General features: G+C 48.4%; 3 protein-coding genes and 1 long non-coding RNA gene across 13 annotated transcripts; 2 read left to right on the top strand and 2 right to left on the bottom strand.

Annotated features, from left to right (window-relative positions):
• Nucleotides 1-50695: 50695 nt before the first annotated feature.
• SCN5A (sodium voltage-gated channel alpha subunit 5) lies at nucleotides 50696-144663 on the top strand. Of its 6 annotated transcripts, none has more exons than XM_087870103.1 (28): nucleotides 50696-50839; nucleotides 66640-66954; nucleotides 69385-69503; nucleotides 76820-76909; nucleotides 78186-78314; nucleotides 84793-84884; nucleotides 87876-88106; nucleotides 89638-89701; nucleotides 91079-91220; nucleotides 91761-91958; nucleotides 93689-93868; nucleotides 94689-95060; nucleotides 100004-100136; nucleotides 101017-101255; nucleotides 107824-107997; nucleotides 109294-109650; nucleotides 113373-113813; nucleotides 115174-115326; nucleotides 118125-118245; nucleotides 119148-119302; nucleotides 126728-126901; nucleotides 129892-130014; nucleotides 132001-132282; nucleotides 134487-134540; nucleotides 135059-135196; nucleotides 135819-135923; nucleotides 137509-137779; nucleotides 141103-144663. In XM_087870103.1, the coding sequence occupies exons 2-28, from the start codon at nucleotides 66682-66684 to the stop codon at nucleotides 142341-142343; spliced, it is 6051 nt and encodes a 2016-aa protein (XP_087726229.1). In that variant the 5' UTR covers nucleotides 50696-50839; nucleotides 66640-66681; the 3' UTR covers nucleotides 142344-144663. The 6 variants fall into 6 exon arrangements, with proteins under 6 accessions (XP_087726229.1, XP_045654175.2, XP_087726230.1 ...); XM_045798219.2 differs by having other exon boundaries at nucleotides 115171-115326; XM_087870104.1 differs by lacking the exon at nucleotides 84793-84884 and adding an exon at nucleotides 84569-84660.
• Nucleotides 144664-162868: 18205 nt separating this feature from the next.
• EXOG (exo/endonuclease G) lies at nucleotides 162869-189940 on the bottom strand. Its single transcript, XM_045798220.2, has 6 exons — nucleotides 189685-189940; nucleotides 187719-187868; nucleotides 184329-184468; nucleotides 182970-183046; nucleotides 181048-181162; nucleotides 162869-165321 (listed from the first exon to the last, which is right to left on the bottom strand). Exons 1-6 carry the CDS (start codon nucleotides 189938-189940, stop codon nucleotides 164860-164862), a joined length of 1200 nt encoding a protein of 399 aa, XP_045654176.2. The 3' UTR covers nucleotides 162869-164859.
• A 75-nt stretch (nucleotides 189941-190015) lies between these two features.
• Nucleotides 190016-200340, top strand: LOC148108363 (uncharacterized). Its single transcript, XR_015727831.1, has 2 exons — nucleotides 190016-190190; nucleotides 194967-200340. It is a non-coding gene; the product is annotated as an uncharacterized LOC148108363 (long non-coding RNA).
• On the bottom strand, nucleotides 197054-233313 carry ACVR2B (activin A receptor type 2B). Of its 5 annotated transcripts, none has more exons than XM_045798224.2 (11): nucleotides 232957-233313; nucleotides 209531-209738; nucleotides 208895-209004; nucleotides 208586-208737; nucleotides 208363-208506; nucleotides 207695-207838; nucleotides 207222-207370; nucleotides 205335-205449; nucleotides 204462-204600; nucleotides 204243-204373; nucleotides 197054-202801 (listed from the first exon to the last, which is right to left on the bottom strand). In XM_045798224.2, the coding sequence occupies exons 1-11, from the start codon at nucleotides 233006-233008 to the stop codon at nucleotides 202607-202609; spliced, it is 1539 nt and encodes a 512-aa protein (XP_045654180.1). In that variant the 5' UTR covers nucleotides 233009-233313; the 3' UTR covers nucleotides 197054-202606. The 5 variants fall into 5 exon arrangements, with proteins under 5 accessions (XP_045654180.1, XP_045654179.1, XP_045654177.2 ...); XM_045798223.2 differs by lacking the exon at nucleotides 232957-233313 and adding an exon at nucleotides 227715-230426; XM_045798221.2 differs by lacking the exon at nucleotides 232957-233313 and adding an exon at nucleotides 212471-213394.
• Between the last annotated feature and the right edge of the window lie 5213 nt (nucleotides 233314-238526).

The following is a 238526-nucleotide window of genomic DNA, read 5'->3' as shown; positions in this document are numbered from 1 at the left end:
TTGCTGAAGGTCCAAGTTAGTCCTCTGTGAAACACCACAGAGATTGACAATGTTATTTAGGATTTTGCATGACTGCATGTTGAGACGTGCCAGACAGTTTCTCCTGCCCAAGGTAACACCTGTGGTCTATGTAATGAAAGGCCTTTGAGATATCCATTAAAATTAATATTTTTAAAGGTATATCAAGACCAATGTTACATCTTAAAGCATCTTTTTTTAAAATTTTGTGATACTGACATGTGTCATAAATCACTTCTTCATTTTCAACATTCCTGATATTATTTTGCAGTTTGAGCTTGAATCTGGGTGGATCAGGAAAGAGCACTGTCCTGAAAGTTTGTTCTAATCCTAAGTATTCTACCAACTGCCATGCTACCTGCACCACACTCTTTCCCCTCTGAACCTCAGTTTCCCCACTTGTAAAAGTGGTGGGAGGTGGGAGACAAAATGGACACTACAGCCCTTGCATTTCTTTTTGTAGGACTCATTGGTGCTCTGCACCAATTTAGATAAGGAAAACACTCTCTCCTGAAGGTACAATGGCCAGACTTTTCTGCTGTGTAACTAAAGAGGTAGCTTTTCCAGAACCTGTTTCACATCTCATAGTCAGATTTTAAGAAAGATGGTTTTCACATTCCCCTTGGGCCAAGATTCCATAATTAGTATAATCAAAAGAAAAGGGACATTTTGAAAAAGATGATCTGAAAGATAAAAGGTATGGTCAATATTTTCTTAAATACATCCTACCAATGTTATTAACGACACAGTCTAAGCACAGGCACAGTCTAAGCACAAGAGATGATGGAAACTAAGCCCCAAATGATCGATTGGATTTATGCAATGAATGAAGAAATGGTTGTCAGAAAAGACTATTCAGGCCAAAGAATGTGGTGGGCCTTAAGATGAAGGAAAGCAAGGATTTTGTGTGACAACATAGGACATAAAGGATCTTAATGACAGCCATGATCTTCTATTAGCCTTTGGGACATTTCCTGCCACAATGACAAAGATCAGGTCAATTTGTTGACATATTTTTGATCACTTCATAAGATTTCCCATTTATATAATTACAAAGCCTAGAGACTAGTCCACCATACATAACTCATGGGTACAGATTTTCTGAGGTCTTGATCTCCTTTCTTTGTCATTGTTGGCCCATCAGAGACTGAAAAGTCTGTCAAGATGTTTGTTGGGATTTGTCAGCACCCACAGATGTAGGTTAATAAGACAATGATGGAATAGCTGAAGGCTGGGCTGTCCCAGTACAAATCAGATGTTCTCCAGATGTGTGGTTTGTATCTTAAGGATGAGTTAAACAAAATGGTTCTTCCTCACTGGTTCCACTGAACAAAGGAGAACAGATGTTGATGGTGCCACTTCTTCAACATCTAAATCCCATGCAGTCAATGAAAATGCCATCTAAGACAGCTGGATAGACAGAGAGCTTGGGGACTGGCTTATTTTTACATTATGTGGAAGAATTAAATGTACCCAATCATCGGACTAGTTTTATTAACTAGGTGATATTTTTCTCAAAGATATTCTTGATACATTTTTTGCCCCAGGCTATAAGTTGAATTGTGCACTGTCCCCCCTCTCCCCCCCTCCCACGCCAAAGAAAAGATATGTTGAAGTTCTAACCCATGGTACCTGAAAATGTGACCTTATTTGGAAATAGAGAGCAGATGAATCAAATTAAGACACAGTCATGCTGGATTTAAGTGGGCCCTAATCCAATGATGAATGTCTTTAAAACATGAGGGAAATTTTGACATAAACACACAGGGAAAAGAAAGCCATGTGAAAACACATACACACACATTGAGAAGGCAGCTTTGTGAAGACAGAGGCAGAAATTGGAGTGATGTGGTTGCAAGCCAAGTATTGCTGGCAAGTACCAAAAATTGGAAAAGGGCGAAGAAAGATTCTTCTCTGGAAACTTCAGAGACAGCATAGCCCTATCAATATCTTGATTTCGGACTCTAACCTCCAAAACTGGGAGAGAATACATTCCTGTTATTTTAAACCACCTAGTTTGTAGTGCTTTGTTACAGCAGCCCTAGCAAACTAACACACCCCACATTTTCTTCCATACAGTTGCATTTCCCAAATTATGATGGGAACCACTGGAAAAGTGATTCAATATACACAGCTCGCATTGCACAGAGTTTTCAGAAATTTATTCAGTGCAAATGCAGGCTTAGCCCTTGAAAATTTCACTAGATCTAGTTCCAAAGTTCATCTGGTGGTCCAATTACAAGATAGAAGCAAATCTGAGAGGTCCAGGGCAGATGGAGAGTCAGAGCTAGCTTCTCAGCCTTACCCATAGGAGATGGCACTGGAATCTCTCTGGCCCAGATTATGCGAGTATACTTAAGTGCTGAAGGGAAACAAGAGACAGAACAGTGGTGTTAACTGTATAAATATCTGGAACCTGCAGGATCCTTAAAATGTCTCCACCATAAACACTACCCTGACTTTTTTTTTAAAGATTTTATTTATTTATTTGGCAGAGAGAGAGAGAGCACAAGCAGGGGGAGCAGCAGGCAGAGGGAAAAGTAGGCAGAGAGAGAAGCAGGCTCCCTGCTGAGCCCCTCCTCCATCCCAGGATCCTGGGATCATGACCTGAGTGGAAGGCAGATGCTTAACTGACTGAGCCACCCAGGCACCCCCTGCCCTGACTTTTTAATCCACTAAACTGTGTAACAGACAGACATAGACAGCCAAGAACATTCAGGAACATTCAGCCAACACAGATGGGAAGGTGTAAGCAGAGTCTTGGTTTACCAGAACATTTGCCTTAGGTGAGGTCACGTTCCAAAGCACTGGGGATGTAAAATTAGTAAGATACATCCTCAGCCTGGAGCTGATCACAGGCTGAGGTTTAATTTAAAAAAAAATTTAAATCCCAAGATTTCCAGCAGTTACAAGCTAGGTTATTTGAATCACCCCTCCTATTGAAAACAATGAAAATGCTAGATAAATACTAGACAATAATAATAGGTAAGTTGATGTGAGTCGAGTAAGGGTTTTTAAGCTTTACTTTTATTCAAAAGGAAAATAAAAGTTTGTATTATTATTAGACTTTGATAAGTTAAGTATTCATGAATTAATTACTAGGATTGTCACTAGTGAACAGAAAGACAGTATATTCCAAACTAGGATGGGAGAAACATGATAATAAATAATTAGACAATCAAAAGAGTAAGATAAGAAGGAAGATCAAAGAGAAATATAGAACAATAGGAATGAGTACAAAAGACAGAAATGTAGTATATTTGAACACAAATATATCAACAATTGAACTAAATGTAAATGGACTCTATGCTGCAAAAAAATCAGCAAAGATTGTAAGACAGAATTTTAAAATTCCAATAAATAATGTTTGTAGAAAGAAACAACTAAAACCTAAGATTATCAAAAAGATAAAAAGAGGGGAAAATATATACCATGTAAATATTAAACAAGTAGCTGCAAAATACATGAGTTTTTTGTGTTTTTTTTGTCAAGTACTTAGGGAACATTTACAAAAATAGTCATTGTAACTAGACATAGAATGAGGTTTTGAAAGTCTTCAAGAAGTTAAAAGCATATAATGTGCTTTCTGACCATAATCTGATTTAGCTGAGAATCAATAACGAAAGGAAACAGACCAAAGCATATATGGACACTTAATATATGACAAAGATGGCATAACATAGCAGTTAGGAAAAGATGACATTTCTACAAATGGTAATAGGAAAATAGTGTTTTCATGAGAAATAAAACAAAATTGGACCCCTACCAAAAATTTACTTAAAAAATCAATTTCAGGTGTACCCAAATATGTAAGGCAAATCTATAAAGCTTTTAGAAAATAATAAAGGAAAATATCTACATGACCATGGAATCAAGAAAAGACTGATAAATTTGACCACATTAAAGTTTAGAACATCAGTTCATTAAAATAGATCACTAAAAGAGTGAAAAAGCAAACTTCATAATGGAAAAAATATTTAGAATGTTTAAACCCAACAAAAGTCTAATATTCAGAGGAAACTTTTATTAATTTCTACAAATCAATACAAAATAGACAACACAGTAGAAAAAAGGCAAGGGACTTAAAAAGGCATTTCACAAAAGAAGTAACCTGAATAATCAAGAAACATGAGGATGCACGACCTAATTAGTAATCAGAGAAATGCAAATTAAAACCATAAGGAAATACCACTACACATTATCAGATCTGCAAAGCTTTTGGAGTCTAACAAATATCAACTGTTGGCAAAGATGTTGAGCTACAAGAACTGCACCACTGGAAAGTGATTAAATTGGCACAATCATTCTGAGAAACAGTTTACTAGAAAACTTGACGATACATATACCCATGACTCAGGTTTTCCACTCTAAGGTATGGAGAAATCTATGCACGTGTACTCTAGGAGACATGTACAAGAAAATTTCTTAGCAACATTGTTCATAATGGACCCAAATTAGACACAACCTAATGTTCACCAGCAGCAGAATAAATCAATATATTGTGGTGTATTTTTACAAATGTAATTTTATGCAGTAATGAAAATGGATGACATATAGCTACAGATGAATCTTAGAAGCATAATATTGAGTGAAAGAAGCCAGACATAAAACTACATATACTATGTGATTAAAAGAGTTTCAAAAACAGGCAAAAGCAAATATATTGTTTAGGAATGCATAAAGAAAGCAGATTGCCATATAAAGTTTAGGGTAGAGGTTCCCACTAGGGGTAAAGAGGCATTTGTGACTGGGTTTTTGGCAACATTCTAATTCATCACCCAGGTGGTTCTCTTTGAGTGTTGCCTTTATAACTAAATGTTAGGATAAACATGTATGTCTAACATAATTTTCTGTGTGTATGTTATAGCTCACAATTTAAAAAATTAAAGACTTAGCTTAGACTCCCCTTCCTCTTCACAGAAGTAGTTACTATCTGCTACTTTAAATCATGGTGTTTCTATCTTGGACTTCGATTATCTGAGCTGAATTGTAAAAGGAGGAGTAGGAGTTCAATAGAGGCATACCTTGTTTTGTTGTGTATCACTTTATTGCATTTCACAAATACGTTTTTTTATAAATTGAAGGTCTGTGACAACCCTGCATCAAACTAGTCTATTGGTGCCATTTTCCCAATAACATTTGCTCACTTCAAGTCTCTGTGTCACGTTTTGGTAATTCTCACATTTTAAACTTGTCATTATATTTGTTATAGTGATCTGTGATCAGCAATCATCGATGCTACTATTGTAATTGTTTCGAGGTGCCCCAAACTGTGCCCACATAAGGCAGCAAACTTGATAAATGTTGTGTATGTTCTGACTGCTCCACCAACTGACCATTTCCCCCATCTCTCTCCCACTCCTCAAGCCTCCTCATTCCCTGAGACAACAATATTGAAATTAAGCCAATTAATAATGCTTCAGTGGCCTCTGAATGTTCAAGTGAAAGAAAGAGAGAGTCACATGTCTCTCACTTTAAGTCAAAAGCTAGAGATGATTATGCTTAGTGAAGAAGGCATGTTGAAAGCCAAGATGGGCTGAAAGCTAGGCCTCTTGCATCAATCTTTCAGCCAAGTTGTGACTGCAAAGAAAAAGTTCTTGAAGGAAATTAAAAGTGCTGTTTCAGTAAACACAGGAATGATAAAAGAACAAAACAACCTTATTGCTGATATGGAGAAAGTTTTAGTGGTCTGTACAGAAGATCAAACCAGCCACAACATTCTCTCAGGCTCAAGCCTCATTCAGAGCAAGGCTCTAACTCTCTTTAATTCTGTGAACCCTGAGAGAGGTGAGGAAGCCACAGAAGAATAGACTGAAGCTAGCAGAGGTTGATTTGTGAGGTTTAAGGAAAGAAGCCACCTGCATAACATCAAAGTCAAGGTGAAGCAGCAAGTGCTGGTGTAGAAGCTGCAGCAAGTTATCCAGGAGATCTAGCTAAGATAATTAATGAAGGTGGCTACACTAAACAACAGATTTTCAATGTAGATGAAAGAGCCTTCTATTGGAAGAAGATGCTGCCAGGACTTTCAGGTGAGAGAGAAGTCAGTGCCTGGCTTCAAAGGACAGGGTGACTCTCTTTAAGGGCTGATGCAGCCAGTGACTTTAAGTTGAAGCCAGTGCTCATTTGCCAATCCAAAAATCCTAGGGCCCTTAAGAATGATGCTCAATCTACTCTGCTTATGCTCTGTAAATGGAACTAAAAGCTTGGGTGAGAGCACATCTATTTACAACACAGTTTACTGAATATCTTAAGCCCACTGTTATGACCTACCGCTGAAAAAAAAAAGATCCCTTTTAAAATATTACTGCTCACTGACAATGCACTTGGTCACCCAAGAGCTCTGATGGAGATGGACAATAAGATGAATGTTGTCTTCATGCCTACTAATACAACATCTATTCTGCAGTCCATGGATCAAGGAGTAATTTTGACTTTCAAGTCTTATTATTTTAGAAATACATTTTGTAAGACTATAGCTGCCATAGATAGTGATTCCTGTGGCGGATGTGAGCAAAGTAAATTGAAAACCTTCTGGAAAGGATTCATCATTCTAGATGCCATTAAGAACATTTGTGATTCATGAGAGGAGATCAAAACACCGATATCAACAGGAATTTAAGAGTTGATTCCAACCCTCATGGATGACTGAGGGGTTCAAGACTTCAGTGGAGGTTGTACTTGCAGATGTGTTATAAATAGCACTAGAACTAGAATTAGAAGTGGAGCCTGAAGATGGGACTGAATTGCTGCATCTCATGGTAAAACTGGGATGGATGAGGAGTTGCTTCTTATAGATGAGCAAAGAAAGTGGTTTCTTAAGATGGAGTATACTCCTGAAGCTCTTTCTCTCTCTCTCTCTCTCTCAAATAAATAAATGAATCTTTAAAAAAAAAATGGGGCCCCTGGGTGGCTCAGTTGGTTAAGCATCTGACTTGTGATTTTGGCTCAGGTCATGATCTAATGGGTTGTGTGATCGCATCAAGCTCCACACTCAGTGGGGAGTCTACTTGAGGTTCTCTTCCTCTGCTTTTGCCCCTCCCCTTATTCCCCCACTTGCACTCTCTCTCTCTAAAATAAATAAATAAGTCTTTAAAAAAAAGATGGAATATACTTCTGGTGAAGATACTGTGAAGATTGATGAAATGAAAACAAAGGATTTAGAATATTATATTAATTTAGTTGATAAAGCAACAGCAAGATTTGAGAACACTGGCTCCAATTTTGAAAGAAGTTCCACTGTGGATAAAATGTTATCAAACAGTATCGCATACTACAGAGAAACCATTCACAAAAGGAAGCCAATCAATGCAGCAAACTTCATTGTTGTCTTATTTTAAGAAATCACCACAGTCACCCCAGCCTTTGGCAACCACCAACCTGATCAGTCAGTGGCCATCAACATTGAGCAAAAAGATGACTCATTGGAAGCTGGAATGATGGTTAGCATTTTTTAGCAATAAAGTATTTTTAATTAAGGTATGTACATTCTTTAGACATAATCCCTTTGCACACTTAATAGACTGCAGTATAATATAAACATAAGTTTTATATGCACTAGGAAACCAAAAAATTCATTTGACTCACTTTATTACTGTATTCACTTCATCTTGATGGTCTGGAACCAAACCTGCAATGTCTCTGAGGTATGCCTGTAATGAGTAATAAGAAAGGAAATTTTAAAGAAAAGGAATAGCAAATGCAAAAGACAAAGGAGATGGGATGAAGAGTTTGAGTAAATGTAACCAAACTATTGTGAACCAAGCGCAGCAGAAAATGGAGGAGTGATATGATCTTAATGGGGATGAAATTTTGTATCTCTGTTCTTTTGGAAGGCATCATGGGTGATACTAAAATACTTAACAACCTGCTTGGCACAGGGTACCAACCAGGACTGACCATATTGCTAAATAGGCTTCTGGTGCCCTCCCCCCAACGTTGTGCCAGGCACTAACACTTCAGTTGTTGCATCAAGGAGAAGTTTAGAGGGAGGTCCCAAAAGAAAGACCAGAGAAGCTGGGGAAGAGGTAAGGAACACCTGAGGCAGCAGCTATTTACCAATCAGTACAGAAACACTTTGTTTTACCTGTGCCCACTGATGGAATATTATTAGCCCTGGTTGCAAGTGACAGAAATCCAACCCAAATTAGTTTATGGGAAAAAGAGAAAAAAATCTTCATCTACTAAACAGGAAGCCAAGAGATACAGTTGAATCCAGGCCTATGTGGATCCAGGAGTTCAAAGGATGCATCAGGATATTATCTCTCTCCTTCCAGGTTCTGCTTTCTTCTGTATTAGCTCCATTCTCAAGCAGGCTCTCTCCATGTGGTGGCAAAAGATTACTCTGCAAGTCCTTTACATCTGTGATATCAGAAGGGAACAAATTGAGACAATAGTTCTAGCAAAATTCCAAGGGAGGAATGTCTCTGTCCCAGATCATATCACATCCCTTTCCTTAAACTAACACCATATCCAGACATGCAATTCATTGACTATTCCTAGATCATATGCTCACCTTGGAAACCACAAGCTGAGCTGGGAACAGTTCCCAAATAGAAAAGTTCTGTAGTCATAAGAAGAGAGAATGGATGAAAACAGGCTAAAACAATAGCTGTCCACTCTGTCCACCCCTGAGCCACCCGATATCAATATGCGTTCTACTTTCCAGACATGCAATATCAAAAACACCTTCCTAACACAATGTAGCTACCTTACATATAACTGCACTCTTCTCTTCCCAAGAAAGGCAACCCAGAACTTTGTCCAATTATTGCATCCAGCTTCAATTGAAGACTGTTTGAATAATAGATGAGCAAATCATGCCAACTCTACTTTCAAAACATATCAAGGCCCTTAAATTTGTGTGGAACCAGAAAAGGCCCCGAATCACCAAGGAATTGTTGAAAAGGAAAAACAAAGCTGGCAGCATCACAATGCCAGATTTCAAGCTGTACTACAAAGCTGTGATCACAAAGACATCATGGTACTGGCACAAAAACAGACACATAGACCAATGGAACAGAATAGAGAACCCAGAAATGGACCCTCGGCTCTTTGGGCAACTAATCTTTGATAAAGCAGGAAAAAACATCCGGTGGAAAAAAGACAGTCTCTTCAATAAATGGTGCTGGGAAAATTGGACAGCTACATGCAAAAGAATGAAACTTGACCAATCTCTCAAGCCATACACAAAAATAAACTCCAAATGGATGAAAGACCTCGATGTGAGACAGGAATCCATCAAAATCCTAGAGGAGAGCATAGGCAGCAACCTATATGACATCAGCCAAAGCAACATTTTTCATGACACATCTCCAAAGGCAAGAGAAACAAAAGATAAAATGAACCTGTGGGACTTCATCAAGATAAAAAGCTTCTGCACAGCCAAGGAAACAGTCAAAAAAACTAAAAGGCAGCCCATGGAATGGGAGAATATATTTGCAAATGACACTACAGATAAAAGACTGGTATCCAAGATCTACAAAGAACTTCTCAAACTCAATACGTGAGAAACAAATAAATCATAAAATGGGCAGAAGATATGAACAGACACTTTTCCAATGAAGACATACAAATGGCTAACAGACACATGAAAAAATGTTCAAAATCATTACCCATCAGGGAAATTCAAATCAAAACCACACTAAGATACCACCTTATGCCAGTTAGAATGGCAAAAATTGACAAGGCAAGAAACAACAATTGTTGGAGAGGATGTGGAGAAAGGGGATCCCTCCTACATTGGTGGGAATGCAAGTTGGTACAGCCACTTTGGAAAACAGTGTGGAGGTCCCTTAAAAAGTTAAAAATTGAGCTACCCTATGATCCAGCCATTGCACTACTGGGTCTTTACCCCAAAGATACAGATGTAGTGAAGAGAAGGGCCATATGCACCCCAATGTTCATAGCAGCATTCTCCACAATAGCTAAATCGTGGAAGGAGCCGAGATGCCCTTCAACAGATGACTGGATTAAGAAGCTGTGGTCCATATATACAATGGAATATTACTCAGCTATCAAAAAGAATGATTTCTCAACATTTGCTGCAACATGGACGGCACTGGAGGAGATAATGCTAAGTGAAATAAGTCAAGCAGAGAAAGACAATTATCATATGGTTTCTCTCATCTATGGAACATAAGAACTAGGAAGATTGGTAGGAGAAGAAAGGGATAAAGAAAGGGGGTAATCAGAAGGGGGAATGAAGCATGAGAGACTATGGACTCTGAGAAACAAACTGAGGGCCTCAGAGGGGAGGGGGGTGGGGGAATGGGATAGGCTGGTGATGGGTGGTAAGGAGGGCACGTATTGTGTGGTGCACTGGGTGTTATATGCAACTAATAAATCATCGAACTTTACAATAAAAAAATAAATAAAAATAAATAATTAATAAGAAAAAAACAAAAAAAACATATCAAGGAGGGGAGGGGTTAAGATAGGGGAAGATTAGGGGACCCTAAGCTCCTCCAATCCCTGTAATTCAGCTAGATCATTATCAAAGCATTCTGAACACCTATGAAGTCAATCAGAGATCTGAGAAAAGAAATGCTGCAATTCTACAAATAGAAAAGCGACCACTTTTTGGAAGGTAGGAGGTGCGGAGACTTGAATCAGGGCGATAAATTGGAGGATATGGCAGTGGGGAGGAAGCCAGCTTAAGGAGGTTACCACAAAGTATTATAAGAAACAGAGTGCAAAATTAGAACTTTTAGAAATCTGCTACAGTGGGGGATGTCCCTGGCTTAAAGGTGGTCAGGTGGCAAAGCAGGGTGGAATCCCATGTGGGACAGAGTGGTCTCAGGATCCCCAGGGTCACAAGAAAAAAAAGGGTGCCTGAGTGAGGCAGGGTTCCCAGGCATCAGAGTGTGGAAGCTCGCTGAAAATAGTCTAGGCACTGGCTTTCTGCTCGGTGTTGCCATAAACTGTGAACCACTGCAGTCACACGACTGCTCTCTGATCAGGGGCCCAGCAAAAGGAAGAAGCACAGGGAGACCTCCCTCCCTCCCCTGGGAGGAATACTGTGGGTCTGAGCCACAGGAGTCTGGAAATTTTGGCAACATGAAACTCAGTCACGTGCCTGAGATTAAAACACTTGGTCATGGGGCTAGGTGAGCACAGAGTTCGATGAGAATCTAGGGAAACAAAAGTGATTGACTGCTCTTCTGTGAGGGCTCACTGAAGAGTGGGGGAGTGTAAAATTTCAGCTCCGGGGCTAGAGTTTGGGGCATTGCCATTTTCATCCCCCACATCAATGCCCAAAGCCTTCAGGGTGCAAAACAGTGCCACATAGTGCAATCTGGAGCCACTTACACTGAGCCTGGCCCCCTGACAAGGGAGGCACAACTCCACCAGGGCAAGGACACTTGAGAATCAGTGCAACAAGCCCCTCCCCCAGAAGACCAGCAGGAATAACCTGCTAACACCAAGTTTACCGACCATAGAGAACTGCAAAACTTCAGTTCTTGGGGAAAACAGTATATAGCATTTGGAAGTTTTTTAATTATTCTTTGGTCTTTCAGGGTTATTTTTTTCACTTATTTTCTTATTTTTTCAATTCTTTTTTAATTCTTTTTTAATTTTTATTTTTATATATACATTATATACATGTTTTTCTTTTTGGTTTCCATTCGTTTTATTTTATTTTATTTTACTCTATTTCTGTATAAATATATATGTGTTTCTTTCTTTCCTATTTTGGGATTTCTTTTAACAAGCAGACCAAAATGCACCCAGGATCTAGTATTTTGGGTTTTTTTTTTTTCTGGTTTGATTTTTTCTTATTTTGTTCTGTTTTTGCTTTCTTCTGTTTTGTTTTGTCTTTTTGTTATTGTTGGTATTATTGTCTTTTCTCTCTCTTTGCTCTATTCTTTCCTAGACATAATGATGAGATGGAGAAATTCACCACAAAGGAAAGAACAGGAGATAGTACTCACTGCCAGGGATTTAATCAATATGGATATAAGTAAGATGTCTGAACTAGAATTTAAAACAATGATTACAAAGAAACTAGCTGGGCTTGAAAATGGCATAGAAGACACTAGAGAATCCCTTACTGTAGAAATAAAAGAACTAAAATCTAATCAGACCAAAATTAAAAACACTATTACTGAAATGCAGTCAAAATTGGAGGCTCTAACAGCAAGGGTATGTGAGGCAGAAGAGAGAGTCAGTGATACAGAAGACAAAATGATGGAAAATAAAAAGATGAATAGAAGAGAGAAAGACAACTACTGGATCACCAAGGGAGACTTCAAGAAATCAGCAATTCCATAAAGTGAAATAACATCTGGCTAATAGGGGTCCCAGAAGATGAAGGGGGGGGCAGAAGATTTATTTGAACAAATTATAGCTGAAAACTTCCCTAATCTGAGGATGGAAGCAGGCATTCAGGTCCAGGAGGCACAGAAAACCCCCCTCAAAATCAATAAAAATAGGTAAACACCTCAACATATAACAGTGAAGCTTGCAATTTCAGAGATATTTTCAGAAAGCAGCTCAGGACAAGAGGTCCTTAACCTACAAGGGTAGAAACATAAGGTTGGGAGCAGACCTGTCCACGAAGACCAGAAAAGACTGGCATGATACATTCAGTATGCTAAATGGGAAAAATATGCAGCCAAGAATACTTTATCCAGCAAGGCTGTCATTCAGAATAGGAGGGACAAAGAGTTTTCAGGACAAAAAAAAAACTAAAGGAATTTGTGAACAAATCCTGCAAGAAATATTAAAGGGGAGCCTTTGAGCAGAGAGGAGTCCCCAAAATAACAAAGACCAAAAAAGGAACAGAGACAATTTACAGAAACAGGGACTTTACAGATAATACAGTGGCACTAAATTCATATTTTTCAATAATTACTCTGAATGGAAATGGACTAAATGCTCCAGTCAAAAGACATAGGGTATCAGATTGAATAAAAACAAACAAACAAACAAAAAAAAAACAAGACCAATCAATATGCTGTCTACGAGAGACTCATTTCAGACCCAAAGACAGCTTCAGATTGAATGTGAGGGGTGGAGAAAAATTTATTATGCTAATGAACATCAAAAGAAAGCTGGAGTAACAGTCCTTATATCAGACGAACCAGATTTTATTTTATTTATTTTTTATTATGTTAAGTTAACCACCATACAGTACATCATTAGTTTTTGATGCTGTGTTCAATGATTCATTAGTTGCGTATAACACCCAGGGCTTATCACAACACATGCCCTCCTTAATACCCATCACCCAGCTACCCCATCACCCCACCCCCCTACCCTCTGAAACCCTCAGTTTGTTTCCTGGAGTCCATAGTCTCTCATGGTTCAGACAAACAAGATTTTAAACTGAAGACTGTAATAAGAGATGAAGGATGCTATATCATAATAAAACAGTCTATCCAACAAGAAGATCTAACAGTTGTAAATATTAATGCCTCTAACGGGAGCAGCCAAATATACAAACCAATTAACAAAGTCAAAGAAACTCATTGATAATAATACAATAATAGTAGGGGACTTTAACACCCCACTCACAGCAATGGGCAGATCATCTAAGCAGAAGATCAACAAGAAAACAAGGGCTTTGAATGACACACTGGGACCAGACAGATTTAACAGATATATTCAGAGCATTTCATCCTAAAGCAACAGAATACATATTCTTCTCAAGTGTACATGGAACATTCTCCAGAATAGATCACATACTGCGTCACAAATCAGGTCTCAACTAGTACAAAAAGATTGAGATTATTCCATTCATATTTTCAGACCACAATGCTTTAAAACTTCAAGTCAACTACAAGAAGAAATTTGGAAGGACCACAAATACATGAAGGTTAAAGAACATCCTACTAAAGAATGAATGGGTCAACCAGGAAATTAAAGATGAATTTAAAAAATACATGGAAGCAAACGAAAATGAAAACATGACAGTTCAGAACCTTTAGGAAGCAACAAAGGTGGTCCTAAGAAGGAAGTATATAGCAATACAGCCCTTCCTTAAGAAACAAGAAAAGTCTAGGGGCGCCTGGGTGCTCAGTCTATTGGATATCTACCTTCAGCTTGGGTCATGGTTCCGGGGTCCTGGGATCAAGCCCATGTCATTGGGCTCCCTGCTCAGTGGGGAGTCTGCTTCTCCTTCTCCCTCTGCCCCCCCCCCACTAGTGTTCTTTCATGCACTCTGCATGCTCTCTCTCTTTGTCAAATAAATAAATAAATAAATAATCTTTTTTTTAAGATTAAAAAAAAAAAGAAACAAGTCTCAAATACACGACCTAAATGTACTCCTAAAGGAGGTGGAGGAAGAACAGCAAATAAAGCTTAAATCTAGCAGGAGAAGAGAAATAATGAAGATTAGAGCAAAAATCAATGATCTGGAAATAAAAAACAAAACAGTAGAACAGATCAATGAAACTAGGAGCTGGTTCTTTGAAAGAATTAATAAGATCAATAAACCCCTGGCCAGACTTAGCAAAAGGAAGAGAGAAAGGACCCAAATAAATAAAATCATTAATGAAAGAAGAAAGATCACAACCAACATTGAAGAAATATAAGCAATTATAAAAGAATATTATAAGCAATTGTATGGCAACAAATTAGGCAATCTGGAAGAAATGGATGCATTGCTAGAAACATATAAACTACCAAAACTGAAAAAGGAAGAAATAGAAAACCTGAACAAACCCATAACCAGCAAAAAATTGGAACCAGTAATCAAAAATCTCCCAAAAAACAAGAGTCCAGGGCCAGATGGCTTCCTAGTGGAATTCTATCAAACATTTAAAGAAGAATTTTTTTAAAAAATGAAGGGGTTTTGAATTTTATTAAATGCTTTTTCTGAAAAAAAATAAAGAAGAATTAATACCTATTCTTCTGAAACTGTTTCAAAAAATAGAACTGGAAAGAAAACTTCCAAACTCATTCTATGAGGCCAGCATTACCTTAATCACAAAACCAGACAAAGACCCCACCAAAAAGGAGAATTAAAGACCACTATTCCTGATGAACATGGCTGCAAAAATTCTCATCAGTAGGGTCCAACAGTACATTAAAAGGATTATTCACTGTGACCGAGTAGGATTTATTCCTGGGCTGCAAGGGTGGTTCAACATCGGCAAATCAATCAATGTGATACACTACATTAGTAAAAGAAAGGACAAGAACCATATGATCTTCTCAATAGTTGCAGAAAAAGCTTTTGACAAAATACACCATGCTTTCTTGATAAAAACTCCCTGCCTTGTAGGGATAGAGGGAACATCCCTCAATATCATACAAGGCATATACAAAAAAACCCACAGCGAATACCATTCTCAATGGGGAAAAACAGAGCTTTTCCCCTAAGGTCAGGAACACAACAGGGATATCCAATCTCACCACTGTTGTTCAACATAGTACTGGAAGTCCTAGCCTCAACAATCAGACAACAAAAGAAAATAAAATGCATACAAATCAGCAAAGAAGTCAAACTCTCACTCTTTGCAGATGACATGGTACTCTATGTAGAAAACCCAAAAGATCCCAGCAAAAAATTGCTAGAACTGATACAGGAATTCAGCCAAGTTGCAAGATATAAAATGAATGCACAGAAGTCAGTTGCATATCCATACACTAACAATGCGAGAGAAGAAAGAGAAATCAAGGAATCAATCCCATGTACTATTGCACCAAAAACCATATGGTATTTAGGAATAAACTTAACCAAAGGGGTAAAGGATCTGTACTCTGAAAACCACAGATCACTTTTGAAAGAAATTGAGGAAGACACAAAGAAATGGAAAAACTTTCCATGCTCATGGATTGGAAGAACAAATACTGTTAAAATCCTATGCTACCCAAAGCAATCTACACATTCAATGCAATCCCTATCAAATTACTATCAACATTTTTCACAGAGCTGGAACAAACAATCCTAAAATTTGTATGGAACCAGAAAAGACCCCAAATAGCCAAAGGAATGTTGAAAAAGAAAACCAAAGCTGGTGGCATCAAAATTCTGGACTTCAAGCTCTATCACAAAGTTGTAATCATCTAGACAGTATGGTACTGGCATAAAAACAGACACATAGATGCATGGAACAGAATTACAGAGCCCAAAAATGGATCCTCAACTCTATGGTCAACTAATCTTCAACAAAGCAGAAAAGAATATCCAAAGGAGAAAAGTCTTCTTAACAAATGGTGTTGGGAAAACTGGACAGCCACTTGCAGAAGAATGAAACTGGACCATTCCCTTACACCATCCACAAAAATATACTCAAAATAAATGAAAGACCTAAATGTGAAACAGGAATCCATCAAAATTCTAGAGGAGAACACAGGCAGCAGCCTCTTTGACCTCAGTCACAGCAACTTCTTGCTAGACACGTCTCCAAAGACAAGAGAAACAAAAGCAAAAATGAACTATTGGGACTTCATTAAGACAAAAAGCTTTTGCACAACAAAGGAAACCGTCAACAAAACTAAAAGGCATTCTACCAAATAGGAGAAGATATTTGCAAATGTCTTATCAGATAAAGGACTAGTATCCAAAGTCTATAAAGAACTTATCAAACTCAACACCCAAGAAACAAAAAATCCAGTCAGGAAATGGGCAAAGGACATGAACACACATTTCTGCAAAGAGGACAAACAAATGGTCAACAGACACATGAAAAAATGCTCAACATCACTCATCATCAGGGAAATACAAATCAAAACCACAGTGAGATACCACCTCACTGGTCAGAATGGCTAAAATTAAGTCAGTAAACAACAGATGTTGGTGAGGATGCAGAGAAAGGGGAGCACTCTTACACTGTTGGTGGGAATGCAAAATGGTGTAACCACTGTGGAAAACAGTATGGAGGTTACTCAAAAAGTTAAAAATAGAAGTACCTTATGACCCAGCAATTGCACTCTTAGGTGTTTATCCAAAGGATACAAAAATTGTGATTCAAAGGGGCACATGCACCCCAACGTTTATAGCAATAATGCCCACAATAGCCAAAATATAGAAAGAGCCCAAAAGTCCATCAACAGATGAATGGATAAAGAAGATGTGAGATGATATAGATATAGATGATATAGATATATAGATATAGATATAGATATAGATGATATAGATATAGATTAGATATAGATATAGATATAGATATAGATATATAATGTGAGATATATATATAATGGAACATTTATATATAATGAAACATTCATATATATATATATAATATTTCTGGGCCATCAAAAAGAACGAAATTTTTCCATTTGCAACAATGTGGATAGATCTAGAGGGTATTAAGCTAAGTGAAATAGGTCAGTCAGAGAAAGGCAAATACCATATGATTTTACTCATGTGGAATTTAAGAAATAAAATAGATGAACATAGGGGAAGGGAAGGAAAAAAATAAGACAAAAACAGAGAAGGAGGTAAATCATCAGACTCCTCACTGTAGGAAACAAACTGAGAGTTGCTGGAGGTGAGTGGGTGGGGGGATGGGGTAATTGAGTGATGGGTGTTAATGAAGGCACTTGAAGTAATGAGCACTGGAACTTGTATGCAACTGATGAATCACTAAATTGTACCTCTGAGATGAATAATATAGTATATGTTAATTAAATTGAATTTAAATAAAAAAATTTTTAAGAATATTTATGAAGATGAGGCAGTAATGTGAAAATGTTGGCAATCTAATGTTAAATGAAAAAATCAGTATGAAAAATTGCATATGAAGTAATATTACAATGATCTTTTAAATTCTATGCATTAAAAAAAAGAAAAGATGAATACACCAAAAGGCTTTACAATGGTTTTGTTTTGATGATGATAGAATAGATGGTATTATTCTTTCTACTTTGTGCATTATCAAAAACATTTAAAAATTTTTTAAATATTATAATGAAAATTCATGAAAATAGGGATTAAAATTAAAATTTATGTTAAAAAAAAACCTATCCAGGATTTGACCACTTCTTACCACCTTAACAATCAACTTAATCCAAATAATTATCATCTCTCACAAGCATTATTTCAATAGCCTCCCAATTGGTCCCCCATTTCTACTCTTGTCCCCAACAGTCTGTTCTACTCAAAGAGCAGCTGGAGATCAAAATCCATCCATGGCACCTATGGTTCTACAAGTAGATGTCATTACAATGGTTTTACATAATTTGGCTCTCACTCCTCTCTGACCTCATCTCCCAGCCACATTGTCCTTCCACTGTTCCTTAAACACACCAGGCATGTTCTTGCCTTGGTATAAAGGCGTTTGGAATTTGCTTTTCCCTCAGCCAGTATAACCACATGGCTCATTCCCATACTTTCTTCAGTTCTTCTCTGACCAACCTGTCAAATTACGAGCTATATCCGTAGCACTTATTGCCCTCCCAGATATCATGTACTTGCTTATTGTCTGTCTTCCTCACTGGAATGTAAGCTCTGTGAGGGCAAGGACTCTACCTACTTTGCTCACTGATAGATCCCCTATACCTAGAACAGTGTCAAGGTAGATATACAATATTTGTAAAATGAGTGAAATGCTTTCTTCTTGATCAGTCCACAGCTAGCTTCTCACAGCCCACTATCCAAAGGCTAGTCATCTAATATACAATAACATAGGATAAACATTTAGCTCTAGTTAAAAAACCCTATTCAGAAAAAGAAGAAACCACATCCAGAAGTACAAGTCCACAGTATACACTGGAGCATGTACTGCCTGCCCTGACAGTGGAAGGATTTCTTGGTTCTCCTTCTGGGAGAATCCCTCATCCACTCCCTCATGAGAAGGAGCATTGAGAAAAGACTCCTTCTGAGGAATGGGCAACTTGTTGCACTTTCTGTTGGCATCGGTGGGCTCTGGAAATTGTCTTCAGGTTTGATCGATCACAAGCCATTATTTGCCTGGACTAAAATCTCTCTGGCAATACAACTCCTTTAAAACAGTAGTATGATTTCCATCTCTTGCACTTTACTAACTCAGTAATTTTTGTTGGGTTATGGTCCTTTAGTCTAGACTTGGGACTAGATACTACTGCCTTTTATGAATAGATATCTTGCTCCCCCCCCCACCCCCACTGCAGTCCTCAGATGAATGGCCTTCATCCTGGCCTCGACCAGCCACTGTACAGAGATATTATTGAAAAACAATTGGCTTGGGTGTGGAGGCACATCTCTTCTGCCCAATCCCAGTCTATATCCCACTGGGCAGCTCTATAAATTGGAATTATGTCTCCTTTGCTCTATAGGAAGTGGAGGGACAGACTCATTCAGGTGGAGAGATAGGGGGAAGGGTGTCAGACTTCTCCCAGCTCTCATTCTTATAGTCATCTCTGTTTCCAATCACTAGTATGCTGGTAAATGCTTAACAATTAGCTCTTCAGGGGAAAAAAATCTCTGATTTGTAGCACTTTCTGATTTATCTGGTATAACTACTCCAACCATGGCCCATGTCAAGCTACTGACATGACATTCCTGAAGGCAGAATGGAGAAGAGATGTGCACAGTCGACTTGAGCCAGTATGAGCAGGCTCCAACACACCCCTGTTTCCAACCATCACACCCCCTCTCAAGCATTATTAGTCTAGGACAGAAATTTGTTTTTCCACCTTCCAAGTCCTAAGACTCTAAGACCTTAGGGTACTAGCCATCACCAGAAAAGGCCTCCCTTCCTGCTTTCACATGGACTAGTTGGGTCAAAATTTGTCTTTCTTTATGTGCCTTTACTAAGCCTGTCGGAAGGAGCCCACAGCTTTCCAATTCCTAGAGTTTTTTTTCTACAAAGTCCCTTAAACTCCTGCTGCAAAGGCGGGTGATCTGAGTCTCCAGATACAACAAGCTATAGCTAAAAGCATAACAGAAACTTCCAGATTCAGGAGTGTCTGAGTGGTTCAGTCAGTTAAATATCTGACTATTGATTTTTGGCTCAGGTCATGATCTTAGGGTCATGGGATTGAGCCATGCATAGGGCTCCATACTCAGGAAGAGTCTGCTTAAGATTCTTTCTCCCTCTGCCTCTGCCCCTCCCCCTGCTTGTGTTCTCTCTCTCAATAAATAAATCTTTAAAAATCTTTTTAAAAAAAAGAAAGAAAGAAACTTCCAGATTCAGATCTGGCATAAGAGAGTCTCAGTATCCCACCACTTCTCAACATACCCAATGCCACACTTTAAGGTCTATTAATAGTAATACCCACCTCCAGGTATCACTTTCTATGTTAGTCAGAGTTCTTTGGTTACAAGCAACAAACACCAATTCCAACATAAACCAAATTTACTGGAAGGCCATGGGGAAGCTCAGAATGGAAGTAAATGCTGAATAACCAGCCAGAATAGCAGCCAGGTCTGGATAGGTTTCTGGGCAATAGGCACCAACAGACAATCTCTTCAGGGGGCCAGGACCAATTAGTCCCATCCTTTTTCCCTGTGGGTGTCCAGTCAGGTATTTGATTGGCCCAGCTCCAGCAAGAGAGGGGAAGGGCATTTTGATTGATAGCCCCAATAAGACCCCGGTCAATTACTTCCACCCACCATCATGCTCCCACCCCAGAAAAACACACACACCAAAAACAAGTTAAGGCACCCTTAACAAATAGGAAGAAGTGACTGGGCAGTCAAAAATGCCCAATGAAGTTTACAAATTAGAAGAAGTTGGATTTGTGTGTTGTAGAAATCGCTCTGGCCACAGTGATGAATCATGGAGAAGCTAAAGTTTGGGACAGAGAGATTGGGGAGGAGGTTGTGCCAATTGAGAACCTGTACCGTGGATTTTCGAGTCTCTTAAGCAAATTGACTAAAGTCGCTAAGTATGCTCAGCTAGAACCACTCCCCCCACCCCTGCCACAAATATGGACCAGAATGTCAGCTCCCATCTTCATCTGTAGTGATAGGTCCAAATCCTTTTCCTCCAGACAAATACTTCCTAGATCCCAAATATCAGCAATGCACTCTGTCTCTGGAAAATCACTCATATATTCCCTGAAGTGGAAATATGTCTGAAGTGTGTTCTCTTCAGTGGCCCCAAATGAATCATCATCCAAGAGAGTTCAGGCAGAGAAAGGTAGGGTTTGCCTGTAGACATCGAATCTATACTAAGAAAGTTCATGTTTACTGTTGACCCTTTAAAACACCGGTTCTGGTAATAGAACCAACACCAAAAACAAAACTCCATCAATATGATTCACTATGTGAAGAGAACAAATTCTAAAGGGGTATGCATGAAGAAGACTCATTTTTATTCCTGACTAGAACTAATTTATTACTAAAAATGTGGCTGCTCCTCCTTACAGATTTAATCATATTATAAAGCAATATAAAGGCATGTGTGTGCGTGCCTATTGAATAATGATGCTTCCTGTAGTTAGAACAGGGAGCCCCAGAACCACTAGGAGGCTGAAGATGTCTGCAAATGATCCACACAAAAACACTCAACTCATCAGGTAAGCAATATGGTGCTCTGGACTGAGCTCTGGAAGAGAAGGCAGAAGGTTCCAATTTTATAACAGGCCTTCCTTTGCTCCCATGTCACCACCTCTCTGAACAACTTTCCTTGTCTGTACAATGGGAGTAAAGATTCCTGCCCTGCAGAACCCACCAAGAAAGTTTGAAGGAGATAAAAATGCTCGCTCTGCCCACTGAAAGAAGCAGAAAAATATCAGAGGAGAAAATCAGAAAACCCATCCTGCCACAATGTGCCCTAGGGTAGTTCACAGAAAGGGCAATGCTGCAGCCCCTCCCCCACCGAGTGTAGCTGTGTTGGGTGGGTAACACTGTGCTTCACATGCAAAGGAGCATCTAACCACATGCGGATTCCTCCCTGGACATATCCAGCACTTTAAATGGTACACAGGCTGGAGGATAGCTTCTCCAAAACCCATTTTGGGAGGCCATGCTTGGATCCCACAATTTTTGACCCTAGAGCAGATAATACACGCTACACCACATTCCTTGCCTCATCTGACTTTGAATACAACCATGCTGCTTTCCACTCTCAGGGCTTTTTCCAAAGTCACTGAGTTTTCTGCACACAGGCACAACAGGCACAACAGCCCAGGTGTGCAGAGAGAAGGGGAGATATTCACAGCCTTCAGCACAACTCTCAACCAATGCAGGACAAGAGTTGAAAGACCAGTAAATATCCAGCCTTCTAGGCCTCAGAGGGATAGTTCAGACTGAGGTTGATCAGAGAATCCCAGAAAGTCTGAGCCCTGATTTTAGAGCCAGTTTTCACAAGACTGAGAGTTAGGACCCCCTTAACTTTTGTGCCTTAAGTGACTCTCTCACCTCACCCTACCCCTGCACTGCCCATTTGCCCCCCGCACTAGCTTTTTTTGGAGTTTCTCCCTTCCTTAGCAAACTCTCTCTGCTTCTTCACTTTTGCCGCCTTCCAAATACTACCTGCCCCCAATTCTTTGTCTCAGCTCCTGATTTGAGGGAACCCAAATTAAAACAAACTCCCAGATATTCCATTGCTCAGAATTAGGAAGCTGTTTTTTCATGCTGTCCACATATCCATCATCCCATCTGCAGGTTTGCTGTATATCATTCCTAGATGAAAGACTGCAGGAAGTGAATCACTTCCCCTAGGTTATGTGAGGCATATACAGGGTCCTACCCAGAAGTGATAATGACATCTCCCTCTTCTAGCTGCCTACACATCACCCCCTGCTCCTGATTGATGATGCTGGTGAGGCTCCTCTCCCCATCCTCTCAAAGTACTACCGAAGATTTTATTTTGGTGGGAACTGCCTTAGGACGATGCGGATCCTTGTGTCCCCTTCAAAACTGTTCTGTGATAAATAAAACATTCATTACATGCTCAAATTTGGGCTTTTCAGAGCATCTTGTAAACTGACAAGATTCTTGACAAGTCTAAAAACACAAATGGCCCCCTTTTTCATCACTGTATTGTACTGGGCATCTAGGAAGTCCACAGTTTGCAACAAAACCCTCAGGTTGGGACTTAACCAGAAGTTGTCATGTGCCTTTTCCTGGCACATGGCATTATGGCACGTGGCACATACTAAGTGGCCATCAGTTAACAATTTGTGTCACCCAAAGCAGCAGAGGACTATGAGAGAAACTTCCTGGTTTCCCCTTTGTTATCCACCCCATAAAAGAAGTCAATGAGCATGTGAAATTCTCCCCCAAACACCAAGAAATAAGGAGTCAAACTGGTACCTTCATTCCAAGTGACATCATATGTGTGGACTGTGATGTCCAACTAACCCACCCACTATCCCTTCTTTGGACAGAGCCTGCACTGTGTTTTACAGAGTTCTAAATCTCTGAATACAATCTCCTTGAGGAAAATAGAGAGCACTTCCAGCTGTCTTTATTCTACCAGTTGAAACATTTCCTATAGCACCTGGTTCTCAAAATCCCTCCCTGGATCTCTCCCATAGAGAATCTATAACCAAGATAAACTTCTCTTACAACATGATGGGGAGAGGAGTCCTGTGTCAGTCTTAGCCCTCCAAGAGCTGATGTAAAGTCATAACTATATGTGCAAGAGGTTTATTGGGTAAATCTTTATGAAGAATAAAAGGGAGGGAACAGGAGTCTGCAGGGACAGCCTCAGACTGAGATGCAAGTCTGATGCTCTGGAAGGAGAAAGGGAGGGAAGTAAGATTGAACAGGAAGACCCTCAGACTGCAGTGAAGCTGTGAGAGTTGGTAGGGAGTCCAGAAAAAAAGATTGCCCAGTGGAGGTCTATTTGTTGAGCAAGAATGGCCCAACTCTTGCTCCCCCACCATCTTCAGTCATTGGTGGGAGCAGCACAGAAAAAGCAGAGCTTCTGCATTGTGGTAGATACTGAAGGTGCCACAGCTGCAGCCCACCAGAGCAGACATCCAGCAATGTATTGTCTGAGAATCATTAGCCAGATTGAACCAGAAGAGTTGTTTTCTAGTTGGATTTAGCAACACCTCCCGCCAAATGCCTATGGTTTTCATGGGTTGCCCTCAGTACTGTGGAGCAGGGTTTCTGAAGCAGAGGTCCATTCAAGAAACCCCCACATGGTAATTTTGACCTTTCCCAGTATGCAGCGTACTCCAAGAGAAGGCTAACCTCCTCCCCTCTTTCAGGGATGTCCTTTCCCCTCTAGTACTATCTACTGGGCTGGGACTAGAATGTGGCAAGCAAGGTGCCCTGAGCATAAAATTTAGGGAAGGGCTCATTCTCAAGTGCTGATCTTGCACTTGCATTAACCCAAGAGTGAGTGCCTCCTTAAATTTTGCACCCTGGCACCTTTTTTGCCTCATCCTAGTCCTGGCCCTAATAACCAGTGCTTCTGATCCATCCACTGAACTCCGGGGTATCATCAACAGTACATCTGAGGTTATTTTTCACCATTCATCAATGCCATGGCCTTGGGCTCACCGTTCCCAACTCTATTCCTATCCTCAGTCCCAGAATGATTTGTCCAATACACAGGTTTCTCAGGCCCAGTGATGATATCCTCCACCCTACATTCACCACCCACTCGGGTAGTCATATTCTGAATCTTGTCATCACTCGTAGCAACACCAACTCCTAATTTTGCCAACTATTCCCTCTCCAGTACACTTACCTTATTATTCCCACTGAAACAAGTCTCCCAGTGCTGTAGGTCTTCCATAGGTCTTTGACTTTCCATCACTCCCATTCTCTCCTTACCCACTTTGTTATTGCTTTTTAAAGATTTTATTTATTTATTTTTAGAGAGAGAGATTGAGAGAGAGAGAGAGAGAGAGAGAGAGCAGGGGGAGTAGCTGAGGGGGTGGGAGGGGAGAGGAAAGAATCTCAAGCAGACTCTGAGCTGAGCACAGAGCTTGACGGGGACTCCATCTCACGACCCTGAGATCATGACCTGCGCCAAAACCAAGAGTCGGACACTTAAGTGACTGAGCTACCCAGACGACCCACCTTACCCACTTTGATGTCATGGTCTGGCTTTATACTCACATGTTTGCAAACACTTTCACATTTTTGCCACCTTCTCCCTGCATCCTACACATCTGGTAAAACCTTGAACTGCCCCAGTTAAACCCAAATTGTTACACTCTCTTTTTTTTTTAATTTTTTTTTATTATATTATGTTAGTCACCATACAGTACATCCCTGGTTTTTGATGTAAAGTTCGATGATTCATTGGTTGCGTATAACACCCAGTGCACCATGCAATACATGCCCTCCTGACTACGCATCACCAGCCTATCCCATTCCCCCACCCCCCTCCCCTCTGAAGCCCTCAGTTTGTTTCTCAGAGTCCATAGTCTCTCATGCTTCATTCCCCCTTATGATTACCCCCCCCTTTTCTTTATCCCTTTCTTCCCCTACCGATCTCTGCTCCTGCTCCAGACAGTTGCTGGTCGCACTTCAATTTCATGACCACAAACTTTAGATGGGTTCTAAATACTGTACAATGATCCCATTGCATTTCCCTGGAAAGTTCATTTTCCTTCCCACCAAAATGATATTTTTGTGCTTCTTTCTCTCTTCTTAAATCTCCAACCCTCCTAACTCCTGCTTTCTTCCCCTTCTTAATTCTGTCTCGGCCCCTAACTCTTACTTCTTTATTCAGTGATGCAACTTCGCTTGCATCATTAACTGTCCCTTAAATTTTATTCAGAATGGAAACTGCAACACTTCTGAATTAAAATCTTGGATTTTCCCATAACTTTTCTGATTACTTTTATGTAATAAGAAGTCCATTGATTACTTTAAGTCCAAAAACACAGTTGATTTGATATTTAGAGTCTTGGTCCCATGTAATAGCCAAGGCTTCCAACTTCATTCTTAGTTCTGGCTACTTCCCCTCTTTCAAGTTGAGGCTGCCCACTGCCTGGGAAGGGGGTCTCACTCACTTGCCTTCCCCTCTTTCATAGAGCTCTGTTTGACTTATACAGGGCTTGTGATTGGAGAGACAAGGGAAGTAGAAAATTCTTTGCTTTCTGAGCCTGGGCAATGTTTAAAGACCACTTTTGGGGAGCTTTTATAAGTTCATCTAAAAGCTCTCATTTCTGGAGATCTCTCAGCTGTAGTTCCTTTGTTTGGAGTAATGTGCTCTTCTGCAACTCATCTGCCCACTCACTTCATTCCACAGCCCTGAGAAACCCTGAGGTGGTCCACCTCCAGATTCTGTCTGTTTAGAGGCCCTGCACTAGATGATCTCTCTCTCTCTCTCTCTCTCTCTCTCTCTCTTTGATAATTCATATTTGATGCAAGGTCCTCTACTGAACAAATTCTGGAAGGGTATGTCTATCACAACTCCTTCAGCTTCTCTGCCAGAAGAGACACAGCCAATCTTTAGCTGTCTAATGTCTCAAGCAGGGATCAAACAGTAGCCACTACATCTCCCATCCACGTGGCTCTCAAAATGGACCTCCTCACAAGGTTCAGATAAAAGACAGGCACCCCACAAAACACCTTTCCAAGGCATTGGTCTCTATACACTGTCTCATACATCCAGTCTCCCCATCAAAGAATCATCCTCAGAAGTCCTTCTACCTTCATCCCGACAGCCTTACCTCTTCATCCCTCAATGTGGGTGGAGTTTAAGAGTCATGTAACTATTTCTTCAAAAATTTGCATATTGATCTAACACCTCACTTCAGCATGTTAGTTCTATTATATTTTGTTGTCTCAATCAACACTTCCAATTGAACATCCTGTTACACTTCACTGAAAGAGTAAAGTTATCAAATATCAGATGAATCTACTTGGCTCTATGAGCATATTCTCTGAATTCCCTGCTCTTAAAATGGAGAGAGTTTCATCTCCACTGAAATCATTCTGTGCCCTGATCACATTACACCCTCATCCCCACTATGGTTATCCCTTCTCCTTCATCATCAATGTCGTCATTCCCATAAGCCTTCCAGTATGGTCTATATCCCAGCTTAAAACACAAAAGCTCCCTCTCCCTTGTCCCTACATCTCCTTCCTGACCCATCCCCATGCACTCCTTCACAGCAAAATTGGCTAAAGAATTGTCTAGACTCGCTCTCTGCTCACTTAACTCTTGTTTGCTTGGTTGCTCTGGAGGATTCCTTTATTTCTAATTCTTATTCTAACTTTAAGATATAGAGAAAAGCACAAAGAACAATTCCACAGACAACCACCCATTTACCTACCCCTCTGAATAACAAATGCCAATCCTTCAGTGGTTAAGGGGAGCCAACCTGCCTAGAATCAAATTCAGATCTGCCCACTTGGGACTTCGGGTGAGTTATCTAACCTCTCCTGTCTCATCTTCCTCTCTGCAAAAAGGGCTAGTAGTTGCAACCACCTCATAGTATTGTGAGTACTCAGGAACTGAATCAAAGACTCAGATCTCTGCTTGGAACACTGTAACTGCTTAGCAAATGTTAGCCATCCCATTTACTTCAGATCTCTTCCTTTATTCTTGAAAGAATTCAGACATTAAAGATGAGTTGAGGTGCCCCTTGTACCTCTTCCCAATCTCGTTTTCTTCCCTTCCCAGAAGCAACAATTTTCAGAGATTCAGAGCACATATATTTTTGGTGGGTTTTTATATTTATATTATATAAATTTGTTTAATGAATAAGATACGACATCAGGTATTTTTGTAAAATATGTGTGACATATTTCATTTGACTTTCTGCATCTTACATTTTCTTTCAACATTATTTTTTGAACACATCATTCATTTTAACTGTTAATTATTTTTCATTTTATGAATATACCACAGTCTAATAAACCATTTCCAATTGGTGAACATTTACATTGTTTCAGGTTTTTAGTATTAAAAATAATGCTGCTCAGAACAATCTTATATACACTTGTTTGTGCATATATGCAAAAGTTTCTTTAGGTTACATACCCCTCAAGGGTTGTATATGCTCAAACCAAAGTGTTCAAAGCAAATTCTACCAGTAGTGTAGAAAGTTCCTACTTATCTGCATCATCATCCACACATAGATGCCAGAAATTTTAATTTGTATTAATATGATGAAATAATAGATCATCGATATTTTAATCATACTTTCCTGGTTCCTTTTTTTTATCACTTAGAATTTTTATTTTGTACCTATTGAAATAGCTCTTTCAGATTTTTTTTTTCCAAATAGTCTCCACACACTGCATGGAACCCAATGCAGGGTTTGAACTCAACCCTGAGATCAGGACCTGAGCTGAGATCAAGAATCAGACACTTAACCAACTGGGCCACACAGGTACCCCTAGATTTCTTTAGACATGGGTTATATATCACTTCTATGAATACATGAAAAAGAGTATGTAAGGGAAACTTTTATACACCTGAAACTGATATAACACTATATGTTAATTGTACTAGAATTTTAAAGAAATGAGTATATAAGCAAAACTAATAATTTAAGTTATTCCTAAAACTTCTTCAGAGTCCGACTTTTCCAAATCATTTTTTAAAAAACTTTTTATTTTGAGATAATTGTATATTCAAATACCATTGTAAGAAATAATTCAGAGAAATCCCATATGCCCTTCATCCAGTTTCCCCCAATGGAAATGTCTTTCTCCCTATAACTATACTATTGCACTGTAACTATAGTACAATATTAAAAACAGGAAATCTACATTGATACAATCCACTAACTTTATTCAGATTTCACCATTTTCCAAGCCTTCATTTGGATGTGTGTACCTTGTTCTATGCAATTTTATCATTTATAGTGATACATATGACAGTCACAGTGAAGGCACAGAACAAATTTATTACAAAGATTTCTTGTGTTCCCCTTAACAGCACAGTCACTACCCTCTCTAACCCACCCCTAAACTCTGGCAACCACTAATTCATTCTCCCTCTCTACAATTTTGTCATCTCAATAATGTTACTAAATAGAATCATGCAATATGCAGTCTTTGATTGATTAGTTTTCTTTACTCAGCATAATTCCCTTGAGAGCCTCCCAAATTATTGGGTGTATCAATAGTTCATTCTTGTTCACTGCTAAGTCACATGCCATGGTATGGATGTATCACAATTTGTTTAACCATTTACTCATTGAAAGACATCTGGGTTGTTTCCAGTATTCAACTAGTAAGAATAAAGCAGCTATGGGGGTCCCTGGGTGGCTCAGTTGGTTAGGGGTCTGACTTTTTATTTCAGCTCAGGTTATGATCTCAGGATGATGAGCTCAAGCCCTGCATCAGGCTCTGTGCTGGGTGTGGAGCCTGCCTAGTATTCTCTCTCTGTCCTTCTTCTTCTTTTTGCCCCTCCCCCCACCGTCACCCCACTAGCGTGTGTGCACTCTCTCTTTCTTTAAAAAAAAAGAGGTGGATGCCTGGGTGGCTCAGTCAGTTAAACATCTGCCTTCAGCTCAGGTCATGATCCCAGGGTCCTAGGATCAAGTCCCACATCCAGCTCCTTGCTCAGCAGAGAGCTTGCTTCTCCCTCTGCCTGCCACTGCCCTTGCTTGTACTCTCACTCTTTCTCTCTCTCTTTCTCTGGCAAATAGATAAATAAAATCTTTTAAAAACATAAAAAATTTTAAAAATAGAATAAAGCTGCTATGAACGTTCATGTACAAGTTTTTGTATAAACATAAGTTTTCATTTCTCTGGGATAAATGTCCTGGAGTGCTTCTATAGACTGAATGTTTGTGTCCCTCCAAATTCATGTGTTGAAACTTAATCCCCATTATGATGGTGTTTATAAGTGGAGCCTTTGGGAAGTGTTAGATCCTGAGGGCAGAACTTCTATGATTGGGATTGGTGCCCTTATATAAAAGATCCCAGGGATTTCCCTTGCCCCTTCCACCACATGAGGACACATTGTGAAGACAGTCATCAGGGAACCAGGAAGAGAGCCTCACCAGATGGCACATCTGCTATGGCCTTGATCTTGGACTCCCCAGCCTCCAGAACTGTGAGAAATAAATGTCTGTTGTTCATAAGCCACCCAGTCTGTGATATTTTGTTATAGAAACCCAAATGGACTAAGGTAAGTGCCATTACTGGATGATATAAATGCATGTTTACTTTTGTAAGAAATTGCTAAACTATTTTCCAGAGTGACTACCATTTTACATTCCTACCAGCAAGGTCTGAGTGATCCAATTTCTCCACATTCTCATCAGCATTTGGTGTTATCACTATTTTCATTTTAGCCATTGGAATAAGTATACAGAGATATCTCTCCATGATTTTAATTTGCATTTCCCTAATGATTAATGATGTTGAACATCTTTTCATGTCTTTATTTGCCATCTGTAAATCTTCTTTAGTGAAATGTCTGTTCATGTCCTATGTTCATTTTTCATTTTTTTCTGGTGTTTTTTTTCTCAGTATTATTCAATATTTCCATGTTGAAATTTGAGAATTCTATACACATTCTAGGTAGTAGTCCTTTGCCAGATATGTGGTTTGCAAATATTTTCTCCCTGACCATAGCTTGTCTTTTCATCCTCTTAGGGTCTTTGGGACTGCAAAAGTCTTAAATTTTGACGAGATGCAATTTATCAAGTTTTCCTTTTATAGATCATATGTTTGGTGTCAAAGTCTAAGACCTGAAATCTGACATATTTTTCTAAGGTTTTTAGATCTACATTTACATTTATATGTGTGATCTATTTTGAGTTAATTTGTGGTTTAAGTTCTCATTTTTTTATAATAATATTTTTTATTATGTTAGTCACCATACAGTACATCCCTGGTTTCTGATGTAAAGTTCGATGATTCATTGGTTGCATATAACACCCAGTGCACCATGCAATACGTGCCCTCCTTACCACCCATCACCAGCCTATCCCATTCCCCCACCCCCTCCCCTCTGAAGCCCTCCGTTTGTTTCTCAGAGTCCATAGTCTCTCCTGCTTCATTCCCCCTTCTGATTACCCCCCCCCTTTCTTTTTCCCTTTAGGTTCGCATTTTTGCCCACAGATGTCCAATTGCCCCAAAACCATTTGTTAAAAAGTCTATCCTTTCTCCATTAAATTGATTTTGTACCTTTGTCAAAAATCATTTGCACATATTTGTGTGGGTCTATTTCTGAGTTCTCTCTTCCATTATGTTGATCAACATTTTGATCCCTCCACCACTGCTACACTGTCTGGATCACTGCAGCTATGCAGTAAGCCTTAGCATCAAGTATGGAGATGCCCCCACTCCTTTTTTCAGAGTTATTCCATATAAGATTTAGAATAAGCTTGTCAATGTCTACAAAAACTATTGCTGAGATTTTTAACAGGAATTGCACTAAATTTGTAGATTAATTTGGACAGAATTGACATTTTTACCATATTGAGTCTTAAAATCCATGAATAAGGTATGTCTCTCCATTTATTTAGATCTTCTTGAATTTTTTTACCCACCATTTTGTAATTTTCAAAATCTAAATCCTGTACATGTTTTGTTATATTTATACCTGAGTATTTCATTTTCTTTGGAGTAATTAATAATGATATTGGGTTTTAATTTCAGTCTCCATGTACTCATTGTTAGTATATAGAAATGTAACCGAACTTTGTGTATCGATCTTGTATCCTGCTACCTTGCTTAACTTGTTGATTAGTTTTGGGAGTTTGTTTTTGTAGATTCCTTGAGATTTTCTACTAGACAATCATGTCACCTACAAATAGGGACAGCTTTCTTTCTTTCTACTCTGAATGCTTTTTTGTTTTTTTGGGTTTTGTTTTATTGCCTTATTGTACCGGTTGGAACTTCCAGTATTATGTTGAAAAGTGTGGTGAGAGTGGACATCTTGCCTCATTCCTAATCTTAGAGGAAAAAACATTTGGTCTTTCACTATTAAATAGGTTAGCTGTAGGTTTTTTGGTAGACATTCTTTATCAAGTTGAGGAAGTTCCCCTCTATTCCTAACTTGCTAAATGCTTTTATCATGAATAGGTGTTAGATTTTGTCAAATGCTTTCTTCTGCATCAGTTGATATGATCATAACATTTTTCTTTTTTTATGACTGTTGGTATGGTGATCACATTAATTTATTTTCAAAGATTCAAATTATTTTCCAACCAGCTTTGAATACCTGGAATAAATCATACTTGGCAATGGTGTATAATAATTTTCATACATTGCTGGGTTAAATTTATTAATTTTTTGATGATTTTTGCATCTAAGCTCATAAGAGATATTGGTCTCTTTTTTCTTTTTTGGTATTGTCTTTGGTTCTGATATCAGAGTATATTAGTTTCATAAAATGAGTCGGGAAGTGTTCTCTCCTCTTTCATTTTCTGGAAGATATGTAAACATGATTCCTTTTTAAAAAAATGTTGCCATTCGGACTTCCTCTTCTATGGACTGCCTCTTTGTATTTTTTGTCCACTTGCCTCTTGCATTGTTTGTCTTCTTCTAAATTTGTGAGAGTTCTTTATGTATTCCAGATATAAATTCATTGTCTACATTGAAAATTTCTTCTCCTGTCCTATCTTCTCTCTTTCTAGTCTACTTAGAAATTAATTCAGAGCAGCATAATATGGTGGTCATGTATATGGCCTCTGGCACATGACTGCCAAGGTTCAAGCCCCACTTTCCCTACTTACTAGGTCTATGACTATGAGCAAATGGCATAGCCTGTCTGTGTCTTCATTTCCTTATTAACAACATGCAGATAGCAATGGCACAGACTTCAGAGCATTGTTTTGACCATAAATATGTAATAACTAAAAAGAAATTCAAAACAATCACTTGCAAAGAATAAGCCCTCGCCATACGTTAGTTACTATTTCTTTATTTTTAATTATTTTTGTAAAAAATGAAGATTTTAATCTAAATGTAGTCATATATGCCAATTTTCCCTTTTATGATTTATCTAAGAAATTACTCCTTATATGATAGAAAAAATATTTTTTTCTATGATTCTTCTGAAGGTTTAGATTTTTGTGTGTTTTGTTTTTACATCTTAGTCTCTAATTCACCTGAAATTTTATTCTTTGATATATGAGGTATAGGTCTATATTGGTTAGGATATAGCCTTGGCTGCTGTAACAGAGAGAACCATATTAACAGAGGTTTAAACAGTTAGAGGTTCATTTCCCTGTCACACAAAAGTCCAGACAAGAAGTGTAGGACTGGAAGGTAAGCTCTAGAATGATCAGGAGCCAAGGCTCCTTTTATCATGTTGTTCTGACATCTTCACCATGAAGCTTCCATTTCGTGGTCCAAAAGGGTTGCTCTTGCCCCTGCTGTTACATCCACCTTCCAGCCAGTGGGAAGCAGGAAAGGGAAGGGCACATTCTCTCTAAATGCATAACTGAAAGTTGCCTACATTTCTTCTTTCACAGCCCACCATGCAGCTAGATGTTGCCACATGACTAGGTTCTAACAAGAACACACTCCCTTCCAGGTTCTGGATCTCCATGATAACTATTCATCACAGAAGACCAGTTCTGGGGCCCCTGGGTGGCTCAGTTGGTTAAGCATCTGCCTTTAGCTCAGGTCATGATCCCAGGGTCCTAGGATCAAGCCCTGCATTGGGCACCTTGCTCAGCAAGGAGTCCGCTTCTGCCTCTCCTTCTGCATGCTGCTCCCCCTGCTTGTGCTAGTGCACGCTCTGTCTCTCTCTCCCCCTGTCAAATAAATAAATAAAATCTTTTTTTTAATGTGAAGAAGAAGAAGAAGAAGAAGAAGAAGAAGAAGAAGAAGAAGAAGAAGAAGAAGGAGAAGAAGAAGGAGAAGAAGGAGACGATGACCAACACCAGCTCTGGCTGCATCCTTGGTCAATGGCACATCATCCACTAAATCACTTCTATAGGTCAAGACTGGCCTACCCATAGTCTCAGCTGATGGCGACCAATTCTGAAGACAAGCTCCAACCCACACTCTATGGTAAATTTCTCGACCACCCACAGGCTGTGTGTTCCTGTGGTAGCCATTATCATCTTCAAATAGCCTTGAGGATGGCATGCTCCTAATAATTTTTTTTCCACTATCCCTCTGTCTTATGGTGGCTGTTTGCCACATCTGCTACTTTTGGATCCTTTAAAGTCTTCTTTACTTCTTTTTAATAGTTAAGCACTTTCTACTAATTCATAATACTTTGCATTTTTCTTATGTGAATAACTAGTGTGGTTTCTGTCTCCTAACAGGACCTTGACTGAAACAGTGGCAGTGTGCCCAACCAAAAATTCTATTATTCTGAAACTAGGAGAATGGATATTGAAGGATAACCAATTATCTCTATCACAGAATTCAGTATTTTTCCTATATTACTTATCATTTGTTCCAATATCATTTTTTTGAGAGCCATTCACTCCCCAAGTGATTTGACATATATATATGACACCTCTGACATATATAGTATGAAGTTCCTATATATGCTTGGATCTGTTTATGGGCACTCTGCAATCCCACAAACCTACTTCTCTGTCCCTGTACTTGTAACACACTATGTAAATTACTATTTACACTACGTAAATTACTCTACTAACTCTGGCAAGCAGTCTCCCTGGTCTTACTCAGAATTTTATTACTGTCCTGGCCTTTTCATTTTCCATATGAATTTTTGAATTATTATTTGTTCCATAAAATCACTTGCTAGAATATTTATTAAAAATACACTGAATTCATAGATTATTAGGAAAGAAATGCCATCTTGAAAATATTCAGTCTCCCAATCCAATATCAAGATATAGCTATCCATTTATTCAGATCTTTATGTCCTTCAATAACATCTGAAAGTAATTTTCATAAAATACTTGCAAGTTTTTATTATATTTATTCCAAGGAAATATTGTGTTGCTATTATGAAAATATCTTCATTCATTCAGGCTGCTATAATAAAATACCATAGAAGTAGGGCTTATGAACCACAGAAATTTCGTTCACACAGTTCTGGAAGCTGGAAGTCCAAGATCAGGGTGCCAGCATGGTCGGGTAAGGGTCTTCTTCGGGACTGCAGATTTCTTGTTGTACACTCACATGGAGGAAGGGGCTAGGGAACTATTTGGGGTCTCTTTTGCAAGGGCTCTAATCCCACTCATTAGTCTAGGCACATCCCAAAGACCCCACCTCCTATTGCCATCACCTTGAGGATTAGGATTTCAGCATATGAATTTTAGGAGGACACAAATATTCAGATGATAGCAGAAAGGTACACTTTACCTTTTATGAGTACCTCCCATGATATTTGCTATTAGACAGGAATGCTATTGATTTTCAAATGTTGATCTTGTATCTGGAAACCTTTTGAACTCTTATTAGTGCTATGTTTGTCCATTCTCTTAGATTTTCCTTGTAGACAGTCATGACTTTTGTAAGTAAATGTTTTGTCTTCCTTTTAACCCTTCAGCCTCCATTTCCTTTCTTCTCTTAATGCATTGAGGGCCTCTTGAGCGATGTTGATCAGTGGCAGTGAGAGCTGGCATCATAATCCTGTTTCTGATGTTAGCGGACAACTGAGAGAACAGAGTTCACAGGGCAACAACTAACCCAATATCTGGATTGAGACAGGCTCTGTAGGGAAGAACAAGACCTGAGCATTTGTGTAACAGGGATAGGTCCTTCAAATGCCATATAAGCCAGGGAGAAGCTTGAGAGTATAAAGTTCTTGGAGGGGCCCAGAAATAGGGGAGTTCACATCCTCGTGCATCCTTTTTCTCCAGAAACTCCACCTGACTTTCACAAGGAAGATTAGGAAGAATCTTGATAAAGCTCCTTCCCTAGTGCTGGCTGGGTAAGAGGAATAGCAGCCACTGCCAAAACTCTACCCAGACCAGTGCTCCCTAAACACTTCTTAAAAACAAAGCCTTATTCTACAATGGGAAGGTCAAGACATGAGCCTGAGAGCATAGTGGAAACCCATTACAGCTGGGAGACAAAACAAACAGACAAACAAACAAAACTCTATGGGGACAAGGGGGGACAAGAATATGTGGGAGACCCAGCATTCTATGGAGAGACAGGAACAGTTTTGAAGGCTACATTCCCAATATCCAGGTTCACATACCCTCCCAAGACTGAGGCTAAGTCAATACATCAAAGGATGTTTCCCTCCCTGCTGCCACCACCATGCTAGCAAGTGTCCTATAAAAATAACAGTGGAATACAACTGAGAACTGCAGGAAATTGATTCCTGAGGAAGGACAGCACAAAAGGAAGACCTAACGCCAATAGAACAAAGTTTCAAACTCAGCCCAACCACTGATTAGACTGTCACCACCCAACCACAACCACCACATCTAGCTGACAGCCTGGCAAAAGGGGAAGAATGCTCAGCCTGTGCCACTTGGAGTCAATGGTGGCCTACATTTAATAAAGTTGAGATGACATAACTTCCCCAACATAATATTAGGAAGTTCCCTAGCATGAAATGTTGGAGTAGATTTATCATGTGTGACCTGCATATCAGCCCTTTCCAATCTAACCCTCAAAATAGTCAAAGAGCCCTCCCTTCCCCCAGGGCATTGGAAAATACACTAATGAGGGGGGAGAATCAGCATCTTTGAGAAGATCTGTAGTGTCTGTCCTCTGCAATCAGGTATAATGATGGTATATGCTGTCAGCGACCTGGGAGCCTTGATTTCAGTGGAATGATGGAATTCCAGAGTAGCAGAGGCCAAAAGGCAGTGTATAAGTGTCTTAATTAAAAGACAGGGGAGTGTACTTTTACTATAATAGGCAGCAGAGGAGAAGAGGTAATCAAAATAATTTGCAACATAGCAATCATAGAGGATGGCTAATTGATGGGAATGAAATAGATGAGAAGCCTACTAAAATTCATTTGATCTACTTAACAGGAAAAACTCCAGATCCAGTGGCCAGAAACACAACTTGAGTCACTACAATCAAGAGTCAAACCTCTCCTTCTTAACAACTTCACAGACTAAGATCCCTTCACTTGAAGGAAAGACAAATTCTCCTTGAAGAATGGTATTGCAGAGCTCCCATAAGTATATACTGTAAATCTTCTACCAGGCTTTTCTCAAAGGGATCGCAACCATTGACTATAGTAACTGTGCACTGGGAAAAAGGAAATACCCAGACCTTTCAAGGTTACAAAACACTGACTCTGAATCGACACTAATTTGAGGGGACACAAAATGCCTCTACCTGTCAAAGTGGGAGTTTATGAGGGTCAGATGATGAATAAAGTCAAGGTCAAATCATAGTAGATCCTGAAGATTCGCTGACCCATTCTCTAGTTACTGAATCTAGATCTTGTAGTTCAATGTAGTTACTACTAGCCACATGTAGCTATTTAAAATTAAATTTCCATCATCGTTGGAAGTTTTATTGAACAGCACTCATCTAGACCAGGGATTGGCAAATTATGGCCAAATCTGGCCTTTTACCTTTTTCTTCGTTTTGTTTTGTTGTTGTGTTGTTATAGTTTCATTTTGTTTTGTTTGTTCTTTGGGGTTTTTTGTGATCTTTTGGTGTAGACTGCAAGCTAAGAAAGGTTCCTACCTTTTCTCTTTTTTTTAACATCCCTAAAATAAATCCCACTTGATTGTAGTGAATGGTTTTCTTAATGTACCATTGGATTTGGTTTGCTAATATTTTTTAGGATTTTTGCAACTATTTTTATCAAAGATACTGGCTTACAGTTTTCTTTCTTTCTTTCTTTCTTTCTTTCTTTCTTTCTTTCTTTTGTACTGTCTTTATCCAGTTTTGGTATCAAGATAATGCTGGCCTCATAGACTAAATTTGGAAGCTTTTCTCCCTTTTCATTTTTTTTTTTTTTTTGGAATAGTTTGAGAAGAATAGGTGTTAAGTTTTCTTTAAATGTCTTCTAGAATTCACCTGTGAAGGCATCTGGTCCTGGACTTTCATTAGTTGGGAGTTTTTCAATTACCAATTCAATCTCATTGCTAGTAATTGGTCTGTTCAAATTTTCTATTTCTTCCTGATTCAGTTTTGGAAGGTTATATGTTTCTAGGAATTTATCCATTTCCTCAACGTTGTCCAATTTGTTGGCTACATTTTTAAAGTATTGAGAAGGAGTATCTGGTACTCTACAAAAAAAGTTTGCTGACCCCTGACAGTTGGAATGGCATAGTTGACAAAAGGCAAAATCCCCACATTGGCTCTTTGAGGGCTATCATAGTAGACAGGGCCAAGTGAAAGCTCCTTGAATTTGCTGTCTTTATCCAGGGAGTAAACCAAAAGCATTATCACACCTCTGGGGGAATTTAAAAGATTATTGCCACCAACAAAGACTTTAGAGATGCAGAGGTAATGACATCTATCACATTCCATTTAACTCAGTAGTTTGTCCTGTGCAGAAGGCAGATGGGTCTTGGATAATTACTGTGGATTATTGTAAACCTAATCAGAAGGTAGCTTTATGGTAGTTGCTGTTTTACCTGTAGTAGCTTTACTGGAATAAACCAACATAACCCCTGGCTCCCATATGTAGCCATTTACCTTGCAAATGCTTTTTCCTCCATATCGATTTGTAAAGATTACCAGAAGCAGTTTGCTTTTACCTGGCATGGCTAACAATACTATTGCACAGTTTTGCCACAGGGCTAATAAACTTGCCTGTTCTCTGCAATGATATAGTCTGCAGAAATCTTTTCATCATATTGACATTCTACACAACAGCATACTTCATTCTTGATATTATGCTGATTAGATCTGATCAGCTGGAAATAGCAAGTTCTTTAGTTGCCTTAGCAAGACAGATGTGAACCAGAGGATGTGAGATAAACTCCATTAAAATGAAAGGACATATAACCTCAGTAAAAATTTCCAAAGGATCTGAAGCATGTTGAGATATTTCCTCTAAGGTGAAATATAAATTGAAATTTTAAAAAAAAATTACAATAGCACCAACATTAAATATTTGGTATAAATATAACAGAATAATATGTACAGGAGATGTAAGTTGACAACTACAAAACACAATGTAAGAAATCAAAGAAGAAATAAATAAATATTCATGAATTGAATTGTTCATGAATTGGAAGACTCAATATTGCTAGGATGTCAGTTCTCCCCCAGACTGATCTATAGATTCAACACATTCTCAATCAATCCCAGTGTAATTTTTTGTAAAAATTGACAGGATGGTTCCAAAATTTATACAAAGAGGCAAAGAAACTAGAATAGCCAAAATATTTTTCAAGAAAAAAAAAGAAAAGAAAAAGGTTGGAACATTCTCATTACCTGATTCATTTACTAAAATCATTAGTAATCAAGAAGTGCAGTATTGATAACAGGAGATACATGTAGATTAACGGAACAGAATAGAGAGTTCAAAAATAGATCCTCATATATATGGTGAGTTGATTTTTGACAAAGGCAATTCAATGGAGAAAGAATGGTTTTCTAAACAAACCGTGCTGGAACAATTGGACACCCATATGCAAAGAAAAAGAACCTCAGTCACACTTTGCATCATATATGAAGATTAACTCTAAGTGGACTGTAAACCCTAGAACTATAAAACTCCTAGAAGAAAATATAGAAGAAATATTTTTTGACCTTAGACTAGGCAAACATTTCTTAGATACAACACAAAAAGCAATATATATAGAAAGAAAATAAATAAATTATACATCATTAAAATGTAAAACTCCTATTCTGCAAAAGACATATAAGACAATGAAAAGACAATCCATACACTGGAAGAAAATATCTGCAAAATACAAATCTAGCGAAGAACTTAGATACAGAATATATTTTTTTAAAAATCTCAAAATTAAATAATAAGCAAATAGCAAACTAATACCAAAAAATTGGCAAAAGATTTGAAAAGACACTTTACCAAAAAAAGGTATAAGGATAGCAAGTAAGCACACAAAAAGATACTCCGCATCATTAGTCATTAGGGAAATGCAAATTTCCAACTACAATGACATACCATACATACGGAGTCAACATTTTAAAAAACTAGCCAGACCACGTGTTGGGAAGTACATGGAGGAAGTGGAACTATCATACAGTGCTGGTGGGAATGTAAAATGGTACAACCACTTTGGAAAACAATTTGATAATTTCTTTTTTTTTTAAAGATTTTATTTATTTATTTGACAGGAGAGAGACAGCCAGCGAGAGAGGGAACACAAGCAGGGGGAGTGGGAGAGGAAGAAACAGGCTCCCAGCAAAGGAGCCTGATGTGGGGCTAGATCCCAGGACTCCGGGATCACGCCCTGAGCCGAAGGCAGACACTTTAACGACTGAGCCACCCAGGCACCCCAACAATTTGATGATTTCTTAAAAACTTAAATATACATCTACCATATGATCCAGCCATTTCATTCCTAGATATTTTTACCTAAGAGGGGAAAAAAAGCATATATTTATACAAAGACTTGTACCAAATGTTCATAGCAGCTTTATTTATGAAAGCTGAAAACTAGAAACAAACCAAATGTCCATCAATAGGATAAACAGACTGTAATACAACCATATAGTGGAATACTACTCAGCAATAAAAAGGAATGAACTATTGATATATACAAAGATGTGGATGAATCTCAAAATAATTATGCTTACAGGAGCAGACTCCCCCCCCAAAAAAGACTATGGCGTGGACCTCTTTTTTTTTTTTATAAACCTCTAGAAAAATGCAAATTAGTCTATAGTGACAGCAACAGATCAGTGGTTACCTGGTGATAGGGGTTGGGTGTAGAAAGGGTCAGGAAGAAAGGATTACAAAGGGGCACAAAGAAACTTCTGGAGCTAATGGATGTGTTCACTATCTTAATTGTGCAGGAATTTCATGTATACATATATCAAAATTTATCAAATTATGCACTTGAAGTTTTATTCTATGTGAATTGCATCCCAGTTTAGAAAAGAAAACTCATCACAAACTGTGATCCAGGGATCAGTGTTTGAGTTGTCTACAGATATGTAACAACCTCGCCCAAAACTTCATGGGCTTAAAACAATGACCATTTAATTTGTTCATAACGTTTGAGTATCAGGAATCTGGGCAGGGCTCAGCTGGGTGGTTTGCTCCATGTGCCAAGGGCTTGGGTCATTCACCCAGCTACATTCAGTTGGTGGTTGGAGAAGCTGGAAGACCCAAGAAGGCTTTATGCACGTGGTGGCATCTTGGTCCTCCTTCACATGGACTATATCTTTCCACCTGGCAATCTTGGGCTTCCTCACAGCATGATAGTCAGACTTTTTCCATAGTGTTTGACCTCCAGGAGAGCGTTCCAAAAAAATGAAAACAGAAGCTAAGACCTCTTACAGTGCAGCCCCTGAAGTTACACAGCATCACTTCTGCTACATTCTATTGGTCAAAGCAAGTCACAGGACAACCCAGACTTCAGAGGAAGTGAAACATACTCTGTCTCTTGATGGGGTTTGGCAAAGAATTTGCAGCCATTTTAATCCACTACAATCAGGGAGCCACTGCGAGTGCAGCATGTTGCCTCTTCCTACCCACAAATCAGGTCACATGTCACTGGAATACTGACAGAGAAAAGCCCAACATCTCCCTGACCATGTTTACCAGTAGTAACAGCGAAAGCATTAGGAAGATGGTTTCTGCTGTTCAAATTTCCTGTAGCACATCTAATTGGTGGAACCTAAATTCAAATCCAGAGTTCAGTCTGCAAAAGAATCTAGGAAATCTAGTTTTTGGCGTGGGTACAGAAACGTATACCAGAAGGACGCTAACGTGGAAGCCGAATGCCTGACCCACTATATCCATCATAGCAGGGATTAGATGGTGCCAGAAACCATCAAAGGGTCCTATATTGCTCCTAATTGTGGGCCAATAGGTATTGACCAGGCATTTGAGCCAGGAGGTAGATGGAGAGCGGCTCCCTGTTCTCCACCCCTAGAGGCCTGGAAACAACCATAGAAGGCATTCCTATTGGACGCTTCTCTGCCTAGGAAGGGCATCCCAGCTGGCAGTTGGGGCCTGGGGTTATAAATTGAAGGGATTCCAGCTGAGATCTGGACCCTGGGGACAAGTGAGAGCCATTCAATAGGAATTTCTGAAAAGAACAAAAGCCAAGCCAGTGTTCACCCTTATCTTCCCCTCTAAAGGTCCGCTGATAGATGAGAGTGTGGCCCTGGTGTCAGCCCAGGCTGAAGTCAAGCCCCCTGGGAAGTGTGGCTGATCTGGTCCCCAACATTCCTCCCCCAGAATGAGGTGTGGCTATAGGGATCCTGTCTCCTCAGCCCTCAGAAATTGCAAGACTGCCTCCATCAACTGATGAGTCCAGAGGAGCCTCATGTTCCCACAGTGCACATCTGGGGTGCCACGTCCCCAGGCCCTCCCCCTGGAACCCCAGCAGTGGCCACAACCACTTACAGGCCTGAGGCAGATCACTGCTTGTCCTGGACCTGTCTCCCACCATGAAAGGTGAGGGGCTAGAGTGCTTGCCATCTCAGCCCTGGCAGCCTGGATGCTCTGAGCCAGCAAGAGTGGGAGGCAGCTCTTCTGTTCTCCTGTCAGCGCTCACTCGAGAAGCCTGCACTCCAGCCCCTGCCTCTTGATACGCTTGCAGACAAGAGGCAGCTTTTGTCAGTTGCTGCCAGTTCTGAGCATTTTCTGGCCCGAAGCATTGACTTCCAGTGAAAAAACCAATTCCCCTACAAAGTCTTCTGAATTCTCTTGTCAGGTCTGGCACCTTTGTTCATCCGCTTTTCTTAGGAGTGTGCAGACGACGTGAAGTAGGCAGCATGCCAGCCAGGGCCGCCCTGGACTTGTGCCACCCAGGGCACAGAGGAGGAATTCTGAAGCCCCAGGAAGAGTCCCTCCTCAGTGCCTGCGGACTTAGGGGCTTCCTTCCTTCCTTACTGCTTGTCGAATGTTAGAAGAGGATTTCATCATCCCAAGGCTTTTCTCTTACAGATGGGGAAACTGAGGCCCAGAGGAGTCTGGCTGTTATTCTGCACAGCACCACAGATTGGATCAATTGTAGCAGCTGACCCCACATCCAGTCCTTTTTCTGCAACCATAGCATTTAGTATTTTTAGGACTCCGTGGATGCTGGGCTAGGGCAGGTCCTGGGGAGGCTCAGAGGTTCCCCAGGTACAAAGGGGACTCATCTGCTGCCTCCCTCCCCTCTTCTCTACCACTGCAGTACTGGAGAGGAAATATCTGACTGGAAACACTGCCACAAAACAAAACAAAACAAAACAAAACAAAATAAAACAAAACAAAAAATCAAGCCCAAAACAAACAAACAAAAAAAACCCAAAAACAGTCTTTTGCTTCAAAGTTCACAACCCCTGTTTCTGGGCAACCAGAGCCTGTACTTCAAGCTCATATACGGAGCAGTAGAGATTGAATACCTGAACTCCAGGGACTACTCTAGCTCTTCGGGCTTCAGAACAGTGTTTCTGACCACCGTCTCTTCAAAAATCACACATACCTGTTTTTCTTCCACTCACACACCCACCCATTCACACATTCCTGAAGGAAGTACCACTTCTGTTCAAAAGGTAAGGATATATTTGTTTTTATTTTTAAATTTTTAGTTTATTTTTATTTTAATTTACATGCAGGCAAATTCGTGCTTTTTGTGCACAGTTCTGAGTGTTGACAAATGCAGAGCCACCACCACAGTCAAAATACAGAAAGTTCCATCATCCTAAAACATTCTCTCCCTCATGCTATCCCTTTGTATTCAAGCCCACCCCTCCCTCCACACCCAACCACCTGGCAATCACTGTTCCTTTAATTTTCCCTTCTCCAGAATGTCATATAAATGGAATCATATAGTATATGTAACCTTTTGAGTCTGGCTTCCTTCACCTAACATCACACATCTGAGATTCATCCATATTATGTATATCAATAAAAATGCTTCTTCGGTGTATAAAAATAAGGTGTGGTAGAGAGTCAGTGCCCAAGCACAATGCCCATCTGGTGGGGGTCTCCAGCTCTGAGCCCAGCTCACCAGGTCCTCTTTAACCAGCATCATCCCCCCAACCAACCACAATCCCTGCCCCTGTCCTGCTTACTCATCACAACATGCAGCCCGCCCAAGCCCAGAATTCCCAGCCCTCCTATCAGCACCTATCTACTGCTGATCCTAGTTCATGTGACCACATTGGGTGCTCCAGAGTCCTTGTGGGGCTGCTTGGCCTTGCAGGGAATGTTAATAAATATAATACAACAAGGAATGGTGGGAACCAAAGAGAACTGGAGAGTGCATATCCCAGCAAAAGACAGTCACAGTAGTATTAACTATTTGACACTCTGTACCTGCCCCACCTCCCGAAAAGAAACTACATCTGTGGGTCAGGACTCCATCAGCAACCTCAGAATCTCTCACATGGAATCCTCCACTCCACCACTGCACTGATATGAACGATGACAGCACATAGGGCAACTATGTCACTGTTCTGAAGGAGGCAGAACTCAGGGGGACCACATGTTCCCCACAGAATATGATGAAACATGGGGAATCAGGTTGCCCTTCGTGGACTTGGGAGACTTCTCTGGGATACGCTTTGTGCAGGTAAAGCTGTCAGAAAGGCCAGCTAAGTGGAAGGGATGATGTGAAGGAGACCCCACCCCAGTCACAGCAGGCTGGTGCTTCCTAGTCTCCAGTACCCAAACCCACAGACGTTATTCAGTGTGCAGACTCCATCTTTGGCTCTTCCCTTATTCCTGCCATGGAATAGCCACCAAAACCAACACATTCCCCCACATATACAACCAAGGCTAGGGGGGTGTGTCGAGCTCCCCAGAGCCCCTCTTGGACTGTTGTCCCTCTAGCTGCCAGGAATGTGGCTGCTGAAGGCTCACAGCTGTGCCCTTTCCTGGTGTCGCCCTTGCCTCAGGGAGCTGCTTCGGCCAAGGTTATGGCCGCTTGGCAGGAGCAGCCTAACACCACACTGGTTGAAGTAAAGGTAGCAAAGCTTGCTCACTCTCCTCTGGTCTCAATATGGGACGACTCCAAGGGGGTTATCCAGCTCCAGAGTCTCCTGCGGGCTTAGCTGAGCCCTTTGCCACAACTGCATTGGAGGTAACTCCTCCCTCTGCCCAAGCCTGTTACCCTCACGCCCTGCAGACGTGGTTCCCAAGTGCATCCCTAGAAACCACTCCGTGCAATCTCCACCTCAGAGTCTGTTTCCAGGGAACCCAACCAAAGGCAGAGGGTGAACAGGCTTTCATTAGAACAAATATCAGTTTCACCCATAAAGCATTTCATGTCTCAGTTTTCCAGATGTTATTTCACTTGATCCTATCAACAACTCAATTAATCCATTTATACATGAATAAAGTAAGGTCCAGAAAGGTTTTGTGTCTCATCCAAGGTCCCGTGGACAGTAATAATCTGATCTAGGCTTCTGGCCCTCCAAGCCCTGTTCTCTAGTTCCCTATAATGGCCAGAGCTGCCGGGAGAGGGGCAGCATTTCATAGGGAGGAGATGCAACAGGCGGTAGTAGGAGCAGGCTGCCCCGTACACTTGGGCTTCACACAATCTGGGGGCATGATGCGTGTCCCTAGACATCAGATTCATGTCTATTTTCTCTAAACTCTCCAGCAGATGGCAGTCAAGCGACTTGAGGAAGGGGCAGCTCTTCCTCCTTCGAAGACCCAGTGCGCGCTTGCGTGTGTGTGTGTGTGTGTGTGTGTGTGTGTGTGTGTGTAACAGGGAGAGAGACTAGGGCACAGGGTATATTTGGGAGATGGCGTATCCCACCTGGCAACAGCCCCTCAGATGAAAGACTTAGCCTGTTCATCATTTAGGTATAGGAGGGATCAGGTCACCACCCCCATGGAAGCACGTCCTTGCCCTTGACAGTGAATATATTTCTCTTTTTCTCTACCCCTCCTAAGATAGAAGGTCTCAACTGCTCGAGCTCCAAAATAAAGCAAAATCTCTTCTGAGGAGAGCCCTGACAACCTACGAGCGTAACCTCAGCTGACTCCTTGCAATTATCTGGGGTGGGAACTGAAATGGAGGACTGTCTTCAAAATACAGTGGAGTGAAATACCTCTTGAATTGTCATAAAAATGGCAATGCAATAATCTAAAAAGGCATAAACATTACAAAAACAAAAAGTGTGGAAGAGGAAGAAACAGCGGTTGTGACCAGAACTTTTTGGAAGCTGGAGCAGCTAGTGACCTAGCAGAGCCAGAAGGCTGAGTTCAAAGTGCTCACAGAGGGAGAGGTGCCAAAGGAAAACAAAGGACACCCTCGTCCTCCTTGAAATTCTAGCATGTTCCTGGGGCTCTGGCACAGGCACGGGCACTGGGTACCTTTGGAAGTGGGGAGGAGGGGTGCAGCCAAAAACAAGAGGGCTGGGCAACAGCATGTATTAAGAGCATCTGGGCTTCCAGATCCCTCCCCACCAGACACAATCTGGCTCCAACGGCAGAGAATCAGTCTCATTCATTCACACACACAGTGAAAGAGAAGTAGGAAGGCGTGGCCTTGCGGTTGACTGTCATTGGGGGCCAACATCTGCAAATCTCCTGGCCTTACCTCCATGCCTGTGCAATGGCTTTGCCAGCTCCAAGTATGGTGGCCTCCTTCGAGGAAGGAAGATGGGGAAGAGAGCTCATCTAGCTGCTTCTGTCCTTTTTTATCAGGAAAGGAAATGCTCTCCCAGAGACCACCTCTCCCCTGCCGAACTTTGCTCAGGACTCCTGGCCATCGTCCAGTCACATGGCCAGCACTACATTCAGGGGATATGGGGAGGCAGGTTCTTAGTTTGTACAGCCTTCCTGGGAGACATAGGCAAGGAGAAAGTGTGGGGATGAACGTGGAGACAGCAGTACTCCTTGATAGGGGGACTTTATGGTGGGAGTGTTTGGGTGCCCAGGATCAAAGTTGTTTTCTCTCAGTCTGGTCATTTTCTCACTGTGGAATTCCCCAGTCCTTTGCCAGAGTTCTAGCACCTAGTAGAGGTGGGGAACCAGGGGTCTCACTAGATCTCCCTACTCTCAATAAAACCCCTCACTCCTGCCAGATGCCCCCTCCCAGAGTCAGAGATAGTTAGTCACTGATGGGGGGACAGGAAGACCAGCCCCTGGCTGGGAGGACAAGGAGACGCATCTGTGGGTCTCCCTGGCTTTTGTGTGAGCTTTCCACCAGTCCTCCTGCTTTCAGCCCCAACCTGCACCTCTGCCTTCTCAGATGCTTAGTCCTGAGTGTTTGTGGGTTCTGAGCCCCAGATCTGCTTGCTCCTTCACCTGCCCTGACCCCAGGCATGAGCAGAGTGAAGACAACAGAAACACAAGCTAGTTACCACTCTTCCCTCCAATTACCATCTTCTATCCTACTGTCGTCTCTCTCTAGGGGAATGGATAAATAAAGTGTGGTGGGTACATAACATAGAACGTTCTGCAGCTGTCAGAAGCGAAGAACTGACTGCCCACACCACAATGTGGATAGAGCTCCAAAGCAGAGTGTTAGGGGAGAAACATAAGAAAAAGAATGGAAGTTAGAACAATACCCATTTATATAAATGAAAAGCACATATACACAAGTGGCCAATAAACCATGAAAAAGTGCCCAATTTCATTAGTCATCAGGGAAATGCCAATTAAAACCACAATGTGAAACCTCTGCACACCCACTCAAGTGGCTAAAATGAAAAAGATAAAAATACCAAATACTGGAGGATGCTGAAGGATAAACCAGAACTCTCATACAGCTGATGGAGTATATATTGGTAGAACCACTTTGAAAAACTCTTTGGCAGTACCACTAACAGCAAAAACACTCTCTCCCAGCAACTCCCTCTCAGAAATGCATACACACATTCACCAAAATTCATACACGAGAATGTTCATAGCAGTACTATATGTGGGAACCCCACATTAGACACTACCAAACACCCATCTGCACTAGAACGGATAAATAAATTGTGGTATATTCACACAATGGAATTCCAAAAAGCAATGAGAATGGACAGCAATATGGATGAATCTCACAAACCTAGAATTCAAAAGAAGCCAGATACAGTTTCCACTCATTGATTTCATTTTTTAAAATATCAGATCTAGGCAAAACTGGCTCTTATTCAAAATGCTGCTGTGGGGGCACCGGGGTGGCTCAGTCAGTTAAGCGTCTGCCTTGGGCTCAGGTCATGATTCCAGGGTCCTGGGATGGAGCCCTGCATGGGGCTCCAAGCTCAGTGGGGAACCTGCTTCTCCCTCTTCCTGTGCCCCACCCCTGGCTCGTGCTCGCTCTCTCTCACTCTCTCTCTGTATCTCAAATAAATAAATAAAATCTTTCAAAAAATAAAATAAAATAAACTAGGCAAAACTAGCATGGGGGATTCAATGTGACCAAGTATAGAAGTCAACTCCAGGGGAGAAGCGGCAGTGACAAGTAGAGGGCATGGAGGGGGCTTCTGGGATGCTGGTGGTGCTTGGTTATACAGAGGTTTTCAACTAGCGACAACCCTTGAGCTGCACACTTAGGGTCTGTGCTTTTTTCCATGTGTAAGTCATAATTCAGCAGAAGTATCAGAGAAAGAAAAACCCGGGGCAATAAAAACAGAAAACACATAGGTGCAAACAACAATATTACACATTTTACAAAGATGTGTACATTTTGAAAGACCTGCTTTTTCTACTAGAGAGGGAGCCTGTGTGGGCCAGGGAATGACAGTGAAGTGATGATGGTAGCCAAGGGAAGAAATGAAAGGAAGTCCTACAGGAGAGGAGTCTTGAATGGATGCGCAAACGCAAGGCCCTCCACCCAACTTTGAACCGGAAGTAGGGGGGAGGGCGGAATAAAGGGAACGCTAGCCTTAAACGCTTTGTTCTGGACTGCTGACCGCATGTTCTTGCTGCAATTAAATGGGGTCTGGGGAAGAGAAGGAAGTCGCCCAACTCTTGGCAAGGGCTCCTTGTAGAAGGTGTCCCATCCCAGGCCCTGGCCCTTTCCAGACCTTTCCTGCCCCTGCAGCCTCTCTCAGACCACCAGTTATGTTAGCTGAATCTCCGCATGGTCAGAGCTCTGATTGCTCCTTCTCAGGGACTTCTCTCCCCTCGTTTACATCTGGGGTGTGTGTAGATTCACGCCTTAGCCTACCTCTCCCGCTGGCAACATCCAAGTGCCCAGCGCTAAGGAAGACTATTGACAACTCTGCCCCGGCTGCAGCTCCAGCGAGGGGGCTCTGTAAGGATCCTTCCCCCTACGCCCCGGCCCCAGCAGCCTCCGTTCCAGCTTGGCCTCCTGCTCGGCCCGATGTCCATTAGTAAGTTTAAATCTTCATTCTGGGGTCCAGAATCTGGTGGTGGAAAACCTCGCTCGGGAGGACCCCCATTCTACAGCCCTCTCCTCCCACCAAGAAAGTGTGAGCTCAGGGAAGGCGGTCCCGCACCCCCGGCTGCCAAGTTGACACGGCCTGCACTTCTCGCTCTGGCCGCTAGTGGGAGATGCTGGACAACCTGAGGCCCGTCAGGGGCTAGAAGCTGGCACGCTGTTTGTGATTCATCTGTCTGGCCAGGAGCCATCCCACCCAATCCAAGGCCAGAAATGGTCCTGTGTTCTAAACTTTCCTGTAAACGGACTTTCTCACCGATTCCCCCACCCTGGACTGGCTGCCCTGAAAGCATGTGTAGCTCCTCAGTATGTAAGGCACCCAGGGACACCTGGAACCCCACACCCAGGTCCCAAAGGGACAATGGCCTCATAGTCACCTCTCCAAGGTCCCAGTGGAGGGGCAGGTCACAGCCTCTGAGCTCTCAAACCCAGCACCTTGGTGCCTTCTGAGTCACCAGCCCCCATTTTGCCCTCCAAAAGCAATTATTGCATCTTGGAGCTTTGAAAGGTGTCAGGAAAGTAAAATGCTGTTGGTAAAGGAGACAGCTCTGTGCAGGGGCCACTGTGCAGGGCTAAGCACACCGTCCCTTCCAACGGTGTTATTGGCCTGTGGGGAAAATCTGGTAGCCTGTTTTGTTTTAAAAAGGTGTGCTCCTGGGCATGTTTCCCTGTGGGTCAGCCTGGGTCAGTGAGCGATGTACTGGTATACCGGTCTCTATGCCCATGTGTAAGAGGCAGTGTTTATCTCAGTGTCTGTAAGTTGGAGCATCCGTGTGTGTAAAGGTGTAGGTTGCCTGTGTCCCAACAAAGTATATGTATGTGAGTGTGTGTGAGTCCATTTCAGTGTGGGTGTCTCTGTGTTTGTTGCTTGTGCCCTTGTTTCTGGTGTGTGTGAGTGCCGGTGTGTACTATTGTGCGGAACTGTGTGCTATCCGTGTTTGTCTAGCCGAATGTGACCCCATGTGAGTGTGTGCCTGTGTTGGTGGATGCGAGTCTCTGAGTCATGTATCCCTGAGTTTGTCAGAGTGTGTCTGCCTCAGCGTGTGTGTCAGTGATGTGTCTGCCTATGTCCATGTGGGTGTGTGTGTCAGTGCAGGTGTGCCTATGTCGAGTGTATCTGTGTCAGCCTCAGGGTATGTCACCATGTGTGTGTGTGTGTGTGTGTGTGTGTGTGTCAGTGAGCCAGCATCAGGGTATGTCCGTGTCCAGGGGTCCCCAGGTCAGTGAGGACGCCTGTGGGTATTCTCCGGTGTGTGCCGGGGTGTGTGCCTGTCCCCGTCCGTGTCCGTGTGGGTGGCTATCTGTAGCGAAGCGTCCCTGGGTCGGTGAGTGTGTACCCCAAAGTGTGCCCGCGTCTGCGTGTGTCTGTCCGTGCCTGCGTGGGCGGCTGTCTGTGGAGGGGCGCCCCCGGGTCAGTGTGGGGGTGTGCGCCCCGGCGGGTGCCCAGGGGTTCACCCTCTGAGCGGGCGGAGCGCCACGTGCGGAGTCCGGGGCGCGTCGCTCTGGGGCGGAGCCAGCCCGGGGCCCCAAGCCCCAGGCCGAGCCCAGGCGGGGCCCGCCCCCGACCCCGCCCCCAGCCCGAGCCCGCGCCGCCCGCCGAGCCCCGGAGCCCGAGCGGAGCGGCGGAGCCGAGACGGCGGCGGCGCCCGTGGGATGCGGGGATCGCGCCCCCGGGGCAGTTGAGCCTGCGCCCAGTGCCCCGAGCCCCGCGCCGAGCCGAGTCCGCGCCGAGCCTCAGCCGCCCATCCCGGGGCCCGGGCCGGGGGACCAGCAGGTGAGCGAGCGCCCCGGCGCCCGGGAGCCCCGGCCCGGCCGGAGCCCCCTCCGCCTACCGCCGCCCAACTTTCCTCCCCGAGGGTCGGAGCTTCCAGCCCCTGCGCACCCCCTCCCCTGCCCCAAGTGCGCCCGGCAGTTCCCTCCCCCATCGCAGCCCCCGAGGCTGGGAGGGGGAGAAGAAAGGGTGCTGATCCGCAGGGCTGGAGGGGATTCCCCGGGGGGAGGGGGGCGTCTGTAATCGCCGTGTGCCCCCTCCCCATCCCTTTCCTTCCGGGTTTCCCGGTGCGCTGTCGAGGGCCGGGGGAGGAGGAGCTGCGGCCCCGGCTTCCCGGCCGACCCTGGCGCAGGCTCGGGGAGGGTCTGGGATTGGGACCCGGATTCCAGAGGCCGGAGACCCCAAGGTCAGAGCGGCGACTAGGCGCGCAGTGAGTGTGGGTCCAGAGAGCCGGGGAGCCGACCGAGCAGGGCTGGGAATGGGGGAGGGGGCCAATCACCCCCTTTCTCTGGGCCCCACTGAGCGGTCCTCTAAGGTTGTCTTCTCTGGGACCAGATCGCTGCCCGTCCTGACCTGGGAAAGATCTCTGCGCACTGAGGGGGTTAGAGATCTAAATGTGTGTCCTATCTCTGCGCGCTTCGACCACGAAGAGATCTCTGTGCCCTCTGACGCCCTAACGGGGCTGCATCTGGTCTCTGTGTGCCTTGAAGGAGGAGAGGTCCCCATGTGTGTCACAACAAGGGAGATCTCTGTGCGCTGGATTGGAGAGAGTTCTCTGCCCTCCTCGCTCTCGCTCTGGCCCAGGCAGATCCACTCGCCTTGACGGGAGGGAGGTGGCTTTCATCCTCTGTGTTATTTGATCGTCTTTGGTGGCACCGGGAGGAAGCGGTTGTGCCTAGCCTTGTGGAGGCTGGAGGTGTGGAGTGGTAGTGCTGGGGGGAATGCTGGGGACAAGGCCCTGGCCATAGGCCCGCCTTTCAAACACCTGTTGGAGGCCAGTGCACAGATGAATCAGGAAGCCATGGCTGAGGTTGGGGCAGGAGCCAGTCTTCTCTTCTTAGAGCCTTGAGACCAGTCCCCCAAGGGCAGGATGAGTCTCCTCTTAGGGTCCTGGGCTGGCATTTCATCTCCCCCCCCCCCAGCTGTCTCCCCACCTCCTGCTGAGACCCTAGTCACCTTCCTCAGTGAGCCTGGACAGCTCTGTGGAGACAGGCACACCATATGACCCCCACCATGCGGCAGCGCTTCAGCCCTCTCCCTGATTCCCACCAAACCCCTCAGAATCTAGAGGGACCCCGAGTAGCAGAGGCCCAGGCCACTGGGACCCAGGCCCCTGCGGCTGTCCTCAACTCCATCTCCTCGCCCTCAACTCCTCCCAGTTGGACTTGAGCAGGTGCACGTGAGTGGGTGGTAATGGAGCTGGAGGGCGGAATGAGGGTGGCACAAGCTGATAGCTCAAACCATGCCGCTGTCACAGGAGCATCGGGAGGGGAGGGTCAGGGGACAGCCAGACTGTGGGACACAGAGTTGATGCTAGAATGTCCAGCCCTGTGCTGAAATGAGACCCATTGAACTTTTAATCTACTCCTGTCATCACTGCCACATTGGACTGGAGGAAACCAAGGCTGAGGGTGGGTCAAGGACTTATCCAAGGTCATCTAGAGAGTCAGTAGATTTGGCGCACCACTCAGGATGAAGATTCCTTGAGAACTACTTCCTGGGGGCCAAAGTGATCTAGGACTGACCAAAGAGGATCTGAGCAGAAAGGAAACAGGATCTGGGGTGCCGAGAACCAGCATTCAGCCCCATGTGGCCTGGGCAGCGGCTTTGCCTCTGGGGTGCTTGGCCCGTCTCTGTGTGGTGATCAAAGCTCCTCTGGAAAGTTTCCAGGATTGACTCACTCAGCATGAAGACTGAGCTCGAAGGAGTGGTGGGAAGCACCAGAGACAGCTGGGAGTTGTGGAGCAGAGGAGGCTGTTGCCCAAGCCATTCCGGAAGGGAGTCCTGGGAACATCCTGGGACAGTGGTCAATGGCAGTCTCTGTTCTGTTCACAGGAAGCTAGTTCCCGCTGACCCTTGGGAAGGTTATTGGAAAGGTACACAGTGATTGAAGCGTGGCCCCATAGCCCACCTGAAAGAGGAATGATTACCTCGGACAGAGGAGTCAAGAGTATCTCTCTAACAAAAATAACCTTCCACATGGGTTTTGAAGGATGAATAGGAGTTTTCTAGATGGAGAAGTTGCAGGGTAGCCGTCAGGACCAGCACGTAAAGTGCAGATTTGTGAAACAACACACTTGTTAGTTCAGCGACCCATTGGGTCTCATGGTGTGAGGGAGGGAAGAGCAGAAGCTAAAGCCAAGGTCACAGTCACGGGGGCCCTTGTGAGCTCTACTCAGGAATTGGGAATTTATCCTCAGTAATGGTACTAAAAATAGCTAACATTCACCGAGTGCTTTCTGTCAGCCAGGCATGGCACTAATCACTTTATAAGGCTCATCTCATGAATTCTTGCATCAACCCGGGAGGTGGGACCATACTAATGATAGTATTGCAGGTGGCCAAACTAAAGGCCCAGAAAGGTTAAATAACTTGCTCACTGTCACACATCTACTAAGTAAGAGGCCTTGGGTTTGAGCCCGGTATCAGTGCATCTGCTCTAGGCTATACTCCCCTGCCAGTGCAGACCATGAGAGCCGTCAGTTGAAGGAGAGGAACAGCCAGGTTATCACAGGTGGTAGAACCTGTGGCATCCCAACTTTCTCCGCTGTTCAGGGACACGCTACTTCTCCCATCCCTAACTTTGATTGCTCATTAAGTGAGATTCCTCACCACCCTACCACACTACGAGAGCAAAGTTCAGGTTGGCAAGCTTGATAAAGAACAAAGGAGAAGTGGCGGATGTTTCGGGGTTCTGATTGGAACTATTAGTACTTCCAGACAGAGATGCCAACATCCAGCAGTCAGTTGGAGGGAAGGGTCCAGTGTTCAGGCAGGAGACGGGGGCCAGAGGTGGAAACTTGGAATTGTCGGCAGAGGCTGACCATGGGAGCCATGGCAGTGAATTAGATTGTCCAGCAAGAGTGCAGACCGGTGGTCCTCAAGCCTGGCCATATTAGCATCACTTGGAGAGCTTTTAAAAGTTGAAAAATAAAAAATAAAAGAACCCTATGCTCAGGCTCCACCCCACAAGGTTTTAATTCATTAGACTCCAGGGTGAGGCCTGGGCATCAGAAATTTTGACAGCACCCAGGTGACCCTAATGTGAAGTAGAGGGTGCAAGAGCACAGGGTTGGTCCAGAGCCCTGAGGCACTCCACAATCGAGGCTGGAGAAGTCTGCAAAGGAGGCTGAGAAGGAGCAGTCGGAGAGGTAGTAGGCAAGCCAGGAGTGGGAGGTGTCACAGAAAGCAAGGAGAGAGCATGTCCTGGAGGAAGGGGAGTCTTCTGCTTCCTTTCTTTCTGCTGGAATGAAGACGTTGCATTCTGAGAAGTTCACGCATAGATCAAGAAGAATGCATAATTTTAAAATGAGTGTCCGTTAGATTGAGGAACAGTGTGGGTGCTGGTGGCCCCAGGCAACAGAAACTCCCTTAATACTTACAGAATGTGGTGCCCACATAGACGGTTAGTTGTTGAATGAATGAATGAATGAATGAATGAATGAATGAATTGGTGAGAATGGGAGCCAGTTTGGAGTGGGTTCAGGAGTGAGCAGGAGGTGAGGACACGGAGACAGCATGTGTAGACAGCTCTTTGCAAGAGTTTGATGGTTTAAGAGGGAGGAAGAAGATAGAGGAGAGCTGACCAGGGGTGGAGTCAAGGGGGAGATTGTAGGGAAAGCCCAAAGTGGACTCTAGGCATGTGTGTCCGTGCAGTGCACCCATGGGCAGTGCTTATGGGGAAAATACTGTTCCTCACAGTGAGGGGCCAGAGGTCTGAGTTGAAATTGTGCCTCAGAAGGGGATTTTGATGGCAGGAACTGTGATTCCTCCTGGGGGTGGGCGACAGGAAGGGGAGGGAGATCTTGCTGTGAGAAGAGAAAAGTGTTCCAGAAAGCAGTGTTTGGGGGCACATTGAGGTTGCCTAGAGCAGATAACTAGGAGGAGAGGGTCTAGGGTCAAACTCCTGTGGCAAACTCTATGAAGGAGGCAGAGAAAGGAGAAGAGATGAAGCCAGGGGGCAGCCTGTGGACAGAGGCTGGACGCTGCAGAGAGCAAAGCAGGCATGGGGGGCTACAGAGTAAGCCAGGACTGGATGCCTACTGCCTTCTGCCACCCTAGACTGGCCTGAAGTGGTGGTCTGAGGCAAAGTTCAGCTTGGGGTGATGGGGGAGAGCCTGGATAGGTCATTCAGCATCTACTGTGCACCATGGAAGATTCTAGAAGGTGTACAATTCAGATTCAATAACAGCTCTCATGAAGGTTACATACTATTGGGGAAAGACAGACTGGATACCACTAAACAAATAGATACAGAAGGTAATTTTAGATCATGACCAGGGCTATGAAGGAAGTAAAACAAGATGATGAGATAGGAGTGACCCTAGACTGGCTGGTCAGGGAAGGCCTCTTGAAGGAGGAGACTGAACTGAGACCTGAATAACAAGAAAGAACCAGGGGCGCCTGGGTGGCTCAGTTGGTTAAGCACCCGGCTTGTGATTTCCGGTCATAATCTCATGAGTCATGAGATCGAGCCTGGCGTCAAGCCCTGCATTGAGCCCCATGTAGGGCTCCGCACTCAGTGGGGGGGTCTGCTTGAGATTCTCTCCCTCTGCCCTGCTGCCCATTCGCAGGCCCGCTCTCTCTCTCTCAAATAAATAAATCTAAAACAAACAAAAAATAAGGAAGAACCAATCCAGAGGAAATCTGGAGAAAGAATGTTTTATAAAGAGGGAGCTGCAAGTGCAAAGGCCCAGAGGCAGCGACAAGCTCCTGAGGCGTGGCTCCTGAGGCGTGGCTGGCTTCTGTGGCCGGAGCAGAGAGAATGAGGTGGAGATGGAGAGGTTCCATGCCTCAGTTTCTAACCGCCATCCTTTCCATCATCTCCCCCCTTCAGACTGCCCCTTTTGTTATGCACGGCTTATACCACTGCCTGGGGCTGGCAGTGGTTCCTGGGGATGAGACTATTTTTAGACACAACTCTTCTCTCCGTGGGCCTAGAACATACCGTGTCTTTTTAAGATGATCAATATGGAATGGGTGCTATTTATAGAGACCCCACGTCAATTCTTGGGGCCAGGGACCCTCAAATGGGAGAGGGAGTCCACAAACAGGCTTTTCAGGGGCAAGCACCACAGCTGGCAGAGCACTGCAGCCATGTGACTCATGGACTCTTTGAAACTTCTGTCACCTCCCCTTCCAGGCCACCCTTACCCCAACCCCGCAGAGTCACGGCCATGGGCTGCGGAGCTGGGTACCCACAGCTTCCCCACCTCCAACTTCATTTCCTGGAGGAGTATCTGGTGTGCCCCAAGCCCAACAGAAAACTTAGTGGTCCCTAAAGCTAGAGTCCAGCAAGACAGTTCTGTGAGTCTCTTTGTCCAATCCTCACTCTGTTTACTCCTCTGGATAGGCAGGAAAGGACACCAAGGACCCTCGGGGCCCGGCAGGTTCACCCCTGGGGCCAGAGCAAAGGCTGCTCAGGACAGTGGAGATGGCTGGCTGGGGTTGGGGGCTCCGCGGGCGCACGCACACACACGCATGCGCACGCACACCCCCGCTGGAAGGCAGGGTGGCCCAGAGCTGCCAGGGGAGTGTGCCTGCAGGAGGTGAGATTAGAGCCCAGCCAGGGAAGAGGCACAGAATTTGGAGAGGGGAAAGGGATCAGACTGTGTTCGCGGGCCTGTTGTGGGAAGAGAGTGTTTATGCTCTGCGTCTGGAGTTCAGTTCTTTCTTTCTCCTCTTCAGCTTCCTCTTTTGACTAAATCTCCAGGGAGGCAGTGGGAAGTCGCGCCCCCACAAGGGTGTTAAGCAAGGGAAAGGACGGAGCCGCTCTAATGGCAGCTGTGTGGCTGCGGGAAGGTCCCTCGCCCACTTGGAGATCCCGCTGTTGTCATCCCCGGGGCGTGTGCTCCCCTCCTTACAGCCCTGGAGGCCGAGGGCCAGTGCTGGTCAGCCTCTAGGCTCAAGGTCACTCGGGCATGCGGGCGGGGCTAACCCAGGCCTTGCCCAGGCAGTCCCCGTGCTTTCTGGGAGTGGATTTTGAACAGTAGAAAGGCTCTTCCTGGCATCTAGAGGGTGGTAAATGCCTTTCTGGCAGGTATTGATTCCTCGAAGTCCTGTGTGAAGGAAGGGCCTGGCTCCTGGCTCAAGAGGCAGTGTTCAAAGGGATGGCGGGGCAGGGAGAGGTTTGGCTTGAGGCGCTGATTTCAGTCCTCGGGCTACATTAGCCATCCCTCCATCTGGCCAGGCTGGGCAATCTAAGATGGGGGGTGGGGGGACATCAGACCATGGGAGGGGCCAGCCCAGCCCCATCAGTACTTCCTGCGTGGCCATCAAAGCCCCAGCCTCATCGACCTGGGCCAGTAGCAGCGAAGGGGTCCAAAGAGCCCCTCAGAGCCAAAGTGCCTGCCCTTTGCTGCCCAGCGCTGCTGCCTGCCTCAGGGCCCCTGGGAAGAATCCCAGCCCCTGAGTCTAGTCCCCCACCCCCAGCCAAAGGACACCCAGCTGGTGCGGGGGTGTGGGGAGGCAGGGGGCAGAGGCCCACCCACCACAGCCAGACTTGAGCAAAAGAAGGCACAGGAGCTGGGCTGGCCGTTTGCAGCGCCAACCCCGCCACCACCACCACCACTGTGGTGGGTCGGATGCAGCACAGACTGCCAGTTAAATAAAGCGACAGCTATTGCTAACAAAAGTGGAAACCCAGGGAAAGCCCCCACTTGCTTGCTGAGCTGGGTGCCTGTTAGATGTATAATTGCTGAGTTTCTGTTTCAGGAAATGTCTGAGGGAAGGAGAGAAAAATACTCCCTAAGGATCCCCCGGGGGCGGCTGTCCCCAGAGAGAGCTGGACTTCGGGTCCTTTCCAGTCCTCGCCTTTTGTGATTGAGTTAAGGACTTGTCCCCAGCTGGGTCACGTGTGGTCACAGTGCATTGCAAAGGGAACTCAGATGGCAGTCACCGACAAATAACAAAGTAAAAGTCTTGGGAGCATTATGTCGAGTGGGAACATTTGACGCAAACAGCCCATACAGTATGCTTCTATATACGCGAAGTTCTAGAACAGGCCAAGCGAGTCTATGGTGATAGAAATCAGAAAAGTTGACCAGAAGCCGGCACTAGGGAACTTTCTGGGGTGGTGGGAGTGTTTACTATCTTAATTGAGGTGGTAGGTACACAAGTATATACGTTTTTAGAACTCATTCACCTATACACCTAAAATCTGTGCATTTTCTTATATATATATATTATACATCAATTTCAAAGAGTATTGGGGGAGAAGGATTGCAGATGTGCCCATACTGTCTCACAGACAATTTTGTGGCATAGATTTTGTGTATGGGTGGATTGGCTTATCTCTCTCTGGGGGCTAAGGGCCCCTAAGCCCCCCAGGTTTCTCTAGGGCACTTTTGTCCCCCTCAGTGCACACAGTAGGTCCTCCATAAATGCTTGGGTTGCCATGGCATCAGTGCGCCATTCCCCTGGGAAAACTTTTTTTTTTTTTTTTTAGCCCAGGGGTTGAGAAAAATGAGCTGAAAGAAATGGGGCTGGAGGCTTAAGATGCTGATTGCCGTCTCATAGGCACCTGTGTGCCAGCTGGGTGCTTCCTGGGCCACAGGTGGGCATGTTTCTGGCCCAACTGTGTGTAGTGTGTGGGTATAGATGGTCCAAGGTGTGGGGCAGCAGCACCCTGGTTGACTGAGCCGGCTCTCTGAGTTCTGAGTTGTGTGGTCGCGTAGTGGATCCTCCAGGCCCCCACCCTGGAGACCTGGGGTCCCTAGGCAGCCCTGGGCCTTGAGTCACATCTCAGTGTCCCGGCATAACGTTACAGACCCCCTGTGCATGAAGCAATAAACGGGTTACAAGGCAGACTCAGGCCTGGAGGAAAGTGGATGCCATGTGCCCTGTGGAGGGGGCCCTGAATGACCTGGGGAGTTTGCAGTTCCCCTGACCTGGCACCAGCAACACCACGGAACTGGAGATGAATGAGCGGCTTCCAAGCCCCCATAGGGCCCTGTCCTTACTGTGAGGAAGGAGGAGTGTGAAAAAACAGGGGCTGTGGCTGAATCCAGGGTTCAAGCCAAAGGTGCCCCCGCCCCATTCCAGCGCTCCCCTCAGCTCCCACTCCAGAGGGAGGGGCCTGGTCTCAGGGACCCCATTTTATCCTGCTTGGGAATCACTTAGAGCAAGCAGGTGGGGTTTTCTTGTCAGCTGAATTAGCCTCGGCTTCAGCCCGAGCGTTGGAATAAATGAGATGCAAATGCATGTAAATGAGGGCATCCCCGGCTTCTGGGGTGGGTGTGTTCGCCTCCAGAAGGGATGGAGTGGGGGATTCTGCAGGACTTCCCCAGATTGCTGGGGGCTGGGATCGGGACTGGAGAAGGAAAGCCCCCTCGGGATCGTCCTCCCCAAAGATCGGGCTCCGGACTAGACAGAGTTAATGCCTGTGCAGCCTCAGAGGAGCGGAGCCTGCAGGGAGCCGGTTAGCTGAGGCCCTGCACAAGGACGTGCCAATGTGCCTTTGATCTGGGAGCAAGGACCTGAATGCACAGGCCACGAGCACCAGCTGGCACCCCCACTGAGCCTTTGTCCAAGCCGTTACCCTGGGAGAGCCCGGACTGTGCAGATAATTGCCGGGTCTGGAGGGATGCTGTCGACCCCTCCCACTGCCCCCCTCTCTCCCACCCCCCCTCCCAACCTGTGGCTCCAGCCTGCACAACCACCCACAGCCACTGCCCCAAACCAGGGTGGCCACTTTCTGGGCTGCTGAAGACAACTCTCCTTCAACCCATCCCCGCCCCCTCCTCCCCCTCCGTTTCTCTCCCCTCCCCCATCCCCAGGCTAGCCTGAAGCCGAGCCCAAAGCAGGTGGAACTCTGTAAGGCGGGGAGGGAATGCCATCCAATGGAGATAGAACGAGAACTACAAATGTGAGCCACATCTGCAACCTAAAATTTTCTAGTAGCCACATTTTAAAAAGTCAAAAGAAACAAGCGAGATGAATTTTAACATTTCAATTAACGTGGTATAGCCAAAATATTATCAGCATAAATTGTAATCAATGTTTAGAAAATTAATAATGAAATAGTTGACATTCTTTACCATACGAAGCCTTCGAACTTGGTATGGACTATAGAACAGCACCTCTGATGAGCACCAGCCACATTCCAAGTGCTCAGTAGCCATGTGGGCTGGGGGGCTACCGTGTTAGACAGGGCGGTCCAACAGTGCCAGAGCTGGAGAGAAAACCTGCTAGGGAATCATCTCGGACAGGGAAACTTCTGACTCTCTGGGCATTGGCAGAAATCGGCTAGGTCTCCCTGGGAGCAGCTGCCCACACGTGGGCCAGGCTGCCGAGAGGGAGGACCAGCCTCAGAGGAGGCCAACAGGGTGGGACTCCTAGCTTTGTAGCAAGGAGCACAGACATCCCCCGCCCATGTCACAGGTGGACCATGCCCCTTCCTCCCCGCGCTCTGTGCCAGCAGAGGTAGGAGGCAATGTAGTGCCTTGGTGAGACCTGGCTTCAGACAGACTGGGGCTTGCATACTTAACCTCGAAGCATCAGATTTCCCTTTGTAAAACAGATAATAACCTCCCCTCTCCCTAGAATTGTTGCAAGAATGAAATAAGGTGATCACAGCAGCACTTAAAGCAGTCCCAGGCACATCACGTGATCCTGCTGGGTTGGCTCACCCAGCTCATGGCTGAGAAAACCGAGGCTCAGAAAAAGGAGGCGTTGTGACGTTGTTCTCCAAGCTCACAGTGTTAGTGGCTGGGCAACAGGAAGGTTAATCTGGCACTCGTTCATTCATTCACCAGGCCCTTAGAGGCACCTCTCCTGGGCCAGACTGTGCTTTGGGAGCTCAGGACACAGCTGAAGGGAGAGGCAGATGCGGAAATAAATTACTCCATCCTGTGATGAAGTGGGTATAGAAATGCAAGTGTGCTGGGAACACAGAGAAGGGAAGGCCAGCCAGGCAGGGAGGATAGGGTGGGCAGCGAGACAGGTTTTTCAAAGGAGGATCCTCTGAGTTGGATCTCATAGGGAAAAAGGAGTGACCACAACAACCACAACGATAAGAGCAACTGGCATTCATTAAATACTTCCTGTGTGCCGAGCATGTGCGAGTACTAATAATCTATGCCTCAGAACAGCCCTGTGTAAGAGGTATGATTATTAACCCCATTTTACAGATGGGAAAACTGAGGTGGAAACCCATCACTTAACTTGCCCAAGACACATGGCAATAAGTGGCCAGGACCCAGACCCACATTGGCAATCTAACCATGTCCCTATCCCACATAGAAACAGAATATCTTGCAGAGAGGAAGTAGGGAGGCCAAAGGCGGAAGCAGAACCGGGCACAGGGCTGGGTTCTCTGGCCCAGGGCGTTTCCTCACGGCCCATCTCAGCAAGGCTGAGTGGAAATGTCTTTACAAGCCACCACGGAGTCTCTTTGCTGATGGCTCGTCCTCATCTCCCCATCATCACTTGTTGATTTAGGATCCATTACCTTGGGAAGAAAAGTGTTCTATGAAGTCATTTGTAGGACCATGTACCCAGCGGGTGCTGATTACATGTTCATTGAATCATTCGATTAATAAAAGGAGTCTATGAGTTGAGGTGTCAATTAGTTTTAACTCATTCTCCTCAAGGAAGAAATGAATTCACTCCCTCTGCCCTCACCTCCACCTGTGGGGAGTGAGCCCTGGCTTCAAGGGCACCCGCACGCTCACCCTGAGCCTCTTGCTGAAGGACCGAGGAGCAGTGGAATGCAGGGCCATGGGGCAAGGGCACGGGTGAGCTGAGTCTCCGGGGCGAGAGAGAGGAGCCAGATCAGAGGAAGCCGGTAGAGATTTTCTAGGAAGCCTGGGAACCACTTCCACAGAGCGCCTTGCATAAATTTACATGGCAAAGAATATTCTTTGCATGCTGTGTTCCAGAGGCTGCAATTCCCAGGCGACCAAAATGCTAGAGGTGACTCAGGATGCTGGAGCATGCCTGCCTTGGGATCCAGGAGGGGAACGGGCTGGAAAGCACCACAAGGAGGGATTAGGCTGGAGTCAGTCCCCTCTTTGCCCCTCAGGGGACCAACCTTTCTGGTTTGTCCTGGACCAAAGGCTGTCGCCTCTCAGGATGCAGGAATCTTAGTGTTGAAACCAGAGAAGTCTGGAGCATCACTCCCCAACCCTGGACAGTACCCACAGTGGCACTCTTGTCATGTTCCACATTGTGGCATTGTAACCACCATGGATTGAGCACCAGCTGTGAGCCCCATACGTTCAGGAAAATCTTCCTTTAGGAAGGCCAACTGAAGAGACAAAAAGCAGACAAGTCCAGAGGGCTCTGGTTTCTGGTGTGGACAGTCACTATTCTCCCTCACAGCATCTCCACCCTATTTTGAATACCCCTATGTACAGACCAGAGACTCAGAGGAGAAGGGACCCGGCCCTCCCCTAAGAAGGGGTTTTCAGGCTGTTTGGTGAAATCAGACTCACCCTGGGGACTATCAGGGAGCAACCATGGCCAGGAAGCAGGCAGGGGCTGGATGCCCAGAGGAGGGAGGTCAGTGTGGGTGGGCCATCATAGAAGGTATCCTGGAGGAGGTGGGGCGGTGAGGAGAGCCTGAGGTGGCCCTGCCATTGCCCAGGGCAGGGGACATGTTTGGGAATGGCTGAGCCAGGGAGTGGTGGAGCTGCAGGATGGAGGGAAAGAGGGAGGACACCGGTGGCCGTGAGGTCAGCATGGTCCCAGCTGGGCGACGAGGCCTGCCCCTGGACAGTGGCTTTGGGAGTGGAGGCTGGGATGTTTGATGGGGGTGGGGGCGTGTAGCCGGTGTCAGAGGAAAGGAACAGGAGGAAACAGTTTGAAAAGCTGGCTTCACAGTTTGCTTCCCTGCACTCTTGGGAGCCAGCAGAACTTTGGAAGAGATTCCCCCAGTAACCAAAAACTGATAAACTTGCTGGGGCGCCTGGGTGGCACAGCGATTAAGCGTCTGCCTTCGGCTCAGGGTGTGATCCCAGCGTTATGGGATCGAGCCCCGCATCAGGCTCCTCCACTGTGAGCCTGCTTCTTCCTCTCCCACTCCCCCTGCTTGTGTTCCCTCTCTCGCTGGCTGTCTCTATCTCTGTCAAATAAATAAATAAAATCTTTAAAAAAAAATGATAAACTTGGGACAGGAGGAGGTCGAGGGCCCCTTGAGCTTGAGTGAGGCTGACAGAACAGGCACAACTGGTCTGGGAAGGGTGGTCAGCTGGAAGAAGCCATCAGGCATTCTGATGCAGACAGAGAAGCCGGCCTGGACGAGGGGGTGCTGCTTCTAGAGGAATGGTCTTGGAATCCAATCAAGCCCAGCCTCCCCCACGTGTTCGATCTGTACAAGACAGAGACCTCCTGTTCTTCCCCAGCCAGTGGTGGGGCCTCCCCCGGAGAGCTGGAGGCCTGACGTCCTAGGCCTGCGGGGGACGGCTGGGCCTGAGCCTGGACCATCCTCGGGCCACCTCCAGCCCCTCCTTATGCTGGCATCACCGGAAACCTTGCAGCCAGGGCTCAGCCAGTCTCGGCCACAGGCAGGGCGTGGGCCCTGAGCTGCTGAAGGAAGAGTAAGGTCAAAGCCAGGTGCAGGCAAGGGGAGAACAAGGGAGAAAACGGATCCATCCTTCCTGCCCGCCCCACACCGCCTGCGGGCCCAGAGACAAAGGACACTCTTGACTGGTTTACTTTGGAACCTGAGGCTGCCTGGCTGCTGGGCAGCAGGGAACTTCATCTGGTTTCAGAAACCACAGAGTTCCAAGGATTCGGGTGCTCTACTGGAGGCCCCCGGGGATAAGACCCTTCCTCAGTCCTAGGCCTCCACCGTCACTTCTCTATTACCATGTGCAATAACGAGATCTAGCAGCGGGTCTAGTAAGCATTGTAATTGTGAAATATCCATGAGCATTCATGATTCTGAGATACTTGGGGCACCTGTCACGGAGCAGGAAAATATTGGCAGGTTCTGTTGGTCACAGGCACTGCTAAGGCTATCACTTTGCCACCTGCATTCCTAATTGAGGGAAGGGCTCCATTGCACTTAGAAGTTGGTAAAAATGAGGAGCAGTTCCTCCTGCCCCGAATTCTTTCCTATCCATCCAAGAGGGAACTCTGAACTCCACAGACAAGCAAAGCTATCTCTGCCCTTAGCAGTCTGGTCAGTGGCTGCCCCCGGCCAGGGAGGGTGGGTAGTTGGCAACCGGAGGCGAATCCAAGTGTGAGGGACGGGGGACAATTTTTTTCTTGACCTGGCTGCTGTTACCAGCTGTGTTTGGTTTGCGGAAATTCATCCACCTGTGCACTTAGAATACGTGGGCCAACCTGCATGAATCATTGATTTTAATACACATTTCTAAACACCTTTACTAGAACAGACGTCTGTGCAGGTGTGGGCTTGTATGTGCACACACACTCTCTCTCGCACACGCACACGCACACACGCACACACACACACCAGTATATAGCGGCGAGCCCCTGCAGGTCCATGGGCATACACGTGTCTCCAGAACCCTTGCAGGCATGTGGACACAGATGGATACAGTGAGACAGAGAACACTATTTTTAGGAAATAATTCCAAGCGAAAGAGGAGGCTTCCTGATTTACTTGACTAGTGATTGCTGATGGTGGAGAGGATTGCCCTGCAAAGGGCTACTGTCATCCTGGCTGGCTTTTTTTTCTTTTTCCTTTTTTCAATAAAGACTAATGACTTTATTGTTTTTGGAAAAATAATACAAGACCATCATAAGTAATTCAAGCACTAAAGGAAAGTACAAAAAAGAAAGTGTAACATGACCCACATTTTTACCAGCAAAGGAAAAAAATCACCATTCACCTTTGGTGATGAGTGTCACAGACACCTTTCTTGTTCATTCCAAGTTGGAAGCTAGACAGGGACATGATTTCATAAGATGGGAACCTACTCCCTCACCTGCTATTTTTAACAAAGATGTTCCTTTAACTTGATTGAAACAGAGCAACAAGACCCTGAAGGATGGAGAGGTTCTTAAAGTGCTAGGTCCTAGGACCTCTCTCTCCTCTGGCTTCCCTTCACACATGCCTTGCTGCACTTCCCTGGGGACAAGAGGTGCCCTTTTGAGGACTGGCTGTGTTATGCTTGCTCGCTGTTTACCTGTCACCTGGCCAGGTGCCTACCTCCCAGCAGTCCTGGGCCGGTCCTGGGACCTTTGAGGGCTGTGTGCAAGGGTCAGTACGGGGGATCGCTGGGGTCATTGGTGACATGTTTTACAGGAGTGAGATCAAGGCAAAGCCTGCCTTTGGTTGACGGAAAGGGATTCTGTCCTGGCAGACATCTCCAACAGGTGTCCACCCTGCCCTCTTGAGCTGGTGCCCGGCCATTCCTGGGTTGGATGTGGTAATTAGCGACACTGCCTCTGCCTTCCCGGTGGTGTCCCAGTCAGGAGCTGTGCCTACCACATCCTGTTTTGCTGGGACAGTCAGGAGCACATTCTTCGGTCTCCATGTCATAGGGAGAGTATGTTCACACCAGGTCCTGGATCGTTTGAGGCCACCGGGGCCCACATTCTCCCAGTTGGGCGTCACGTGCGTGTGCTGGTCGGACACCCTCGTGGATGGTGGTCACTGTTTCCTGGTTCTGTTGTCCCTCGGGATCAGCCCTCATTTGTTTGGATTTCGGTGGCGGGGAGCACGCGGAGAGTTGTGACGAGCCCGAGATGCTCCATCTGAGTTTCCCATCTTTGGAAGAATTCTCACCCTGGGGATTTGGGGGGATCCCCTCATCAGGCATTACCACAGTTGTGGACACCAGGGTGCCAGCATCTGGATGACAACTCCAAAGTCGTGACCCTGCTGTTTCCAAAACCCCATGGCATTTGCCTGGATCTCATTTGGCAGACACAGGTGCCCCTGCAGTTACCAGATGTTGGCACCTCCATGCCCCAGGGAAAGTCTGGGCGCCCTCCCCCTGCAGGCACATGGTGCTGTGGGGAGACAGACAGAGTATCCCCCACCCTTTGGCCCCACCGTCCAGGCTGCATCCGCCCAGAAAAAAAGCTCCGTGTTTGGGCATCGGTCCAGGAGGGCTCAGATCATCTTCCACAGGGCTCCAGGCTTTCCTATAGAAGAGACAAGCTTGAGAGGAGGGGATGGCACTGAGTACCTTCTAATGCCCTTCCCTCACCTCCATATTCTTCATCATTCCTTCCATCGTTCCTCTGTTCAGGACCAGCTTTGCCAAGGCCCTGGGATGAAAAGATGACAGGTCCCAGCCCTGCCCCAGGGAGTGTCCCTCCTAGTCCAGAGAGTGTCAGCACCTCTGTGGGAAGTGTCTCAGTCGGCTAGGTTCAGGAACCCACAGGTGCAAGTGTTCCCTTTTGTGTCGAGTGGGGCAGAACAAAGGACTTCAGTGACACAGCCACTCTTGCCTACTTGCCATCAAATGTGTTCACTGGGACGAGAAAGGGACCCTCCTGCAGGTCCCCATGCATAGCCCACAGCCAGGAGGACACTAGGTTTGCCCAGGCCAGCGTCGGCCAGGTGTGCCTCTGGAGAAGTTGGGAACTGTGGCCGGAACCATCTCTGCAAACTTTGTCCTTCCCTCCACCAGCACAGCCCGTGTTCTCTGGCTTCCCCACAGGCCACGCGAGGACCGCCTGTGCCCCAGAAGCAGGATGAGAAGATGGCAGACTTCCTGTTACCTCGGGGCACCAGCAGCTTCCGCAGGTTCACCCGGGAGTCCCTGGCAGCCATCGAGAAGCGCATGGCGGAGAAGCAAGCCCGAGGCTCGGCCGCCTCACAGGAGAGCCGGGAAGGGCTGCCCGAGGAGGAGGCTCCCCAGCCCCAGCTGGACCTGCAGGCCTCCAAAAAGCTGCCAGATCTCTATGGCAACCCTCCCCGAGAGCTGATCGGGGAGCCCCTGGAGGACCTGGACCCCTTCTATAGCACCCAAAAGGTGACTGCCGCCCACCTCTCTGCCCACTCCTTCCTGCAGCTCCCCTGTCAGCACAGCCGATAGGGAGAGGGCCTCGCCTCCATATGGGGCTGCGTTCAGGGTGGGCTCCCTGGGCTTTGGGGGAGTGAGTCATTGGGGATCTATATTCCAATCACTTTCATTTTATTCCAGAATAAAAGCCAGAATTATGCAGCCTGTTATGGTTTGGTGTTAGAAGAGAAGGAGCGGGCAGCCACAGTCGAAGTCTTGTCTCCTTGTGGAGTGCCTACTGTGGGGGTCGTCTGTGGTTAGACTTTCCCCTTGGGCAGACTCCTGCCGTCCTGCGGGCTCTATGATTTGGAGTTGGGCCCTAAGTCCTGTCCTGAGTTGAGTTTGGACCCCAGAGCACAGCATGTGTCCCCGCTCCTACTAGGGACAGCACGTAGCCCGCACACTCAGGCCTGGAGGATTCACTCAGCATTGGCTGTGCCTTGGTAGCTCAGGCTGGGGGCCTTGCAGCAGCTCCTGGGCCTTGCCGGCTGGCAAGGGGACTGTGAAGGCCAGTGGAAATTCTGAGAGGGGTCGGGAGGGAGCTTGTTCTGCCATTGTCCTCCTGAGGGTAGGGAGAGGAAGTAGCTTTTGTCCACTAGGCAGGGTGACTCAGGCTTTGTCCCAGCAGGGATTTCCACCCAGGAGGTGGATTCCCCCATCTGGGTGCCCTGCCCTGGCCTCACCTGTCAGAGACCACAGACACACAAGCCTCCCGCAGAAGCCTGGTCCCCAGCTGGTTGCCCACACTTCGGGCCTCACTGCTGCAGGAAGGCAGGTTTGCATCTGGTGGAGGCCTTTCCCCAGAAGGCCAGGGACTGAGGAAGAAGGTGGCTGCTCACATTACTGCAGTCAGTACCGGGGCTGGGGAAGCACTGGAGGGCTGACGGGGTCGGTGCTCACAGGGCAAGTGTGAGCATGCGACAGTGTGAATCCTGTGTGTCTGTGTCTCTAGGCGCCTGAGTGTGTGTGGCCGTGCTGGGAGATTGCATTTAAGAGACAAAGAGCCTGGGGAGAGGTGTGGCGCACAGTTGTCTCCATGTGTAATGGGAGTGGGTGATGGTGTGTGTGGGTAAAGGGAGAGCCCACCCAGTCTGTTTGCACAGGTGCAAGAAGAGACCTTGAACCTGGCTGTGCTTCCCCCTGGTTCAAGTGACACAGGTGGGGTTGGGATCAGAGTCAGGCTGGAATCTGGGATTAGTCAGGGTAGGTGGGTCTAGGTCATGGTTGGTCACAGCTGGAAGTAAGAATTAGGGTCGGGGTTAAGGCCAAAGCTGGTGGCCAGTCCAGCTTTCAGTGGCAACACAGAGTGGCAGCTACATTCGAGTTGGCTGTGGCAGGCAGAAGGCATGGCAGGAGGACCCAGCTGAGGCTGCCGTCAGGCTGGGCTGGGTCAGGGCGCTGGAAGCGGTCAGGGACACTGTTTTCTATCCCTGTGATCAGGAATACTTGAACCACGGCCCAGGTATGACTCTGGCCTCTAACCTTCTGTCTCTCCTTGCTGACCCCTGGCCACACTGCCCCAAGTCCCAAGGGGTGACGCGGGCACCACAGCAGAACTTTTGGTCCTGATATACCCAGTCAGCTTATCTCCTCAGCTCAGATTAAATAGAACTTTGTCTCACTAGCTCCACCTTTGGAGAAGCACAGCCCCAGAGCCGTGCCACCTCAGCTGTGCCAGCCTTCGCCTGGGTAGCTGGGATTGCACTGCTGTCCGCAAGCATCTGCACGGGGCTCGGCCTCCAGCACCTGCTGTCCACTCCCATGCCCCATTGTGCTGTGTGGACAGCATCTTCTGGAAGCTTGGGGAAAGGGTCCACCTTGGGCTGCTCAAGATCCACCTGGGGGAGACACTAGGTGATCTCCTCTGGGGTGGGGTAGGGCTGGCCCCTGCCCTGGACCCTGAGACAGGGCCTCAGGGAAAGCTTCTCTCTCCTGGGCTGGGGTCTGTGTTTTCCCATCCCTACTTCTCACCCGTTAGTCGTCTCCACTGACCCAGCTCCCTCATTAGCTCATCATTCCCAGTGGACAGGGAGGGGTCAGAAGGGAGAAGGGGAAGGAGCAGGCAATCAGCCAGGTCCTGGCCTCTGCTGTGAAAACAGTTCGGCTAGGATTATGAGAGGCCCCTTCTTGTTAGGTCTGTCATTTTGAAACTGAACTAAGTCCCACCCAACATGACATTCCCCTAAACTTGACCTTATTCCAGTATAGCCATAGGCAACACCGTGAGGGGCCACTAACCTGCTCTCTCCTTCCCCTCCCCCTCTCTCTTTCCCTCTCTTCCTCCCACCCCACCCCTTAGCCAGAGTTCTAGGACTCAGAGCCAACAACTGCCCCCCAAAATCCTCTCTCCACAGGGGCCTCTCTCCACTGCCCCAACCTAAAGCAGCTCTCTGTTCACAGACCTTCATCGTACTGAATAAAGGCAAGACCATCTTCCGGTTCAGTGCCACCAATGCCTTGTATGTCCTCAGTCCCTTCCACCCTGTCCGGAGAGCGGCTGTGAAGATTCTGGTTCATTCATATCCTTTGCAGTGAGTCCCTGCTGTGTGTCTCCTCTGGGCCTCACGCAGGGGTGGGCAGGGTGTTTGAGGCTGAGAGCGGTGCCGGTCCCTGAGGACTCAAGCAGCACGGTCATCACCTAGTGGCTGGTTTGGAAATGTAGGGCTCTTGGACCCCACCCCAGACCTGAAAAATAAGCATCTACATTTCAACAACACCCCAGGGGATTCTTGGGCACACGAAAGTTTGGGAAACCCGGCTTCTTCATTTGGGAAACGTCCTAGAAGCCAAGCTACTGAGGATCCCAGAAGACAAGAGGTCTGCCAATGTCCCCTGGCTCTGCTTTGGCTCTGAAGTCCCCTCCTACTGCCTCTCCATCCCCATGCAGGGACCTCAGGCAGGTCACAGGGGCTCAGCCAAGGAGAAACCACTTCCCAGTAAAGAGGCCTCTGGTTTGTTCACACGTGGGCATCCTTCAAAGAAGGCAACACTTGCTTTTTGATTAGGTGTTGACAAAATGTTTGCAGTTTCAGAGTTATCTCAAAGAACTCTGGTTAGCGTTAAATTACATAAACCGCAGCCTAAAAAAGCTGCGGGCTGCAGAGGAACGCTCTGGGAGTGCTTCAGTGTATCAGGGGACAGGACTGGCCTTTGGGCCCTAAGGGGGCCTCATCCAGGCCTCGTGGGACGTGGGATGTGGGACCGGGCGCCAGCGCCCAATCACGGCTGTCCTGCGGACTTCAGAAAAGGGGCCCCACAGATGGGGAGGCGGGCAGGCGGGGGTCCGGATGCAGCCGGAGACATCTGCGTCTCACTGTGCCGGCCTGGGCAGCCTTCCTTTGGCTGGCAGCTGGCTGGGCTGTTAATCGAATCAGTGCTGCTGGGCTCTGCAAAGTGATTAGCCGTGGGCGTGGCTGGCTGGCCCGGTAGATCTCCCCAAGGTCTCCCCTCCGTTCCCACTCTGGATGGACCTTTTTCGGAGGCCAAGGCAGAGACCCATTAACCTCTGAGCAGGGCAGGAGGCTTCAGGAAAACAGTTGCCCCGTGAGGAGCTAAGTCACCGAGACAGATGCTGACAGCTCAGGGGCTTTCCTGTCCGGGCAGGGATGAGGGAAGCCCCTTCCTGGCTCCACTTCACCTGTGCCCCAGTGCCCCATCCTCACCCCAGGGGTTAATCGGAGGAGCTCAGTGCCAAATGTGCTCTCTGCATGCAGACACGCTCTCCCCTCCTCCAGCTCGCTCCTGCCTTTCTCCTAGGGTGTGCTAGATGTGTGTGTCCAGGGCAAGTCCCACATGCAGCCACGGCTGTGGCAGCCACAGGGTGGTCTCTAGGGTGGGCAGACACTGAGGGGAGGAGCTCTGTTCAGGGGGCAGCCTGCCATTCATAGTTATGTCTTACTTCGTGAGGCAAGAGTAGTTCTGGATTAAATTTTGAGCCATTCTGCAACTGTTTCTAAACTCCCTGTAGATGCCAGGCACTTTGCCGGGCACCCTGGGTTAATGGAGTTGAACAAGACCCTGTCCTCACCCCCCTGGGAATTTTACAGTTCCCCATAAGACCGATAAGACAGCTACAGGAATAGTTGCCATTCCTGCCAGCGTGTAGGCACAGCCTGGTGAGGACAGCACCGAGGGAGGAGGAAAAGGCCTGCCTCCTCGCTAGCTCGCAGCTGGTCTTCGCCTCACTCCAAGGGCGGGGCCTCCCTGAAAGCATGCTCGGGCTCCCACCTGGGGCTTCTCCTCCAGGTATCTAACCAACCCAGCACTGTTTGGCAGCCAGGGCAGCCCCCAGGGATTTAGCGGCAGCCCCAGGATTCCTGCAGGGCTCTGGGCTGGGCCGGGGTGGGGGTGGCCAGATGAGGCCCGGGAGGTGGCAGGGGTCCTGGCGTCCCCAGCCTGGCCAGAGAGTCTATTGAGCAGTGGCTGAGGCTGTGCGGTGCTGCTGGTGTCCCCCTCCCAACCCCCTACCCCTGTCCACAACCAACCTTGAGGCCTCAGAGCCGGCCTGTGTCCCCCAGGGCAGCTGCCCCAGGGAGGTGGCTTGCCGTGGTTGAGGCTTTGCAATGGGCTCCCCGGGGCTGCCTCGATACTCAGCTGCCTGGGTTTGGGAACACTCCGCTGGCCCTCAACAGCGCCCCTTAGTGGGCTCGGGGCAGTGGGGGAGAGGACGGGCCTAGATCTGCAGGGTTTGGGAGCAGCCCCTCTGTGCCCTTGATCTTGCCATTCAAAGTGTGGCACACAGACCAGTAGCAGCAGCATCAGGAGGATCTTGTAAGAATTGCCCAATCTTGGGCCCCACCCCAGAACCTGCATTTTCGCAAGGGCCCCGAGATCCAAGCACACACACTCCCCGGCAGTTGTTTCCAGGTGTCGGTCTGTGAGGGTCACCTCAGGCTCACCTGGGTAACTTATTTAAAATGCAGATTCCTGGCCCTTTCCAGACCAGAAGCTCCAGTGTGAAGCCTAGGAATCCACAAGCTCTCCATGTATTTCTTTTTTTCTTAATTGAAATAAAATCCATATACCACACAAGTTATTTTGAGACGTACAATGGAGTGGATTTTAGCATATTCCTACGGTGGTGCTACCCTCACCAGTATCTAATTCTGGAACATGTCATCACCCCGAAAAGGAGCCCCGTGCCCCTTAGCAGTCACTACGAATTTGGAATGCATACGGATTTCGTGTTTTGAATAATGAACTTTCACTCTGCTTACATTCTTTTGTATTATGGTGAAAAAAAGCCCACAGAACATAAAATGTACTATCGTGACCATCTTTAAGCGCCCAGTTGAGTGGTGTTTACTATGTGCGTGTTGTCATGCAGCACAGCTCTAGCACTTTTGCAAAACTGAAACCCTGTCCCCGTGGTTGGCTTACATTTTCATATCCATTCGGACACCTACTGAGCCACGCATTGCGCCCTTCTGTGCTCGGCCCTTTGGAAAGGGCCAGGGGGCAAAGTCAAACTGAAGAAGGGGCAGGAGGGCAGCCCCTGCTCTCGAGGAAGGAAACCGGCTCAGTGGTATTGCTGTAGGCCTTCGCAGCCACCTGCGAGCGAGTGCGCTGTAATTCAGCTCAGCTCTGCTCTGTGCGCCACGCTTGTCCTGCATCCCTGAGAAGTGGCCTAAAAAGTAAATATGGGTATGTAGAATTATTTTTTCCAATGTATTTTTGTTATAATTCTGCAGAATGTGTTCTGCCAGGATTAAATAAAAGAAACCAACTGAATTCCCAATTCCACTGCAGTCACATTCAGAGAGGCCTCACGTTCACACCGAGAAGCTTTCTGCCTTCCTGGGTGCACAGGATCTGTTCACAAAATCCTCCCACGTTTCTCTAGCAGATTCAAATGGGCAATCAGACCACATGTTTGTGTGTGTGTGTGTGTGTGTGTGTGTGTGTGTGTGTGTGTGTGTGTGTGCATGTTCATTGAATGGCACAAATATATGAAAATGCCCCCCACGGCATCCCTTCTGTTTGCAAGGGTTTTTTTTGACTCCTTGGGATCCGAAGACAGGCAGGCCAAGTTTCAGGCATTACCCACCACTCATGCAGGCAGTCCTTGCTGGCATTTTAATCATGAGGCTGGGAGTGGGTGTTTGGGGACAATGGCACGACAGGATTGAAGATGTTCAGCTGAGCTCAGACCTAGAGAGCTGGCCTTTGCCTCTGCCCACACATGGGGCCGGCTCAGTCATCGGCCTGAAACTGCCAGGCAGTGCAAACAGGTGTGCCCCGGGCCAGAGGGCCCTTGACTCATCTCTCTGGTATTGGCTGCCTGCTGGGCGCCATGGGGGACTTGGGGATGCTTGGAGCAGAGTCATGTGGACTAGAGGCACCTCCAGGCAGGAAGAGACCACACACATACAGGAGTGATGGGGAATATTGGAAGGGCCGTCCTCAGGGTCTGGAGAGCCATGCAGGGTTTCCAGCAGTCAAGTGGCCCAGGGTCTAGAGTTTGCTGTACCTCACCCTAACCCATTGCCATGTCTTGAAAAGCCAGAACCCAGGCAGGCAGTTCCTGTCATTCCCCACCGTGGACCCAGGCGCTGGCTGGCAGCACTAGAAGGGCTGTCTTCTCTGGCTCTTCCCTAAGGCTTGATGCCAGAGTTCAGCTCACCTGCACTCCAGCCGAGTCTTTTGGTCCGAGGCAGCCTGTCCATACTGCTGTTCTCTGCCCAGGGGCCTTTCATTCATTCTAGTGAGAACAGTGAGAGGGTTCTCCCCAGTCAGCCCACCTTGCTTCCCTGTGACCAGCTGCACTGATGGATTGCCAAAGGAACCCTGCCCAGCCTTGGGTGCCTGTCTAAATGCCTCCTCCAGGAAGCCTTCCTGCCCAGTCAGAGGCAGGTCTGGTTTCTCATAATGTCCCATCTTGGAGCTGTTCAGATGCCTCCCTGTCTCCCACCCATGGCCAAGCACACATGCTCCTTAGGTTTGTTCTTAAAAATGACAAACAATTTCATTCCCCCCTTGGTTGCAGTCCGCGCACACTTTACAAAGCACACGTCACTCATTGGTTCTCTGCCCTGTGAGTGGCAGAGACCAAGTATGGGGTAACATTCCCCCTGAAGCAGTGTGACTTGCCCCAGCCCTTCAGTCTGGAGGCAGCGGGACGGCCCCTTGGTGTCATCATGCAGAGACCGTGCAGGGACAGGGCTCAGAGTAGGGGGCCTGCGCTGGGCCAGCCGGGGCTCAGAGCTGGGCTGTGCCATTGACCAGCTTTGTACCAACAGCCTGTGGCCGCTGCAACAAATTGCCACAAACGTAGTGGTTTAAAACAACAAAAATGTGTCATTACACAGTTCTGGAGGTCAGAAGTCCAAGAAAGTCTCACTGAGCTAAAACAGGTGTCAGCGGGGCTGTGCTCCTCTCTGGAAGCACTCTGTGCCTAGTGTTCCCCAGTTTCTAGAGGCTGTGTGGACTCCTTGGCTTGTGGCACCCCCATGTGCAAAGTCAGCCACCGCTGGTGGAATTTTTCCCGCAGGCATCGCCCAGATGCCAGCCCTCCTGCCTCCCTCTTTCACTTAGAAGGACCCTGTGCTGACATTGGGCCCACCTGAACAATCCGAGGTGATCTCCCATCTCAAGATCCTTAACTTAATCACATCCACAAATCCCTTTTGCCATATAAGTTAACATTTGTGCTTGTCAGGGATTAGGATGTGGTTGTCCGGGGGTGGGGAGGGAGGGCTGTTATTCTACCTGCTGTAGTAACCTCCAGCCTGACCTTGCGCCTCAGTGTCCTCGTGTGCAAAATGGAGACAAGGTTCCCCCCGCCCCCGCCAGGGTTGTTGGGAGAATCGAATTAGTTAATGGTTACAGAGAGCAGAGCCTGGCACCTAGGAAGGGCTCAATAAATATTTGCTCTTAGGGTCATTACTTTCATATTTCAGGAATCACCTGGGATCCCCGGTAGTAGATCTGGGAGGGGGGTTGAATAAAGCTGGTTGAGGGGCAAGTTAACTGTCTGCCCAGTAAGGACAGCCTTGGCGCAGAGCCTGGGTGTGGGGAACATGTGCGTGTGTAGGGGAGAAGGGAGAAGGCTCGGCCATGGGGACCTGCCCACAGGCAGAGGGATGGGCAGCTCTCCAGCGGGGGGACACCCCCTTCCCGCTACACCCTGTGCCTGGAGAGGTGGGGCAGCTCTCAAGCTGAGGGACGCCACCACCCCCCCAACAACCCCCTTCCACCCCTCCCTCCCCCGCCTCCTGCCACACCCTCTGCCTGAAGAGATGTCCTCCCATTAGGGAGGAATCAGGACTTCCTGGAGCCGTGGCCTCTGAGCTGAACAGCTCTGCTTTAACTGAGGGAGGTTCCCAAAGCCTGATCCTCTTCATCTTAGGTGAGAAATTGGAGAATTCATTATAAACTGGGGGTGGGGCTTGGCAGGCTATTTTCTAATCCCCTCTATTCCCTGGAAGGAGGACTGAAAGTGTGGAGGGCACCTAGAGTCTCTGAGAGGCCTCACTCCCCTCCCCCCCCCCCCCCAGCTAGGGCAGCACCGCACTCTGCCAGAAGTCAGCACCCCAGCTCAGCCGTCTCCAGGCTGACTGCACTGGTCTCCAGCTCAGACCTGAGGCCGGGCCAGGCCTTGGAAAATGGTGGAGCTCTGCTAGGGAGGAAAGAGGCAGGCCCCTAGGGCTCAATGACTTCAGCTCCCTGGCAGCCAGAGGGAATCTCAGGCGGGCAGCTGCTGTGCACAGGGCTGGGGCCGGGGCCACATCGTGAGCCTGGGGGCAGCCACAGGGAGCAGGAAGCCCAGCCTTGTGAGCCTCTCTTCTCGGGAGAGCAGCGGAGTGTCCCGGTCTCTACATGGCCCGGAGTCTGCCCCTTACTCCTCTGTAGGTCTTGCAGAGGTGAGAGGCCGCTTAGGTTAGTCAGAGCTTCATCCGGCTTGAAGCAGCAGAGAAGTAGCCGGACAGTCAGGGATGAGCCAAGGCCTGGGGCCCAGAAGGATGCCCAAGTCGCAGTCCCAACATCCGAAGAGCTCCCCTTCTGGTGGGGATCAGATGGGCATTACCGCTTAGGGAGCAGGGGCACACTTAAAGAGAGATGTCCCATGCGCTGGGGGTGCAGTCCCCTAGGAGTCAAAGCAGGAGGCTCTGAGGGGGTGCTCCTACTCAGAAGGGGTGCTCCAGCTCAGAGGAGCACTCCTTCTCAAGGCGGTGGGGGCAGGGTGCTCCAGCTCAGAGCGTGTGCACCTGCTGCGGAGTTTCTTAAGGAAGGTGAGGAGAGCACTGGATGGAGGACGTGCGAAGGGCAGCAAGCCGTTCGAGAAGCCATCGCCTGCGTCCTCCGGGTCCGTGCGTCCTGACAAGGTATATAAGTTCAGACAGCAGAACACTCCTTCAGAGAAGTCCTAGACCAAAGGTGAAAAGCCTTCGGGGAAGTAGGGGAGAGACCTGGGAGCCCCGTTGCCAGGGCTTTCCTCTCCCCACGGCAGCGGCCCCCGAGGAGCAGTTTCGACATCCCATCTCCTCTCATGGGGCTAAGAACAGCACTCCCACGCGGCTGTGGGTAAAAACCTCTGTGGTCTGGGGGGTCTTCCTCCCTGCCCTCCAGGATGGACCCTACGTGGAACTGTGCTAATGGTGCGATGTCAGCTGTCTGGTCCCCAAAGGGGCTGCAGAGCAGGGCGGGTGTCCGGCCGCAGTGCCGGGGAGGGGAGAGGTTGGCAGGGACTGGGCACGGCCCCAGGGTGTCCGCCGGGGGCCCCCGCCTCCCTGACCTGGAAGCGCAGGCGTGGCCGTGACAGCTGCAAGGGCGGGAGCCTCGGGCCGCAGTGGCCTGGCCGCCCGCTGCACCGGGCTTTCCTTGACCTCCGCGCCACGCTATTCAGCATGCTCATTATGTGCACCATCCTGACCAACTGCGTGTTCATGGCCCAGCACGAGCCTCCTCCCTGGACCAAGTACGTCGAGTGAGTATCTTCAGGGCCCTGCAGCCGGCCCCTCCCTCCCTTCCTCTCCATTCCATACGGGAGCCCTGCAGGCACCCCAGAAGTCAGCGGCGGCACTCACCCGCCTAGAGGGTCCGCGGCCCAGCCCCTTCCCTCTCTGGCCACTCCTGGGCCTGCCGGCTTCTTGCCTTGAGCGGTGTCCTCAAGGAGGAGGAAGCTCTCCAGGTGGGCAAAGTGGGAGATTCCTTCCTGACCCTCCTCAGGAGCACTGAGCACATTGAGGAAGGCTCTGGAATAAAATCCTGATAATTTATCGAGCACGTAGTGTGTGCCAGGCGCCTGGGTAACGGTCAGCCTCCTCTCCTTTGACCCTCGGGCAGCCCAATAGAGTGGGGACAGCCACCATCCCACTTTGACAGACAAGATGCTGGAAATTGGAGGGCTTGGCCAGGGGGTGTGGCAGCCAGGAAAGGCCCAGGGCTGTCCCCACTTCGCTACTATCTCTGCTGCCTCTTGGAACCATTTGCTTCGTTTCAGAAAACTGCTTCCGGTCCATCCTTCTCAAATGAAAGTACCTTACCCACAAGTTTTAAACAGACCCGATAGGCCCTTGGGGCACTTGGTGCCTGTTTTCAGGGAACCAACAGAATGTCAGGGACAGCCTCTCTTACCAAAGTGGCTTGCCTTGTGGCCCTCTGTGTTCACCCAGGACCCGCAGCATCATCAGTGCCACGGGGATGTGGGGAGCAGCCCATGGGCCACGGTCGGCATCTAGGCATCAGGATTCTTCAGGCCACCCCACCCGGCCTCAGGCGTTAGAACCTTAGCCCCCTTTCTGAGCACAAGGTCGACAGCCTGTAGGTAGTTGGGAATGGACCATGCTTCTGTCACTAGCTGCTGAGGACCCACCAGCAGGGGTGAGGGAGTGACATGATCTGAGTGTCCTTACAGGGTAGACCCAGTGGCCACCATATGCCCCTGTCCATGGCCCCCAGGGCTGGGGTGAGGAGATAAGTCGAGGGTCTCCTTACACCAAGACAAATAAGAGGAAAAATGGAAAGTTCAGAGGGGCACAAGGCGGAGGCTCAGCAATGCTGAGTAAACACGTGCAAAGATGCAGTAACTAGTCCACTGTTTGGCCCAAGTCTCCAGCTGCACCATGGAGCATGGCCGAGGGTCTGGTCTGAGGACTTAAGAGCGGAGCTGTACAAGGCTCATGCGTGCATGTGAGGAACCCGGCCAACCTGGCCTACAGGCTGCAGCCCCCCTAAGAAAACTTGCGGGTCTCTCCTCCCAGGTATACCTTCACTGCCATTTACACCTTTGAGTCTCTGGTCAAGATTCTGGCTCGAGGCTTCTGCCTGCATGCGTTCACCTTCCTCCGGGACCCATGGAACTGGCTAGACTTCAGTGTGATTGTCATGGCGTAAGTACCTTGCTCTCTGCGCCGTCCTGTGCCACACCAGGCCAGAGTCAGGGACCCGGGCATCATCCCTGGCCCTGGGCCCCCAGGCCCTCTCGCCCCCCCGCTACAGTCTGTGGGCTGCTCTGCAAGCGGCTGTGGAACAGTGCGCCTTACTGCTCTGGCAAGAGAGGGACAGGATGGAGGCCCCCAGCTCCTCCTGCTGGCCCATGGCGGTCAGGCCCACTGGCTCAGCTCTGGCCCTGTGGCAGCCCTGTGCTCCAGGGACATCATTAAGATTCTGGCTTAGCGTCCTCTGCCCTTTCCACTGCGGGAAACCAGTGTTACAGCCCCAAACCTCCGGACCACTGTGAACAGTGACCTGGATTCCAAGGTGATTAAGAACGAATCAGCAGGAAAGAGAAGAAGCCTGGAGAAGTGACCGGGCAGCCCCAGGAGCCCATGCCAGGCACACCAGCACGTCTGCTCTCTCCCCTCACAGGCTCCACAGCGGCACATTCTAAGGCACGCGGTCACTGAAGTGATCGAGCAAGGCATCCTGGACAGGGTGGTATCCTGGATGGGGATTCCTTGTCCCCATTTTACAGATAACAAAACAGATGCCAAGGACACAAAGGAGCCTGCCAGAGTGTGAATGTGAATATTCCTGGCCTGCTGCCATGCAGGCTGGGGCCCCGGTTCCTTGTCTAAAAAGAGATCCTCACTGAGGTTGGGTTGAGGCATTCCCCTCGGGATGTGTCCGCAATAGATGCTGTGTTCTGGTGGCGGCAACTGATCAGGGTGGGCCTCCTGTGCAGGCCTTTCTGGAAGCCTGATGTGTGTGCAGGGCTGGGCACCACACCTTGGCAGGGAGCAGAGCTGGTGAGGGCAATACTTCTGCCCTTGCAGAGCCTCCGCTGCCTGACTTGTGGAAGGACAGTGTTGGTCTAAGTGGTATCAGAGGTTCAGTTCAATGCCTGCTTTCTAGGATTCTCAGATTCACTGAATCCACCTGTTCGTGCGTGACGAGGTCTGCTTCACCCCAGACATGAGCAGCCCTAGCTGTGAGCTCAGCCATGCTGTGGGGAAGAGAGGGAGAGCGGGCAGCCAGACTGTGCTTTCCAGCTAGGTAGAGTCTGGTGGTTAGAAAATGCATCAGGACCTCTGTTTCTAGGTGCACTGCTTATGAGAGCTGAGTCCAGCCCACCGTTTTACAGGTGGGGAAACTGAGGCTGTGAGAGATGCTGCCACTTGTCCAAAGCCAGTGTAGACTTAGGCCTAGGGAGAGCTGAGTGAGCAAGGGAGAGTGTAGCGGGAGAGAAGGCAGAGTGGTGGGGGACAGCCTTATGGCTTTGCAGGACGTGGTGAGAGCCCAGGGTGACGGGAGCCACCGGCGGTCGAGAGGCAGGGAGTAGCGTGACCTGAGCTATATATTGTAAGTTAGCCCAGCAGCTGGGGGGCTATTTTAGTAGCCAGGAGAGAGATGGTGGCGGGGACCAGGGTTTAAGTAGAGAAGCTGAGGGACATGGTCCAATTCAGGGTGTACTTTGAGGGTAGGGCTGACAGAAGACCCCCAAGGTGGGTTTGGCTTGAGCAGCTGGGTGAACAGGGTTACCGTTTGTTAAAATGGAGGATAAAGGGAGGAGCTGGCTGAGGGAGGGAGGGGATCAAAAGTCTAGATTGGAATGCATGAAGTTTGAAGGCATCCCGGGTGAGATACGGAACAGGCAACTAGATATTCCAGTCTGGAGTTCAGGAAAGAGGTCCGAGGTACAGATATATATTTAGAAGCCATCAGGGCGCAGATGAGACTTGCAGCCGGGAGACCGGATGAATGAATCATCTAGAGTGCGCGTGGCCAGAGAAGGGACGGCGCCTGGGGACTGTACCACGATTGCTCCAACATCTCGAGGTCAGGAAAGAAGGGGTGAGGCAAGGAGCCTGGAGGGCACCACCATGGAGGGTGGAGGAATACCTGGATGGAGGACTGTCCCAAAAGCCAGCTGAGGAGCACGACTCCACTTGAAAGATGCCCTGAGGAGGCTGAAGAAATCCAAGGCATAGACCATGGCAGTCTGCGACGTGACACCGCCGATGACCGTGATGCCACTGATGACCGTGACACCACTGATGGCGTTGACCAGACATGGGGAGACAGACACCTGATTAAACAAAGCTCAAGAGACTGGGGCAAGTATAGACATGCACTTTGTGGGGTTAGCTGTAAACGGGACTGAAAATAGGATGCTGGGGGTGGGGAAGATGGGCAGAGCAGCACCGTTCAAGAAGGGAGATGTCTTTGTAAGGGGATATGATCCAGGCGAGAAGGGCAGCCTGATGATGGAGGGGGGTGGGTTGCAGGAGAAAAGCCTTTGAACTGACCTGAGGGCTGGGAATCTAGGGCCCATGTGGAGCGTTGGCCTTCAGAGCAGGGGAGGCAGAATTTCAGGTGGGTTGGGAGAGTCGGTGATGAGAGAAGAGAATTTCTCTTCTGATTGCTCCTATTTTCTCCATGGTAAGAAGTGGAATCATCAACTGAGAACACGGAGTGGGGAGGCATGTCTGAGGCTTGAGGAGAGAAGGAGACCTTTCTAAGCAGAGCCAGGACATTGTGCTGACTTCGGAAGGGGGCAGGATTGTGATGCCAGGCCCAGGCTCCACAGTGCCTACAGGAGGGGAGCAGTGACCCTTGGGCCCCTGGGGGCCTGATGTCACAGGAAGGGGGCTTCGGCAGAACAGGACACGGTGTCCGCCTGCGTCTTTCCTACCTTCCTGCTGGAGCCCGAGCAGGACTGCATCACAGCAGCGATGCTCCCAGACCCTGGGTCCCTTGCATAACAGTAGGAGCCAGGCTTTGGCCTGTCTTCAGCCCATGTCTCTGGGAGATGCTCTGAATGACCTCAGGCCCTTAGTGAGTCCTACCGTCTTATCCCATGAGAGAAGCTCCATCTCAATCCCCACAGGACCGCACAGGGAACTGCTTCTTCCACTTGGGATCACAGAGCAGCTGTGCCACCCTCAGAGGTGTGCCTGCCTTCACTCTGTACCAGAACCAGGGGTGACAAAGCAGAACAGAGCCTCAGAGGCCAGCAGACTGTTTCCAAGTTCCTGAGCATCTCACGGAAATGGCACTCACTTCCCCTGGGGCCACATGGACCCACTGGAATGTCGGGTTTTTGCTGTGGGCTGGATTGGCCTGGGTTTTTGCTGTGGGCTGGATTGGCCTGGCGGCTTTGACTGGCGCTGGCCCTGCCTTATGAAAACAATGCTGCCCTGGTAATGTAGTGAGACTCATCCTTCTATAGTCAAAATGGCTCCATAACGGGGGGGGGGGCAATCCTAGAATAATCGAAGGAGCCTCGGGTGGCAGAAATGGTCAATTCACTGAAAGTCCCCATCCTCCATTTTCCAGCTGGGGAACTGAGGCTCCGAGAGAGCCTACCACTTGCCCAAATTTGTAGAATGAATCAGCAGCAGTGCTGAAGCTAAAACAGGTCTCCTTACTTGAGAGGCACCCCAGGTCTGATGTTTCCACCTGATCCCCCACCCGCTCAATGTAGAGGTTGTAGGAGGGTCCGGGTTGCCAGGAGGGCTGCCAGGCAACCCTCCAGCCAGAGTTCTTCCCGGGGCCCCTCCCGGCTGGGCATTACCTGCCCATGAACACAGCCACAGCCTCCCACCTCCTGGGGTTGTTATGGAAACCGAACCTGGAGGGGAGGAGGGAGGGCAGAGAGGAGAGGGTGGACTTTACCTCTGCCCAGCAGCCCAGGAGGGGCCATCTGCATTGAATAGGGCGGCACAGGAAGATGGGGGTGGAGCAGGAGGAGGTCTGCCCTTCCTCTGGGGTCCTCCGCTTCCAAAAGGGCTTCCCTCTGCCCTGGGGCTGGTGTGATGGATAGAATGCTCCCTCACCAGCCTCTGCTCTTTCCGTGTCCAGGCCCAGGATGCACCACCCCAGCTGTCTGCCCTTGCCTGGCTGCTTGGCCAGAGTAGAATGAGTAGAACGGCTTGGGGGAACGACAGGGGCAGAGCTCTAACCCCAACCCGGCCACTGCTGAAGCTGGCCCTTTGCCAGATACAGGGTCTTTGACCACACATCCCTGGAGCCCCAAGAGAGGCCTCATTAAGGGTCTAGGGCCCCCACATGGAAAGCAGCCATACCGGAGACTCTGAATCAAGTAAAAGGGCAGCAGCCCCCATGTCACAGACATGGTCACAGACACGCAGAGCCCTCACCCAGCCCTGCATCTCCCCTTCGAGACTTCCTTCTCCTCAGCATTGCTCTCCCACACGTGTCCTGACCTCACACACGACCACCAGCCTGCCCCCGTTCTCAGCCATTCAGCTGGCCTTGCAAGCCTGCTGGGAGCACACACCTTGGGATCTTGGCTTCTCTGTGCAGAACAGCAGCTGCCGAGGAGGCGGACCATGAATGGAGGGCAAGCCTGAGGGTGTGGGAAGGCGAGTTCTACACTGGGACAGGCAGAGACAGGCAGAGAATCCAAGCTTCAGACAAGCAGGGCTTCCCTGGAGACTCGAGGGGATAGACAGGGTCTGGGAGGGGCAAGAGCAGAGAAGCAAGAACAGTTGGTTCCCTCTGATCTGCACAGTGCTCCACTCACTCCCTGTGACCAGAAGAGACAATCTTGGAACCAGAGTCCTGAGTAAGAAAAACTGTTGTCCCAGGCCACACTTATTTGTCTGGCAGCAGGAAATGGGGCCCAGAGCCGCCAGCAGGCTGAACCCATGGCTTTTGTGTGATGGCAACATCAGCAATGTTCTGGGCGAAACCTGAAAGTCCTGTGGCAGCACCGTATCTAGATGGAAAGTAAAGCCTGAAAGAAGAATGTGGGACAGAGGTTTGAGGATCTGAGTCATCCCAGAGGGTGGAATAGCCATTAAAAGTAGAGAGGGAGCTTGGACCAAATTAATAGGTCTATATGGGCCAAAGTAAGGGAGGTGATTTCCACTCCCCCTCGGAAGTTTACAAGCTGAAGCAAGTCCAAGGAAAGGAACGGAAACCACACCACAAAAAAGATTTGGTGTAGCCAGAAGAAAAGCTCTGAGAATGTGTCTGCTGGCTTCTGATCTCTGAAGGGATGTGGTAAGGAGGGAGCAGGCATGGTCTACAGGGCCGCGTGAAGATGGAAGGGCCCCAGGAGTGGGCATAGAGGAATCTGGTGTCAACCCAGTGTCAGAGCTGGACGAAGCAGAACCTGGCTGATTCCAGGACACTTGGCATATCCTACCAAGTCCTTCCCTGTGGATACCCATAGCTTGAAAGCAGATTCAGAAGCTCTGAGCAGAGTGGAAGGGCCTGGAGGTCCAGACTAACTGGCAGAGTGAGTCCAGCTGCACGATCAGCCCACCCTTGGCACTTATCCGGCTTCATTGGTCTGCTGGCCTGGGTCTGATGTCACTCAGACACCAGGTCCGACACACTTGGTTAAAAATCAGACATCCTGAGTCCACCATCCTTTGTTAAACATCAGACGCCTTCGCTTAAATGTCAGATATGCTGGATGTGAAATCTTTGGTTAAATATCACAAGTCACTTGCCACTGTCCCGATGGTCCTGGTCACGCACTGTCCACCCAGCTCTTCGACAGCCTGCTCACATGGTCCATCCACGCACATCCTCACACTTGCTTGGGCAGTCCCTTGCCCCCCAGAGACCGACTCCTTCCTCCTGTGCCTGTGAAGACCATGGATGGATGACTGTCCGAGTTGTAGGTTGAAACGGCTCAGCCACTCAGTCCTGCTGAGGGTAACTCAGGCCCAAGCAGACCCAGAGGGCTGCTCATTCCTGAGGTCCCTCCTCCTGTGAAGCCCCAGGCCTTCCTTGGGGGTCTCCAGAGGTCTGGGGATGAGACTGAGGGGGACTCGGCCCTCAGAGACCCAGCTACGACGCCGTGAGGATCTCAACCAGGGCTTGAGGGTCCACAGATCGGGACAGCCAGGCACAAGCTGATCACAGACGACAGAAGATGCAGAACAAAGCTGGGACCAGAATCCGCCTTGGCTCCTCTGTCACCCGACCATCAGGAACACCTCGCTGAGAGATCCACCTCCCGTGTGGGGGCTTCCTGTGTGGACACCCCTAAGTCATCTCGCCAAGGGCCTGGTGTCAGGAGGGTGGAGAGGTGGAAGAGAACCTGAGGGAGCCCTGGGCCATCCGCAGCCCTCCCTGTGGGAGGGGGAGAAGGGAGTGGGGGGTCGGGGAGGGCAGGCTGAGGTGCTGCTTTGTAATTCCCAATAACTGTGGTTTGATTCTGCAGGTATGTATCAGAAAATATAAAACTAGGCAATTTGTCGGCTCTTCGAACTTTCAGAGTCCTGAGAGCTCTAAAAACTATTTCAGTTATCCCAGGTAAGATGCCCAGATTTGCCTCTCAGATCTCAGCTACAAGTGACTCTCTCTCTGTCTCCCCCCCCACCCCCAACCGTGTGTCTCCTACTGGCGTGTTGTCACTGTCTCGTGTGTGACTTTCCCTTGTTACAGATACACAACTGAATTTGTGGACCTGGGCAATGTCTCAGCTTTACGTACCTTCCGAGTCCTCCGGGCCCTGAAAACTATATCGGTCATTTCAGGTGAAAAATCAGGTTAAACGCCAAGGCTGGAGGGACACACTCAGGCCTTCCCAGCCACCTGGGCCCAAGGCGACCCTTGGGAAGGCCCCTCCGAATGTGCCTGTCACCAGAATACCTTTCCCAGAGCTCGGCTGTGGGGGCTGTCGGCGGCGGACAGGGCTGTCCCCCTCAAAGCCTCACGAGGGGCCTTGGGCTGACCCCCAGCAAAGCCCACCCTCACAGATGCCGGGGGCACACAGCTCCTATGGGCAGGTCCTGGATTGAACCCAAATTCTTCCCAAGATGATGAGGTCCTTCCCGAACTGAACTCAGCGCTTTGAATAGCTGAAAGCTTGTATGTGAATTGCTTCGGCCAGAAACATCATCTTCCGATAAGGAAACCAAAGAACTGAGTTTGAGGGAAACCACATGCACGTACACACACCCAGAATAAAAAAGGGAAACTCGGGCTGAGTGCCCAGTCCCTGCGTTGTGCCCCCTCTGGTGACAAAAGCACAGCCGCCCCCACAGCCTCCTTTCGTGAAACAGAGTGTACTCTGTGGACAGGTGTCATCGGGCCTTGGCGTCTACCAGCCCTCGCTGCATGGCGCGGTAGAGGCATAGCAGACCGTGCATGGTAGCCGCAGGGAGCAATTCTCCTTGACAGATGTTGGCAATTGCACCCGGGAAATCTAAGCCCGGACCAAAGCCGGCCTACCCCGTGCATCCAGGAAAGCTCTCAAAAGGCTTATGATGATTTCACAGCCCACAGGGCAGTGCCCAGAGGTTCCTTCCAGAGGCTTTTCTGAATGCAGCCACACTCAGAACTGGTGAAGGCACTGCTTTCAAGAAGGCAGCTGGAGACAGGTTGTACTGCGCCGATCCGGGGAGGTGTCAGAGCTGAGGGAAGAATTAAGTGAAGCAGGTGGTTGCATCCACTCCCGATTTGGAAAGCCATAGGTCCTGGACCCTTGATCTCCAGCTAGCTGTTGCTGCCCCCAGGAAGGCAGGGGCCCCGCTCTGAGCTCCTTGGAGGAGTTCAGACTCTCCTTTGGTGGGGTTAATTATCTTATAAGAGGACCCCCCACCCACTTATGCTATGTTCAAACTGCATCTCAGAATGTACCTCCTGGCCTCTGCCCCATAGGATGTGCTCCTCACAAGTGGCCCAGACCCCTGCTAAGAGAGAGTGGCAAGTGGGCCAGTCTGCCCCCAGTGCACGGAGTCACCTCCATTGAGACAGGCATTGTCATTGGCCTGAGTGCACACATACATGCTTAGAAGCCTCAGGGTCTGTCCTCTAGGGTCCGAGGGACAACCTCACATCATCCACCCACAAGATTAGAGAAGCACACTGACCACAGCAGTTGAGAAAAGGCATGTTCCAGTCTGTTTATAAGAAAGGCTAGCAAAGGAAAATATTTCTCAGTCCTGGAGTAAAGGAGGAAGCCTGCCAGCCTCAACCCAGGCCCACTGGATGTCTTCAAAGCTGCCAGCAACCCAGTGAGGAAGCAGACAGCAGCCCCTGAAAGTGGTCATTAGAACAATGCTGTGGTCCGCATTATGGAAGTCTCCTTGGAGGAGGTGATTCCTGAGCTGAGGCTTAAAGAGTCTTGGCCCTCTCCAGAACTCAGTCTCCTCTCCCACAAAATGGGAATGAAATTGGAATGGCTGGTTTCCAAGGGCTCTTCACCCAGCCTGTTAGAACTTCAGAGGCAGGAGAGTTTCCCAATTGATGCCCAGACCTTTCCCTACTTGGGTCATTTCAGAAAGAATCCTGTTACTTCATTGGACTTATTCTTGCTGGACGTGAACTCTGTCATCAATATGAGAAATATTTAAGGACTGGATCTGTGCTCATCAGCTGATTGTCCCCACGGACACTATGTCCACAGACCAGGAAGTGGTTTGCTGGGCCTTGAACTGGATGCTCTAGGCCAAAGATACTTTAGACTAATAGTTGAGGCAGAGTCTGTTGCCCATCACCTCTTGCCCTGTGCTCCCTGCCACATACGGGAGTGTGTGTGCAGAGTGTGCTCACTGAGGGGGTCCTAGAACCTCTGCTAGAGGTGAGGCGCACTGGGCTACAGAATGGGGATCCCACCGCCACCACCACTCCAGGCCCAGACCCCTGCAAGGTCCACGCCTGCCCAGGGCAGTTGCCAACATCTGCCAGGACGATTTCCACTGAGCACGCTGAGTGCCTCTGAGCTGCGGGCAGGCAGCAGCGCTGGTAGCACAGTGGGAGGACTTTCTACCTCCTCCCATGGTTGCCCATCGCTGCCTCCCTGTCTCGAGGTCATGGGCATGGCAGCTGTGGGCACAGCCACCATGGGTGCTCCTAACACATTAACCGGCTGGACGATGGATGGATGGATGGAGCTTCATCTGAGATCTGGCCGCTTTGATCGGGGATGGGGAGTGGGGGCGGGAGGCAGGGCTCTGCTGCTGGCAGAGAAGCCCCCCTCTCCCAATGCTCTGCTCAGACTTGTAGGACAGTAGCTCGGTGTCAGACCAACGGCGTCTACACGTGCTGTGCTGTCACTTCGCTGTGTGGTGCTGGCTTCTGCAGGGAGCTGGGCCGTGCGACTAACACATCACGGCCTCTTGGCTTTCTGGAATGGGGTGGAAGGGGATGGGTCCCGGAGGGGCAGGGCAGAGGAGGAAAATGCAAAAACCCTTCCCTGCCCTTGAAGATTTTCCAAAAGTGGGGCCCCAGCCAGAACAGACCCTTTAGGACATTACCCACCATGACCTTGCCAGACCTCCTAATAGTCCCCCCAGTCCCCCAAGCACACACCACATTCCTCTACCAGGCATGGCTTGTGTCTCCCCTTCTCAAGGATCAAGACAGACGCCCTTCCATTGCCCTGGAATGGGCCTGGACCTTCACTTGCCCCCACCTCAGGATTGCTCACCTGGCCCAGCACCCCCGCAGGCCTGGCCCCCACCCAGTGGAGCGGGGATCATGGGGCCTGTGGGTGACCCCCTGCTCGTTCTTGCCTTCCCCAGGTCTGAAGACCATTGTGGGGGCCCTGATCCAGTCCGTGAAGAAGCTGGCCGATGTGATGGTCCTCACGGTCTTCTGCCTCAGCGTCTTCGCCCTCATCGGCCTGCAGCTGTTCATGGGCAACCTGAGGCACAAGTGTGTCCGCAACTTCACAGCACTCAACGACACCAATGGCTCTGTGGAGGCCGACGGCCTGGTCTGGGAGTCACTGGACCTCTACCTCAGCGACCCAGGTGCGGGCTCACCCTGTGGCCCAGGCAGGGCTTTGTGAGGCCACACGGGCCTTGCCAGAGGGCAGACCTCCTCACAAAGGGCTGTTCAAGCCCTACCCGGTCCCCTGGAGACCCAGAGATGTGCTTGGGGATTCCAGCCCTTTGGAACTCCAGGAGAGGACAGAAGGGGAGCGGGCTCCGGGACTGCCCTCGTGAGTTCTCAGGCTAGATGGCCAGACACTTGAGGAACAGGAAGGATGGAGTTAGCTGGAGAGGCAGACAAAGGATGGCAGCTGCTATGGCTGGTGGGGGGACTGACCCTAGAAAATCGGGAACGGGGAGAAGGCCTACCTGCCTGCCCAGAGAGGAGTGTTAGCTGGAGAAAGAGTGGGACACGGAGCTGGGGTATTTTGTGAGGCTTCAGAGTGGAGGCCCCACCTGCTTTGAATGGGATGTTTCAGTTGACTTCCGTGTTCTTTGACAGGATATTAATTCCATACGCGTGCCCCCCAGAGTCCCAAGAGAGGGTCAGAACAAACTCACTGATTGTACAAAATGACATGAGCCCCTCCTATCATTTCTATTGATTTTCTATTTTCTAGGCTGATGGCCAGCACCTCTCTTAACTAGAACCATCAGTCTGGTTCAAAGGTAGACACTGGTGCAAGGCCAGATTCCAGGCCACAAGGGCCTCCAGGGACATTCTGAAGTTAGGGCCTCTTCCCTATACCCGCAGTCCACTTTGGAAAAAGAAACAGACCACAACTCAGTGACTCAATTTGCTTACGGTTCGGCTGTGGCCAAATAGCAGTGGTTCTAAAACTTCCATGTGTCCTAGTCACCTGGAGGGCTCCAGAAAGCACATGGTGCTGGGAGGCACCCCCAGGGTTCCTGAGTCCGTAGATCTGGGGTGGCATTCGGGAAGTTACGTTTCTCACCAGGTCCCAGTTGATGCCTGCTGCCGCTGGGCTGGGGACCACAATTTGAGAACTGCTGCTTAAAACTGAGGCCTGTAGTGGTGGCTGATGGGGACTGACCAATGTCCAGAGAGGAGAGGACAGGACTAGGTGTCCCATGTGTCACCTGGCTCAGCCCCAGGCCTGTCTGAGCAGACCACGGTATCACCACGGTGACTGTAGCTTCTTTCACTTGCTCAAAAAAGTGGGCCCAGACGGAGCTGGGCAGTAGCCTTCCAAGACCATGCTGTGACTCAGTAGCCGAGCTGGGTCTCTGCCCAGACCCCCGCCTCCTGGTTCAAGGCCTCTCTTGGCCCTGGGTGTCATCCTGAGTGGCTCGGGGCAGGGTACAGAAGCTCCCTGTGGGGGGAGCGTGGGGGACTCGGCAGCTGAACGTCTGAGGAGGAGCAGGAGGCAGGCCAGGGAAGCAGCTGGCATTGCCTCAGTCCTGGCCAGGCAGAGGGTAGGGGTCAGGGCAGGAGCAGAGAAGAGACCACCAGTGGCATCTCTACCTCCCCAGAGTCTTGGGCGCAACGCAGGAACCCCGGGAGTCTGGGAACACACATGCCCTTCACCATCGGTTGTTCCTCTTTCAGGAAATTACTTGCTGAAGAACGGCACCTCTGATGTGTTACTGTGTGGGAACAGCTCTGATGCCGGGTATGTGGCGCACCCGCCCCCCAGGGCCACCTCACCCAGCAGGGGTGAGGTGAAGCAAGGGCGGCAGGGGAGGGGGCATCCCTCTGTGCTTTCTCAACTGACTATGCTTTCAGCTTATGCTCTTGACCCCAGGCTTTCCCCTACCTCTCTTCCCTGCCAGGCCCCTGGCATCTTGTCTACCCCGCCCCCACCACAGGGGAGACAGTTCTGAGGCAGGGAGGGTGAACAGAGCGCGCAGTGCCTCCCACCAGCCCAACCCTGGCTCCATTCCTTTGCGGAAGCCCTCCCCGCCCCCGCTCCCCCCCCCCCCACACCAGGGTGTTCCCTTTCCCTCCAGTCTTCACTCCCTCCCTACCCATCTGTGCCCTGGGTCAGGAGTGAGTATGGCTTCCCCCAGCCGCCTAGACTCTCCTCCAGGGCAAGCAGAGCCTGCACCCACAGTCTGAGTGTGGTACCCAGAGATGCCCCGTAGCCACGTGCAGCTCCCAGGGCCCTGTGCTTACGGGGTCTGGATCAGTGTGCCTGCGCCACAGTTGTTAGCGGGAGGGCAGGACACACAGGCTCACCTGGTAAGGGAGGGTCTCTGTGGGGCTGCAGTCCCACATCTCTCAGTATGAGGTTCCAGCCCTTCTTGTCGCTGAAGAGATTGTCTGGAGGGTCTTAGGACATGAGCAAGGCACAAAGGCTGCATCCTCCCACTTGCCGAGTCCCCTTCCCCCACCTTCTGTCTCTTACACTCGTGAATCCAGCCCAGTGGGCCATCTGCGGGAGAGAAGGTATCCCATCCAGCTCTGTGAACCATCAGTCCACCTCACTATGCCTGTGTGGGCAGTCATGCAAATGGGCATGTTCTCCAGATGTGGCCAGGCCCCAGCCCATCCACTCCAGCAGCATCCCTCAACCCCATGACCTGACATTTGCCCTGGGCTTCATGCTCTTCAGCTCCATGCTGTTTAACCAAGCCTCGCTGCCCTCCCCCCACTGCAGGCCAACTCCTTGCCCATCTCCCTGTGGGGTAAGCAGCCAGAGGAAAAGCCTATGAGCCAGGACCTTGGCACTTCCTCTGTGAGGGGAGAGACAACTCACATAGCAGCAGGGATGGTATATCGTGTGGGCAGAAGCTGGATTTAGTCCTAGCTGAATACGGATGGGTAGAAAAAAAGACGAAGACGGTGTCCCAGGCGGGAGGCACGGCATGAAAAGTCACGGCAGCAGGACCAGCAGTGTGGCACTAAGTTCATGAAACTCAGCCTCATGAAGATGTGGGGCATATGCTGGGCTGCCCAGGGAGAAGAATCAGGGCCAGGGAGCACCTCAGGGCGGGAGGTGGGAGGAAGGGCTCACAGCATGGGACAGAGTCTGTGTGTCTGACTGCAGGACATGTCCCGAGGGTTACCGGTGCCTAAAGGCAGGGGACAACCCTGACCATGGCTACACCAGCTTCGACTCCTTCGCCTGGGCCTTCCTGGCACTCTTCCGCTTGATGACGCAGGACTGCTGGGAGCGCCTCTACCAGCAGGTACTCGGGTGCCCCGGCAGCAGAGGAACACCAGGAACAGGTTAGGGGCCCACATCAGGGACCAGGATGCCCGGGTGCTTAGCTAGAAGTAGCCCCAGCAGCTTCTCCACTGGCAAGAGCTGGGGAGGCTCAAGGAATAAGGGATAGGGACTTTGTATCTGAGGAATAGGACACAGCAAGCAAAGAAACTTTCTTTTTGCTGGTAAACAAGTACCTGTCCCTCTATATGGGACATTCTGTGCTCTGTGAGTGCAACACTTCATCCTATGTGATGGAATAGTCCCCTCTATGCATGCAAATTTCCTCTGTTGACTGGAACATTCTGCCTCCCTCTGTGGGTGGTACACTATCCCCCGCGTGTAGGTCGTTCTTCTCTATAGGTTAGGACATTTACCTCTATAGATAGGGTATGCTCTACTCCCTGCCCAGGCTGTGGCCATTTGAACCTTCGGCACAGTCAGACTGGACAACTTGAAATTCCCTGACCATGACCTAGAAGGGGCTCCAGTGAAGATAACCTCTATTGCCTTACTCCCCCAGACCCTGAGGTCTGCAGGGAAGATCTACATGATCTTCTTCATGCTTGTCATCTTCCTGGGCTCCTTCTACCTGGTGAACCTGATCCTGGCTGTGGTTGCCATGGCCTACGAAGAGCAAAACCAAGCCACCATTGCTGAGACTGAGGAGAAGGAAAAGCGCTTCCAGGAGGCCATGGAGATGCTCAGGAAAGAGCATGAGGTGGGTGAGCAGTGCAGCCAAGGAACCTCCAAACCAAGTCCTCTCCTTACTGTGGGTGCCTGTAAACCTCGTACATGCTGGGTAAAGCTAGTGCCCGCTGATAAAGCTGATATCTATAAGTGTGGCGTCTGCTGGATAAAGGGCAGGTCCTGCTGGGTAAAGCTGGTGCCTGTGGGCATGGCGCCTACTGAATAAAGCTGGTACCTGTAAACGTGGTGCATGCTGGGTAAAGCTGGTGTCTGCAACTGTGATGCATGCTGGGTAAAGCTGGTGTCTGCAACTGTGATGCATGCTGGGTAAAGCTGGTGTCTGCAACTGTGATGCATGCTGGGTAAAGCTGGTGCCTGTGGGCATGGCGCCTACTGAATAAAGCTGGTACCTGTAAGCGTGGTGCATGCTGGGTAAAGCTGGTGTCTGCAACTGTGATGCATGCTGGGTAAAGCTGGTGTCTGCAACTGTGATGCATGCTGGGTAAAGCTGGTGCCTGTGGCATGGCGCCTGCTGAATAAAGCTGGTACCTGTAAGCGTGGTGCATGCTGGGTAAAGCTGGTGTCTGCAACTGTGATGCATTCTGGGTAAAGCTGTTGCCTGTAAGCATGGTGCATGCTGGGTAAAGCTGGTGTCTGTGAGTGTGATGCGTGCTAGGTAAAGCTGGTGCCTGTAAGCATGGTGCATGCTGGATAAAGCTGGTGTCTGCGAGTGTGATTCATGCTGTAAAGCTGGTGCCTGTAAGCATGGTGCATGCTGGGTAAAGCTGGTATCTGCGAGTGTGATGCATGCTGGGTAAAGCTGGTGCCTTTAAGTTTGGCACCTGCTGGATGAAAGGCCGTTCCTGCTGGGTAAAGTCGGCATCTGTTGGGTAAAGTATTTCATGTGAACGTGGTGTCTGCTAGGTAAAAATTTGATACCTACCTTGTAAAGACAGTGCCTGGTGATGAGGTGCCTGCTAGGTGAAAGTAGTGCCCGCTGGGTACAGGTGGGCACTGTGATTGGTGCCTGCTGAGGAAAGTGTTCCCTATGACCATGGTGTCTTCTGAGAGACAACGGTGTCAGCTCGCTAAAAATGGTGCCCACTGGGTAAAGGTAGTGGTTCCTGCATAAAGGAGCCTAGTGCATGCTGGGTAAAAGAGTACCACGTGTCCGTGGACTGAGTTAATCCCAATCAAGGGATGCCTTCTGGTGGCTGGAAGAGGAAGGTCCAAGGCTGGAGGCCTGAACCAGCTCAGAAGATAAGCATGGCGGTACTGTGCTGGTTACCTATAGCTCCACACACAGGTACTGCAGGCTAACTACAGAGCCAGCTGTTAGACATCCACTGTCTTCTCACTGCCCCATGCCACCTCCCCCAGCACCAGTTCTGGCCAGCTCAACCTTCTAGAAGATCTCTTGCCCTCTAATTCTGTTACTTCCTCTGCTCATCAAACCCCCCCCCGACACACACACACGCACACACACACGCACACACACACACACACAATTGTCCCTTATACTCCCCTCTTCCAGGAGCTGCCCACATCAGCCACTTCTTTCCTCTCTTCCCTGGACTTTGATTTTTCTCAAAACATCCTGGGTCTGTTTGAGCTCATCTGTCCATGATACCCTTGTCTGGGGTTAAGTGTGCAAGTCTGCTTCCCGATGGGGAAAGTGAGATACTGAAAGTTGCCTGGCCTGCCCTAGCCTGAGACTGCACAAAGTCTCAGTAACCAAAATATCTCTTCCACCTTTTCCAGGCCCTCACCATCAGGGGTGTGGACACTGTGTCCCGCAGCTCCTTGGAGATGTCCCCTTTGGCCCCAGTAACCACCCATGAGAGAAGAAGCAAGAGGAGAAAACGAATGTCTTCGGGGACAGAAGAGTGTGGGGATGACAGGTTCCCCAAGTCCGACTCGGAGGATGGTCCCAGAGCAATGGTAATTCCCAGCCGTGACTCTGACCCTTTCAGGTCTGGCATCAAAAGCTCATCATGTTGGGCCCCTGGTGCAGTCACAGCCCCTTATGCTTGCTCCTCAGGGAAAGTATCCTTGAGCCCCTCCCAGCCCTTCCTGTTTCCCAATGACCACTCTTGGATTGGAAGAGGTCTGGGCAGAGAGATGAGCTAAGTTCGGGTGTTATGATGTCCCCAACATTGGCTAAGTCTCTAGTGTTGGGGCTCTGACCAGGGGACACCCTGCGGTATGGATGGGTAGGTGCCCAAGGACAAGCCCATGTGAGTCTGGTGCATGCTCATGGCCCCCATCCTGCTCAGGCCAGGCCTGCTTGTACCAGCAGGAGCTCTCCTGCCTCCTTCTCCCCCTGCCCAGCCATAGTCACATCTTCAGGCGCAGGTCAGCTTGAATCTCAAAGCCCCAGAGACACAAGCTTGAAGTGAGCAGAGATCCCAGATGATGCAGGATTGACTGTACCCCCTCCTCTGAACACACCCTGGCTCGCCACCTCCATGCCCAGTTTCTGAGTGGCCAGCAAAAACCCCTCAATGCTTGGGGCACCTGGGTGGCTCAGTCAGTTAAGCATCCGACTCTTGATCTCAGCTGAGGTCTAGATCTCAGGGTCATGAGATCAAGCCCTGCTGGGCATGGAGCCTGCTAAAACAAAAAAAAAACCAAAAACAAAAAAACCCCAAACCTCTCATTGCTCTGAGAGAACTTCTCAGTCTCAGAGAACACCACAGGGGACAGGCTGGGAGCACGTGAAGAGCTGGCTTGGTCGTGTGCCTTCTCCCTGTGCCCCCAGAATCGTCTGAGCAGCATCCACGGCCTCAGCAGGACCTCCATGAAGCCGCGCTCCAGCCGCGGGAGCATTTTCACCTTTCGCAGGCGAGATCTGGGCTCAGAGACAGATTTCGCAGATGACGAAAACAGTACAGCGGGGGACAGCGAGAGCCACCGCACGTCTCTGCTGGTGCCCTGGCCTCTGCGCCGGCCTAGTGCCCAGGGACAGCTCAGTCCAGGGACCTCAGCTCCTGGCCACGCCCTCAATGGGAAAAGGAACAGCACCGTGGACTGCAACGGGGTGGTCTCCTTGCTGGGGGCGGGCGACGCTGAGGCCACCTCCCCAGGGAGCCACCTCCTCCGCCCTGTGATCCCGGATCGCCCCCCAGACACGGTGAGCTAGCCCCGTGATGCAGCCCCAGGGCAGATCTGGTCTCCCAAACTGGTCACCGGTGCCAGGTCCAAAATACACACCTACTACTTACTGAGCACCTGTTGTATGTTGGGCTCTGGGGGTTAATAGCAAAAACAAACAAACAAACAACAGCAAAAAAATCTCTGCCCTCATAGAGCTTCCATGATAACGGGGGCAGATGAGCAAACATCAAAAAAAGAAGAGAAAGAGGTATATATGTATATATGGTGTATAATGTTGATAAAGAGGGATAAGAGTTAAATGGTTAGCAACGGTAAGGCTCAGGCACCGAGATGCCATGGTGGCACAGGACCGGTGTCCTGAAGGCCCCATACGTGCCAGGCATTAGTCCGTAGAGCTGTTGGATCCTGGGCAATGCAGGGGCTTCTGGGAAAGGGGCCAGAGTGGCCAAGGGATACTTACGGGGTTCTGGACAACAATTATTCACCAGGCCTTAAATATTTCAGTACTTTACAAACTGGTAAACATTAGTCCAAATAATAAGTGCTGTGGGAGGGCAAGAGTAAGTGTGGGGGAGCGGGAACCCTTACCCATTAGGAGGCATTTAAACAAAGACCTAGAGGAGGCAGGGGTGGGAGCCAGGCTGCTTTCTGAAACTCGGAGGCAGGGGGGTGATATAGCACCCAGATTCTAGACACAAGCTGGGTTTGAATTCCAGCTCATAGCTTACCAGCTGGATGGCCGTGGGCAAGTTTCTTTCTTTCTCTGTGTGTCTGTCATCTGTAAAATGAATTAAAACACCCATTTCAGATTGCTGTGAGGATGAATGATCTCATATGGGTACAGCAATCAGGACATCATGTGTACGTTGATGCTGTGATAATGTTATAATAATATACCATCATTGTATCATCTGAGGGAAGCATGTTCCGGGCCTCTAGAGCAGCCAGTGCAAAGGCCCTGAGGCAGGAGCATGCCCAGCCTCTTGAAGGAAATGCCATGAGGTCAGAATTGTCGGAACCCAGGAAGCAAAGGCAAAAGGAGTTGGAGTTACCGTCAAAAAGGTAACGGACCGACAGGGCAGAGCGTGAAAGGCCAGCCAGAGCTCTGATCACTCAGTAGCTGAGCCCGACTGACTGATGACTGCCCAGTCAGCCCTGGAGTGTCTTTGCTGACCTCTACCCCCCACACAGTGCCCAGGGCAGCCCATCCCGGAAAAGAACACATGCGTGGCTTATACCCAAGGCCTGCAGGAGACAAAGGAGGAGAGACTTCCTGAGGAAGCTAGGACACCACAGGGAGCCTTGATCAGGAAGGTGGAGGTGGGGCTGAAGGGAGAGGGCTCACAGCCAAACGGCCTGTTTTGCTCCAGCTCAGACTCTGGCTCTGGCTGTGGGACTTGGTGCAGGTTGACGAATCGGTCTGTGCCTCAATTTCCTCATCGGTTAAGTAGAAATAAAATTACTACCCACGTCAGCAGTTTGTGGTGAGGACTAAAAGGGTTAAGACCCGTCCGGTGATTAGACTGGTACTTGCCTCATGTTCAAGTCATTACTATTACTTTATGTTACCTTTATTATTGAGGAGGAAGGAGTAAAGACGCCCGGGGTGCATTGCAGTGTGCCTGGGGCAGTCACACTCCTCTGGAGCGGAGAGTCACAGAGAGGGTCCTGGGAGCGCAATGGGGTCAGACCACAGTGTCCCAGGGGGCCGGGAGGGCCCTGGCCATCTCCTGGAGGGGGGGATGTCGGGTCTTTCAGGAACAGTGAATCCCGGTGGCCTAGGCCCCCCTGCAGGTCCAGCCCTGGAGTCTCAGCCTTGTGGAATCAGGTCAGCAGCCCAGAACACTAATAGAATTTCCTAATCTCATTAGGGAGAAAATCATCTCATTGTGCTGCACATGTCAGGAGGAATCCAAGTTCAAACACTTCATTACCAGGAACTCTGACTTCACCCTTTCTCACTTCTGTGGGGCCCATTTGTAACCTCAAAGGGATTAGCAGGCCAAGGGGCTTATTTGCAAAGTTAAAGGAATTAACAGACCAAGATGGAGACATTGTAAAGTTAAAGAGATTAGCTGGGCTGTAGGCCACAGGAATACCTTCTCTGCCTCCGCTGGGTCCCCAGTGAGACCAGTCTGCCTAGTCCTAAATCTGAAGTCAGGGCACGGTGTGGGGCACATAGTGTGGGCTCAGCCAAGACAGGAGAGGGGAAGAAGGGCCAGCCCAACAGACAGCTCATGTTTAATTTATCCCAGTCAAAGGGGTGGAGGGTGAAGCTTTCTTTTGTCCGCCATCGATATGAGAGCACCTGGCCCAGGCCAGATGGGGGTGGGGAACAGCCATTCTTCTCCCTCCATGTGTTAGACTTGCATCCTCCTTTCCCCTGGTCATCTAGCAAGTTAGAGGCAGGGCTAGAACTTCAGCCAAGCCTTCTGATTCCCAAGTAATTATCCATGCAACCAACATTTGTCCAGTGCCAGTCTGCTGCATTGAGATGGGAGCTCCAGGGCTTCAGTGGTGAACAGAACAGACAAGAGCTCTGACCTCATGGCGTTTACTTTGTAGTCAGGAAGACAGATGGCAAACTGGTCAATATTTCCAGGTTAGCAAAAAGGGTCATGGAACAGAAAGTTGCTAGGTGGAGGTTGGGGATGGCTCTTAGAGTACCCGGGAAGTCCTTCCTGAGGGGGCAGCATTAAAACTGACAGGCAAATTTAGGGAGCCAGCCACAAAGATGTGGAAGAATAGTGTTGTAGGCAGAGGGACAGCAAGTACAAAGGCCCTGAAGAAGAGGAGGCTTGATGTGCTCGAGGCATGAGAGGGCTAGGCAGGGTCAGGTGTGGTGGAAACAGCAAGAAGGGATACAAAATTCATTTGATGAGTTAGGATTTGGACTACACAGTGTCTCGTAGGCAATAAAAGAGTTTGGATTTACTCTGAGTAAGATGGAAAGCCTGGGGTGAGGGGCGGAAAGGATTATCATGACCTGATTTACTTTTTAAGGTAATCTTTTTCTGCTGTGTAGACAAGAGGGAAGAGAGGATAGCGTGCGCTAGGGTGGTGTATCAGCCAGCTATTGCTACATAATGCTGTGTAACAAACTACCCCCAAAGTCAGTGGCTAACAATAAGCCTTTATTCTCATGCTGACTTATCTGCAGGATGACCATGGTCTGGCTGGTCAAGGTTGGGCTTGGCTGGGCAGCTCTGCTTTAGGCTGCACGTTGGCTTGGCTCCACACTGTGGGTCAGGCTCAGGGCTGCTCTGCATGTCTCTGCGCTGAGGCTCAGGCTGAACGGGTGGCAGCTACCTGAGGAAAATGTTTCCATAGAAGATTACTGGAGCCCAAGAGCAAGGCAGATGGCACAAGAATATGGAAGGCGCTGTTGTTCACATCACGTCCATTCACATTCCACTGGCCAAAGCCAGTGGGACAGGGAAGGGTGCTTCCCCCATGGTGGGAGAAGTGAGTAGATATTTGCTAAATGATAAGTCAGACTATCGCAGTCACAGAGAAGAGAAGCCAGCAGAATTTAAGAAACGTTTGTGAGTTGAGCTGGCCAGGCTGTGATTGCCTCGAACTCAGGTACCACTGTTAACAGCAGCCCCCTCAGCCCTCTCGGGTGCCTCTGCTTGAATACTTCCGTGACTGAGAGCTCACTCCCTCCTTAGGCAGCATTTCAGTGCAGTCCCACCAATTGCAAGGGTTGACTTTAACCTGAGCTCGAATCAATTTGGTGACCACCCCAGGCCCTGACTCTGCCACCCTGGGTAGCCCAGGCCCCCCTTCCTTCTGACCTACAGAGATTACAGAGCCTTACACTTGCACACTGAACAGCCCTGTGCCTTCCACAGCCCCAGCTCAGGCTCTTGCATTGTGGTCACACAGAGCCATGCTGACGTGACAGCTTCGTGCCCCCCACACACATACCCGGTAGTGGGAGGCGGGGCTCTGAGTAAGCCTAGAGAGTTTCCGCCGCCACCTCCCTCTATCAGACACACCACATCTCCATCTGCAGATCTGGCTCTTTTGCTTACAAAAATGATGCCAGCGCATTGACAACAAATCCTGCAGTACAGAAGCGTATAAGTGCAAGAAGACTTCGCCCTCTCCTTTGCCTCCCCCCACAATCCCATTCCCCAGATATACTCACCCTAACGATTCCGTGTGTATCTTTCAGATCTTTTTCTTGTTTTTTATCAAACTGTTTGTCTTGGAGGTGCTCCCATGGGAATGCACATGGACCTGCCTCCTTCTCTTTACTGTCTGTACCAGGGTCCAGAGTCAGATTGTATCCATAATTGATTTTAATATTCTTCCTATTGATTGGTTTTGTTTTTATGGTATTAGGAACAATGCTGCAATGAGCGTCACTGCATATATATTTTTGGTGCACGTGTATAATTATTTATGAAGTTAGATTGCTAGATGTGGAATTGCAGAGCCAATTTAAAATTTTCTTCGTAGATAGAGCCAAACTGCCTCCACAGAAGCTCCCACCAGCTATGTCTAAGCATTGTGCTTTATGCTTCTATTAATGTCACCTTAGAGTGGGGTAGATTTTTTTCCTTTATGTTTCTTTATGCTCTCGACTCTAGGGAGCTTGTGGTCAATTAAGACTCCCAGATTGTTTTTGCATGTACTAATGTATAATGACAGCATCTGGTTAATAGAACTTGGTACATGTAGCTTCCTGTCCACACTCAAGAATTATCACTGACGAGAGATGGTGAAGAAAGGAGAATGGAGATAATGATTGGCAAGAGGGATGAGGGAAGTTACTAACAGGGAGGGAGTTGGGAGCAGAGAAACCCAGCATCCATGTCCCACCAAGACCCCCATCCTGTCTCCCTGTGCCCCCAACCCAAGTCTGGGACCGCTGTCCCAGGCCCAGCAGCTGCCCCAGGTTCAGTATGACCCCCGTGCCTGGGCTGATGCATATCTCCTGGTTGCACCCAGACCACACCATCGGAGGAGCCAGGCAGGCCCCAGATGCTGAACCCCCAGGCTCCATGTATGGATGGCTTCGAGGAGCCAGGAGAGCGGCAGCGGGCCCTCAGCGCAGTCAGTGTCCTCACCAGCGCCCTGGAAGGTCAGCTACCCCTGGTGTCCTCCAAACGCTCCCACTCCTGCCCTGGGCCCTCTCCCACTTAGTCTGACCTGAGCCAAGCATCCCCCAGCTGCTGGGCTTGCCTCGGACATCCCCACTGTGGGCCCAGACTTTCCAGTCTGTATCACCTCTGCATCCTCAGGAGCCATGTCTGTGTTTCTTCTGAACATCCCCACAGCTGTCCTGTCCTGTCTTGAGCACTTCCCAGTCTCAGCCTGTCCTCTCCCAAGAATCCCCATGCCTTCCTGGGACCACCGTGGCCCAGGCATGCCGACTCTAGCCTATTCCCAGCCATTCCATGTCCACCACAGGCTAGTCCAGGCATCCCACATCTGTCCCCACCAGTCCCACCTTAGGAACCCCCAGCCATTCCAGTCTGAACTTGGCACACACACCCCCCCCCCGTCTTTTCTGGCCTGTTCCAGGCACCTGCCATCTGTCCTAACATGTCCCAGATGCCACGTCTGTTCTTCTTGTTTTGGGTGTCCTTAGATCCGAATTTGCCTGTCTCAGATGTTGTCTTGTCCTTTTCAGCTTGTCCTCTCTTGGGTGTCCCCATGTCTGTGTGAGATTGTTGTCTCAGGAGAACCCATATCTGTCATAATCTGTCTTGTCCCAGTTGTCCCCACATCCATCCTGACCTCCTTTCCCTGTGGCCCTCTCCTATCCTATTTCCAGAGTAAGGGGCTGGGACATAAGCCACACCGTCCCTTAGTTTTCCTTGTCCCTCTCACTGTGCCCCTGTCATGTAGCAGCCCTGCCATCTCCCCCAGCTAAGTCATACGTCTTTTGTGGAATACCAAATTATATGTGAGTCAGTCCACAAAAAACAAACCAGCTTACTGGCTACCCCCTCCCCCAGAACTGGAAGAGTCTCACCGCAAATGTCCACCATGCTGGATCCGCTTTGCCCAGCGCTACCTCATCTGGGAGTGCTGCCCGCTGTGGATGTCCATCAAGCAGAAAGTGAAGTTTATGGTCATGGACCCATTCGCTGACCTCACCATCACCATGTGCATCGTGCTTAACACGCTCTTCATGGCACTGGAGCACTACAACATGACAACTGAATTTGAGGAGATGCTGCAGGTTGGAAACCTGGTAAGGGCTGCCAGCAGCCGACACTCAAATGGGCATCCTGGTGTGAAGGGCTTTTGGCCAACTGGCACAGCCTTCACGGATAGTGAGGGGGGATTCAGAGCACAAAAGGATCTTCCAACGGTGGAAGTCACCACGGAAAACGTCTTGGAACAAGAAGTGTCAGGATCAGGTTGGAAGGAGCTGAGAGATATAGCCGGGAGTGAGAAGTTGGGGATAAAGAAGCCCAGATGCTAGAAAACAAAAGTGAGTTGAGAGTGAACTTCAAATGTGCAGGGACGTGAGACAGGGCAAATGGAAGAGGAGAGTGTATGCAATAAGAGGCTGTTCTCTCAGGGGAAGGATGGATGGACAGAGAATGGATGGATGGACGGATGGATGGACGGATGGATGGATGGGTGGATAGTTGGGTGTAGTTGAGTCAATCAGACAGAGCCTTATTTGAATTCTGACTCAGCTCTTACTAACTATGTGACCTCAAGCAAATTACTTAGTCTCAGTCATTGGCACAATAAGTATTTGTTTAATTTAATAAATGTAAAATTAGTATGACAATATCAAGCTCATAGGAAGCTAATGAGAATTGAATAAGATAATGTGTATAATGTGCTTGGCTCAGAGTTTGATAAACTAGTAAGCACTCAAAATAAATGATAGCTGTGGTCTGTGGTTATTATCACTGTTGCTGTTATTAAAGAGACTGCCCCTGGAAGTCAGAATGTCTGGGTTCTGATTCTGATTTTTTTTTCCCTTGAGATCAAATCAGGTCCCACCTCTTTACTCTAAAGATGGGAAACTGAGGCTCAAGAGGTGACATAATGGTGGCAGAGCTGGGCATGCGACTACTATCTCCAAACTCTGAGAGACAGGGCCCTACTGGCTCTGCTCAGCTAAACACAGACAGCCATTCTCCAGGGGATCCCAGGTCAAGGCTGGCAGAGAGCCCAGTGGCCTCTGAAAGGAGCTTCCGGGATCATCACTGAGGTTGGGTAGAAGCGAAGGCCATTAAGTCCAAGCTTTCTCTTACTGCAAGCCAGCCTTATCTCAGTCCCAACGGCACAGGTGGCCCCCCAGACAGGCAGGTCTCCTACCCTGTGGAGTGTGAGGATTTTCTTCTGTATTACTTCCCGTATCTAGAACTCTAGATAGTTATCACAGGGTCTATTCAGTTTTTTTCAAAACGTGAGTCCATTTTGCTATAATTCTGCTTTATTTCCTTCTATATGCAAACAGAAGGGAAAGCTCTATTATAGTCTGTAGGTGTCTTATGGCACAATTGTGCCTGCTTGTGTTGGGTGGTCTTCAGATGGTGGTTATGTAGGGTTGCAGCTGAATGTGGTTTTGTTGGAATGTGACCATTGGGTTGCACTGAGCCGCAAATTGAAGTGATAAAGAGCACTGGTGGCTTCCCTGGATCATTGAGTTGTGATTGAAGTTGTGTTGAACTTGGGGTTCTGTTGTTAGTAAGAGGTCATGTCATTGGAGTATGGCTCTATTTTGTTTCATTTGGATAGCTTTATTGCTACTATGTAAGGTTTTGATTGTCTTGAAGTTAATATATTCTCAATGGTTTAAATGTTACATGTAAAGAAACAAAACCACAATAAGCATGGGAAAATAATCTCAGTATGGGAAAACCTTTCTAAGCATGTCATTAAAGACCAGTTCCATAAAAGAGAAGATCAATAGATTTGACTTTTAGCCCATCATCTAAAGAGCAAATGCAACTTCTGTTCCTAACATTGTGGACCAAAAAACCTGAGAGGTCCCCTAGTAGGAAACAACTAAAAATACAGCAAATATTCTTTGAAATGCATATCAAAGCTCATGAGAAAGTAGCAAAAATCCCTTAGTGCCAGAAACAAAGAGTGACTTAAAAACCATAGCAGTAAACACGTGAAATGGTTCTGTAGTTGCTCTGGTGGGGGTTGGGAGCAGGTGATATTGCTGATTTGGGTAATCTGGGGACTTGGATTTTAGTGAACATGTAGAGACAAGACAGGTCTTTAGACAGTGTGAGTAGGGGTCAGAACTGAGTAGCCCCAAGAGAATATAACCCTACTTTCAGTAGAATGGTGAACCAGAAAAAACTGGCAATGAAACTGGGCAATAATAAAGAAAGGAAGCTTGTCAGTCTCAGCTAGGGCTGAAGAGGAGGAAAAAAGTAACCTCTGGAAGCTTATGACTATGAATTTGGCCTTATATAAAGTTATATATATGGAGTTCAAAGTTGTAGCTGAGCGTTTCTGGAAAGTATGCCTAAAAATTTAACAGATAAAGTGATCCTATGATATTTTTGGGGCCCCTGCAAGAAGCAAGCACAAAACTTTTCTGGAAGGATACACTCTTAACCCAGGCCAACTGTATTCTCCAAATTACAAAACACACAAGAAAATAGTCCACTATGAGGAAGAGTCAGCAGACAGACACAGACACAAACAGACACACACACACACACACACACACACACACACACACACAGATTCTTATCCTTTTCAGAATGTCACATAATATAACAGATGATAAAATAAGAAGGTTCATAATAACTAAAGACATAAAAGAAGGAATTAAACATTAAAGAGATAAGACAGCTTTGGAAAAGAACCAAATCAAATTTCTGGAAATGGAAAATGTAGCCACTAGGATTAAAATCTCAATGTATAAATCGAATAGCACATTCATATAGCTTAGGGAGAGAATTAAATTAATATAATTTTAGATCTAAGGAAGTTGCCCAGAATGTAGAGAGATGAAGAGACAGAAAATATGAAATCAAAGTTCAGAGACCTTGGGTCAGAATGAGAAGGTCAAGCACACAACTGATAGGAGTTCCAAAGGAAAAGATAGGAGAATGGGGGCAAAAGAATGTTCAAGAAAAGAATAGGTGAGAGTTGATCAAAGAAATGAACCCTTAGATTCAGGAATTACATTTCATCCTGCACAAGATAAATCAAATATCTAGACATGATGAACGTCAAAAGCAAAGACATGATCATACAGCAACCAAAACGAGAAAGATTGCCTACTAAGGAACAACAGTTAGATAGATGGCAAACTCCACGATAGCTTCAACAAAATCTGGAAGACAGTGGAATGCTCATTCCAAAGTTCTGGGAGTAAACAGTGGACACCCTAGAATTCTATGTCCATTGTCCTGACATTTACAAAAGATACTAAATACTGGGAATCTACCACACACAAATCGTCTCTGAAACAGTAACAAAAATTTGTACTTCAGAAAGAAGTAAAATGATTGCAGAATCAGGATTTGAGAAGAACCGGAAAGGAATCGTAAGAACGTGGGTAAAGCTAAGCAAGCATTGACTGTAAACACAATAATACTGAGAATGGCTGATTGGAGGGTATAAAAAGTAGGAACTAAAACATCCCCCCACTTCCTGGGAAGCCACCATCAGCACTGCTCAGTGGCCCTCTGGCCCGGAGTCAGGGAAAGCGGGTCCCCACTCTCCCAGTCTCTGCCTGCCAGATCCCAGTGAGCCCATAAAACATGCAGAGTTGTTTGAAGGCAGCCCCTGCCTGGACCTGGCACTCGGCTCCCCTCATCAGTCACAATAAATGCTGCCCATGATAACAACAATGGCCCTCTGGTAGGGAGCATCTGCTTTGCAGCCATTAGCTCGAACTCTTAGTAACTTCCTATGGAGCCATCCTTATCTCCATTTTACATAGGAGGACACTTGAGGCTCTGGGAGATGAGGAAACTGGCCCAAGATCACAGAGTGACAGACCCAGCTTTGGAACCTGAGTCTGGCTGCCATTCTCTACATGTCTGAAACCATCCAGCTTCGATTACATGAACTTAGAAAGCCTGGGCTAATCCTTTGGAAGGAGGAGTCTGGCACCAGATTGATGCACTTGTAAAGCAGTGTTTCACAAGCTTAGCTGCATATTAGGATCACCTAGGAAGCTCGAAACAACAACGACGACAACAAGGACAACAGCAACAACAACAATTCCTGGGCTGCACTCCAGTCCAATTTAACTAGAATCTCTGGAAGTGGGACCCAAGCATCTGAATTTTTAAAGCTCCCTAGGTGATTCCAAAGTGCACCACATTTGAGAACGAGTGCTCAGAAATAGCACTTCTCAAACTGCTAATCAGCTGGGAATCTAGTCAAAATGCAGGTTCTGCTCAAGCAGGTCAGGGGTCTCCAAGATTCTGCATCTCTAAAGAGCTTCCAGGTGATGCTGTTGCTTCTTCCCCAAGAGGCATTCCCCAAGAGCTTCTGCCGTCTTCTTCTGACTCCCATTGCCAACTAACATCTGCTCTCTCACTGCCAAAAGAGACTTGCGCTTGGGCAAATTGAGGCGGGATCTCTCCTGACCTCCCTTCCCAGAAATGAGTGTTAGCACTCATGGGTCTGGTGAACAGGTCTTCAGAACACACCCACCCTGGCACACTTGGACAGGTGATGGGGGAGACTGGAGGGCCAGCAGGGGTGAGAGAAAGGGGCTTTCCAGGCCCAGCCCTTAGGGGTTCTCAGGGAGACCCAGTGCAGGGAGTGCGGCTGGCCGGACACTGGACACTGCAGGAGCTGAAGATCGAAGGCCCAACTATTTGTATGTTTATTCAACAAATATTGGTGGATTGCCTACTGGTTGGGCACTATTCCTGTACCAGTAAGACAGAAAAGGTCCCTCCTGTGGAGCTTACAGTCTAGCCAAATCCGTAGCTGCATATACAGTCTGTCACATGGTGGTTAAGTGAAGGAAAGAAAAATAAAGCAGAGAAGAGGGAGGAGGAGTTTGGTGGGTGGGGGTCATGATTTTAAGCATCAGGAAGCCTCATCCGTTAGGTGGCTTTTAAGCCCAAACCTGAAGGGAGTGAGCCCTGTGGGTAGGGGAGGGGAGATGGCCTAGGGAAAGGGAGCAGCAGGTACAAAGGCCCTGAGGAAGGAAGAGCAGGAGACAAACAGGCTGGAAGAGCAGTAGGGGATGGAGTCAGAGGGGATGGGAAAGTTATGTGTACAGGCTTGGGTGCTGAGGAGAGGGGCAGGGGGATCCCAGGATGCCTCTCCACACAGGAGGGGAGCCCAGGCATTGGCGCTGAGGCTGAGAGATGTCGGGGACCCTCTCTTCCCTAAGACCCCAGCTAGTGGGAGAACAGTTCTCTCTGGGCACAAGCCCTGAAGGGAGCCCTGAAGTCATGAGGGCTGGCTGGATGTGGTTCCCTGTGTGGCAGGGCAGAGGCAACCCCCCGCCCCACCCCCCACCATCCTGGTGCCCCGCCCCCTGGGCCAGTAGCAATCCCTGCCCCCCAGCCCACCGCCACAGGACTTTATCTGAGCAGAGGGGCAAAGGGCTGGTGCAGGGACCCCTCCTTCCCTCCTTTCAGCACAGATCCCCCACAGGGGGTGCCGAGGCCTGGGTGATGCCCCCTGTTTGCCGACCCCAGCAAGCTCCTTGGCCTCTCTGTCTCTGACCTCTCCTCCCTCGTAGCCCTGGTACTGTCCCCAGGGATGGTCTGGCCCTCTGACCTCAGCCCTCACCCACAGAAGACACCAGTGACTCCTCACCACCCTCACAATAACCCCCTCAGCTCCAAGAAGGCCTCGTATGCAGGCCCACCTTCCTGCCGGCCACGCCCTCCCAGGACATCCCCTCCTCCAGGAACTGTGCGCCCCTCGAGGCTTTTAGCACACTGCGGAGCCGTTGGAAATGGTCACAGCTACGTGGCCCACCACACGATGGGCTCCTTGACCACGGCATTCTGCTGGCCCAGGCTGGGGGGCTCCAGGCTGTGTCAACAAATGGTGGGAAACCCAGCCTCTGCCTACCTCAGGAATGCTTCCAGGAGGCAGAGCGGGGTAGCTCTAAATCTTGAAGGAAGACAGAGTTCATTTCCTGGTTCTCAAACGCACTAGCTACATGACCCCAGGCAAATTACTTAACCTCTCAGTGCCTCAGTTTCTTTCTCTGTAAAATGGGGACGATGATGCTTTCCTCATTGGGTTGCTGGACGGATTAAAAGGAACAACATATGCAGGGCATTCAAGCCCAGGACTGGCACGTGGTCATGCCCTCTAGAAGTTGGGTGGCTGTTATTACAGAGGCAGGAGTTTCAGCGTGTGGACAAGATGGAGCAGGAACAGCATGCACAGATGCCCTGAGGCACGAGAACCATGAGTGTTTGCAGAAATGCATGTTCTTGGCACATGTGGAGGGAGAGTGCTTCCTGTGGGGACATGGGCTGGAAGGTGTCAGGCTGGGTTGTGTCACCCCCACCTCCACCCCCCTCCCCGCCCCCAGGTGCTTCCTAGAGCTATAAGTCTCTGCGGAGCCTGAGATAGTTCTGGCTGTTTCTGAGGGCCAGGCTGGCAGGTCATGGGTGCTAAGCCAAAGAAGGCGCTGGGGCATCAGGCCGTGCGAATCCCCAAGGGCCTGGGCCGTGGCTGAGCAAGCACCCACTGAGAGCCAGGGTGCAGTCAGAGCTGGCAGCCCAGGAGGGGGACCATGCGGGAGCAAGAGTCAGAAAGCAGGCCACCCCTTCCGGCCCGAAGCCCTTTCCAGCCCAAACACTGGGAACCCCGGTCTCTCTGTTCCTCCCCAGGTCTTCACGGGGATCTTCACTGCAGAGATGACCTTCAAGATCATCGCTCTGGACCCCTACTACTACTTCCAGCAAGGCTGGAACATCTTCGACAGCATCATTGTCATCCTGAGCCTCATGGAGCTGGGCCTGTCCCGCATGGGCAACCTATCAGTGCTGCGCTCCTTCCGCCTGGTACCTGGCTGGGCCCGCTGCAGGGAGACGGGGTGGGGGCCTGGGGCACTGAGGCAGCCCCCTCTGAGGTCACCACTCAGTCACCTCTACTCTGATCCATCATGCCTTTGCCCAACAGCTATTTTCTGGGTACCCCAGTGCTGGTGATGTGGGGGGTACAGAGGGGGGCAAGATGGGAGACATCCCTCTGGGGAAGCTATTAGGATGGCCATCCTGATGACTTGCAAAGCTCTTTATGTCTCACCATGCCCCCTTTAGCCCTCATAGTATCACAGGAGAGGAGCTAGTATTACCACATACCCATTTCACAGATGAGAAGACTAAGACCCAAGTAAAATGAATTTCCCAAAAGCCACATGGCAAATAACAGGTGGAGCCAGGCCTGCTGACAGCTCTCCTGGGGTTCTGCCTGCTGGTTTCAGAGTCAGCATTTTGGAAACTCTAACGTACACACAAATCATCTGGGGATCTTGTTAAACCATAGTGCCTAATTTAGTAGGTCTCGGGTGAGGCCGAAGCTGCTGGTCTGTGGACCACTCTTTGAGTGCAGAATGTCTGAGCGGTCCACACATGGAGCTGGAAGTAGATCAAGGAAGGCTTCCTGAAGGAAGTCTGGGCAATGTTGGTGGGTTCACTGGGGGCTTGAAAGGGACGGTGGTAGGGGCAGTAGAGAAAGTCCAAGCTATAGGTTCTAATCCTGACTCCACTGCCATGAGCTCATGGACTCAGATAAGTTACTCCACCTTTAAGAGTTGGCTTCTTCATCTGTCAAAGTAGGTAATAATAGTGCCGGCCTCGTGTGGTTATTTGGAGCTCTGAATGAGGTGAGCCATCCTGAGCACAGGCCTGGCACAGCAGGTATTCAACAAAAGCTAAGCATCTGCCCCCCCCCCTTCTCCATGATAACTGAGAGGAGAGAAGGTTGGAGGCAATTAGGCAAATCAGAGATGGTTTGACCTGATGGAGATGAGCCTGCAAGAGGAAGGACATTTCATGGTGGAGAAATCCCCAGAAAAACTGGGAAGTTCCTGGAAGTGAGCCTGAGGCAGGGAGGAAGCTGGTGTGGGGATGAAGAGCAAGGCGGAGTTGGGGAGATGAAACTGGAGATGCTGGCCTGACTCCCAGAGCCAAGCCCAGTGATGCTCCCCTCAGGCTGTAGAGAGAAAGAGCAGTGTGTGCTCTTGGAGAAACAGGTGTCCATGGGCCTCCTAGGTTTTCAGGTGGGAGCTAGTGGGGGTGAGGGTCTCCATGGGTGGTAGGAACTAGAGGCCCTCACAAGGACACCTCCTTCCCCAGCTGCGGGTCTTCAAGCTGGCCAAATCGTGGCCCACCCTGAACACCCTCATCAAGATCATCGGAAACTCAGTGGGGGCACTGGGGAACCTGACGCTGGTGCTGGCCATCATTGTGTTCATCTTCGCCGTGGTGGGCATGCAGCTCTTCGGCAAGAACTACTCAGAGCAGAGGTACCGCATCAGTGACTCAGGCCTGCTGCCCCGCTGGCACATGATGGACTTCTTCCATGCCTTCCTCATCATCTTCCGCATCCTCTGTGGGGAGTGGATCGAGACCATGTGGGACTGCATGGAGGTGTCTGGGCAATCACTGTGCCTGCTTGTCTTCTTGCTTGTTATGGTCATTGGCAACCTTGTGGTAAGTTGGCCAGTGGCTCCACATACACAACACACACACACATTCACCCATCCAGTCATCCCTCTATCCATTCACTTAACTTCTTTCCATCCATTCCACCATTCACTCAGCCATCTATCAAACTACCCATCTATCCATCAATCTCTCATCACGCATCCATTTACCCATCCATCCACCAATTCATTACTGATCCTTCCATCTATCTACTCATCCATTCATTCGTCCACCCACCTATGCACCCATTTACTCATCCATCTGCGCACTTACCACCATTCCATCTCTTCACTTACCCACTTACTCTTCCATCTCTCTAATCATCCATACATCTCCCTATCCAGCCACTGATCTGCTTATCAGTCACCCACCCACCAACTCACCCATCCATCTGTCCACCTCTCCATCAATCTGTCTACTCAGTTACCAGTCCTCCTGTCTATTCACTCACTCGCTAACCCAGTCATCCATCCATCAACCCCCACTTACTCATTTTCATACCCATCCACCCATTCATTCACCTGTCCATTTACCTGTCCATCAACCACCCAATCGCCAACCCCTCTTCATTCATAAGCACACACACACACACTCTACCTATTCATCCATCCATCACCCATCCATCTTTCCACCCATCCATCTATCCACTCATCCATCACCCATATTTTTACTCTTATCTATCTCTCCACTCACTAATCCATCCCCACATCCATCTGTCAACCCACAATCCATTCACTCATTCACCAGGCCTCTCCATCTACCCATTTATCTATCCAGCTTTCTACTTACTCACTCACTGACCCATCCATCCATTCCCATCACTCCTCATTTGCTCGTTCATTCAATCACCCACCTAGGTACTGTTTATTCATTATATACTCATTTTATATCCATTAACTTATTTATTTACTCATCTACCAACTACTTTATTAGTCATTTACTGTCAATGATTTATCACATGGTTTTTCAATTCAGCTTGACAAACATTTACTGTGCCCCTATTGCATGCAAAATATTGTGGCAGGTGCTGCTGGGCATACAGAGGTGGAAGTGACCCTGACATTGCTCACCAGCTGGAGAGTGGGGAGGTGGAAAGTTCAAACAGGACTTAAATAACTCTCAAGCTGGTCAGAATGATCAGAGGCCTTAAGGAGGAGCCCTTGGGTGTTGATCCCCTCCAGCAGGGGAAATCAAGGAAGGCTTCCTAGAGGAGGGTTTGGAGCAGACCTGATTAGTGCTGCTAGAGTGGGAAGGGACAAAGGGAGCAAAGCACAGGTGCAGCAGGTGGTGGTCCAGGTAAGGCAGGGCCCATGGGAGCTTGTATGTCACCCTGGATAGCTATGGTGAGAGTCCCTGCTACCCTGTCATGAGGGACCCAGCCCTTGCTCCCATGGCCACCTGCGTGTCCTAGAACAGGTGCATCTTGCCTCATATCTTTACAATGTGGGGAATTCTGCAGTTGAAAGAGATCAAAAATCCCAGTGCCAGAGAAGGAGCTTTGGGAAGAGGCCAGGTGGAAGCAAGTGAGTGGTTCCAGAAGAAGTCAGTGTCCCCTGTGGACAGGGAGCTACCTGCCTGGGCACACAAGTGGTCCGCACATGCTCAGACAGCACACCTGCATGATCTGCCTCTAAGCTGGTGTGTAGCATAGACTTGCATCAGCTCATAGAGGGCCTGTGGGTCGCTCAAGTACTGTGGGCTGCAGGTTCCAGGCAGAGCCTTCCCCAAACCTCCCTGCTTCTCCTCCAATGTGCCCTAACCATACAAGGGTAGGCCCAGGCCAAGTTGGGGTCAGGCTCCCTCCAGCCCCACTGGTGGGGCCCGGAGAGGTGGCAGGGCATCGGTGCACAGTGCCAATTGAACCCAGCTCTTGGGCTGCACCTCCCTCCATTCCTCCAGCTGGCCGCCTCTCAGGATGGAGCCTCATTCAGCCCTGGCCCAGCTCCAGGGGCCACCAGACTATGTATTCCCAGGAGGATGTGAGTACGCCAGGCTCTCAGCCCAGGGCCAGGCCCACTGCCCTCATGTGCACAGCCCTGCGATTTTCTAGCGGATCTGCCTGGGGATGAGAAGATTAGAGGCTGCTGGAGGAGGGAAGCTAACGCAGCCCACGCAGCCCCCTCCCTGGTCGCCTCAGGAATTGGGCCGCTGCCGTGCGTGGGTGGGAGCAAGATTGCCATTGAAATGGGAAGTCATGATCAGGCATGGGCTGGGGAGCAGCAGCGTGATTGACGGGGGAAGCACTGGAAGAAGCCAAACCTCCGAAGCAGGCAACAAGGGGGGGTGCTGGCGTTCTTGTGGGGGTAGACAGGGCTGCCCAGGCACCCCCCCCCGCCCTACTCCCCAGCCTGGGTCCCAAATACCTGGAGGTGAGGCCTGGGTGAGGGCAGAGGATCCAGGGTGGGCAACTGGGAGCAGAGGCAGGCCAGGCACAGGCCAGTATGGCAGAGGCCAGGGGCCGGATCGGAGGTCAGTGTAGACAGCAGCCCTGAATCACACCTTGTGCCCCACCCCCTGGGGATGACATTAAAAAGGCTGCCGGGTGTCAAAAGTGACCATCTCCCCACATGGAATGTCAGATGCTGCTTCTTCACCTTACCATTCTGTCCTCCTGAATGTGTATTGCTTTTTAAACCAAAGGCATGTTTCTGACTCCTGGCGCTCCAGCCTTACCACTGCTTTCTCAGAATTCTTGTCCCTAGCTCTCTGACAGGCATGAGGCCCGTCTTAGGGGCTTGTGAGAAGCCAGAGAGGAGCCCAGAGTGGGTCTCCAGGGAGAACCGCACACCCACCTTCACACACATCTCTGCCGTCGGGGTCCGCATTCGAGGGAGCTCCCTTCTGGGGCTGGCTGGCAGGAGGGGGCACCAGGCCCAAGGTGGGGAAGCAGTGTCTCGGGCCTGTCAGCCTGGTGATGCTCCGGAGCCGGTCTGACCCATGTGTGGGAACAAGCCCACCGTCATTTTCATTCACCCTCCACGAGGCTGGGCAGTGGACCCAAGGCCACGCTCTGGTCACTCAGCCAGAGGTCTCTTTCCTAACAAAAGCTAAAGCTTTCCACTTGCAGGATGGTTTAACAACGAGCAGTAGTCCAGAACCATGCAGAAAGAGATGGATTTTGCACACCTCCCTTAAGGACTCTGAAGTCCCTAGCCCCTGCTAAATAACTTAAGTGAAATACTGTCCTTCCAGCACCCTGCAACGTCACCCCTCCCCCAACTCCATGCCCTGTTCCCTCCACCCCAGCTGCAGTTGTCTGGTCCATTACCCAGCGCCCATCCAAGCACCCCTCACTGCCTAGACAGCCACCTCTCTGTGCCTTGACCCTGTGGTTAGTCCCAGATGCCCGAGGACTGCCTGTGCTGCTCTTTTCCTGCCCTTGCCCCTTCTCTGCTCCATCCCCCACGTCCATCACCTGGAAAGCAGAGTCAGACACAGGTGGAGGTGCCCCACAGCAGGATTCCTAGATTTTCAAGTGCTCAGATTCAACCCAGACTGTATCTGAGCCCTTGAGAAGAGGGACAAAAATTATCTTTCATTTTATAGCCAAATTCACTATATTCGAGAGAACTGGGAGATTAGGATGAGGGCCCAGGGTTTGAGTCCAGAACTATTGGCCATCAGCAATCCTTAAAGTCACCGGGCCTCAGTTTCCCCAAAATGGACCCAAGGCTAGCTGCCCCTAGTATGGTGCCTGCCTTGAGGGGCCTGATCCATTGCCTCCACAGGTCCTGAACCTCTTCCTGGCTCTGCTGCTCAGCTCCTTCAGTGCAGACAACCTCACAGCCCCCGACGACGATGGGGAGATGAACAACCTCCAGCTGGCCCTGGCACGCATCCAACGCGGCCTGCGCTTCCTCAAGCGGACCACCTGGGACTTCTGCTGTGGGCTTCTGCAGCGGCGGCCCCAGAAGCCGGCAGCCCTCGCCACCCATGGCCAGCTGCCCAGCTGCATTGCCACCTCCAGCTCCCCACCGCCTCCAGAGTCAGAGAAGGCACCTCCGGCCCGCAAGGAGACACGGTTTGAGGAAGACAAACGGCCAGGCCAGGGCACCCCCGGGGATACAGAACCTGTGTGTGTGCCCATTGCAGTGGCTGAGTCAGACACGGATGACCAAGAGGAGGATGAGGAGAACAGCCTGGGCACAGAGGAAGAGTCCAGTAAGCAGGTGAGCGCTCCCACCCGCCACGTGTCGGCAGCACCTACTTGTACAGGGCTCGGGGCTGTGCTCGCCAGGGCTCCCAGCCTCGCTCAGAGCAGCTGCCCCTGCCAGACTGCCCCAGCAGCAGTAGGGTGGATGTAGATGACAGGCCACCCCCAAGAGGCAGCCTCATAGAGGGGTGCTGAGGCCAGCTGTCAGCCCTCTTTTCCCAACCCAGCCCAGAAGAGACCTTGGAATGGGCTATGGTCCATCATTCTTCTGATGCTAGCCATGAACAGCTAATTGTACAGACAGGGGAACTGAGGCATGGCAGGAGAGAGCCTTGCTAGGAGTGCCTCACATGCCTATGACAGAGCCAGCACTCCCATCTCCCCCCTCCCCCCGCCCCGACCATTGTCCCCCTCCAGGACTAGTAAGGTGGAATGTCTTGGTGAGGGAGGAGTGTAGTTTCCTGACCTCCTGACTGCCCTTTCCCCTCCTCCCTAGCCCAGGGCTCACTCTGAGATTTAAAAATAAGCATCCCTAAGATGGCAAGTGTCAGAGACAGCACTATCTTATCTCCCAACCTGTTATTTTTAACACTTAGTACCAGAGTCTGGACAAAAGAGACAGTGCCCCCCACCCCCTCCGCCTTCCTGTGGCCTGAGCCAGGCACAATGGCTTCTCCTTAAGTCTTTAGGTCAAACAGTAAGTGGTTCTCTGTCTGGTTGGGCTCCTCCTGGCTACTTGCTTTGGGCCTGGACTGGGGAGGTCTGCTGTGAGGAGCCACTGCTCCCCATGTGGGGATTGAAGCTGAGGATCCAGGCTGGCTTCCACATCTTTCTGCCTCCCTGTAGTCCCTGAGGCCGGCTTCCACCCCTTCGGTCAGGCTGTAGGACAGGGACAGAATAAGTCGGGGGAGGGCAGCGTTGGCGTTGCCAGAACCACGGCTCCCAGTTATCTCCAGGATGCTTCTTTTCCTTCTCCTCTCCTTCTCTTGAACCTGTTGACTCTGGCTCCCTGGAGCTGGTGTGTGGGGGGGGGGGGGGCGGACATACATGCGGGGTGCCGTAGGAACTCATGGGGGAAGTCCATAAGTCCTTCCTAAGTGGAATTGCCAGCATTTGGATTTGGAACGGGGTGTTGCAGCCCAGCCGCTCGCTTCCAGGGAGTGGGAGGAGGGGGAGATTTAAGCTAGGCTGACCAGGAGCCCTTTGCCTGGATCTATCAGGGGGCTCCCAGCGGCCCACTCCAGGCCCTCGAGGGAGAGATCTTCGGTGACATGAGGCCCCATGAAGAGGGCAGGAGGCAGTGCTCCAGTTGCATAGGTGGGGCCCTGGAAACACTCCGGCTGAGGAGCTTACGGGCTGGGGGGTCTCTTCAGCAGGAATCCCAGCCTGTTTCCGGCAGCCCAGAGGCCCTCCCAGAGCCCAGGGCCTGGAGCCACGTGTCAGAGACTGCCTCCTCCGAGGCCAGTGTGGCTCAGGCAGACTGGCGGCAGCGGCGGAAAGTGGAGCCCCCGGCCCCAGGGTGCAGTGAGGTAACACACACCTTTGTCCCCAAAGCCAGTGGGGCGCTGCCACTTGGACTGAAGCCAGGCCATGAGAGGTCCTGGCACACGCCTGCATTTGCTGGTGGCAGCCATAGCCACGGTCACAGGCAGTGTGGGAGACTCATTAGCAGAGGGGAGCATGGGCGGCCCTGTCCTGACAGGGGAGGGGTGTCATGGGGCCCAGAGCTTCTGGGAAATTCTGGAAGCAGCCAGCGCAGGCCCCTGATGCAGGACTAACCCTACCCCTCTGTGTGTTCACTCCTCACTCAGTTCCCGTGCTTTGGTCCTCTTTGGCAAATGTTTGTCCTGTGAATTACCCCATCCTGGGGGACTTTGGGGGGGGCCTGAGAACAAGTTCTTGATGCGTTGGCCACCAGCTGCTTCTCTCCCGGACTAAGGCAGAGGCTGAAAACGGGAGGCCTACTGGAGAGTTTTGTTCTGGCCACAGAAGGGTTTTAATTTGAATTCACTACCAGCATTTAAAACCTGGTAGCTTTTATGTAAAAAACAAAACAAAACAAAAAAATCTGCATTTCTGAAATGCAGAAAAAAGTGGGTAAAAATGAAAAAAAAAATTGGAAGCAGAACCACCCCGCCGGAGACGAGTGATGACCGCCTCCTTGACACTGGCTGGAGCTCTCTGGGTTACCTCAGACCCCACTTGCCTAACTTCACTCCACTACCTGCAAGCATTCCACCCCCGACAGCATTTGAGTCCACAGCCCCTGAGCTAAAGGACTGCGGCGCTGCTGACTGCACCCCCCCACCCCGCACACCCACCTCCGCTCACGCCAGCATGGTGGAAGGTAGAGGGCAGGTGTTCGGAGACAGTGCCACCTGACCCTGGCCCTCGGTCCAGCAGTTGTGACTTGCTCCAACGGAACATTGTACCTTTTGCCTTGTCCCTTTTTCATGGGATGGGCTCATGGGAGGCTTTTCGATCATGGTCAGCTTTGGAGCACAGGCACCTGCTGGAATCTTCATCCTGACGGTGCAGGTCACACTTCTCCCCTGGAGGGTCTGACGCACAGAGGCATGTGGGAACAGGAAGATGCAGGAGGGGCACAAAGTCACGGAGAGGGGAGGCTCTCCTACTGGAATGATGACACTTCTTCCTCTCCTCCAATCAGTTCATGGTGGGACCCATCAAAGGGAGAGAGAGGTGGGCTGGGTTTTCCTGGAGAAGGACCCCTTATCTCGCTGGGATCCTGAGAACTCACCTCCCACCCAATGCCCCGGGTGCTTTATGCAACTCCAGTGTCTGAAAAGCCAAGTAGCATGGAGACCTCCTCTGGCTTGTGCCTTTCCCCGCTCAGCTGCCCAGTGAAGCTGGGGGCAGAAGGATGAAGCCCTCTCAAAGCCACGGGGACCCCAGAAGGGCCAAGGCTCCACCCTGTACCCAGAAGCCCTCTCGACTTTCCCACCAGTGTCCAGCCCTTCCCCATCACAAACACCAAAACTAAAGAGAACTTTGAGAAAGCAGTGGAGTGAGTCACGGAAGGAAGCGGAAAGAAGACAGCTTCAGGAGCAGAGGCAGGCCGGGACTCAAACCAGCTCATCTTCAAGTGGAGCCTGAGGCTGAGTGGCCTGGGCGGGCCCGCTCAGCAGGCAGCATAGACGGGATCTGAGGCCCCCGAAGGTTTCCCTTCCTTCTCAGAATCCCCTGGCCCTGCCATGCCTGTCTGTAGAGTGGGATCCTAGCAGTAGAGACTGAGCAAAGGATTTCCTGTGCAAAGGATTTCCTGAGGGAGTGCCCTCAGAGAAGCTGACAGGGGAGAGCGAGAAGCAGGAGAGGCCAACAAAGAAGCTTCGAAAGGCCGGGTCCTGGATTCAGGCCTCAGCCTGGTCCAGTGGGGAGCCCTGGAGCATGGGCTGTATGTGGATTGCCCCCCGCCCCCCGCCCAGGCGAGGGGCTGGCCTATGTCTTCCCACATCAGTGTAACACTGGGTGTCGGCCACCCCCGGCTTGGGGTGTAACCCCCAGACCATTACCAGGCCTGGCCGCCTCTGGCTACAGACAGGGTTCTGGAGAAGGGGCCAGCTCAGGAGCCAGCGTTCACAGTGCTGTGGGGCCGAACAGTGGGAACTGGGCGAGCACCGACAGTGACCACTACCACTACTGCACCCCCTGACGCCAGCACCCACACGTACCCCACACAGATACTCAACACCGCATGCACACGCCTCTCTGTAATCAGATTATGCAAGGGGTGGGGGGGTGGCATAACCCTGCATGGCCAGGCAGGGAAGTCTCTAGTACCTTGTTGCTTTGACTCCAAACCCTGCCCATCACACTAGCACTCATGAATTGGGTGAGAAGCGTCGGCTGGGTGGCTGGCCTCTGCTCTGCACATCTGACCTCACACCTGTATGTGCCTGTGGTCCTGGTTCTGACTCTGTTCTCGGTGTGGCATGCCTGTCTCCCCTGCGTATGCCAAGATGCCACCATGTGTCCTTGTCCAAGTGTGTGTCTGTGTTGCGCCCATGTCTGTCTGTTCCCAGCTGGACACATTCCCCATTCCCAATGCTTTCCCTTTCCTCCTGCCCCTGACACTAGACTCCAGCAGACCAGAGCCGCAGACTCAGGAGCCCCTGAGGTCCAGCCTCAGTTCAACCCGGGGCAGGTTCCCACCCACCCACCCTGGGCTTGGATTTCCAGGTCATGCAGTGGAAAGTTGTCTGGGCACCTCCCCTCAGGGAGCCCCTGGCTGCCCCAGACTCGGGGCTTGAGGCTGGAGGCTTCTACATGGTTCTCACCCAGCCCACCCCACTCGCCCTGCCCACAGACTCACGAGGACAGCTACTCGGAGGGGAGCACAGCAGACATGACCAACACTGCTGACCTCCTGGAGCAGATCCCTGACCTGGGTGAGGATGTCAAGGATCCAGAGGACTGCTTCACTGAAGGTACTGCCCCGAGCGGCCCTTTGTCCGAGCCTCCGCCCCACCCAGAGCGGCAGGAGAATGAGCAGCTACTTGGGGCCCAGGGCCGCATTGCACCCCACCCTGACCCCGATGCTTGTCCTCCCTCCCCAGGCCTCATGACCCTGGGGGCCCCTCCTTCTACCCAGGACCTGATGACACCCTGCCCATGGAGTGCTGGGCTGGGCAGTGGTGGGTCCACCTCACAGAAGACCCGGGACTCTGCGTTGGTAGGGCCGTAGCACAAGTGTATGTCCCTAGCAGCAGGGACCCCATCCTCTTCCTCCGTGCCCCTGGCACGGTGCCTGGCCTATCGTAGGCCTTCTGTAAATACTCACGGTGTGACATGTGCCCATGGTGGCCATCGGCATCTGTCGCTTTTATGAATTGGTGGTGGATATTCGGAAGGCAGCTGAGGATAAAATGAGAATTTGCCCTCCATGTGGCATTGCATTTGGGGCTATCAGTGAGGGCTTTGCCCTTCCCAAGGCTCAAAACTGCAAAGATGGAGAAGACCCAGGGACAGAGTACCCCAGATTTTCTGGAATATTCCCCCAGGGGGAGAGTTTCCTAGATGAGCAGAGGGGAAACTGGAGCCCAGCCCAGCCACAGCCTTCCCCCTGCTCAGATCTGCCAGGCCCTTTACTCGCTCATCGGATGCCTAGTCCATCCGGCCTTTCCATGGAGTTCCTGCTGAGCGTGGGCCTCTGAGGACAGCACCATGGTGCTCCCTGCTGACCCATCACACCTGCCCACTGTATCACCCTGTTCATTACTCCCAATCATAACCTCTTTCTCTCGGTCACCGCTTCCACCATCCAACCTTTTGCCATCAGATGTGGGCATTCGCAGGCCCCGGACTGGGCCTGACCCCTCCCCCCTCACAGGCTGTGTCCGGCGCTGTCCTTGCTGCACTGTGGACACCACGCAGGGCCCAGGGAAGGTCTGGTGGCGACTGCGCAAGACCTGCTACCGCATCGTGGAGCACAGCTGGTTTGAGACGTTCATCATCTTCATGATCCTGCTCAGCAGTGGAGCGCTGGTACCCTCCTGGGGATGCAGGGTTGGGCGGAGAGGGAGGGAGGAGGTGGGAGGGCAGGGAAGGGAAGTCTCCAGCTGAGAGCCAGGCCAGAAACTGGGGCAGAGCCTCTGCTGCAGATGTGCTTCCCCGGCCCCCAGAACGGGAGTCAGCTCACGAACTCACAGCACCACAGCGTGTACAGAAGTCAGAGCAAGAAGGGCTCACAGAGGTCATCTGTCCAGACCCCGGTGTCCCAGCAAAGGGGAATGATTTGCCCCATTGCACAGTGTAGACGCGGCATAGGTCACAGGTCACCAGCTCTGGTGGCACGCTCACCTGCAACCTCTCCGTTAGGCCACGTCAGTTAACAATGCTGCCTGCGATTCCGCTGGTAGCTCCACTTATTCCGGGTGTTCCCAGGCTAGAGGCTGTGCTATGTAGTTCACACATTGTCACATTCGACCCCAACAACAACCCTTTGTAGAAACATTATGTAACCTGCCTAAGGTCCCACCACTCAAAAGCAAGAGATGTGGCATTTGAACCCGGGCAGTCAGATTCCAGAGTCCTTTGTCTTGACCTTCCATTTGTTCAACAGGTGTCTTCTAAGCTCTCCTTGTATCTAGTCCTGTGAGCCATGGGGAGCAACAGGAGGAGGACACCCCAGCCCTGGCCTCAGTGGCTCAGCGTCTAGTTGGGGAAACCAGATTCAGTAGGTTTGAGATAGTCAGAAATCAGCTCAAGAGAGAACATTGAGTAAGAGTGGAGTAAGTGACTGGGAGGTCAGGGGAACTGGAGCAATCAGGAAGACTCCCTGGAGACAGCAGGTGAAGCTGGGCTGTGGAGGACAAGGAGGTTTGCTGAGACCAGGAGGAGCAGGGAGGCCCTCCAGGAATGTCCCATGTGGCTCCCAAGCACCGTCTTCTGATCTCTCGGAGTCCTTTTAGGAGGAGATGGGACAGCCCTGGAGAGGGTTCTAGAAGATGCTGGTGAACAGGGAGATAGGCGGTCAAGAAGGCAGAGGAGATAATTATTTTCCTGACCTGGGGGAGCAAGCCCTTGATATCTTTGGGGAGGTGAGAATGTCATGTTTGAGCAACTAGCAGGGAATGCTTTGAACTCCAGAGCAAATGAGAAGGGCACTTTGACCCAAGGCTATGTGCCTCCACTCCGTGCTGCCTCCTGGGGTCAGGCCATAGGGAGGCACTCTGGCTGTCACCCCTAAATCTCTGGGCCTCCCATCCCATTCCGTACTGCCCTCGCCTGTTCCAGAGTGGGCCTGGAGCCATGACTTACAGGCCGCATGCTGTTTTACCACTGGCAGCTAGAGCCAGATCTCTGTAGGCTTCAGAGAAGGATGATTTGACAATATGTTAACGAGTTTTGTTTTTAAACAGCCACAAACAAGGGCAGCCAGAGCCATGTAGTCTGGGCTGTGGAGGAAAAACTCCGCCTGGCATAAGTGAGGAGGAGTTTTGGCAAGCAAATGGTGACTCTAATCAGGGTAGACAGCCAAGCACGGCTTACAAAAAAAAACCACGTCGATGATATATTGAGAAAAAGAAGTCTGAGTGTGTTATTTAAAGTTATAAACTTGTTTAACAGAAAGCAAACTATAGATCCCTTCCAAATTGTTGAAGAGAATTTTCTTTTAAAGAAAACAGAACTCTAACAGCAGAAGATAGGAGGAAAAGGAAGGAACAAGGAAACATTAAACCAGGAAACAGAAAATAATGTGGCAGAAGCAAAAGCAAACATGTTTTAATAATAATGGTAACTGGATAAAATTCATCTTTTAAAAGGAAAGGACTCTGAATGGATTAAACAAAACAAAACAACAAAACAGGGGCGCCTGGGTAGCGCAGTCGTTAAAGTGTCTGCCTTCGGCTCAGGGCGTGATCCCGGCGTTCCGGGATCAAGTCCCACATCAGGCTGCTCCGCTGGGAGCCTGCTTCTTCCTCTCCCACTCCCCCTGCTTGTGTTCCCTCTCTCACTGGCTGTCTCTCTGTCACATAAATAAATAAAATCTTAAAAAAAAAACAAAAACAAAACAAAAAACACCTCACCTATGCCCTCAAATGACAAACCAAAACAGTCACTCAGAAACATTAAAAGTAAAATAATAAGATATATCAGGCAAATGTAATTGCAACAAAAAAGAGTGTTTTTGTTTGTTAATATTAAACAAGGTTGAATTCAGTGTAAGAAATGTGAGAAAACAAAGTGGGTCCAAGCTATAATAAAAATAAAGCTTTTGGAGCGCCTGGGTAGCTCAGTGGATTCAATGTCTGCCTTCAGCTCAGGTCATGATCCCAGGGTCCTGCAATCAAGCCCCACATCTGGCTCTCTGCTCAGCAGCGAGTCTACTTCTCCCTCTCACTTTCCCTCTGTGCTCACACTCTCTCTCTCAAATAAATAAATTTTAAAATAAAACTATTATGAATATATTTTTGCTTAGGATTGCATAGCACTTATATTAAACAAAAACTATCAGGGAAAAAAAAAAACAAGAAAAAAACGGCAATGATGCAATACTACAGGGAGATTTTACCACACTTCTATTAGTTCCTGACAAATCACATAGAAAGAACAAGACTATGAGAGACCTAAAATATATATATAGTTAACAAATTTGATCTAGCCTATTAATAATAATTAATAATTTCTAGACTAGAAAACAATAACATTTAAACAGCACCCTGTTGTAAGCATTTTACAAAGATTAATTCATTTGATTCTCACAATAACCCTAAGAGATAAATACTGTTATTAAGCCTATTTTACAGATAAAGAAACTGCTAGATATAGCAAAAATAGAAAGATTAAAAACCAACAACAAAAAATGTCTTTGCAAGTGTGAAAGTCATTCTTAAACTGAAACAAACAGAAAATAGTTTGGTGGTAGGTTCATGGGTGCTCATTATATTAATAAGTAAGCAAATAAATAAAATACAAAGGCTACTCGAGGACCAAAGATGACAACGTGTTGTAAGTTAAAGATTATGATTCAACCAATTCTGTCCACTTGAGATCTAGAAAAACAAAAGAAAATTAGAGGTAGAGAAAAAAAAACTGGCTGGGGGGATAAAAAAAAACTAGAAAATAATAATATTGAGAATACTGCTTATAGGATGCAGCCAAAGCTGTAATAAGAGGAAAACAGACAGGGGCGTCTAGGTGGCTTAGTCAGTTAAGCATCCCACTCTTGATCTCAGCTCAAGTCTTGATCTCAGGGTTGGGAAGTCAAGTCCCATGTTGGGTTCCAAACTGGACATGGAGCCTACTTAAAAAAAAAAAAAAAGGAAAATTCATCGACTTAAACACTTTTATTATTAAATAGAAATAATGTAAATTAATTAGTTATTATCTAACTCAAGAAATTACAAATGTAGCAACACAATATTCTTAAGGACAACAAGAAAATAATTAACAAAATTAAAAAAAAGATTAATGAATTAAAAATAATAAAACTTCAATGAAATTCCAAAGCTGATTTTTGAAAAATTGAAACAATAAAATAGACAAACCAGTAGCTAATCTGATCTCTCACATCTCCAAGGATGGGTTCTTTTGCATTCCCAAGAAAGAAAATAATTCTAATCCTGTTTAAAATGTTCTAGTGTATGAAGAAAGATGGAAAGTCTACACATCCTTTTTATGCAAGCTAAATAATGCTGATTTTTAAAACCTCAAGTATACCAACAGGAAAACCAAGATTAGTTTTCATACTCCATACTTATGAAGTGTTGCAAAAATCCTGAAATGCATGCAAATAAGAACGAGCAACATGTTTTAAAAACTAAATAAGTCATATTCAGGCATATTATTCTAAAATGGCAGAATGGTGCCATACTAGGAAATCTATGTATATGAATAGGACAGAGATGAAAAAACATAACAGTTACCTCAATGAATGCCTGATTTTTAAAACTCTGATAAGAATAGATATAAAATATATTTCCTTAATTTAGTGAAAAATTTATTCTCAAATTAACTTCTAGTATCATCATTAGCAGTAAAGCACTAGAAATATTTTCATGAAAGGAGTAAGAAAAGGATGATTTAACTACTTTTTAGCTGTTGTTCCATTATTGAATAATAATCTTGAAATACTAGCCAATGCAATTAATCAAGAAAAGTAAACATATAAAATAAAAATTGGAAAAGAAAAGAATTGAAGTTAATACAGTCAAGTATAAAATCAGTTAAGATAGTAGAAATAAATAGAACTGTAGCATTACTTATAGATAATGATTGCTAGAAAATTTTTAAAACCTATTAAAAATATGTGGCCAGTTATAAAATAAATACCCACAGAATTGTTGCTGTGGTTGTTTTATACTAACAGAAGCCATTTAGTCATAAGTAACATTTCTAGAATAGTCCTTATTTGCCAGACATTGTAAGCACAAAATAACTGGGAATAAATATGACATGAGATGTGTAAGAGGTACATGAAGAAAACTCTAAAACTTTGCTAAACACTGTAAAAGAAGACAGACAAATAAATATACTAAAAATATACTCTGGTCTCAGGTAGGAAGACTCCATATTAGATCCAATGCAGTTAATAAATTCAGTGCAATAGCAATAAATCTGCAACATGTTTAAAGGGAATTTGACAAAACATTGCTAAATTTTATTTTGAAAATTACTAAAAATGGCCAGGAAAATTCATCTGATACTAATTCAGGAATAGAGAGCAGTAAAAGCACACAGAGAGGTCCAATAGACTTAAGCAAATATAGAAATATAGTTTAGATGATAAAGTTGACTTCTAATCTATGGATTTGAAGTGGATTCTTTAATAAAGTATTGTAATGGTGACAAGCTACTCTGGAAAAAAATATTAAAATGGATATTTGCTCTTTAACAAAATATATTGGATTTTTAAAATTGTAATATAAAATAATGAATCCAGAAAGTTCAAAAGAAAAAAAGAAGAGAAGAAGCGTCATTTTTCCCCCAGCCTTAGACTAGGTAACGGCTTTCTTAACATGACACTGAATGTTTTACTAGGTGAAAATGATAATAAGTGATATAATTATATTAAATGATATAATAATAAGTGAAAATAAAGAGTGGAACTTCAGTATGGTAAACAAAAGTAAAACAAGATTTTTTATAGGTTGAATTTATTTATTTTGTTTTCTTTTTCAAGTTTTTATTTAAATTCCCGCTAGTTAACATATAGTGTAATATTTCAGGAGTAGAGTTTAGTGATTTATCACTTACATACAACATCCAGTGCTCGTCCCAAGTGCCCTCCTTCATACCCATCACCCGTTTAGCCCATCCCCTCCCCACCTCCCTCCATCAACCCTCAGTTAGTTCTCTATAGTTAAGAGTCTGTTTCCTGGTTTGCCTCTGTTCTTTTCCCCTATGTTCATCTGTTTTGTTTCTTAAATTCCACAAATGAGTAAAATCATACAGTATTTGTCTTTCTCTGACCAACTTATTTCACTTACCGTAATACACTCTAGCTCCACCCACGTCCTTGCAAATGGCAAGATTTCATTTTTGATGGCTGAGTAATACTCCATTGCATGCTTACCACATCCTCTTTATCCAGTCATCAGTCGATGGAAAAAGTAAACAAGATTTAAAGGCACACAACTAGGATGAAGTGTATAAAATGAAGAGTTAACGTCTCTGAATAAACCAGGTAATCGAGTAAAAAAAAAAAAAGACAAAGAAGATACACAGGCAGTTCTCAAGAGGAACACTGCAAATATCGAAGGAAATTATGTCAGCATTACTAGTAATAAAATAAAATGTAACAAAATACAACTTTCACTCCTTTGGCTGGGAAAAGTGACAAAGGAGAGACCCCACCACAGTCAGGGGAGTGGTGAGGAAAAAGCCAACTTCGTGCACTGTGGAGGGACTGTCTGTTGGTGTCCCCTGCCGGAAATCTTGTTCCCAGTACGTACCAAAGTACACCTTTGACCTGGCACCCCGATTCTAGAAATTCATCCTGAACAGATAATCAGACACATTGTGCACTGCGGTGTTGTTTCTACTAGTGATAAATTGGAAACAACTGCAATGTTCATTAATAGGCTTTCATTAATTTTGGCTAAATACACAAGAGTATATGCAAATAATAAAATATTGTGCAGCCTTTTAAAAGACTGCTAGATACTGCATGTGTTCACATTATAAAAGAGATAAACACTCAAAAGATTGCTTAGTGGAAAAGAAATTTAAAAGCAAAATATACAGTCTTAGGAAATCGTGTACTCACACACACACACACATAGTGTCAAAAAGAATCTTCACCTACATGTTAGCAGTGGTTACAATGTCATGAAATCGAAGGTGCATTCTGTTCTTTTTTATAATTTCTGCAATATTTAATTTTTTGTGGGAAGCATACATTTTTATATCAGGAAAAGAAACCCTACTTTTTGTCTTGAACAACTCCCAGAGTCCATTTTAGGACCTGAATTATCCTGCCGTGCTGTCTACACTGACTGGATTAGCCACACGTATGCCTGGACAGTGCACATCGGGGCTGACGGCACTGGCCACCCGGGCCCCTGTGGCTTGCGCGGGCCCCACAGGCTGCCAGGGAGGCCCATGGTGACAGGCAGAGGCGACTCCCCCAGGCCCCCGGTGACGTGTTCAGTTGCCTAGCCGGGGAGCCTCCAAGCACACTGTGGGCGGGGAGAGGCGGCTTGAGAGGCCCAGGTACAGATCAGGACAGGAGGTGCAAGAGGGCACCTGGGACCAGGCAGAGTTCCTCCGTTGGCTCAGGAATTCAGCTTGAGGCAGAAACGAAGAGGTGGAGGAAGACCCCTTCCAGCATCTTAGAACCTCTTGCCTCCTGGATTCTGAGGGTTGCAGGAGCTTTGCGTTTTCAAACTTCTTACTGACCAACTGCCTTCACTAGCATTTACTGGAGGTTTTGCTTTAGATCGACGCTCCCTGGTTTTTGTGTGTTTCCAGAAACACATTGTAAAGGGGGACTTTTAGTGATTGCTATCATTGGACACCAGTTTTGTTTCTTATGAAAAGTAGGTAATGCATCAGGCAAATAGAGTAAAAGCACAGTGGAGTGAGAACAACAAAAAGAGGGCTGGCGGGGCTTCCGGCAGAAGGCCCTGGCTGCGTCTGCGCGCACTCCCCGTGTTAACACGGTGGACCAGCAAGTTTTAGAAAGCTCTTAAAGATTCACTAGCTCGGAACGGAGCCTCACTCTTCGGGGTGAAGCGTTCTCTCTGCACACTGTGTTCGTTGTCCACGTACTGCGTGAGATCATTTCATGAGCCAGGAGAGCGTGCTGTTCTAGTGCAGGGTGACCTCAGAGGGGCCCCTCCACCACAGGCCTCACCTCTGCGCCCGCCCTCCTGGGCAGCGCCTCCTGTCAGAGATGAAGTCTTGCGAGGGGTGGATGGGCCATGGTCGGGACATCGTGTCCCCCTTGTCCGGCCTGATCCGTAGGCCTTCGAGGACATCTACCTGGAGGAGCGGAAGACCATCAAGGTTCTGCTCGAGTATGCCGACAAGATGTTCACCTATGTCTTTGTGCTGGAGATGCTGCTCAAGTGGGTGGCCTACGGCTTTAAGAAGTACTTCACCAACGCCTGGTGCTGGCTGGACTTCCTCATCGTGGATGTGAGTGTGGCCCAGAAGGGAGGAGGGGCGGGGAGATCCGTTGCCAGGGCAGGAAGGAGCCGAAGCAGAGGGACGGAAGGACAGAACGACAGGGCGGGTGGGAGGCAGCAGGCTGAGGGGACGGCACTCAGCTGGGCCAAAGGGCAGGCAGAGGGGAAGGAGGCCGCAGTCTCGGGTCACGGGAGAGCCCCAGGCCCTGCCCGTAAGGTTCCCAGTCTGGGAGGGAATAGGAGCTTGGGTCTGGCCATCAGAACCCCAATTTTGGGAGACAGAGGAGACTTCTGGGGAGACTAGGCTCACTACAGGGCAGACTGAGGAGCAGTCCAGGCTCGTGCCCCCACTCACACCACCCGACGGGATGGCCAGAAGTCAGGGAGTGGACTAGCCTGCATCACGCACTCACCACACTGGTCGTGACGTGTCTGTCAGGCCCACTAGACAGGCGGCCGGTTAAGAGCCTCTGGGTCCACACATGGTAGGAGGCTGGCTGTACAGGGGAGAGAGAGAGCAAAGGCCAGAGGGGCAGGGTTGGTGAAGGGATTCTGGGCAGGCAGGGGGGGATCCTCCGGGCTCAGGGAGAAGGTACTACCTGGGGAGGATGGGAGAGGGGTGCAGTCAGCTGTGAGAAGGCAGAAAGCCGTGGACACTGACTAAGGGGCTCTGGGTTGCTGCCTAGACAATTGGGCTTCCCTGCCTGTCCAGGGAGGGTCTAGGACAGGAGGTGGCATGTCCTCTGAGCACCCAGTTGGCAGATAGAGTGGGAGGCCTCTGGCCCACAGCCACCCAGGCCCCAGGACACTGCTGGGTGCCAAGCAGGGTGAGCACAGAGTCCCACGGGGTTCCTGAGCACAGTTGAGTGGGAGAATAACTGGGGCGGGGGGGGGTGAGACCAGAGTGTGGAGCAGCCTTGGATCTGCACTCCCTGAGGCAGAGGAAGCAGGCAGCGATGAAGGGCTCAGGTGAGGGCTCACCGTCTAGTTGTGGAGGGTCCTGCAGAAGAGAACATGGGTCAGCGTCTGCAGACCGGGAAGGGCTTTCCAGATGGCACCCGTGGCTTCCGGGCTTGGCCTCAGGCTCTACTCACCAGCAAGGGCTGTCCTTTCTGTGGTTGCACAAGAGCCTCGGGCCTCTGTTCATCCCCACATCCCACTCAGAGGCAGGGGGTGGGGGGCTCAGCCCGGGTGGGAGGTCAGTCCCTGGGTGGCCATGGCAGGAAAGGCTCTTTGGGCTAGAGCATGTGTGGGGACACAGATCCAGGTCCTTGGGCCTCTGGTTCAGGCCTCTTTCTATCACCCCCAGTGACTGAGAGTCTGCTAATGTTGGGGTGAGGGGTGCTAGGGTGGCAGAGAGAGAGGGAGGGAGGTCTAGCTGCCATTACAGCCCGGAGTCCTCAGAGCCTCCCTGAGAGGAAGGAGAGGACCCAGGAGGCCTTCTGCCCTGGGGCTGTGGGAGGGCCTGGGATCCTGGCAGCTCTGCCCTGAGGCCCCTCACCCAGCTATTCCTGCAGCTTCCTGGGAAGTTGAGCCTGCTGAGTGACTCTCCTCAGGGAAGGCAGGAGGGGGTTTGCAAAGACTCCTGGGGAAGCCCACCACCCTGCCACCTGGAGGAACTGAGAGCTGAGGCCAGGCAAAGGGGACCATTAGTGCTTCCCGTCCAGTCCCAGAACTGGAGAATTTGTCTGTGGAGAAAGAAACTGAGGCTCACAGCAGAGAGGGGCCTTGCCCGAGGTCGAGGAGAAGGCAGTGGAAGCTGGAATCCAGCTTTCCTGATGTTGGCCATGCTGCCCCCCAGCCCACCCCCTCACTTCATGGGAAAGTTGGTCTTCAGGCCTCAGAATCTGGAGAAGGATATTTCCAGGATCAATTCCTGCATCTTTTTTCAATAAATACTATTGAGTATGTACTATTGTAGGTGCTGGGATCTCAGGGAACAGAATAGACTAAAACCTCTGCGTGCATGGAGGAAGGCAACTGCACACAATAAACGTACTCAATAAGCCAACTGTATACTCTGTTAGAAGGTGTTGTGTACCAGGGAGAAATAAGATAGGGAGAGCGAAAGGGGATTAGGAGGGTCAGGACCCCAGCAGGGGGGAAGGCACAGATTACAACTTTAAATAGGCAGACCTGGGTGGGCTCACTGAGATGACATTGGAGCAAATGTGAAGGAAGTTGAGGTTAGCCAGGCAGACATCTGCAGAACCTTCCACGCAGGGGTTGGAACAGCAGTGCAAAGGTCCTGTGGTGGGAACGTGCCTGGCATACTTGAGGAGCTGCAAGGAGGCCGGAGTGGCTGGAGCAGAGGGAGTGGGGAAGGAAAGTGCAGGAGATGAGGCCAAGCTGCAAGGGGCAAGAGGGGACACTGCCTTGGAAAACCATGGGCTTTTATTTAGAACGAAGTGGGAAGGCGTTGCAACACTGAGCCAAAGAGTGACACGGAGTGACTCCTGTTACTGGAGGAGCACAGGGGTTCAGGGGTGGGGCACACGTGGAGGCCAGCAGAAGAGTCAGGAGGCCGTGGCGGCCGTCCAGGGGAGAGAGGACGGTGGCCTGGCCAGGGTGGTGGCAGTGGCAGTGGTGAGAAATATTTGGACTTCGGATGTATTTTGAAGGCAGAGCCAACAGGAAATCCTGCCGGGCTGGATGTAGGGTGTGAGAGACGGAGAGGAGGCATGGGTGACGCCAAGGCTTGTGGCCTGAGCAGCTGGAAGGATGGAGCCACCATCAGCTGAGATGAAGGGCTCTGGGCAGGGCAGGTGTACAAGCTTTGAAAGCACAGGCCACTAGGGTGAACTGCTGGGAACTAGGTGGGCAGACTGGCCAGACCTGGTTGCTGGGCCACAGACTCTGCCCGTGCCTCCCCTCTTTGAGATGTCTGATGTCGCGACGTCTGGCTCTCTCACACCAGCCCTGCTTTAGGTGGGCCAGGAGCCCTTCCTCCTGTCTCTAGAGCTGTCCCTATGGTGCTCACTCCCACCTTACCTCCCACAGGTCTCCCTAATCAGCCTGGTAGCCAACACCCTGGGCTTTGCCGAGATGGGCCCCATCAAGTCACTGCGGACGTTGCGTGCCCTCCGACCCCTGCGAGCCCTGTCACGATTTGAGGGCATGAGGGTAAGGGAAGTGACTGCCTTCCTGCCAGGGCAGTAGGGGGTGGCTTCACTGAGACAACCCCAGGTCCACTTGCTGACTGAGCGGCCCAGCCTAGAGCTGGGACTGTGGCCCCCAGCCTGGTAGGAGCAAGGTGCAAAATCTCCAGGAGAGGTGCCGCTGGGCTCGCAGGCACCCAGAGGGTGGAGAGCTGTGAGAGCCCTCCCCCTAGGCCTGTCACCTCCTGCCCCATGGGCCGGGGAGCCCCTCTGCTTCTGCTCGGGGTGGGGGCCATCTGTGCGTGCGCTCGGCCTCCTTCCTTGGTCTGCGAAGGGCAGTGGGGCTGTGCCTGTGAAGGTGAAGGGAGCAAGGAGGGAGCCGCTGTATACTCACATCACGCAGCAGTTGGCATCTGCTTAGCAAACTCTCTTGCTCTGATTTGTAAGTGCAGAGCCCTATACATTTTTCAAGCCATCAAATTTTACCAAAGAATATGTGCATACAAGGCAACTGTAAAAGCCCCACCAAGGCGCCTGGGTGGCTCAGTCGGTTAAGTGTCTGCCTTCAGCTCAGGTCATGATCCCGGGTCTTGCGATCGAGTCCCAGTATTGGCCTCCTTGCTCAGCGGGGAGCCTGCTTCTCCCTCTGCCTCTGCTGCTGGCCCTGCTTGTGTGCGCTGGTGTGCGCACGCTCCCTCTCTGTAAAATAAATAAATAAAATGATTTTAAAAAATTAAATAAGTCAAAGCCCTATCAAGAAAAACATTACCCCATAATATATAGCAAGACAACAAACACATACGTGCACGTGTGCATGTGTGCTTCGTGCTTTTTTGCAAAACATGCACAGTTTTGCTGTGGTTTTAGCAGCCACGCCTATGTCTCTCGTTGACCCAGCAGGCACCATCCCACGGTCCCCATTTTGTTGATGGTTTCCAACTTTGCCCACACCCCCAAGAGAGAAACAAGTCGCTTATTCCTGGTGGGAAAGCATTCACAAGTGAATCATCCTACCTAAGTTAAATGTCTCTTGGGATTAAGGGCATCTGATTCCAGAGGGACGTGGGGGAGATGCGAGTGGCCAGGAAGGCCTCTGTTGGGGCTGTCAGCCACGGGGCCAGCCAAGGACAAACCTGGGTGTTGGGTTTCCCACCCTGTCCATCATGCCTGCTGGGGACTAGGGACCCCTCCTGCCCTGCATGTGTCAGCATCACCCTTCCCAGCACCACACGACCCCACACCAGCCTCACTTGCAGTCTGTGTGGCAAACACCTTCCTGACTCCTGGATGGCTGGACACTTGGCCCTCAGGGGAGTAGAATGTGCCATATGCGTTTGCCAAGGAAGCCTCTCCGGGGTGCTATGAGTTTCGATGATGAGAACACTGCCAGGGCTCCACGGGGTCCGAGAGCCACTCCCGGGGAGGGCACAGGGAGCACCCACACTGCACCCCCTGCCCTCCCAGCTCAGCTCTCACCATTGGAGGGCTACCAGACCACCCACCAGACAAGCTGCGTGGAGGTCCCCTGGGCACCCTTTAGGGAGAACACCCATCCTTCCTAGTAGCAGCAACCCCAAAATAAACCAGAAACTTAGCTCAGAGAATGTGTCTCCAGAGGCCCTTTCCCATCATATTGCTGGCATCCTTAGCTGGAGATACCCTGTTGGAAATTAAGTTTGAAGGTCATGAATTCAAGGAAGGACCGGAAGGGAAAGGCAGATGTTCCTGAGTTGCAGCAGACATTAGCGTGCAAAACAACAAAAAAAGTGTGTGTGTGTTCTCTCCCCTCCCCCCACCGATTCCCCATCATTTCTCCTTTTACTCCCCATCAGGGCTTCCAGCCGGGAGTGGCCCTTCCTCAGGGACAGAAAGTGTTCACACCCCCTCCTGAGCAGGGACCTGCAGGCAAAGAGTTCGGTGAGGGTAGGCAGGGAGTGGGGTAGGCCGGTCTTGAAAAGGGCATATGCTCTGGGCACCCCAAGGAACGGAGCCTCTTCTCTGTCCACTTGAGGTTGTGGTGAATGCCCTGGTGGGTGCCATCCCGTCCATCATGAATGTCCTCCTCGTCTGCCTCATCTTCTGGCTCATCTTCAGCATCATGGGTGTGAACCTATTTGCGGGGAAGTTTGGGCGGTGCATCAACCAGACTGAGGGAGACCTGCCTTTGAACTACACCATAGTGAACAACAAAAGCGACTGTGAGTCTTTCAACGTGACTGGCGAATTGTACTGGACCAAGGTGAAAGTCAACTTTGACAACGTGGGGGCCGGGTACCTGGCCCTTCTGCAGGTGGTAAGTCCTGGAGAGGAGGGACCTCCTTTCTCCCACTGGCTCTCCAGCAACAGGCAACTTCACCCACAGTATGGGTGGGAGGGGGGACAGTTGGGCCACCCTGGGTCCTCACAGTAGGGTCACACTGCCTAAAGGCTAAGGATTCTCTAGAGACTTCTTGGCTCCTTGGGAAGTCCCTGGATTTTCCATTCTAGAACAGATGCCACATCGCCAAGATGTATGGCATGGGGGTTCAGCACTGAGGCAAACCCAGCTCCCCGGCCAGTGGTCAGGTTGACAGCCTCACCCTGAGTTTGGCGGTGTGATGACACAGGTTAAAAATCAAAGACCAGAGACACACAGAAACTGAACTATTAGCCACACTGTGGCCCCAGCCTTCTGTTATAAAAAGTAGTAGCACTTTCTGTGTTGTTTCCAAAATGCGAGATGTGGGATGTTGAAACACACATGACCTTACCCAGTCCTTCCAAAGATTCCATTGATTTGTGAGGATGGAGGCTTCAGTGAGCATGATACATGGCATAAAATTAAGCTACAAGTAGCCTTGACAGCAGACATGCAGACAGAGTCGTAACACAGAGAACCACAACTTGTTTTCACTTGCAACCCCAGGCTTAAGCCCAGAGACCTGTCTCTAGTCCCCAAAGCAGGGGAACACTCAGTGGGCTCTCATCTGAAAACTTAGTGCACATCTACTCTCCTTCAGCCCTCCCTTCAATCACAGGGGCAGCTTTCTCCAAAGACTCCCCTGAAATACCTCCTAGGGAACAAGATTAGAGCCAAACCCAGAGAGCCTTCTGTCCCTGGGACTTCCCTCTAAATGTCAGAACTTGGAAGGAAAGGCCATTCCGACAGAACGACACAGTGGCTGGAAAAGGAGTCACAAGCATCTCGTCACCTTGGGTGCTCTCCAGCAGTTTCCAAAGCATGCCCAGCCGTCTCTGCACCGGGCAGGGCTTCCTGGCATGGGGAGCTGAAGTAGCTTGTCTGCTCTGGAGCCGCCTCAGTTTCCCCATCTGCCCTGCCTGTGTCAGAAGAGCTCTCAGACATGAAAGTTTGTGTGGACAATTGTACCCTGAAAGAAGGCTCAGGGAAGGTTTGGCTTTTGCCAAGGACTCAAGTGAGACCCCCTGGACAGTCGGCCTCACCACCAAGCACGTCTCTCGGGCAGCCCCACCAGAGCTCTGTGGCATTCGGCCTCCTCCTCTAATGCCTTGGGGTGGCGGGCTGGAGCAGGCTTGTGTGGGCTCATGGGAGCTGATTGTTGCCTTTTCAGATATTTTGCAAGCCGTGATTAAAAATCAGATTTTATAAACTTATAATTCACTAAGTGGTATTGAAACAAAGTCATGGGGTGCCTGGCCAGCTCAGTCAGAGGAGCATGCCATTATTGATCTCAGGATTATGGTTCGAGCCCCACGTTGGGTGTAGAGATTACTTAAAAAAGATAAAAAATTTTTTAAAAATCAAAATTCACCATTACCATCTATTATCATGTACGCTCTTGAGGTTATTTGTATGTGCTATATCCGTACAGCGGAAATACTGTGATGCTCCACTCCTGTGTCTCCTCCCGTCTGTGTTCAGTAACAGCCTTGTTGGTACCTTGAAATTGGCCACGGGAGGAGTGTTTACCCTGAGAAATTGGCAAACACAACAATCGGGGCTTTGTTTTCTTCTGGAAAACCGTTTTTTAGCCATTTACCAACACACCACTGGCAAAAGGAACCCCTTAAGGACGAAGGGAAGTTGGGATGTTTCAGGGCCGTCCTGAGAGGCCATGAGCAGAAGCCATGGGCTTCTCTGAGCTGCATGACAAAGGGGACCAGGTCAGTACTGGGATCCACCTCTCTGTCCCTGACACCCGCTGTAGGACTGCATCGTTTTAGAATCTGGAATGAAGGTGGATCTGAAAGCAGACCTCCTTCAGTCCTCCTCTGTCTCCTGGCCAACATCGAGAAGCTTCTTACCCCACTCCATGGCCTCCTTAGGGTGTGTGTGCAGCTGGCCTCCCCTCCACCTCCGGCCCTGAACAAGAAGGCTTTTCCCTGACCACCCCGCGGTGTGGACACAGCCGAAGGGGCGGGACAGGATGCCTCCTTCTCAGGGAAGGCTGTTTCCTGGCCTCCTCTGTGCGGATAGGAGCCCCTGGTAGCTCAATAGATGCAAGTTAAATGATTCTTACTCCTGTCTTTTCCTTCCAGGCAACATTTAAAGGCTGGATGGACATTATGTATGCAGCTGTGGACTCCAGGGGGGTAGGTAACCATACTGACCTCTCCCACCAAGTCAGGCATCTGAGGCTCCAGGACACTTGGCCACGAGGGCATCAGCTCTCGTGAGCAAAAGCTCACCCCATAAAGGCCGGATGTCCCGTGTCAGCCTACAGTGGAGCCTCCCTGGTAGACCCAGGCCTGGCCCTGGGGCAAAGTTGCGTGGTATCCCAAGGAGCCCCAAATCCTCAAATATCTTTCAAATTAACTTCACTGTAATTTACTTGAATCTTAGTCTTATCCCAGAAAAGACCAGACCGGGTGGAAGCAACAGAGAGGCAAATCAAGTTTCTTCGTTATCCTTGTACCCACCAATCACAATGTCAGCCCCAAGCTGCCACTCTCCTGAACCCTGTTCCCGCCCGTTCTGGCCCCGCTCTGCACGCACCTGCACACTCAGACACACAGCCCTGTGCTGGTGACCTCCCTCCGACACACGCTCTCGCCCAGCCAGCCCTGCACCGTTCCTACTTGCCTGACCCCATGTCTGGTCTCCCCCTCAGTACGAAGAGCAGCCCCAGTGGGAATACAACCTCTACATGTACATCTACTTCGTCATTTTCATCATCTTTGGATCTTTCTTCACCCTGAATCTTTTCATCGGTGTCATCATCGACAACTTCAACCAACAGAAGAAAAAGATGCGTAGAGCACCTGCTTCCCGCGGGCCGGCAGGGCAGGGCTGGGTACCAGGGGACTGAGGAGCCATTCGGGCCCCTGGCTCCATTTTGCCTTCCTGCTGGGGACGGTCCTACTGGAGTGGGTGGGAGAGGGGAGTGTCCATGATGTAACAGGCCCAGTCTGTATGAGTGGAAGGAGGGGCCCCATGCCTGCCCTAGTTGACCTAACCCGTGAGGCTCCTGAAAGGAGCTGGACTGAGGGTTGGGACTACTCACCTGGTCCACAATCAAGACGGTGGCCCAGGGTCTCTCCAGAGCTCCATCAGTCGGGCCATGATTGAGTGGCAGGCAAACCAACTACGCAGAGGGAATCCCCAGCGTGGCTGAGCTGGGTAGGGGATGGGGACTGAATTTGCACCTCACAAAGCCAGAGAGACCTCAAGGTGAAGGGAGACAGGGACCTTGCAAAAGCAGATTTGGGGAAGACTCTCTGGTGCAGGATAGGGACATACTTCTCTCCACTAGGAGAGGAAGTGAGGAGGAGGCTGGCCAAGGCACCCTCATCAAGGAGGCAAGATCCCTATGCTCCCCATGCCGGAGCCCCTGAGAACCTAAAATGAGTCTGGTGTCTGTCTCTCTGCACTTAGGGGGCCAGGACATCTTCATGACAGAGGAGCAGAAGAAGTACTACAATGCCATGAAGAAGCTGGGCTCCAAGAAGCCCCAGAAGCCCATCCCGAGGCCCCTGGTAAGCCAGCTACCGATTCAGCAAGAGTGGAAGGATGTGCTGGGGGGGCCTGGGAAGGGCCTGAGAAGGCCACACTCCAGGACCACTGAATTTTCCAATGAAAGCCTAAGTGAGCTTGCCCAAACTGCCCACTCAGAATTGTCTGTTTCCTTAATAATAATAATTCTTAAATATGTGCTTTTCAAATTCATTAATCAATAGGGTTTTTATAGGATGATATCACTGGAAGCAGTTTTACATTATAGAAAATAGAAATTTGCAAAGTTTGGGAAAATTGCTCCAAGAATGTATTAAGGAAAATAACACATGTTTTGACATCTTGTTTATCCTTTCTTTATGGTACCACAAACAGTTTGCCAATGTCAGGAGTGGGGTTTGAACCCAAAAGGCTAGAAAAAGTACCAAGAAGTCCACAAAGAAAACTTAATATGCATTTGATCCATTCAAAGAGAATGAGGAAGGGTTAAAAATAGGGCTGTGAAAAATAGATACTCTTTAAAATATGATATACAATATTTTCATATGAGCATTTTCATTTTGGCATTTTTAATCTGATAGTATTTAATGTAGAAGAATGAAAGAACATAAAACTGCTCCTAAAATTTAATTCCAAAAAAAATCATTGAGCCCAGCCCAGAGCCCTTGGTCAGTGCAGGGAAGGAGGAGCACTGTCACGCACCTGACCACAAAAAGAGACCTCAGACTCCTGGAGTAAGTGAGGAAGACATGGCCGGCTGTTCCAACCAGGAGTGCTCCCTCCCACAGGAGTCCCTCTCCTCTGAGTGCGCCCTCCCCCCCTGCCAGAGTGCAGCCTTTCCCAGCGAGAGCAGGGCAGCCTGTGCAGGCTTACCCTCATTCACAGCCTCTTCTTGGCAACCCCTGAGTGAGACAGATGCAGCCCGGAGTCCCCTGGCAGTTGGCATCAGGAGGGACACTCACTCCCCTGCAAGGCTGACTTTCTTGCCTGATCAAGCCATTCTCCAAAAAAGTTGGGGGGGGGTCAGTACTCAAAGTAATTAGGTGACATAGCTAGGAAGTGACAGTCCCAGGTTTTTAATCCAGTTCATCAATTTTATCTAATTCCTACCCTTTCACCATGCTTTGTTTTGCGTTAGTGGCGGGGGGTGTTCACTTATTTATAATTTTCTCTCTTTCCCCAGATAATCTGAGGTAGCTAACAATTAAAGACACATAAATATAGTTAATAGAATAAACAAAATCAATTCCATAAAGGGTGGAGAAAATTTGTTGACCCGAGGGCTGATCCAATTACTAGGATTGAACTTTAAATTTGACCTTGAGCCATCAGACAGTGGGTACAAGGAGAAGCACAGTGAACGATGATGTGCTAGGGAAGCTCAGGGAGGAGAAATCCCTTCCTGAAGGTTCAGAGACTTCAGGGAAGTGGGAGCCTGAGGGCTGGGCCTGGAAGCAGGAGAGCCAGGCTGTTTCAGCCTCCTGTCTTCTCCTCTCACCCCACAGTCTCACCAGAGGGTGGAGTAGCAGAGTGCATGGTCTGGGCCGAGAGGCAGCAACAGGCCTGTCTGACGTCCCTCCTGAGCCCATCTTTTACCCTTCCTTTCAGAACAAGTACCAGGGCTTCCTGTTCGACATTGTGACCAAGCAGGCCTTCGACGTCACCATCATGTTTCTCATCTGCTTGAACATGGTGACCATGATGGTGGAGACAGATGACCAGAGCCCCGAGAAGGTCAACATCTTGGCCAAGATCAATCTGCTCTTCGTAGCCATCTTCACAGGCGAGTGTATCATCAAGATGACTGCCCTGCGCCACTATTACTTCACCAACAGCTGGAACATCTTCGACTTCGTGGTTGTCATCCTCTCCATCGTGGGTGGGTATGCAAGTCAGCCTTTCCTGCAATCCTGAGTCTGTACGTAATGCGAAGTATACTAGGCTCCTTTGTTCTTTTCTCTGCATTCCACACCCCTCCCTGTCACACACACACACACACACACACACACACACACACACACACACACTCCCCTCCACAGAGAATTTGTCGAGGAAGGCCCACTCAGGCCAGGGGGGCCATCCTGGGAGAGGAGCCAGCACACCCTCCATGGGACCCTAGAACACAGCTCTCTGCTCTCTGTGAGAGCTTCAAGGATGAATTTGGGAAAGGGAGTAAAGGCTGGGCAGGCTTCCCTGCCCTCCCAAGGGAAAGATTAAAGTAAGAGGCTTTCTCAGGGTGAGGTGAGTCTCCAGGGATTAGAGCAGGTGGCCCTCTAGGACAGAAGTGATCCCTGGAGTTGGAAAATTCTAGAGTCTAGCCACCAAGGTGTGTGCCAGATACCTTCAGACATCACCAGCCTCACACAATTGACCTTATAATGTCTACATTGAGGCAAGGAGATCATACAACTAGGAACAGAAGAGATAGGATTCACACTTCATCTGTTTGGGCTGCTATACCAAACACCAGACCAGGTAACTCATAAACACCAGAAATTCATTTCTCACAGTTCTGGATGCTGAAAGTCCAAGATTAAAGCACCAGCATAGTCATGTCTTCTGGTGAGGGTCCTTTCCCTGGTTCATAACCAGCACCCTCTTTGCTGTGTCCTCATAAAGTGGAAGGGGCAAGGCAGCTCTCTGGGGTCCTTTTATAAGGCACTGACCCCACTCACGATGGCTCCACCTTCATGACCTAAGCTCCTCCCAAAGGTCTCACCTCCAAACATCATCATCTTTGGGAGTTGGGATTTCAACATACGAATATGTTGGGGGATTCAAACATTCAAACCATAGCACACATCCACATCTGTTTGACCTCAGGACCCAAAAACCTTTTTTTATTTTTGCTATTTATTTATTTAATTATTTATTTATTTATTTATTTATTTATTTATTTATTTATAGAGTGAGTGTGAGAGCAGGGAGGTGGGAGGGACAGAGGGAGAGGGAGAGAGTGTTAAGCAGGCTCCATGCTCAGCGCAGAGCCCAACACAGAGCTCCATCTCACAACTCTGAGATCATGACTGAGCAGAAATCAAAAGTCAGACGCTTAACTGACTGAGCCATCCAGGTGCCCCCCCTTATTTAAATAGCAATTTTATTGAGATACAATTCACATACCACGAGATTTACCCTTTAAAGTTTATGATTTAGAAGTTGCTAGTATATTCACAGAGTTGTGCAACTATCATTACACCTGATCTAGAATATTTTCCTCACCCTCAACAGAAACTCTGCACCCTTTTAGCAGTCACTCCCCATCATCCCCTCTCCCCAGCCCCTGGAAACCACTCATCTAAAATTTTGAGGGACTGCCAAACAGTTTTCCAAAGCAGGTGCACCAGTCTACTTTCCCACTGTCAATGTAGGAGGGTTCCAATGACGCCACATCCCCACCAACACTCGTTACTGTCTGTAATTTCTTCCCATAGCCGCCCTGGCAGGTATGAAGTGATCATCTCCTTGAGGTTTTGGTTTTCATTTCTCTAATGACTAATGATGCTGAGCATCTTTTCATGTGCTTATTGGTCACTTCCCGTTGTATGTCTTGGTCTATAACAGAAGGGCTATCTTGGAGAAATGTCTATTCAGATCCTTTGCTTAGTTTTTTAATTGGCTTACTTATGTTTTTATTGTTGAATTGTAAGAGTTCTTTATATATTCTGGACACCAGTCCCTTACCTGATACACAATTTGCAAATATTTTCTCCCATTCTGGGGGTCGTCTTGTCACTTTCTTGGTTGTTGTCCCTCGAAGCACAAAGTTTTTTGTTTTGATTAAGTCCCAATTTATCTATATTTTTTTCCTTTTGTTGCCTGTGCTCAGAGTCCAAACTCTTGACCACTCCACCCCCGTGAAACTCTGCCGTGGGGTGGCTGACTTTCCTCTTTCTGCCATGTACATATATAGCCTGTGCCTTTGGTGGCCTCAGAGGGAAACTCGGGGGCTGAGGCAGGGGCTGCCGTAGCTGCAGCTCGAAGCTGGACACAGGGTCAGGAAATGCTCTGGGAGGTCCCAGGCAGGGGTGAGGGCAAGCATGCCCAGTGGGACTGGTGGAAAGTGTTAGAGAGTGCAGGATGTCGGCAGCCACGAGGGGCTGATGAGGGGCTGTGTTGGGAAGATTTGGGAGGAGGTGCAGCACATACCTTGGGAGCACCTACTGGTCCCGGTGCCTGGCTGTACTGGAGGGGCTCGGGTAACAGCTCGACTCGGAGCCGGAGGGTCTGAGTCGAGTCCCAGCATCTCACTGATGAGGTGACAACTTGGGTCAGTTACCTCACTTCTCAGTTTCCTCTTCTGGAAAATGAGGATGATGGTGTCTGCTTACCTCCTCGGGTGACCGGAAGGGCTAAATGGATGGATATAAAATGCTCAGCCCAGTGGCTTATTGACAGTAAACACGACACATGACAGCTGGTGACATGCTTACATGAGGAGTCTGGAAAGGTCACTTGGGCCAATACAAAGCAGAGTTTATTTCACTCTTTCTCCTATAACTCATATGCCTGCTTCTTAAAACTCCAAACCTGTAGTTGTCAATAGAGACCAATGGGGTGGGAAGCCCTGGAAGCTAGCAGGATTGGGAGGGTGGCAGGAACTATCTCAGAGAGTCTGAGTTGTGACAGGCGCAGTGTGGTGGGGAATATGGACTTGTGGGCCAGTGCCTCTTGCCCTCAGTGAGCGCATGAATCATCTGGACTTTATTAAAACGCAGTGGGACTGGGGGGTGAAACTAAGAGTCCACATTTCTAATAACCAGCTCAGGAGATCCCAGGGCTGCTGGTTCTCAGACCACACTTTGAGTAATGAGGAGCTGAAAAGCCCAAGTTCTGGTCCCAGTGAGGCCACCCAGATGCTGAGCAAGTCCCTTGAGGTCTCAGAACACAGGATCTAGAAGATGGGCCCAGTATGGCCCTAGTGTGCAGGTATTCTCAGAAGACTAAGGGATGAGAGGTCTGATAAAGCACTTTGCAAGAGGTGTGGGTACTGTGGGTGCTCATTTTCTGGATCATAGGTGAGAAATGAAAGACCCAGAGAGGTGGAAGGACGCAGGGTCCTTGCATGCCTCAGTCAACCCGGTCCTCCTGAAAGGTCCCCTTCTCCTAAGCTCCTTGCCGTACAGAGACCCATCCAGTGATGCAGGGCTGGAGGGAGGACAGAGGTGCATGGGTGGCCACGGTCTCTGTTGTTTCCCATAGGTACTGTGCTCTCAGACATCATCCAGAAGTACTTCTTCTCCCCAACGCTCTTCCGAGTCATCCGCCTGGCCCGAATCGGCCGCATCCTCAGGCTGATCCGAGGGGCCAAGGGGATCCGCACGCTGCTCTTTGCCCTCATGATGTCCCTGCCTGCCCTCTTCAACATAGGGCTGCTGCTCTTTCTGGTCATGTTCATCTACTCCATCTTCGGCATGGCCAACTTTGCTTACGTCAAATGGGAGGCTGGCATTGATGACATGTTCAACTTCCAGACCTTCGCCAACAGCATGCTGTGCCTCTTCCAGATCACCACGTCAGCCGGCTGGGATGGCCTCCTCAGCCCCATCCTCAACACAGGGCCCCCTTACTGTGACCCCAATCTGCCCAACAGCAATGGCTCCCGGGGGAACTGTGGGAGCCCAGCCGTGGGCATCCTCTTCTTCACCACGTACATCATCATCTCCTTCCTCATCGTGGTCAACATGTACATCGCCATCATCCTGGAGAATTTCAGTGTGGCCACAGAGGAGAGCACCGAGCCCCTGAGTGAGGATGACTTCGACATGTTCTATGAGATCTGGGAGAAGTTCGACCCGGAGGCCACCCAGTTCATCGAGTATTCGGCCCTGTCCGACTTCGCAGATGCCCTGTCCGAGCCGCTCCGCATCGCCAAGCCCAACCAGATAAGCCTCATCAATATGGACCTGCCCATGGTGAGTGGGGACCGTATCCACTGCATGGACATCCTCTTTGCCTTCACCAAGAGGGTCCTGGGTGAGTCTGGGGAGATGGACGCCCTGAAGATCCAGATGGAGGAGAAGTTCATGGCGGCCAACCCATCCAAGATCTCCTACGAGCCCATCACCACCACGCTCCGGCGCAAGCACGAGGAGGTGTCGGCCACCATCATCCAGCGGGCCTTCCGGAGGCACCTGCTGCAGCGCTCCATGAAGCACGCCTCCTTCCTCTTCCGCCAGCAGGCGGGCAGCAGCGGCCTCTCTGATGAGGACGCTCCTGAGCAAGAGGGCCTCATCGCCTACATGATGAATGAGAACTTCTCCCGGCGCCTCGGCCCGCCCTCCAGCTCCTCCATCTCCTCCACGTCCTTCCCACCCTCCTATGACAGCGTCACCAGGGCCACCAGCGATAACCCCCAGATGCGGGTGTCCGACTACAGCCGCAGTGAGGATCTCGCGGACTTCCCCCCGTCCCCAGACAGGGACCGTGAGTCTATCGTGTGAGTGTCTGCCCGGCTGGCCAGGACGCACTGAGGGGCAGCCTGTCGCACTGTAGCAAACGTGACTGCGGCCACTAGCCAGCATTTGCTGGGACCTTCCTTGCTTCAGGCTCCGGGTGTGAGAGATGGGCCTCAGCCCCGCAGGTCGACGAAGCAGAGCTGTGTGGCGCCCACATTGACAGCCAGAAGCAGGTGGCTGAGCTGACCGTTCAGGGTGGCCTGTCGCTGGAAGCCCTGCACACACCGGTGGTGGGGGCCAGTCAGGGCACACCCTGGGGCTCTGAAAAGCCACACCATCCCAGCTGCTGAGGAGAACTACAAAACTGAGACTGTAGATGTTGTGAATGGGCTTTCATAAATTTATTATATTTGATATTTTTTTACTTGAGCAAAGAACTAATGTTTTTTCCATGGACATCGGCAGCAGTTCACACTGCCTTTTCTTAACTCCAAACAAGAGTGTCTGTAGAGCTGCCGGAACTCTGTTCTCAAAGCAAAAGTGAAACCTAGTGTGGCTCCCGCAGGCCTTCACTGCTGGGGGCCGGAAGGGGCTCCCCTGCTGCTTGGGCTGCGGTGCCAGGAGGTCTGAACCCCTTTCCTCGCCCAGGGTGTGCACAGTGTCCACACACAGAGGCCAGGCTCCCCTCAGTCAAGTGTCAGGCAGAGGGGTTCTTGTCAGTGGGGGCTCACTCTGGCCTTCCCTTGTCCTCTGGGTCCTGTTTGCCCCCTGTGATTTTATGCAGGTCATACTGGGGTCATTTTGACAAAAATACAAGGCTTCCAGAAGAGAGTGGCCTGGGTGCCAGGGCTGGTCCTAAGCGCTGATGTTGCCTTTTCTTCCCAGGAGAGCCTGGCCTTCTGCACGAGTATTAACATTAAAGGGAAGGGCACAAGGGAACCAGCCCCATGCATGGCCTGGCCCCCAGCTTGTCCTTGCTCCGGAACCCAGCAGGCCCTGCCCCGCAGGCCAGGAAGAGGAGTCTGAGCCCTGTGCCACGAGAGCTAAGAAGCTGAACAGCCCTCTGCCGTGGGGCGCCAGCCCATCTGAAGAAGGGAATCTGTTGTCGTGACCAGGGCTATCGTTCCAGACCTTTCTGCCTCTCACCATGTGTGTGGGTGGGGGGTGGGGGGACTCCTGTGTGGTGTCCAGCAACTCTCCAGATGGAGTGGGGAGGGCAGTGTGGGCCCTGTACTGGGAAGGAGCCTGGGGGCTTGGGCTGCCCTGGGAGGGGAGTGAACTATGGGCAACCTTGGGAAAGGGAGCCGTGTGGTGCCAGAGCAGCCCCTGTGGCTCAGCCTGGGGTCTTGGTGGCACCCACCCGCAGGACAACCTGGGGCAGCGTCCAGGCTGTCCACAGGTCTTGTGAGAAGGCCTTTTCAGGGAAAAATACTTTTTCTAGTCCAATTACCCCCAGGGCCTCTTGAGCTGCTGACAATCCTATTTAGCATATGCAAATCTTTAAATGCAGAGCCCTGTCACCCTGAGAGTGACAGTGTTGGCTGGCGGAGCCTGAGCAGGCAGGGGCTCAGCCGCCCGTCCCAGCTCTCCAGCAGAGCCGCCGCCCGCTCGGGGCAGCCCGGAAAGCTGGAAACGCTGCTCCTCACCTACCTCGCCGAGCTGTCGGAGGGCTGGACGTTCGTGAGCTCGTGGCAGTGCTGAGGGGGCACTGCCGGCGAGTCAAGTATTACGTTTCTTTTTGTCACCCCGAGTTCCCTTGGTGGCAACACTAGCCCCCACCCCACCCACCCCAGTGATTTCTCTTCTCCCGTGTTCCCCTTGAGTCCAGTGTGGGACATGCTTTTGACCGTCCCAGACACACTTCTCCGAGTGGAAATCTTATTTTTGTAGCTCCCTGTGCTTTGCTCGCAAGGCTCGGAGCGGCGTGTGACCCTCCCTGGCACTCAGCGCCCACTGCAGGGGCAGGAATGCTGTTTGGGAGGCAGGCCGGCTGGCCGTCCAGCTGGCCGGAAGGGGGATGTGGTTTCGTGTGTGTGTGTGTGTGTGTGTGTGCGCGTGTGTGTGTGTGTGTGTGTGTGTGTGTGTGTGTGTGTATGTGTGTGTGGACGGCCCGGGAGCCCTGAGACAGGTGCCTGGGGCTGTGGCTGTGGCAGGGTGAGCTAGGCCCAACTCCTTAGCTTTTAGCGTGGCTCTCATTTTTTTTTCCAGAACTGCACGATGACCAGCAGGAGGGGAGAAGAGGGTAGGCAAAGGAGGGAGCATCAAGTGCCAGCTGTTGTCTGAGCTAATCGAGCACTTCTCACCAAACTCCGTGTATAAATAAGATAACATATTTTTAAAACAAACCAATAAATGGCTTACATGACCTGGCCTGGTCTCTGTTCTTGTGATTTGACAAGGGCAGCGGCAGAGGCCCAACGAGTCCAAGAGGAGGTCTCCTCCTGAACCAGCCCGGGCGACTGGTGGTGGTGGTGCAGGGGGGGCAGGATGAGACCCCGAGAACCACGTGGACTTCCCCTCATTTTCCCAGGAGAACAGCTGGGAGTGTGGCTGGTCCAGGAAAAGTGGGGGTACCTGGGTCTTGCCTTCCAGGACTCCCATCTGGGGCACTGTGGAGGGTGAGGGCCACCACTTGGGGCTCCCACGATGAGGAGGGTTGGGAAGAGGGAGGTCATGGAGAAGAGCCAGATGGTCTGTGTCAAGACAGTCTTGGACCCGTGGCTCCTGACCCTGGCTTCCTTGCCCTCACCTCCCCCAGGCTCCTCAACGCTGCCCCAGCGCCCCACCAAAAGTGCTCTGCAGCCAGCAGAGGCCTCCTTGTGGCTGGCTCTCTGTCCCAGCATGCGGGTCCGCTCACAGCATCTAACTCAGCAGACAGCAGCCCCCTCTGGGGGTGTTTCCCAGGCTTTCCTCCAGGCTCTGCCATTGCCTGCTTGGGGGACACATCCTCTGGGATCTGACTGAATGACCCTGGGCCCACTTCCAGGAAGAGAGAACAGGAATCACCCTCTGCCCCCTCCCCCTCTGGTCAAGTCTCCATCTGGAGCCCGGTTCCCTCCACTGTGCCCCAGGCTGGCACATCCGGCTTCCTCCTGGGACACCAGCACGGCTGTCGAGCCCAGCCACCCAACACTCAGCTGGTGCGTCTCAGCCTGAACCCCACAGCGGCCATCTTCAACCTCAGGCTCCTCCCCGCCCCCTCGCCAGCCCAGGCCCTGCTGCTGCTGCCTTGTCCAGGTCCTTCCCTTGCTGCTCTAAGGGGCTCAGGGGCTTCCCTTCCTCTATCCTTGTCCGCTCCTGACCGCTCAGCTACCAGAGTGTTTTCATCCAAGATGGCTGCCTCCTGGATAAAACCCTTCACTGGCTTCCTGTTGCCTCGGGGTCCAGGCAAGCGGTGCCCAGGCCTCTAGCCCCGCCAACCTCTGTGACCGCCTCTCTCTCCAACCCTCAAGGACCCAGGCTCTTTGTCCTGGAGGCCCTGCCAGCTGCTGTTCCCTGCACCCAGAACACGGGCCTCCTCTCCACTCAGCCCACAGGCCTCATCTTAACGTCACCTCCTCTAGGAGACTTCCCTGTCCGCCCAACCCCCCTTCCCCATCACTCGTCCCCACTCTAGGTACTGCCCTTGTCACAGCACTTAATACTCCTTATTGCAAACACCTGTAAAGCCCATTTTGTTCCATTTTGTTCAGTGGACACAATCTTGCCCTGACCCCGGATGAAAGCAGGGCTGATCCTGTGGCCGTTGGGCTCATTCTTGGATAAAACAGCAGCCTACAGCCACGCTGCAAATACGATCTCAGCCTGGGCCCAAGACTGCCCAATCCCACAGAAGAGTTGGGGCGGCTCCCGCCCTCCACACCAGGCAGGCAGCTCAAGGGGACCCTCCGGGGCGGCGGGCGGTCTGTGGGATTTTTGGAGACTGCTTGCCGAGACTTCTCCCTGCAATTTCCTGAGCCCAGGAGGTGTGCTCTCTTCCAGGGGCCCCTGATTCCATGCGCACCTGTGAGTCCACCCACAGCCTCATTCTCCACGTCCCTCGACCCCTCAGGTGGCCCTGCTGTGGTGGCATGCACCAACCTCTCTCTGCCACCTGCCACCTCTGGTCCAGGAGAAGCACTCAGAGCACCTGCCCCACCCCCCCACACACACATGCTGGGGTGCAGCCATGCCCAGCCGCAGCCTGCTGTACAGCCCCCACCAGAGCAGCTGGCCCATGACCCCCTCCATGTCCCAGGCAGTCAGACCCCATCACCCGTCCACCTGAGCTTCCTCAGACTCAGTGAGGCCCCATCCTCCATGTCTCCAACATGTCAAAGCTCTCCAGGAAGGCCCCCTGTGGACCTGGGGAAAAGGTTGGCACATTCCACACAGGCCCACCGCTGATGGGAGGCCACAGCGTCCTGGAAACAACGGGTGACGGTTCTTTCCAAAGAAACCCTCCCACAGCTCCCCCAGCCTCCACTCTCTTGGACCCCTTTTTATACCCTTGATGTGACTATGGGCAGTCTCAGTGTCCGGCACCGTTTCCCTCAAAAGCATCTGCACGTGAGAGACAGGGGGTTTGATATCCTAAAACTCTTGGGGTTGGTCCTTTGGTCAAAAGTGGGGCAGAAGCAGTCCAACCTAACGTCCTGTGACACTTGTCTAATCATCTTTCTCCAACCAGACCAAGGTTTTTCAGAGGGCGGGCCACATCCCAGCGTAGCAGGCCACCACCAGCTGTTCCAACAACAATGTCAGAATTTGAAACAGCAGTGTATCCTCCGTGGTGAGGCTGAGTGTTGTCGTGTGAAAGCGCTGTTTCAGATAGATAGATATCTCGGGTGGGTACCCATGTGTACAGTGGGGAGTGACGGGAATGTGTTTCTTACAAGAAAGCAACCCGAGGACAGGGTTCATGGCTGGTCTCGTCACCATGCGGCCGGGACCTAGCTCAGTAGCTGGCGTGGCAGGAGCCCCATAAGCGTTGGTGGAGGGAGAAAGGCTGGGACACCCGCTCTAAGCTGGGAAGGGTCAGTCTCGTCTCTGGCAAGCTCCAGGACACGATGGCTTGGTCTGGGCTCAGGCAGTGGCTTCCCTATAATTCTCAAAGCCCAGGCTTGGCATCTGGGTTCCTGGGCCCCTTGTGTGTGGTCTTCCACAGAGGCCTGCAGTGGGCCTTCGCCTGGCATGGCACAGGGCAGGCTCCTCTGGAGGGAGGCACGAGTGGGGCCGCAGCTGTCACCGGGCTGTTGTGGGGTGAGGCTGGGGTCCAGGCAGCGGATGGCTCTGAGGAACGGATGCCGGCTCCTGTGTCAGAGGGAAGGCATGCAGCCCAGAGAGCTCAGCCCTTGGCAGGGAAAGAGATGCTCCTGGACAGACGTCAGCTCTCACCCTGGGGCCACGGCTTTGGCAGCCACCCTGCCCCGTGCCAGTGGCTCCTCTGCCCTCAGCCCTGGCGGCCACGAGACTCGAGCCCTGGTGCCCGGAGGCTGGGAGGGCGGGAGGGACAGAGACGGAACGGGACAGAAGAGGCAGGGCTGCTGCTGGCTTCGGGAGGCCACAGCACCGTTTCCCTGCAGCGGGCCTCCGCACCGCTGCCCAGGCCCTAGCGCGCCCAGGGCTATGGCGCCACTCACACCTGTGCCTGGAGTGGGTTAGCGGGAACGTCCGCTGAATTCGCTGGGCTCCTCTCCTCCACTTGACTACTTCCTGGCCTCCGCGTCCCCTGCCCCTTTCTCACAGGCAGCCCCACCTGGCACTCTGTGTTCCCCTGGCAGGTCAGGCATGGGGCCATCTGACATCCTCACCTACATGGAGACACAGGCGGGTTCACACACACACGTGCACGCTCGAGGCGCTATAAGCTGGGTCTCCACTCTGGGGGCAGTGGTGTGACATCGGGAAGATGCCTGAAATACCAGGAATGAACCTCAGGCTTCCTGTCCCAACCCCCCGGGACCAGGGGCCTCAGGACATTCCCAGGACAGAGGCAGGCAGACAGGCCAGAGGGGGCGGCCAAGGGACTTTGTTTCGATATTATGCTCAAACGCTGGCACTGCCAAGTTCTATCTGGGGGACCCCAGGGAGACCACGGGGGCCCTGCCAGAGGCAACACTCTCTTGCAGGTGTCCCAAGTCAGCCTGAGCATCGGGGTGGGGGCTGGGCCAGTTGGAGCCCAGCACGCATACTGACCACCCTGACAAGCACTTCCTCCCATGCCAGCTCACGGGGCTGGCATCCCCGGGCAGCTGCCAGGCACCTGCTGCCGGAGAGAAAAGCCCATCATCCCAGCCTTTGTGGAGAGACGGACTGGCTCGGATTCCAGAAAGGCGTGCAAGTGAAACAGAGCCCCCCTCCCCGGATGTGGGCTGACCAGCAGGCGGTATGTCCTGTCCTCCTACCCTGCTCCGTGCCCAGCCTCTGTGGGCAGAGCCTCGGGGAGCGGGCGCTGGGATTTTAAGTACAACCAGCCAGGGGGCTGAGCTTGCCTCCAGCATTTGTTCTCGGAGGAGCCGTATGTCCTGGGGGACCATCTGTCTGCCATGCAGTCTCTCAGGCTGCACCCCCTCTTCCTGAAGGCCAGGCACCAGCCTGGCTCTGGGTGCAAGGCTGTGGGAAGAGCTGCGGGACGGCTGAGGGCCGGGAGGGCTTGACTGAGAAGAGAGGCTGGCTTCACAGAGATAATTGGGCCTCCTGTATCCTGTATCAATCCATCACATTTACAGTCTTCTCTCCAGACAGGAGGCAATGAGGAAATGACAGAAGCCAATCAGGCTAATAAATAAAGAGTAATAGAATAACCAGTATGTGCAGCCCATTCCCTGCACCCCAGAGCCAGGAGCAGGGCTGAGCCCCTCCCCTCTTTCTCTGTCTTGACTTCAGCCACAGGACCCAGGGGGTGGTTAAGACCAGTCCCCAGAGGGTAGGGGTGAGGGGAGGAACAACTAGTTTTCCAGCTGCTCAGCCCAAAATCTTGGCGTCATCCCTTCCTCCTCTCTCTCTCTCTCACACCCCCCACAGCCAATCCCACAGGAAATACTGTTGGCTTTACCTTGGAAATATATCCCAATCCAACCACTTCTCAACACCTCCACAGCCACCACGCTGGGCTGAGCACTGCCTGCTCTTGCCTGGATTCTTATAAGGGCCTCCCAGCTGGTCCCTGCCACAGACCGCTCCCAGCACGGCAGCCGGCCGCACCCCACAAATGCTCAGCACAGAGGTCTCCAGGGCCCCCCTTGCACTCAGACAACATCCTGAGCCCTCTGCAGCCCTCCGTCACACACACCCCTGCTCCCCAGGGCCTGTCTGAGCCCTCCACAGCCGTGTCTCTCACACCGCTGCAGCCACCCTGCTCCTTGCTGCCTCATCCCAGGCTGAGCACGCCTCACTGTGGGACTTCAGCACAGGCTGTCCCCTGCCTGTCACCCTCTTGTCCCAGAGACCAGCACAGCTCCCCCTCTCTTCAGGTTTCTTTTGTCACTTTTGCAATGACGCAGCCAAGATCATCCTACCGTCTACCCTGTGCAGCCCACTGCTTCTATACTTGAATCAGGTTCAGCGAGGTCTAATTTACATACCATAAAATTCACCCTTTTAAATGCACGGTTTGATGAGTTTGACAAATGCAGAAGCAGTAGAGCCACCACCAAAATCAATATATCAAACATTTCTATCACGTCAGGGAGGTCCCCAACCCTTGCGTCTGGCACCTGCTGAGCTGTTTTCTGTGCCTGTAGATCTGCTTTTTCTGGAGCGTTCTTATAAAAGGAATAATACTGCGTGTAGCCCGTGCCGTCTGGCCGCTGTCACGCAGCGTAATGCATCTGAGCCTCGTCCGTGTGTTGGTTGGGTGTGTTAGCTCCTTCCCATTGAATGTATCGCATTACATGGCTGCACCACAGTTCACTTTGCTTGTAAGAGCTAATGGACTTTTGGGATGTTCAGTGTTTTGTTATCACGAATGACGTTGCTAGGAACGTTTGTACACAGGTGTTGGTGTGGACACATTTTTTTATCTCTTGGGTAAATCCTAGAAACTGAATGTCAGGGTCCTATGACTAGCGTATGTTTAACTCTACAAGTTAGCAAATGTTCTCCAAAGTGGCTGGTCATCGTTCACCGCCACCTGCAACGAGAGTTCCAGTGGCTCCGTCTCCATGCCAATATTTGGTACTGTCAATCTTTTTCTTTTTTTCTTTAATTCTGGCCATTTGAGTGGGTGTATCCTATAATTTTAACTTGCATTTCCCTGATGACTGATGATGTTGAGCATCTGTTCATGTGCTTGTTGGCCCCTGTCTCTTCTTTGGGGGAATGTCTGCCATTGTAGGGAAGGAGCTGCCAACAAACATTTTATATATTGACCCTGTCATTTGAAGGAGCAAAGTGCCCACTCAGCATGAGCCCATGCCATCGCTCTGCATGGGCTTGCTGTATAGTCTGGAGTCTCGTCTCCCATCCTCATCTGCGAGATGGGTGTAACAGGAACACGAAGGATGGGGAAATTAAGACATGAGAAGAGTTTACAGCAACCCCCAGTACATAGTAAGCACTTAGCAAACCTCCAGTGTAGTGATGATGAGTACTATTACTAACCCCTGGGTGACTTGCTCCTGTCAATCCCATTCCCCTCCTCAGAGCCCCGGGTTTTCTCTGTGAGTAGTTGGCACCATCCCCAAGGCCCTTCTCCAGTAACACCCCCTGATTTTGTGAGTTGTTCTCTCAGGTCCCTTCCTCCACCCAGGGGCGCCCCCGACAGCCACGCAGCCCTGGGACCATCACCACACACGCAGCACCGCACAATGGCCTAGGGCCAGCTCCTCAGCCACCAGTGAGAGGGACCATGAGAAACAGGAAGGAGTCTGAAGAATAGTTGGAAGGCAGATGACACCAGACAGGACCAACAGACCCTGGGAGTCTGGGAAAAGTAGTGTGGCCTTGCAGGGACACCGCCCGTGCTCCACAGTGGCTCAGCATGCTCTCCCCCCACCACCCTCTCCCCACCCCAGCCCTCTCCCTAGCTCAGTACCATAGGTGGGCCACCAGGCCTCCATGATCCCCACTCTCACCCCAAGTGACCTCTGGAGGAGAACTGGGCCCCCTCCTGGGGGATGGAGTTGGGATGGGGCGGGAGTAGCGGGAAGGCAGCCCACACAGGTCTGGGGCTGGAGCCAGGGTGCCATGGGGAGTGAGGAGGAGGTGGTGAGAGGATAGCCCAGCAGGCCCAGGGACTGCCTGCCTGCGCGGTGATGGGGGAAGCTGCGAGAGCTTAGGGGCTGCAGGCCCGGGGGTTCTGGAGGCCAGAGAAGGAAGGACAGGAGGCACTAAAGGGCAGGGGTACAGGAAGCTCTGCACCCCCCCACACCCCCCACACCACCCCAGTCCTTCACTTCTACTCACAAGCTCTTCACGCTCATTGTCACCTCAGTTGTGGACAGCCCCACCCAGCCTCCCCTGCCACCAGCCCCTGCCAAGACTGCCCTGGCCTGCTCGTGCCCTCCTCTCCCCGGGGTGAGTCACCACCTCAGAGCTTCCCTCACCACACGCCTGCTGTCAGGCCCCAGCCACGTGCACACACACACACACCCTCAGCTCATCTCTCTGCTCCCAGGTCCCAGCTGAAAACCACTCAGCCCCAAGGATAGCCTCACCATGACGCCCTGTGCCAGCTCTACCTGGGATGTGGCCAAGCTGCCCCCTCTTTCTCCTATGGAGACCACCATGTTTGCAGGATAAACAAAAGCTGAGCAGTGGCCAAGGCCCAGCCAGCAGGGCTGATGCCAGTGATACACGCCAGGAGTGAGTGGCAGGAGGCCTCAGAGCCAAAGGGGTCCCCTTCCTCACTCACTCCCACTGAATGATGTCAGCCTCCACAGAGGACCAGCTGGGGAAACGGTGGCATCCATCCATTCTTCCTTCAGGGACACGTACCGCGCATCCTACAGCTTCTGGAGTTCGAATAATGGGCAAAAGCAGACAAGGCTCCTGCCCGCGTGCAGCTCGCAATCAAGCTGGCGAGGCAGACGTTAACCCCAAGATCCACAAACTAGGCCTGCGTCTAGTCACAAAACCGGGGGTCGAGGCTTGGGGGAGTACAAGTGCAATGAGCAAGAACATCCAGGTGGTGGAGTACAAGGAAGTGAGGGTCTCCTGAAGACACGGCATTTTTGTTTTCCTGAGTAGAGTGCTTCCAGGCAGAGGGAAGAGCAAATGTGAAGGTCTTGATGTAGAAGGAAGGGGGGCTGATTCCAGAAGGAAGATGGTGCCTGGGGCTGGACCCAGACAGTGAGAGAGAGCTGTCCCCCCACCCTTGCCCCGCCCCTGCCCCGGGGAAGGCCTGGGGCCCCACGAGGCTGTTGATGAGGTTTACTCTCTGTACTTCATGCTATTTGGGCAAGGGCATGGTTGCTGAATGGGTGGTACGTTAGTAAGACGCCGCCTCCTGCTCCAACAAGGTTTGTGGGGGACAAGAATGAATGGGGAAAATAGGTCAGTCAGGGGCCTCTGTCAGGAGAGATGATGGTGACTTGAACCAGGTTGGGGACTGTGGAGATTGAGAAACTTGGGAGCTATTTCAGATGCACTATTGGAAGACAGAGCACCCAAGAGTGGGTGGGGAGGCTCCTCTAGCCTCTGGCTAGGACAGTGGGGAAGGTGCCACAAGGGGCCTCCTGGGCTGGCCCTCAGGCCTCCTCCATCTGCCCCAATGAGCACTTAGCAAGTAGGATTCATTGGGGGCTTATTGTATTTAAAAATTAATTTGAGGCCCTATCTTCTCTAATCCTGTCCTGTGTCTACCATAAGAAGCATGAGCTCAAAAAGGACAGCAAGTTCCCAGTACCTGCTTGAGGTAGTCACGCATTGCCAGGTCACTGTGAATGCACCTGTACAAACTGCCCCCCTGTGCGTGAACTGCCCCAGAGCACAGAGCACAAAGGTGCCCTCAGGCTGCTTTCAACTCTTTCTATTAACCGATCAAGAATTTACATGACATATCCCCTCTTGAGGGGACTTTGCCTTCAGCTTGAATTATTTAAAAAACAAAATAGGATTTGGGGTCTACTGCCACATCGCTGTTGAGGACACTCAGACACCCCACGGGGGCCAGCTCAGGCTACCAGAAGACAGTACCATTCCTCAAAGTCAAGGGGAGCCCAGTGAGAACCCCTACCTTGACTCCTCTCTAGGTGATGGTCCTGCAGATAGACAAACCCAGGCCGCAACCAAGATCACAGTCAGAATCTCAGCACGCTGGCTACTCTGGAAGTCCTGACAGCAGCTTCACTGCATGCTGACGTCAGCCCTACCCGATGAAACACAGGCAGGCCCTTGCTGGAAACTGCAGCCACCACCCCAGACTCCTGTTTTCCTCCGGATAATTTCATTTTAGAAGGCTGTGGCCCAAGGCCTTTATTGTGGGTCCCCAGCTCTACCCCAATAGGTTTCCTTCCCTTGCCATCTCAAGAAGGAGCAGCTGGATCTTTTCTTCCCTTCCTGAAGCTTGGGTCCCTTCTGTAAATTGATGCACTTCCTCCAGGGGCCAGCTTTGCATACCAGGGATCTCAGGGAGGGGAAGACTTGGATCTAGTCTCAAAGCAGTTAACTAACTCTAAGTGGGGGACCACGGCTACCCACTCACCCCACATTTGCATAACTGAGAAAGCAAGTCAAGTTGCCTTCACTGGACTCAAGGTATCTTCCTTTAAACACTACCTGTACCTGCCACCTGTGGACACAGCAAGTGGGCTGTACTGGGCCGTTAATCTTCCCTGCAGGCCCCAGGACCTTGAGGAGGCTTATTTAAAAAGCAGACCTCCAACAGTGCCCCTTCCCAAACTCAGCACAGGCTTGGATCTAAGTGCTTTTCATGCAGGAAAAAGGAAAGTTTCCAGGTGGAAATCTTCCAAATGTGTCTTCCCCAATCACCTTGTCACCAGACTGTTCTAAGCAAAAACTTTCTCATAAATTATCTTTGCCTTTGGCTGTTCACACACAAAGGTCACATAGTTGTCTGCCTCTGATATCACACACGTAGCTGGGGAAACGGTTTCAGAGGTTCCCACAGCTGGACTCTCCAGAGGAATTCTGACCAGGAAAGGGGAGATGAGGTCATGATGAAGAGGGAAAGAAGGAAAGAGAAAGCGAGCAAGACCCAGAGAGCTAGACAGGGAAAGAGGACTCTCTCTCCAGGTCATCTTGCTCCTTTCTTCCTTCCATCTCTAACTGCAGCTTCCTCGGCATTCCCCCTGCCATCCCATGCAAGTGAACAGATGATAAAAACCATTAACCAGAAGCAATAATACGCCAGTGTCAATGAGCACACGCAGCACCCAAATCTTGGTTTCTAAATACCATTCTCCATTAAAAGGAAACAGGACTCCTTGGTGAAGTGCCTGATTCATTGCTAGAGCAGAGAAAATACAAGATGAGCCTGGAGCATGTCATTTCAGAAGGAAAGAGAGTGCTTAAAGACTGGCAAGACGTCAAGAGACATGGAAGCCAGTTTGAATGGGCCAATTAGTGGAGCTTGGAAGGAATGATGGAGTCGAAAATCACCAATGGATGAAGACTAGTGGGTAAAATTATCTCTCACGGTAACTTCTTAATTGCAAAGAGAAACATAGCAGTTGTACCCAGGGGGAATTTGGTGCACACCACCTAAACCAAGTGACCAAAGACAGCATCTCTAACAACTGGGAAACTGGACACTGGGAGCCTCCCCATGTGATAGTCAGAGGAAGACACAGTGTCACCCTTCGTGGTGATCTTGCCAAAAATGCATAACCTGAAACCAACCATGAGGAAACAGCAGAACAAAATTTGAGCAACATCATTCCACAAGATAACTGGCCCGGACTCTTCAAAAGTGTCAAGTTCAAGAAACACAAAGAGAGCCTAAGGAATTCACCCAGATTAACGTGACAACTAAATGCAGTGGGTGACCCCGGAACAGGAAAAGAAGAGACATAAAGGAGATGTGATTGAGACAACTGATAAAATTTGAATATGGACTGTGGATTAGTAACAGTATTATATCAGTATTAAATTTCTTGCTTTTGATAACCATACTGTGGTTTTGCAAAATTCTTGTCCTTACCAATACACACTGAACTATTGAGGGGTAAAAAAGCATGGTGTCTTCAACTTACTCGCAAGGGATTCAGAAAAAATAATGTGCATGTGTATGTGTGTATACATGATGTATACTATATATACAATACTGAATGTAGAATATATTATATACACATAATGCAGAGAGAGAATTATAAAATAAATGGGCAAAATATGAATAATTGGTGAATCTCCATCAAGGATATATAGAAATTGCTTGCAACTTTTCTGTAAATTTGAAATAACACCAAAATAAAATTTACATACATCATAACAGTGGCCAACAATTACATGCCACCCACTCTGTGCGGGGCACTGTTCAAATACCTTACATGTCTTAACTCGATACTTGAGTCCTACAAGATGCATGATCATCTTCCCTTTACAGAGGAGGAAAGGAGGCAGCTGTTTTGTAGCTTACCCCTACCTGGCAAGCTGGCAGAGCGGGGATCGGATGCCGGGCCAGCCCACCTGGCTCCACAGTCTGTGCTCTTAGTCGGTGGGCTCCGCAGCCCCTGGACAGGAGCGCACATAGAGGACCAGCACACCTGACACACACACATGCACAGGTGGGCTGCCTGGCACCAAATCACTGGGGCCTGAGGATCAAGAGAATCTTCAGGTGTGAACTCGGAAGAGCACCTTTGAGAAAGTAGGAGGGAGTTTGGTGCCTTGGGTCAGGGGCCTGCACAAAGACCCTCCTCCCAGGTTTCCTATGGCCCCTGCCCAGCCCTATTTGTCTTCTCTTCCCCCCCACTTTTTAAAAATAGATTTTATTTATGTATCAGAAAGAGAGAGAGAGCACACACGCAGGCAGAAGGAGAAGCAGGCTCCCTGCTGAGCAAGGAGCCTGATGTGGGACTTGATCCGAGGACCCTGGGATCATGACCTGAGCTGAAGGCAGACACTTAACTGATGGAGCCACACAGGTGCCCCCTCTTCCCCTTTCCTACAGCCCCAAGTCTTATGTCTCTTCTCCCAGTGCCAATGCCCACAAATGCAAAAGTTAGGGGTTTCTGTCCTCGGCCTTCTGGACCTTGGCTGGGGCCTTGGAGGAGAGAAGGGGGGCCCAGCTGGAGCAGTGAACCCAAAGCCAAGGTTAAGGGAAGACAACCGAAAGCTGATGGCCAGGGACTGGAGGAGATGTTATGAGAAGAGGACAGAGAAGGACCAGCCCTGAGGTGCACCCCATGAGAAGCAGGGGGTTCCCAGACCCCAGCACCATGGCCACTGCAGGAGCAGGCTTGGCTGGGGGGTGGCCATCCTCCTTGGCACTTGGCCAGAAAGGACTGAGGGTGGTCTGTTCCCTACCACCCGAGGAGACTGAGGCCTCACGGGCAGGGGCAGAGTCACCAAGCCTGAGCTGGGCTATCAGGAGGATGGCAGTCTGGCAGGGAAATGGTGGAGGGGGAGGAAGACGCTGACGTCTGAATTCAGAAGTGGAGTGGACCCCCGCCATCCCCTCCCTGCTGAAGGGCCTGTCACAAGGCGGCCGTGGCTCACACCTGCTTATCAGTGCTGGGGTGTAGACAGGGTGTCGGGGATGGGAGATAGGGCTGGGACAGGGCTGTCCACACCGACCTGCTCTGCCTCCCTCATTCACACCTCCTCAGAGGCCCCTCAGCCCACTTACCCACTGCGGCCTCCAGCCTCCCTCAGCAAGCCTCCGGCAAGCCGCCCCTGCGGGCTTCCTTTCCTGAAGGAGCACTCCACCCTCGACAGTGAAAAGACACCAAACAGGGAGGGACCCGGGCAACTGTCCAGCCCATCCCTCACTTCGCTGACAGGGAAACCAGGACTAAGGAGACGCCACTCACCTAAAATCATATTGCAGGTACATGTAGGAGCCAGAGGTAGGCTCTGACCCTAAACCAGAGCCCAGCAGGGTCTGAGCCTCAGCCTGGGAACACATGAGGCAGGGGCCAGGGCCATAGCGAAGGGGGAGTGAGAGGCACATTCATCCTGCGGAGTGCCATGCTTTTCAAGTTTCGGCCTCACGTAGGGAGAGGGAGCATACATCATATTGCCCTAGGCCCCACTGCCTGCGTCGGAATGGCAATGAATGGCAAGGGAGGAAAGCCCCCCTCTGAAATGGTGGGCAGACAGGGGAGGAGAGGTGAGGGTGGCGTGGAGCACATAAAGCGAGAGGCCAGAGGGAGAAGTCAGGGGCCCGGCGTGGGTGGTGGTAGAAAAGGAAAACCTCTGTTCTGCCAGGTGGACTCGGGCCCCAGCTGTGCCGAGGCCTCAGATGAGCTGGTGAAGCTCAGGGAAGTCAAAGCCACTGCCTGCCACTGTCCCCTCACTTGTAGCCTTGGAGATCATTTGGGTGGAAAGGTCCCTGGCATGACCAGAGGCAGGACAGTTCAACTCCTGCCTCTCGAGGAGCTGGAGCTGAGAGACAGAGGGAGGGACTGGAGGTAATTCCAAGATCCTGGTTCTGGGGAGGAGAAAGGGTGGGATCCCACACCTGCACCCAGCTGGAAGACCTAATTTTAGCTCTGCTTCCCCAGGACCCAGCACACGAAACCCCCTCTCCTACTCTGACTGGCACCTCCTCGCTCCCATCTTCCCAGCGGGGCGGGCTGCCTCAGACCAGACACGGGCCCCACAGAACCAGAGTAAGGGTGCTTTGGGGGGAGCCCTGAGAACCCCAGCCTACTGGAAGCAGTGCCCAGCACGCGGCTGTTATCCAAGACACAGGTCCCTGCTCTGCTCTACTCACAGCAGCCGGCCCCCAAGCACAGAACCTGGGCCTTGGCGGGAGACCAGCGCACATGCCTTCCTGCCTCCTCTGAGCCACCTTCTCCACAGCTGTCCTCACTGTCCTCATCTGGTCTCACTGGTCCCTGCTGGGGGACTGACTGACCCATCAGCCGCACCCTAGTGCCCACATTTCCCGGGTCCCTCACAGAGACAGTGCTCACACTGGGACTCAAGCAGGATCATCTCAACTTTTCTGACTTGTTGGTAACTCCAGAACAATTTTTTTAAGATTTTATTCATTTGAGAGAAAGAGTGTGTGTGTGTGTGTGTGTGTGTGTGTGTGTGTGTGTGTGTGTGTGTGTACAAGCAGGGGAAGGGGCAGAGGGAGAAGGAAAAGCAGACTCCCCGCTAAGCAGGGAGCCTGACAGTGGACAGTGGGGCTCGATCCCAGGACCCTGAGATCATGACCTGAGCTGAAGGCAGACACTTAGCCAAATGAGCCACCCAGGTGTCCCAAACTCCAAAACCTTTTTTGAGCATGTACTACTTCTAGAACCCTCCGGAGGCCCCAGAAAGGAGCCTCTCCATCATTTGCCTGCTTCTTGTGAGTTAGCGGGGACTTGCGGGCTAAGATGAGCATGACTGGCTGAATTACAAAGCAAATTAAAATAATTCCGACAGCCTTGTTGTAGGGCAGAGGGATGGAGGGCAAACGTTAGATTGAGAGCCAGAACACCTTCTTCCTAAGTCATACATTCCTGGAGTTTGTCTCCTCACTTGTGAAATGGGATGAAGAGTAGCTAGCTATTCGAATGGTGGACTGAATCAGCTCTGATGTGGGAGCACTCTGCAAACTGCAAAGCAGTGATAGTCGAAAGGCTGGTAGCTGCACATGTGACGGTCTCAGGACTGGGGAGAGACAGAATTCCTTCCACCCGGTCCAGAGCCTAACACTGTATTAAGATCAGGCCCTGTCCTTCTTCACCTTCTCAAGACACGATGACCTTCATCAGTCACTGTCTTGGTCAGTTCAGGCCGCTATAACAAAATACCACAGACTGGGCGGCTTATAAACAATAGAAATTTATTTCTCACAGCTCTGGAGGCTGACAAGTGCAAGATCAAGGTGCCGGCAGATTCAGTGTCTGATGAGAGCTCGCTTTCTGGTTGGGCCAATCATTCTGCGCTGTCCTCACATGACAGAGGGGCAAAGGAGCTCTCCGTGGTCTCTTATAAAAAGGGCACTAATCCCATTCAGGAGGGCGGAGCTATTCCCCTGCCAAAGGCTCCACCTCCTAATACCTTTGGGAGGGGGCTTAGATTTCAGGTATGAATTTTAGGGCGACACAAACATTGTCTTTGGCAGTCGCTGATAACAGGAATTCATAGTAACTGGCTACCATTTATTGAGGACTTGCCCAGGTACATGTTAGCTTAGTCAATCCTCAAACGATCCTGCCAGTCGTCCTCCACCTGTTGCCAGATGAGGAACCTGATTTAGAAGGACGAATGAGGTCAGTTGCAGGAGGCTGCCCAGGCGGTAGGTGGGAAGATGGGATGGGGACCCACGTGTGCCTCCATGCGTAGGGAGGTGTCCAAAGCGCTGGCCCAGCTGTGCTGTGCATACCCAGAGGCACAGCCAGCACTCTTACTGTCCCGGAGTGACTCACAAGCAAATGGTGACAGAGACTTATTTCTGCATTGTGCAGTCAATTCAGTGTTGTTTCCCTTTTTAAAAAGAACTGGAAAAGAATTGAACTTAGAAAATATCAGAGCACATTATCATGCACATTATCATCACATGACTCTTGGGTGAGTGTGTGAAGCAGGTTGCCATATAAAATGAATTTTTTACCAAAGGGATCTTCTGTGGCTCTGTCTCAGTCCATGTTTTTAACCGACACTTTGAAGCCTTGTTTACCCAATCTTGCAACCTCAAAACCGGAGGCAGAGCTAACATGTCAGATGGCCAAATCAGGATCATCAAGAGTGGGAACTCATTTAAGATGGGTAGAAACTCTAATAAGATGAAATCTTATCAGTAGGGAATACACATAACCCCGCATTTGTGTTCCAAATATTGTGTGAGTGCATGATGGGAAAGTGACTTGACAGTAGACCACGTGAAAACGACCTGGAGCAGTTCGCTGGACCAAGTTCCACACAGACCAACAGTACAGTGAGAAGAGTGGAGTGCGCCTAATAAGGGAGCACTCAATTCAGCTCTGCTATCACCTCATCTGACGCTTTGCCCAGACGTAGCTGCCACACCACAAAGGCCACATAACACCATGACGGTGGCAGCTCTGAAATTCATGAATGCCTGAGCGTTAGGTGAGATGCTCTGATGTCTTTATGACCTTCCTATCTCTGAAGTACTATCAGCTGGGGGCACCTGGGTGGCTCAGTTGTTAAGCGTCTGCCTTCAGCTCAGGGCATGATCCCAGAGTCCTGGGATCAAGCCCCGCATCAGGCTCCTCCACTGGGAGCCTGCTCCTTCCTCTCCCACTCCCCCTGCTTGTGTTCCCTCTCTCGCTGGCTGTCTCTATCACTGTCGAATAAATAAATAAAATCTTTAAAAGAATAAAAATAAAGGACTATCAGGTGAAAGCAGGTGCCAGCCAGCTCTGTGTAGCCTGGGATGGCCATTAGGGCCTGTAACTGATGAGTGAGTTGCAGAGCAAGTTTCAGCTTACTGTTATGAAGCTTGATAATAAAGGCAATTGGGTACCTGGGGGCCCATAGTGATGGAAGAAAATTCTCCTTTCATGTTCATGAGCTCAAAGCCCACCTTTCCAGAGGACTCTCGTCTAGGGAACATGTGTGTTGGTGGAAAGTGGTGGCAAAGTGGGGTTTGGTCTGGCTCCAAACTCTGGAGGCTCATCAGAATCAGCAGTGTTTTTGTTTAAAAAATACAGATTTCAGCCCCACATCTGACCTACTAAGTCAAAATCTTCAAGGGTGGGGTTGAAGAATCTCTGTATTTTTGAAGCCTACAAGGCAGGCTGTTCTAGATTGAGAGACTAGACATGACAACAAGATACAGGACACAAACCTTGGCTGAGACCTGGATATTCAAAAAAAGTATAAGATTTTGGGGAAAATCTAGGCAAACTTTAAGACATTGTTCATTAGATGATACGGAATTCTTGATAATTTTCGTAGATGAGATAATGGTATTCTGGAAATACAGGGAAATGTCTTTATTCTTAGGTGATACATGTCAAAGTATTAAAGAATGAAGTGTCATGCCCATAACTTTTTTTTTTAAACCAATGAATTACTTTTAAATGGTTCAAGAAAAAGAGAAAGCAAATGGGACAAAATATTGAGGGGAGAGGGCATTCTTAACTCTCCCTTCAACTTGTCTGTAAGGACATTTTTCAAAATAAAGTCGGGAAAAATTAAGCTAGCTAGGCCCCTCTGATGAGCCCAACATGAGGCCCACTGGACAAGACAGCCTCTGCTGTTCCATCTGGCCTGAGAGCCTGAAGCCTGAGGTCCGAAGCTGACTGCACCCTCTGTGGCTTATGCAGCTAGAGGTTCTGTGTGGACAGGGTCACAGCAGACTCGAGTTGTGCAGTGTGGCATTAGGCCACAGTGACCCCTACAGGTACTCTGTACTCGGGCCAACCAGACCCTAGGCCATAATGGCATGTCCAGGAACACTAAGAGAAGTCCATCCGTCACATCCCCACTGCACACCCCAAATTACACGTGGTCCACATCGAAGTCTGGTTCAGGCACTTGGCTCGCTCTAATGACCTATGGGTCAGTCCCTGGAGAAGCTGGACTGGAAAAGGCAGCACTGGATCTCCTGATGGATCATCTCCATGAATGACATCCAGGAAGGCAGGCCGGAATGAGAGGGGGGGCATGGAGGCAGGCAGGAGCAAGAGTGCCACGCCAGATGTGAGGCACCCCCTGACTAGTTCCGGCAGAATGAACAGAAGGAAGGACCAAGGACGATGATGGAGTGTGCCCAGAAGACATAAGGGCACACAGGGGCAGTCGTGAAGGACTGAGCAGAACGGGCTGCTGATGTGAGTGACAATGACGTGCTGAGGCAGGGTCATTCCAAGAGTGGGGCTGCTCCAGGCTGAGCCCAGCCCTGAAGGGGTGCTCCTTCAAGATCACACTATGTCTCTCCTCTGGGTCCTTCAGAGGCCTGACGGAGGGGCAGAGGTTTTCAGTTGTTTGGTCAAGGTGCAAGGCAGCAATGCTAGCCTGTAGTAACAGGCTGGCACACCTGTCCGACCTTTGCTGCATATGCCATTGGTCAAATGTTCTCAATCCAGAGACCAAAGAGCCTGGAGTCTCAAATAAACATGTCACTGGGGGTGGGGAGAGCAGGGAATAACTCTCACCTACAGATAGGCTTCTGGCAGCAGAGCCCATGAAGATGGCTGCAGCCTTCCCCTTGGCCAAGATACTCCCTGAGCATCATTGGACAGAAGGCAGAGTCCCAGGCCCAGCCTGAGAATTAGGCTGGCTCCAAGGAAGGACCAAGTGGAGGCTAACTGGCTCAAGTGGGTAACGAGTTTATCTGATCAGGGGACAGACCCGTGCTGGGGAGTGGCCTAGGGATCTCCTGCATCCGAGTCTAAATAATCAGCAGTCCTACCGGGGGAGGCTGAAGTGATCTGATCCTGGGGAAAATTCTAAGTTCTACCGAGTATTTACATTTCAGTTTGTTCTGGAGGAACTCTTACTGGAAGTGTTCAGACAAGTCAAGCATCACTCCTATAGACCAACACAACTTCTCCATGTGAAAATGAAGACTGGGAGACTGCGTCTTTTATTATAAGCACGGATCTCTATTTTTCACAATGACCAGGTAGCACTTTTCATACTAAAAACCTAAGGCACTTCAATGTACTGATCTAAAAATCAAGATTCTCCACCATCTAGGTACAGGGGCAGGAGTGAGAAGAGCAAGGGAAGTAAGTCCAAGGCTAAAGAAAATTCAGGCCAGAATAGGGCATGGAGCCAGACGTGGGGGAAAGGAGATGGGGGCTCACCTCTAGAGACGCACGCCAAGCACCCAGGACTTCTCCCACAGAGCCGCCCCCTCAGGCTCTGGGAGAAACACCGCACCGGGAGGCCCCACCATCACCTTTCCAACAAGGAGAGAAAGTAACAGATTTTTTGGTCACAGTGACATTTTGGCTCTTTATCCCCAAGAAGAGAAGGACTGGCATAAGCTAATGGCAAACAGTGTGATAAAACAGACTGGTATTAATCAGGCTACTGTGTTCTGACCCCCCAACTTCTTTCCTTTTTATCTAAACAAAGGAGCAGAACAAGGTCAATCATTATCATCTTACCTTTATCTTAAAGCCTTGGCATTTCTGTTAGAAACGAACACACAAAACACCACAAAAACTGTTCTTGTAAAATACCACTTGGAAAGACGGCAGAGCTAGGATACGTTTATACAAGTTTTGGGGCCCTATTTTAAGGTATTTCACTGCCTATACTTATGGTGGCCCCTGAAAGGATTCCACGTAAACCCAAATCTAGAAATCTGGCTCAAAAAACAGCCGGTCTCCCTTAGAGATAATCAGAATTGTCTTTGAGTCTTTGGCCCAAAGCACCACCTGCCCTGTGCTACCCAGGTAGGCAAGCAGACCCAAGGGAAGCAAACCATGAGCTGGTGAATCTGTGGACACAGACCCTTCTTAGGTCCCTTAACCTCTGGAACAAACTGCTCACCTAGAAAGCAAAGAACACAGCAATCTGGCACCATCTGGTCACTGAAAGAACTACATCCCTGGAGGCAAGTAAGGCCTCTGATAAAACCCACAAAGCAATGCCCTCTAGCTTTCCAACACCTGTGATTATTTCTTCCCAAAGAGCTAAGGAGGGTTCAAGTCAGAGGACTTGAGTCGATGGCAGACAAGAAACCAGACCCCTCTTAGCAAGCGGGGCCCAGAATCACCGATTCCCAGTGTATACATTTCTAAGTCAAAAGCCTGTGTCAGGATTATTCCAATCTACATCATTCTTTCTTCTCGGCCCCACACGCCTCCTGCCTCCTACCTCTGTGCGTTACTTCTTTGGAAAGGTGAACCCTGGACAAAATACTTAAGCTTCCTAAGGCTTAATGTCCTCATGTGTAAAATGAGGACAGTGATATTCACCTGGGAGAGTCGCTGTACGATAATACATGCAAAGCATTGAGCTTCGTACACAGAACATACTAGGTGAGCGGAAAATGTAGCTGAGGGCTTCTTAGGACAGAAGTGGAGGACCAGCAGGTCTGTCAGAGAAGGAGCAAGAAACGAATACATAACCCAGTAATACGTGTGGACAGGATAGCACACAGAGGATATCGAAAAGCCACCTCCAAGACCAACTTGGGTCCTAGAGAAAGAAAACATACAACACGGGGCTCCAAGAAAGCTGACCAGATACATCGAAGATAGTGCATGATTCAGGGGCACGAAAACAAAATGCCTTCAGGCACAAACGTCCAGAGACAAAAACAGCATCCTCTGGCGGTGAGAGTCCTCTGTGAACACGACATAAGCTCAGCTCAGCATCAAATCTGTAGGTCTTACAGTTTCCTTAATAATCAGTTCCCGTGTCAAATAAAAACTTGACAGAATTTCTTAGATCTTTCATCTTTTCGGAAGAAATTTAGTCCGAAATTTAGCACTTCATCATTTCTTTAAAGCAAAGCCACTAAAATACATTCGCCTGAAGAGGACACACCTGCTTCATTACAGATGTTGTCACACATCTTCTGAGATAAAAACTAAGATGGCTTTCTCTCCAGGATTCCTGACTGCTCCTTAGCTTTGAGTTCTTCTAGCTTCTTCTTATAGCGGTTCATGAAGTAATCATCTGGTTCAATCCCTGCATTCTTCAAATTTTCCATGACCTTTTCCAGTCTGAGTACTGAACGGGCTCCCTCAATCTTTCTTGTGCTCAGGTACAGAGTGAATTCCTGGAAATCCAGAAGCTTACAGGTGTCCACAGAGCAAATATTCCTGATACCACTAGTTCTATCCAAATGAGGAAAAAACACCAGTCCTGATAACTTCTCCAGGTCCTGAAGGCTCACTTGGAATTCACTTAACTGGGGTTGGAAGCCAATGGCTTCATTGGGCACCACGAAGGCCCCCAGTGCCAGCGGTTCAGTAGACACTGGGCTTCTGCGAGCCAGGATCACCTTATAAAGGTGCGAGGGGACGGCCACATTGTCCTCACCAATCACCTAAAAACAAAGCAGCCATGTTAGCAATGCTGATACTAGCAGTCCCCAAATTTCCCCTGAAAAGATTTTCAACACATTTCTGCAAAGGTATTTATAAGCTACCCCATCGATGAATTTAAATTCAACTGCCAAAGGTAATAATAAACCAAAATACAGGTTCACAGAGAAGATGAGCATCCAACAGGTAGATTCTGATCACATTCTTTAAAATAATGCCACCCCAAAGAGTAGAGGTCACATCCTCTGCTGTTTGTAGGGCAAAGGGCAAAAAATGCCCTGGATTTTTAACAGGAAAGAAAGGCTATGATTTCTCTCTTCCTCACATAATCAGAACTTCTGGTGCTCTAAACATTCAAAGGTCAAAACTGCCAACCTGGTAACTCCCAGTTCGAGAAATAAAAATATGGCCTTAGTTTATCAAATTCACTAGGGAGCTAAACAAATAGCTCTCAGAAAAGCGGCCAGACATACTACATTGGTATTACTAGCTCCAGTTTCACCTAGACTGTGGCTCATTTTTGAAATTAAATTAACTAAATGTAGATGCTGCTTGCTCTGATTTTGCACACTCTTGGGCCTATTACCAAACACAGAACTTCTGAATATGTCCTCAAACCAAACATTCTGGAAAGGTATCCACACAACAGAAAAGCCAGGCTCAGGCCAGCAAACAACCTGCTGGCCTGTGTAGGTCAGCTCTAATAATGAAATAACATTATTATGGAACCTTTTCAAATTTCCTTCCAATTGGCTTAAAAGCCGTATCTGTTTTCTGAAAAAGGAAAAATGAACATCCATTTCCTTAATGGTCTCCAATAAAATGATACAACCCAACTACAGTATGCATATGTACTACTACCCCTCCCGAGCTCTGCCTTGCTCCAAGTGGTTATTTGCTCCTGATCAAACCTGCCTGCTGCTGGAAGCCGCGCTGGGAGCCCAGAGAAGGCAGAGGGATGAGAGCTACAAGGATTCTTTCCTGCTTTTCCCCGGCTTCTACCTACATGGCACACAGCCTAAGAATGCCATGGCTATCTGCTGTCTGGCACGCATGGAGGTTCCACTGCCAAGACCAACTGCAGGGCTGCAGGGAAGCCCCATCTACAGAACTGATTTCTGTAACTATTATCTCTCAAGTTAGTGAAAGTGGCTGGTCAGGGCTTACTTGAGAGTAAAGCTTATGGAAGTACACAATGTATAAGCACAAAACCCTATAGCCCTCCAACAAGTCATCTACGCAGCTGGGAAAATGAACGTATTCTTCAAGGCAAAAAACACTGAAGGTGAACTCTACGGAGATCCATAATTAGCCCACAGATCACCAACAGATGTTAATTCAACAATGCAACTCAGAGGGGCTGTAGCTGGCACTGCTGGAAACACAGAAAGGAGCAAGCTTTACACTGAATGCCCTAGTGTCTGTACTCAAGAAGCTTCCCACCTAGAGGAGGAGTCAACCCCCACTGCTTTCACAGGAGGCAGAATGCGGTCAGATGCCAATACAGAACACAAGACAGCACTAGGGAAGCGAGGGACCGGAACTGAGGGCACAGCTGCAGCTGAGCCATAGTTCACAAGGGGGTAGAAGTTTAAACGGGTTTCCAGGGTTAGCTGGAGAGCCAACAGTTAAGCAAATCCTTGATGCCATCTGGTGGACATCCTCCATCACTGCAGCACAGCCTCAGACTCCAAGTATGAGGAGCCTTCTAGACCATTCACTTGATTGTTTTCTCTCCTCGTGGACTCTTTGTCTACAAATAAAAAATTTCAAGAGTAACTAATTGATCATGCCCATCTGCTGTCAACCAGGGCTTCTAATCAGAGTCCTTAAACTCCAGCCAAAAGTAAAGAAATTTGACATTTTAAGATTTATAAAAATAAATAATTTCTATTAGGTTTTCAAAAGCCCACACAATAGCTAGAGGACATCCATTACTACTTTTAAGAATCCTCACGAACACAAAAATTCCTACTAAGAACCACAAAGTAGGATTATTTCATCCATGACCTTCTCACAATATTTCAACAAGGAGGAGCAAAATACTATCCCTAAAAATAAAGAGAAAAATGAAAACGCAGCCACTATCTTCTCTGATTCAGTCTGCTTTGTTCTTTTAGGAAGTAAACAACTGTAACCTGTTTAAAATACAAACCAGCAACATTTGGAAATTCAGAAAATCCACTTTTTCCTCGAATTTAAGACTTAAAAAAAAATTCTAATTTTCAAGCTGTCTTCTTTGCAGACAACTCAACCTACTTAATAAAATTCTCCCAATTCTGGGAAAATTAGAAGTCTTTCTTCAAATGTTTCTAGAAACTGCTAGGGACTGGAACCCTAGAAACCTGGTCAAGTCCTAGCGTTGCCAGGCTTTGCCACGAGCCTGCAAGTCTTGTCCACCGACACCTTCTTTCTTCATTCATTAAATAGGTAATAACTACCTTCATGCTACCTATTTCACAAAACAGTTATGAAGATACAAAGACACCTTAGTTTAAAAAAGAAGTTTTAAAATCTGCAAGACCTATGCAAAAAACAATTTTTGTAGTAATGTCATTCAAAAGATAGAATGTAACTGCATTTGGTACAAAAGATGGTTCTGCTGAGGGACAGTGGGGAACATGGGATCAAGCATGATTAGACCAGTTAAAAGTGGACAACAGGGTTTCAAGAGGAAGCAGGATGGACACAAATGACACCCTCAACAAAAGACGGGAGCTGAACATGAACCAAGTCTTCAGCATCAGTAAATCAGCAACAATCCTTGTCATAGAAGATGTAGATGTAAAAGTACTCTACAGAGGAAATCCTCACCGCTATTAAATTACCAAAAAGCACGGAACTCTTGTCAAGATTGTAACAAAAACTGGAAATCAACTGGGTGTAAATAGTAAACACGATATATAGAAGAGCCATAAAGCTGGCACTCACTCACCACCGAAAGTTAGTTTTTGTATCTGCTGTCCTGAGGTTTCCTTCCGTCCAAGAGACAGAAATGACAATTTGCTCTCCCCTGCCCCAGCTCCACACACACAGAACTGGGCCTTCGTGCTGACTCAGTGCCAGAAGAGCCTGGCAACAATGATATTCAGGCTAGGTCTGCCATTTGTCAGGTCATATACATATAGCAACTGTGACGTAAATAAAATTAAGCAGCAGCACCAGGAAAATATATGTACCTGCTAGAGTCAGATAGATATATTTGGTTACACTACCCGGGTAAGACAAAAAAAAAAATCCAAAAATAAAATTGTCGGACACCTCAAGAGACCAATCCCTTAAAAAGTCAAGCCAATCAAGTGAAAGAAATCATGACAGTGTGATAAATAGGGACTCCATACCTGAGAAGACAGAGGAACAAGGGAAAAAGGGAGTCAGAACATGTGGGAAACTCGACAGGCAGGTGGCCAGCCCTTGCGTTGCATGTCAGGCCTCTAGTGGAGCTGTGCAGCAGCCGAGACCCAGGGAGACTGGGCTGCTCACACTGGGCGCCTGCTCTGGGTAAGGAGCCTAGAGCCTGACTGCCAAGTCGCAGTACAACAAGCACCACCTCCCCAGACTGTCGATTCTACCTGGAGATGTACGGTGGGAGTAAGGAGACACTCAGCCAGTAAAATCATTAATTTTTCAATTAAAACAGATACGGAAATGAACAAAAGCTCTGCCTAAAGAGAAAACAGGAGATTAAAAAAAAAAAAAATTACTCCCAGATCACTTCAGGTGATGCCTCAAGATTCCTGGAGGCATGTTTTTAATTTCCTCCCCCTCTAGGAACTAGTTCGGAATTAGCTGGGAAAGTAATGCTGTAGAATGAAAACACACAGACTGTTAAGTACTTCTAACATTACCACCATCACCACCACCACCACCACCACCACCGAGTTGAAAAATTTGAAGCTCACTTTCTTGTCAGGTCAATTATAATGTTCAGGCCAGAATCTTCAGGTATGTTTCACTTGTCTGGAATCAATCTCTTCTTGAAACAGGCACATCAGAGAAAGCACATGGATGACCTCAGCTATAATAAAGGGGGTGATTCTGATTAGAGCTGTCAGATGACTCACTTCTGATAAAATCACTGCTACTAATCTTCCCCTGGGCTCACATTCACTCAAGGCCTATGATGCTGTGATCCTTTCCTGCATAGTCTAACAGACATTTCTCCCTAGCTATAAGGGATCCTCCTCTTGGCCCATTTTCTGTTCTTATTTTTGCATGCTAGCAGATATCACTTGCAACTGCTCTCCATCCTCACCATCTTCTACCTCCTGGCCTTAAGCTACTGCATGGGAAGAGCACACCAACCCCTTTACTGTAGACTCTTGAGAGCTTCGAAGAACAATGCTATAGATTGACTGGCGGTTCTCACACAAGTAGACAGACCCATGTTTGGATCTCCCCTTTGACCATGACTAGCTACATGACTTGGACTTGACCCCTTTAAACCTCAATTTCCTTGCCTCTAAAAGAAGATAACCACTACTTCCTTGTAAAAACTGCTTGTGAGAACTGAATGAGACGGCATGTCTGAAACTGCTTATATATCGGATGGTGGATACAGCCCTCAATTAACACCGGTTCATTTGCTTCACCTTCTCCACAGTACGCACATACATGTTTCATTGCCCAGAAAAACTAAATAAACACCCTTGTTTTTAATAGCTATATTCTCCTAAAATCAGGTTCAGAATATAGTTGTAAACAAGCAATAAATATTAAATGGCTAGATCTGAGTAAACAAAACACTTCCCAGGCATTCTGAATTGCCATACATAATTGCAAGACATTCCCTTGGAAACAGGAATTCATGATTCAAATACTTATTCCTTGAGAGGAACAGAATGGTCTCTAGAGCTGGGTAATGCTGTGTCCCCTTTCTCAGCATCACTAAAGGACATGGTTTCATTCACGACTGTTTTATTATGAATTGCTAGAGAACAGCCTGAATGTTTCTGAGCTGGGCATTTAAGGTTTCGGCCACCCAGCCCCAACCTTTCCTTTTATTTTTGTCTCCCTCCCTGTATGGGGCTCTAACCCAACTGTCTGAGGAACTTACTGTTTTTCAGCACATATCCTACCTTTTTCTATCTCTTCCCCCTGCTGGCTTCACCTCCTGTGTCTGTTTTCCTTAACCAAATTTTCCCAAGTTTACGTGTATGTATATGTGTGTACGTATATGTATAAAACATTTGGCCCAACTAAATTCTTGAAATGGCAAGCTGAAACAGTTTTTCCAATTTAATTTACCAAAGCATCATATTTTGCTTTCATGTTAACACTACAGATTTTTAACTTTAAAATTCCACCTGAAATCATTTGATCTGAAAAAATAATGTCACATCTAACAAAAGCTCCATTACTACAGAGAAGCTGTTGGTGAAAAATAAAAATATAAAAAGTAAATCACTTTGATACAATTCTAAAAAAAAAATAAAAAACAACATCCCCCTCTAGGGAGATACATTCCTATCAACATTCAGCTCTGCATACACACACACATAACACACGCACACAGGTAAGTGCTTTCTTTATGACCAGGGTCTATACATCTCAAAAAAAAACCCCACAAAGGAACAATGAAGATGGAGAAAAAAGGCCTTCCCAATGGTGAGCCACTAAAGGCAATAGAATTTGTATACTATGTTCTTTGGGGCTCTCTCCACCCACTCTAAAAGGCTAAAAATAAATGTGGTGAACACACATGACAAGCCAACAGCAGACCGAGCACTCAAGAATCAACTTGTCATCCAGATCCTGGTTTCTAAATACCAAACCCCATTAAAAGAAACCAGGGCTCCTTGGAGAAATGGCTGATCCCAGAGTCTGGCCAAGATGAGCCTGGAATATCACGTTACGCCAGAAAGTAGAAGCGCTGAGAACACAATGAGGATGTGTCAAAGCACACAGGAGACAGCCTGAAGGGGCTCCCACTGGCCAAACTGAAGACACTTTGAGCATCAAAACGAATACACAGCAGACTGATTAAAACTAACTGAACAAAACAAGAGTCCATCAGTTCATATTGATATAAGAATAGTAAGGAAAAGCTCTTTCTTATAGTAGAGTGTCAATTACTAAAAGCAGAGGAAATAAGAATTAGAAAATCATTACTCGGCAACAATCATAGTAATAACTGATTCAGGGTAGAATCTTCAGTGACTGCTAAAACTAGCAGGTGACAATCTGAAGAGGAAAAGGGGAAATGATAACTTAGCAGTGAAGAAATCTCGAGGATGCCACCTTTATCAAGTGATCTAAGTTAATACCACCAGTAGTAACAGGACAACCTGACAGCCTATGCACGCCGATGGGATGCACCGAGGGGCACACAAGCTCACCTCTGGGGTGTTCTGCCACAAACATAACTGAATCTAATCAGAGGAAACAAGAGACAAACCCAAGTTGAAGAACATACTACAAAACAACTGGCCTATATTCATCAACACTGTCAACATCATTAAAGACAAAAAGGCGGAGACTGTGATTAAAGAAGACTAAAGAGACATGACAGCTAAATGCAATGCATGATTCTGGACTTCATTCCAAATGTGGGGGAAAAAAACTGCATGTAGAACATTACTGGAGCAACTGGCAAAATGTGAATATGGACTGTACTCCGGATAATATCCTTATATGCTGAATTTCATGAACTTGACAACTATATGGTGGTTATGTGAGAGAATGGAGTATTCAGGAGGGGAAAGGGACAAGATATCTACAATGAACGCTGGAATGGTTGAGAAAGTACTGAGAACGAGATGTCTGCCTAGAGAAGAGGGGGCAAGTGCTGCAGAATGCTAACAACCAATCCAGTCTAGGTGAACCATGTTAGGGGGTTCTTTATTCTTACAAACTTTCTACACATTTGAAATTATTTCAAAGTAAAATGTTAAAAAGTATCAACTCACTTTGCCAAGGATGTGGAAAAAACTAACGAATAAAGATTCGTTACCAAAGGAGGTTTCCAGTTCAGGATGGCAAACTGGGCCCAGGCTTTTGCTCCTCTCTCCCCCTAATTTAAAAAATAACATATATACACAAAAGGGCAGCAAACAGGTCTGACACAGAATCGACTCATATAAGTGCAGAGAATGGCAGAGACAAGCATTAGTGGACTAAGAAGTGCCACGAATTTCTGGAAGATGGAGGAGCTGACACGTTAGATAAAACAAAGAGGAAGGAGTCAAAGCGTGGATTTTCACAGCCCCTTACACTCCAGTAAATAAAGGGTGTCAAAATCAAGGTGTGAGACTGACCAATCCATCTACAGAATTATTGTGCAACCAACAAAAGCAGCAGGCCATTATCTTGCCTCCGGGATGAAGCTAGAAAAATATTCTCTAGAGGGATGATTCTCAAACCTTACAGTGTAGGTAAAATTGCCCAGGAGAGTCGGTCACACCTGCAGATTCCTAAGTCCCAGTGCCAGGGTTTTAGGACATTTTCAGACAAGCAAGTTTACCATCCAATGACTCCTCCAGAAAGAATCTGAGGATGTACTCCAACCGAACAAAACAAACAAGGAATCCAAGAAGGGGGAAGGGGAGCCCAAAATAAAAGGGACCTAAGCCAGGAGTGTACTGAAAAGAAAGACAGATGTGTAGCTGACTTAAAACCACAACCATTGGAGGTTGCCAATGGTCAGTTCATTATTCCCTCAACATTCCACTCATCGTTCCCTCCTTGAAACACTTTTGTCACTTGGCTTCTGGGACACCGCTCTCTCCAGATTTTTCTCCTCCCTCAAAAATTGTTCGTTTTGTCTCCTTTGCTGGATCCTCCTCTTCTTGACCTCCAAATGTCTGAGGCCCCCAGGGTTCAGACCACGGACCTGCTCTCTCCAGTCTATGCTCACTTACATGATCCCGTCATAGCTTTAAATACCACCTGGTGTGCTGACCACTCCCAAGCAGATCGCCACTTCAACCTCTACTCTCTGACAACCAAACTCACACCCTGCCCTGGACATCAAATAATCTCCCATTCCCATAGCCAAAAGCACCCCAGATTTCCAACCTCCACACCTGCTCTCTGGTCTTCATGATCTCACACTGGAAGCCAAGTGTTATCCTCCTTCCCTCTTAGTCTACAATTTACCCCATTACAAAGTACCATCAGTTCTACTGCAAGGTATATCCTAAATCAGACCATTCTGCACCATTTCTACCACCACCCCCCTAGTCAAGCCACTATTACTTTCTCATTTAGACTGCTCCATCAGCCTCTTAAGTGGTCCAGCTATTCTTCTATTCCTCACATAGAGCAGCCAGACTGGGCTTTACAAATCTAAACCAGACTGTACCACTATCCTGATCAAACAGCGTTACGGCTCCCTGAATACGATCTGGACTTCTCCCCATTGCCTCCCTCTAACTGTCCTCCTTCTCTTTGGTGCTCTCTCTGCTCTGGTCACACTGGCATTCTTGTGGCTCCTTGAATACGCCAAGCTGATCCTACCCCCGTGTCTTTGCACTTGCTGGAAAACTCCTCATAGAGGTTACTCCCTCACTTCATTTAGGTTTCTGCTCAGTCTCACTTCCCCTTAGCAGCCTATCCTGCCTTTCTTTTCCACCCACCCCTCCCGTTTTCTTTTTCTAATAAAGCGTTTTGTGTATTGTGCGTCTCCTCCACTATAACCTGAGCTCCATATAACATACAGCCTTGTTTACTGTTATCAGAAATGCCTAGAACAGGGCCAGGTACACAGGAGGAGCTTAATAAATATTTGCTGAATAAAAAGAAGGAAAGAAGGGAGGGTGGAAAAGAAGAGATGGAAGGGAGGAAACAAACGGTTCATATTAGAACAGAAGTCAGAGGGCTCCAAGAATGATGTCTTCAAGAAGAAACTGATTTACCTTTTTAAAAAATAGTATGATAGTAAGGTTAAATGGTCTGAAATAGAAAGTGAAAGCATATTACTACATTTTTTAAAGTTGCAATTATAATACCCTGCTGTCTTTACTTTCCACTTCTCAGATTTTTGTTGTTTGTGTTAACACTTATTTCTCCAGTGGCGCAGACCTAATACAGGATTGTATCTACTGCTTTACGGATCCAAATGTTCTATTTAAACATTCTTAATACTATACATACTGCTTTTATATTTTCAATAGAGTCAGAATTATAAAACTCAAAGACCAACAAGGGCTAGACAGGAAATTTAAGTGGCTGAAATGGGCCAGGTGAAGACTATGATAAATGGAAGAACACGGGCTCCACCAAAGGAGAAAGCTGCTACTCTCCGCTAGTGAATGCAGCTATGGCAATATGTGCCAAGGGTTTGAGTCATCTGTTTTTAAGAGAAGCTAATATCTGGACTTTTATGTGAAACTTCCCAATTATGAAAAATCACCAACTAATTCAAAAACAACATACTGTGCGAACCAAGGCAAATCATCTACGGGCTAGATGTGCCACAGGAGGCCTCTGTCTTAGGTATCTGCTACAGGGAAAGTTCCGACCAAACTGTAGCTAGCAAACACATATGTCAATGCTATAAACCTCGACAGTACATACGTGACAGATCAAGAAGTAAAGGTTTAAGTATATTTTATAAAGTTTATGACATAAAGTTTACCAATAGGAGAACAAAAACTAACATGAATGACAGATAATGGAACAATGTGTGAAGTGAACTAAAGAAATTTCATGTGAAAGCATAACAGAGATTGTTTAAAATGGGTAAATCAAAATTAAGAAATACAGTTTAGCACCCATTATTCTCAAGAGAGAGATAACCAAGCAGAAGAACTGGGAACTGGACAATGGGACTGGGACCAGGAGCTGACTATCCCTCTCATACCTTATACTATTTGAATTTCATTACAATGTCATATACTTTAAGGTTTAACATTTTCATTACTACGCACGTAGAGTTCCATAACAAAAAAATTTTTTAAGTTTAAATTCAAGGCTCATTAAAAGACTGGCAATTAGGGAGCCTGGGTGGCTCAGTCAGTTAAGTGTCTGCCTTTGGCCCAGGTCATGATCCCAGGATTCTAGGATCGAGTCCCCTGTCGGGCTCCCTGCTCAGCAGGGAGTCTGCTTCTCCCTCTCCCACTGCCCCTCTCTGCTTCTCGTGCACAGGCTTTCTTGCTCTCTCATGCTCTCTCAAATAAAATCTTAAAAAAAAAAAAAAAAAAAAGACTGGCAATTAAAGGGGCACCTGGGCGGCTCAGTCAGTTAAGCATCCAACTCTTCGTTTCAGCTCATGATCTCAGGGTCCCGAGATCAAGCCCCGTATGGGGCTCTATGCTCAGTGCAGAGTCTGCTTATCCCTCTACCTCTGCTCCTCCCTCTACTCACATGCTCTCTCTTTCTCAAATAAATAAAATCTTTAAAAAAAAAATAAAAAGACTGGCAATTATGGCTTCAATGCCATGGTGGGGGGGGGGAACAAAAGCATCAAGATTAAACTATGTTTAATATACGTATCTAACTTCATAACTTTTTTTAAAGATTTTATTATTTTTTTTATTTTCTTAAAGAGTTTATGTATTTATTTGACAGAGAGAGACACAGCCAGCGAGAGAGGGAACACAGGCAGAGGGAGTGGGAGGGGAAGAAGCAGGCTCCCAGAAGAGGAGCCTGATGTGGGGCTCGATCCCAGAACGCCGGGATCACGCCCTGAGCCGAAGGCAGACGCTTAACGGCTGAGCCACCCAAGCGCCCCTTAAGATTTTTATTTATTTGACAGACAGAGAGAGTACAAGCAGGGGGAACTGCAGGTAGAGGGAGAGGGAGAAGCAGACTCCACACTGAGCAGGGAGCCTGATGTGGGGTTCGATCCTGATATCATGACCTGAGCCGAAGGCAGACGCTTAACCAACTGAGCCACCCAGCCACCCTTAACTTCACAACTTCTAACATAATATGGAATTAATGAAGAATAGATTCAAAGGCTTTAAAATTAATAGAAAGGCATCTGTTCTCTAAGGTTCTGTGGAAGAGAAAGGGGAAAAAAAAAAGAATCTAAGAAACTCTTCCTTACTAAAAACTTTACTAATTTCAGTACCCTGCCCCATGCTTTGATAAAAGAACACATGTCAAATTAATAACCTGGGGTGCCTGGGTGGCTCAGTCACTTAAGCATTTGCCTTCAGCCCAGGTCATGATCTCCAGGTCCTGGGATGGAGCCCCATGTCAAGATCCCTGCTCAACGCGGAGTCTGCTTCTCTCTCTCTCTCTCTCTCTCTCTCTCTCTGCCCCTCCTCCCTGCTCATTCTCATTCTCTAATAAATAAACAAAAGCTTTAAAAAAAATAACCTTTTATAATTTAGTCCAAATGCACTGTACCTTTCAGATATTATTTGAAATTCTTGATATGACTATGGACATGTCCTGATTTCAGTACAAATGAAGTTTCCTTTTCTGTTCTTTTGGTATTACTCATTTCTGATGCTTTTGAGAATGAGAAAACCAAAAATGTATACTTTCTCTGTCATGATTTCTGGACTCCAGACAGACTGACACCAACAGAAATGGAGGCAGAGAAAGTCACTGGAGGCCTCTGCCTACACTGGAGGTGTTCAGAGCTTCAGCAAAATCTGAGTAGAAATTATTAAGAAAGAGAATGCAGGGGCGCCTGGGTAGCGCAGTCGTTAAGTGTCTGCCTTTGGCTCAGGGCGTGATCCCGGCGTTCTGGGATCGAGCCCCACATCGGACTCCTCCGCTATGAGCCTGCTTCTTCCTCCCTCACTCCCCCTGCTTGTGTTCCCTCTCTCGCTGGCTGTCTCTCTGTCACATAAATAAATAAAATCTTAAAAAAAAAAAAAAAAAAAAGAGAATGCATAACAGTTGTTGACTCAAAGAAATCAGGACAGATGACTTGCAGATGTGAAATCCAGGAAAGAAAGGGAGAAAGTAATCGAGAGTGTAGTTTAAGGCATGTCATTTATGATTAATTCTGTATACATTCCTCCTTCCATATGACAGGCACTGGAAGATTTGCTGGACTAAAGACTTACCAGTGAGCATTCACAGGTCCTATGAAGTAATATGAACATGGGAAACTGACAATACGGGTTCAGAGGCCCAGAACTTGAAAATAAAGACCTAAGACCAATAAGGCTTTCACATAAAAACCAAAAAACATGATTATTATTCAGAGTCTACTCTTCAGGAAGCTGATCTTGACTGCTCTCCCACATTTCATCACCATGACACTAATTCCAGTGAGGAGAGCTGACAGGTCTCTTTTGAAATTCTCTTTAAGGCTTGAATAGCAGTCACTGATAAGCTATTTAGGAGAAGCAAGGTAAGTCTTCTTAGTGGTTAGTTTTATATATTCCAGTATAATTAAGAATTCTGATATAGAGAAGATATACTAAAATATATGTACATATGTATCACTCTCAATTAATTTCAAATATAGAATTTACAAGATTTGCACAAAGAATATCTGTGTGCTCTTCACAGATTCAACTGTTTTTTTGCCCAATTTGCTTTATTATTCCTTCTCCCTCCATATTTTTCTTTTCCCTAAACCCTTTGTGTTTTTGTTTGTTGGTTGGTTGTTTTTGCGAGTAAATTGAGTTTTATTAAGTGAAGATACAGAAAAAGCTCTCAAGAGTGCAAGGGGTCCCGACAGGGTTGCCTTCCCTTAAACCCTTTGAAAATAAGTCATAGACACATCCTTCAGGATGTATTTCCTAAGAGCAAAGACATCCGCTTATATAATCATGGTATGGTTATCAAAATCAGGAAATTTAACACTGATAACATATAATGATCTAACCTACAGACCTCAAATGTTGCCAACTGTCCCAATAATGTCCTTTTTAGTAACATTTCTATTCTGACCTAGGATCTGACCTGAGATCACATAATGCATTTTGTTTTCCGGACTCGTTAGTCTCCATTAATCTGGAATAATTTCTCAGCCGTTGTCTTTTATGACGCTAACATGTCTGAAGAGTACAAGGCAGCTGTTTCACAGAATGACCCTCGGTGGGTTTTGCCTGTTATTTCTGCATGGTGAGATTCACTGCTATGCTTTTTAGCAGAAATATCACAGAAGTGATCCTGTATTCTTCTCAGTGCATCACACCAGGAAATACAGTTTATCAGTAATCCCATTACTGACAATATGAACGTTGATCACTTGGTTAAGGGAAAGTTTCTCCACTGTACAGTTACCATTTCTTGCTTTGTTACTAATTTGTGAAGAGACTCTTTTTAACTACATAAACTTCCTCTTTTCATAAAACTTTCACTCACTAGATTTATCATCCACTGGTGATTCTTGTCTGAATCACTTATTACCATGATGGTTGCAAAATGATTTTTCTAATTATTTCATTCTTATAATGTATTAGTTGACATTCTACAGTAAGCAGAAGTTGTTCCTTACACTCATGTATTAACTTATGTGTCAGAAGTAAGGATTCTTATACAACTCAGTGGGTCTATAGTCCATTATACTTTGATATCAAACAGCCCCACGGTAAGGTGGAACTCCTGCAAGCTGATGTCTACATCTTTCTGACACGTCCCCATCATTTCGTACTTTCCCTGCACCAGCCCTGGAATCAGCCACTTCCCCGCGTGCCACATTCTTCCACTCGGAAATGGTTTTTTAGAAACAAGATCTGGTCTCAAGGTATGCTCACTGTTAACTGTGAATCACTGCTTCCAGGCCCGTTCAGCAGAAAGAGCTGGCAGATACACACATAATATTCTGTGTAAGTTATATTTTTTAAAAATTATACCAGTTTAAGAAAAGCAATATACTTTCCACTACAGCATTTGGCCAACACATATTTAAGAGAAATAGCCACCCCAAAAAAACTGTTAGTGAAATGCTCTTAATTACTGGTTAATTTTTCCTTTGAAACTTTGTTTAATTTTTCGTCTACTACACAGTAAGCTAGTCATATAAATCTTTCAATTTTATGAAAACAAAGCACACAAAAAACGAACTTGATCACTTAAGATTTTAAAAGTCAGGAGAATCTCTTTTCCAATGTAAGAGTAAAGCGGATTTAACAAAGCTCAAGAATAATTAATATTTAAAAAATAAGAGAACATAAGGAGCTTTAAGCCATTTTTTTCTTCTAATATAACAAAAAATACTAAAATTAAATTAGCGAATTGATCAGAGGAGAGAAATTAATCTACTTAAAATACTAACTCCTTTGCCACCTCCCGTAAGAACTCCTAGAATACTCTGAGGGTGTAAGCACCTGGCTGCTTACACGTCACTATGCATCTGATCCAGACAGGCTGATAAAAAGCAAGTCAAGAGGGACAGAACATACCCTAAAGTTTTTTTGGTTTTTTTTCCCTTAATCTGTTTCTCAGCTCATTTAATTTTACCACAGACTCTCCTAGTAATCATATATCCTAACCATTACTTATTAAATATCTGCTTTATTCCTAGAACTGAACTAGGTGTTCCCTCCAAATACATCGCTTTGACCTACAGGAAAGTCCTTCAATCCCTTTTACTTACTCTATCACGTCTTCCTCACTCCATCAGTTCCCCACCCTGTACAGATCTCATGACATCACTGTATTAATTCAGCTACCCTCCAGATGCAATCCTCAATCTTTCACATCAACATCAGATGTGTAAGCCCTCACACCACTAATTATACTCTTCTAGTTTAACCTCTTTCCTTCAGTCTATAAAGTTCTTAAACAACTTACATGAAAAAAAAAAAACCTTCATCTTTTTAAAAAAACTCAAGCATCTAAAAGAAAAGCTGTTCTTCCCACTTTTCCACTCACTGCCATCTAAATGTGATCCTGAACTTTTCCCTCTTCCTCAGCCAGAAAGTGAATTCGTGGTTATGCTTTCCTATATTCCTCTATCATCCTCACTCTAGCTGCCTGAGTTGGGCCCTGTGTCTTTTCTCATATGGACCACAGCAGTAATGTCCCATTCACCTCCTCATCTCTGACTTCTCTTTCAAACACTCCTTCCTCACCTACCTCTCTGCACGGTGCTCAGAATACTCTTACTAAAACCCCTAACAAATCACATTTCCCATGCTTAAAACAAACCTATGACTTCTCACTGTCCAAAAAGCAAAATGCAAGCCTTCATGGATACAAAGCCCTCTACCATCTGGCCCCTGTCCTGTTGTTGTAGAAATCCTCATTCCCTGTGAGCCATCCATACTCTTTTGTACCCTAAGCTCCAATATCTTCAATGACACCTGAATTCCAGAACTATCTTGTCAATCCCAAATGTTCTGTGCTTACACTGCTCCAGCTTTTGGAATTCCCATGCTCCCCTCCTGACTCGGTTTACTCATTTTCCTCCCATTCTTAAAAATTTTAATTCCAGTATAGTTAACATACAGTGTTACATTAGTTTCAGGTGTACAATATAGTGATTCACCGACTCAGTTTACTCTTACTCATCTGTCAAGATCTAGCTCAAAAATCACTTCCTCTATTAAGTCTTCCCAAGCCACACCAAAAGAGCTGGTCAGTGCTCTTGCTATACCCCTTCATCTACGTATTCATCTCTGGCACACCATATCAGACTTTTATGTGATTAACTGATAACACGTCTGTCTCCCTTTTTGTTTTTTGTTTTTGTCTCCCTTTCTAAACTGTGAGCTCCTTAAAATCAGTGGTTGCTTTTTAATCCATCATTACATCCCCTGTGCCTATCATTCCAACAGGTATTCAATAAATAAAATTAAAAAGTAGAATACATTATGAAATTATAATCTCATACAAATAACATAAGCCTGAATGTTAAAACATGTCCCTACCTGATAACTAACTGTTTTCTTTCCATCACTTCCAGTCTGAGGTAAGGTCAACGGTCCAGATACTATCCAAACATCTTCAAACCTCTCCGTCAGTTCTCGACAGTACATTTCCATTCTGAAAAACAAAGCAAAAAAAGGTGTGATATTCACACAGACATAAATATAGAAAAGAAGCAAACCATATCAAATCCCTAGGAAAGATACCAGGAATGCTGAATTTGACAAATGAATGTGAACAAGCGAATACTGCACAAAACACTAAGGATATAAACCATTATCTTTCCAGTTCTTCACTGCACAAGAAAACTTAAAAATTATATGCACTCACAACTACTTACATTTTCCTGTGTGTGCACTGAGTGTACATTTTAGAACTGAAATTTTTTTTTGTCTTCTCCCTTATCTTTCTATGTTGTAGTTCTCAATCTTTTCTGAAGAGTTATGTATGATTTCAACAAACTGATACACCTTATTTATTTAACCATTCCTACCGTGAGGCAACTGGGTTTATCCTAACATTTCTTATATAATGCAACATTCCTTAGGATAAATTTCAAGGGCCAGAATTACTTTACTGAATATGTATTTTAATAACACCTGATTATATGTAAAAGTAATATTTTAATGGTATTGTACCAATTTACTCTATAAACTCCAAAATACAACACCACAGTTTCACAGCAATCTTTACAACACTGGGATTTATCAATTAAAAATGGTTTTACTAATTTACTAGATAAAAATGGCAAGTAGGTTTAATATGCACTTTCTTATACTACAGTTGGAGAGATTTATGAGAGATAACAATGCATGTCATCATCCCTCAGCTTCCTTATCTAAAAAGTAAAATCAGCAGTATTATACCTCACAACATATATGCCTAATTATCAGATAAATTATCCTCCCAAAAATATATCCCTTGGGAAAGGAAAATGTTAAATGGTACATGACCAGCCAAAATAAAAAGGCAACTCCATAAGACAAATATCCCAGATCTTCAACAAATATTCTGCGAGGCTAAAAAACAAAAAACATACAAAAAAAAAGGAAACCTACAGATTAAAAGAGCATTAAGAGAACATATCTATATGTTGACCTTGTTTAAATTCTGATTCAAACCAATCAACCAGAAATAAAAAATTAAGAACAATCAGAAAAATCTGAACACTAATTGTAGAACTGGCAATAAGGAATTACTGTATAATTTTTTAGCGGCAATAATCATGCTCTGCTTCAGTTTTTTAAAAAATCCTTACCTTCTAAAAATACGTTAAAACTTTATAAATAAAACAATATACCTGTCACCTGCTTAAAATAATGAGTGGGGGAAGGGAGGGTATGTAGACAAAACAAATATGGAGCTATAATTACTCTCCTAATTATTTTGAAACATAAAGTTCTGTTTGAGGAAAATGCAATAGCCTGAAACCACCTCAATCAGTGCTAGTTTTAGATGCTTAAAGAGATCCCCTGACAAAACTGGTTAGAAGTATCAAAAATGTGCAAAAAGCCTAGATGATTTTATTGTTAGGGTCTATCAAAAACTAGTTATGTTTAATTGTACCAAAACTTTTTTTAAAAAGCTCAGCAACTCTTGAAATACAAGAAGAAAAAAATAGAGTGTCCTCTGCACATACTCAAAAATCTCTTACTACCTCAGTAATAATACTTTGAGTAGTTTCTTCCAAAACTTGACTTCTGACCAGTGGCAAATATGATCAAGAGCTGGCTGTTCTGAAGTCTGTACTCCCACAGACTACTGTACTCCTGGCATACAGCGAAGACAACTCGTCCTTAGTACTTACCTTCAGTAGTGCTAGCTTCTGCTGAACAAAGAGAAACAGTTGATGGGTGCACAGTACATTCTCCTAGCACATCATTCATCTCCCACAGAACCACATTTTAAAACTCTCACCCCTCACCTGTTCCAATATCCAGCATTATTATCAAAATTCTGAGGTACAATATTAGAAAGGTAAAAGGTTTCAGCCATGGCTTTCTGTGAAAAGAAATAAAAATAGTAACTTGCAATGAAATGCCTTCCCCTTTGAGATTTTACAAAGAGACACTGAAAGCCAGCTCCGTTACCTTGAGGCAATTACAGTGACTACTCGTTTAATAAATGAAAGCCATAGCTATTTCAGGTCAGAAAGCTCAATAATGATTATTCGTAATAGGGGTATAACAAAATAAGTAGTTTGGTGTGCTAGCTTTCTTTGTACTTCCTAAAATCCAAACCAGTAATGTAGACTCTAAGAGCGAAGTTTCCAATATAAAGCTAAAGGATAAATTCTGGTGTTCAGCCTCTGCAAAGAGTTTCTCCATAAAGGTCAACTTTCAGTAATTACAACACAAACATACTAGTTCAAAAGTGGCAGAGAAGAATTCCTTGTTCCTCTGAATTTCTGGCCACTAGGTGTTCGTTCGTTTCACACTCCTGAAAGGCTGCCATTATTTCCTTCCACTGACTTGTATTAACCACGAAAGCCATCAATAACCTTCTCTTCAAGTAGTGGTTCTCAACCTTGAATGCACAATGGAATAACCCAGGGAGCTTTAAAAAATATTGGTGCCTGGGTTCCACCCCCTAGAGTTTCTGATTTAATTGCTCTGGATCTGGGCATTAGGATTTTTCAAAACATCCCTAGATATTTATGAGTATCTAAGGTTAAAAACCACTATCTTAATGACAATAATCACCAACAGTTGATGCAGTAAGTGTCATAAAAGACATTTCTCTCCTTTTTTTGGCAGAGAACTAATCCTAAAGTAAAGGAGACTAGAAAGACATGACTACTAAGTATAATATGTAATTCATGACTGTACACTGGGTCAAAAAAAGCTGTAAAGAACACAACTGTGACAATTTGGCAAATCTGAGTATGAACTGTATGTTAGAAATCACTGTACAAATATTCAAAAATACATATACACACACTTCTTGGTATGATACAAATGTTTCTGCCATACTCTCAACTTTTCTACAGATCTGAAATTTTTCAAAATAAAAATAAATAAATAAATAAATAAATAAATAATCAGCTCCTGAGAGCTCTCCAGTTCTCTTTTACATAGCATTTAGTTTTACTTCTTCAACCTGTTTAAGAACATTTCACTATCTGAGCAAACAAAGGAATTATAGTCAGGAAGGAAAATATAAAATAAGAATACAGAAATTCTCAAATGTTAAGGTTTGGCTCCTATTATTTTTTAATGCCTAAGTCCCATGGTATACATACTGCCAGCCCTGTATTCCCATCCCTCCCAAAAAATATGCCTACAGATGAGAATTTGTTATCTCCTGCTGGAGCCATGTGTCCTCGTGACCACCCACTCCCAATGTAGTCTTCATTGAAAGCACTGAAGGTTGGAGGGATGTTGGGATCAGGCTTGAATTTACAATGTTTTCTGTCAGCATCACCTGAAGAAAAACATACAAAATGGTACGTTATTAGTGGACAAATTTCCCTCAAGATTCTCTAAGCAAGGCAAGCTGTTTGCTGCTGGCTAGTATCTCTCTGAGCAGCTAGTACTTAGTGATTGTTTGCATGTCTCAAGTTCCTGGGATAGTTCAGATACCTCATCTGAATTTAGCAAGGACTAGTCTAGGAAAGAATGCTTTTCATACAGTGTAGCTATCTCATATACTTCTGTTTCTAGCCTTTGAAATTAAAGGCAAAAAATCCCCCAGATAGCATTTAAGTAAAAACGATGACCAAATAGCAGAACTATATAAAAAGTTTACATACTAAATAAACTCTTGCTTTCTAAAAAGACCCTCATGTATCATATTTTATGCAACTGTATTTGGTAAGTTTATATGTAGTGAAATAATGGATATATATAGACACGAAACAATTTGTTCTGGGCAGCCACAGCCTAGGGGAGGGGGAGAGTGTCTCTGATATCTTGCTTGCTGCCTCTCAAGCCATGACAAAACAAATATTCAGGTTATGAGCTCAATCCAAAAATTACTGAACAAAATATCTGTGTACCACAGGGAGAGAAAAAAAATCTCAATTTTATTTATATTCTCACACCTCCAGGATAGTTTGCCACAGTGGACATCAGCAAACCCTAAGACCACATTTCTCACTGTCATTAGGCCAGATCTTGTTAAATTACAAAAATAATAGGGATAAATGGAACAGACTCAGACTGCTACTCAATAAAGTTTAAAATGGAGACCAATGAAGTTACTGATTACAGTGTCATTTCATTCAGCCAGAAAAATTTTAAATGATCAGATCCCAAGACTCAGAATAAATTATGATACTGAGCTTTTTAGAACCACTTCATAAAGAAAAAAATAACAGAAGAAATTATTAGTAAGCTTCTCTTACGTGTCATCACCACTGGAATCACTTCCTTACAAGCCTGGTTATCTTTGCCTGGTGCTCACCGCCCTTGAAAATTCATCTGTGGGAATTTCCAAAGGCCTAGAATGAAGATACCTTCCTTGAGATGGATGTAAATTTGTTTCTGTCAGGGTACCTGGAAGCACTGCCAGTGAAGAACTGTGTTAAACCAAGATCAGGGCTTCAGGACTTGATCTATACAGGCTCCATGGCTTCTGGCTATACGTCTGCATGATAGCCAGTCTGTGGCCTCCACTTCCCTGGAACAAACTTTTTATTTTCCTTTTGACCCTTTCCTACTCAGTGTCAAGAAAACCTTCTGTATAGTCCCCTATGGTGAGCAGGCAGGTTAGTTCTGGCTCCCCCATCCTCCCTGGGGTTCCAGGCTAATGGAAGGGGTGCACCCTGGGGTTCCAGGCTAATGTGGGGAGGGTCTCCTATAAGACAATCTACCCTGGGTGAGCCCTAGGTCTCACCTTCAGTCTCCCTCACCCTACAAAGGTGCAGAATCAAAAGCAATGTGGCTTTGGTTTACCAGGACTGCCCTTACCTCTCTGGATTCTGGCTTTCCCCCAGATATTGGCTTGCCAATTCACCACTATCATGCTGACTTTTTTTTAAGTGATTTTTTTTTTACATATTTCCTATTGTTTTTAGCAGACAGTCTGCTAATAACATTTCCTTTTTTTTAGCAGAGAGTCAGTCTGAGTAATCTAGTCTGTCATTACTGAAAACAGAAGACTAAAATCAAGTAAATCACAAGTATACTGCTTCCTGTTTTCAAATATTATTTTACCTCCTCAAATTACACATTATAATGTGAAATGCAGTATTTTTCTTATATGCCTCTGAAAATGGTAATTTAATAGCAGGATAAAATTAGTAAAGACGAAATTCCTTACATCTTGGGAAAAGTTTTATATTTAAAGGAAATTCATTAGGCTTGAAACTAAATCAAGTGAGTTTCTCTTGATGTAAGTTTATAATCAATTCTCAACTGCTATGAAAAAGTTTCCAAATACATCAGTCTCCTTCTGGTAGCAAGCAAAGTCCAAGGCTCCTGCTATTCTGCTGGTTGGTTTGACTCTAGAAAGGCATACACTCATTTAAACATCAGCATTTTAATATACATAAACAGAGTATGTACTGTAAAGCAAAGGAGAAATAATGTGTGGGCCTTACAGCAAATTAAAAGGCAAATAAATAAATAAGACAACTATGACAAAAGGTAATACCTTAACACATAAAGAACTCCCACAAATCAATTCAAAAAACAATATCCCAACTGAAAATGGTAAAAATAACTCACAAAGAATAATTCACAAAATATTTACTTTCACTGGTAACCAATAGATGGAAATAAAATCAGCTATTAAATTAGTAATGCTCATTATGAGTGAAAGACAGGACAAGTAGTTAACAGTGGATAGTGTAAACTAGAATAATCTACATGGAAACCAATTTAATATTAAATATCAAGGTCTGGTCATTTTAATTACAAGAATCCACCAAGACATAAAAAAAACATAAAAAAAAAAACATGAACAGACTTACATGCCTGCCTACCTCTCCAGTCTCTCCTTTCACATGTTCTCCCTTGCTCCGGCCACTCTGGCCTTCTTTTAGTTCCCTAAAGGAACAAAACTCTTCACATTGGGGCCTTCAGAGATGCAGCTGTGCTTTTCTTTCTGTCTGGAATGCTCCTGTCCACAGTCCATGGACCACCCAACTCCTCTGCCTAGGCAACAGCATCTACCCTCCAAGCCATTTTCTTGGAGAAGCCTTCCTAATCAAAATCAGGTTCTCCTATATCATTGCTCATCATATTCTTCACTGTTCTTTATTTATACTAATCCAACTTGCAATCACTTGTCCTTCAGAACAGTTATTACCAATAATAATTATACATTCATGATTGTTTGATAGGTCAAATCCCCCCTCCCCCCATGTTAACTCAAAGTGCAAAGAACGAGAGACTATCTGCTCTGGTCCCAAGGCTCAGCACAGTGCCAGACATGTGATAGGCACTTTAAAATTATTTGTGGAGATAATGAACAAATAGTGCTACTTGTAGCAATATTTAGGACAGAGCTTCCAACTCATAAGTCAAGATACTGATCCTCTCAGCTCCTTAGAAAGCTGGGAAGGGTCTGGAGCTCCTTGGTTACCAGGCAGGTCCATTCATCTAAGTACACCATACAGACATCATCATTATCTAAATGTGCTGGAATGTGAAAAAGGTTGAATCAATAATCCCCCTTGTTCTAAATTTGTAAACACCTTTCACCAATGCCTTTACTTCTAACCACCTACCCATTATCTTGCTTTTGGATATATGTTCAAGAACCCATCTAGGCACCCGCTTTGACTGATCATAAGACAAGGCATGATTAGTGTAATGCCTAGTCTCTGTTCCAGTTAAAGGGACTCCAAATTGTTCCAAGAGAGCCTTTTCTGCAGAACCTAAAAATGAAAAGGGGGAGAAGGGGACAAAAATAACAAATAATTAGTAACTTTTACTAGGAACAAAAAATGATAAGGCAGAGGGGTGAGACTTACAAAGAACTGACTCAAAAGGCTAATCTACCAGATCTCATTTTGCAATTATTTCCAACGCAGAGAAAAGAGACAGTAGGCTTTGCCTATAATCAGTTTTAACAAACAAGATAAACTGCAGCTATCTCATTAACTTTTAAATAAGGACCTGATCTTACTGGTCTATCACATCAAATGTCCAAATCTCTGCCCCATAAAGTACCGTGTATACAAAAGCAGCAAAGGAAAAACAAGTCATTCCTAGTCACTGATATGATTTAATGGGAAAAAGCCTACTTCTTCATTACATTAAAAGAGTTAGTGTGGGGACAAAAACACAGCCTTTTATAAACATTTTAAAAGACTATCATCCATCATTCTGGAACTGAGGCAAAGACGTGCGCTGCAGCGACACAGTGATAATACTGGTCTTACTCTTCCTACTCGGAGAAACCAAGCACACATTTAACACGGAGTCAGTTTCAAAATAACCCTCTCTTGATGCCTTCTCCAGCTCTTCAACCTACCCAACTAGTTCTCCTGCTGAATGCCAAGTATCAGAAGGAGCAAGTTAAATCAGCATGGCAGGGAAAGTGTAAAAAATGAGCATAAACTCCAGGCCTGCATGGCTCAGTTGGTTGAGCGTCTGCCTTCAGCTCAGGTCATGATCCCAGGGTCCTAGGATCGAGCCCCTCATCGGGGTCCTTGCTCAGTGGGAAGTCTACTTCTCCCTATGCCCCTCTCTCCCTACCCCCTACTCGTTCTCTCTTTCTCTCTCTCTCGCAAAAATAAATAAAATCTTTTTTAAAAAATGAGCATGAGCTCATTTTCATTGTTAAATATAAGGTACCCCTAGTAGCTTGAGAAGTTATATGCTTTGCAGAAGGGCTAGCAGGTGTGAAAATTAATAAAGGGAAACCTCAGGAAAGTGGACTCTGCTGCTAGAAGGGGAAGCTGGAAGGGGGAGCCATTCCACTCTCTGTCAATTACAGGAAAGCTGTCAATTACAGACCCTGACAGAAGAACTAGCAAGAGAAAGAATCAACTACAGGCCCCCAACAGGGAAAGATAGTGCAACTTCTACAAGAAGCTGACTACCCCTGGACTTTGCAAAACAACCCCTCCTAACTTCCTCCGTCCTCTCCATAAAGTTCCTCTCCTTTGGTTGCTGGACTTGCCTATGGTTTTGCCATCGCTTGCTTGTCCTGGATTGTTAATTCCCTACTCTTCCGAAATAAGCCCACTTTTTTGCTGATAAAATAACCTGACAGATTCGTTTTTAGGGTTAATGCGGTACTCTTCATTTGAACGAAGGCAAAATGAGGACAATTAACTAATATGCTAAAACTAGGTGTTAATTTATTCATTCTTCCACACTTAACTGTCAATTATGTACCAGGTACTGGACTGTGTATATGGTGAAGAACAAAACATAGTCCGAGCTGTTACGGAGCTAACGACCTAATGGAGATTACAGACATTAAAAACATACATGTGATAAATAACTTCGGGGGTAGACGACGAGAAAATGAAGATGGAAAAGTAAGCGAAAGAGGCAGGCGAGGCCCCAGGTGGAGCGGGGAGGCCAGGAGGGACGAGTAGAAAGGATGAAAACCCAGGACCGCCGGGCTCGGGGCGGCAAAGGGAGAAAAGTCGCGCGGACCGAGAATTAGAATTCACGCCGGAGGTAGGAATCCGGCCCGAAACCTGGGCCAGGGAAGGAAGAGCAGGCCTACGGACTTACCGTCGGTCTCCCTCACCGCCAACGCTGCCTCAGCGCCCTGACTCCGGAGCAACTTCATGGCCGTGAACCCGCCTCCGGCGGCGCCCACCACAGCTCCCGCCACAAAGACACTCAGAAAGCGCCCGGAGCCTCTGAGGCGGGAAGCAAAACTTTTGGCAGCCATCTTAGCCGAAGCACCTGCCTTTTGCAGTCGCGCGTGCGCACACCGGCTCTGACGCCTGAAAGCCAATCGCAACCGCGGGACCGAGACACACATGCGCAACCTGGAGTCGCCCGGTACTAAGCCTCTCTGGAGTCGCGGGATGTTCAGAGCGCAGGCGCACACCCTGCCCGCTGAGGGTTTCGGGAGCCCCCTGGTGACAAAACTGGAGGCCCAGGTGAAGCCTACGCTCTCCCTCCACCTCACTCCACTCCTGCTCCACCCCTGGTCCCCTTAATCCGGTGATGGGTGGGAGGCATGACGTCTTGAGGGCGCAGTGATGTGTACCTTTAGTCCCACTTGATAGGTGAGTAAACCATTTGCACATGATTCCAGTAAGGCCTCAGAGCCGCCATTACAACGCAGGTCTGATTCCAAAACGTATGCCACATTGGCTGTCTTCATGACACCTGGCTTTGAAGTCACAGTATATGAGTCCTAACTTCTAAAAATTGCCGTGTACCTCCAAAGAAGTGTGTTGACAAGCCAGTACTCCATGGTGGCTTAGAGCCAGTACTCCATGGTGGCTTAGGATCCTGAATCCGAGAGCAGGTGTGTTACTTCACCTTTCGGGGCTTCTGTTTCCCCTTTTATAGATGGGAATAATGGTAATAGTATCATATATGAAAAGTATACAATAAATATTATATTTATAAACAATAAAAGTTATGATGATGAAGATGATTAGACCATAGAGTTCTTGTGAGGATTAAAGGCTACCACATGAAGCATTTAGGGAAGAATCGGGGGCATGTCATTAAATGCTCTGTAAATGTTAGCAATTTTTCATTAGTCCTATTTTATCTTGATAGAATATAAAATTCGGACTGCTGAATATCTGCTGACAAAGTAAGGGTATGTTTTAGGTACTCCCGCTCAAAATAAATGGGTTTTGTTCATTTTGCAGCACAATCTGCAGCACCCCACGTGGGCTTAAGCAGGAGGCCCTTTCTAAGGACCAGCTAAAGTATCAGTGTTGTTTTGACAGCTTCATGGGTCCACGCCCCCTACCCAGGAATACTTATTACAAAGTTATTCTGTATAATCCTGTGTACCTCTGACCCTAATTGGTTGAACTAGGTCAGCTGGGAATCTTTCCAGGGATTGTGGATCTGGATGTCTCTCCAGGTGGCAAAGATGTGATGTATGAAACTCTGGCACTATCTGTAGCTTTGTTTCCTGCTAAGTGGACAAAGGAGCAGATGCATCTGGTCTTCCACTGAGCGACAGTGGAGGAGACGCTGAGACCTAAGTGAAGGGCTGTTGTGCAGCTGCCAGGGCTCCCGAAGCCCCGCCATAGCTTGCTTGTACTCAAAGCTTGGTTGGCCCTTTGCCCCAGGATCCTTCCAGTAAAACCCATTTTGTTTAACGGTTTCTGTCATTTGCAACCAAGAGTCCTGACAAATACAACCAGACAACACTGGTGTATCTGTAGGTTTCAAAGCTAGCTCAGAAGCTTCTACCAGAATTTACTAAATACATACATTCACTTAAGAGCTACTTATTTCTCAAGGCCCTACTAAGTGCCGTGTGCTGTGTTAAACATGAATGAAAGATAAATGGTAGGTGACTTTTCCTCATCCAGACCCTGTACTTGGGACACAACAGTGAACCCCACACTTGGCCCCAAAATATCAAGGACTGGAAGTAAGGGCTGCCTGACTTAGGGTAGGGTACCTCCCTCTGGGCCAGTTCGCCCACCTTTAAAATGAAGGAATTGGACCAGTTTTTAAACTGTAACCAGGGCACCCACAGTTCCACAGGGGTACTTGAGACTTAAGGGAAGGAGTGGGAGGGCAGGTTTAATGGCCCCTGAACCCTCTTCTACTTGCTCTCTTGAGCAAGCCTGTTTTTAGAAATCAGCTTCCGTGTCCAAGTTCTTCTGGTGAAGGAATTCTTTTGCTGAAGTGTGACCAGACGACCTCTCTGGTCCAACCTTCCAGCATTTCTAGTTCTAAGATCCTCTTTCAACGTTAGCCTTCCTTTCGAAAGCTTCTCTGTGGTTATCATTAGGGGCACTCACTAATAGAAGGTGAACTGTCTAAATCTGAGAGAGCAAAATGGGCCATAAGCTGTGACAACTGGTCCCTAAATAAAGGGTCCCTTCATCAAAAATCATTCTCTAAGAGTTCCAAACAGGTTGTTTAATCCTCATATTAAAGCATGAATAAAAAGGCATTAACCCCACCAGAAGGATTTAAAGCTGGTGTTTCTCCACTTAGCAAATATTAATCACAGGCCAAAAAAATCTTCTGTTGCTGCAGAAAGCACTGAGGTGATTTCTGGGGCTTTCTGGTTTTGCTAGACAGTACAGACTCATTATTTAATTAACAGGGAACCATGTTTTCATCTAGCGAGGTAAGTCAAGAATTCCAAAACGTGAGACCTGGCTTTGTTGATTCATATCTGGGGTGGTGCCCCATAACTATATTTTTTTTATGAGTGACCTTGATACTGAGCCATGCTTAGAAATGGCAGGGCCTGTATTCTGCAGTAGTCCTGAATAAAACTTATTTTCCAGGCTTCTCTGCTCCACTTAAGTATTGCTCAGGGTTGTCTGCAAAGTATAGGACTGGGGGTGGGGGAGGGAGATACAGGAATCTTGGAGATTTGGAAAATATACCCCTACCCTGCAGGAACTTACCCCAAGTTCCAGGACAGTCCATTTAGGAGAAATCCAGTGTCTCCAACTAGGTCCTGAGCTTCTGAAGGGCAGAAATGAAGACCTGTGCTGAGCTCCAGTATCACAGGACCATGGTAGACTAGGCACTCAACCATTAACAACTGCATGTGTACCAAGCAGGAACTCTCAGGGGTGTTCAAGTCAGCCCCATAAGTGGGAGAACACCACCGTACTGATTTCTAATTCCCATGAAAAAAAATCTCAATCCCCTGCCATGCGATTAAGAGAGACAACAGGATAGTTTTATTATTATTATTTTATTTTCATATACAAAAAGATAAAACTTGAAATAGCTCTAGATTTTTCCTCCTATTCTGTTGGGGTGTGGCTGCTTCTTCACACAGGGGGAAAAAACTACATTCACATCGGTTTATTTGAGGACCCAGTGCAGAGTTCAAGCAGCAAAACCCCAACTTAGCAGATCTAATTTCAAACTTGACACTCATCTAAAATTACCACAGTAAAAAGGAACAAAGATCCACTGCAAATGAATGAACTATGATACAATGTTCTTTCCAAAATGTCTTCATTTTGCAACTGTAATTACATGGATGTCTGCTTTAGGCCATTTTAGATGTGTGCATGTATATAATATATATATGTGTGTGATTATATATATATATATATATAAATCAGCACACTTTTCAAATCCAGACAGGGTAACAGCAACAAGCTTAACTCTGTGTGTGTATGTGTGTGTGTGTATTTTTTTAAACATGATACTTTAGTATAACTTTTGTTAATTCAGTAGTACAAGCTATTTCTGTTCTACAAAATTTTTATTTTATAGCTACAAGGGTGAAAAGTGACCTATTACATTTACATCTCACATATCCTGGTATACAAACAGTACTTACTGAATTTGAGCCAAAAACTAGAAGTCTTTATTTTTAGCACTTGAAGAGCTTCCTCACTTCTACAGCCTTAAGTCATATACTAGTCACATTTCCAGAGTTTGTAATTACTCATTGTTTTAAACCGCAAGAAACAGGTGAATCCAGACTTTTAATTACAATTGTTATATACAAGTTAGATAACACAGCTCAGAAAGACTTCGCTATCCATCCTAAACCCGACACACACATTCTCCACTAAGTTAGACAAGCCTTAGGGGTTTCCTTCTTTTCCTTACACATAATGTACAAATTTAGAAGTAGCTAGTAAAACCGATACATAAAGATGGCAAATGAGAGGTGACATTTTCTGTTGGTTCCAAAATTGGTCCTGCAAGTTTTGTATTCTGCTGTGTTCTTTAACTGTGTGTCTCATGCAGAAGCTCTTTTCACAATAATTGACATCAAACTCAATGTAAGTTAAATTTACAGTACTGTAAAGTTACTCATATTCAAGGACAAATGTGGAAAAATATTAACAGGTGAAAAATTTGGCCTTTTGATGCTACCACTAATATCAAGTCAAATTCATAAGCAGATTCTTTTGTACAGTTGAAAAATGGCATTGTGTGGATTTGTGGCATGGAACTGAAATCGAGAAGTATACTTCTATTCTGCGGTAACCCTCACCCTCAATTCTTAAGTACCACTCAATTTTCTTTGCATTTTTACAGAATTCTAGAAAAAAATGGGGGGGAAAAGCTGCTGGCATTTTAATAATCCCTCCAACTCACAGGAGGTCTTAACACTTCCAGATGAGGTCTCCTAAGAATCTCTGTATGATCACTGGCTCTCAGACGGCCTTTGACAGTGACTTGGACACTTTCCAAATCAAAACCCCGATGTTGCCTAATCTTTTCTACTCTCATCTCTGTCGTTGCTGGTTAACATTTGAATGAGCACATTTTTCCCTTAATGGAGAAATGATTTGGCTAAACATGCACTTAGCTTGTGGCAGTGCTCTGAGAAAACCCCACTTGGGCTAAAGCACTTGCAGGGACTGAAGTCAACAGTCCACTGAACAGGGCAGAGACCAAACACCTCGAGGGCTGATCAGAACCCACTGGGAACACACTGACCTTGGCATCCCATGGTCAGCAGGACAGCCCAGGCAGGCAACCCATGCTCATATGGCTGAGTTACCACTTTTAATCTTGGTCTGCCATCTATGCCCCAGAGACAAAAATTCAGATGTGGTGACTGCTGGTTAATTAAACTTTTTGAACTGGTAAAAAAGGCTCTTTAAAAATATATATATATATATATATTTATTTAAAATACATCAAAATGACAAACAGCCATATCCCGCAAGGCCTAATTTCACAGCAACATATGCTACAGACATCTTCCCAAAATGCACAGTGGTGGATGGTGGGTTTTTTAATCCTGCCATTTAAAGGAATGTTCTACGTTTGAGTTTTAATGACTGGAAATGTGTTACAAAGAGCTCATCTTTGAAACTAATTTGTGTGCAAGACCAGCCAATTGAATCACTTTGCCTATTCAGACAGGAGAATACTGAAAATGGCAGGATTCAAAGAGGAACCCAGGAAGCACCGTTCAGATGACAATCTAGACCCATCCCACCACAGTGCAGTGAAGAGCTTGCCAGAAGCCCCCTTTTCAGTCCCTGGGAAGAGTTTAACTTTAAAACAAGTAAGTGCCCATACTTGGCAGGGTTCCTGCGTGTGTATGTTACAAGCCTGCAGTATCGAGAGGACCCAGATGGTGACACGGTTCAACATGAGGTCTGAGGTAACTGGTTCTTCAAATACCTGGAGCACAGAACTGCATCCAGAAATTACAGCTGGGAAAAAGGAAAAAGGTGGGGTCTTGGGCTAGAAAAGACAAGTAGAAAAAAGCTTACAGCAGTTGCTTTTGGGGGGAGGCAGGTGACAAAACCAAAGGCACAACAGAATTACATTCCAAGACACATGGCTGGAGAACAGAGAAATGTTCTTTCACGGGGAGCAGGGAAAGGAACGACGGGTTAGTTCCTGGACTGCTACTGGACCTGCTGAAACTAAATTTACTCCAAGTATAAAAGGGGTAAAGTATAAACCTTCACTCTGAACCAGACTTTAATAAAAAGCACAGCTGGTTTAAAATGACACATCAGGGATTCTCCTGACAAAACTGTCCCAACCAGTGTACTTGTGAGCGCAGCAGCCTGGGTCCGGGGGACAGGCCTTCAGCTGGGCGTCAGGACTGACAATGATGATACAAAGAATGAGCTCATTATTCACCTTCCCTGTATCCCCATCCAAAGGCTCACCCAAATAACCATCCACTCTCTACCCCAAAATAAAAAGGCTAACATGAAGACCGCCTTCCATCCCCTGGCAGTCATGCTGACCTTTTCAGGAAGAGCAGGAAGGGCTATGTGACAGCTGGAAGATGCCCTCGGGTACAGGGCTCTGAGCTTCCTCAGAGGGCTCCCAGTTGTGACTCGCTAGATGAATGCAGGGAGCTGCCCCAAGCACGCTCATGTCCAGGAGGCCCCAACCACAGAAGACACCATGTGCCTGGCAGCTCACCATTTCACTTGATCGCTGTGTCCACACACCACCCTCCTTTTCTGAATAGTCAACTGGAAATTCTGTCCTGAAAACTGGAAAATTTGGTCCTAGATAATTCAGTTTTGTGGATTCCTCAAATCACTAAACTCTTATTTCAGATGTTTATAGCCTGAATCTTAATCGTCCCAACCTGCCCCAGTCTGCACTCCCGTGTAATTTCTGTTCCTCCGAACACCCTCAGACGACTACATCCTGTGGCAGGAACTCACAAACTCATTTCTGACTTCAGAACCCTTTGTTCAGAAGAAATCTCAGGAGGAAGCACAAATGTAAAACACACCGCAGGCTCTTCCTGCCGCTCCCCAGCCCCTCGCCTCCCGATCTGCGGGAGCGGAGCCGGAGCATCACTGTCCCACACAGCCAAAGTGGAGTTTTGGCCAAATGAGACCCAACACGGGCCTCCATCTGCCAGTGTATCACAAGAATCCATATGAGCACTAGGTAAAATCTCCACACCACTCACACTCCAGTGTACATTTATCCTGAAAGGTAAAGCTCATTACTCTGATTACAAAATCATTCTCATTCAAACTCACTAGACTTTATAAAAATAATCTGTGGTATAAAACAATCTCCACACTGTGCAGAAGAATCTGTCAGGTGATATAACTAAATATATATGTAGAGCTATAGATTTTTTAAAGTAAAATTTCAAGTGTCGTATCTCTAGTATATAACCTATTCTTTTATTTACAATGCTACCTAACAACATTCCGATGCAAACGTGATTGGGAGAAACAGAATGATCCCATGCCCAACCAACAGCAGAAATTCCCAGGACTCAAGACAGAACACATCCATTCGTGTACAAAAACAAAAACATAAACAAAACAAAACCCATCCTTACCTGCCTAAAAAGCATTAGCTAATAATGGGTCATACTTTTCATAACTGTGAGCTCAAAAATGTAAACTTTGCAAATAAATGTAACACTTTCCCACAGATGTCCAGCGAGCCCACGTTTGAATAATCCATTGCATACACACGTGTCCGAGCGTATACTTCTCTAGGGTCCTGTGGTTGGCTGCAGTGGTTCTCAGAATTGCATAGACCCCAGGCAGTCCAAAGATACTCCCGGAGAGGAAGGGCAGCATAAGGCCCATCACCACACACTGGCATTTAGAGACTATGCATTTTAATTCATGAGGAAAAACCACTTGTATTCTCTCTACAAGCTGCCATAGGAGCAAATAAAGTATCACTGGTTTTGGCACTACAGGGATACATGGAGTACCACAATCAGAAAGTCCTGCTTCATTCACACCTGGAAGATACAGTCACAAAAATGTAAAAGCTTGGTAAAATTTAAATAGTGACAAATCATTTAAATTCAAAATCTTTCCAAATCAAAGTTTACAATGGACCCCAAATGAGTATAAAATAGAAATATTCAAAATATCCCTCTAGATAATTTGGACTTTTATTTGATGAGTTTATGGGTCTCTTAGACCCACTGTTTTTAAAATGTAGCTGAGTCAACTGAATTAATTTCCAAGGGGAGCATTTTAAACTTCAATTTCTTTTTGCTACAAAACTAAATCATTATCTTAAGAAACTTTTCCAAGCCTTCTAAAGGTTTGGGATACATTCATAGGTGGATTGCTGGTTACAAATCAACTACCAGGAATCTTAAACAACTACGCATATAACCCTGAATTCATTAAATCTAGACTGAGAAGATAAACAGCTCATCAAATGAATTACTGGGCCTGTTTCTTTACTTAAAACATTACTGTTGATCAAGACTTAAATTCGTCATTACTAGGTTGCACACCTATTAGCTACTAATTTATTAGTTCAGCTTTTATAAACAGCCATTAACTAAGAAATTCATGGCACCCAAATGAGGAGAAAAGGCTATGTTGCCCTCTTTCCTTTCTGGCTGCTCACCCTGGATGGGAGGTGGGGAAGGTAGATGAGTCAATTCACTGTGCTGCTTCGAAAGGTGTGGTCTAGGGAGCCCCTGACATGTGAACCAAGCCTGGCCATCTCTAGAAAGATGAATCATTGAGAACCCAACAGGCTACTGAAATAGCTGGGACTGACAATCAAACTGAGTTAGCTACAAGGAAATGCTTTCCAATTCAGATACTCTCTACTGAGCGAAGTTCTCAAGAGTAACATCTGTCTGTTCGACTTCTAGTACCAATACTAAACACTTACATACATAGGCTTACTGTAGTGCTAAAAACCACCAAATCCTTGTATTACCACTATGTGCTGGGAACTTTACACTGCATCCTAAAAAAGGCAAAATTCCATTTGCAAGAGGGCCACCCAATCCTCCCATTCCAGATGGAACAGCCACCTCCCTACCCTCATGGCTCATAGCATCGGGGCCACATGACAGGCTTTCTGAGCCACACACACACACACACACACACACACACACACACGGGCAGCTGGGCTTGCGACCAAAGAAACACCACACACATAGCTCAAGCACTCCGTGCAGAGTGTCAGGGTAGCAGGGAGCAAGAACATGGCAACTGGAGAGAAAGGTGACAGAGCAGAAAAGTGCTGGGTCACCTGCTTTGCTTTGTAAAGCATGACATGACAGGCCAGTACAAGAAGACTGGCCCGGACCCTAGGGGAAGTGAAGAACTAGCTCAGCGGCCTGGAGAGGAGTGATTCTGAACGGGGCTGAGAGTATGTGAGCAGGGGGCTCAAGCCACTTGAAGATGTTCAAAGCTGAACAAGATCTCTCTTGTTCTGCACACATGCCCAAGTCCAGAGAGGAGGAAAGCTGGCACACACGGGGAACTCCTCCCCAGGCAGCACTGATCCCTCCAGGCACCTACACCTACGGAGCCACGTTGAACAATGAAGCACAAGCCAGCCATGTTCAACACTGAAGGCCAATGATGGGCCAATGATACTCACCACTTCCCTTCACAGCCACATCTCCCTGCCTCCTAAGAACACCCCACCTACAGTCCTCGTCCTGAGTCAAAGGACTCCTAGGACGGATCAATGGTCCGAGGAGAAAACCTGGCTGATGCCAGCCCCTAAGGACTATGACCAGGGCCTCCCCTGGCCCATCATTAAGAGTTCTTTGAGGACAGTGTGACACAGTGGCCTCTGTCCCCACTCGTTTCCTCCTTCTCTTGCTCATTCCTGTATTTCTCTGGCTTGGGATGTCTTCCCGGTGATCATGGATGTTTTCAAACAGAACACATTCTCTTCCAAAGCCCACCCCACAGCCAGGAGCCCGTGTGGATGGAAGAACACTAGAAAGGAAGGAGCAAGGATCCTTGGCCACTTCCCTCCTCTGACTTGGGCACCCTCTTACACTAGGTGGGGCATCCTCTCCCACAGGCAGGCAAAATGATGCCAGACTCCTACCTGTCTTCCACAAGAGCTTGGGGTGGAGGGAGAGTAGTTCTCTGAGCTCTCCAGAAGTGGACACCGCATGAAATCTTTGCAGAAAAGAGCACAGGCAGAGGCCCTATAACCCAATAAACATAAACCAGAGCTCTAAATGGTTCGCTCCCCCAAAGAATACTTGACAGCACACAGACACTTTATCTGAGGCAAAAGAGCCACCCAGGCTCCCAGGGGCATGCCCTGGAAAAAGATCACCCACCTTCTTCTGCCATCAACAGCAGTCAGGGATACTGCCTGATGGGTGCATTTTACACCACAGGAAGAGGGAAAGGCAGCCTGAAGCCTAAAGAACTGGCACTCCCAGATTCCCCTCTCCCCAGCCACACCACACAGGAACCATCTTCAGACACTGCACTCTGATGCCAAGGCCTGAAAGCCACCACAGCAGCTGAGCACAGGGTCAGCAAAGAGGGAGCCCACCCAGATAAAAGACATGTAGGCCAATGGGAAGGTCTGCCCTATTGGTACTGCGAGCTGACCAGCAGGTCCCACACCAAGGCCGCAGCTCAACCCTCCACAGCCAGGCCAAAAATGAGTTCTCACAAGAATGGAGCTGAAAGAAAAATCACCCAGAGGAAATCTAAAACCGAATGGAGAGGCAGGGGTTTAGTGTTCCACACTGGGTAGGATGAGGGATCTCATCATTCCTGTGGTGAATCAGCTACATCTGTTAGTGGTTTATTTGTTGCTGAGGGTGAAAAACAGATGCCAAAAAAGCAGAGATGCACTGCCTGAGGTGAAAGCTAAAGAAATTAGATATGGCACTTTTCAATAAATATTTTTAAAGCTTTTTAAAGAAATAAGTGGAAAAGAAAAGCAACTGCTGTAAGGCCTGTTTTGCTGTTAAAAATTATTCCGAGGGAAGAAAAATACCACAGCACAAAATAGTTTAAAAAAAAAAAAAAAAAGACAACACAGCTTACCAAAAAAAAAAAAAAGACAAAAAAAAACCTGTCCCCGTAACCACCTTGGCCAGCTCACAGCTTGACCCATGAAGCAAAAACTGAGCTCTGAGAGGCACACACACTCACCTCCCACAGCACCCTGTGCCCAAACGTGGAGAAAAAGGGACACAGCCAAGTGGCAGGCCCCAGATGCACACAGCGTGCCAAGCAGGGAGTGTGTGCACTCAGACTGTGACTCCAGGGCACAGTGAGAACTCGCTACTCCAGACACACCACTCTATCCCAGACTGCCCCCAGCCATGGTGTGGACTCACAGAGACGCTCCCGGCCTCCTCCACAATCGCTGCTGCTCAAGAAAATTACCTCAAACACGTCTAAGGGCCACAGTCTGACCAAGTTAAAGTGGGGTTACCTGTCATTCTGAACACTGACCAACCAAGTTGGGGGAAAGAGCTGAACCTCCATGTAAGTCAAGAGGAGGCACCCCTCTGCCCTTCTCACCCAGGTCAACCTCTCCCCATCACTCACCAACTCACCTACCCTCAAGATGAAAGAGATCCAGTTTTTAAATAAAAGTCTCAAGAAACCAGAGGGAAACGCCTTCACAAACAAAGAGTGATGAATGCCCAGACGGCCCAGACAGCCAATCTACAGTTGATGACAATTATTTACAAGGGGGCGTTATCAAACAAAAATGGTAGCACTCCCTAGAAGACTCAAACTTTTTTTCTTTTTCTCTATTTCTTTTAAACTTTCTTGTCATAAAAGCCAACTTACATTAAAATATACTTACTACGAGACAACACAACTAATAAAATATATAATAAAACTTACACAAGTAGAAAATTCTGAGGTATTTCTGGTTTGAGGTGGTCTGTGGTCGTGAAGTTTTAATTCTTTTACTTTTCAAAATTTAAACCTCGGAAGCCACATTGCAAAGCATGTGTGTATATGTGGATGTGTGTTTTGTTTTTTAAAAAAATTTGCATGTTTCATAAATTAAAAAAATTCAAATGTTGAAACAGCAGCATTAGGAACATTCACTGACTAGAGCAAGGTTATGGCATAATAGAGAAACGGTTTTTAGAATATGCACCTCTTTGAGGGGTCTGGAGAAAGCCGTGTGCACGAGCCACATAAAGGGACAGCAATGTCACCACACAAGGCAGAGCCAGCGCTGCAGGACTCTCGGGTCTTCAGAGGCAGGCCGCGGCAGCCCCACCCAGGGAATCCTCTCGCCCTGGCAGGGCAGGGCGCCCTATGGGCATTTCCCTGAACTGCACCAGGAGGAAGCAACGTGTTTTAACTTCTTCCTCCGTTACAGATATTTACAGCATTATCTTATGAAGAATACAGTCACAAAAACATGATGATTTCTACCCTTACCTAACCTTAAAATGAGGGCAGAGAAAACGTTTTGTCTAACGCCCAAGCCCAAGTCAGTGGGAAAAAACTTGTCAGGGCCAACAGGTGGGTCAGAGCCACACCTGCTTTCAGACTTTCTCCAAACCCCGCACTTGCCGTTAACGCTCGGCCTCCACACGGTCCTTCCCCTCGATTCCTGGTTACCTGAGAAGTAGCCTCCTACCAAAGGATGTTGCTCCGAATGTGCCCGAGTCCAGTGTCGCTCTGTTCCAAACCCCATCCCCAGCTCTGTCCTCCCCTTCCAACTCCGGTCCAGACCATCCTCATTCTCATCCCCGTTTTTCCTCGGTCAGGACAACACCCGTTAATCCGTGAAAGACACATCTGCTGTTTCTTAAACTCACTGTCTAAAAAGGGAAAAAAACAATAAAGGGGGGAAGGGACGAGGGCAGGGGGGAATTCCTCCTCTGAGGAAGGTGTATTCTTATGTAACAGTCTTCAAAGGTTCCTCTAGGTAGAGTTTGCAGCATTAAGTTTCCTAAGACAGGAGATGGGTTTCTTTGTGTCACAGATTCTGAGACAACGAACAAAGAGAAAGCGGGAAAAATGAACCCCAAAGGACAGGAGGTGGCTGAGGCTCTTCAGCATGGCGCTGGTTCTGCATTCACAGCTCAGCACCTCAACGCCTGCTGACGTGTCCGCTGTTTGCGATACAGTAGAGCAATGTGCTGGTAAAAACTGATCCAATCCAAAAAATAATATTAATAATAATAATTATAATAATTATAATAATAATAAAAAGTCAAGGTAAAATAGCAGCTGCATTTTATGTGTTTGTTGGTGTTATGGGATTTCCAAAACAAAACACAACATTTTTTCCTTTCCTCTTCAAATCCATTCGTGTCCTGGGCTTAGATGCTCGACTCCTTAGGGGGCAGGTCCACATTGGTGACGGAGGTCACCAGGGAGACAAGACAGTCCGAGGTAGTGCCGTTGACCGACCTCCGGATCAGGGACACCCGCTCCTCCACGCAGCCCGCAGACAGGCGAGCCTCTGCATCGTGGTCCCAGCACTCCTCGATGGTCACGCAGAGCTGGGCCAGGCCCTGCACATCGGTGGGGAGAGAGAAAGGACAGCCTTGTCAGTGGCCCTCAGCCAGGACAAGCATGGGGGACAGGCAAACTTGAGGCTGTTCCTAAGGCTCAGGCAGAGCCCGTTGGTCCCGACTCCAGCAGACGGTCAACTAGCAGGGGCCCGGGGGACACTGCAGGAATCAGGATGCCTTCCCTCCCGGCAGTTACCATCCTGAGCTCGCTGGCCTCCCTCCACAGCCTCAACATAGGAAGGGATGGGGTGGGGAACCCAGGCCCCTCCTGGGGCAGACCCAGCTGCTTGCCTTGGGGCAGTGATATTCAAACAAGAGCTCATGTGAATCCCAAATCATGTAAGGGCCCATAGTGCAGCTTCAGTTACACTGGGGACTGGAGGAGGGCTTCATCCCACCCTAACCCCACAACCCCTGGGACCCCACCCGAGAGTCCGGGGCACATGGCATGACACCCTCTGCTGGCACAAACACAGTGGAGCCGGGAAAGGCAAACGCCCACATCCAGGGGCTCTCTGGCCTGCTCAGCACCAGACTACACCGAGATCTCTCTGCACCTTGGGCTCTTTGTCAGGGAATAGCCCGGCCACCCCAGCATGTCTGCCCTGGAAGACTGAGAAAGTCTGAGGCAGAAGGTACAGCCTCTGGCCCAGCCTCTATGTCCCCATGTCTCAGTTTTCTCTATCTGCAGCCCCGGGTTCCAGGGAGCAGCAGGACAACCGAACTGGGCCCCAACAGCTTGACCCCAATACTATGTATGGTAGACTGCTAGTCTCCAGTGGCCTCAAGGCTGTCCTGTTTCTGAAAGAACCGGGAGAGGTGCAGGGGCAGGGGCTCAATGGAGCTGAAGGCAAATGTCCTTCCAAGACAGGAAACAGTTTACATGGTGGAGGTCTTTTGTACAATATCCCCAGACTGGAGGAGACAAGATGCCACGTGGCTCAGTCCATGCCCAGAAAGATAATGAAGACAGAGAATAGAGAATATTTAATCAGAGCTAATCCATATTAAGCATTTATGTGATAGGTGTCCTGCCAAGCAATTAACAATAACCAGTTAAATCTATTACTACCCTGAGGAGACACAGGCTCAGAGAAATAAAGCAATTTGCCAGAAGCCACGCAGCTACAGATAGGCAGATCCAGCATTCAAACCCAGACGTGTCAGGCCAGGGCCTGTACGCTCCCCCCCACAAATGGTCCACATGGAGGCCACAAGGGGCCCCGATGGAACGCACTGTCTGGCCCCCTCACTCTGGGCCCAAACCCGGAGCCACCTCCCTGCCGAGCCTGGAACCTTCCCAGACATTTTCCTGGTGGAAGGGAGACAATGCACTAAGTGGCCTCTGACCGGGCAGGGAAGGAGGCGTCCTCTCTCTGTCCCGCGTGGACGGGTGCCCCGTCTGCTGCCCTGCACAGTCACCTGCCACCCAGCCCCTTACCGGGTGCTTCAGCCAGTGATCCTTAATGGCAGGCCGCATCTTCTTGTGCACGACCACTTCCTGCAGCTCCTCCAGCGACGGGTGCTGGCCGATCTCCTCCTCAAAGGGCAGCATGTACTCATCCACAGGGCCTGCGGGTGGCAGAGAGCCCAGCAGGGTCACCCCATTCGCGGCTCTTCACCCCACTCCCTGGACGCTCGGGGCTCCCGCCCCACTCACCATCTGCAGCCTTGCAGCGGGACACAAGCTCCCACAGCACCAGCCCCATGGCATACATGTCAATGCGCAGGAAGGCATCTCTCTGGAAGTTGATGGCTCCCTCAAGCACCTCAGGGGCCATGTACCGCCGCGTGCCCACCTACGTGAGGACAGGGAAAGGGGTCCCATCAACAGCCACGCACAAAGGGACTCACCGCGGCACACGAGAGCCACCGCCCAAGTGCACCAGGGAGGCCAGGATGGCAGCATTCAGAGGACACCACCAGGGATGACAACCCTTGATTCACCACGTTCACGGGGAGCTCACGAGAGGTCACGGTGTACATATGATACCCCAAGGGTAACTGAAAAATATCACGCGCTCAAGACCACAGTACTCTAACATGGAACTGCTGCCTCTCTACTCCCTCAGCAGCACCAGGGGCCACCCACATGGTGCGTGTTTTCCTGAGACTAAGATAAAAAACAGAGGGGTTGAAGAATACTTAAAAATATTTACAGCAATTGTTCTAGGAGGATTTCCTCAGGCTTAAAACCTTTAGGTACGCTTTCTAGGTTTTTGGTTTGGATTCTTAGTATAGTTCCTTCTATTTTACATTGCTTCACAATTCCGCTGAAAGAAAAAAAGAGACTGAGGCTACAAGGATAAGCACCAACCTCAGTGGGGAAGCTGGATCTGACTAACTGGCCTTCGAGGCCATGCTGCCTTCCATACCTGGCCTGCCCCATGGGGAAGACGAGTGTTGCTCCTGGAGTTCCCAGACAGCTCTGAGCTCACAGTGACCCTTGCCCCTGTGTCTTGCCAGCCGGGCACCAGAAGGGCTCCGTCTACCCCTGTGCCAGCCCTCCTCCTGCACCCCTGAGGCTCATTACCTGCCCGTGAGTGTCCCCCGGAGGCTTCCCTGGCTCAAACCTAACAGCCAGACCAAAGTCAGCCAGCACGGCTGTGAGGTCACTCTTGAGCAATACATTCTTGCTTTTGAAGTCCCTGGGGAGACAAGTGGACTGGGATGAAGGTGAATACTGTGCTCCTTGCTCCTGGCTTCCCAACTTGACCCCCAAGATACTGGAGCCTGTGCTTTCAAGTCCCCAAAGACCTAGACCAGCCAGTCCCACCCCATCTGGGGAGCAGGGTCTGTACCAGGGTGGAGTTCTATGAGGCTGCACAGGCAGGCAGCTTTAGGACACCCTTCCACCCCTCACCCTCCTCGATGTGAGAATCCCTCAATGCACTTCTGCCACAGCTGTCAAAGCAACACCTACCACAATGGCTAGGCAGACCCCATTCCAGTCTCCACACTTTCAAAGGCCAGCCTTTGCATTCTCAGAGGGGACGAGGTCAGGCCTACTGGCCTCGGATTAAGGCTTCTGGGGAAAATGTACATGACCCGAGAAGGGAGTGACAAGTTTAATGCTCTTGCCCAGGTTTCTGTGTAGGCCCCTGAGGGTAGAGCAGGGTGCTGGTATGTGCATTCAGCTCCCCCTCGCGCTAGCAGAGGTACGTCTGGTCCTCAGGCTCCCCAGTGCCTGTGTCAGTCTTGTTGTGAGGATGAAGCTCAGGGAGTAGTAAGTACACATGCTTAGGGCCACCCTGGCACACTTACTGTGCACTACTGTTAGGTTGAACCATATGGAAGAGTCAACATTCAACCATTTTTGACCTACAAAAATCGCAATTTCACACTGTCAACCTTAAATGTCATAGATGTTATTACCACGAGGGGCCCTTGAGCTTTGAATCCTAGAATCCAAGGCTCATTCCCCTCCCTCGTAGGCACAGAACCACACTAAACTAAGTCTGACGACAAACTACTCAGCTTCTCTGCACTACTGTTCCTTGCTCCGTACGACGGGACTGGGAAAACACCCCCTATCTCACAGATGAGTGTCTCACAGAACTCTCTCCCTTCGGGTGACGAGACTGACCTGGCCTGGTGTTTCTCAAGGTTCAGAGTAGTGCCTGCATTTAGTTGAGGACTATGATGACCAGTTAATACAGTGGTCCTCAAGGGGTACCCCAGAACCCCAAAGAGTCCCTAACACTGTTTCAGGGGAACTGCAAGACCAGAATTCTTTTCATTCGTAATCCATTATTTGTCTTCTTGCAAATTCATTCTCAGGAGAAGAGTTTTCCAGAGGCTACATACGTGTGATGTCATCACTCTGACACTTAACAGAATGTGTGTACTCTGATACAGCAAATAGCAGACATAGCCCAGGTAGACAGAAGTTCTCTTTAAGAAAGTAAAGAGATCCTGGGGCACCTGGGTGGCTCAGTCGGTTAAGCATCTGACTTGATTTCCGCTCAGGTCATGATCTCAAGGTTGTGAGATGGAGTCATGCTGGGCATGGAACCTGCTTCAGATGCTCTCTCTCCCTCTCCCTCTGCCCTTCCCCCACCACTGAGCACGGGTATGTTCTGTCTCTCTCTTAAAAAAAAAAAAAAAAAAAAGGACTGTAAAGAGATCCTAACCAAAAAGTTTGAGAACTGCTGAACCAACCCTCCAACCAAGGTAACGGGAGTCAGCACTTCCTCATGTGGCCACCAGAGGGCATGAGAAAACCAGCTTTTGTGGCCACACCAGGCCCAGGAAACGGGTGGAAGGCAGAGGAAGGGCCAGGTGGGCCCACCACCAAGCAAGCTAAGCATCTTTATGAAACGGAGACCCCTTCACCCCCACCCCAGGCCCTGCTCTCACCCTCCAACCCTCTCTGCAGCTCCACGCCAAGTGCAGGGAGGGCAACTGCTAAGCCAGGTACCTGTGGGCAATAGACGGCTTGTGGCCCTCACCACGGCACCAGGGTACATCCTCATGAAGGTACGAAAGGCCTCTTGACATTGTCTCTGCCACGTGACACAGTTCATTCCATGTGATGATGTTCCCCTTGAGGTAATCCGTGAGCGAGCCCTACAGGAGACAGCACAGAACTTGGGCACAGGCTCTGGGTACAGGACAGAAACCAGCCTGGCCCCCGGAGGACTGTCTCAGTGGACCAATGGCAGGCTCCCCTCCCGGGAGACTGGGATTGACATGGAAGGTATGTGAGGTCAGGAGGGGCTGGGGGGCAGGGGGTGTCAGAGGGGGTTAATCATGAAGTCACTGCACTTATTCGTAAGAATTTATCCCAAAGTTAGGAGTTCTTGTAGACACTCACATCTACACTTAGGAAGGGTCACCTTAGGGTGGAAGGCTGCCTCATCTCAGGAGCCCCCGTCCACAAGCGTGACTCACCTTGTCATGGAAGGCCGTGATGAGCCACAGCTCCACCTCAAGGTTGGAGCCTCGCTTCTCAGCGGCAATGAACTGCAGCAGGTTCTCATGCTTCATGCCAGGCGTGCTGAAGATCTCCCGTTCACTCTGCCATGACTGCTTGTCCTAAGGCAGGAATGTGGCTAACCCCCACTGCTGCCACACCACCCTGCCGCACGACCGCCACTTCAGGCCCTCCACCCACCCAGCCAGCCTCGGCTCTGTAAGGGAGGCAGGCAGATGACCAGGACTGAGCTGGGCCCCAGAGCACAGGCCGACAGTGATCCCGGAGCTCACTTGGGGCTAGCACCTGACTTACAAACCAGGCCACTGACGTCCAAGGAGGGTAGTGAGTGGCCCAGTGTCACCCGCCAAATGAGATGCAGAGCCAGGCCTGGCTTTGCTAAGTGTACTGGGCAACTGCTGGGGTAGCCTGGTGTCCAAGGCCTCTAAGCAGAACCTGATGTCAAAAACAAACCCCTGAAAACTAGAGTGGATCAAGGTTTTGCAAAGTCCTACCCTAGCCCTACAAGAGAATTTCAGTGGGGCCTGCCTCTGTCTCATCCCACCTGCACAGGCCCAGACTGCCCTGGGGTGGGACAGCTGAAGCCACAGCAGGGGTGGATTACCTGGTAGCTCCTCACACTCACCTGGAGTGGGAAGATCTTGACAGCCACAAAGTCATTCATGAGCTGCGCCTTCCAGACACAGCCAAAGCGCCCCCGAGCCTTGATCTCCAGCAGCTGCAGAGGCTTCAGGCCCACCAGAGGGGATGGAGGTGGAGGTCCGGGGTCCTGGGGGAGAAGGACGGCTTAAGAGGGTCTGGCCTGGCCACCGCACCTCTACCCCAGCCCTTCGCCAGCCCTGTCTCACCTCGTGGATGTCCACGTGGCCGTAGGGAGGCTTGCGATGCCGGTACATCCAGAAGGCCAGCAGGACGATGAGGGAGAGGCCCCCAATGGGCAGCAGCGAGTAGGCCAGCACCGTGAGCAGGGTGGGGGCTGTCGGGGGTGGCTCGTACGTGACTGGGGGACACAGGGAGCCCTGTGTCACACAGCCCGCCCACCCACACACCTCAGGGGCCAGACCAGAGAGCCCCACAGCTACTCCCCACCCAACTCGGGAGCTGAGAGAGCTCCAGGGCCAAGGAGAGGCCCTGGCCTACCCTCCCGCAGCCCTCACCTTCTGGGCCCCCGGCCTCCGGCAAGTGGGTGAAGCGCTCGTTGCAGAAGTTGCCTTCACAGCAGCAGAAGTACACCTGGGGGTTCTCCTCGGTGGCCACACACTCCTGCCTGGAGGCACACAGTTTCCCACGTACCCCTCAGCTAAGGGACGCAAGCCTCACTGGGGCCTGCCCAGCCGACCCCTTCCCAGAGCCAGAGAAGCTCATGGGGAACCATCAGGGGACAGTGTGAACCCACCTCCCCTAAAGTGGGACCCAAAGTCAGGCAGGGATAGCCAAGGGTCCACACAAAGAACTCTCCTTTGGACTGGGGAAGGGTACACAGAGCTGCAGGAGAGCTAGGACTCTGGCACCATCCCTACTTGACCAAGCTGTCTGGAGAGGCCCTTGTCTCCCTCTACCCTTAAATGCAGGCTCGCTTTCACGTCCTGAGGCCCAGAGGGCACTGTAGCCAAAGGCAGGCTCCAGTGGAACTGGGGGTTGAACAGGAGGGGAGGGCAGGCTCCAGCAGGACTGAGTTGGGGGGGGGGGGAGGGCGAGCTCCAGTGGGACGGGGTGGGGGGGGTTCTGGGAGGGAAGGGCAGGCTCCAGCGGGCTGCGGGGATGGGGGGAGGGGAGGGCGGGCTCCAGCGCACCTGTCATAGCAGTTGAAGTCGTCTAGCCAGCAGCCCTTCTTGACGAGCTCGATGGTGCCGGAGCTGTTGCGCCAGGAGGCATAGCAGTGCAGCCGCTTGTCCTGCTCACCCTCGCAGCGCTCCAGGCCGCTCTGGTTGGTGCGCTCCAGCTCCCAGTTGGCGTTGTAGTAAATGCACTCCCGAGTCTCAGCCTCCCCGCGCCCGGAACCTGTGCCCAGGAGGTGAGAGAAGGGCTGAGCAGTCCATAAACCCCCGCGCCTGTCCTGAGTCCCCGGCCACCTTGCAGGAGGCTGGGTGGTGGGTGAGTGTCAAACAGCCAGACTGATGGCCACACGCACAAAACGGGGCTCCACTGATGCCTGAGGCTCCTGAGTGGGGGTGGGGTGGCTCCCTGGCAGCAGCAGAAATGGAGGAGCCCTCAAAACCCCAGTATACAGCAGAATCACTGTGTTGGGGGAGGGGCGCTGCTAAAAATACATATTCCTGGGCCTAGCCCATACTGGACAACTGAAATGGGGGAAAACACCAGCTCCAGCCCTCCCCACCCCACAGAATCTCAGACGACTCTGACACAGACCTCAGGGACCCTGTCTGGGCAAACTCCGCGAGGCAGCTTCCTGCTGCTGCTGTCTGCCTCATCATGGGGAGACACACTGCTGGTGTGTCCCCCACCCACCTCCAGACTGAAAGGGAAGTAAGGACCCTCCAGTACAGTGTCCTTCCTGCGCCCAGCAACAGCAGCTGGTGCTCAGCAGCGCAGGAGAAGGTCCTAAGAATCAGGCCAGCATCAGCATGCTCAGGGTAAGGCTCCCAGAGTCACTAGGGGAGTATGTGCCTCAAGCAGACAGAGGCTGGTGGGTGGCCAGAGGTGGTTAACAGAACCCTCCCAGCTGGGCTTGGCCCCTGAAGACCCCCGAGAGCACTCCTCCCCATTCCTGTGCCATCTTCCGCCCCCTGCATGAGTGCCATCCAGGTGGCCAAACACTTCAACCACCCCCCCCACTGCACCTTCAAATATGGCCTCAAACATTCACCAAATCCACCTTTCTCACCAACCCCTCCCAAGCAACCCCATCCCAGCCCTCCCATCTGCCCCACTGCCTCCAAGACACCATAAGTCCTGTAATGGGAAGGAGGAAGCAGATGCCAAAGGAGGTTCCCAGGAAACAGATTATGGCGCCTGCCCCTGACACTTGGGCTGAAGAGCTCTCCAGAACTCTGTTTGTGAGTGCCCTACCATGGTCCCTTTACGGGACACCAATGATCAACTTCACTACCAAAAACCACACAGACACCCAAGAGGAAACCAGCACCAAGCATTCACCTAACCTCTCCGCTTTTCTTGGGCCTATTGGGGGCCAGTGACCTGACGTCACCCCTAGCTGGTATCCTGCCCCAGGAAGGAAGAAGGAAGGGTCAGAATCACCCTCAGGGAAGGATAGTCAGCCAGCCCACCAGCAGCCAGGAGAAAAGACCCCACCCCAACCCTGGGGGAGAGCTAAGTGCCCTGAGTCCTAACAGCCCAGAGCCTCCCTCATCCTCCACTCCACGCCCACAGTGGCTATCGTGAGCGAAGAACTTGATGCGCATGGTACACGCAGGGAGGACTGGCTGTCAGGACGGAAGGGCCCCCCACCGCAGGTCATTCTCTAGTCATCCCTTCTGCGGTGACAAGAGGCTCCTCTGGAGGCCAGGGGCAAGCAGCAAATCTCAAAGCTCCAGGCAGGAGCATCAAGGGTCCAGAATGGCATCCTATCAGAATGCCAGTGTCCAGCCACAGCTCTGGGCATCCAAGGACAATTCTAAGAAGAAAAAGAGTGGCCTCCCAACCACCCAGGCAGCTGAGACCCAGCCTGTCCAAAGGAAGGGCCTCAGGGTCTACAGAGGGGCTCATGCAGGGGTGCACATTGGCTTCCCCCAGCCAGGCCCATCATCGAGCGTAAGGCTTAAGGTTTTAGGGGAGAACACTAAGGGATGGGGTGAGCTGCAGACAAGGGTGCCGGCTACTCCTCGATCTTGCTTCCCCCACTGCCGTCACATCACGTCGCCAGGCCCCTGAGTACACTCTGCTTCTGGGCTTAGCACAAGTTACTACCTCTGGCTGCAGGACACTCCCCACTTTCTCCTTTAAATTCCAGCTCTTCTCTCTCCAGAGACCAGGCAAACTCTCAATCTCCACAGGCCCTTGTGCTTCCTCCATCACTTAATTTACCACTCTTGACTAACTTCGTATTGTTTTTTTAAAGGACTATTTCAGCTATTCAAAAGTGTAAAAATAGGGGTGCCTGGGTGGCACAGCGGTTGAGCGTCTGCCTTCGGCTCAGGGCGTGATCCCGGCGTTATGGGATCGAGCCCCACATCAGGCTCCTCCGCTGTGAGCCTGCTTCTTCCTCTCCCACTCCCCCTGCTTGTGTTCCCTCTCTCGCTGGCTGTCTCTATCTCTGTCGAATAAATAAATAAAATCTTTAAAAAAAAAGCGTAAAAATAATGTAACCAAAGAGGTTTCCAAGAGGAAATAACATAGTGAATATTCATATTAAGAAATAAAACATTATAGGGGCGCCTGGGTGGCACAGCGGTTAAGCGTCTGCCTTCGGCTCAGGGCGTGATCCCGGCGTTATGGGATCGAGCCCCACATCAGGCTCCTCTGCTGTGAGCCTGCTTCTTCCTCTCCCACTCCCCCTGCTTGCGTTCCTTCTCTCACTGACTGTCTCTATCTCTGTCAAATAAATAAATAAAATCTTTAAAAAAAAAAAAAAGAAAGAAAACATTATAAATGTACTTGAAAATTGCTTTTTAAATGTCAGCCTTCCCCCACGAGACTACAAGGCTGAAGAAAGCAGAAGCGCTGACTATCCTGAGGGCTGGAACCAGCTCCAGACTCATGACAGGTGGGCAGACGGAATAACCAATGGACAGACAGAAGGACACGGTTATCACCTGGCGAGGGCAGGATTTCGAAGGCAAGGGACGACAGGAGGTGTGGCCAGGGCAGGCTCAGGGTCCTCAGGGGAATTCCCATCTCCATGCAGACAACCAGCAACAAGTCCCCTGTGCAAGGCGAGGAGTCCCAACTTTGACAGTAGCCCAAGGCTGGCCTAGCTCCTCTCCTCATGCCGCTCACCAAGCAGAGGCTCCCCTCTGGCCATTACCATGGGCAGGACCCAAGTGGACAGGGCTGGGAATGCCAAATCTCAAGGCTCCAGGTACGACCCAAGGGCTCAGGATATAACTGGACTCCCATCTGACCAGATCTTCCTATAGACAAGGAGAGTAAGGCAGCCTTGAGCTGGCCGGACTTCATTCAAATCCTGGCTCTAACACCTCCTGGGTAAGTTACCAATCCCCCCTGTGCCTCTGTTTCCTCATGTGTGAAAAGGGGATGATAGAAGCACCTAATTCCTCAGGCTGTTCCAGAGCCAAATGAGTTAATACGCTTTAAGAGTGGTTATGACAGTGCCTGGTTCATTAGCTGTCATATCAGGAGCCGTACCCCTCCTCCCTGCTGCCTATGACAATCCTTCACATTACAAGCCCCCAACAGGGCTCCCAGCCCACCAAGAAGGGATTGTGCACACCAGCGCCTCCAAAAGCTTTGCACTCAGAGCCCAAAGAGGACCTGGGGAGACTGGGAGACTCCAAGCCCCTCCCATACCACACCCAGGCTCTGCTGCCAGCTGGAAACCCGGGCCTTCCCCAGCCTCCCTCCTCCCTGGTGCTCTGCTTCTGCACACACTCAGCTATTTATAGCCTCTGGCAACACTCCAACCACAAGGCAGCCTCTGCCTTTTAATAGACACAGGGTCCCTGCCCCTGCCCCTGCCCACGCTTGCTCACGGGGCTGGGGCACCCATGGGCATGAGACTCCCCTGACCCCCGCCCACTCACCTATCCCAGCAGGAGAGGAAGCTGTGCTCCCAAGATGGGGTACCTGCAGTCCCCCCCATTATTTGCTACCTCAGAGCCCTGAGGACAGTCTACCTCCCAGATACCTACACAAGTGCCTCACTCCATCCCTGAGTCACATCCAGCCCAACTGCTGGCCTCCAAAGGAACCATGTATACAAGTGGTACGGTCCCCAACAGGCAGTCCCTAGGTTCCAAGGGGCTCACACTTTGTTGGAAAGAAGACCCCAGTATTCCCCACGCCCTCAGCCCAGGTGGACAGAGAAACCCCACTACTGGCCACACACCACCACCAAGAAAAATAAAAATACATACTCCACTATGAACCAAATACATACTCCAGTCTCAACTGACATTCCGGAGCTTGCCCTAAACAGACCAGTTTTGACACTCGAGGACAAGGGCTGGGGGTGTTTCCCAGTCCAGCTGGCCTTGGACACAGCCCACTATGTGCTGGGGAAAAGCAGGGGAAAGCCTACCCGGGTCCTCCCTGGGAGGCACCCGAAGCAGAACAGGGAAGTAAGAGTGGCAGAGGGATGCAGAAGTGAGGGCGATTAAGGCAGAGCCTTGGAAGGAGCATACGGAGCTAATGTGGCCATGCCTCCTGAGGTTCCCTGAGCTCTGGGTTTGGGGTGCATCCAGCCCAGCCAACATCTGCCAGGGGAGCTTCGAACCCTAGCAACCAGCAACTGGCTGCACTCTACCCTTGGCTCCTGAAGCCGCTCCTCAGCAGCCCTCACCCCCTCCACAGGAAGCAGATGCCCAGCACCAACCACGGGGCATTGTAGACCAGTGAGAAGGGGAAGCCACCCACCTCATCCACCTCAGCCCCCTGCCATCAGCATGCCAAGGTGCACCCTCCTCCCAGAAGTCTCCATGCCTGAGAGGGGGCCAAGTGAGGCATGCCCAGTGCTCTCTCTTACTGCCTAGACTCCAGGCCTACCTAGAAAGAGGCAGACTTCCCCTAGCCAGTGGCCAGGTTCCCTTCCTGGGAGGCTCCTGCCTTAGGCTCCCCTAGCCCTGCCCTCCTCAGAAGGCAGCCCTGCAGTCAGCTGAGTATCTGCTGCCCCAGCAGGTTCCTCCAGAGGAGCCCAGAAGCACCCAGAGACCTGAAGGTTAGGTTATGGCTCCCAGTGACAGTATGTGGTTCACATTCATGACTTCACCTCCCCCACAAGAGTAAGAATGGCCAGGGTGTGGGGACTAAGGGAACCTAAAAGGGGGAGGGGGAGGGGGAGGTGCAAGGGGGAGGGCTGGAGTGTGAGAAAGACACCCACAGATACACGTACACTTGAGTATGCACCCACTGTGCAGTGGCACATATGGAGAGTAGGGCAGAAAAGAATCCAAAATGCATGTATACTTTATCTTTGAACTTTCACACAAGAGAAGAACTCGAGTATGTTTCCAGGGCCAAACAATCTCTGACTCATTGGCTTTTTTGCCTTGACCCATTTAGTTGCAAGCCATCCACATCGATACACATTTATTTAACAAACACATAACAGGCACTAAACTAAGCATTTGACAGATAGTAATTTAGGGGTGCCTGGGTGGTTAAGCATCCGACTCCTGATTTCAATTCAGACTATAATCTCAGGGTTGTGAGATCCAGCACACGCAGGGCTCAACACTGGGCATGGAGCCTGCTTAAGATTCTCTCCCTCTCCCCCTCTGCCCCTCCCCACTCCCTCTCAAATAAATAAATAAATACACAGACAAACAAACAAATAAATAAATTTATCCTAAGCTAAGGCACAAGGAGGTGAAGCACCTTCCCCAAGTTATTACCAAGTGTCAAAACCAGGTTTGGAACCCAGGCAGCCTGCCTCCACAGTCCATGCCCTGTGCCTTCCTGCAGCCCTGCAGTGCATACAGTCCACTGTATGAGCTCACAACTGAAGCGTCCATCCTCCCATAAGGGGTGCTGATTGAGCACTGCCACCAAGAAGCCTCTAGAAGCCTCCTGTGTGCTTTCTTGTGCTCACGTGTGGGCAGGCAGTTCAGGGGATATGTTAGAGATGCTGGGTCATATCATAGGGTAGGAGCATCTTCAACTCACAAGAGACTGTCAAACTTTTCTCCAAAGTACCCATTTGGATGTACCAATTTATGTTCCCAGAAGACTACAGCCCCACTGAGCCACACCCTCACCCCTGATACTTGCTCACCTAGTCAGTATGAAACAGTGTAGGACAGTCTTGATCCCCAGTTCCTGATTATTTGTGAAACTGATCACCCTTCTGTGCTTATTAACCTCTATTTCTGAGAAATGCCTGTTCACATCCTTTCCCATTTTTCTGCGGGGTTGCTTTTCCCAGGAGTTGTATAAATTCTTTATATATTCTTGTTAATAAAACTTCTCTAACCATAGAGTAGCCCTCTTCATTTGTTCATTTGCTCTTCACCAAAAAGGCTCTTTGATCTGATGCTAACATAGGTATACAACATTTTGTGGTATTTTCTGAATTTATCTCTTTCTTTTATTTTAAATCTTTATCTTTTTCTTCCAGTTCAATTTACACTGTCTTTGACCTAACATGGAGTCCCATTACATTCATGGTGACTGCTATGTTTACATTTGTTTCTTCTCTATTACCACCACCTTTGGATTATCTTTTTTTAATTCCACATTTCAGCCACCCTGGTCTGGAAGTAATGCACTCTCTATGTATTCTATGACAAGCTAGTCTTTAAACTTCAATATGTACTATTTGTGCTAAAAACCTAAAGTTAATCAACATCTCTACCATCCCTCATAGGAACTTAACCTATGAGGTTTTAGCCCCAATTACCTCCTTCCAACCACACTTAATTAGTTTAATGTAATATTGGTGTTAAATATTTAATCTGCTGTCGTTGTTCTTCCTATCTGCCTCCCAAAGCAGACATGATATGTGTTGAATACACTTAGTATCTTCTTATTTGTCCGTACACTCATCGGTTCATCTGCTCAGCCAACCCTGTATCTCTGCTCTTCCTTCTGGGACCACTGTCCTTCCAAAAGAATATCCTCCTTCAGTAACGATCTTTGGTAGAGAAGCTTTTGTTGGCTTTTCTGAAAATGCTATTTTGCCCTGTTTCCCAATTGACAGTTTAAAAGAACATAAACTTTTAGTCTGGGTTATTTTCTCTTGTCATTTTGAAAATATTATTCCACAGTCTTCTGGTTTCTACTATTATTGCTGAAAAGTCTGTTATTATTTTAACTTTGTAGCTACTCTGTCTTTTCTCTTTGGCTACTTTCTTAGATCATCTCTTTGCAGTTTCACTATGAGCTTTGTGTCTAAGTATGCGTTTAAGTTTATTCACACTGCTTGGAAAAATATGCTTTTTATCCAATGATTCACCTCTATTATCAATTCTGAACAATTCCTGGCTTTTTATCAATCTGAGTATTGCATCTCCCTATTCTATGATTCTGAAATTCCTATTAAAGTATATTAGACTTGGGGCACCTGGGTGGCTCAGTCAGTTAAGTGTCTGCCTTCGGCTCGGGTCATGATCCCAGGGTACTGAGATCGAGTCCCATATTAGGCTCCCTGCTCAGTGGGGAGTCTGCTTCTCCCTCGCCCTCTGCCCTTCCCCCTGCTCGTGCATGCTCTCTCTCTCCTCTCTCAAATAAATAAAGTCTTTTAAAAATAAATAAAGTATATTACTCTTTTTCATTCTATCCAGTATTTTAACCCTGCCTTTATATTTTCCAATTCTGTGTCTAGGCACCATTATGGATAATTCCATATGGCCTAACTTCCAATTTATTAATTCTCTCTTTAGTTGTGTCTAATTTGCTGTTTAGCTCTTCTACTTAATTTATAAATACAACTAACCCATTTTTTCATTTCCAGAAGTTCTATTTTTTTTTTAATTTCTTGGTTGATTTTGATACTTCTGTCATACTTCCAAACCCCTATTTTATAATTCCATAATTTAATTTCTTGAACATTTATTTCTGCCACCTGTTATTCTGATGATTTTTTACTCACAGTATCTTGTTTCCTTGTGTGTTTGGAATTTAGGATTCTCAGAATTTTGGATTCTGTTTTTGGATACAGAGCTTATGTTCATCAGGCCTCTTCTGTGAGAATACTCTAAGGCCAAGTTTGAGAGGGCAACGTTCCAGAGATAATTTATGTTTTTGCTTCTGCCAAACTTTCTAGGACATCATCAATTTGGAATCACTTTAATTTCTCAACTTCAAGTTTCCCAGAGAACACTAACTAGCTGGTATAAACTTCAACTCCAATCTCATGTAAGCACAGACCCATGGTTATAAATTCTCAAGAGAAACTATCTGCCTCCCTATCAACCTGAGCCAAGACAACTTCATTATATACTCCCTTTGTCAGCAAAAGGATGTTTCTTCTAGTACATACTTTCACTGAAGGTATAATCCTATGGAAGTTTTATCATATGAGGGCCTCAGTCTCAATTTCATACCTTATCTCTCATGCCTTACACACTGCCACTAAACCTACACCACCAAATTAGGGAGAGAGGCAGAGTCCCCCTGGGAATCAACAACTTTAGCTCGTGGAGGTATACAGTTCTAATTTCCAGCCTTCTCTTGCTTCTCCCTTACTTTCTTATATATGCAGCTATGCATATCCATTTTAAAAGGATATTTCTCATATCTTATGCAGCATCTCTACATGTCTTGCCTGAGGAGATATATCAGCTGTTTTACTATTTCACTATGATTGCTGAAACGTAAGTCCAAAAGCATTCCCAAGGGTGCCAGGAAGAGCTCTATATGCCATCACCAGCCCAGCCTAGGAACAAGGAATCAAGCCAGATCACCTCAATTCACTTCCAACTTCGACTCTGTAAACAAGTCCCTGGCACCATCCTCCCACAGAACGAAGTGTGGGTCCCGGGCCATCCTCTGGAATCATGCCTTTCTCCAGGCCCCATCATTTCTGAAGAATACTAAATAGAGAGCTTCCAGGTAAAGGTTAGGATTATACACAAATATTACTTTAGCTACCTCCTGTAATTTCATAAAAACCTCACACAGAGAAGTTTTTAAAGCATAAACCCATAAGGACAAAAAGAACAGGAAAGAACCACAGAAATGAAATTCTGAAGCTGGAAAGCAGATACACAAGTGGTCAGTAAACACACAGACTCATGAGTTGGCTGTGGAGAAAGATGAAAAGCAACACGATTTCCACCAGAGGATCCTCCAAAACTCAGGAAATTGTGGCACCAGATGTCTCTGGAAGAGTAGGGTGAAGATGAGTCCAAAGACAGAAAGGCTGGCCAAATCCTCAGAGCTCACTACTACTCACCATGGCTGGGGGCTGCCTCCCCCAACCCAGCAGAGAGTAGGTCATTTTCTAAAGAAGATAAAATAAAGAGCCTCAGAATAAAGAGCAGTGTGAAAATCTGAGGGTACAGGTACCATACTGGAAGAATACAGAATAATATATGAAATACAGAAACTCCAGCTCTCCTCCCACCGTGGCTCCCAGGACGTTGGCAGCCAGGCCTACAACTAACCTCCCCCACCAATTCCCAAACAGAAAGCGGAAGATACTTCTCAGGAGAATCTGACTAGCTTCAAAAACCACCCCATGAGATCATCCTACAGTTGGCAGGTTCCACTCACGAGCTCAGAGCTTTCAATTAGTATTCAGGTCCATACTTAAATATGAACAGGTCTAGGAAAGACACTTACCTGAAAGAGATAAAAACAGGCTGGGGGGGAAAAAGAACCCAACGGAGATTATATAGGGAGAAGATAACTTCAAAAATTCTATCATGTACCCATGAAAAATAAATAGAATGGCATTGTTAAAAGACCAGAGAATGAAAGAGCTCTCAGGAATTTAAAAAAAAAAAAAAAGATATATATAAATCTAACGGCAGAAATGCAAATCAACAGAGGATTAAAAGATAACATAATCTCACAAACAAAATCAAGTAAACACACAAGGATACAGAAAATAAGAAAGAAAAGAACAGGAATCTAGAGGCCCAATCCAGGAAGTTCAACATCTAAATAACAGGAGTTCCAGAAGGAGAAAACAAAAGGGAAGAAATCAAAGACCAGAATAGTGGATGAAAACAGGCCCCCCAGCAAGGACCATCACTGTGAAATTTCACCACAGTGGGGACAAGAATATATCCCACAACAAATGTCTATCAAGAGAGAAATGTCACCTATAAAAAATTAGGAATCAGAATGACTTTGAACTTTCTGCAGCCAATAATACTTGGAAGCTAGACTATAATGGGACAGTGCTTCACAATTTGGAGGGGAAAAGATTTCCTATTTATAAGCTCATACCCAGTTAACTATTAATGAAATGTGAAGGGAGAAGAGAGAAAAGTAAGATTACGAAAACATACCTCCTATACACCCTTTCTCAAAAGGTACTAGAGGATATATATGCTCCATCAAAATGAGGAAGCAAACAAAAAAAGAACATACAACAAGGACACAAAAATCCAGAGATGCAACATAAGAGACAGTGACAGGTATCTCAAAGATGAAGAGCAAAGGAGATACAGGGTGACAGCCAGACCAGGATAGGAGCCAGAGTCTACATGGAACTCTGTTCATACTGTGGGCTGATCTTTAACTACACAGGCACCAATCACACTTCAAGCAATCAAATAAGCAGACATTTCAGCAGCTACACACCACAGAAGAGTTTATGAATTCAGCCAATATAACTATCTGCTGACTCGAAAACCAAAGAAACAAAAACAAACACAAAAAAAAAAACACCAACAAAACAAACTCAAAACAAGCAGTGCTTTTAAGAGAAACATAACAGAATTCAGAGCCTCTACAATATTTAGATATAATCCAAGATTATATGAAAAATAGGTAAATATATCTCATATTCAAGAGAATAATCACTGGAGACAAATTTTAAGATGATCAGATGTTGGAATTAGCAAAGATTTTAAAGTAATCATCAGAAGTACATGTTCAAGAAAGTAAACGAAAACACATTCCAATGAAGGCTGATAGGATATATCAGCAAAGAAATAAAACTTACAATAGGAACCAGATGGAAATTCTAAAACTGAATAATCTGAAATGAATGGAAATAAATATACCAAGTCAACATATCTAGAGTGGTTATTAAGATGAAATTTTATAACACTAAGACACTAAAATGGATGATTTATTCCCCTGCTGAAGCCCCATCAACTAGTACCACTTCCCAATATTGAAACAATTTTTCACACCTCTGAAATATCAGTTCAAAAGAACTGAAATGCTTTGACTCTTATGGGAAAGCTGTCCATTTTCCAACTTCTGTGTTTCTTCTTTGTCTTAAATTAAGCATCCATATAGGCATGAATATATTTCTGGACTTTCTATTCTATTCCATTGTCTATTTGGCTATCTAGCACCAAAAGCTTCCCATTTTATTTTTTTCAAGATTTTATTTATTAGAGAATGTGAGCAGGGGGGAGGAGCAGAGGAAGAGAGAGAAGCAAACTCTCTTCCAAGCAGGGAGTCTGACACAGGGCTCGATCCCAGGACCCCCAGATCACTACCTGAGCTCAAGGCAGATGCTTAACTGACTGAGCCACCCAGGTGCCCCAGAAGCTTCCCATTTTAATTACTATAGCTTTACAATGAATCCTGAAATCCAGTAGGCACAAGTTGCTCTTTTTGTTTAACAGCCTTGAGTCTTCTTTACTCCTTTGCATTTCCAAATTGTTTTACTCTGAGGATTTAAGATTAAACCCTACAGGCTTTTTCTGCATCTACTGAGATAATCCTATGGGTTTTTTTGCTCTGTTAACATGGCAGATTAGATTTTCAATTATTAAACCAATTATGCATTTCTGAGATTAAAACACTTGGTCATGATAAATATTTTTTTTACATATTGCTGGAGTCTATTTGTGAATGTTTTAAAGACTTTTGCATCTTGTATTCATTAGGGATGTTAGTTCTATTTATCTCTCCTGCTCTATGTTCCCTTATCTCACTTTTATTGCTTTCTTTTCATTTGTGAATTCTCTATTATTCCATTTGTCCCCCTTCTTAGCTTGAAAGTTATCATCCTTTCTATCCTTTAGTGATTACCCTACAGATTACAGCATGCTTCCTTGAATTATCAAAAGCTAACATTATTAGGTAATATTATCCTCTTGGTGGCCAATGTAAGAACTTTTAGAACAATTAAATTCTATTTTCACTCCACCCTCACATATAGCATTGTCATGTGCTGTTTTTATATGTATTTCAAACTCAATAACACACTTCTTTCATGTCCAAATGCATATCATTTTCAATGTTCTTCATTATTTTCTGCATGTCTGACCTCCCATTTAGACGATCTACCTTCTGCCTGAAGAAAACCCTCTTTGCTTGATACCTTCATTCTTTTTTTTTTAAGATTTATGTATTTATTTTAAAGAGAGAGAGGGAGAGAGAGTGGGGAGGAAGGGCAGAGAGACAGAGAGAGAGAGAATCTCAAGCAGATTCCCTGCTGAGCATGGAGCCCAACATGGGGCTCAATCTCACAACCCTGAGATCACGACCTGCGCAGAAATGAAGAGTCAGACACTTAACCAACTGAGCCACTCAGGCACCCCAATACCTTCATTCTTGAAAGACAGATTCACTTGATATAGAAGTTTAGGTTGACAATAATTTCTTTTAGCATTTAAAGCTATCATTCCATTGTCCTCTGGCTTCCACTGTTTCTGAGAAGTCAGATGTCAATATAACCATTACTCTTTTGACTGTAAATATGCCTTTTTTCTCTGGCTGCTTTTTAAGATTCTCTCCTTGGTATTCAGAAGTTTGGCTGGAATAGGGGCGCCTGGGTGGCACAGCGGTTAAGCGTCTGCCTTCGGCTCAGGGCGTGATCCCGGCGTTATGGGATCAAGCCCCACATCAGGCTCCTCTGCTGGGAGCCTGCTTCTTCCTCTCCCACTCCCCCTGCTTGTGTTCCCTCTCTCGCTGGCTATCTCTATCTCTGTCGAATAAATAAATAAAATCTTTAAAAAAAAAAAAAAAAAAAGAAGTTTGGCTGGAATAAGAATAGGTGTGGAATTTTTATTTATCTTATCTAGGTTCACAGAGCATCTTCAATCTGTGGCTTGATGCCTTTCATTCATTTTGCAAAGTTCTCAACTATTACCTCTTCTGCGCCTGTCTTTTATTTCCCGGTCATTTCTGGGGCTCTAATTACGTGGATCTTAGACCTTCTCACTTCGTCCTGTCTGTATCTTTCCCTTTCTTCTGTATTATATTTTTCCCCTTCCAAGGCTTAGTCTGTATATTATCTTCTGATCTATCTTCCCGTTCACTAATTCTCTTTTTAGTTTTACTTAATCTCCTGATACAATCATCTATTGAGTTCTTAATTTCTGTGCCTCTACAATGCAGATCTATAACAGATTTTTCATTTAGCTCTTATATATTTTTCCAGCTTTCTACTGAAATCCCCACTTTCATTTCCTTGATCATAGCAAGCACTATTTTTCAATATGCATATAACTCCCGTCTGGAGCTCACCCAGGTTTGCTTCAGCTGTGATGTTTCTGATGGCTATTTATTTAAAATTATCATGAACACCCAGTAATGATATGTGCAAAATTGTTTGTAAAATAATTTGAGGCCTACAATGATGTTATATTCCTGTAATGATGTTACATGTGCTTCTGGCCGGCAGCTAAGGGCACCATTAATTCCAGAACTTCTTAAATCTGCTTTAGCTTTGTCTTCTTTTGGTTCCCCTTGCCCCCAATTCTTTGGGGTTCCAACTCAAAAGGAGGGGTTCACCATACCTGCCCTCTGTTGAAAACTCCAATCTCTGTCTTCCTAGCACCACAAGGCTATCAAATGCCAATGCAACCCTCTCGGTTGCCCATATGGAAGGGCTAAGAAGAGACTCAAACATCAAAGTCACCACCCAGAGCCTCTGTTCACACAGATCCTGACCTGGTAGGTCTTCACTATCCTCTTAGCTGTACAATGCTTTCAGCCAGAGATGTTTCCTCAATCTGTCCATCTCTTCCAGATGCCTTCAGAAAAAGAGCTGGTCCTGGTCATCAAAAGAGGAAGCCTCCGTATCTACTTTTCACCCAGCTTTTAGACTATTTTCAGGAACACATATAACCCAAAGGGGAGACCTCTACACATATACAGAAACTGAAATCATCTGTGTAGATAAGCCCATCCATGGAAGTGTTTAATTTGACCCCAGGGGCAGAGGCCTGAAAAAAGTAACCTCCATTCCGAAATGTTAACTCAAGAGGGAAACAGAATTCCCTTACAACCAATTTTATTTTTTCAGACTATTAGGGACTGAATTGTGTCTCCCCAAAATTCTTAACTCCCAATGTGACTGTACTGGAAGATAAAGCCTTTTAAGAGGTAATTAAGGTCAAATTAGGTTATAAGGGTGGGGCCCTAACCCAAAAGGACTGGTGTCCTTAGATGAAGAGGAAAAGACACCAGGAGTGTATGCACACACAGACAAAAGACCACGTGAGGACACAGTAAGTAGGCAGCTATGTGCAAGCCAAAGAGAAAGTCCTCACCGGAAACCAACCCTGCTGGCACCCTGAGGAGGACTTCCAGCCTCCAGAACTCAGAAAATACATTTCTGTTATTGAAGCCACCCAGTCTGCGGTACTTCAAAGCTATCCATTCTATGGCGGCCCTATCTAAGCACAGACAGTGCACATCACCTGTACCATGTGGGAAAGCTGATTGGGACATCATTCATCCTAGAAATAGTACCATAAATCCACTGTCACCTAAATCCACACGCAGAGCCTGACAAGTGGGCTTACACGAAGAATCCCAGTGAAAGAGCAGTGAAACAGCAGATAGCATGCTGAAGAAGGAGACTAGGAAAGCACAGGCTCTGGAGAACAAGTCATCTTGAACTATCTTCCCTAGTTCAGTGGCCAACTGTGGCAGAAAGTTATGCAAGGAAACACCACACATGCTCAGACAGGAAAGTGAAGCTCACCAGAGCCCCTTCTGTCGTGAGAAGCTTCTCACCAGATTCTAAAATAATTCTTCTGCATGTGTCTCCTATACCGCCACCACCATCATCACCACATGTGAACTCGGGATCCTGCCATTCTACAACCTTGTCAAATGCACTGGGGTCACCAATGGTGGTGCCCTGTTACGCACAGCTCCTCACAACCTTCAGCAAGTGCCACAGCCTCTCTGGAAGGTGGAGGCGGTAGAAAGCACGGCTAGTGAGCTCACACAGACACACACATGCACAGTCATCCCAAACCCAGACCAGCATTTACTGGCAAGTCTATTGCTACCTCTCCTTTATCAACATAGTAACCAGGAGGCTCAGACACAGGAAGGAGCCTCCCTGGCTCTCATCAGACACTAGACCTTCGTGAAGTGGGCTATTTCCAACCTCTGCAATCTAGTACTTTTGGAGAGGGAGGAGAGGCTCACATATGCTGCAGAGGGCCATGTGCCATCTCACCCAGCTTTGGCCCCCACTGCCATCACCTGGGTAGCCTTGTGGGGGGAAAAATAGTATAGCCATTTCTCCGTACCTACTAAAATTTAAAATATGCATGCCTGGGGTGCCTGGCTGTTTCAGTCAGTACAGCACGAAACTCTTAATGTGAAGGCTGTGAGTTCAAATCCCACATTTGGTATAGAGATAACTTAAATAAATCAATCTTTAAAAAATAAAAAATATATATACTATGACCCAGAAATTCCTCTTGTCATCTATCCTTGAGAATCAATCTGCATAAACTGTATACAATCAGAAAATCAGTATGAGAAAGACTGACAAAACATATCTCTGAATTTAAAAGCCATGACATGCAACAATACAGATGTTAAGTCACAAACATGGTGAGCAAAAGATGGACACAAAACAGTTCACACTGTTAGATTCCACTCATATAAAGCACAAAAACAGGCACAAATAATGTGTACTGTGCAAAGTCAGGATGGTGATTACCCTTAGGGATGTAGGGGTAGAGAATGGAAGGGAGCAAGAAACGGCTTGGTAGGATAGGGGCTGGTCAATTTCTGATTCTCGATCTAGATGCTGATTACATGGGCATATTTAGTTCACGAAAATTTATCAAGCTGTCATTTATGATAATTACACTGTTCTACACGTATTTTATACCCCATTAAATGTTTGAAAAGGAGCAATACCATTTTAATTTAATAAATCCTATTTCTCTAAGTACTTCCACAGATGCACAGATAAAATGTGTAGAAGGACTCAGATGGGGACCAGAGGTGGTAAAGGGCCCTGGTTTTATCTGTAACGTCTAATTTTCTGTAGATGAATGTATGTGTATTACTTGTAAAACTAAAAATTGGTAAAATTTTAAATGGGAAAAGAAGCTATGGCCAAAGTGACTTGTACTCCCCCAGCTACACCCAGGGTGCCTAACCAGGAGACCCCTGGGTAAAGGGAGGTTTGGGAGTTGTTTTTCAGGGCAGGGGAGGCAGGACTGCATTGTCCTAGTTCTCCTTCCCGAGTGGCCCTGCAGAACCCACTCTCAGATGAGAGGTTCACCGGAGGGGCCAGGCCGGTGGGAGGGAAAGTGGAATTCACCTCTGTAACTTCTCTGCCCCTCTATTTCTAAGCCCCAGAGCAGATGAACCCTGATCCCCAGGTTCTCAGGCAGAAAGGCAGACCTCTGTATGAGGTAAGAGCCACAGGGCTCCTCTCTAACCCACTTCCCACCCAAGCCAGTTCTAAGTCAGGCCCTGGTCTGCCTGATTATTGAGCACCTGAAGGCAACGTCAAAACTTGGGTGACAAGGAAATTCCCAAAAAGTACATAAAAGTACATGGGTTTCTAAACCCTGGGCTATCAGCCCAGGGCTCTGATAACTCATGCATGCTTTCTCAATCAATGGGGGAGGGCGGGAGGTGGAAGGAGGGTTGTCAATGACATTAGACTTTAAAAGGCATTGTCCTCATACCTGAAAACACTGTGCACCACCACACAAGCCAGAAGAAAAAAACATGCTGACATCAGCACTCAAGAGAGTCAGGTTCCAAGTCAGCCTCACATCTCCATTGGTTCAGGTCTAGGAGGCAAGCAGGGGCCCCACCCTCTCCTTGGATGGACAGACAACAGCTGGTCTGGTCACATCTTCCGAAATTCTTGACCACAAACTCCGGGAAGCAACCTTCTCCACCCTCCAGCCAAGGGCTTGGGTTTCCAACCAGCCTTCCTTTTCCTTCCCCAGAACTAATTTTAGCCTCCTTGGTTGTCAGAGTGGAACTGAAATAGTCAGCAGAGGAACATTTGCAAACAAGAACATGAGCTCACCTCACAAAACACCTCTGCTCCGGCCCAAAAGCTAACCAGAGAAGAGAAGTCCCATTGTGTGGCAGGCCAGGCCCCTAGAGAAGGTCCCCTGGGAGGAGGGCCACACATCTGCCCAGTGGCACAGGCTTCCTTTCCAACACCTGCTCCCAATAACCACATGTCCATGAGTGAACATGGGCTGCCAGCCCGAGTCTGAAAAAGCACATGCAAGACTGGGATAACCAGGGCGAAGCATGGGGCTGTTCAAAGGAGGGAAGCCATGACTGAGCCTGGGCCAGGAAGAGGCACAGCTCACCCCCAGCCCCTATCATCAGTTGGTTTCCAGCCCATCAGACATAGACGTCACTGAGAAACTTACAACAGAGATTCAAAAGAAGGCAGCGGCCATCTCCTCTCCCCCATCCCCATCCCCACCCCCAACTTGGGCATCCAGGAGTGGCGCCACCAGGTCCTCAGGAAACAAGCACCTCTGGTCTGGGGTGAGCCCAAGTCTGATGGAGATTGACCAAAAAAAGTAAACCCCAAGGGGGTGGGTGTCTATTCCAGAAAAAAGAATTGGTGACTGAATGGGTGGTAAGGAAAGAATATAAAGAATTCCGAGAAGGCAACAAGACGGAACCATAAATCTCAACCCCAGTAAGAAGCCCTTTAAAATAAACACTGGACATACCAGTGGTGTGGAGAACTTGGAAACGCAAGCGTTGGGGACTCCAACTTCCCACCCTAAGAGTCCAGTCTACAGTCAGGTCCCAGTGCGGCAAGCTGTGCCTTGCTGAGCTCGAGATCAGAGAAAAGCCCCCCAGAAAGCCCTCCCTGACAGATCCCAGAGTGGAGTAGTACAGATGCGGGGCTGCCCGCCTGCCAAGCCCAACACACGCTCCCAGAGAGACCAACCCCCTGGGTGAGGGCCACCAGTGCTGGCGCCTGTGCTGCCCACCCCACCTCCCGGACCCTGCCGGCAGACTCCCAGAGGCCAGGGTGGAGGCCTGCACCCGTACCTCGGGGGAGAGGCTGCCCCCCTGCGCTGGCGTCCCCAGGCTCGGCGGGGCGCCAGGTGGCCTGCCTGCTCGAGGGCAGGGGCATGCCCGCGTCCTGCTGCAGCCCCAGCGCTGCTCTGGCCAGCCTCAGCTCCCAGCTGCAGCTCGGGCGGCTCCCGGGCCGGCGGCCCCCGGGTTCCAGGCGGCGCGGCGGCCCCAGCAACACGCACTGCCTGACATTCTGCGCGAGTGGGAGGGCGAGGCCCCGTGCAAAAGCTCAAGGCGGCGGGCAGAAGCAGGTGGGCGGGTGCGGGCAGGCAGGCTGCCCGGCCACCCACGGCCGCCACCTCCCTGAAACCCGAACCGCTTCTGGGAAAACTCAAGGACGCCAGGATTCTCCTCACTGGCTGGCCGAGGTACTCCTGAACCGCTCATTTCCAATCAAACTCTCAAGGCCGAGCAGGTTGAGCAAGCAGGGATCTCCCAGGCTTTGAGGAGACTCCAACCTCCCACCCCGAATCGGGGAAGGTGGGGTGCTGTGGGCATCAGCTATAACCCCACCTCCCACAACTGTCTCTTTAAAGCACGGGAACATTCTAGATCGGAGGTTCTCAACCTCAGGTGATTTGCAACCCCTCCACTCATGCCATTTCTGTTGTCACAATTAGAAGTGTTACTAACAGTTAATGGACAGAGGCAGGGATGGTGCTAAACATCTTACAAAGCACAAGACAGGTCTCCCTGCCACCTCCCAAACACACACACAACAAAGAATCATGGGGTCCAGACTGTCCAGAGTGTCAAGACTGAGAAATCCTGGGGCGCCTGGGTGGCACAGCGGTTAAGCGTCTGCCTTCGGCTCAGGGCATGATCCCGGCGTTATGGGATCGAGCCCCACATCAGGCTCCTCCACTATGAGCCTGCTTCTTCCTCTCCCACCCCCCCTGCTGTGTTCCCTCTCTCGCTGGCTGTCCCTATCTCTGTTAAATAAATAAATAAAATCTTAAAAAAAAAAAAAAAGACTGAGAAACCCTGTCCCAGAATGAGGTCTACCCAGCCAGGACCCTGCCTGAGAGTTGTCTATCCAGTGTCATTCTCAAAAGTATTCCCCACACCACCTCCTCCTCATAGCCCCCAAATGTCCATCCACAGTAACAGGCCAGTTATCAACAGGTGAATCTTAACTCTTAACCTGATGTCCCTTGGTCCCCAACTGCACTACCCTGAGCTCCCAGGAATGGGCTGAACGCATAGGCGCTCAAGGGAGGGCTGCCTGGAGGAGGAGAAAAAGGAGGAGAGCAGGGCTAGAATGTACACACTACACAGGGATCACAAAAGGCAGAAGTAAAGGAGTCCTGTCCAGTGGTTAGAAGCAATGTGGGAACAAGCCCAGTGCACCGCCCCCCCCCCACCCAAGGGAACCAGCTGCCCCCCAGGACTGGTACACTGGCTGTGTGGAGGGCAGCTAGGACTTCACAGAGTCCAATCCAGGGCGCTACACGGCTCCTGCTATCAGTGCAAAACAGCAAGTGTGCACGTACAATGGCATGTGCTGGCTCTCATGCACACATGCTTTCTCTCTCTTTATTTGTATTTTCCTGGGGGAAGAGGCCACAGCTTTCATCAGATTCTCAGAGGGGTTCATGATACACAGGTCCATGACATAAAATGGGCACTCTTCACTGGGCTCTGAAAATTCCTGAGGTCAGGTGTCAGGGAAGGTCCAGGTGCTATTTGGGGATTCTCGATGCCCAGAAAGACCCTGCAGAGTAGTACACCAGAGGCCCACCCAAGCTCTGAGAGGCTGTGGGGTCCCAGGACTTGTTTATTCACACAGCTATAGAGCCTAGAAGGCTGGGTGAGTTTCTCGTATCATCTCAGAAGAGCCTCTAAGAGATAAGGGTGACCACTCCGCCCCAAGAGCAGCCCAGCCAGCCAGCGAGGAGTACCCAGCAGGTACAAGGATAGGGAGCAAAGGACGCCTTTCCCTGGGGAATGGCACCAACAGCCCGTGGCTCTGTGGTCTGCATCCTTGACAGCCACCACTGCAACAAGCCTGAGGGTCACTTTACTCATCACACACACACTTCTGCCCTGGGGAAACAGACAACATCTGTGGATCAGAGAGTAGCCAGCCCATGAGGACACCTTGGGGCAGTCAACATTGGCAGTTCCTGATGGAACAGACAAGAGTCACGTCCTCCTCCTGGCTCCTGACATTTCACTCAGAAAGTCTCCACCCCACCCCCACAGGCCCTAATCTGAACCCCAAATACAGAGACAGATGTCGGAAGTTCTAAAGAGATACACAGAACTGTGTCTAGGATGTCCACTGAAAGGCAAGAACCAAATAACTTATTTCGCAACGATACTGAGCCAGGCACAGAACACAGATCCTGTAACAAGCACCATGCGCCATTATTATAGTGTAAATTCCCCCTTTTCTTCTAGACCTGCACCAACCAATATGGTAACCACTAGCCAAATGTGACTACTGAGCACTTGAAATCAGGAAAGTCTAAGCTGACATGTTCTCTAAGTATAAAATACACACTGGATTTTGATGATAGTACCCCCCCCCAAAAAAAAGAATGTAAAATTTCTCATTCACTGTTTTAATACGAATTACATGGTAAAATGACTACTTGGTATATATTAGCTAAATAAACATACCATTAAAGTTAATTTCACCTTGTTATAGACTGAATCTTTATTTTTTCATTTAACTTCAATTAATTCAATGAATAAATTAAATTCAAATAATTAAGTGTATTATTAGTTTCAGAGGTATAAACTGAATGTTTATGTGTCCCCTCAAAATCCGTATGTTGAAACCCTAACTCCCAATATGATGGTATTTGGAGCTGGAGCCTTTGGGAGGTAATCAGGGTTAGACTGGTTCATGAGGGCAAGGCCCTCAATTTGGGGTTAGTAGAAGAGGAAGAAAGAATGATCTCTACCCAGCCCTCCAAACACCAAGGAAAGGCCACTCGAGGATGCAGTGAGAAGACAGCCATCTGCCAGCCAGAAAGAGGGCCCTCACCACAATCCTACCATGCTGGCACACTGATCTCGTACTTCCAGACACTAGAGCTGTGAGAAACAAATTCTGTTATTGAAGTCACCCAGCCTATGGTCCTTATAGCAGCCCAAGCTGACTAAGACACCTGTTTCTTTTTCCTTTTATTAACACGACTACCACAAACTTTTGTTACATACATGGTTGATGCTGTATTTCTGTTAGACAGTGCTGCTTGACCCTCCTCCTACTGTGGGCTGCCAGCGATGGGGTACTGCTGAACAGCAAGCCAAGAGTTGAAGGAAGGGCATCCACGAAAACAAAGGAACAGGAGTGCCAGCTCTCCCCCTGCTTGGGCTTGGGGCAGCTCTTCCCATAGCACCTCACAGGTCAGGGCAGTGGCCACCAGAGAACTGGCTGGTGTGACCACAAGAAACACCCAGAGACCCCACCTTCCTCTCAGGGCAGGAACATGGGTCCTTGGATTCCAGTCTAACTCCAGCTGCCCCACTTTGCGGAGTACACCACTCAGCACTGCCCAAGCTAGGTGGGGGGAACGGAGGGAAAGAAGGAAATAACGGTCCTTCCAGGGGCCCAATCCCACCCTGTCCCGCCTCATCAGGGAGGAGATGAGACTGGTGAGATGAAACGGAGACGAATTAGGATGAGGGTTCCAGGTCTGAGGCTGTCCTGTCATAGAAGAAGGTCCCCTCTGCAGGCTGGGGCTTGGAAGAGCACAGGACCTTCAAGAGGGACCTTCTAGGCAGCCAGGTGGGCTAATGCGTGAGCATTAAGTCGACTTCCGCGACCCGATCCTCTGGAGAGCAATGCCTCCCTTTCACTTCAGAAGCATCTCAAAACAGCACTTAAAAGGCAGAGTGAGCAACGAGTTCAACACCACCACTTTGCTTCTACCACACGGGAAATGGCTCCAAAAGAGCCGTGAGGCCCCCTCCCACACTATGCCCAAGTACAATAACGGGGTCTTCATCCTCTCCTCCCTGAGCTCAGACTACGCAGCTCCAAACTCCACACAGACAACTCACTTGCTCTGGGTGTAGACAACTAAGGCAAGCTACATTAAAAGGAGGCCTAGAGTGGGGGTGGGATGGGATGGAGATCCCCCCCATCGCCAACCCCGCAGGAGCGCGGGGATCCCTGCCCCGCCCCTGCACGCTAGGCCCCGCCCTTCACGGGTTTCCCAGGCCTCGCGCTGCTGCCACCGCGGGCGGCAGGGGACCCGCGCTGCATGTGTAATGGGGGCTGGGAACAAAGACGCGCAGGACCCAGCGCCCCCGCTTCCGCGCACCAACTGCCCCGACCTCCCTGGGCTTCTCCCTGGAGCTTCAATGCGCGGCTCCCCACGCTTCCCAGGGCTACCTGGAGCCATCCGAACCGCAGTGCGGAGCCCATCCCTGCGCGCAACCCGAACTGGGCGCGCCCCAACACCGCTAGAAGAGGAAAATCACTGCTTCGGCCTTGGGGAAAAGTGCTTTCCCAGCAGAACTCCGCGTGTATACGCCCGCACCCACGCACTCTCAACCACAGGCACGCGAGCTGAACTCTAGCCCTGCCGGTCACCCACCTCCGCCACGTGCTTCCCAAAGGCACAAACGCACCTGTTAATTTTTCTTAGCACCCCACCTCCCTTCTCAGGAGCCCGGAACAAAGCGGTCCCGTCGGGTGACTGCACCTCGCGTCCCGGGGCCGCCGCGGGGAAAGCGGGCTTAGGTGGGAGCTGGCGCCAACGGCCCGCCTTCAGGGGAACACAACACAGACGCCGGTGGGATGGGGTGCAGGGGACTCCTGGCTGTGTGAAGTAGCCCCCTTCGCTTCGCTACACCTAGTGGCTCTGAGGGTCGCGCAGTCCTGTCCCCAGCCCCTCCTGCACCTACGATCCCGCCACCCCCAGGTTAGATCTGGCCACCCTCCCCACGCTTTGGTTTTCCTCTCACTCTCCTTGGTTTTCACGCGCCCGAGTAGCCTGAACTCCGACCCTAAGGCTCTGGATCCCGGGTCCGATCATGGGGTCGGCAGGCCGCCGCACAAACAAGATCGTCCCCTCAAGATTGGAGAGCGCGGCGCCCAGCGCGCCCCCAGTCCCCGCCCCGGGAGGTGCAAGCTGGGTGCAGGTGGCGGGGCGAAGAGGCCACGGGCCCGCCCTTTGTTGGTAAACACCGCGCGGCGCCCGAAACCGGCCCCGCGCGCCCTCCCCGCGCCCCCCACGCCGCGCCCCGTCCTCACCCGCGCACAGCGATCCCCAGAGGAGGGCGAGGGCCGCCCAGGGCGCCGTCATGTTCCGCGGCGCCGCCCCGCGGACACCCGGAGCCCGCGGGCAGGGCCGCGCGGCGCTCCCGGGGCGCGCAGGGCCCAGCGGCGGCTGCGCTCTTCTTCCCGCTTCTTCCTTCGGTCTCGTTTCCCGCGCGCTTCCTGCACCTTCGTCCCCGGGCAGCGTGCAGGCTCCAAGGGCCGGGCGGCGGGGCCGGGCTCAGGGCCGCTGCGGGCGGCGTAGGCTACGGCCCGGGCTCTGGGGCGACGCGGGGGCCGGGGGGCGGCGGCGGGGCGCGGGCCGGGGCGCGCCCGACTCAGGCATAGCGCGGCGGGGCTGGGCCCGGGCCCCGGGCGCAGGGGCCGAGTCCGGAGGGGCCATGAACGGGGGGGAGGGGTGGGGGGAGGGGAGCTGAACCGAGTCCAAAATGGCTCCTGAGCCGCGGCCGCGGAGCCGAGCCAGCGGGGAAACCCGGATGTTGGATACAAAGAGGCGGGCGAGCTGGGCGGGGAGGGGGAGGGGAGGCGGGCCCTCGGGCCGCGTGGTCCGCGCCCCCCTCAGGGGCGGTGCCCAGGAGAAACAACAACAAGAAGGCTCCGCCCCCAGCCCGCGCCCTCCGCCCTCCCGGAGGTCGCGTACCACCACGGGACTAGAGGGCGAGGACCCGCGCGCTGGCAGAGGTGGCGGCGGTGGGACCCGGGACCCCATGGCCGCCGCACCTGGTATTTTTGCTCCGCGCTAGAGCCCACCCTCCCGAATACACGCTGCCCTGCGATGCGGGAGTGGGTGGACAGCCCCTGGACTCGCCCGGATTGCCCTCCGCTCCTCCGTTTCCCCACCTTTGAAATGGGGGTCAGTGTGAACCGTGGGAGAGTCTTGTCTTTTATGCCGAACTAATCGGCAGAAAAGGCCATCGTCTCTGAAATGACAGGTAGTCCTCCACGTCTGCAACTCTAACACACACACACACACACACTCAAAGGCACAGCTGGGCATCCTGGAATTGGACCCACCTGTGTGAAAGAGGGCACGGAGCCCCTCCCCGCAGAGCAGCAGCAGGTGGAAAAGGACCAATGGGAACTGGCTTCCCCAACCTTACCCTTGTCATCAGCACTCCTACCCCGGACCCCTGCTTGTCTGCACCTTCAAAACTGTTCTCAATTGCCTCCAGTCCACCCAGCTGAAGATCTTTGGCGAATATTTCTGCTGTCCTCTTCACCGGTCGCGTTCCTCCTTGGGGCCCCTTGTTCTTCATCTCAGATTCCACTCTCCTTATCACACAACCAGAGCTGGGAAGGTCACGATGGGGCTTCCAGCTAAAGAGGGAAAGCCCATCACAACTCAGGGATGAGGTGCAGGATCCTTGGCTACAGAAATTGTCCTCTGGCTTCTCCTGACCAGCCACAGCCTTTCTTGGAGCAAGGCAACGGCAAGGGCAGGGCAGGGCAGCCAGAAAGGAGGTGGTGCCTGGAAATCTGAGGTGTTTCACTTCTCTAAGCTTCAGTTTCCTTACACAGAGAGTGAAGAGGTTAGATTCCTCTGCTTTGCCTTTTTCAAAAAGCAGGAATCTTATTCACACAAAATATTATGTAAAAGTCCACCGTACAGAACAAAATTGCCTTGATTGATGTCAAAACGAGGGCCCACCACCCCCAATTTCAAAAGCATCTTTGGAGTCAGTACACAGAAAGATTTGAGTCTCTAAAGGCCCCTTCCAGTTCTGGAAAATCCTGTGGAAAATGACAGCACCTCCTTGCCACAATCCCTGCATAGTCCTTTTAACACAGGACTGAATGCTATTGTGTGCTGAGCAAGAAGCAATGTAGTATGGGATACCCTGGTTGTGTATCAGGTGTTTGGCAGTCCTACAGAAGGCCATATCGAAAGATACATGATGGCAGGGGAAGCAATTCCATATTCAGAATAAATGGCTTTTCTAGGAAAGATTAATCGCTGCCTTCTCCTACTGGAATGTATAAGCTATAACCCACTGTGCCAACAGTTGGATTGGCTGGTTCCTCTATTCTACTCCACACCAGGATAGGTATCACAATAAGGGCTCAGGGTGGTCCAAGTTGCCAACACATCTGTGTCTTCCACCTTGACGATTCTGGGAACTCCAAATTTGTATATCTCACTGCCTACTTGACATCTCTATTTGGCAGCCTATCAGGCATCTCCAACCTGACCTAGCCAAAGCAGAATTCCCCATTTTCACCAGAAGTCTACTTCTCCAGTTGTCCTTGTCTGAATCAATGGCATAACCAAACAACCAGGCACTCAGATCAAAACTTTATGAGCCACTCTTGATTTCTCCCATATTCAGTCCATCAGCAAGTTGGCTTCAAAAACATATCAACCATCACGCCACTTTTTCCATATATACCATTTTCACATCTGGACCACTGCAACAGTGGTGAACTGGAAGGGATTGTAACTAGTCACCTGCTTCCATTCTTGCCTGGCTATATAATACATCTTCTATACAGCACCTGAAATGATCTTTTAAACATGGAACTAGTATCACATTACTCCCTTCCTTAAAGTCCTCTCATGGCTTCCTGTTACAATGCCTAATAAAGCTTTATATAATCAACCCTTCTTTCTCTCCGACTCCCCATTATCAGCCAGACACACTGGTGTGTTTTCTGCTCCTCAAACACATTAAGGTTGTTTCTTTTTTTTTTTTTTTAAGATTTTATTTATTTATTTGAGAGAGAGCGTGAGAGCGAGAGAGCTAGCCCAAGAGGGCAGGGGTAGGGGCAGAGGGAGAAGGAGAAGCAGACTCCCCGCTGAGCAGGGAGCCTGACGCGGGGCTGAATCCCAGGACTCCAGGATCATGACCTGAGCCGAAGACAGACACTCAACCGACTGAGCCACCCAGGCGCCCCTAAGGTTGTTTCTATCTCAGAACCCCTGCAATCCCCACTGCCACCGCTGGAATACTGCTCCCACCAACTCTCTTGGAGAGCTGAAATCCATGTTGCTGAGCTCATGCGATTAGCCTGTATCTCTGCTACCATTTTGTTCATGAACCAATACTAGGCTGATAGGGAAAGATGATGTGGATATCTGGAAATCAAGTTTGGTTTGGGTTTTCTGTTCTTCTGAACTACAAGAACACTAAATACCATACTTGGTGTCAGACATGAGGTAACTGGGAGCTGAAAGGCAAAAAACCAACAAATGGCTACTATAAAACTTATGGCAGGGAGTTCTACCACTCAGGAATTCTACATTTAGGACCATTTTTTCCCTACTCTCCCCCCTGCTCAATGATCAAAGTCAGAAACCAAACAATTGGGAAGAAACAATGGAGCATGGCATCCTTCAGTATCAAGCTAATGGAAGAACATGGAAAATTATAGCATTAAAATATGACTTGGTATCTGAATAGTTATAAGGCATTTTATTGTGAGGGTTAAATGCATTTATTTGTCAAGATAAACTCTTAAAATAACCACAACTTTTGGGGCGCCTGGGTAGTGCAGTCATTAAGCGTCTGCCTTCGGCTCAGGGCGTGATCCCGGCGTTCCGGGATCGAGTCCCGCATCTGGCTCCTCCGCTGGGAGCCTGCTTCTTCCTCTCCTGCTCCCCCTGCTTGTGTTCCCTCTCTCGCTCACTGTCTCTCTGTCACATAAATAAATAAAATCTTTAAAAAAAAATAACCACAACTTTTATAATTTTACTCCAAGAACTCTTCATTTAAAAAAAAAAAAGTGAAGTAGCCCCAGCATCTCTCAGCTTCTGGGAGTCACTGGTTAGAGATATGCTATAGTGGCTTATTATGAGAGATATAGGGTAACACATATTAGAATAGCGGGTAATTTAGTGACAGCAGTACCACATTAAACTATTTCAGAGGGTACTATTCACCCTATATAATGGGGGTGGGTGCATAGTTTCTTTGGCAATACAATTCCCCCCAAACTTAGTAAGCTATCTATTTATTTCCAGTCCATTCTGTGTGCAATCAATGTTAAAAGTGTTTTCCTAGACAATTCTCAAGCTGTATTCACCTTATATAATGGGGGTGGGTGCATAGTTTCTTTGGCAATACAATTCCCCCCAAACATAGTAAGCTATCTATTTATTTCCAGTCCATTCTGTGTGCCATCAATGTTAAAAGTGATTTCCTGGACAATTCTCAAGCTGTTTTCTTTCTTTTCCTCCGGTCCTCATTCTTCTCCTCACGTGCTCTCTCTTAACTTGCGGTGGCCACCTTGAGGTCAACTAAGTTAATTGGGTTGGGTAGAAAGGTCTCTCAAATAGATTAGATTATGCTGTGGTAATGGGAAATTCTCAAATCTCAATGGCTTAAAACAACCAAATTTATTTTTCACTCATGCTACCTGTCCATTGTGAGTCACCAAGCAAGTTATACTCATTGTAATAACTCAGGGACACAAGTGAATGGAGGCTACATTTTGATATGTGCTTCTACTATTGCAATGAAAGAGGGAAAGTAAATTATATTCAGGCTCTTAAATCTTCTATCAGATTCCAGGAAACCAGTAGCTAGGTTGGTGGCTGCATAGTTTTTGAATTCTCCCAAAATCCTCATAGAGCAACTACATGAAAACAAAAACAAAACAAAACAGAAAATCCATGTACATTTACAAGAAAACTAGGTGCCAAGTTTTCCCAAAAAACACCAAAAATACAAGCAAATGGAGACAAACTACAAACTACCAACAGCAATAAAATCTGTATGGACTAGCATCTGTGCAAGGGGAACCTGAAGAACACAACAGGGTAGATAAGGTTCCTGAGAACAACAGAATCCCCAAACAGCTAAGAGAGATTCACTGGAAAGCACGGCTCAATAACTTAGAACAGTAGGTGAAACTGGGAGGGCCTTCCCCAATCCGACCACGAGTGAATGCAAGGAGCCTCTGGTAAGGATAGAAAGAGCTGGAAGAGTTTGTCCCAGTTTGAACTTTTAAAACTGATTAGCCTGAGACACCTAGGGTGGCTCATTTGGTTAAGTGTCTGCTTTTTGGCTCGGGTCATGATCCCAGGGTCCTGGGATCAAGTCCCGCATCGGGCTCCTTGTTCAGCAGGGAAGCTGCTTCTCCCTCTTCCTTCCACTCCCCCTGCTTGAGCTCTGTCTCCCTGTCTCTCTGTCTTTCTCTCCCTGACAAATAAATAAGATCTTTAAAAAAAAAAACCAAACAAACAAACCTGAGTAGCCCAGACCTCTGTTTTATTTTTTTTTTTTTGAGATTTTTTTTAAGATTTTTATTTATTTGACAGAGAGAGAGACACCAATGAGAGAGGGAACACAAGCAGGGGGAGTGGGAGAGGAAGAAGCAGACTCCCAGCAGAGGAGCCTGATGTGGGGCTCGATCCCAGGACTCTGGGATCACTCCCTGAGCCGAAGGCAGATGCTTAATGACTGCGCCCCCCAGGCGCCCCCCAGGCCTCTGTTTTAGGTCGGATTCCTACATTGAGGAGAAACCTCTGGAAGTGGAATCAAAATTGAGCTGGATAAGATTTTTCTTCCAGCCATCACACAGTAACTAGAATGGCCTTTGCCCTTCTA

The sequence above is a fragment of the Ursus americanus genome, chromosome 20 (genome assembly GCF_024610735.1).
Source record: "Ursus americanus isolate L20-20 chromosome 20, mUrsAme1.1.p, whole genome shotgun sequence".
NCBI lineage: Eukaryota > Metazoa > Chordata > Mammalia > Carnivora > Ursidae > Ursus > Ursus americanus.
The sequence above is the reverse complement of the archived record's forward strand: the minus strand, read 5'-3'. Positions and strand labels throughout refer to the sequence as shown.

What these genes read in the sequence shown, in the direction of transcription:
- SCN5A (XM_045798219.2), top strand. Translation starts at nt 66,682, where the DNA reads ATGGCAGACTTCCTGTTACCTCGGGGCACCAGCAGCTTCCGCAGGTTC. An exon ending in CCCTGGACCAAGTACGTCGA is followed by an intron (nt 76,910 to 78,185) that starts GTGAGTATCTTC and finishes CTCTCCTCCCAG; the next exon opens with GTATACCTTCACTGCCATTT. An exon ending in CGGCCCCAGGGTGCAGTGAG is followed by an intron (nt 115,327 to 118,124) that starts GTAACACACACC and finishes CCCTGCCCACAG; the next exon opens with ACTCACGAGGACAGCTACTC.
- EXOG (XM_045798220.2), bottom strand. Translation starts at nt 189,940, where the DNA reads ATGTGTGTCTCGGTCCCGCGGTTGCGATTGGCTTTCAGGCGTCAGAGC. An exon ending in GAGATAACAAATTCTCATCT is followed by an intron (nt 183,047 to 184,328) that starts GTAGGCATATTT and finishes TTCTTTTCACAG; the next exon opens with AAAGCCATGGCTGAAACCTT. An exon ending in AATGCTGGATATTGGAACAG is followed by an intron (nt 181,163 to 182,969) that starts GTGAGGGGTGAG and finishes TTTGTTTTTCAG; the next exon opens with AATGGAAATGTACTGTCGAG.
- ACVR2B (XM_045798221.2), bottom strand. Translation starts at nt 212,645, where the DNA reads ATGAGGAGAGGAGCTAGGCCAGCCTTGGGCTACTGTCAAAGTTGGGAC. An exon ending in TCAAGATCTTCCCACTCCAG is followed by an intron (nt 207,839 to 208,362) that starts GTGAGTGTGAGG and finishes TTCCTGCCTTAG; the next exon opens with GACAAGCAGTCATGGCAGAG. An exon ending in ATCACTGGCTGAAGCACCCG is followed by an intron (nt 202,802 to 204,242) that starts GTAAGGGGCTGG and finishes ACCGATGTGCAG; the next exon opens with GGCCTGGCCCAGCTCTGCGT.